This window comes from Varanus komodoensis, unplaced genomic scaffold (genome assembly GCF_004798865.1).
Source record: "Varanus komodoensis strain SLA01 unplaced genomic scaffold, ASM479886v1 scaffold2, whole genome shotgun sequence".
Lineage (NCBI taxonomy): Eukaryota > Metazoa > Chordata > Lepidosauria > Squamata > Varanidae > Varanus > Varanus komodoensis.
In genome coordinates, this window is record NW_025335568.1 from 16,978,653 (window position 1) to 17,267,010 (window position 288,358).

Consider the following 288,358-nt stretch of genomic DNA (forward strand, 5'->3'; position numbering starts at 1 on the left):
GATCTTACATTCCAGGTTCCTATGGAGTATAGATCTTTGCAGCATCGGACTCTCCCTTCACCACCAGATACATCAGCAACTGAGTGTCCTTTCGACTTTGACCCAGTCACTTCATTCTTTCTGGCACTACTAGTACTAGCCCTCTGCTTTTCCCCAGTAGCATATTGGACACCCTCTGACCTGAGGGGCTCATCTTCCGGTGTCATATCTTTTTGCCTTTTGGTACTGTCCATGGGGTTTTCATGGCAAAGATACTGGAGTGGGTTGCCATTTCCTTCTCCAGTATACTGTATACTTTGCACAAAGAAGCTGCTGGCATTCCAGAATATTCAGACTTGATCTCAGCTCAGCTTGCTTCCTGGTCGTGGTGAAATTGTTTGGTGAGTGCAAACCATGATCTTTGCATCCCTAGTTATGGGTTCAGCATCACAATAAGACATGCCTTAAACAACTCAGACTTCTTAAGCCAACAATAAGACTTGTGGTTTTTAGCTAGATAGCAAATGAGACACCACAAGCCATATTTCAGTTTTGATGGCCTGGCTCACACCATGGACTGCAGACTTACAAGGACTATCTCAGAAACCTGCTAGAAGGTATTAGCAGGTAGGGATTTGTTTTGGAAAATCATAGCTACAAAATTCTAAAAGCAAATCAGTGCAATTTACTAAAATTCTATAAAACATACAGTCAGCAAAACAAGAATAGCAGTGAAAAAGAAAGCTTGTATATAACAGCTTGAAAACCCCTAATTCAAAACATACCTACTGAAAAAGGACACTCCAATACTTCTATAAAATATTTATTTTGAAAGTGAAGGGCCAGCAAAACACTCTCAGGACATTCCATAGGCTGTGCACCAATAACCAAGAAGGCTACTCTTCTCATCCAATTAAACTGCACATCCATGGACTGCAAGCTGGCAAGATGAGTCCCAGAAACAAAGCACAGTTTAAAGTAGGTTCATGTGGCTGCTGCCTCTTTAAGATTTACACTAAGGGCAGAATCCTATGGACTGATATTGTTTGGAAGTCCCTGGACTTGGAGGCTTCTGAGGTCCCTAGACCCTGCTGAGCTGAAACAGGTGAAGCAGCAGAGGCAATGTAGTACCCTTGCCCTCTGATCTTTATTTTCGTTAAACAGGCTTTCTAGTCTATGTAGCAAGGGAGCTTTGGAGAAAGAAGGAAGGAGGCTGGAAGAGAGTGGCAGTAAATTGTATCCTGGCCTCTGATCTTTTCCTCTCCCCACCCAAAAAACGCTCCCTTATCCATCTCCTTGATTTTTGGTTTTCCCATCTTGGAGAGGCAGCCAGCAAGGTTCTGTCTGTGCCAGCAGTAGGGCTGGGAAAAGATGGATCTCAAACTCCCCTTTCTGAAGTTGGAGTGTTTTCTTCCAAGTTACCCAAATGACTTCTTGATCTTGACTGAATTATACCCTAAGAGAACTGGGCAAATAATCAACACTATTGCTCAATTTATATCATGGTATTTTACTGTTAACATTGAAGAAGTTGAAATTGTGAAAGATCTTACATAGCTCAGTCATCAATTATGATGGTTACTAATAGCTAATAAATCTGAACATGAACAGCTGTGAATGAGCTAGAAGAAATAATGCACTGAAAGGACATTTCATTGGATGCCAGGGCCAAGATCATCCATAATATTGTATTCCTGATCACTGTGTATGGGTGTAAAAGCTGGGCAGTGAAGACAATGCATGCATGGTGCTGGAGGAGAGCTTTGTGAATACTCTGGACCAGCAGAAGGCAAGCCAGTGGGTCCTAGTTCAAATCAAGCCAGAACTTTCCCTAGAAGCAAAACTGACAAAAAGCTACCAAGAATGACAAAGCTGGTATATTTTGGTCACATCATAAAAGGGCAAAACTTCCTGGAGAAGACACTCATGTTGGGGAAGTTGAAGGCAGAAGGAACAAAAAAGACCGTATAAGAGATGGCTTGACTCCATAAAGGGAGGCGCAGTCTTGTGTTTATAAGAACTGAGTAAGGCTGTCATGGATAAGACATTTCGGAGCGCTCTCATTCATAGGGTTGCCGTAAGTTGGAGACGACTTGGCGGCACATAACAACAACCATTGTAACTATTATCTGAGTGTGTCATGCACTCAGTGCTAAAGTGACAAGCAAATGTAATGTGAGATCTCAAATATGGCCACACATCTCTTGAGGAACATTTGTCAAGTCGCTCAGTGTGCTGTGTGATCATCAGATGTCAGTTTGATATGTGTGTTCAACTTCAAAGAGATTTGCTGGAAGCAAGTTTCAGGGATGCTTTGCATATGCTATTGGGGTGTTTTTCTTTTGCTTTGCTTGTGGTCATCCTGCAAGGAATGCCCATGGGAGAAGAGAGGTCACAGCTATTTTTAACTGTGCATGTTTAAATAGCATGCCTGAAGAAGGTGTTCATGATCACATATTTCTGACAACATTATGCAGAAGTATGGGGTTAAAACAGCGAAATGTTTTTTTTATCCCCCATCAGATTATGGGAAAGTATTGAAGAGAGCCACATTCATATTATAAAGATATGTGGCCCATTTTTTTTGTGTTCCAGCATTTCCCATTAAAGATTGTACGGAAGAGGTCCTTTGTAAAAAAAAAAAAAAAAAAAGGAAATTGACTGCTCTGAAATGGCTGTAGATACTTTTAATCTTGATTTAGCTGTTAAAATGGGTATAACATGCCGCACATTTCACTGTACAAAACAATTCAGCATCTTCCTTTCTTTGACTTTGTGTGAACCAGAATCTAGAAACAAGGCATGCATAGCCAATATGTCCCTGGATCCACTCAGGCTCTGACACCCACAGTTGTGAGAATACATTGTGCAAGGTTTCTTCATGGAATCTGAATTCAGGTGTGTTCAGTTCAGGGAACTTTTCAGAAAGTATTAAGTTTAACACTGCCTTTAGTGAAGGCGTGTCCTGGATGACTTGCTGTTGTTTTAAGCGTTCATTTGAGAAACTCCTTTAATCTATTACAAAGGCTTGCAAGATGTGTGTTATTCCAACCGATTCATATCATTTGTATTCAGAATGAGTTGGTTCCCCTGGAAAGGTATCACCCTATTTGACAGGTCCCAAACCCAGCCTATTTTGACATCTGCTCCTAATTTGTCTGTTTTTAAAAAAACTAATGTCTCATTAGCTGGGGTTAAGTTCCTGCCGGAGTGAAGCATGGTAAATTCCCTTTGATTTGGCTAGTATTGTTGGGCACTTGCTTCTCTTTCTTCCACTGAATCACTGAGGTTTATAAGTGCTGAACTGTGATTGGCTCATGCCCTTTCTTAGCTAGCTTATGGTGGATTTAGGTACTGCATCCTTTCATTGACACAAACCCACCATATTTACTCATTTGATTTATACTTTCCACTCAAAAACAAGGCTCAAGGCAGCTCTGTGGTAGGATAGGCATAAAATTTGAGTTACCCAAATAGTCTGAAAGTATGTGCTGGACTCAAAAGCCTAGTTTTCAACCAGTTGCAAAATCCTGTGAGTGGAAAACAATGTGACAACAGTTAGCAGTTTAAAACACACACACCAGTTCTAAGTATATTGAATAACTTCATTGCTATAAAAAGTACAATGGGAGAACAGTATTTTCAAATCATTATAAAATCATTGGAAGAATTTCTGTCTGCCATTTAACTCATCATTCCACTGGCGATGAATCCAATCCTATGCCTGTATAGACAGAAAAAAGTCCTCCAAGCCCCATCATGCTGCAGCCAGCCAGGCTAGGAGATGTAGAACTCTTTTCTGTCTAAACGACCATACATTATTTGCATACCCAAAATGTACCTCCTCACTGTAAGGTTCACCTACCTTTTCTTATAAATGTTTGAAGGAGGAATATTTACAATCTTGGAAGCTTACTGGTCTTATAGTTCAAAAGTTTAATTATTTATTTGTTGTATTCATATCCTGTTTTTTCCTCCAAGGGCCCCAAGGAGAGACGCATGACTCATCTCTGCTCCATTTTCTCACCACAAAAACCCTGTGAGGTAGGTTGAGAGGCAGTGGCTGTTAAAATGGCCCAGTGGGCTGAGTGGGGGCTAGAACCCAGTTCTCCCAAGTTTGGGTCCTGCAGTCTGAGTGCTGCAGCACACTGTCTCTATGGTATTGTTACTCCAAATCATCCAGAGTAGGGCAATACAAAAATAATCACCACCACAGCCACTGTTTCTTATGCTGTTTTTGGTAAAGATTTATTCCATTTTCCTAGCAGACTTAAAAACATCTTTTTAAAGTAGGATATCCTAAGCATCCTAACCCTTCTATATGTTAGGCGGCATAAAAATGTTTTAATAAATAAATAAATAAGTGTAAAGGGAAGCAATTTTCACAGTATACCTAGGTGTGACTGAAGTGTTATATATGAAATTGAAAGGGGAGAATATCTATTATATTCATAAAATGGCTTTTGAGTACATCATAGCAGAGCAAAATCAAGAGCGAGAGGAAGACAGTGGTTTAAAAAACAGTTGACTTAATGCATGTAAAATGCAGCAATATTGTGTATAAAAGGGATGGGCAGAGGATAGACCTCCAGATGTTTTGGACTTCAGCTCCCAGAAGCCCCTGCACACATGGCCAATTGCCAGGAACGCTGACAGCTAAGGTCCAAAACATCTGTAGATCTACTTTCTGCCCACCCTGGGGTACAATTCCTCACATCTCTTTCCATTATAAGTGAAAAAATGGGCAGCAGCCTTGGAGTCTGGATCCAAGTGAAATAATAATCTAAGTAATCAACAAATGGTCAAGGAATGCCTGATTCTTTCCATGAGTTCAAATCTCCAGGGCCTCATAAACTGCTAGAGTAATAAAGGAACTGCCAGAAGAATGCTCAGGATCACTGTCTATTATCTTTGGGAAATCATGGAAGATGGGTGAAGTGCCAGATGACTGGAGGATGTCTAACATTATCCCAATATTCAAAAAGGGGAAAAAAGGAGGATCCTGGGAATTACAGACCAGTTAGTCTAACACAAATCCCTGGGAAAATTCTGGAGTCACCCCTGAAGACAATGGAATAATTACTAGAAGACAGTATGGATTTATCAAGAACAAGTCTTACCAGACTAATCTGATCTCATTTTTTGATTTGGGTAACCTGCCCTGTGGACTGCAGGACTGCTGTGGACTTAATATATCTTGATTTCAGCAAAGCTTTTGATGAAGTGTCCCATGGCATTCTGATCAGCAAACTAGGTAAAAGTGGGCTAGATGGAACAACTGTCAAGTAGATCCATAACTGGCTAGAGCACCGGAAACAGAGAATGATTCTCAATGACACCTTCTCAAACTGGGAAGAAGTAACAAGTGAAGTACTGAAGGGCTCAGTCCTGGGCCAGTACTCTAGCATTTTTATCAATGACTGGGATGAAGAGATGAAAAGAAAGCTGATCACATTTGCAGATGACACAACATTCATTAGGATGGCTAATAGCGTGGAATGCAGAACAAAATTCAAAGTGATCTTCATAGGCTGGGTGCTGGACTGAAAGCAACAGAATGAAATTCAAGAGGGACAAATGACACGTTGTACACCTAGGAAAGGGGAACCAAATGCACAGTTAAATGATGGAAAATACTTGGCTCAACAATGCTACAACTGAGAATGATCTTGGTATTATTGTAGATCACAGGGTGAATAAGAGTCAACAATGTGATGTAGCTGCAAAAAAAGCTAATGCTATATTAAGCTGCATTAATAGAAGTATAGCATCCAGATCACATGAGGTACTGGCTCCTTCTATTCAACACTAGTTAGACTCCTTCTGGAGTACTCTGTCCAGTTCTGGGAACCACACTTCAAGAAAGATGGAGACAAACAAGAAAAGGTTCAGAAAGGGCAACGAAGATGATCAGGGGAACAATAAAGGCCTTTAGAAACAAAGCAATGGGAAGAGAGATTGAAAGAACTGGTCATGTTCAGCCTTGAGAAGAGAAGACTGAGGGCTGATATGATAGCACTCTTCAAACACTCAAAAGGCTGTTGCACAGATGAGGCCAGGATCTCTTCTCAGTCATCCCAGAGTTCAGGACATGGAATAATGAGTTCAAGCTGCAAGAAGCCAGAGTCCAGCTAGACATCATGAAAAGCTTCCTGACTGTTAGAGTAGTACGGCAATGGAACCAAAGACTTAGAGCTTTCCCATCCTGGAGGTATTCAAGAGGCAGTTGGACAGCCTTCTGAGAGGGATGCTTTAACTTGGAGTCCTGCCTTGAGCAGGGAGTTGGACTTGATGGCCATCTAAGGCCCATTTCAACTCTACTATTCTATGATTCTAAGTGCCCCTTCCTATTTTCTTTTTTATTTCTGTTTCTTTAATAAGTGGGCTCTGTTTGCTAATGTAAACTCTGTTCATACTCTTCACCCTTACATGGTCATCTGTGAGCAAATGCAGGGCTATAAAGTGCCAGTGACTCACTAGATGCATAACCTTGGGATTATTGAAGTTCTGCATGCAACTCAAGGGCTATTGCTGCCACTAGATCCCCTTATAATGTAAACCTGGTACAGATTAAATGTGATTTATAAAAGGACCACCAAGTTTGCCCAGATCTTCTTGGCCACACGTACAGGCCTCACATGGAAGCTCCAGTTCACACAGTTAGTCTGTCCATAGGCACTTTGGCAGCAAGGGCAATTTTATGGGATCTACCAAGCATCCACATACTGTAATTATCACCATATGGCATGCCTCCTCTTCCATCCCATGCTGGTGTCTTAATCTTTCACTGGCCTGGATCACTCTTCACATTTGCGTTGATTTGTTCGTTTATACTTGGCAGATTTTAGCTGCTGCTGCTTTTGTTAAGGGAGTGCTTTTTAGTGTCATTTGACTGTTCATGGGAGAGGTAGGATAGAAGGAATGCAAGCAAGGCAGCTGGTGGCCTGTGGTGTTGACACGAGGAGAGGCACCAGCAGCCAGGGAACTGATTTATTGGTGAGGCCAGCATCCCTGCTCAGAGCCAAGTCAGAAGATTTCTGATGTGGTTTCCAGCATCATCCAAAGTAATTGGCCCGGGTGTGTGTGTGTTCACATCATCAGAATGGCAGGGGTGGCAACAGTGCTGGAGTGCTATGTCAATCTTCCAGAATTTCATGGGTTACGAGTGCAGTGAGTCACTGGCACTTTCTAGCCACACTTTTCAGCAAAATAATTGCAGATTTAATACGTATGAGAATGCAGACATTTTGTACTTCAAGCAGCCTGTTCAGCATGATGTAGCTGTTTGAAGAGAGGTGAGGTGGGATACCAACTTAGGTCTTTTCAGACTGCCCTAAAGCCATCTCATGTCTTTCCAACCTGTGTCCATGTCCCAGATCACACATTACCATAAGCCCATGTACTGAGTAACCCTGGTTTATTGGGACAGGATGGTGCACTTATTCATGCAACACACTTGCTTACATTTGGCTTCTTCTGCAAGTAGAAATGGCCAAATGTACGATGGACTCTTTGGGTTTGCACAACATGACAACTAACAACAAACATCAGGTTGATTTTGTCATTAGTTGGTTGTTGCGTCATATGAATCCACTCATGGTTACAGTGATTGGTTCTTATCATGGTTGCCAACCATGGAGATTGAGTCAGTCAGCCCCCAGGTTGCTGCCCATATTGATATCTCAGGGATTTTTGGATTCTTCCAAACATGTTCTAGAGCAGGGCAGTCCAATCTTTTGGACCTAGAGGGACACAGGAGGACTTCAACATGGAAGCCAGGAGACGCACAGTAAATTGCATTTCCATATTGTAAATTAAAGTGTCCAAAATATACTTTTCATTTAATATACACAATATGTTAACCATTAAAATGAGGGAGAAAACCAATATGAGGTCCCAGAGTTCACTTTTCTCCATAGTTCCTTCTTTGACCACAGCTGAAGCACAATGGCTGTTCTTCTGGGGTGGGCCATCCCTTGCTTTCCTGTTTCTCCTGGCCAGAAATCTCCCATGTAAGCCCCCTGGCCCCTCCTTCTGTCTTGGAATTGGCATGCTGAGCCTCTTGTACTTGAGCCGACAAAGTCTTCTCAGCATGCTGTGCCCACTCCTGCTGACAAGCACAAAGGTTGCCAGCCCAACCCGCTCTCTTCCTGAGCAATTCCTTCCCTCTTACCAGACCCGTCCTCAGAAACTTCCCAAGTCAATGTGGACTTTTTTTTCTGGTGGTGACAGTGGGTGAGGGTGGGAGGAGAGAGTCCAAAGTTACCAAATGGAGCAAGAACAGCTGTTGTCTGGCAGAGGTCTGCACAGGAGGCAGGGTCCCAGTCAGACGCAGGCCCTGGAGTTGAGAGCTGGTGGGGCTGAGCCTTTTCTGAACTTCACTGCAAAGATGAAAAGAGTGCCACAGCCCTGTCAGTCATCCCATGAAACAGCCAGTAGAGGTAGGAGAAGAGCAGAACACTGAGATGAAGGGAATGTTGACAGCATGTTCTGGAAGAGTGATATTTTCTTGAATAATGGTGCTTGTTCTGCTAAAGCAGGCGTTGATCCAAAGCCATCAGAAGCCACCTTCCCTCCTGTGCCACCAGTATTCTGAACTTCAGGAGCCAAGCAGTTATACCATGGTTGTTGCCAGCCAGATGCCCGCCAGATGCTGAGGATTACAGTTCCCGTAATCCTGGCCCCTGGCCTTGCTAACTAGGATCAATGGGAGTTGACATGCAAAATGCCTGGAGAGAGACAGGGCTATAAAGCTTCACTCCAGGGATAGGTAGTCCTCTTGGCTGCAGTTCCAGCCTGAATGGAACGCATTGACATCCCTACTTCAGTCTGGCCAGTTGATGTCCTTCAGCCAAGAGGGACATGCCAGGCCCTATAAAGCATTGTGGCCAAGCCAGCTTTTCAGAGTGGGCAGCTCCTTGAATGCTTGCATGCTCTGGCTACACTGAACTCTGACTCTGAGCTCCTGAGCACCTTTGTGCTTGTCAACTGGAGCAGTATGGGGCATGCTGGGGCAAGCTCTTGGGAGACCACCAGTCTGACCTGCGCTCTTCCTGAGCAGGATGGGATGATGGCCTCACGAGAGCTCTCTGCAATCATCATACCTTCACTGGGGCCTGAACAGAGGATCCAAGTAGAAAGAGGGTTGCAGAGCAAGGCCTTGAGGGGCTCATGTTGCCTGCAAGCTGCATGTTGGACCACCCCATTCTAGAGGTACTGCAATGAGTAAGAATTCAGTTGCTTCTTCCATTATTAGGCTGAGATTTGCTATCAGCATCCTTCTTGACAATGGCCAGGTTTCAAGAGCTCTTAAAAAGTAGTGTGCTACTTGGATTAGAATTGGTGAACATGCCTGTCATTCTATTCTGCAGCACAGGAAAAAGAAAAGTTAGAATACATACATAGGCATGCAAATAGCTTTTTGATATGGACTGATATTGTCAAGAATTACATCACGGCCAGAAGTAGGGCTGTGCCGGCAGACCAAAGTTGCTCTGCCTGTGGTTTGAGGACTTACAGGCAGTTCTCGCTGCATTGTTCATCCACTGGTGGACTTCAAATGTGCAGAAGTGTTTGTACATGTTTCTGTAAATTCACGTGTCCAAATTTATGCAGATGTGCAAATTGACTCAAAGGTATGTATTCATGCTTTATGGGGAAATCTGTAGACTCTGTGCAACCTGGGAAAGCTGGTTCTCTGTGGAATCTGCTGGGCAGACTCTGAGAAATCTGGACTCAGTTGACTCTGTTGCAGATTTCTCCAACATCCCTGGCCAAAAGGTTAAGCATTTAACTGCCAGCAGTATTGAAACTGCTAACAAACACAGAGGTATCCCATGAAATTTCTTTCTCCTTGCAATAACCTGTTCTTGAACTGCTTAAAGTTTATATATTTGAAAACAGAGTTGAATATATGTGTCTTTGTTTCTTTTGCTTAACATTACAGTTTATGCAATGTGGAAACTATTTTCTAGCACATATACCTAAGCAGTGAGCCTTGTGTTATATCCCATTTAGAATTTACTTCTTTGACCAAATGGGAGATTCCAAAATGTTTTACTTGGCTGCATGGGAAATAAATATATAATCTAGTCATTAGGGACTCTCCTACTTCAGTAAAGAAATAGTACTGTGAATATTATTGGTCATGTGACATGCTATATATTCAGAATTTACTATCCATGAACCACCATGAAGTTTGACAGTACATCCATTGTTGGGCAGAGTGAATTGACTGTGCATTGATTCCTTAAGTAGAACCCAACCTTCTTTCTTTGAACTATAAAAAACTTTGCTGCAGGCCTCTGCATAGAGCCCTTCTTAGTAGCTGTTTCCAGCCCTGTTACATTTTTAACACCTATGTGGAGCCTGAATCACAGTCTAGAATTAACAAAAGTACAGTACATGTGGTCAGGGCACCAAGAGCACTCACAAAGATCTGAACGTCTGCAATGGGATGCTTTTTAAAAATCAGATTCCCCCTCCACTTTCTCTGCTATATCAGAAAATGCTTTGGAAGTGTGCAGCAATAATAAAAGTGCCTTTTCATATAGTATAGACAGTTAGAGTTCAAGAAACGTGTGCCAACGATGAGGCTAGTTCTGTGCTTCCCCGAAGCCTGTTTTTAAGACTTCTGTTACTGAAGAGCTGTGGATACATTTTCACTACAAAGACTCACTTTCCACTTTGGATATGTAAGCTGAAAGTATGCATACTCTTTTCCCATGTCAACTCTGTGTGTCAAATAAAAGCCATTACCTTCCTGTTTTGCTCATTCTCTGGGACCAGGAGGGCAACAAAGAAATCGTTGTACCAACCGTTTTGGGACAGCTACAAGCACACCCATAGGAAACTGTTGCACCGGTCTTATTTATGTGTACAAGTGAATAAACAATCTCCTCTAGAAAACTGGCGCAAAAAGTTGGATTTCGCCTCTGTTGTTAAAGGTTAGGGTTAATCCAGAAGGCTGGCAGGAATGATTTCCATGGCCAAACCTGCCTAAGGATTTTGTCACCATTTAGTTGTTTATACATGTACAGTCTTTTCAGAGGTTGTTTTTAAACCTCTGCATTTCTTTTCTCTGCATGGAAGGGTTTGTCTCCATCCCTTCTCCCTTAGCTAAAAAACAATTGGTCAAGCTTTAAAATACGTTGTTATAAAATTTCACAATTTGCTGATACTGGACTCTACAGTGGGGTTTTCCAAGCGTAACATAACAGTCACACAACAATTAAGTTTTTAGGTAATTTCTTGAATGTTTTTTATTATATCCAAAAAGCAGTGGTAAATTAAACATATGTTCTCCTTGTGGAGAATTCAATTTTTTATAAGAAGAGCACAACAATTACCATATGATGGATGTTTTGGAGACTGCTCTTTAGATTGCTTGCATAGCTTCACAGCCTTGTTGTTGATACACTTAGCAACTCATCCTTGGCATATCTACTCAGAAGTGATTGTGCTCTTGATGCTCATAAACCTCTGAACTTGATGGATTATAAGCATCTGGTACAGAGTGTGGGGAGCAATAGAAGCAATTTCCATTGCTCCATTCTGTAAATCTGCTGGTTGTCAGATTTTGGCAATCTGGCTGAAGAGCTTTGCAGGAAGAAGAAAAGAGGCTGGATGGAGCACCATCACAATATGTTGTATCCTGGGGGGGCCCACTCTCCACCTCAAAAAAGCCCACTCCATCAGTTCTCTGAGGTCAGCTTCCTCAAAGAAGCAGCCAGTATGGTTTGAAGGAGCTGTGAGGGAGGGAGGGGGATCGGAGCACACATCCCCAAAGCTGAGGTTTGATTTCTTTTCTGACCTTGGGTCTGGGAATCCAAATTGTCCTGTGCCCCCCTAGATACCATGTAGGGGACTCCGTATTGAACCCCCTTTGTATAAAGAAACAACATAACAGCATATCTCTTGTATGGTATTGCTTACTTTGGTATTGTTTCTACTGTTACAACTTAGCCCTTATACCATAGACTTCAGTAGGGTGGACAGGTGTATTTCTGGTCCAGTAACAAGAGCAACCTGAAGGCCAAATTAAACCTTATTTTGAATGAACAGTTAATATGTCTAGGTTGAAACACAAATTAATGCCAAGAGTGAGATTTTTCTCAGGACCACAGGTTTAATCCTTTCCTCCTTGACCATGATTCCAATGGAAAGAAATCTTATCTCACAGTTTGCATTATGGGGAAAAGATACTATCAGTGTCCTTTTCCCTCAAAGGGTGATTGCTGTGGGGTGGAAGGAAACAGGGAGGAAACCATTAAATGTCTTCTCCCTTGCATTATGGTGGTGGTAAAAATGGTTCCTCCTGCACTAGGTGTTGGCTTTTGGTAAAGCCCACATGCTGTTACAAATCATGCATTAAAAGCAATGTTGGGTTTGGGTCTGATGGTCTAGGATTAATAGTATGTGTACATGGTCTGGTATCTTAACCATTTATTTCCCTTTCTAGCCTTGTTTTGGAGCTAATATTAATGGTTTAAAAATGTTGCTGGGAAGATATAAGCTGTCACCTTTAGTAATACGGCATTCTGGTTTGTGCCCTCTTGAGTTTGCAAGGGTATATTTATAGCAGGTTTCAATAGAAAAAAGCTCTACAATTCATGCGGCCCTTGGTCCCTTATTTTTTTTAATCAGTAATATTAATAACTATGGCCCTTCTGAAAGTTTTAAACAATATTACTTGCACCTTGCTGAAATTCTTCTGATACCCCAAATTAAGAAAAGAAATGCTATACTAAAATGGGAAGACTGAAAGAAGGATTGAACAGAACAGCTTTAGAAGATGAGAAGCTTAGCTATCTGAATTACAGATTAGGTTCTCTTTAAATGTTTTTTCATTTTGCTTACCCTGATATAATGATGATGTGTAATATTATTATTCTTGTGCTTCACTGCTGTTGGTTTACAGTTGCATTTCCATCCAAAGAAAGAGCAAATTCTTTGAGTCAACGAGACTCTGATTTGTGGCAGACCACTTTGCTAATCTGTCTGAACAAAATGCATATTAGCTGCTTTTGTGCATGAAAAGGCCTTAATTTCTATTTAAGCAGTTTTTAAATTATTGAAGCAATATGTATAGGAGAAGGATGCATACATTTCAGTGACTGTGATTTTTGGCTGCAGTTTCTAAGGAAAACAGAAATGGGATTTTCTTTTCCCTGTCTCATACTTCCCTTCCTCCCAGTTAGCTCACCCTTGGTGGTTTCTTTTCAACTTCACTTTAGAACACAATATTATATGTTGTAGGTGATATGAGAGAGAAAAAGTGGTGTTTATTTTGTAATGAATAATGGAATTTGTTCTGTAGTTCTTTTGCGGTTTATTTCATCCTAGACCTCATGGTTTGCAATGCCTTTTTTGATCAGATTTTTTTTAAAAGATTCAACTTGAAGTTTTCTAAAAAGTTTTTTTTTTAAACTGAGAACAGTTTTTTACAAATACTATTCTGCAAAAATGCATCCTACTTTCCAAACAACTCCAGTACAACAGCCACCATGTTAGTGAGAATGTGGGAAATGTAGACTGTAGAGGAAACCCAGCCAGACTTGATCAGAAACACGAGGCACGAATACTTATGTGTTACGGCATCTGATGCGTTGTGTGAACAGGTGTTGCACAGATGTTCCCGCTGAGGATTGAGCATCCTGAGTCATTTTTTTGATGTGTTCATGGGCTTGTACATGCATTTGTGGACACACTTTCAGTCTTTATGTTAATCAAACTGCTCTTCAAACTTTCCATAAGCTTTGAAATGTTTCATGGTGTGAAATGGACAGCGGTTACACAAGAAATGTAACTTCAAAGCCCCATTGGGCATTCTTAATTTATTTGTGGGATTCTTTGCCTTGAGAGGCAGGACTCAGCTACAGGCAAAAGGGGTGAACCAAAAATATTAGCATATTTTATGTAAAAATTCTTACTGTCAGTAACTAAATGTCAGGAGGCATTTTAACCTTTGTGAATGGGGCAAACACCAAATGAGTGATGGATGAGGAAAAGAGGTGCAGAAAGAGGACTGGAGTGGGATCTCAAGCAGGGATTGATCCCTGGGCCCAAGATTTGCAAAACTTGGGTACATTTAGTCTTGTAAAATATTTTGTTGCAGATCAAGCTGCCTGTTACAAGCAAGGGGAGTGAGGGGAGAAAAGAAACCCTGAGAAATGGGAATTTGGAGGAGTGTGTGTGAGAGAGATGTTTCACTCCCTTCTTAATAGCATTTGTCCATGCAGCATTTGAAAAAAGGGTTTCAAGAGTAAATGCATTCATCTTGGGGACGGGGGAGCTGAAGGGCAATTTTGAGTGAGAGCTGGTGAGAGGGAAAGGATAGACCATATTTCTCTCCACCACTTCTTTTATCGTGAACCTTTTTTTCTACCCTTAAATGGTAACAGAATTCTGTGTCATATATTTGTGTGCGATGTGTTGCTACTTGTTTTAGTAAGCTGTTCCATGGAGGAAAGTTAAGGAAAATAATATTTATTTATTTATTTATTAAAACATTTTTATGCCGCCCCATTCGCCGAAGCCTCAGGGCGGCTCACATCATTAAGTTAAAATAATTATAATATAAATTAAAAATATAATATTAAATTAAAATACAACAATACAGTATGAAATAAGCCGCCCTGGCCAGATAAAACCAATAATTTTAACAGTTAAAATGCCACTTGAATAAAAAGGTCTTCGCCTGGCGCCGAAAAACAAATAACGACGGCGCCAGGCGGACCTCTCTGGGGAGCGCGTTCCATAACTTAGGCGCCACCGCAGAGAAAGCCCTCCTCCAAGTACCCACCCTCCTAATTTCTTTCATGGAGGGTTCCTGGAGAAGGGCCTCCCCCGCCGATCTCAAGGGGCGGCTGGGCATATATGGATGCAAGCGCTCCTTCAGGTAACCAGGACCCAAGCCGTTTAGGGCTTTATAGGTCATCACCAACACCTTGAATTGGGCCCGGACTTCAATGGGAAGCCATTGAAGCTGACGGAGAACTGGAGTCATGTGAACACAACGCCCAGTCCCCGTCAGCAGCCTGGCAGCTCTGTTTTGAACCAGTTGAAGTATCCGGACCATCTTCAAGGGTAGCCCCACGTAGAGCGCGTTACAGAAGTCGAGACGGGAAGTCACCAATGCATGTGTCACTGTTGCGAGGCAGTCATACTCCAGATAGGGGCGCAGCTGGTGGATCAGCCGAAGCTGGAGGAAAGCGCTCCTCGCCACTGCTGTCACCTGAGCTTTTAGTGAAAGCTCCGGGTCGAGGAGCACTCCCAAGCTGCGAACCTTGTCCCTAAGAGGGAGTGCAACCCCATTCAGAACAAGGTTCAGTTCACCCTCTCCAAAGCCAGAACCACCAACCAACAGGACCTCCGTCAATATTTGCCATTGATCTAATCAAAATTTATCCAAAGTAAGCTTGTGCAAATGGCATTTTGAATATATTCAAGGAAATTTTATTATCTATGTCAGAACACCTAAAAAAGCAGTTAATAGATTTTTTTGAAGTTAAAAATGGGGGAAAAAAACGGGTTTCCTGATGTTGTTGTTTTTTTAAGAAAGGGATTCATTCTGCTAGCTGTACTTTGAAACAAATTGGAAGGAGCAGAATAATAATGCTGTTAAGCAGTGTCAAATTAAAATGGTCTTCCTCAAAATTTGAGGTCTTCTTCCTCAAATTAAAATGGTCACTTTATTAAATTATGAGCACATGTTAGGTTTGTTGTTTTTTTTTTGGAGGGGGGTTGGAGGGTGGCCGAGAACTGACATTCCTGTCAGTATTTGAATGTTAAAAATATAGGAGCAGTTGAGGCAAAGAGAAAAGGGTGTACACCCATTCAGTTCACAAGAAATACACTGGGCTGATCTTTATATGGGGAAGTGGTGGATAATTTCAGGAGATGTACAAGGGCTTGTCATTACGGGGAAATAGGATGTGATGTTTAGGCAACTCAAAGATAGGCCCTCTGGTCCAGTCTGTATTTGTAGTCATGTAAGCTCTAGCTCATCAGTGTAGTTTCCAGATTCCATTTCAAATACTTTCAAACAAATTCTAAACAAAAGTATGCATTCCATTTAGGAGGGAGAGGGAAAGAAATTTTTAAAATCTAATGTGTCCAGTGTGGGGAAGCCCGCAACTTTCTAACAGTCAGGAAGTTTCCCCTAATGTTCAGCTGGGATCTGGCTTCTTGTAAATTGATCCTGTTTTTCTGTGATTTGCACTCAGGGATGATTGAGAATTGATCCTTGCCCTCCTTCTTGTGACCATCTTTCTTAAATTGCGGTGTCCAGAATTGCCAGGAACACTGAAATACCTCTGAAAACATGGGAAAGTGGAACTGGATGTTCTGCTTTGGCTGAAGCAGAACCTGACTGGAAGCAGACCCTGACTTGCTATTCAAAAAGCAAGGCAATGCAACAGCCCAATGCTTGAGTGTGAAAGACTCAGTCCAAGGTAGATCAGGCTGGAATAGTAAAGCTAGCAGGCAAAACACAGTGAGTAGCCAGTGAGGCAGTTAGCCAGTCAAATGCATCTTCCTCATCAGTCCCTCACTAGTTGAACAAAAGACAACTTCTCAATAGCTGACATTTTTCTAAAAGAACCATATTTGAATAAGAGTGTGTAACTAGCATGCTCGATCTGGGGGACAAAAAAAACCCCAGACCAGACCAAAACCCTTATATTACTCAACTGTCTATTGGCCCTCAGCCATGACTGGTTCAATGTAATCATTAATTTCTCATCTGGAAGATCTGTAATGCTATTCCAATTTGTTCGTTTCCATTATAGCTCTTTTAATCTTTCTCATTGATTTGTTTATTGTTGACAAGAGACATGGAGAAAGCTTGGAGAAATTAGCCTTTGGAGGCAAGATTATGGGCCTGCAGAAGTGGTAGAAACAGTTAAGATAAATTGCTACCTTGGAATAAGCTCTAATCTTTGGGAATGCCTAGTAGCACAAGTGATCTAGAAATGGTAGGAAAGCACCATCTCTCTTATAATGGGTTTCTTTAGAGAAATATAGAGGTACCTCTGGAGAGTCTGCAAATAACTAGTAGGTGCTGAAGTTACTAACACAGTATAGATATGTGACCTTCTTCAATTCAAGCTAAATTTCAGACACAAAAAAACTGAATTAGAACATTTCAAGTCACATTTTTAAAATAAATATATCAGATTAGAAAAATGTAATATAGAATCATAGAACAGAACAGTTGGAAGGGGCCATGAAGGCCATCAGGTCCAACCCCCTGCTGTTGCAGGACACCAGTTTACACCATCCCACTCAGATGGCTGTTCAGATTCTTTATAGAAAGAATTTATGTCTAGAAGTTAGAGATTAAATTTGAGGAGCTCCACTTTGAAAAAAGTTGCTCTAACTTTTCACAGTCATGGATTCTTTTTGCTATATGTTTATTTGCATCTTTCACCTATTGTGTATATTACATAACTGAGTTTGTTTTTGAATATAAAATATATTCCTTCTAAAATTCTCAGGGGCAAATGAAATGATGTGCTACCTATTTATTTTAATGGGATAATTATTCTAATATTTCTTCAGATATTTTGGAACACTTCTGGAAAGCATACTCAAAAGTTTACAGACTTTGCAATCCACTACAATCCCCTAGCCTATTACTGTTTAAGAAGTTATTTAAATGCAGGAGACTTCTTAGGGTTTTTAAAAGTAATGTGTGTTTCCCAGAAATTAAGTACCATTCTGTTAAATAGTAATTTGGCCAGTAAACTGGCATTTTTCCTATTTTGCGTTAGTAGGGTTTAATTTGTTACTTTTTGGTATTTTATTTAATAAGTAGGTGTGAAACTTGAAGCTTTGAGAACCGATGTAATCTGCAAAGGATGTTGTTTTTCTCTTTTCCAAACTATCCACAGCTGTTGCCAGTGTAACCTGACTTTCTCATTGCTCTGGTCTCATTTCACCAATCCTTCAGTATTTGCACTGGCGTCTCTCTCCTTTTTTAATTCAAAAATGATCAACTTTCTTCAACATTAGTTTCGCTGCCTGTATATGGCTGGTTCATGTTCTCTACCATAGCATTCTCTTTTTAGGATTTTCCTGAAGATGGCAGCATACAGAGGAGCAAGTGATACTATGGATAGATTTGCTGCTGAAAATGGCATCCTTGTGTCTTATGTCCTTCCATGAGATTGACAAAAATGATCCTTTGTTTGGTATTCAAGACAAGTCTTTTGACCCAAGTTTCCACCTGCTCTACAAAAACCCAGTGAACTATTCCTATGCTGTGGCCATATTCATGGATCCCATCATGGATCTATGCTGGCTCATGACCATTCGGCTAAAAAAAAAACACAAGGAGACGCTATACCTGGGTTGTTTCTTGTGACATATGAACCTGCAATTCTGGGTTGCTGAGGGATGAAAAACTCATCTCTGGGTTGTTTATTTGCTACAACCCAGTGTTCTGGGTTTGGATATCATTGGAAGTTATGATACATAATCCAGGGATGCAGCATGGATCAGCAGTTTGTTTAGAGTAAATCCGGCCTGTGTCTGGTAACATGTCATGATTGCTTGGGGAAACAATATCAGGTCTATCAGACATGTAAACACCATATTGAAAATGGTCAAATGAACTGCAACTTAGACATTTTTTGTTGAATTGTTTGGTATTCAGAGGAACATGCACTAATTTAGATAATGGCTATTTAAGGCACCTAATAACTTTACATTAAGGATGTGACCATTTTTTAGGGTTGAATAATTTCAGTTGGCTTAATTTATTTATAGTCAGCAAGGGTCTTGAACTGAAATAAATTACGCTGACTAGAATTGTAATTTAAGGTTTCTGTATTCTCATTACTTAGCTGGGTGGAATATTCCTTCTTTATTTCTTAAGTACTTACTAATTAATCAACTGTGAATAAATTTGGAAACTATATCAGGATTGATTTATTTAAAAAGGTATAGGAAGCCATACTTTCTAATCTAGACATCTATCCCAAAACTCAGGGTATGGCTGGTATAAGTCATGGTTATTTAATGCTAAGCCTAGTGGTGCTCTCTGACTCACACTTTCTGTTCCAGATTTGAGTTCTGGTGCTGAAAAAGTATACCATGGTCCTTGGTGCAGAACAAGGAATATTTTTATTCCTGAACAGACATTTATGTGGAGAATGGCACCCTTGCTGGAGGTTTTCACAAGTGCAGTGCACAGTACTTCATCACTGAATGCCTTTCAGTATGCCCTCATGGTCCATCATTCACCCTACAATGAAGCATTATGCTTTGCCTTTACTGGCAGCAATAGCTGGCACCCTTTTAATTTCCCGGCCCTGGGAACTAGAGCACATCTGTTTCTAAGCATGGCTGAGCTAGAGGTGATCCCATACATAAGCTGTTCAAGAGGACCACCCAAGTGGCTGTTCTGGAAAATAAAATATAGGCACTTTAGACCACCTGTTTGTCCCCCACATTTTGTGTGTATCCCCTTCCTGTACCAATATATGGAGTATCAATGTGCACTTCGATAGAGCAGATCCTTCTCATTTTTCTGAAGGTGATCTCTGCTGTTCTAAGACCACACACAAAATTAATTAGCGTCAACAAGGAGGTTTGTTTCCATACCACACGCTTTTCAGCATGTTGTTGGCAAAGTTAGTTGCTGCCTTGCTCTACCACTGTTGGAAAGTCAGCATGTCCTTTAAAAATAGTTGAGCTGATGATACATTGACCAGAAGTTCTGTTCAGTTCATCAGAGTACATGGAAAATGTGTGAGCACATGGAATTCTTGGTGGAGAAATAGAATTGGAGAAGTCACCTAATTGCCTCTCAAGTTATTGTAGAACTAATTCTAATAAACTGCCCAAATTTAATCATGATGAAAAGATGTATAAAGTGGGGAGCAGAGCTGAAACAGAAGTGTTTCCACAGTGAAGGTACATGCACGCACTTCTTTTTTAGCAAGCCTACCTTCCTACCTTCTTACGAACTATGGAAACTTTCCAAGCTCTGAATTCTGCTCGTCACTGAAGCCCATGTGCTGGGGGAAGTACCCCTTTGGTCAGATAAGGGTAGAAAATTGAAATAGCATTTAACTTTGGTACTAGTTTACAGGAGTACCTCAATGAGGAAGGGATGGAGAGAGATGGACCAGCCTCTGTTCCCACTATCCAAAGTGGACTGAAAGCAAACTTATTAGGTCAACCTCTGCTTTCACCACTTCCCATCACTTATTGGCTGTGGGCACGGAGCTAGTGTGGCTCAGGGAGACAGATTATTATTCTTTTCATCAAAATGTTGACTTGCCTTTCACATATTGCTAAAAGTTGATTTTGCATTCTGTCTTCATCCTTAAAATGTTCCTAAATGTTTTAAGCATACAAGCACAGGAACATAATTTTGGAGGTGGCCATGAGTGGTGGCCATAATTTACTTGAAGTATGCTATGCAAGTCTCATAAGGTTATAAGGTCATTTAGTTTTGTTAAACTTGTCCAGCCATCAGAAGAGATGGTTATTATACATTTAAGACAGGCAAAAGTCATTATCAGAACAGTCTTGGAAGCAGAACAAGTCAAAACATGCAGATGATGGCATTTCCAAACAAGAATATTCCCAAAGAAAGTGGCGGTTCTTTCCCCAAAGGCTAGCAAAGGTGAGCATCCCAAAAGATCTGCAATTGGGATGACCCTTTCAGACAGACAGGAGGGTTGAAGGCAAGGCAAAGCTAATTTCTAAATTGAATGCTTGCTTGGCAAGAGAAGAGCAGTACATACTGTATTAGGAAAGCTGCTTGGTGCAAATCGTGTAGCTCTGGCAGAATTAGTAGATATACTAAATCAATGAAACTATAATTAGTGGACAGGAGAGTAAAGTTGGAGGACTTCTGTCCTTATGGAGAAAGACTGCATGGGGTGCGTATGGGCTTGGAAATTCGTTGTATACCTTTCCCATTTACAGGAGCATTGATGAAGTTGATTTGACATGGCATTCTTCAAGAAAATTATCCTATTGTGTTTGTCCATAGCCTTAGGTTTGAAATGCGCTTCTCATTTCTGGATAGCTTTCCCTGTTTGATCAGCGTGAACAATATTTGGTCAGTGGCCTGGCCACTGACATGACTTTAAGGGAGTGCCTTATTTAGCTCCAAAACCTATAAGCCTTTAAACTTTAAATGTGGGGACGATTAACAGGCCTGGCCTCCCACCCGCCCCCCACCAAACACTTCTTGTTAGACAGAAAGCCCTTCAGCATAATGCATTATTACATGGTCTTTTTATGAGAGGAGTGTCTTCCAAGGTAAGCTTGCTGAAATTGATATCCTGAAATCTCTCATGCTGTCTCAGTTTCACGCTGATTTACAGAAAGGCATGGTTCATATGTAACGCTCCAGCAAGCCAAGGTTAAGCTATAGTTTGTAAACCTGATTTTTAGGAAGCATGAAAACTATAGGTTCCCAATTGGACACCACGAGAAGCTGTAATTAAATGAATGAAGAGACTTCATTTCAGGCTAGGTCTCTGGGGTGGAGGAATGGGAAAATGTATACTGCATGGGTCAAAGTAGAAGCATTACTTTGAGAAATCTTGCAATGCATGAGATGTACATTGAAGCAACTACATTGAACACAACTCCATCCTTATTGCCCTCTGCATTTTACAAACAGGTATCAACTCAGTGACTGGGTTTGCATGTTGGCATGTTTTGCCATGGCTTATTTAAGTCAGTGTTGCCTGTAGGCACCTGAATATTCAAGCTGGTGGGATGAACAGGGTTGAACGGCTGTTGCAGAACCTATGACCTTTTGAGGGGTTATGTGACTCCTTACTGCTATGAGTTTGGACAGCACAACAAGCCATGGTTGCAATTTGAATATTCAAAATGGCTGCCAGCGTGTATTGCAACTCAATACAGCCAAAATAAATAAATCATGATGGGTCGTTTGATCATCATCCAGCATTTCTATTATTTTTAACTTCAGTGGGAGTAATATATTGGGCGTGTGTGTGTGTATGTGACCACACAGTGTTCAAATTGACAGTTTTAAAGGATATAGTAAATGGATAAACATTTGATTACTGCACCTTGACTGAAGAGCAAGGGAAACTGGGGAGCAGGAGGCAAACCAATGATTTCTGGTCAGACAAATTGCTGGGATGCCTTTGAGTTACAAAGAACAGTGAACAGTGTCAAAGGTTTGGTGGAATGGTCAGTGTGTCTTACTGGTGACAGGAATAGCATTAGGGAATGATTTGGCCTGTATATCACCGTTTAGCTTTAGCCAAAGGAGGACACTCAGGAAAACTGGCCACGTCAGCCAAAGTACTTTCCCTTTCTCATTAGACTAGAGTATGCCGTGTGAAGTTTTCCTTTCTCCATGACTGTCATATTTGCAATCCAGCTGAAATGTTAGGATTTCAAGACAGGACCTTATATGGATCAACACTTATTAAAGAACAGAGAGCAGAGTGTAAAAACAATTGGTCAGATTTCGCTATGGAGGGGTGTTTAGTGGATGTTTAGTTTTCACATTTTGACAAATTTAGGGTTAGGAGTGAGACAGCAAATTTGCAGATAAGGCTGAAGGAATTAGGGTTAGGGATGGATGAACACACCCCAGGCGAGTTCATCATTTATTCAGAATGCATCCATCTCTGTTTTCCTTCAAAACAAGCCTCTGCTCCTTGTACAAGAGCTTTCGAGCCTGTGAAACATCAAGCTGCATCTGGGTAGCTGTGGTTCAGAATCAGGTGGTGCTTCCTTGGAGCCAGAGCTGTGGTGGCAACCACAGCAGGGGAAATGCTCAGGAGCCTACAAGATGACTAAAACTTGGGGCTGTGAGGTGCTGCTGTCCTCCTTCCCCAGGCAGAGCCGAGGTGATGGAAGCAGCAGGGCATGAGAACATGCCTGCGAAGAAGCTTGCTGTCAGTTTCTAATCAAAATTGTGGATTTGGTCCAGCCTTATTAAAAAGGTGAATGTTATAAATGGGCAAGGTTTAATGAGCAACCAGTTATGCATTTTTGCATTGTTGCTAATTAGCATAGTCGCAACAAAAAGACAAAAGGATCGAAAAGGATCTCTCCACAATATGGAAATAGGCATTAACATGATCAATGTAGTTCACTGTCAGCAAATATATAGGAGGACAAAATCCTTAATACATATTGCTGACTTGCTTAAGGAAAAGATAATGGAATTATGGCAGATGGCATGACAGCTACAAAACAGGCAAACCCCATGTTGGGGTTCATTAGAAAAAGGATCTACAATAAAATGGCCAGGGTGCTTTTATAGAAGACTGGAGCACTGGTTTGCCTGAACAACAACAATGACATAAGAGTCCTGTGGGAGTGATGCCTCAGTGCAAGCAGGAAGTCATTTCTAGTCTCTTCCATCAGTCCAGAGCCTAAAAAACTGTCAAGGATGGAAGCTGCTCCAAATGCCAGGTCTGGTGGTCAGACATATGGATGCACTGGTCTCTTGTTGGTTCCTTGTGACAAGGGGTCCCTTAATAGGACAATCTGGGTGTCTAGGTGTCATTTCCCTTTGTTAAAACCCAATCTACAAGGTTCATTTTGGTGTCATCTTGTTTCTGTTTGCTGCTGCTTGAATTGGTTTGCATAATATGAATTGCACGGCCTCTTTTGTTTGCAATAAAGGCAGCAGTTTTTTGTGTACTGGGCTGGACCCAGACTGGACCCAGGGCTGGACCCAGACCCAGCATTTTTAGAACAGACCCACTGAAAACTGTGCAACTTGAGTTACTCATGCCTTAATTTCCATAAGTTTCAGTGGAACTACTCTAAGTATGATAACCTCTGGATTGAACCCCCTTTCAAGCACTTTATGGGTGCCTTTGATGCTGGGGCAATAGGTATGTTGGTTACTGATCTTGATCGGTTGCATCCTGGCATGCAAACATATGAGTGACATGCAAAATTACGATTTTAGATTAAAGCAAGTAACTGCACTGTATCACTGACCCAGGATTCTGCCACAGTAAACAGTTTATTTAGTGTCATGTGCATGGACAAAGTAGAAGGTAAAGCAGAACGTCTGCATACCTAGCAGTAATAATGTGTGACTTATGCAGTGAAAACACTATTTTGAGATCCGTTTGTTTATGCAAAGAGATGTGCTCTACCGTTATGAAGGTTGGAGCGATCTTGAAGGTTATGAATTTGGGGGAGTTTGAATATTGACAAAATAAGATCTCCCTACACTGTATATTAAAATGCGTATTCATGTCAAGGCTACACGTATCCTACGCTAATCACTATAATGTTTCAAGCAAATGCACAACAAGGGCAATGGCAGCTATTTATTTGGTTTCTTTATTGGTCTGGTTGTCCCTTGCAAGAAACCCAAGGTGGTTTATGTCATCTTCCTGCTCTTCTCCCTTTTATCTTCTCAATAGCCCCATCAGGTAGGTTACTCGGAGAGTCCATGAATGGTCCAGAATTACCCAGGAAGCTTCATGGCCAAATGGGGACTAGAACCCAGAACTCCCAAGTCCTAGTCCAACCTTCCAACCATTATGCCACATGGGCTCTCACAGTAACCATGATTCTTCGATGAATACACACTACATCCCTATATGGGCATTCGCCATCACATTTGTGTGATGGGGGGGAAACCACGTTGCACCTGCCAGCCCTGGCCCTGCTCCCTTCCACACTTTGGAGAGTAGAACTCTGAAGCAAGAAGTCTGCCTTATGTTTGTTGGTTCCCTGCATGATTTGGAGAACTTATTGTTTCCTATGACTGCAGTTGGTTGTAAATCAACTTCTTCGTGACTCTCTATCCATTCCACAAATCTATTGCCCATCATCAGCCAACATTCTACCAAAGACTGAAGCGATTTTCAGCCTTCATAGGAAAGGAGACATTTCATGAAAAGTACAGATCTTTTGTACTGATGAGACACTAGTTACATGGTCTTGACATCACTTGCATGAAACATTGGGTTAGTTTCGAAGAAGAGTAATTTTTATAGCACAATGGCTCCAATTAACTGATAAAGACCAAGGTCAAGGTGACAAAGGGAAGTTATTCCCAGCTACTTCCTGTTTCCTCAGGGGCTTCTTTCTTTTACAGACTTATCCAAACAGTTAATGAACTTTATCTTGAAAACCTGCTTGTTTGATGGCAGTGTCTGAGGAGGAATATGTCCAAGAAATTCCTTCAGGTCAAGAGAGTAATACAGTTAGATCAGCAGAAGTTTTTCTTATAATGGTCTTTTGACGGTGCCATAAGTCAAGGACAGCTCAAGTCTGCTTGCCTGGTAGAGAGCTCTGTATGAGTCACCAACTGCATTTTGATATCTTTGTAAAATACTTGCCTTATAGTCTTCTACCTATATAACTAGGAACTCAATGAGCTACTTCTGAGAAGTTTAGTATATAGTAAAGGTGTTTTGGGGTTAATTACTACTTTTTCATTCACCACTTACTAGTAACATTACATTGATACTTCTCTTTATACAAATGCATGTTTAATGGGATTTTTCAAAAGTGAAGGAAGGAAGCCATCCTAAAGACCATTAAAACTGAGCAAAAAGCAAAGTCCATAAAAAGCCAGATCAAGTTTTAAAAAGTTCCAAATGCTCTATCTTAAGCCCACATCTATCAGCATGATTTTTAATTGTTATAGTTCCTGTCTAACTTTCTTAATAGTGCTTCAGACATGATGGTCTCGTTTAATATTGGCCACGTCTCCATCAGCCACTCTCAAGATTTAAATATCAGACGCTACGGCATGTTAGAGGGTTGCAAAGGTCATGGAGTTTCTGCCTCAGGCAAAACCAGATTAATTTATAATTTCAAGCTTTTTTGAAAAAAGCACAAGTTGAACCTTTAACCTGGTGTTTCCTGTTGAATGATTACAGGATGTGAAAATAGAGTCAGTGCAACAGCATATTCATAGTTATTAATGGAATTGGTCTAAACTATTGTTACTTTGTGCTAGATTCCATGGGGAAGTTATGTAAAGTAAACTTAGACATAGCCACATTTTATTGAGTAAGTGGATGCAGAATATTGTAATTAGTTATTTAAAATGGAGATTGATTATTGCTTGTCAAGTTTCATCGCTTGGCATAAGTGGTATTGGAAACACGAAACAATCTTCCTTGTTTTTAATGTTAGCAATCGGTAGACCATCTGATAACCCTACCCTTCCTGCAGGAAAGCATTCCACAGAAGGATTGTTTCACATTGCACAATTCCATAGGTTTTGATGGGGTCTTATCTAGGTGTTCATCAAGTTCTTGCTTACCTTACACAATAGGATGGTCTCAGACCAGATACAAGGCTATTTGCACCAAAAGTGTTTAAATATTTAAATATGAACTGCAATCTGATGTCATTTCATATCAAAATTTGGGTGACATGAAGGGGTAACTGCATGGTATTATGTCCAAGCATTGGTATCAAGTAAGTTGTAGGGTTTGGAGTCATTTTTCCTATTTAAGGGATGTGGGGACAGATTCAGAGAAAGAAAAGGAGCTGCTAGAATCCACAGCTAAAATTCCAAGGCCAGAAAAAAAATGATAAGCTAGGTAGTCATTAAAAATCATTTTAGTTTGGAAGGTAGGGGCAGTATTCAGTTCAGAATCAACTCCCTACCATGATGCTTTCCATTACACTCATTTTAATTGTTAATTTATTTGTATTTATAGGATTTTAAATCTTTCAAGTCGAGATGCACCGGGTTTTAATATTTTTACTTGTATAATTGTTATATTTATGTATTTTGTTTTTGTTGTGAGCCGCCCTGAGGCTTTGTTGCGATGGGGGGCGGCATAAAAATGGTATAAATAAATAAATAAATAAATAAATAAATAAATAAATAAATAAATAAATGCTTTCTCTGGTAGCTAGCTAGTATTTTCTTTACAAGCTAGTTTCTCTAGCTAGTATTCTAATACGTTTCTTTCATTATTGACTTCCGCAATACTCATCATTTTTACTTTCAAGCCAGCCTGGGTGGTTAGTATTAACACCATGAAGCCTTTCTTTTCTTTTTGGACTTTCTTTTTGAAAGAAAGCCCTTCTCCAAGTAGGAAGGAGGGAAAAGAATGGCCTTATTAGCACAGACTGGAGTCATCGACTCACTGTACAGAGGAGGGCCCCAATGTTGTGAGCACCCCCCATTTTTTTTCCTTTCCAGCTGATTGAAACAAAAAACTTGTAAAATAGCATCTTTCAATGCTAAAATGTCTTAATGACAAACAGGTGAGATTTCTGGGTTTGCTAAGTAGGGTTTGTTCATAACTTGGACATTCATGGCTGGGTGTATTATAATCAGGCTCGTTATGATACAAACACAATGGTATTTTTTGGCTTATTTCTGTAGTAAGACAAGTTGTTGCTTTGCTGCTGGAAGGTTAATATCTCTAAGTTGTTGTAACTCCTTGCTGAGTACCCTACAGGTATTTAAGTAAGAGAAAAAAATGGTATTTGTAGGTGAAATTGTCAGCAGTAGAAACATAGAAACAGAGCAAGTCAGAAGGGGTCTCCTGGGCCATCTAGTCTGACCTCCGGCACCAGCCGGCTACACTCACGACATGCCCACCATGTGGACGTCCAGCCTATCCTTGAACACTCGCACTGATGGGGCCTCAACGACCTCTTGTGGAAGCCCATTCCACACCCTTGGGGTCCTGACTGTCAGGAAGTGCTTCCTGGCATCCAAATGGAACCTTGGCTCCCTGAGCTTTGCTCCATTGGAGCGTGTCCTGCCTTCCTCTGCAGGGGAGAACAGGTCTCTACTCATCTCCATGTGACATCCCCTCACATACCTGTATGTCGCCAACATATCCCCTCTGAGTCTCCTCCAGGCTGAAGAGACCCAGTTCCCTCAGTCTCGCCTCATATGGCATCCCCTGCAAACCAGCCACCAACCTTGTGGCCCTACGCTGCACTGACTCCAACCTGGCTATATCCTTTCTGTAATGTGGGGCCCAAAACTGAACACAATACTCCAATTGCGGTCGCACCAGAGTCGTGTAGAGTGGTAGTAATACCTCTCTTGATCTAGAAGCCACACTTCTGGCTATGCAACCAAGGGTGGTGTTCGCCCTCTTGACCACCGCATCACACTGCTGACTCATGTTTAGCCTGCAGTCAACCAGCACCCCGAGGTCCCTTTCACAAGTGCTGCTCTCCAGCCACTTGTCACCTAACCTGTACTTATGACAGCTATTCCTATGCTCCAAGTGCAAGACCTTGCACTTATCCACATTGAACGTCATCCTGTTGTCTCCTGCCCACTTCCATAGTCTGTCCAGATCCTTTTGGACCTGGAGTACCTGCTCCTCAGTTGTGGCCACTGCTCCAGTTTTAGTGTTGTCTGTGAATTTGATCAGCAGACTGTTCACCCCTTCTTCCATGTTGTTAATGAAAAGATTAAACAGGATCAGCCCCAGGACAGAGCCCTGGGGGACCCCGCTTGTCATTGGCCACCATCCTGATGATTCCCCGTTAATGGTTATCTTCTGCTTTCAGTCAGTCAACCATGCCCTAATCCATTGGACAGTGCTTTGGTGTATCCCAAAACTCCTCAGTTTCTCCACCAGGATATCATGGGGCACTTTGTCAAAGGCCTTGCTGAAATCCATGTATACCACATCCACTGCATCCCCTCCATCTAGCATCTTGAAACCTTGTCATAGAATTCCACAAGGTTTGTCTGGCAGGACCTGTTTTTGCGGAAGTCGTGTTGTGTGGCTGTCAGCCTCCCTTCCCTATCTGGCATCACTAGATCTCTATTATGAGCCTTTCCATTGTTTTTCCTACAATTGACATAAGGCTAACCTATAATTCCCCATGTCCTTTCTACTACCCTTTTTGAAAATTGGGACCACTGATGCCACCCTCCAGTCCTCTGGAATTTCACCTGTTCTCCACACGTTCTCAAAAATGGAGGCCAGTGGGTGTGAGAGAACCCCTGCCAACTCTCTAAGTACTCTTGGGTGTAACCTGTCAGGGCCTGGTGCCTTTGTAATGTCCAATGCCCTGAGGAGCTCCTCGACTTCAAGGGGGATGACTCTAAACTGTGCCCCTACGTCCCCAGCCTCATCTAATCTCCTATGTGGATATCCCCCGTCCTGCTTTGGGGAGAACACAGAGGCAAAATACTCATTTAGCATCTGTGCCTGTTCCCTCATATCAGTCACTGGATCTCCTTCTTTAGTGGTCCCACCACTTGTCTCCCCTTCCTCTTCCTATTTACATGCTGAAAGCAGCATAGGGTCTTGGGCTGCTAATTTTTTAAAATTATACCTGCATGCTTTTGAACAATGGTTGTTCTTGGATATTTGCTTAACATTCATTGGTGAGGTCATTGCTCTAGAATAGAAATGATAAATTTATTTACTTAAAAACCTCTGCATTAAACATTGTTCTCACTGCTGTAGGATGTAGAAAAATGAGTTAATTTGAAAGCTGTGTGGACTTTGACAAAATCAGCTACTGTATAACATTTGTAGATTTTATGGCATTCTTGGAAAATGGCTATGGGTACAGTTGCATGTGATGAAGTGTGACCCTTCAGTTGGTAAATAGCATACTAAATTATCTTTCCTTTCATCTTTATATGAAAATAAATTGGCAAGCTAATGCCTATGGTCTGTTGGGCACCATTTCTAAAACAGCAGGAGAAACAGTCCAGATACATTTAAAAAAACAAAGCTAACTTGATAATTATTAACTTGATGCATGTAAAACATGCTCTGTTGTTTAGTCATTATGTATGTTTAGAAATGGGAGCCACTTCCATGGAACTGCTCTAGATCGGAGGACCTATTGGTAGACTTGTTGATTTGCACTAGAGTTTCTGATTCACAATTGGTTAACAATAATAACAACATAACTCCCCACCTCCAGGAAACCCCAAAACCATATTATAGGAGCAATATAATTTAGGAGAAAATCAGGAAGCAGTTATCTGTGCAGAAGGACTGTGAGCTCAGTTATGGCACTGAAAGCAAATTTTGCCCATCAGCATGGTGTTCCTTACTGCTCATTTTATAAACTGGTTTATGCATAATACAAAACCATTATAACAAATTCTGAGGATGAAGCATAGTTAAGTCCTGGGCTCCCCCCCCCCCCCCACACACACATCTCTGCTGGAGCCACACAGAGAATTTTGAAATTGCCTGCTTCCATTTTAGATGAACCATAGTTCATTGTTGCATCGAAAGCCTGCATTGTACTTCATGTTAACTATTAAAATTAAAAACTATTTTAATTTTATTGAAACAACATAGCTTCTTAAACTTTGGTTTGAAGAAGTTGATATGTTTCAAACAATCAAGATTAACCACTGTGTGATGGGCTCAGGAGACATGGCAAGCCGTGCTTAATGAGAAATGGAAGCCACACTCCAAAATACCTCCTTTGGACAAGGAGAGTGTAAGTCCACAGCCCTCCTGTGCTTGTTGTTAGAATGTTAAGTTATGTTTGGCAGTTTGACTGAACTAAACCCATGTCTATCTCCTGAGCTGTTGTTTTCATACCTTACTCCAATCTGGTGGACTTTGGGGTTCTTTCAAAAGTCATTGCAAGAACTAAGCAGATCCCTCAAGACAAAAGGCTGCCTAGATCTGTTCTACAGTTTCACTTACCAAAAAGTACAATAGGATTGAAATCCCTACATAGGTGCACCCCTGCATTCCAATTCCTGTGTTTAAAAAAAGAGGATTTCTGCAAAAATTCAATGTCATATTAAGAGTGTTAATCAGCTGGTGCACCTGTGAGGTAATACTATCTATTATATATAAATATCCGTTTCCCTTGAATAAACTATACTTGTGTCATGGGAACGCATCTGGACAGTGTGCAGTTTTGTTTTGTTTTTTTAAAGGGATGTGGAGATGATGTGAAGAAGATACAAAACTGTGAAACAGATAATAGGCCAAAATAACAACATGCTTGATATAGAAACTGTACATGGCCAACTTTATTTGGAATGTCTGCAATTCTCTTAAAGTATTCCCTTCACTTTTTTTCCATTCACAGCTTGAGAAAGGAGAGACTGGCTGGCAGAGAGAATAGAGATGGGAATCAACATTGTGCCCAGTTTTGTGGTCTACTAAGGACGCTGCGCTCTAGTGACTAGTAAGGATACCATGAGTGACTTGGCCGGGGGGAAAGCACTAACGGTAGCAAAGATAAGAGCTACAGAAAGTTTTTTAACGCTTCCCAGAGCTGCCTTTGCCTGTAGAACCAATTGTAGCTGCCAGGGCTTTGTAGCATCTGCTAGCTGTGTTTGCCCATTCTATAATGCCAAGCAACAGTTTAAGTGAACCATGGTTTGTTACTTTAGCCATAAATAAACAACAAAATGAACAACAAAATCACAGCTTGTTTTCTGATGCTTCTGACATTTTGCTCTCTTACCCATTTTGCCAGCTTCTGTAGTTGCTTGTTTTCATTTTGCTCTTGCCTGGTGCATCTGCTTAAGGTAGATAGCAGAATGAACAAACTAGAGATAAGTCACTGTGTTGGGCTCAGACATCATGACAAGCTGTGGTTTAAACAAGTGAGTAACAATAAGTTTGTCAATCAATATAAAATCATGGCTTTTATCTGTTTGCAGGTGGCTAGCAAACCATAACTTGTTTGCAGAAGTGAGTTTGGACAGCTAGATTTCAGCATATATCATGGTGTATCAGTGATACGTACAAATCAGTGTCATTGACTCATTTTCATTCAGATGTTTTTTCAGTCAGCTTTGGTGATCAGGCTTCTGAAGAATTTTTGAAATAAATTTTAACAGAAAAAAGGACATCTATTCAAGAAGGGATTGAAGAAGATGTCTAAACTCACAAAATACAACTTGTAATGAATAGTGCAATATGCTTTGTGCCAGCAACTTGAGATGATGCAGATTGAAAGAGATGAAGAGGTTTAAGGTTGCTGGCATTTTGCTGCCAAACTAAGTTCTTCTTTCTCTTTTAAAGGAAAAATGTATATGTGGAATAATTTGTAATTCTATCTCCTGGTAGGCTTTTCTATTTGCTTATTTGGATGAGTTCCTTCTCCAGTTCTGTTATGGATTTTGTTTTGCTTCTTAAGGGATGGCGACATTTTCATTGCAGATTCCTAGACAGATATTTGACAAGCATTTGAAATGATTTTAGTCCTGCGATATATTGCATTGTTCCAGGTATGGATCTGGAAGTGATTTAGGAGGTTGCTTTCTTGGTTAGCCAAGTATGTCTTAATAGGCGCAATGTGGACTTGGCACAATGACCAAAAAGCCAGTTCAAGGAGAATAATCTAAGAATGTATTTCTGTTAAGATGCTGTTCCTCTACAGGGGAATACTTGTGGCAAATGGAGGGATTTAACTAGACATAGAATGTAATTTGTAATATTAAGTAACCAGTGATGAAGTTAGATTTTAGTCTAATATTGTATGATGGTGGATGGTCCATGAATAAAGAGAAAAAAATCTGTTTGCGTTTTTCTATGTACAAGTCATACAAAACCAAAAATTAACCTTTACAGGGAAATCTTTCTTTGATCCTTACACTGAGGAGTAATTTAGCCACAGAACTTTGTAACTCCCTTACATAGATCTAGTGGGATCAGAAAAGGATGACCCTTTAAAAAAATTAAAGCTGTTCCATTATCAGTCAAGTTTGGAATAGTATGGATATGGTCATATGGTTACTGCTTCAGAGAAAGTGAGTATTCTTCCTTTGCACTTGCAGAAGGCACTCATTAAATATCAGATTGAAAACAAGCTAGAAGCATCTAATGTGCCCAGTAGCAATTATCAATGCATTTTTGAGAAGGACATATGCAAATTGATCATTTGCAAACTAAGTGAACTCTTTGTTGACATCTTATAGTCAGGCTGATTACCAGTAAACAGAATTTGCTCTGTATACCCATGGATACTTTCCTGGCTGCTACTTCAAATCTACCTTCCTCTAACCTGAGGCTAGTTTGACCACAGGCCAACTTTCTCTTCCACGTCTTGGCTTGCTCTGTGCTGAATACCATCTGTCATTATAACAAATAGTTCCTTTTGTTTACCTTCACATGGTTATTTTTTAACATGGCAATGTCACTGCAAGTAAAAAAAAAAGAATTTGTGATTTTTAAAATATAAATATTCGCTCTTATAAATTGACTATTGTATGATAAAATAGTTACAGCAAAAGAAATTGCAGGATTTCAGAGTTACATGATTTTTCTTCTTTCAGGGGTATTTCCCCTCAGGAAAAGCAGGAAACAAGCAAACTGAAAAACCAAACCAAGTGTGTGATAAATTAGAATACAACTATCAAATGAAAAAAACAGCTTGATTCTTTCCTTAAAAGATGAGAAACTGTTAGCTTAAATATGCAGCAAGAACATTAGGTCAGAAGTCTCCTAACTGCAGCTTTCATTATGTTAAACTGGACAGCTACGCTGGCTTTGTGAAACAAAAGAGGAGTATTGCAGGAGTCATTAACAAAAGATACCAGTGGAGTCAGAACACCAGCTATTAGGGAAATAGGATTTGATGCTAAGAAGTTGGTTCAAAACTGAAACTTTCCATTCCCAAACAAAAAGAATTACCTGTACTCTCAGGGTGGTTCCTGTTGCTTGTTGGGAAGACAATGGGAACATCAGATGCTACTCAGTTGGTCTGCCTTGTTGACCATTTGACACCCTACAGGACTGTAGGGTACAGGACTGATCCTGTCATATCCCCCAATCTGACTGCTTGTTCAGTGGATTATCCCTGGTGTGGTCTGGTTCTCACTGGTCTTCTGACTTATTGTTGGGACTGCTGGACTTTCAGTTAAGAATTCAAAGCCTACCTCATCTTCTAGTCCTGATTCAGTTTCTGAAGTGACAGGCTTGGAAGACTGTATTTGGGAAGAGCAGGCCTAGTCCCTACAGAAGTTCTTTAAGCAGGTTGACACTAGAGCATGCCTTTGGAGACTTGGCCTGGCTGGTAACTGATCAATGTTTTCTTCCCTTGGGAGACTCTTGCTAAGAAGTGGCCCACCAGTAGGGAAGCCCATTCTCCCTCCCAGTCTTACAGGACACATCTGTAGCTATGGTCCTCATAGGAAAGGAAAACTTATACCTTTCCATATGGGATTGTTTCTAGGAAAAGGGCACCCATTGGTATAGCTACCATAGAAGTGGGGAAAATTTCATAAGAATACAGTTGCTTCCTCAAACAATCCTGATGAAAAAAGCAGGAAGCCTAGCATTAAATATTTACTTCATGCAGTGCATAATTAACTTAGAGTCATTATTGCCACAGCATGTGACGATTGCCACCAACTTGATTTTAGAATTTAATTGAAGAGATATCTAGCAGTAGACTTGATCTGTGATGGCTAAGCAAGAACTCACCATTACAGGCAAAATGCTTCTGGATACCAGATGCTGAGAATGATTGATTACAGGGAAGGGCCTTTCCCTGCTTATGGGCTTTGTGGAAGAATCTAGCTGTGACTAAGGGTTACATCACAATGCTGACATCCAGTAGAACTGGATATGCATATATTCCTTTTGCCGCAATGGCATATGTACTACTGCTGTGGCTGCATATTAAAAGATAAACTGTTGTACAGTTTGTAATGTTCTGCTTCCTTCACTTTCTTTAACAGTTTTTAAGCATTTTCAGTTCCTTTGCAGTAAAAGAGCATATTTGCAAGATTTCTAAACATACTGGGATATGTTGTGGCTGCTTATGACTCCCCAGTCTGTCTTGGAATATATCTTGGTTTATATTTGAAAGGTCTGCTGTAAGACTTCTCTAATGCTGATAAAAAACAAGTAGGACACTCTTTGAAAATCCCCGATTTAGCTAATTATTATCATTACATTTCTGTACCACACATAGCTAAAACTGGCTGGGTGGTTCACAACATTTAAGTCACCCATCCAGATTTCAGCCAGACTCAACCCTGCTTAGCTTCCAAGATTAGGCAGGATCAGCTGCTTCAAGCTGTATGGAATTTGTAAATACAAATTAATTTCTTAGTCCTCACACCTTAGATTTCTTAAAAGAGTGTTTCAAGTGACCCCACTTGAATATCAGACTGTAGCACATAGTGGTTGTTGTAAAATAAGAAACTGAATTTGAGTGTAGTGCACACCTTTAGGCATCCTTTACCTTGAAATTGCATTTTCTTAGTTTGTTTCCATTAACATTAATATGGAAACAAATCATCCTAAGAACAATGGACTGTTGTCTACTTAGATTGTATATAAAGTATTAGAATTCAGTAGCTGGATATTCCTAGGCCAAATGTGCTCTCCCCTCTTTGAGTGCCTCTTTACTGGTCTGAAATCTGTAGGAACAGAATTTGCAAGCCAGTTACTTTAGATAAGCTGGTGACTTCCAGATGGGAGTGACCTCCAAAATTCCTGATCATTGTTCATCCTGGCTGGGGCTGATGGAAGATGAAATCTAAAACATCTGGATGGCAACAGTTTTGGGGAAGCTAATCGAGGGATAATGACTCACCATAACTCATTTTTCAGTGGGCAAATGGATCACAATTTTGTTTTTATAGATAGATATGCAGGCTTCCAAATTGGTCTTAGTCAGGTATTGGATTTACTCTTTCCCTCTTGTATTCATATTAATTTCAGGATCATATTATATGGATGTCATTCTGATTGAAGTTCTGTCTCTTTCTTGGTGACTAGAAGGTAATTTTGCCCTTTTTTAGGGTTTCTTGTCACTTAAAATTGACAACTGCTAGCCTTTATTTTGTTTAAAACTCAAGTCCAGGACCAAATGTCACATGGTTGCAACATGAATCTGCTGTGACCATATAAAACAAGAGAAATTGTTCTTTTTCATGGTGTGTTGTGTATGGTTCTGAATCAAAACTCAGGCATTCAGAATATTATCCTATTTAATGGATCTGCCTTAGTATCCATATCACTTTGATTTCTTACAACTAGGGATTGGTGAAGAATGCAGTTCAGGTTTTAATGTGAACTCACGTAATTTTGCACACTGGACCACTGTGCAAACTTAAACCCAGTTACCCTTTGAAATTCATGGTTCTCCAAAGGTTGCAGTGGAGTTCTCCAATTAAAAATATATGTGAAATTTCATATATTAGAGGAAATAATGTTAAAATGCATTAAGTTAGGGGAAAATTCCAATTTGCCAGTATTAGTAACACTCAGAAATATAGAAACATAGAAACAGTGCGAGTCAGAAGGGGTCTCCCGGGCCATCTAGTCTGACCCCCAGATCCAGCTGGCTCTGCTCACAACATGCCCACCATGTGCACATCCAAATATTTATTTATTTATTTATTTATGGATTTATATCCTGCCTTTTTCCTACAAAGGGCTCAAGGCAGCTTACAGCATTCTCCTCCTCCATCTTATCCCCACAACAACCACCCTGTGAGGTAGGTTGGGCTGAGAGTCTGTGACTGGCCCAAAGTCACCAGGTTGGCTCCATGGCCGAGCGGGGACTAGAACCCAGATCGTCTGAGTCCCAGTCCCAGGCTCTTAACCACTATGTCACACTGGCTCTCAATATCTCTGGACAAAGGTTGAAGTGCACGTCTAGCGTAAGATGAGATAGTTTTGCTATTGTCATTGGTCTTTTTGGGAAGCCACTATGACCGTGTAAGCGGATGATGTAGAAAAATCACACCATTCTGATATGGATGACATTGGGATGGGCCCATTGTAGCCCTGCAGATGTTTTGGCATGCAGTTCCTATCAGCCATAGTTCATATAGCCTATGGTGGGAGCAATCTAGAGGACTGCATGTCTATCCTTGGGTTAGGGTGAGAATTTGACAAAATAATGCCCTTTGATCCATCTGTATGTTATTTAAGTGGTTCAGAACTCCACAAGCATTATAAATATCCAGTAAAGAACAGTTCACCTCCAACATCCTCCACCCGCAATACCATTGGAGGGCTGAGAGACACCATCTTTGGCAATAGAGTTTGAACAGGAGAGAAATGTTTCAATCCAGACAGTGATCAGAGAGTAGTCAGAGGTGGCTTCTGCAGAGCAGCAACTAGTTCACAGAGAGCAATTTTTTGCTCAGGTGGCTTCCTAGCTCTGACATCGTCACTATAACCCTCCTACTCTTCACTACCATTTCAAGGCAGGAGAAGTAATCAGGAGAGGTAGTTTCTTCCATTCCTGAGAAATGGGTAGCTTTAAAGGAATCTTCTTCCAGCTTGAATCTTCTCTCCCAGTTCTTACCTGGTGTGCTGCTTGCATTAATGAGCAAGTACTGAGGAACATGAAATGTGGAGGTAAGGATTACCCAGTGGAATTGGTTTGGAAAGTTTTGTCAGGCTGTGTGTGTTTTACATAGATCTAAATAGAAAGAGCCTCTAGAGGGGTATGCGGCTCAGTGTTAGGTCCCAGTTTCAATAATTCTGTTCCTTGCTCTGCTGACTTGCTTGCTCTGCTCTGCACTGATGTCCTGAATGCTGGTTGAAGTTGGGTTCATGACATTTTCTCCACTTGTTTTGTTGACTGAAGTTGTAATCCAGAGATGCTGCCAGTAACCCTCCAAACTTGGAGGATGTTGGCATCCTATGTTGGGTAGAGGTTGCTGTTGTACTCCTCTTACTTTGCAAAGCAATTGGATGGCTGCTTTTAGCTAACTTTTGTGCTTCAGTGGGGGAGGGAAGAAAGCTTCTTTGGAGGTGTTGGTCTCCTCCCCTCTGCTCTCCTCAAACCCCTTCTCCAAGGTCAGTCTACAAATGTTGAGGAGCGGCCAATGTAGTTCCTTCTGCACCAGCCTGACGCTACAGGGAAGGGTGCTACAAGCACGGAGACTCAGCTCCAACTTTTCTGATCTAGCATGTGTACAGGACATCGCATCACTCTCTAAATGGAAGGTGAGCATTTGTCTGGAGTTCCTGCAATGTTTAGTGAATATATTTATCTTGCTTTTCTGGGTTTTTGCTTAGAAATAAAAATTATACAAATATAAAATGTAAAGCTCCACAAAATATATATGATGCTTCAGTAAAAATAAGTAGTATCACACTGTAGGAAGGAGTTCATATCTAAAGTTTCATATTTATCAGATACATTGTTAATGGAGTCATTGTTGCTGCGGTTGTTGTTATTCCCATACTGCCCAATAGTTGAGGCTTTCTGGACAATTTGCAATAATCCATCAAAATGCGACAGTATGGATACAATTGAAAAATCCTGGTACACTAAAATATAGTATAAAATTCCAAAATATAATATTTAATAGAGTTGAAATGTTGAAAATAGTCTGGATAAAACTGTACCTAATTAAAATAGTGATGGCTGTTGTCATGTGCCATTAGCTACCTGAGAGTAGAGGAGAGCTTTCATGTGTACCATGACATTACTACTTTTTCCGGGGTGGGGGTGGGGGAAGATTTGGAGTTTGCCATTAGAGTGCTGAGGAGGCATCAAATGAAACACAAGCTTCTTCGAGTTGTAACACTTTTCTTGTAATTTGCTGCACTCTCAGAAGTTTAATGATAGATTCTTATCATCTTAAACATTTTTGAGCTCTATTGATTTTAAGTAATTTTCTTAATTATCTTAATGCCATCCCTGTAATTATTCCAAGATGTTTCTCTTTATCAGAATTTGCCTGGTGGGGCATATAATTGGCATGGCAGCATAAAGGCCAATTTCTTTTATTACATTACCATGATGTTGCTTTGTGCAATAATTCACAGCTAGGTATTCTTTTCTTCTCGGTGCTGTATAGTGACAATCTTAAAGCCAACTACATAAGCATTATACTTCCTTGTGAACCTTTGCAGATTATCTGCTAGGTAAATTGGACTATATTCCACTGTTTTGAGAGCAGGCCTGTTAAATATCTATTTCTGTTTTAATGTTACTCAATATTTGATTTACCTGTGATTTTTAAAGCTTTGCTGGTGTGGAACTCAGAGGAATGATTCAGCCCACCCAGTGGGAACAGAGTAATTTGTTCCAGGTGGTTGAACCTGAAGGCTTAAACTGTTGCCCTTCCCCTCTAGTTCTACTAAGGCTCCAAGCTCTTGCAGCCTCAAAGGCCATTTCACCCAATATGAATCCCATCTCTCTTTTCCATTCTCATTCTTCCAAATTCAGCCATTTGTAACATTAAAATAAACATAAGATTGTAACTTGAAGACCAGGAGCAGAAGGAAGCTTGTGAAGAGTGGTTTGGCTCAGGCATGCCTTGGGTCCAGAGGTCAGCTCCTGCTTTAAACATGCCCAAATGACCCCATTTTGTTCCTGAAATCATGACGGCAACATGCTTTAACTGAGTCTAAAATGCCCTCTGCCTATGCTCAGGGTATTATTGTTATAAATTAGGTTGGACAAAAGTTTTGTTGTAATTCTAACAAAGAAGGAATGTAGAAGCGATTATAAATCATGGAATGGTAGTTGTGGGGTAAACAGAAATGTTGCATACTTCTCATGGCTATCTAAAGGGGGCCTCCAAAAGACAATTTTGAATGAGGTTTAAAATCACCTGGCTACACCATTGCTTGAAGGAGGGAATTTTCCTTCCTCCTATTCCCTGTTCCATTTTCTACAGAGCAGAAGGAGTTCATACTAAATTGGGCAAAGGTTTGCTACACGTTTTAGTGGCTCCCTCTTGTCCCAGCAGTTTCCCCAGCAACATCCCACATTGTTTTGCAGGGGGGCATGTGCATGCGCGCACACACACTCCAGGGAGACATCTTGGACTTGGCAAGAGCCATGCACTCTTAATCCTGATGTGCCATATATTGTTTATGCTGGATGCTTCTTGTAGCCCTGTTTGGGTTAATACTATTGGGTGCTATTGTAGACTAGAAAGCACTTTTTCAGCTGGAAAAATGCTTTATAGGTTTATTTGAAGATAGATTGCTAAACTGGCATGCCTCTTAACCTGTACCCAGTGTTATTCTGCTTCTTTTATGGATATTATTAGTAAATCACAAATGAGTGTTGGTAAAGAGGATGATTGCTGCATGCAACCCGATGCAAAGAGAGCAGGAACAATTTTGGCAGCAGGACCTCTTAAAGCCCACTTTACATAAAGGGAACATCTTGTTGTACAGCACTTGCAGCTGGAGGATTTAAGGGCCCCTGTATATTAATGAAGAGGAACATTGTTTTTACCACATGAGAGTAGGAAAGGACCAGTCTCTTTGACACACTATTTCTGTATGCAAGAGACTTTTTAAAATGCAGACATACTAAAATATGCCATTTCCTCTGCATAGTCTGAAATGATAATTGTTCCACAGGAACTACAGTTAGGGGTGTCAGAGAGATCTGCAGCAGGTTCAAATGACTTTGGATTTCTGTGTATCTGATTCAAGAGTTCTGTAGGACATGGGCTTTTTTCCAAGTTGAAAGGGTTCTGTGGACCATTTCAGTTTTCAAAAGTTTTACTAAGATTAAGACATAGAAGAATATGCAAAATAAAATACACCAACTAAAAATGTGCATTTATGTGTTTTGGAGGAATTTGCACTTTTTAAGAAGTGCAGATTTATACAGGTGCAAATGAATGCAAATCTGGGAAGTGCAAAAGAATCTGCTTCTGTCAATGTGCAGTTGATCGGGAAAAGTCCACAAAATGTATATAGAATGGTTTCATCCATCTATCAATTTATTTATTTATTACATGCTATACTGACCAATACCAGATGTTCTCTGGGTAGCTCACAAGAATAAAAGCCATAAGATACAGCATAAAATACATTATAAAAGTGTGAAGGTTTAAAACTATAGTATAAAACAGAAGTGAAAGTCAAAATAAAACTTAGCTGCAGTGTGAAGATTAGATTTAAAACAACAGAGACCAAAAGGCTAACATTCCTGGGAAAACAGGGTTTTCACTTGGTGCTTGAAGCAGCATGAAGTAGGTCTCAGGTGAGTCTGTCTTGGAAGTTCATTCCACACCTGTGGTACCACTGCAGAAATGCCCCTCTTCTAAGTAGCCACCCACCTCACTTCCTTGGCAGAGGTTCCCAGTGGAGGACCACTGAGAATGATGCTTGTGTTGTTTGACTCTTAGCTTTTTGCAGTTGTTGGGACCAGCACTGTGGAAGCAGGATATTTCCCAGCTTGGTGTTTACCATTTGATTGATGGGATTACTGTATCATCTGCCTTCCATTAAATGCAGGAGCCATAAAACCAACTGTTTCCATGTGGCTCTACTAGAAATGCTTTTGGAAATCTTATCTTTAAAATATGCATTACTCCATGGCTGTTCTAGTCTTTTCTTTTCTCTTATTTATCATGGAGTGAGGTAGGTAAGCCACTCTCCCTTCTTCCCACCCCATTGATTACTGTACAGTGTGGGTGCAAACATGATGCAGCTCAGTTTTTGGTCATACAGTCCATTGTGTGGCATGGTGTGATGTGTTGTGCTTGGACCAAGTGATGGTTGCTGGAAGTGATGCTGGCTTGTACAAGGACTGTGACCAGTGTCGGATGCAAGTATAGCTGAACATCTGTGTTCCCACCCTTCACGTGAGAAGGAACCATGATAACTCTCATTAATTCTTTTTTTTATAATTCTCTTTCAAATGAGAATATATCATTGAATATCACAGCCATTTATCTTCAGACTTTAATTTTCAGAGGCAATTTTTATAAATACCCTAAGTCTGAGCATTTTAACCCACTTTTTGCCAACCTGCTGCATAACTATGTTACAATGGCAATGTAACATCATGTATAGTGATATGTAATATTCACATGGGTTAAAAGAATTAAACCCAGCTGTTTATGAACAGAAGCCATCGTGCACACACTTGAACAACATCCTAACATGCATGCTAAGACAACATGCACGATCTATTATAGCTGTGAAAATGTGTGCTTCTCTTATTTCAGTATTGTGTGAAGTCTCCAGCTAGATGTTTTGTAACAGCACAACCACCACAATCACTGCCAGAATTTCTGCTCTGTAGTCAACCCATAGAATGTAGGTGTGAATTCAAGCTACATGAATTTTACTTATGGCACAGTCTAATGAGACTTCCTGTAACCCTCTGGACTCAGGATTATGGACATCCTGTGTAAGGTGGGAGAAGTGCAGAGGCGAAGGTTACTTCCATACTCCTCTGGCATCACAGTTCTTTGTCAGAGCTGTTGTTCAGCATCAGAACTGGGATTCAAAAAATCCTATGATCTTTTAGACTCTATCTAGGCCATAGGATCACTCTGCCAGGTAATGCTGTATGAGAAAGAATTTGATTTTACATTTTCTTATGTTTACATTATTTTCTACACGTACTTAGTTCAACACATACATTCCAGTACCTTTTCTTGGAAAGACTATAGCAGACTGCTGAAATCAGTAACTTGCCACTGATTTTGTAGTCTTCATGGATGGATGAATGGATGGATAGCTATGGTAGAATCCAGTTCTTTGCTGCTTTGAATTGAAAAAAGAGAAAAGCACCTCCCACATACTTTGTTCACAAGGTAAAATATTATTTGTGAGAGAGAGTTTATCATACATTGTTAAAATATTATTTTAAATATTCTAAAGTATTTGCAGTTGTATAGTTAAACATACAATAGCATCATTTGTACAATTGCTAAAAGCTGTAATTCTTTCACAGGTATATCTTGAGAAAAGTAAAATCCTGTAGCTCAGCATGACAAAGTCCATAGCAATTTGTTGTACAGTGATTTTGGCATATCTCAGCCTTGTTTAAATTACAAATATTGCCTTTTCAGGTATAGTGGTGTTCCTTAAACATTTGCACAGGTGGTAAGAGCTGTAAAGAAGTACTATTCAGGTTATGAGGCATGTTAAATGAACAGAACAGGAATGTGGCTGAAGGTACAATCCTATGGGGTTGTCTGTAACCCTCAGTGTCAAAGATTTATGGATGTCTTATGCAGAATAGAGGAAATAAGATGGTAAAGGCGGCCTCCTTGTTCCTCCCAACCTGCAAAGCAATTAGATGACCAATATCTGCTAACTGCAGCACTTCAGTATGGGAGGAAAGAAAGCTGAGGTGCCAATACAATGCATTGCATCTCTGTTGCAGCAGTATTTTCCCCTTCCTTGTCCACCAGAATTTCCACTCAACCTCCAAGACCACACATGCATCTCAAACAAAGAAGCTGGCATGTTTTTCTCCATGCTGGCTATGAGGTGGGGAAAGTGCTGTGAGCACAGAGTCCAAGCTCTGACATCAGAGTGGAAACTCAGAAAAATCCTGTGACCCTCTAGATGCTCTCAAGGGTCCATAGGGTCACCCTTCCTTTAGTATATAACCAGTTTTGTTCTGTGAGAGTAAGGTGGCAGATGGTGATGTAGAGCGGAATTGAAACAGCTACTTCAAGAATGTGGGTGCAGCAGGGCCGCCGTATCTGCTGGTTCGGGTGCCACATTTTCAGTAGCCGTGGTTGACCTCAGCCTGAAAGAGAAGTCATCAAGTGCCAAAGGAAATCTTACAGTGCTGAGATAAGAATGAATGAAATTGGGGAAAAGAAATGTACATACTTTATCTGAGTTTAGTTTGCAGCTCACTGTCTGCTGTGGCTCATGAGTGCTCACCTGCTATAGTATAGTGTTTGCTATTATCCACTGTTTCAGGCAACCTCTGGGACCTTGGCACTGATCTGCACAGATATGACGGTTCTGCTGTACCTGGTAGAATTCGCCAAAATGTTTTACAAACAGTTTTCTTTGACAGCAGAGTTGTGCTCTGCTGTCAAAGGAAAAAACGTGTATGGCCTTCCTGGATTCATAGATCAACTTTTGTTCATGTGGATACTTGCTTAAGTAAAGTTCAACAGAAAAAACCATTTAACTACTGCTCTTTTATCCACTTCTACAAGAATTGTTTCATAAAATTAAATGACAACTTATTGAATGGATACAATGCTAGTCAAATCATGAGGTGTCAGAGTAGCAATTAATTCTGTTCCCTGATGGCTGGCTATGGAAAACCTCTGGTTGCAGAATAAATAAATGAATAACATTAAAATCTTAACAATCCTGAACAGCTCTCTGCCCTTTCAAACTACATTAGGACCACAGTCAAAGGCATGTATGTTCAGTAACTTCCACTGGTGTTCAATGTGACTTGTGGACTTTCCATGGAATTTAGTAGGATTACTTCAGTAGAAGCATGAGAAATTCACACTACATGTGGGTTACTTTTTCCCCCTAATCAAACATTCCTGTTCAATTAGTTTTGGTTAATGGAACATGTTTGGAAATACATAAAGAATGGAATTTTATTGTTGTGAACTTTTAAAAACGTAGCTTATTAAGTATAAGATAAAGCTGCTAAATTCAGTCTCAGTTGATTTAGCCCATTCTTCTCCAGCCTTGAGCCTTCTGGAGATTTTGGACTACAGCTCCCAAGATTCCTGAGCAATGACTATGTTTTCTTGGGCATATTTGAACTGGAATGCAGAACATATGTTGAGCACCAATTTTGGCAGAGCTGATTTAGGACATCCAGGAAGTATCCAGAACATTCATATCAGCTATAATATTTTCCTTGGATATGATCAGCCTGCCAGGTATTTAGGATAATACTATTTCTGATCATGTTGGTGGGCCTGATGAGCATTTAAATCCAAAACTTCTGGAGGGTAACATGTTGGGGAAGGCTAGTTTATACCAATGGTTGCGAATCTGCTACTTTTTTGCTGGATATGATTTAGGACTCACATGGAAGCTCTTACATTCATAAAGCTTTCCTCTCTCCAATTTCTTCTTGAAGAAAGGAAAGCAATTGTAGGTTTCCTTTTGCCTTTTCCCTGATCATCTGCTTGGCAGGGAAACAATGGCAGAGATATGCAAGTGTTACTGTACTTGTGAATTTCTGGGTTATCTCTGAAGCACAAGACTAAGAACATTTTGGTTGAAATCTCAGCATACAGTGTAACCTATTTCCAGTTACAGTTGTTGATTGTTCATAATCAACATAGGATTTACAGTTGTTCATAAATCCTAACATGAACAAGATCTGCCATGGCCTTGTTTTCTGGACACCACCCACAATCCATTCCATGTCTAAGGTACACTGGAATCTTCCATCCTCATAGTGGCTGTGTAGATTTGCATCAGCAGAGAGCTTGGGTAAAGAAGGTAGGTAAATAGGAGTTTTAATAGATAAAATAGCTAGAATAGGACTTTGTATAGAAAGCCATTGCAGTACATTTTTTGTTTGCTCCTGTAGCTAGTAGGAGTGGAATGAACCGCGTATAAAAATTATTTAATTTTGTAAGTATAGGGACCCTGAAAACAAAAAGAAAACATTCTCTTGCAAGGTACGATTGGAATGAGAAACTGCAGAATGGAATGCATTGACAAATGTTAAGTCTGAATAGGGGTTATGGGTGGTGTTGTTATAACAAACAGTAATTGCTTCCCATTTGGCGCTCCAAATGGGCACCATATGGAGGCAGCATTTATGCTTTGATGCGTCAATAAATGTTTGGTTTATGTGTTGTATTCATGTTTCCACACCAACCATCCAAAAGTATTCTTTGCATTTCTGTTATCTTTGATTTTCACACATTGTTAGCTGGGTTAAAACTGACACAGGACAACGTATTATTCCAAATACTGTAGTAGTTGTGGTCTGTATTTGTTACTAAGGAAGTGCTTGCTTTCTTACAGCAGATACATTTTATGGAATGCTATTTTTCCCAGATTCGTTTGGTTTGGGTCTTTGGTGTCACATCGTAATCTAATTATTGGAATGTTGGCACAAGCTTACAAATATTTACTATTAAACACCTTCAGAGTGAATCTCTTATAGGGAGTTCTGAAATTACCGTTAAATTCCTGAACTAAGAACAGTAACATGGAACACAAATTTAGATTAAAGCACAGTTTAAATGATAAAACAGAAAAAAATGCCCTGTGGTTAGAGGAAAAAGGAACCTATATTGCTAGAGATTTGACTGGTTGTCTCCTGGGAATCTCTGCCAGTGGAGACCAAGACATCCCATGATAGATTGGGATGAGGAGACAGATTCTATCCTACAATTTTACTCATAAATAATTTGTTTTTTCCTAGAGGTAAACATATCGAGGGTAAATCAAGAAGACATCTGGGCCAGGGGCTAAATATTTTGCAGCTTCTGTGAAAGAGAATGTTTTCTGTTCCAATTATGTCTTACTAATTGGAATATGACTGGTTCATTGAATTATATGAGAAAAATAAATTGACTACACTTATGAGGGAACATTAAAGATGGAATGGTGACTCCAGTGTCTGAGCAAGAGCAAAGTTTGCTCCCACATAAGGGATGGATTCACACAGTCTGCTGAACTTCTGGTTGCTTTCTACTAGCTTTCCCCAGGTTGGTGAACCACTGATGCTTTGACCTTCAGCTCACACAAACCACAGCCATGATAAACTATAAGCAGATTATGGGAGTAGTCCAGAATATCTGGAGGGCACCAGACTAGGGAAGGCTGTTTTAGCCCACCCCCTTTACTCACAGCAGAGGAAAGAGCTTTCATCATATCTAATTGGGTTTTCAGGTATCCACAGTGGGGCAGTGACCAAAATTATAGGTGGCAGGAGCAGATAGAGGAATCCTTTTCAATGGGAATACAGAATTCCCTCTCCTGACATTGAGATGGGCTGCTCCTCAGTGTTCAGAGAACTGTCCCTTCAGCCCTGAAAGGCCTTGTATCCACATTTCAGGGGTTTAAATTCTTTCATTTTACTTAATGTTCTTTTTTGCTGAATACTTAGGAAGTCCTCTGTATGTGTATCTTTTATTTTTTAGCAAGCTTCATTTTACTTTCCAAACTAACAAATGCCTGATTTGAGACTTGGCTATTAGAAGGCAAGGCATAGCTTTGTTAGGCATAGCTTTAATTTCAGAGAACCCATTTTTAAAAGAGTATGTACTGTTGATAACTGATTTTGTTCAAGCAATGTAATACCAGGCATGTGACTGTTTTGTAGTGTTTCTAGACCCATTTTACATCATCGGTAGTGTTCCGCATGGGGATGGGGGAAATAGTCACTGTGCAATAGCCTTAAGCAGAGCAGTTCCTACTTCTTGTTGCAGCTGGGAGAGGAAAATTCACTATGGGGCTACAAGCTCTGGTGAACATGACATTTAGCCAGACCTTTGAATTCTCTGGAGTCCTGTAAGTAGAGATGGGGTGAGTGATGATGTTCGTATGTATGTCTGTGTGATTGCTTGCAGCCCTGTTGCTTTGACACCGTGGCGACCTATGCTCATACTAAACATGGAAACTATAGGCTGTTTCAAAGAAGTGATGGATAAAATAGGACATTTTCTTGAATATGGATGAGATATGTTCAACTTAAAACAAAGTTCAGCAACATGCTGGATCGTTTCAGTGCATGTCACATTTTTTCCTTGCAAGTTTGCAAATGATAATGGTGGCTGGGCATGTGCATCGCTGGATTTATGTTATCGTTCATGTGGCGTACCATACAGCAATGCGTGGGTGAAAAGTAGGACATGTTTGTGCGCCATTTCAGCCACTCTGCCTCATTTTGCTTGGGTTATACAGAGAAAGATGAAAACGTCAGCATCCCGCTTTGCACATGTGGAGCGCTATGCGGCGATAAAGCCAAAGCACATGGGCAATGCCTGCTGCAAGCGTCACAATCACGTGGCAGCCTGGCCGTTTGAAACATTGAGTCATTTATTGTATTGAGTTGCTTAAAGGTCCTAATAGGTGAAAAGGTCCCAAATAGCGGTAACATTACAGTAAATAATACACTTTCATTAGGCAGCTGTTACAAATGAAACTAAAGTAGAGATATGAGAGAAACATTGATATTTATTATTTCTGGACATTTATTTATTTAAAACTTTTGTATACTGTCCCATCACAGATGTCTCAGGATGGTTCACAATAACAAAAATAAGATAAAGATAAAAATAAAAGTAGCACAGCATCCAATATTAAATGTAAAAGCACAGGTTAAGATAAATTAGCAATTAAAATAGTGGGAAAATAAAAAGGTTTTCACCTGGCGCTGAAAGGCAAGAAGCGTTGGTGCCAGGCAAACCTCTCTGGGAAGTGTCGTCCACAGTTGGGGGTGCCACCGCAGAGAAGGCCCTCCTCTGGGTATCCACCCTCCTAATCTCTTTCAAGAAGGGCACCCGGAGGTGGATTGCTGCCTTGGGTCTCAAGGGGTGGGAGGACACGTTTCTATTCCCAAGGAAGCCCATCACACACCAGCAAATTCTATTGGCATTGCTTTAGAAGTAGAAACATACCTTGCATTGTTTCTATCATTACTGTTACATTACATTTATCCCCTGCCTTTCTTCCTCTTGGAGAATTAGCAGACCCATTTCATATGTTTTATTAGTACATGTGTGTTACTTTATCATATTTGTAGCTTGCCTTTTTTTGCAAGGCAGCTTCTATGGCTCTCCTTTTCTCCTTGTTCTGACAAGAGCCCTGGGAGGTAGGCCAGGCTGAGAATCTTTGATTGACCCAAAATCACCTAGTGAGCTTTATGGTCTAGAGGGGACCAGACCCAGCAATGTGGAGTCCCAGTCAGACTCTCTAACCAGTATGCCACACTGACTCTCTGAGTGCTAACTAGGACACGTCTCCAGGGTAAGCGCTAGTGTACTTCAGATGCAATGGGCTGAAAAGGCTTTTAACAATGTCTAAATGTAAAGGATTTCTTCGTTTGTCCTGTGGTCTCAACAGAGCTGTTTCCAGTATCCAGACAAAGCATATGAGGCTAACATAAACACTGCTTCAGCTAGTAGGCACAATCCTGACAGAGTGCAAGAAGTTGAAGGGCTTCTAGGTCACAAAAGATGTCTAGTTTGTTTAGGAGAACGCATATTGTCCAGCTGTTCCACATCATATAGTCACTCCAGGATATACCTCTGTTTTGCTTTCAAAAGAGCATAACAGGAACACAAAGTCATTGCAATTTTATGCCAAGTGTCTGAAAATTTAAATGGCTTTTTGTAGAAGGATCAGTGACCCACCATCTCTCACCACTGCCTCCTGACATCTCTGTAAACTCACTGTCCATTCCTCTATGCACTTCATTCAACAGCTGTACTGGCAGAACCTGGAGCAACATGTAACACTTGTGTTTCCTAACCTGAAAAGTGCAAATTGCAGGCAACTTCACAGAACTGGATGCTTATAAGAAATTTTCTTACAGTTGTACCACGTGTAGCATTGTACTGTTTTGTTTTTATTAGTTTTAAGGTATATTTGAAAGAGTAAGATTGTAAGAAAACTTGGGAAAACTAGAAACAGCATGTGCCTTCCATCTTACAGTTACCATTCTTGTCTTCTGTCTCTCCAAGAAGCTAGGCTGGCAATTGCAAAACTACATGCCTTAAATTATCTGGCCTAATCGTGCTACAATTATTATTATTATTATTATTATTATTATTATTATTATTATTATTACATTTCTATGCCGCCCCTTGCCGAAACCTCGGGGCGGCTTACAACATGATAAAATACATTGAAATACAATAGCACATAATAAATTACCATTAAATACAAAAATACAAAAAATACATTGACTTACAAATATAAAATTAAAATTATCAGTATAAAATAAAAATATAGGAGGAGAAAGAGAAGGGAGAAGAAGTTGCCCTGGCCAGACCATAAGTTTTAACAATTGAAATGATGTTTAAATAAAAAGGTCTTTACCTGGCGCCGAAAAACCCGTAACGACGGTGCCAGGCGGACCTCTTTGGGGAGTGAATTCCATAGGTTGGGCGCCACCGCAGAGAAAGCCCTCCTCCGGGTACTTACTCTCCTAATTTCTTTCATGGAGGGTTCCCGGAGAAGGTGTGCCGTAAGAAAGTGAATGAATGAAAGCCTCCTATGGGGCCAAGATACCCAGCCACACAGGCTGTGATCCTACAAACAGGTTTGTCTTAGGGCAAGTTGGTTATCTCCATCCAGGGTAAGTTTCTGGTTCATTCATGGTGGGTTGAGAACTCCTTTTACATATTAATCACATGAGGACATTTGCACAATTACAAAGTGTTGCATTATTAGGCTGTTTCCTATATATTGTGGCTTCTTTGATCCCACCTCTGGCATCCACTCATTGTGTGTGGATCTCTGCATGAAGAACCCTATTTGTGTAAGTTTCATGCACTAGGCATTACTGCTGGGTTAGTGTTTCAGCTTGTGTGCAGAGGTGTGTACAGAGGTGTGTGCTCCTCAGTTTCCCATTGAAGATATCCCTGCTTAATGCATGAATGTTGGAGAAGGCCAGATGGTTGACATCTGGGTCATGTCAATGGCACCATTCTGCAGCATCCCATTCCTGTGGGGATTCCTTAATACAATGGACATGCAGAGGGATTAGAGGTGCAGCAGAAGCAGAGCTTACCAGAACCCTGTGTCCAGCCTTATTATTACTTGGTTTGCATACACAGAAGATGTTCATTTTCTGAAGCACATGTGAAAGTAGAATGGCTCTTGAGACAATGTATGTCTTTAATCCTGTTCAAAAATGACATTTGAACTGCACCGTGTGGTGGGATTTTGTACCCTGAACCTGCATACTGTCCCCTTCCTTCTAGATACGGGTTGGAAGAGTTTACAGGTACAGACATAACAGCTATTTTGCTGGCTTAAGCATTACTTTCTATCTAGAGGGAGTGGGGTTGAGTAAGGCTATGCAAGAATCAATGGCACGTTCCCTTTTCATACAATTTATTTCATAAGTAAATCTCCAACCAGGGCTATATAGTTATGAAGCTCCCTTATCTATTTGATGTGATTCAAAATCAATGCAGATTACACCTTATCTCTGTGTCCTAAACATGTTAGTTCAGAGAAGTTATAAGAGTTTATGGAAGAATATCTATTGCCATCCTTACAATAGGCATGGCAGATTTTTCGTGCCATCCTTGCAACTGGTTTTTTGTGGCTGCAGCTGTTGGAATGCTGGAAAGCAGCAGCTGGAAAAATGTGAGGTTTTTCTGTTTTGCTTCATCTGGGAATGCACAGACGTGTGGCCAACAGGAGCTCCTGCTGGTGCAGTAACTTGTGATGTTCTTTTGTGTGCATCTTGCAAGGGACTTTCTCAGCCTTGAGCTTGCTTTATACCATGCCTCCATGTGACCATTCCAAAAACTGAAGAAACCTGAGAAGGAGATAGAGCTTCTCAGCAAGTAACAGATGGTTACTGTTTAAATGCATGCCTAACCCAGCCCTTACCTCACATATAGAGAGAAGAGGGGAGCGCTGGGGGAGAAGGAGGGTGAGAGGTGAAAAGGGGGAGGCAAAGGATGAAAAATCAGAAAAGTTGATTGGAGCTTTCTTATATCCTCCTTAATCACAGTCATATGGCAGGCTTCTTTAACCAAGCTGGAAGGGGAAGAAGCGATGGCGTTCGAATATGTAGTGAGTGTCGGGCTTCTGTAAGTAAGCTGCATCGTTTGGTAAGTGTGTGTGTGTGCGTGTGTGCGTGTGCACAGTCTTTCTGCTTTAATGAATAGAGTCTTTCCAGAGCTGCCAAGCCTGTAGCAAATGTGGTCAAGGGGTTTATTATGAAAAGTATCAAATCTTGGCATGAAGCTAATTGTGTATAACAAGAAGCGTGCTGGAAACTCAGACCTGAGAGGTGACAAATGCTGCAAGTATTCTGTTTCTGACATTGCTGAAAGAGGGTTTGTGTAGGAGAATGTGTGTGTATCAGGGCTTTGTTGTCCTTGAGCTCCTTAGCATGTTTTCTTGCTTTAATGTGCAAAGGATACATTGTGGCTACTTATTTAAGTATCTGCTTCCCCACTTGAAAAGCCAAGTGTAACTCCCAGCTCAAATCGTATCAGGAAATGCTTAAGAGGAAATGTTCTTAGTCTGCCTTCTGAAGGTAACCTGCATAAGAACAAAAAATCAATGCAGAAAAGTGTATTGTTAAGACAGTGGTATTTCAGATATTTATTCTGGAAGTTTAAAGGAAAGTCCCTCAAAGGGAAGCATTGTGTTTTAAAGGAAAAAAGAGCTAAATTAAGCAAGGCTATTGACAAGTCCTGAGGATTTTAAAGACTTGTTAAAACCTTCTGTATACTCATTACTGAAATCTGTGCTCCTACAAGCAATACCCTAGTAACCAGCAAAAGAAAAATAACGTGTCTTGCTACTTTTTTTCTTGTCTCTTCCACTATTCTTCTTCATAAGGGTATTTATAGAACTTGTATTGATTTTTGATTCCTGATCTAGCTAATATATCCTCTTTCAGCCACACCAAAACATGATCTGTATATTCTCTTTGAGGTCAGTGTTATATTCCTAGAGTGGACTCCATGGGGAGCCCTGATCCTCAAAGTACAAACACAACTGGCGGAAGTATTTTGTGGCAGAGACTGGAAAGGACTTCACGACTGCATTCTGTTGACTTGTTAAACATTGTGGCCAATAGTGTTGTACTGTCCCTAAATTTACTTGATATTCAGAAATGTAGAAGGACTGTTAGCAAAGGCCTGTGGGTGAATTTAGTCTGGCCACAGCTATGAAAATTTCTCTGTTGCTCTCCAGAGAACATAAGTATGAAATTGCAGACATATTGGTCGATTCCATTGTGAGTAGCTTATTTTAAGTGAATTCTGTCCACTATGCATTTAAAAATGCCTTGGGGAGATCACAAATATGGCATGAACACAGGATCCACTGTTGAGCCTTGGTAAGGCTGAGTGACAGACTGCAGGATCCGAGGCCGGCTTGGGGGATTTGGTTCTGGTATGGACAGAGGTGCAGCCAAAGAAGTGTGACATGGTCAACAGCAGGCTGGTTGTCAGGTTCTGCCTGAGTGGGCTTGTTGAATGTGATCTGGGGGGTTTTATTGGGACTCTGCGATTGCCCAGGTGAAAAGGAGATATTATTTAAAGTACAGGGTGCATCAGAGTATGTCTTGAGCCTAAAATGTCAGGTAAAAAAGCAATTAAATAAATAAACAATTAAATAGGCGAATATGCCCCCTTGAGGCCAAAGACTTCTGGGAATGAGATTTTGTAGTTGTTTAAGTGCTGTCCAGTCATCTCCAATTTGTGGGGAACTTATCTATGAAAGCCATTCAAAATTACCTATGCATGACAGCCCTAATCAGCTCTTCTAAATTCAAGGCTGTGACTTCCATTATGGAGTCAATTTGGTCCTCCTTTTCATCTTCTGCCTTCAACTTTCTCTATCCTGATTGTCTTCTCCATGGAAGACATTACCTTCTAATGATGTTCCCATATGACAGAAAGATTGTATACCCCTACTAAAATCAATCAGTCAGTCAGTCAATCAATGATGCAAATCCACTTCCCCAGGTCTTGTGGGAGAATGATTTTGCCTCAAAACTCCTTGTGATCCTTCTTTAAAAATGCAATTATGGTTTTCCTTAGCTGAATTTGAGTGACAATTCAATCCAGGAGCTTTCAAATGTCTTCCAGTAGTTCTGAAAGGTCAGAAATTGTTCCTTCCACACTCCTGGAGTTGCCTACCTCTGCTGGAGAGCTAGTTTTCTGCTGGCCCAACAGGTCAGTTGTTTGGTTGGACTGAAGAACAGCAGTGCCTCCTTTGGCCTTTGAATGCATGTTGTTGCTGCTCAGCAGAGGTGAAACCAGTAGATGCCTCCATCTGAGAACTGCTGAAAAACCCTGGTTTGAAACCCATGGAATCATATATCTGCTTTCCTAAATGCAGTGATTTCCATACTTATGTGTTTGTGTGTTAGAAGAAGGAATGAAAGATCCCTTGAAGAATTAAAGCATTGTGTTGCTTTGTCCTCTCTGAAGTCCACCTTGTTGCCATCTTGAGGTGGCAACAAGGGCTTTTTCATTGGTGGCCCTTGGATTTTGGAATGCTCTTCCCACGCAGAATTTTATCCGGTGGGTGCCAATCTTGTCATATTTTTGGTGCCCTGTTAAAACTTTCTTTGTTCTCAGGCATGGCAGCATCTGATGGGACTTGGTTGCTTTTGGTTCTGATTTGGCCTCTGTTCCTTATTGTTTTATTGGTCATTGCTTTAGCTTCTTTAAAACATTTTAAATCTTAAAGGTTTTATATTACTGAACTACAGTACTTCATTTTGTAGCATGTTCTCAGCCTAATATTTTTTTAAACTTTGAGGGTAGGTGTGTTTGGCTTTGATCTGGATTGGACCAGTACAACTTTGGGACAAGAGGATTACATTTCTCCTCTCATTGCCTTCCTGAAATTCTGTTGCTTTCCAAACATGAGGATGAAAAAGGTGAAGAAAAACTTCATAGAGTGGTAGAATTGGAATTGACCAGAAGGCTATCAGGTTCAGCCCTCTGCTATTTCAGGGCACTAAATTACACCATTCCATTTCTGTGTGTGATCCCTGCACACAGGAGCAGAATTTCAGGAACGAAATGAATGAAATTAGGAAGTGTCCCAGTTTCATTTGTTTTAATACAACCTAGAACTCTGTGCGCTTATCCTAAAGAAATGGAAAAGGTTCCTTACCTGTGAGTCTAGGAAGCTGAGTCAGTCCTTGGTCCATCTAGTCCAAGACTGTTTGCATGGCCTGGTGGCAATGGCTCGTGGGGCTGCTTGGGACTCCACTTGGGACTTCCAGCAAGCAGATTGTACACTCTGCCATTGAGCAGCAATTCATACATACTGCACAATTAATATAATGTGTAACTTGAACTCTTCTCCACACCAGGTGTGTCAACAGGTGACAAACTTCATCTTAGAACATGTGAGTATATTGTGTTATGATTCAGCAAGTGGGAGAAAATGACTGCAGTGCATACTCTGGATATCAGAGTACCATACTTCTCGGTACATTTTATTGTAAAACTGTATTATAATATCAATGCCAGCAAGTTTTGAATGACTAAGTCTTAAACTGTTTTTGTCTTGAATTGCTTGAAGTAAGTAGAACTTTTACCTTTGTTACCAATATATTATTAAATATTACAGTTCTGGCCTAGACTGTAGAATAAGTTAGGAAGTTTTCCACTGATGTGGAGAGCACTGACCTGCACCTTTATATGCTCGCTGCCCGAAGAGTGGTTCTCATGTTTCTGTCACTGAGATCAGGTCCTTCCTAGTACTGCTTTTTGATGACGCACCAACCACATTCATCCCAAAATATTTGGCAGCCAATTACAAAGGGATCTCCATAAATGTCAAGTATTAGATCAAATAAAAAAGTGTTCTGTGTGCATTTTGTCTCCCATGAAATAGCAGAGTGGGCTTTTAAATCGCACTTGTTTGTATGAACACTTAGGGGAAATACACTTCTGCTTACCTATTAAAAAGGCAATAGGGCAAACTTCAAGCTTCTCTCCTTGACCTACAAGTTGCAACCCTTTATTTGGTAAAGATGCACTGCAGGCAAGTACGTGTCTGAGTCACTAACATCAGTCAAATCCCTTTTCATTTCTAAGCCTTCAAGATCTTTCTTTTCAGTTCTTTTTCTCAGTTTTTTTACTTCTCCAGTCTTGTCCCTGAACCTTAGCCATTAGTGTCATCTCAATTATTTTCTTGGATACCTATTTCTAAGTTTATACTGCCTACTGTGTAGCCTTTTCTTTAATCATCTTTCCTCTAAGTTTCATAAGAAAATCCCTACTGAATTGGAGATCTTCAAAAACATAAGAAAAGCCTTGCTGGAGCAGACAGGTAGTCCATCTAGTCCAACATTCTGTTCATACAGGAAACCCAGCTGCTCACAGGGTCCTGTAAGCAGGATATGAATAGTGGCACCTTTTGCCCAAGTTCTACAGAAACTGGTGCACATAGGCAAATTGTGTCTGCGACTGGAGGTGGCATCTAGCATTAGGCTAGTAGTCAGTGTTAGTTTTCTTTCCCGTGAATGTGGTCAGTCTTCTTTTAAAGCAATTTACATTGGCAGCCATCATGGCATCTCATGGGAAAGAATGATCTGTATAAAAAGTGCTTCCTTTTATCTGCACTGAATCTCCCACCTATCAGCTTCAGTTTCTGGTATTATGGAAGAGGGAGAGAAATATCTGCCTATCCACCATCTTTATACCATGCATAATTCCATACATCTTGGCCATATCTTCCCTTACATGCTTTTTTTCCTAAGCTAAACAATCTCAGCTGCTGTGATGCTCTCTTATAGGAGAGTTGCTCCAAGCTCCAGGATTGTGCCCAATGTGGTGCAGAGGAGATAACATATATAATACATTGAGGAAGTTGCAGAATTGTGGTACCAGTACTGCAAAGGTTGTACCCTTTCAATCTAATATTGTATGGAGATGATGCCTGGAACAAAGTCCATGAATAGGTGACCTCACTAGACCAGATGTTTTGTTAACAACTCAGAATTCAAGTACTTGGCAACAACAAGCATAGGAAAAAAAAGCATTTGGAAAGAAAAAGAATTACTGGGCAGCCTTTATACATTAGTTGTATGATTTACATTATCATTATCTATATCTCTGGTGTTTGAACTTTCTCTGCTTATCATTTATTGGCTTTATTGTTACCTTAGTCAAATTCCTTTGTTTATTAAAATTGGGATGATGCCCAGTAAAAGCCACAAAAGTATTTCCATTGTGACTTTTAATATTCTTCATTTTGAGGTGAAGCTGTCCGATTCATATTCGCCCTGGAAATTGAGAAGAGCCAAGTAGGTAGAGGCAGAACTGATGTTACCCATTGTGAAAAGGTGGAACATATGCAGCAGTTGCAGTTTTAAATTCTGGAAAGTTGGAAGGATAGTTCTGCAGCTTTGGTTTTAGTTGGTCTGGTTCTGATATTAACTCTGTAGAAGGCTGATTACTCTGGGTCACTCTAGATGTTGCTTTACATTTAACACCTATGTCTTTTTAAATTTTTACTATAGAGCTGGTGCAGATGAACTTTTAAGATGTGGTTTGAGACTTCAGAGTTAGGATGAGGTGGAGTTTTAAAGATCTGCATCAGAGGCCCTGTGTTCCTGGAGAGCAAAAATGAAAAAGAAAGAAAGCTGTAGCTGCTAGGTTCAGATTTAAAGTAAAATCTGTTTTGGAATTACCAGGGTAGTGACTTGGAAGGAACTTCTTGCAATTTATCCTGTTCCTCCTTGTTTTATGAATGGAGTAGCTAGATGTTCTGAAAAATATTACTTCTGTCACTGTAATATCTGTATAATTGTGTGATTTACGGTCATGTGTGCACATGTAAATTAAGGCATGTGCTAACAGCAGAAATGAAAAAAAAAAAGCACTAGAGGGTCAAGAAGTGTGCATTCTATTTTCTTTTTGCCACTAATCTGTGCTGAAACACTTGCTAAGCAAATACACATGCTGGGAACACCTATTCTGCATGCAATACAATTCACCTCCAAGCTTACTAGTAAGATGTGTGCAGAAGGTCTGGATTTGCAGAAATTGAATTGTGTTTTATAGCAAGGGTTGAAAAGGAGGACGTGAGCACCTGTGTCTTTGTTCTCTCTCTCTCTGTCCCTCCCCTCTCTCTCTGTGTGTGTTTCGGGTGGGAACAGGACCTGCTTACTTAGCACTGAATAGACTTCTCATAGAAAGTACAAAATGATAGCAATAATTACTAGCTTGTGCACATGACCTTCCAGTGCAGAGCAGAGTGCACAAACCACAGCAAGGTCAAAACTTCTGTTGCTATAGGTCCTTGAGGCAGTATTATAGCAGTGTGGCATCACTTAGGCAGTTAAAGAAGTAACAGATGTTTAGTGATAGAATTATAGCAAGTCTTCAGATGCCTGCATATTATGCAGGGAAGAGCCATATTCCAGGCAACCTAAGTCTTTTATTATGCCCCCCTCCTTCTACTCTGAGCTGGCATGTTTGGTAAGTTAAGTGCTTGTCTCATTTGGTAACTAATATTGAATAAATTGTCTAACCCCCTGAAGAGACAATTTTGCAGAGGTTGCATTAGTACTTGGTGATGCACCTGCATCATTTCTTTAAAATAGGGTTCTTTCCATTCTTTACCAAATGGAGTTATGCAAAAAACATCTGTCTAGCCTCTGGGGTTAAGCATCGTACTGAAACATTTGTCAGGTATGTCCCACATGTCAGCAATGAATGCATGTTCAAGCCCCGTTGTAGCTGTTTGCTAAAGTCATTTGAATCCAGACACGTGCAGTAAACCACCTCTGGGGCACTTAGACTCATGTTCAGCAGGCTTATTGTGGGAAACATGGGCCTGGTGGGAAAGGGGGACATCCTGAAGCAGCAGGCATTGGATCATTATTCAAGCCGTGCAGGCACATAATTGCTCATCTGCTTGATCAAGAAAGTAACAAGATCCCCAAGAAACTGGAATTTCCTTGGATGAGACTTCCCTCAGCTTGGGGGGGTTTCCACTAAGGCAGGTGTTCACAAACCTTGTCATGAAGAGTATTTCTCCAGACTTAAAGAAAAAAAAATATTTTTGAGATTTGTGAGGTGTAACAAGCTCCCTGGATTTTTTTTCTCCTACTGTGAGGTAAAGACTCTTTTTCCAGTTACTCTCTTGGTATCAGAACAGCTACTCTACACTTTCACATGTCTGTTTCTTTCTTGATTTGGTGTAGGCAGGAAGCAAGAAGAATCAGAGACTGTGTTGGCCAAAGCCCTTGCCTCCATATTGCAGGAGGAATACATTTGGCAAAATCTAGTATTTGCAGGACCACATCCCCAAAGATATTCTGTCTTCTGCAGCATTTGAAAGCACCTTTCCAACATCAAGTCCTAACTGTGGGGCTTGTTATCCTATCCATCAATGCAGCAGCAGAGCAATTACCACTTAATTTCTGCCTTTCAATTGTAGATCCAACAGATTATCAGAAGCATGAATTGGATGGCAACAGAATTCTTCCTGATCCTTAAAAAAATATTTTGCTTTAGTTTTTTCTGTCTTTGAAAGTGAAAATGCACTTTTTCCTCAAAAAAGTTTTCTTGGCTATTTACTAAGTGATTTCTGAGAAAAGTGCAGTGCCTGATTCAGATGCAGTGAGTGCTAAAGAAATTGGCTTTTGAATCTTTGGGGAGTTTTGCAGCTGAACTCAGAAGACACCCTCATCTAGTAAAATGCTTTGGATGCTTCAAGATCCTCAACTGTTTCTTAAAGAGCTTTGGGGGGTTTTGTTTTTAGTGAACTTTCTGAAGAGCGCACCACTTATCCCATCAAATTTTACTGTAGGGATTCTGTGTCACTAATTTATTCTTCGCATGTTTTCTTCTTGAAAACTGCAGCTACAAAATGAGTAGCTTCTACATGATTTATAGCTCCTCTAGAGATGTTCTGGAGAGCATTCGGTTTCATGATGTCATTAAGAAGCAAGTTGAGGCCATGACATGCATATTCTATTGCAACGTATTCTTTGCTGTCCAACTTGTCCATGATGATGTTTGGTGCCACTTTTATGTTGCCTGTATTGTCTGGCATCAGAGCAAATACATCACTGCTCCTAATTTGACATCAAGACATCACGAATTTTACAACTGATGTACTATGAAGTATGTCAGTTCTCTCATGCAAAAAACTGTCTCTGTTTTGGCTTAGGGCAACACATAGGCAACTTATTATCTTAATGCTGCAAGGTCTCCCTTAAAGTCATACAAGGCCTGGACACAGAATATTTGAGGGCAATGATCTTCTGTTTAAACCCGCTTTCCAAGAAGAGAAATGATTTCTAGTGATGGGTTCCACTGCTGTTGGAGGTAATGTTTGTCCCCTGCCTGATTAGCCATGTTAGGAATTTCATCTTGAGAGAGACTCATTCAATCAGTTTTCTTGGTCTGTTGAGGGCAGGAAATCTTTTGTATTTCATCTGGCCTTTCAATTGTGTAATACTGATCTAGATTTTATGTTGTCTTTTGCGTTGGGATGTATGATTTAAAAAACACACACAATTGGTTAGTTCTTCTAATTGAAGCCATCTGCTTTAGGAACTGAATGATCAAACAGTAGCATATAGAAATTCATATGAGAACCAAAGATGGATGGAAAAGTCTAATGAAAGAGCCTTTTCGATTATGCTCAAGAGCCTTTAAGTTGTCAGGTCTAGACTCAGAGAAGATGCCTGTGTTTTGCAAAGATGTGTAGGAGAGAATCCTGTTGGCCAGGCTTCTTCCATCCCTGAAACTTTGTGCTCTGACAGTTCTAAGGGACATTAATGATAAAGAGGCAATGGAGTGAACTGAGGTTTACTTATTGATTTGAACAAACCAGCTAAGTGTTTGCATAATTTTAGTATGACTAGATGTATACTTTATGGGGCTCCAAAGAAGGAATCCAAATGCACTTGGAGTATGGCAATGGGACTTCTTTACATTAGTGTTTTGATCCTTGACTATGAGTGTGTGCTTAGCTGTTTTAGAACATAAACAGGACAAGCAGATTTCATATCCATGTAGGCTTTCAATAAATGTTTGCACCTTTAAGAATAGTTTGTTTGTTTGTTTGTTTATATAGGGCATTTGTATGCCATCCCATCGCATAGCCAGAGTGAGTGAAATCATAGTCAATTTTGCAACTATAGTTGGTATTACCTGTACAGGTTATGCTGATGTTCAAGATAATGAAAGCCTAAAAGCAGCCCTGCATGTCAGTCCTTGAAACACACATTACTTTAATTTTGCTATGCCGTTATTGAGCATTCCATTCTGCAAAGATTTGGTGATTCACCAAACAATGTCAATTATTTATATTTATTTGCAAATATATTTTTTCCTTTGAATCCAGTATATGTATAGTAGTCTGGTGACTTAATTTGAAAAAGACTATTCAATATACTTTGCACAAGTGCTGATCCCCCCCTTTAATAACTTGTTAAGACGTGGGAAATTCTTATGGCCCTGGGGCTAAATTTTGCTAGACTGCCCTTAACAGAATAAAGCAACTGGAACATCAAAGAAGATCCAACCTCAAGATCATTATTTATAATCAGTAATATTTCTCTCCACTACTCAAAATAAAAATACATGAATTTTACTTAAATCTATGATGGCATTCTTGTTTAATACTCTTTTCCATTCTAGTTATGCATATTTAGTATAGGTATATCGTTTTTCAAAATTATTTCAAGTATGCTATTTGCCCTCAAAAAAAAGATGAGGTCTCTACAAGTGATAAATATCCTTCAGCCTGGAAAATATTTTGGGAGGTGGGGAAGCCAGTCAACCTCCTTTCCTCACTATACATCTAAAACAGTTCCACCACTAGTGAACAAATTTTATCTTAACTGCTTGGATTTTTCAACTAGATGCAGGTGATCACATTATTCATTCAGAGTTGTGCAAAGAACGTTTGTCAGCCTTCTAGTGGCAATTTTGTTTCGGAGCTCACAATTCTTCCAACTCTGCCTTTAATTGGAGAGCAATCATTTGGTATGTTCATTTACTGTATGTTACCCTTTTCTCCAGTTTAGACGGCTATTTTAAGTTTGTGCTAAGACATAATCTCACTGTCTTCAGGATACTGCCCCAGATTTAGCCATTTGATTGCAGCCCTATGCTTTACTGGTTTTGCCTTTTGTTGGCCCAGCCAGTAGAAGTCATGCTAAATTAAGCTTAGTTAGAAGCTGCTCCATTTCGAGCCAACCCTGTGAACTGCACTCATGCATATTACATATCTGGCGTCAGAGCAACTTCATGTTCACACCACTGGTGCTTACTCAAGTAGCTGTACAGGTGCAAGCATTGAAGAAACAAGCTATAAAAAGTCTTGCTTTTATTATTATTTTTTCTTTTGGTGGAAATGTTTGCTCTGAGTGCCATGTTGTGTTAGATTAGCAAGATCTGAGAAATAAGCCAGCAAGGGGAAAACCTAAAGAAAAAGAGTCATCTAACTATATATTTCATAATGTTTTTAAATAAAATGTTGGGTTACGTTCACTGACCTGTATTGCATCAAGGCAGGCAATTACAGTTTAATTTATTGCAAGCTTTTCTTATGCTCAAACAGAGCTGGCCATTCTCCTCTTTCCCTCCCAAAACTGAAAGCTGACATAGAAACATAATTTGTCAGATTGACCTTACACACAAATTAACTGTTTTCCCTTTCCACCACAGTATGCAACACACACATGATTTTCTCATATAGTGCACCAGTGATTTGTTACCAGATGTTACTGGAGCAGCTGCAGAATATGAGAATTTGTTACTGTTCACCGTGGATTGGTTTTAGGTGATCATGACTTAGGCTGACAAGGCAGAGTTGGAGGAACAGGGTTAGAAATAAACTACCAGGTTTATTTCAGGACCTTTGCATAAACAAAAATGGAATTAAGACAGTTTTTGAAATACAACGATCGGTTGCTGATTTGTTCAATGTTTAATCCTGATTTCCAGGTGTGGAAATGAGAAAAGCAAGCAATAGGGTACATTGAATTGACACATTTAATTTAGGATATTTGAATAGCTCAAATATCCTGTGTTAATTGGGTTGATTTGTTCTTACCTTTGTGCAGCAGTTGGAGCAAGAATGCTACCAATTTTTTATTTCACACATTTTAAAGCCCCTGCTTTTTGACAAAGGCCAATAGAAAAGCTTTCACTCACTTCCAAACAGATAGTAAGGAAGGAGTCAAGGTTATTTTTAAATTTACATTTTTAAATTGCATAGAAAACAAATATAGCTTTGTTGTTCCATTAAAGAGGAAACGTCTTTCAAAATGCATAGCTGGGCAATGCCTTTCCTAGGACTAACCAAACTTTCACAAGATTAATGTAGAAGCTTTTGAGTTCTAGAACACATCCTGAGGTTGGATCATACAAAGAGCAAGGACTAAGGAAAGGGGCAAAACAACAACAACAACAGTATGAAGAATACTTGTGGCCATGAAGTCTGCATTTAGCAGTAATTAGACTCAGTATCAAGATGGAGAGTGCATAGTGAAATACTGTAGCTAGTTTTCTTGGTTTATAGTTAGGAAGAGCCTTAGAAAACTGGTCTTAATTTTCCAGCATTTGAACCCTAGTTGAGCTAAAAGGAATCCGTTGATCACTAGCTTCACCTTCACAATTTATAGTGATTTTGAAACTCAGTGTCATGGTCAGGTCTGCTAACAGGAAAGTTAAGGATATCAACCAATATTAAATGCACAGGAAAAGTCACAAATCCAAATGGTTTTTAGGTACTTTGAAAAATCAAAGTTTGAGGGCTTCTGGGAGCCCATGAGATTTCTGTGATCTCAAAGCCAGAATGCCGGAGGCTGAAGTGCATTCCTTGTAGCTGGTGCAAAAAGATCTGTGATGGCTCCCCCACTGCCCTGAGGCAGCTGGGCCCCAGAGTGGGCAAAAGGGAGCATGCTGGGGAATGGGGAACAGAGGAAGCTGGGTCTGAGAGCTTGCACCAGCTCCTGGTAGTGCCCCGGCATCCTTTTCTTCCCATCATGGCTGCTTTTGCCTAGATGCAATTCTGGGTGTGAGGGGTGGTGCCAGATATTCCGTGCTTCATGCCTGTCACCAAATACTCACTGGAGATTGAAGCACATCTGCTGTGCGACCGATTGGATTGCTCCTTTCATAAATGAATCCAGGAAAATGTATTAGCAGTTGGATTGGTTCTCCTGGCTATTGCCTTATATCTAGTAGTGTGATTAATAGCTCCCTGTTTTGAGATAAAATATTTAGTTGTGCAAATGTGCATATGAAAATAATAATTGAAAAGTAATGTAAATAACACATGCTTAGTGTTAAAAGGAGAAAAGAGAGAACTTTGTAAGTACAGTTAGTTAATATGAGATTGACAGTCTGGAAATGTTTAACACCTTCGAGAATGGTACAACTGGTATTACGTGTCCTGCAACCAAAGGAACTTTTGTAGAATTAGTTTGTTTTTCCTTCACAGATTAACACTTAGTACCGATGGGCTGAATGTCAAAGAAAACGAGCTTCTAAAAGTGTATTTTCTTATTTGTTTTGCTTAGCTTCAGAGCAGCTGCTCTGTGTGTGTGTGTGTGTGTGTGTGTGTGTTTATCGAGCAGAATACCAGAAAAAAACACCATTTTAAATGAAACAATACATTTAAAGGCTTTGGGTATCACTGTCTTTTAAAAAAATAAACTCTAAATAAAGCCATCTTTTTGACCGACATCAGGATTATTGTTTGGATTATAAATAGGATAACTTCTGGATTTCTTTCTGGAAATGCCCTAAATAGCTTACTTTCACACTAGGTGCCTGATGCAAATATAATTGGAGTCTGTATCTGGTTATTTTGTTACAGGCTAGAAAAGAGAGTCTGCTTGGATTTAAGGAGATTTTTTTTTACCATTCTGTTGGTAGTTCTTTTGAGATACCAAGTGCGACATACATGGATACCAGTATCAGTTCTGCAGGACACACATAGATAACTTACATAGACCACATGGAGGATTGTGTGTTTGAAAGTGCCACGATGACCTGAAATGGACCCATTGGGAAGAAATAGGACTTCCCTTGGTATCTTGACATTATGTATGCTGGAGGATTTGCACATGGAACATCAACTACACATCTATGTCTGCAACGCCTGAGCAGTACAATCCAGCAAATCCTGTACCACCGAGTGACCATTTGGCTTGGTCTTGGAGCAGATAAGAGGTTCAGGCTTTCTGTGCTTATTGTCGGTAATCTGCTTGGCAACTGGAACAGACAGCCACCTCGCTATAAGGCAGCTGGGCTAGTCCTAATTCTGTCCTCTCCACTGCATTCAAAGATACGTTTTTCTGAATTCAGGGTCACAATGAATCAAGTAAATCACTGAGATTTAAGTAAATCTGGCTAGAGAGCTGCTGGCTTGGTCCCCTGAAAGGACCATGAAACTTCCATGTCCAGTATCTTGATATGGAGGACTGCTAGAGGGCTGGTGGAAGGAGAGTCTAGTAGATATGAAATCAGTTCTGTCTAGTTTCTTTAAGAACACCTATAGTGTTTATCCAGAATTGTCCCACTTTTGAACAGCTTATCTCCTTGTATGCTCAGAATTGTAGGCATACAGAAAGAGACTAGACCAGCCTGGGTGTATGCACCATGGATCTCTCGTCCCATTCCAACAAGCCCCATAGTATTGGCACAACTTTATTCTCTTGGCGCCTGAGAGAGTGGAAAGTACACCAGACTTTCCAGCACACATCGTTTCCTCTCACGATATTTTGAAGAATAGGTTATAGGACGGCTCAGTCCTGTTTTTCCAGGGACAAGTTCTGCTTTTGTTATTAAAGAAAATAAACTTTGCCAATGCAACTGTGATTCAGAGTCCCCGCAATCAGGTGTATACACTAACTGCACCAAATTGACCAAAAGGAATCCTTTCCTGCAGCATTTCTTGACATCCCAATGAGTGCCATGCTTGTTAAACTATGGAGCATAATTTTAAAGGGCAATTCAGGATGAGGAGCATCCAAGATCTGCATTATGGAAACTGGGAATAATTGACCAGTTGCGCCAAGTGGCATGAAACTGGGGATGGAATTTCCCTATGAACTGTTTCCTGTACTTCCATGTTTATTGTGCAAGGCAGTATTATATAGCTGTGAAGTATTTGTCCAGAAAGAGAGGTAGGATTTAATGAAATATTCCTTTGTTCGTTATTTGGAACAAAGTATTATCAGTGTAATTTCAGTGCTGTATAATGGGCCACACATTGCAGTTTGCTACTTTTTCTTTAATAGGTTGCCTTAATAAATTGTATTGATACATTATGGTGGAAGGGAAGGGACGGGACAGGACAGGAAGGGAAAAAAGTGTATTGTACCCTATTGAAAAATATGGAGAGAGACAATCTTTTTTCTTGAAAGTGATCATGTGTAGCATTGGGAAATATCCTTTCTACTCCAGGGATACCTTACTTATTTTAGGTGAATTTGGGTCAGGAACCTTCTGTGATATTGCTCACGAGTAGTGAAGATTTGTCATCATGACACTACCAGATCTTCCTTGGAGTACAAAAGACTGTATGCGTTGTTAGTCTTATTTAGAGTAAACTCATTCAAATGAATTGTATTTGAGTTAGACTAACATTGGATATATCCTAAAGCCATCTATTCCAGACATATGGGTAGAAAAGTCTTTAGTCAATCTGTACCAAATGGCATTAAAAAACAAGTTTGGCATTATGGCCTTGTATTCGCTCAGAGCAAAACCTCTTGTGATCCAGTAGTCCAAGCACTCCTTGCCAGCTGTTTCTTTCGTCTGGTGCTTGATAAAATTCATGTATTACTACCAGCATCAGCTTTCAAAAGGTGAAAAATATGTATCCCTCAGAACTTCTCTAATGGGAGGGCATCTGGCTTTAATTCTTTTCTCTCCTCTCTTGCTTCCTGACTTCCCATCCATCCATCCATCCATCCTTCTTTCCCTCTAGCTCATTACATCTCTCTTTCTCTTCTTCTTCTTCTCTCTGGTCCCTCTTTTTATGTTCACCCTCTCTCTGGTTCCTCTTCCTTTTATTCCCCTCCTTTCTCACCATCTCTGTGTAAGTTAATAGAGTAGTTCCCCCATTCATTTGCATGGGGTAAGGAAAAATCCTACATGCCAAAATGAGCTGGAGGGTGGGTAGAGGTCACTCCTTGCCAAGGTACATCTTGCCCCAAGGAACCTTGGTTGGTGGGATGGACTTTGCTCCTCCTCTCCAGCATTCTCTGACATGAAGAATTCCCTGCTCTGGGGAACTGAATGGCTGAAATGCTCCATTTACTTGCAGAAAGGGAAAACTGCTTGGTGAGCAGCTCAGCCTGGCCTTGTGAATGTTGGTTTGACAAACCCTGTTCTAAGCAATTCTTTGGATAAGAGCCTGCCCAAAGCATAGCTATCCAAAGATAGATAATCATATGTGTCTCTTTAGTCTTGTATTTAATACATCATCACTTCTTGTTATTTTACACATTTCAGAAGAAAAATCCAGGCTGATGGGATTGGAATGTTTCAAGCAGTCTTAATTAGGGTGATTGACTATATGCCAGTTTTCATTAATGGGCAAGTGGATAATTTTAATTCTGAGGCATTCAGTTATTTTCAATGTTCATGTCACTATCATCATTTAGCTTCAAAATCTCTATGATTTTTGGATTTTAATTAGTCAAGGAATGCAAGTTAGAAATTGACCTCCAAGTGACCTTTTTGCTTGTAATACTGTGTAATCAGTTACACGGAGGCCTACAATGGCTTCAAATCTTTTCCTTGGTAGTTATTTAATTGGAAAGTGTTTTGCTCATTGAAGCATGTGACATGTGAGGCGGAAGACATCAACTTTGGTGGTACTGAGACTCTGGGTATCAAAGGCATTTTTGTTAAGGTCCCAAAAGGGCCTCACGATGCAGCAAACGTCGTAACAGGACTAGGACATTCATTCTCTCATGCTGAGTGGTCATGTTTGAAAAGTTGAGTCCCTCCTTTAATGAAGGGGCAGCGTGATGGGCAGAAGCAGGACTGGGATACGCTCTCCAGCAAAATGCTGAATTCCATCTCAAAGCTCGGGTTGACTCAGCTTTGTATCAGATTGCGAGCATTCTTTTTTCCTTCTGCATGAAAATCCAGATATTTCATCTTTATTTTCCCAAATATATGCATGGATTCTCCATCTCTTTGAATGCTACACAGTTGTCTCCCACCGATTAAAATGCATTCGTGCCCATTTTGAAAAGGTGCATATTTTCAGGTACATTTTTTATCTGAATGCATGCTGTTGAATGCATTATTTTGATTAACTTGCCAAGAGGCTAGAAACTGCTTTTATGTGTGGCCATAGAAGATGCCCTGCAGATGATGTGTGTCTGTGTTGCAGATAATAAACAGAATACCTCTTGTAGCCATTCCACATGGAACACCACAGAGAATAACTTTTCGGTCCATCCTACCTGTAGCTACTGAATTCACATTGTATCTGAACTGGTCCTTCCCTGTAACAGAGGTTTCTTTATTCATCTGATCTTCTGCAATGTGAATCGGGATTCCTTGCAGCTGTGCTCAGGTTTGCATGGATGTTTTCCCAAGTGCCCACTTTTGGTGTTAAAACCAGAAGCAAGAGGAACTAGCACATATCCCTCATTTATTAGTTAGTGTAATTTGGAATTGCCAAATAAAATTCCCTGATGGAACTCTGATACTGTTGCAAAAACAAACAAAAAAAGTATATAGTAATGGTAGCAAGTCATAATTGGGTTGAGGAAATGGATAATAACATGCCCAATGACAAGTGTAAAGGAAATTTAGGTTATTTAAGAGGTAATTAACTAAGGAGAAACTTGGCTGGGGCATTGGTGCTGACACCTCTGTATTGGAAAATTTCTTTCTCTCTCTCTTTTAATCACTATAATGTGTTCAGCATCTTTTAATTTTTAATACATGTTGCAAGCATTTTACAATTTGAGCCATGGTGCTAAGAGCATATTTCTGCATTATTTTCAGCCCTGTTACCAAAGTGAGTTCTGACTTGGAGATGAAGTGGGGAGGGGCACTTTCCAGATCAATATGCATTTGATACAGATGGTTTAAAAGCTTTGAAGCTAGGCTCGATTGTCTTGCATTGTTATATTAATGTTGCAAATAATTCTGTGACACTCCATGCAAATATGGAATGCGCTCCCCAGAGAGGTCCGCCTGGCGCCATCATTATTTGTTTTTCGGCGCCAGGTGAAGACCTTTTTATTCAAACGTCATTTTAACTGCTAATATTATTTCCTTAATTCTTCGGCCAGGGTGACTTATTTTATAATATTAATGTGTTTTATATTTTTAGTGTTTTATATTTTAACTGATGTTTTGTAAGCTGCCCCGAGGCTTTGGCGAATGGGGCGGCATAGAAATTTTTGAATAAATAAATAAATAAATAACTATTAGATACTGGTTTGGCAACACACTAATTATTCCAGTGGACTTCTTTATGTATGTGAATTTAGGGTTGTAGCCTTGGATGTGTTCAGTGAGGCTTACTTATAATTGTGTTTTGTACTGCATTTCTAATTTTATTCTATATTCCTGTCTGTTTATCTAACTCTATATTCTAGATAGAGTTGATCTCTTATTTTAGCAGAAAGATATCCATAGGAAGAAGCAAGAGCAAACCTGCAGTGGCTTCTTCTGCATACAGAAGAGATTCCAGTTGAGAACACTCATACTTGTTGGTTCCAGTATTCTGCAGTGCAGACTGAGCTAAAGGGAAGAGCAGATCACCCTGGTGTCAAATGAATTTCCCCTCTGACTACATTTAAAAATATGTGGACAAACAGAACAATTTCCACTGTTTAGCGGTCAGATGGTGTCTAGGCATATCTAGATCTGTTTTATTCCCAGAAGTTTTTTCCTCATCTACTCAGTGCATTTCATTTGCAAATAAATAATAGGCATATGTTTCAGGCCAAGCAGATACATTTGTATATCTGCTTGTATTTGTAAGCTCCACTATGGAAAATGCAGCAAAAGCAACAATATAGGACCGTGTGTTCAGTATTATGTGGTTAATTAAAATGGTACTATTAGTGTGTGAGCACATTGTTAAACAAAGAGCTTTGATTTGTGCAGAAAGTAATCAAAAGCTATGCAGATATCTTGTAGAGGCTATTAATTAATTAATATGCCACCCTTCTGTAAATGTGTAAAGGCAGTGTAAAACCATTCAAATACAAGCAATAATACAGATAAACATAAAATCAGTAAAGTCATATTAAGACAATAAACAATATTAAAACCATTGCTCCCAATTTAAAAATGCCAAATTAAGTAGATGTCTCTTAACCCTTTTGCAAAAAGCCAAGAGACCAGAGACCAATCTTAGCTTTCTCCAATTTGGGAGAGATGCAAAAGAAAGCTGTACAAATGAGCCTTTTCAAATGGGACAGTCATATAAATCTGAATAACTGGCAGATTTAGAAATGCGACAGATGGTTCTTCAGATAGCTCAGCTTTAGTTGTTTAAAGAATTAAATATTACTTACTATTAAGTAATATTAGGTACTTTGAGTTTTCCTCCAGTTGTATCAGTAAATAATATTTCACTAGCATAATGAATTGCTGTGAGCATTAAATTAATATACAGTAGCATTAGGTAGAATAAATAGGTTTTCTGTAAGGGATGCTGTGAAGTTTCTCAAGAAATTGCAGTTTGTGATGAATCACAAGCCTTGCTGATTACAAATTACATTTTTTAATTTTTATCATTATCCTTTTCAATGTTGAATGGCTTAACCCCTATGATACATTATTTGTTCATGTTTTCTTTCCTTGACACTCTCACTTTTGACTTGGAGTTTTTACCTGGACCAAAAACGATGGCCAAGATACCACACCTGAATTGTATGTCACTGTTGGTTCCTGGCTAATACCCTGATGCTTTAGCCTTACTCCAGAATGTCAGCCTAGTTGGTGCCAGGCATGCATCTTTGGGGAGAGCGCTCCAAAGTGAGGGTGCAACCAAGAAGAAGGCATGATCTTGTATTAGCACCTCATGAGCTTTCATGGACGATAAGATGAGCTTCCCACACAGATCTAAAAGCACTGGCAGACTGACATATATGACAGCAACATAGAATATCTTTCATCCTGAAAGCTTCAAGTAGTCATTTACCAGGGTTACACTATACTTGTTTCTATGGGCTGAAATCCAGCTTGGCACGCATAGGTACTCCAATTCCAAAGGGTCACATTTTCAACCATCAAGCACTGTGCAGCTATCAAGGAACTGCGTGTGACATTACTGGTGAGGTGACACAGTTCCTTCCCTGTACTTTAAAAGGTTTCATTTTGCTTTTAAACGTTTAGTACTTCCCAAGGCAAGTGTTTCTACACTCTGTCATTTAGTGTTCCTGCAGTACTGGGCAGAAAGGTCATTAACTAAAGCAAGGCTGTCTTTTTCTGTATAGCATTTCTAGAAATAGTGAAGACCTGGAGGGCAGGGGAACCAGAAGAAATGGGGGTGGGGAGATCAGGACAAAACCCCTCAAATGTCTTTTTTCCCCATGGGTATTTTTGCAAGTGAAAAATTGCCTGCCTGCCTGCCTTTTTTTTCTTAGTAGATTTATATCTCACTTTTCCCAATGAATGCAAAGTGGCTCACATCATTCTCCTCCTGTTCTCAATCCTGTCTCCACAACCCTGTGAGGTAGGTTGGACTGAGCAGGGACCACAATCCCAGTCACCTCAGTCTCATTCCCATACTCTTAACCAATACTCCATACTGGCTCTCTCTTCTTACCCAAAGCTTTCACATCTGTAGGGATGTCTTACCATTTCAGATGTCTTTTTTGTTGAATTTTGCTATTTTGGATCATTAAAGGATGTACTTCTCTGTATCAGTCCTTTTCTTTCATTTGCATAAAGCACCAAAGGCAGTTACTCCATAGTCAAGCTATCCATCCCCTTTGCTGTAACAACCATTTTCCTTTCATTGCCTTTGAAGAGCTGGCGCACTGAAAAATATTTGTCCCTGATACTGGCCATTGGTGTGGTAGGAAGTAAAGATATGCCTTCCTGTGTTGTCTCAGTCAAATATTATATCCCTGCATGGACTTTCAGGAAGTTTGGAGGCACAGCAGGCACACTGGGTGGTCATGGAAGGAAGGCTCGTTGTTGCTTTCCACGGCAAGGAGTTAGTCTAGTGTGAGTCCATTGGTTCTGCCTAAATGGAAAGTTTATTGTCACTTGTTTTTCAAAATAAATATTGCATGCACTCTAATCAAGTGTTAGAAGAAGAATATGTGAAATGCATACAGTGTTTTCTGTTTAAGATGGTTCTTAAAATGTTTTTAGGTATACCCCAGTTCCCCCTAAATTTAGAACAGGAAATAACTGTGGTGCCCTTGTTATGTGTTTGGCAAATATTGACTTCTTGGAATACTAACGTTTATTGTCATTTGGTATGTGGTAAACATTTTAATGAGGCTTATACTACACTAAAATGCTGGAAAAGGGAGCCCCCAAAATTGGAAAGTATGAAAGCGGCTTTTGAAATTCTTAAATTAAATCTCAGTAAATGATATACATTAAGAGTTTGTTGTTTTAGGCAATATTAATAAAATATTTCTAGTGATCAGGATGAGACATTTGGGGGAACATGATGTTGAAAATTGCTTCTTCTGCCCAAGTGGATATCGCATGTCCTTAATGCTGAATATTGGAAATGTCAAATTTCGATATTTTCCTGGATCACTTAAAGGGATCATAGGGAGTTTAGGATTCCAAGATAACTTGTTTCAGAATTCAGCAAAATAATTTTCAAATCATTCCTTACGGATTTAAAACCTGCTTATTAAAGCTATCCTTTTCCAAAATGTGGTATGAAACATCTCTGTCTTTTATAAACTGTTTATTCTTTTTAATTTGTCATAGGATCTAGTTTCCCAATTTGCCTCAAGAAAGGTAAAGGAAAGAGGAACCAGGAGCAGGACCAAACATTCTTCTCTCCTTCCCATTCTTCCAGAAAACAAAATCATTCTCAGGGGAGGGGAAGACCCAAACCAAAAGGAACAAAAAGCAAAAGAGGATAAAGTCTTTTTATTGAGTAAGCTATATAACTTGGATGCCAGGGATTTTGGGGGCTTTCAGAAGGTGAAGGATGTGCATTGATTTGGCAATGGCCTTTGTAAAGCTGTAGAGAAAGTGGAAATTTCTTACATGAACTTCTGTTCTCAGAGCCTCGTGGAATGTTGCTATTTGCTATTTTGCTCCTCTTCTTTCTTCTGTGAGCAGCGAGGTAACAGAGGCTTTTGCTAACCTGCACAGGTGGAGTGGCGACCAGGGCCTTCCACGGGTTCTCTGTATAACCTGTTTTAATTTAATTGTCCCTCCTTCCTTGATTGTAAGTTTAGCTTGAGGTTGCATGCGATCCAAATTGAGAGGCTCCAGTTCTTGCCAACAACTTTTTTACATGGGATGAGGAACTGAGTCTGGCTTTTCTGATCTGGTCTGGGGGGCTGGATGTTTCCCCCCTTGAAGAGCTAAGATTAGAAAAGGAGCCCTCTGACCTATTCTAGGAGAGGGTGCCATGCTGAGGTCCCATCCCTCCATGGCACTCTGGAATCAGCAACTGATGGTAAGACACATTACCCTTGTATGAAGTCAAGGGCTGAAGGGTGACAACATTGCATCAGTCCTGTTTCACAGCAAGTGTTTGCTTCTTTACTTTCTTGTGTGGGTTGCTCTGTCCCAGGGTCCCGAGGATTGGAGTAGGGTGGTGTTTGTGCCCAGTGTCCAAACCGATATCTCTGTTAGGATTCTCAGCAGAAACCTCTTGTGCCCAGGGAGCTTAAACTGGCAATTTTGTGGAGAGAACTCGCCTTTTGTCCAGATGTCTTTCTCCCTGCTTCCCATGGAAGGTTCACAATTGTGTGTGCCATGTGTTCCAGGTCAGAGAGGTGTAGCCTCAAGTTGTGTGCCTTAACACAGGTCTCCCTGTGTAGCCGTTTTTTAATACTAGCAAAGCTGTGGGGGATAAGATAGGATGTTAAGTCAGCACCCAGTCTTCTGCGATGGCAGTGTCCGTGGGAAGATTGTTGACATGGGGCTGGCTATTTTTAATGTTTTTCCATTCCACTGAAGTCAGTGGAAAGGAAATTTATTTGCACGAGGTCTAGGGTTGGTGTAAGGTTACACCATCAAGGGTTGTCTGGGGCAGTATAGACACAGCATGCATGCTTCTGCCTTGTGCCACCCCCATCCTGCTCACAGTTCTGCCTGGTTTTCACCATTCTGCCAGGCTGTCTCCTGGGCTATCAGTGCATGTCAGGTTAAGATATAAGAGGATCCTCGACCAAGTAGTCTATTAGCTGGCAGGTCTGGAGCGTAGGGTTATATTTCCGTACTGCCAAGAACCATCCAGACTTCAGTAAACTGGAAGATACAACAGGTTATAAGCAAGTCTGGATATTTGTTTAAGCCCTAAAGCTCTTTAGAATTAGGAAGTAATAGTTTAGCATTGCTCATTCAAGAATTTAGTTAAATGTTTAGTTCCATTGATTGGTCTCTGGAATTAAAAAAATATACTGTTTACAGACTGTGTGCTGTTAGTTGGCTATTCAATTCATAATGCTACAACACAATTCATATGTAAAGCAGGCAGTCAAAACACTGCTGTTTGTCTCTTTTATAGTCTGACCTAAATTTCTGTAGGAGAGACACTGAAACTTAACAAACACCCAAGCATTAATTTTCTTTGCTGAAGATTTAAAGCTCATGCTCTGGCTTCATGGCCCAAGTTTTAAAAGTTTGAAAGAATATTTTGAATTTTAGGATTAGTGCAGACAAAAGTTGTGTGGATTCAATGGATCAGTCGCTCTTTGGGTGCTTTCAGCCTGAGCTTTTCTGTTCCTAGTACTCTGCCTCCTACATGTTTCCTCTACCCTTGTCTTAATGAAGAAAATGAGCTGCGCCATGGCTTTGGGTTGCTAGCACTAGGAGCTCCTTGCCTGGAAGGCTTTGCCTCCATTTCATGATTATTTCCACAATAGAGATATTGGCTCATTGTGGTTTGTCAGTTTGCTCCATGATACCATTCTGAAAATCTAATTGTGCAAAGGCATAAACTATTACATATATACTCATTTAATGAATGACAATACTCAAGTGTTTTCAGCCTGTGGAATAGCCATTAGTTGTACAACCAATTCAGTTGATTCCATCAACAATTCCATTCAAATTTACATATTTGAAGAATTAGCAGTCCCTTTGTGATTAATTTTATTATTAGATTTATTACTCAGTATTTGTTACTACATTTCAGAGCTTCCTTTTTCCCCTTGCAAGATATCAAGTGGAACTTACATGGTATTTTTCTTGCATGTTATCCTAGCAAGAACTACCCTGCAAGGTAGGTTGGGCAGAGAGTGAGTACTGGCCCTAACACACCTACTGCACTTCACGACTGAGTGAGAACCAGAATCCATATCTCTCAAGTCTTGGTCCAGCATGCTAAGATGCTACACTTACCTTTCAGAAACATCCATTTAGCCTTCAGTATTCCTTTTCTATAATAATAATGTGCACCAAAATGTGTTTTTTCTCTTTCAGAAGCATTTCTTGCATTTCTTAAAGTAGCACTGTTCTGGGGAAAACAAATTGTTAAGCCTTGCTTCACTCAAGAGAAGGTGTTTTTATGATGGTGGAGTATTCACTAATAAAACATTGAACAACTCGTTTCAGTCACTAGTGGAAAGCCCTGGCATTTACTAGAGATATTGGGTAGGTGGATGTCATATTGCATATGCAATCTCCACTAGGGGATTGTGTTGTCTGAACCCAGCAAGCGTGAGTCATGCAAGGGTTAAACAACCCTCACACAACCCTAAATCAGACCAATGGATGTGAGATGTTTAACCCTCACATAGCCCACAGCAACTGGGGTCATACAGCACACATGACATGACAACCCTTGAACAAGGGTTGAATATTAAAAAATGGTGGCTGCATGCTGCCCTGCCCATGGTTTGTGAAGTCAGAAATAACAGCGAGCCAAAGTTAACATTAACTGTTAACCGAAGTTAACAGCTTCATATGCTGTTTTGGTTTTCTCTAAGAAATGGTGGCTTGTAAACAACACTACACCAGGGGTTGCCAGGGTTTAAAATCTCACTTTTGAGATTTTAATGAACAAGAAAAGAATGCATGCTTCCTTAACGTAAGTATGACTAAGGCTTTACGGATGCATCTTCCTGTTCATCTGTATGCTTTTTAAATATCTCACTTCAGGATTCCTGAAAATGAATGATTTGCTCCTTGGCCTACTAGGAACAAATCTGTAATAAGCTTAAAATAGCACAGTAATTGTTAGTCAATTCTGTATACTATGCATAGTAAACAGTCGTGCCTCAGCACTAGTGCTAATGATGCTGTGCCTAGGGAAAACCAATCCTTGTGTGATTTAACAAACACTTGCCCGAATGATGAGGGAAAGCGACAGTTGTGACCATTGCCTTATAAGGAACTAGTGCAACTGTGCAAGCATATATGCTAGTAAGTGTATGTGCATATATGTATTCTATATATTTTTCATGTATGTTTGTTTGCCTGTGTGACATACAACATATGCTCTGCATGTGTATTGGAAGAGAGGGAGAAATAAGGTATTTGTTTTCCTCTGGAGTTGTATCTTTACATTGCATACTCTGTTCAGTGGAACTGAATGTATAAAGTAATTGAAGAGTCTCCTGCTTTCTATAAGCCTGTTTTAACACAGGCATTTTTGGGAAGTATTTTAGTGGCTGCTCAGTTTTTACTATAGCTTTATGTGAGTTGTTCCAGAAGATGGCTATGTTGCCAGACTGAGATACATTTATAGTTCAAAGAATTTGTAGTAATATTTTATTGTATCTCTGTTTTACTCATTACAGTTGGAAATATTTTAAAAATGTTTGGGACACCTTTAGAATCTTTTTCCCTTTTCTTTGATTAGGAAACAATAAATTTCTACTCAGTAAACAGGGATAAAGTTCCTCTTGGCTCAAACAGCATTCTTTAAGGTCCCTTCTGTTTCCATGGATATTTCCACCTTGCAGAAGAATGAATGTTACAGATCTGGGCCATTTGTTTGCCAAATAAATACAGGACATGGGGCTCTGAATTGTGAGGTTTTATGTTTATTCCCACGAACTGGGTAAAAGTAACACAAACTGCCTAGCTATTGCTTATCCTTGTTTCCAATTGAAAGGTTTCCTGCATCATTCTGGGCTATTTTCTCAAAAGACTGGACCATTGTATATTATTCCTCATTCTGTTTCTCAGTTTCTGTAGTGTGTGTGTGTGTGTGTGTGTGTGTGCGCGCATGTTTCCCCTTGTGCAGTGAATAGCAGCTTCAAGATCTCTCTCTCTCACTCTGATATAAATCAGGAAAATATATATGAAAAAGCTTATACACAGCATGATCCATATGTATCAGGGCCTTTGCAGCTGCTTCCATTTAAAAAAAAGGGGGGGAGCCCCTCTCCCCTTGCACAAGAACAGTCACCTGCACTGTGTCCTTGAGTATGTAATCTTTGATTTTGGAGTCAATTCCCATGGTTTTCTGGGGCAAAGATTCAGAGGGACTAGCCTGTGCAGGTAGGTCTGCTCAGATGATACCGTTTTCAAACTCTTAATGATAGTAGCATGTTGTTTTGCTTCTGAGAAACAAGTTCCTGTGATAAGTGGGAAGGGGACCTGAGTTTTCTTTGTCTTGAGGGAATACACCTGTCTAGTCTGTATCATGGAAAACTTGAAAACAGAGCACTTCTTCCTAAGCACATGAGATTTGCGTGCTAAAGTTGTAGTGCTATGTGTTCATCATGGGAGGGGCTTTAGCAGTGTAAGAACTGTTTTATTTACATAGGGTTGGATCCAGACTTAGTCATACTTAGAGCAGACCTTTTGAAATCAGTGGGACTTAAGACTAAATGGATCTGGTCTTAAAGATCTCTGATTTGTTTAAATAGTCTCAGGGTGGATGAAACATGCAACATTAACTGAAAGAGCCTCACCAATCTGCCTTGACTTGCTTAATGCACATGGTAACAAGATGTAAGGTGGTGGACTGGATTTACAGTTCTGTAGAAGCATGTTGGCTGGGGCATGCTGGAAGTAGTAGAACCACTTTCTGTATAATCGTGCATAAGATGGTGCCCTTGAAGTAATCCAGAAGATATGTGCTGGTAAAATAATCATATTTTTCTATGCAGTATAAGAACGCTGAAGTACTAGTATCAACTTAATCTTGATGGTATAAAAGATGTATGACTGAATGGTATTTCTTAAGCACTACCATTTTAATACTTAGTTCTGCCATTTTTCTTTCCTTTTTTGAGTTTTGCTCGCATGACAAAACATTATTAATTGAAGCACTGGCTTCTGACTTTTCATTGTACCGAATATGTCCAGATTCAGGGCTGGCATCAAGGGTCAACATGGCTTTGGAACCTCCGGAGGTTCCACAACTAGCAGAGGCTTGCTGGCAGTCCCCACAATTGTTCTTCCTTGTCACCATTGCAGCTGTCTTTCTGCCCACTCCTTGCTCTGCCTACGCATTCATTAGCTTTCTGCCTAGGAAACAAGTGGGTGACACCAGGAAGAAGAGGAGAATTAGACTCCTGCGTATGAGAAGGCAGAGTCATTGGTGAAGAGGAGCCAGGTGAGGGTCTCTTGTCCAAGCCTCCTGTGAAACCTGGAGTGATACTGCAGGGATTCCTCAAGCCCGTCCAGTATTCTGTTGCTTGGCAAACCCACATCAACCCAGATTGTTTTCTCCCTTTTGTAGGCTACGACAGGCACATTGTTGAAAGGAGCGACTAAGGAAGCATAGCTTCTGTGCTGGGATACTGACTTCAGCACTGGCCTCTGTGACTCAATAATGGTCTTACCCTCTAATTCTAATGTAGGGAGTTAATTTTATTGACACAACCCTGCTGTAGTTTCAGGTCTCTGCCCAACTGGGTTGCAGTCAATAACTGAACATACCTGAAAAAGAAAGATTGAAATAGGCTGTATGAGTATGAAGATATATGTCAGTCCTCAGGTAGATTTCATCATGAAATACCCACTGATGTGGGCAGAATATGGTAGGTTGCTTCATAAGAAAACACAGAAGAGAAAGGGACTGAGTGTTGCAGTTCCAGAAGCAACAAAAATGGAAAAAAAGAATACTTTGCACCCACATCTGAAAGTATCCTTAGGGAAGTGAACAGTACATGGTACTTAAAAAAGGGATAGTTCAATCATATTTTTCTCTGACAATGACAAACTTACATTCTGTGTGTTCGTTAGACAAATGTGTGTAGGTTTCTTTATAATTTCATGTAGTTTTGAGCAAACAGAGTAGTTCAGAAAGAACTGAAATCACACACTATTAAACCATCTACCTTTATAAAATAGCTAAGACTTCAGCTGGTTTGACAAACCAGTCTGGGACTCTTGCCGAGTCCCTTCGAAGGGATTTCGAAGGCAATGAAAATTTGAAACTAGAAAAGTTAACTTAGTTTTGGTGCTTGTTACACAAATGCCATTGACATGGTAACACAAAGCTTTTACTATAAGCAATAACTGAAGTTCAAAGGGATAACATTTTCAACAATGACCAAATTGGTTTATTCTTCTAGGCATTCTTTATGCTTTTACTCTCCAGTGTTGATCACTGTTCCTAGTACTCTTACAGTGGAGCAAGCCAACAAGAACCATGTTCCCCCAAAACCCTTAGATATTCAAATGTAGTACATACATGTACTGTAGAGAAGACTCTTGGTGCAGGGATATAGCACTCCGATCATCTGTTTGATAGTTTTGTGGCTTTGCACATTTATTCCTATCCAGTAGTGAGCTGGGTTGTGTTAAATAAAACAGTGAAAGCATACAGATTGTCCAATGATGATGATAATATTTTTAAAGGATCCATTTGTTGCTGCCTTGTTCTATGATGCAGATGTTGCAGTATATGAACATGTATTGTTTCGAAGGGTTGAATGGCTTGCCTGTCTGATCCATTTTAATTGATTCCAGACTTTTTCCGTGACATCATTAGTATAACAGACTTTTCTTGCAAATATGAACAGCTGCTGTGTACTTTTTGGGTGTTTTATGTTACGAAGTGTAGCAGCTTTTCTGCTCCATGTAAATGACACTGAGATAATGATAGTCCAGCTTTTGATCAGCAAAGTGATCAGAACCAAGGGATGTGCCAAGAAAATTTTAATAGGCCTGTTTTTTTTTAAGGCCTCACTATCAGGAATATCTGAGTGTATTATGGGCTAGTGATGTTGCAGATCCATTTGTCCCATTAACCAAAAATCTGGTTCAATTCAACCACTTCTTTGCACAGGTAAGTTCCTGGAGAACAAGAGTGATGTTGATGCTGGATTTCTGGAACAGATGACAATCTTGACAAATTAACCTTACTTATCTTGAAGGTGCTACAGAACCTTTATCTGGTTTGTGTGGTATGTTATTTTCAACCGTTACAGTGTTTTTATTCTCTCACTAGATAACTTGGTTCATAAAACAAGTAAAGGTTGTATAATGCCATATGCTCATATTCTCTCTTCCCTGTGTTTCCTATGACTTTGTTTTAGTTAGTAAGCTTTGTGTGTGCAGGAATCTCACTGTTTTGCCTGTGTACCTTTATTGGGCACTGTAAATAGACATGACTGGTGGTGTCATAAATATTTACTAATTGGCAAGAAGAGGAGGAGGAGGAAGAGAAGGATGAAGAAGTTGAGCTGGGCAGACAACTAGAATTTCAGCAAAGTTCTTTAAATAAGTTACACAAATCCTGATATAGTCTGCCTTGAAGCCTACATGAACAGTGCATTCTGATGAGAATTTGAACTGTGTCACAAGTATAATTCTTTGCCATTTTCCTCTTAGGGTGAGATTTGGTGGACCTTTGTCCTTCCAGCCATGCTTAACAGAGAGGTGTCTCCACGAAGTATTAGTGCTGACATCTTATCTTTGATTGGGTTCCTTTATGGTAGTTGGTTGCCCTTCCTTGTTCTGAACCCACAGTCTCCTTCAACAGCCACCTCTGCCCAGTCTGTTGGCCCACATTAGCTGAGTAGGCACGCTATGGATGGGATGTTGCCCAGCATTTAGCATTGTTTTGCTGCTGTGAGGGAGCTGAAGCTTGCATATCGTCTCAGGAGGACTCTAAGGGAAAGTGTATGGTCTAGGAAGATTGTTCAAAGCAGGTTTATCACATTCTGGAGTGGTTAATAGATAACAAATAAAAACAAGACCATTTTCATCCTAGGCTTACAGTCTAAAAGGCATGGCACAATTGGAAAAAGGGGTAAGGATGCAGAGGAAAGCAATTTTAGATCTTACACATGTGTGTGATCATGAAACACATTTTGACCTGTAACGGATAAAAATGAGATGCTTTTTGAGCCATGGGTGCCACAAGGAGCCACAGGCATTAGACATTTGTGAGCAATAGGTCCATAGACCTGGTTCTGTCAAAATGTCAGGCCTGCACTTCTCCTTTTCATTCTATGCAAGCTGCTATCTTCTCTTCAATTCGGTGACAAGAAGCAAAATAATGACTGTTCTCAGGCAACAAAATAACCCATGAACAGAATCCATGTTTTGCTGTCAGGTTGTGATCTGTGGGTTGTTTGTGGATTAACAAACCAGAACTTGTTAGTGCAGCTGGGCTCAGAATTAATGAGGCTTTAGGTGCTGCTGTATCTTTCAGTATTTTGAATAACCATTCCTTCTCCTAATAACTGTGAAAGTGAAGTAGGAAGTCTGATGAAGCTAGGGGAGAATAGATGTTTAATTGAAAAAAAAAACCCCACTCTGCTGTCACTATTTATTAGTTGTATTTCACTTTGTGATGTATGTGTTCAGTGACATATATGTATTTCGTCCCATAGTTACTAAGGATAATTACACTAAAATATTAATTACAGCTTTGAAACTGACATGCTTGCCTATGTGGCATTGATTTGTTAATTTTTTTACTTACAATTGTCATCCATTAATTCTGTCAATGAACTTATTAACCAGAATGTCCTACTTAAAATAAAGTACTTTCTATCGTGCTTTCAGAATAAATAGTGTTTACTATGTGCACAGATGCAACTGTGGAAAGTAGTAGACCATGTGCAGATGATCATCTTTTGCCCAGTAGTTCAGGGCATTCAGGAAAGAATTGCAGGAGTGCAGCTCTGAAAAAGTAGAGGAGGCAGTACCTTCCCATGATCTGCAAAAGAGGCAGCCAAGGATCCCAACCCAAGCTTGAAATGCTGATAAAATGTTGCTTCTGAGTATTGGACTGGAAGACTATATATTATCACTGTTATGTAGTATTTCTTGGACTCTATAAAACCTCTCTGTGGACTTTTAGATGTGAAAAATATGTGGAAAAATTTATTCATGGTTTGTACTCTGACTTCCCCATTCATATTTTAGTGGGAATAAGTAAGTCGCTTAAAGACCTGCCTTGGGGCGTCATGCTAAAAGTAGGGATTTGTACTTCTTCCTCTTGTTCAATCCTATTTGCTTGAAGAATTGAAGGTATAGCATTATCACCTTAGAGTGGGTATTACACCAGATGCAGACTTTACAGCTTGAATGCATCCTGTATCTACTTCTCTTCCTCTTCCCTATAATATGCAGAGAAAATCACTGCAATGTGTAAAAGTCATACTATTGTGAGACTATCTTATACAAGCCGTGCTGGATCAGACCAAAGGTCCATCTAGTCCAGCATTCCGTACGCACAGTGGCTGGATGGTTCAGGCAGGATGGGGGCAAGGCCTCCACCTGGCCAAGCTCCTCAGCACTGAACAAGTAAATTAGCTGTCACTCCTGGGCTCAGAGAAACTCAAAGAAAGTGATAAAATGCCATTGGAACATATTGCAAATATTGGAGACACCGACTAGAGTGGCTGTCCAGAGACGAGTCTTTCCCAACCCTACCTGGAAATACACAATTGAATCTGGATGCATGCAGAGCATGTTCTCCACCTTCAAAATTCATTATCTTCCCTGAATCATATAGTGAGTTTATCTAAATATTGAAGTTGAGTGGATGAGAATTAGATATGATAATTCAGTAGTCCTCCACCCCATTTTCTGCTGCAGCTAGTTCAGCCTTGCGTTACTTGTTTGTATGGAATATGGTATAAGTGATACGCACATTGCCATTAATCTCACTTCTCTAATTGCTATCACCAGTTATACAGTAATACTTGAGAAATGGGAAAGGTATTAACTTTAAGGGCAGAATAAGTCAGCCATCTGCTAAGCCGTGACAGCTGTTTAATAGAGATCGGCTTTGGCTTGAGTTGCACCATATTGTTTTAACAGAACTGCAGTCTTCTGGGTTTGTTACTTCCAATAAATAATTATGGAAATAGGACTTCAAGTAAAAAATGTTAAACATTTTCTTTTTGCGTTTCAAGCAGCAAACGGCTAATATATTTTTCATTCCAAGTTGAGACTGCCACAAAGCTTCTGCCAAGAAAACGTCGTAACAGACACAAGTCAAATTATTTTGTCCATAGGGATTAATTTCTCAAGCTAGGTGCTTATTATTGCAATTGCTATTGTTATTGCTGCTCTTGATCACCTTGATTGTGTCAAAGATGTGTTCTAAAGTAACTTTTTGACACCTTTTATCAAATCTATGGGTGTAATTGCCCCTATATTGGATAAAAGGCATTCCTATAACTTCCCTCATTTTTTTTTTTTTTTGAGGGGTGGGGGAGTCAGTAGAATCAGGATTAATTGTTGATGCACCAGTTATTGAACTCTTGGCAAGTTGCAACTAATTTGACTTGGGGGCGGGAGGGGGGCAATGGCACCTGTACGTTTGACGCTTGATCTGATGGATCATTTTCACTTGAGGCTGCACTTGTCAGGCAACAAAAGTGCACCCACCCACTGAAACAACGCTGTTATTGTTTCCATTGGTATGTATATTATAATTGCAAATGGCAAATCTCATACAAGGTCTCTTCCATGCATGTCATCCTATAAGTAGCATGTTCTGTGTATATATTTTTAGTGATGAGCCTTAAGACTTGGCGAAACCTGCATTCCAATTAAACAATCAGCAAATTATATATTTAAGAAAACTGTTATTCTTTTATGGGTTGATATTTTCCACTCTGGATTGAGTCTTAATTAGAGCTGTATTTTAGGCTTGCATAAAAGTCCATCTTTGTCTGCCTTGCCGCATGCACATAATATGGGTCAAGAAGGAATTTGATGCTGAAATGTTTAGTCTGCTTTAAGTGATCTCCACTCACTGTATATCATTGTTTCACTCCCTTCCCCCTCCACAGCTGTGAGTTCAGTGCCTTCCCAGCAAATTTATCCAGCTGGGAGAACAGGCAGGCATGCAGCTGTTGGTGGACATCAGATTTCCATAATAAAATGTACTACCTGTGGGAGGCTTTCAGAGAAATCATTTTTTCTCTCTTTTATTCTCTCTATCTCTCTCCTGGTGGTTACTAATTTAATACTTCTAAACTGAAATGGAGTCTTCTGAAATGCTTCTTCAGCTGTATCAGGGACATAGAAAAAACTTGATTTACTCTTGATTTCACATTCGTTCCCTGATCAATCCTTGGAGCTCCTGTTGATTATTTTATTAGAAGGTTTTAACAGTTCAGTTACAGAATAACTTGCACATTTTTAAAAGTAGCCATCCTCTGTGTTTATACCTTCTATGATTGTTTCATGATCCTTTAATTTTTGTACTATATATTTTAATAAGTTTTCTATTATATGTGCAGTATATATGAAGGACATTCATTTGCATTAGTCTCCAAGGCTTCCTTCAGAAAAGAAAATACTTTCACCTGAGAGACACACCAACTATTTGTTGTGCTTCAGAGAGACATCCAGAGAAAATTCTTCCTTCCACTGTGAGGTCTTCCTCAAGTAGGGCAAAAGGTCTCTGAATCCTCCTTTGAGAGGAAGCACTGAAGGTGCCAGATACAACCACACAAAACCAACCCTTCCATAATTTCTTAGCTTCCATTTATAAGATGCTTCCAGTCCCTTTTCATACATTCCAATCTGTCCTACACCCCCCACCCCAGAGTAGTCCAGACCATGACTCCTGGACCAGCCTCTTGATACCAGAACTTTGAAACCTGCAGTCAGTAATGAGCAGGCCAAACAAACCAAGTTCTGAAGTAACTGACTTGCAAATAACTGGGCTCCGAAACTAAGAACAAAAAGAAAAAGGCAATTCATCTAATAGAATCTGGCATCAAAGCTAACCACATCTCTTCATTTGTCACTCTGGTCTTAAAAGGATCAGCTGGTATCAACCCAGCATCATGTAAAATGGATGGTCTCAGTCATCCATTTTGCCTACTGCCATGTTGATTAGTTTCCTTTCAAGTGAAGAACCATTCAGCCAGAGACATGGCTTTGTTGACCAGCTTTTCTCAGAGGAGTTTCTTTCTCACAGCTCTATAATGCAGCTACCAGGGCTCAACTACTTATATTTGTCAGCCATTACTACCTACCCATCAGAGCTCACAGTGACAGAACCTTCAAAATAGGTTCTTTCTTGAGTTGTTGAGGGACATCTTCCTTGCCCTGTGAATTTTGCTTTCTAATTACCCAAATGTGTGAATTACAGAGATCATGAAGAACAGATTGCTATTCTTCACTTGAAACTGTGGTCATCTATGAACTCCCATTCCCCTCTCTCCTTCCAGCTTCATTGGCATACCGTTTTTTTTCCCTTTACTGTGACAGACCTGGAACTGAGAGGCAAGCAGGAACCATGTTTGAGTGTGTGCAGAAGAGATGAGTGGGGTTCCCACCTAATTCTGTAGTAAACTCTAGAATGTTCCAAAATATTGTTCTGCACAGGCGTATAACCCATGCATGTGAATTCACAGACAAACCACTCAGACATTCACAATCACAGGTAAGTAGTTTGTCCATACTAGCAGTAAGATGGTTAAACTTATATATACGTTGTCTGTCTGTCTGTTTTGAGCGCCATCCTTTTGCCTTTGGCACCATCCCCTTTGCCTTGGCCTTTCCAGCTACTGGGAATGTATTCTCTGAAAGCTTCTCTGATATGGAAGTTCAAGCCTAGGGCTGAATGAAGTTCCCCATCCCTAGTGTACTTACCCATGGAATCCTTATCTGTGTGCAGTGTTGGTTGCTACTTGGGTGACATCTGGGTAGCCTACTCTTTGCAAGCGAAAAGGATCTTAATTATGAGATACACAAGAGTGACAAGTATGTGAGGTCACATGGTTGTGGGAACTATGACTAATTGTGTGGGATTGGCAAGGATGTTTAGCGGTCACTTTTCCAACTATCTCAATTTGAAGGAGATATTGCCAGGCAGCATTCTATCACTAATCTTCTAGTTATGGATTATCCTATAAAAGCCGGTAGGGAGACATTAAGGGGGGTATTACTGAACATCGCCCTGCCATTCTAACTCAAGCATTGGAAGGACTCTTGCAGTCCAGCAGTTTGACTGGCAGAACAGCACTCTCAGACAGGAAGGATGATTGCCTATGGCAGTGTTGGTAGTTAATCATAGAATTCACTTTGCCAGCAGTAGGGCTAATGATTTCCCACTGTGGTGATTTTGAATGTGTGAACCCATTTAATAATCTGGCAGCGTCTTAGTGTAGCTTAATGAAAGTAATTCCTGCCAACACAGATGCTGAGCTTAGATAAAGCTTTAATAATCTGTGAATGATGAGTGAAAACACGGTCTAAAAAATGGGCAAAAATGAATTCTTCTCATGCTGGAGGCATTATTGACTCTTTCCATATTTTCATGTTGGAAACATTTAATGAAGTGGCAAGTCTAAAAAATGTGGTAAGAAATTACAAAGTGCGAAGGTAAGCTGAGCTGGCCATGAGGAAAAATGGAGTTGACAAAAGCCTGGCATGAAATGTTTTGTTAAGGGCTCAGGCTCTTCAAACTCATTCAAGCTCCAAAATGTTGGGAAATGGCAACTTTTAAGGACTACACCATTTAAGTATTTACTGAGTCTGATTTCTGGTTGTAATGGCATCATGTGATTCATTTAACCCAGTCTTAATAGAGGTTCATATCCGTAACCATATAACTTTGCTAGGCCAGCTCAAAGGTCACCAAAAGCATGCAAGCTTTTGAGGTTTTCAGATTTCTTCATTAGGCAAAATATTACAGAAGTAACATTTGTAAGCAGAGCAGTTTCAGACAAGGATAAAGGCTGAATTGGACCTTTTCTATACGAGGCATTTTCTGCATGGGTAATTCCTTACTTGCAGTTGTTTATGGGTTTGTAAAACAATGTCATGATCCTCCAGTTACACTTCTGGCCTTTGGAGCATGTTGAAGTCACGATGTTTCATCACGGTGAGAATGTTCAGATGAAACAGGGCAGGAGGCTTTGCAGACATATAAGCTTGGCTTTACTAGTTCATAGGATGTGGTACTTTCAGGTTTCACCTCAGTACAGCCTTGGTGCTACTGGGGACAGAAGAGAAGTAAACAGTGGTGGATGGTTGTACTTTTTAAAACCTAAAATTCAGCTGTTAAAGATACAGATGTTTTATTATAAAAATGCAAATAAGGCACAAATCATCACCCCTATCAACCCTGACTGTTCTTTAGAAGGGCAGATACTGCATATGAAACTCAAATACTTTGGCCACCTAATGAGAAGGAAGGACTCCCTGGAGAAGAGTCTAATGCTGGGAACAATAGATGGCAAAAGAAGAAGGGGACGGCAGAGGATGAGGTGGCTAGATGAAGTCACTGAAGCAGTCAGCGTGAGCTTAAGTGGACTCCGGGGGATTGTGGAAGACAGGAAGGCCTGGAGGAATGTTGCCCATGGGGTCGCGATGGGTTGGACGTGACTTTGCTAAACAACATCTCCCCTAAGGCCAAAGAAAGCCCACCACTTTGACAGATACTTGACAATCCTTTTTACACACCATGTAAAAAAAAAGTCAAAATGCACAAAGGATTCCCTTTCCATTCCCTTCCAAAGCATCTCCTGCATGCTCATGAGCCCTTCCCATGTCCTTTTACTCCTATGGCAAGGTAAGGCTTTCTTTGTCTTGGTAAAAGTACAGAGGAGTGAGTGAGGGAAGGAGTATAAACCCCCCCCCCCCATCCCCATTAGAGACAGTACTGGTCTGAACAGCTTGAACCCAAATTGAAACCTGGCCAGACTTTATGTGCCACTCAATAGCCTGACAGGACTCTCTAAGCAGTTAACAATGTACAAGAAACAACACAAGTACTAGAGGAAGAGAGAGGAAATATTTTGGAGCAGAGTGAACACTTATTATCAGTTTTTAAATTCAGGTTTTGTAAAATCTGTGGAAGTGGATAGTCTGCCTGGTGCCAAAATGAAAGTAGAGAGGGTGCCAGGTGGCCCTCTTTAGGAAGCCTATTCCAAAGGTTGGGGACACCCGCTAAGGAGGCCCTTCTTCTTAACCTCAACCCTTTTACCTCTTTTAGGATAGCTCTCTCAGAAGGACTCCATTTCTAGATCGCAATGGGCAGGTTGGACAATACTGGAAATGGCAGTCCTTCAGGTAACCAGGTCCCAAGCTGTTTAGGGTGTTGTATGTTAAAACGCGCACTTTAAATTGGGCCGAAGCTTCAAGTGGCAACCAGTGTAATTCATTGCAGTGATGCTAATGTTCATACAGGGTGGCATTGTTCTGGATCCCACCCTGTACACCATTCCATAGACTGCAAATTCAAATTACATGCAGTTCATTTTTTGCAAAGGGTTTAAATTTCTTTTTTCAGTAATGAAATATAATTGAGTCCTGGTAACTCACCTTTCTTTTTAATGCTGTTTGTTCATTATGCTAGAATGAAGAGGCAAACTGAAAAGTTAGCTCTGCAACATCCAGTTTCTTTAGACTTTATGCCATAGTCATTCTACTGCTAAACAGCACCACATTTTTATTAAGAGTTTCATCAATAGTTTTGCAGCTAATAATGAATAAGCACCTACAATGATCTGTCAACAGCAAGAGCCTTTTGGAGTCGTGTATGATCTTCCTGTCTAGTCCCAAGACTCCAGGTATTTATTATGTGAAAACAAAGGCTCTTAGAGTCAAAGGTAAGCAACGTGGTGCTTAAAGAGCAACAGAATGCTCATTAAATGGGAAGGCAGAAAATGGTTAATAATAGTCCTTCTGCAGGCCACACTCCATACTGAGATTTTCTTCTAGTCTCTACTCCGTAATCCCTTTTTGCTGAAAGCTGTATTTCCCTGTGGTCTTGCTTATAAAGACTAAGCTCCTGCATCACCTATATTTTTCATGCCCTCATTAGTTTTTGAGGAATGTAACACTCCTGCAGAAGCATTTTTGTCCGGACAAAGAGCCCAAGGTTTCAGAACCTTGGTGTTGAGAGCCATTTAGGATGTTAATGACATGCACGGATGCAGGAAGCATGCTTCCTGTATTTGCACCTACCGTTAATGTCTAAAGTCACTCCGACTGTAGCGTTCATTATGCTGTGTGCAACCAGAAGAATTTAGGATTAGTTGTCCCTAATTTGCACCAACCTGGGGAAAACGCATGATGAGGGAAACCAAAACCAGAAAACCAAAGCAATTTTGCTTTCATTTGACTTATTCATTTGACTTATCACTTCCTCAGTGATTTCTTCTTGACATTTCTCATGGTGCTAAAGATACTTTTGACAAATCTCGGAAACAGCTTGCCTTGAATTGTTCAGCAGAGGAAAAATAGATACACTTGGTTTACATTAAGTGAAACTGGTTATAGTAGAGTTCTGAGCAAGTCATTAAGGTGCTTATCCACATACGGCAGCAGACTTTTCTCTCTTCCTCTTTCTCTCTGTAAATTGAAGAAATGGGCTGCATTTATCAGTCAGAACAACCCTGTTCAGACATCTTCCTCGTTGTGTGAGGGCTTAAAGAGAACATAAAATTTATGCTGTTCCTACTCCTACTTCTCTGGGCTTCCTAAGAAAATGAAAAAGGTGGGCTATCAAGCAAGCAAGCAAGCAATGTCTGAAAGGGCCATTTGCATCCCCTTGAATGCTAAGTCAGCTCCTGGGTGTGCAGAGAGTTCTACTCATGTTCACGTGGACAAACACATGACTCCCTGTCTAGCCCTGTTTAGGCATTCAGAAAAGGCTTCACAGCAACATGTGAGGACAAGGAGAGCCACAACCTTGCCCCTCTTTTCCATTGTGTTTATTATTCTGTACTTATGGCAGATGAATGTCTGAAGAGAACTTTCTGTATCAGTAGGAGCAATCCATGTGAGCCAGAATGTGGCTTTTTCATGAGTTCCTGTGGATATAAAAGGCTCTTCTCTTCAGACAATCACTCTCTAAGAGCACAGAGTGACAAACGCAATGGAGGAAGGAGCAGAGCTTCTTCTCACGCATGGATGTCAAGCCTTTTCTGAATGCCTGAACAGGGCTTAGGACCTTTCGAATTTATCATGGAAGGTCTGAACTGAAGGGAAGGCAGCCTGGACATCTGGAGACATAGGACAAGGCAGGCGTGCACAATCCCCTCCTACCCACTTTAAGACCAGGGATGCTCAGGCTAAGGCATGAAATAAAATGTGTATCAATGTATGATTTCTGTATACACATGGTAAGTACTCACGTAAGCATACAAAGAACTCTTCAGGCTCAGAGAGTGCTTATAATGTTGCCACACTTTTCTGTACATACGCATTGATCATACTAGTTGATGTGTGATGTAAATAAAGCAATATAACTTAATTTATTTGGTAGAATCTCAAAGGGCATGTTTAACATAACTGGTTTCAAAAAGCTTGAGGTTGTCATGCTTTGTTTGGGGTTGAAGCTACTATGTAACTCTAAAATCATTTCCCCACATGATTTCTTACATTTCTGCATTGAAGGCAAATAATTGGTTATATTCAACCTTCCATATTTGGTGATGTCTTTTAGAAAAGGATAACATGGAATTAATTAATTTGAACAGTTAAAAACATGTAAGGGGTTTAACTTGGAACTTAGCCCTATTGAAAACTGCAACTCATGTTTGTAAGAGAATTCACCATAGGATAATATTTCAGGCTCAGGGAGTTGGCTTGTGAAATTTGCATGCAACTCCTGCCAAGCAAGTGTGTGGCAAGTGGGAACCTATGTCCTTGGTCTACAAAAACAAAACCATGCCTATGTTGTTGCTGAAATATATGCTTTGCTAGTCATCTGCGATATAACTTAGAGGTGGCCAGCCTGGGGCTGAGCTAATATTTTGTGGACAAACATTTTAAGTGGAGAAGGAGTTAGTCTTTGGAATGCAAAATATTATTTCAAAAATCCACCTTGCCTTTTTATCTTTTCGCACCTGTTCAGTACATCTATCAGCAGCTGTTTTTGCACTTTTCTTCCTGCTGGGCACATGATATAGCCAATCAGGGATCATGTACTCAGCAGATGATGTCATGGCATTGCATAGCTTAATCTTATTTGGCTGCATGACAAACATCACAAAGCTAAATCTGAGTGACAGCAATATTTCCAGTTGTTGCTTGGGTGAGAGATTATTGGTGCCTCACTTTTCATGCTGCTTGAATTATTCTTGAAAGTAGGAGAGAGTTTTTTGTTTTTTGTGGGAGAATAACTCTGTCTCATTATATAACCTTTCTGCACTTTGACTCGGCAAGTGCCCCATTTATATTTGGAGTACGTGAAAATCCCATGTATTTCAAAATATGGCAATCTGGAAGTGCGCATTATTACCTAGAATATTAACAGATGCCTCTTTTTCCTTTTTTTGCTCCCAGCCATACAGTGGGCCAAATAAAGTGAGCAAGTAGAAAGGTGCAAAGAAGGAATTTATGATATCCTTGGATCATAAAATCCCTGGGAATTAATGGCTAGTGCAGAAAAGAGGGAAAATGATCAGTTGACTTGGTATGCCGATTTGTGAAATGAGGCATGTTACAATACAGCCTGTTCCAATATGGCGTTCTCCAGGCATGTCAGATTACAATTCCTGTCATCTCATCTAGAATGGCTAGTGGCTTTCCTAGGCGAGGATGATGGAAGTCCTGTTCCAAGAGTCTTGGAAGGTGCTGCGTTTGGCATACATAGGCTACCTCATGTGAAAATTCAGCTGAGAGGTGTGTTGGGGGATGAACAAGATGGTAGTGGTAGTGTCTGTTGGTGATAAGAAAAGTTGCTATAGTTTTAAGCTGAATGTTTGCATGGAATTTGCCTAAAGAGTCTCATTATCTCTTATGCTCTAAAATTCTTTTCACTTAAGGGTTGAGTGAAAACACCTTAACTATTTCACCTACATAACTATTTTATAGCTATGCTATAGTCATGGAGAACTGGGATGTACACAGAGATAGTCAAGTTAAATTTCACACGTTAGGAACTCCTTCCTAAAGAAACCCACAAAATAGGAGCTTGAGCATTTCTAAGAAAATACTTGGGAGTGGCTGATATTGATCAGGTTTTACTCAGGATACCATGGATGTGATTAATGTTTAATTTAATTAATTAAAGGTGGTTAATGTTTACAGTGTCACAATTGGATTGATCTTTAGTGTAATGTTGATTGACTATTTTAATTTGTACTCTAAGTGTGCAGAATAGGGTTCCTTGTGTGTTAGCAGAGACTTCCAGCTGTTCCTACAAAGCTCTCTATGCATGGTCTCCTTCAAAAGAAATATTCAGTACAGACTTCAGAAAATGTTCTTCCCTTTCCAGCTGTTCACCATGCCCTTTCTTTCTCCTCTAGCCCTTTGCCATGCCATTTTCCCTTTACTCACAGCCTCTGGGCACACTGTTCACCCACCCATCTTTAGCTCAATTTTGACTAGCCAGGTCCCCACAGCAGCCATTTTGTGACTAGCCACATTCTTCATGAGAGCCATTTTGTGATGGTCATTTCCCAAATATGACCTGCTGGTACAAAAGACTGAGAACAGCTGGTACAGGTTGCAAGTATGAGTGAAACAAGGAAGTTAAATAAGGAAGAAGTCAGCCAGTTAAGATAGGTGGTCTACTGAACAGGGAGTGTTCAAGTGCTCTGTGACAGTGGCTCATTGGGAACTTTGATGTTTAGCTGGCAAATCTCTTCAAGCCAAGGCCCAATGTTATGGAGTGCATGGAATTTGTAGGTAACGGTTTTGGTCCTGCCACTTGATTGCTTTAAGAGAAGAGACATTCTGATAAGGTTTCTGGCTTCCAGAATGCTGCAGGCTCCATTGCTGGGGCAACTATGTCAACAGGAGGCCAAGTCCTTTGATGTAGCAGAGTCTGTTTGGATGATAAGAGCATCTTGAGAAAAAGCCTGTGACTGGCAACTTTCCACTGGTCTGATTGGGCAGCTTGGAACTAAGCATGATACAGGAACAATCATATTTTAAGTACCAATTGGAAAGTAGGTAGATCAGCTTCATTTTACTTCAGTTCCATCTTGTCTTCTGTTATTGTTATGTGTTGAGAGGAAAAGCAAATGTTTAATATTATACCTGTAATTAAACAATGTTGATATGCTATGGAAAGTGTTTTATGTTTATCAATATTGTTTTGAAAGAGATGAATTTGCAGCTGATTAATTCAAAATTTCTAAACTGGAGCTGGTTCTTTCCTATAAAGGCTGTTTCAGATATGTACTTACCAGTATTTTAAATCCAGGGTAGTGTCCATGGGGGGTGGAGGGCTACTTTCATGGTGGTGTAGAACTGGGGAGACACAGGCTTAAATCCCCAGTCATCCATGAGGGTTACTGGGTATTGCTCCATCTCAGGGTCACGTATTATACACAGTTGTTGTGAGAATGAAATTTGGGAGGAGAACCATGTATACTACCTTAATCTGCTTGATCAAGCTGATGACATCATGGTTACCAAGTCCAAGAAACTTTAGGTTACATGTTTTTTGTAACTAGTGAGGGCTTGTATGTCTCACCATGAGACATTCAAAATAGAATAAGAACAGTGAATGAAACAAAGATCAAGGGTGAGTCTTTAGTTTTGCATGCACTGTGAAAAAGTCCAATTGGTACAGGAGAAAAATAGCAGATAAAAAACAAATGATGAACAACTCAAAGATAAATGGAGGAGAAGGGGTGGGTGATACTTTCCCCATTCTAATTAATACAATACAGATTTGCAAGTATGTATTAGTCAAGAAAAAATAAATCTTTTCCAATAGTTAGTTTTCTTTTTCTTTTTTTAAAGGAGGGGCTATTAAGGAAAGTGGAATACTTCATGCTTCAAAATCCTTCTCTGGCTGAACTGGTTGTAAATGTAAAGTACGTTAGTCATCCAAAAATAATTGGACGTGCACTAAAACTCTATGGCCTGTTACTAGCTGAAAGTCACACATAAATCCTGTTTAGAATGTGTGGAGGCAAACACCTAAACAGGGCTTGTGTGTGACTTTCAGCTAGTAACAGGCCATAGAATTTTAGTGTCATTCCAATTATTTGTTGGTGCATTAGCAGACTACTTAAAGTTGCTGCCACTTCTTCCAGAGTAGGCAGATTCCCAGAAGGTGTGGAGAGATGCTAGGGCTTTATGTGCTAGCTTCATCTCAAAGCACCCTTGCCCTTGCTGGCTAGAACGTCTGACTTTTGTGTGTTGAGCAGAAGGACCGACAGGGGAGCATGCTCTGAATTATCCCTGTATGATCAGGGTTCCTATTCTTATGGTGGTTTCTCTGTGTCTGAATCTGAATGGGTGCATATTCCCCCTTTAGACATTCCTGCTCTGCGTGCAAAAGTTTGAGACAGAGATGAGGATGCTGGAAGAGTGGCCAAGCCTACCCATCCCTCCATTCATAGAAGCATGGAGTAGTAGAGTTGGAAGGGACCAAGAAGGCCTTTGGGTCCAATCCTCTGCTGTTGCAGGACACCAAGTTATACCATCCCACTCAGATGCCTGTTAAGTTTCCTTTCGAGTGTCTCTAGTGTGGGAGAGCCCACCACCTCTCTAGGCAGCTGGTTCCACTGTCATATTGCCCTGACAGCAAGGCATTCATTCATGACAAATACCTCAATACGCCTTAACTTAAAATATTCAAAAAGCAAGCCTTATCCGTATGTTGCTTTATTTACCCCTAATAAGCATGGTGTTCCCAGTGGAGTCCTTGAGAATTGCGGATGGGTAGATTTCAATACTTCATTAATATCAGGTTGATTATTGTCACTTGCCAGAAGGTTGCCAATTGCAACAGAATGCTAAAGTTTAGATTGTATAGTTAACAGTGACTAAAATTGTAAATGTTTACCTCAGTGAAAACAAGGTCCACTTAGGATGTTATGTTTGGAAACGGAGGGACGCCTTGTGCATTTTTTCAAGTTCTGTTTGTGGCAGGATTTGCCTTTTAAATTCTGCATAAACATTCCTTTTGAAATAGTTTCCAACTAAGTTAATAGCAATTAGTGATTTTTAAAATGGCCTAGTTTCTTCTTAGAAGCATCTTATAATATGTACACTTAAATCTCCCTAATCTGAATTTTCTTAGTCCAAGATACCTATAACTGTACATGCTTAGACTACAGCCAGTATATATTAGGATTGCTTTTGGCATGTGTTTTTGACCATAGCAATGCAGTGCTTTCCAAATACTTTCCATTATTCAGACTTTGACTATCAGGCCTGATATATTTGTTTATCAGAGGCTCAAGTCATAGCTAGTGCAGGTTGAACCGAATGATGGTTTGCTTTCCTATTATCACCACCATCTCATCTTGGGGAAGGTAGGTAGCACTCTTGCCCATAGCCTGAGATGGAAGAAGATTATGTCCACTGGGCACTTTCTTTCTCAGCGACCACAGGAGGGTGCCAAGTGAGCAGGTAGCAGCTGCAGGTTGTTTGCAACCATTAATGTGCTGGAAAAGTGCAGTAAACAAGATAACCTGGTTTAAGCAAGTGCCTGGCTATTGGGTGCTTTGTTCCCCAACAGCAGAGGTCGTAACTCTACCACTGACAGTTGGAGCCTACATCCGGTTGAGGACAACAACACGCTTGTCTCTGTCCTAAAAATGGGGGACAGAGGAAGCGCTGTAATTTTGGCCCCTAGACATTATTGGTCAACCTGCCTACCCACACCACGTTTCTCACCTTACAAAATGTGGGGGAAATTATTTGAGCTTCCACATTCTATGCTTCCCACAACTTGAATTTATTCTGGTCTGATATTGAAACTCTTATTTCCATACTATGAAGGAGGAAAAAAGAAAGCATAAATCACCCAACATTTTCTATTTTGCCACTTCCTGTATGATAACGAGTGAACAGATATCTTTAACCCGATGTGACTTTGCTGAAGTCACAAAAAGTCCTAGGTTCAGTCCTTGACATTTCCAGTTTAAAGGGATGTGGTGGGACAGCCATCCAGAACTGGGTACCTGCCAAGTGTTTTGGACTTCAAATAGCATCAACCTGCACCAGCTGAGCCAATGGTCAGAAATCCTGGGAGCTGTAGTCTAAATTATTGGGAGGATACAAGGCTAGGGAAGGACTGCCATCGAGACCCTGAAGAGTCACTTCTAGTAAGAATTCACAGGTCTGGGATAGCTGAGCAGAACGCCTGACAGTACAAGGCCACTTCACATACTCAATAAAGTAGGTTTCTTGCTAGTCAAGAATAAATAGGGGAAATAGTTACCTTGGAATTTCCAGATAATTGCAAGCAGGGCTGACCTTTGCACTGTGAGGCAGAGTGAGCTGCTTGAGGCAGGAGATGCTGTGTGGCATTGAGCAGTCGAAAGGTGTTGGTGGACGGGGCTTCGGTGCTACGGTCCATGTGCCTTATAAGTTGCACCGTCCTCATGTGCCCTGGAAGTATCTGCTCTGTTGCCAGCATCGGAGGAGGACTTAACTGGCAGGTCAGTCAGATTCTGCATGTGGAATTTGAGTGAGGTGGAGGGACTCTTATCCTTGGCCTCAGACAGCAAACTATCTTGGGCTGGCCCTGACTGTAAGGCATTTTTTCTAGACTGGCCAAAACATTTTTTTCTAGTAGACGAGGCCAAAACACTATTAATGATTGAGCCTGCAGCATCAGAGAGTGGGGCTGACCAGAAACTGGGTAAAATTGGTGGTAGGTCCCCAGAAATTAAGCCCCCTTTCACATCCTGTGCATGCAGACCGTTGGCCTTTGACCGTGCCTTGCTGTGTTGCTCACTTAGGTCCTTGCCCCCTGCATGCCCCCCCTACAAAATCACATCTGTCCAAGGCCTCTTAAATGCTTGAAGAATTGCAAGTTCCAGCTAGCAAGTAATGCTGGCAAGGTCACTGAACACTCTAGGCTAGACTTTCAGGCTACAGTGCTAAACATCCTTACCTAGGAGTAGGGACAGGCGCTCTTGGCTGAACTTATTTCAGTGCAGATATGCATAAGATTGTGTTGTCAATCCCCCAAATTCAGCATGTCTTGTAGTATATGTTTGTAATGCGTGCAATTATATGCTTTCAGAGATCAAAACCTGTTGGTTTTACTAATCAGTACAAATAATGTAGGTGAACTAGACTTCTTACCATTCCTCTGGAATTATTCTCTATTCTCTGTGCTTGTGTTTTCCTCCCATTTACGGACTGTGCAGGCTTTTTAAACACTTAGGGAAAATAAAGTACATTGATTATTTTTATTAAGCTGGTTTTAAAGAATGCACCTCTGCAAAGCTTTGACATTCATGTAGTGGATGTAATCAAATTTAATGATCCTAATTGAATAATATTTAGAGATAGAAAACTATAAAGGGAGCTGGAGATTAGGCAGTTTAGCCAAAACAAAAGTAGTTCTTCTCTCCTCCTTCTCTTTCCCTACCTCCCCCTGTGCACCTGCTTGGAGAAAGCTTTGTTTCTTCAGACAAGGCCCATAATTACTCTTCTGTGCCTGATCCGAGCCTCCAGGAAAGGCCCACAGCATCTGTAAAGCTGGCAGCAAAATGGTATTTCCAGGCAGGCAGGGAGCAGGGTCGGCAGCCAATTCATGGCTTTGTCTGAGCAGCTGAGGACTTCAGCTGAGTAATGCCATGGTGTACAGTAACACAGACCTGTGCCATGAGCAAGTAACAGAGCGAGCAAGTGCTGGGCCAATATTTATAGACCACTACGTCGCAATTCTAGAAAAGGGGAAAGACACGCACATACGGAGGAGGAGAGTCAAAGCAAGCATGGACTGCAATGAAGCTTGGATTTGGAAGCAACGTTTTGCATTTCTTTTCTTTTAATTATGGTTGTTTTGCATTTAAATAAAGTGTGCTTGTTTTACCCATCAGGTTTAATCGGCTTTGGCTGGTCTATCATAGGAATTGTCTTCTGGTGATGATGCAAGGCAGCCTGCGGTAAAGGAAGGATTCTAAAGGTATGTGACTCCTTCTCCTTCTCCTTCTCTTTCTCCTGTCTCCATCAAATGCTGTCTCTGCTGGGTTGCATGAAGGGCCTTTTGAGAGCTGCGTAATCATAGGCAGAACCCAGCAGTGGTCAATGGTGAGCACGGCTCTTTGTTTATAGTTTCCCTCGTGAACATGGCTGTCCTTATGACTAAGTTCTACGAAGCAGTTGCAAACATCATTCTTCCGTTTGCTAAGGCCCCTGAAGATGACAGGTGGTGATGAGGAAGGAAATTTCAGCACTCTCATTGTGCCACAGGTGAAAGCCCTTAAGGTTGGAATTTATTTTCTATGTGTATCCTTTGTAATTTTTTGCTTTCCAGTGTATCTTGGGATGGACATTTGTTTGATGCTGTACAGGTGCACCACAAACCAGCTTCTATATATTCTCCCTCACGTCTTTTAAATAACCTTGAGTTGAAAAGGAAACCAAAACAGTCTGGACTATTTAATTTATTAGTGGAAACAAGGGAATGTTGATATGCTGTGATGCTCTTGGGTCAGGGAAAAGGAATTTTTCCCACCTCAACTATTATCTTTTCAGGATTTATATTTCTATAAAATATATCAAAATATGCCATCCTCTTCTGTTGCTTCCCCTCTTCCAAAGGTACTTGGATGCTTTACTTTTTAAAATGTATAGTTATAATGTTTTAATGTTTTTAGTGTACATGGCCTTATTGTTTTAAGTTGTACACTCTGTTGATGCCTTTTTAGCAGATTGAGTAGAACATGAATGTTAATAATACAGAATAAAAATAAAATATGCAAATAAGACCTGTTGGTTTAAACACAAGTCCACCCAAATCCCATATTAACTGGCACAGTATGAGTGTGTGCATGCATTTGTGTCTGATTTTGAGGACAGAAATGTCACATGGGTGAGCGAAATATCTTAAATCTGGATCCCTAGCAAGTGCACTGTTGGTACGCCTATTCCTTCACCTGTAATTCTCTTTTGCTCGAAAAATCAGTCACGTGCTTTTCAGCTTTATATGAGATTGGATCTGTCTATTTGTGTTATGTATAGTTTGTGTCTTATTTACCCAGTCAAGGGTTCTAATACTAACCTATACTGGAAAAGCAGGAACCTTTGCTGTTTATCTGCTTAATATGACTTTTAGCCTGCCTTCAAGGGAAGCAGTAACCTTTCAAGATATAAAAATGCCCATATAAGTATATGCTAATAGTTAGGAAATGATTTTTAATGTATACCCAAATACCTGTAGCATGTGAGGAAGCCTTTGCAACCCCCTCACTATGCACAGTTTGAACAAATTATGATTTATAAAAGCAAAGGCTGGCCCCAGCATTAGACAGCTGATTTGGGGAGTTGTGAAAAGGCAACACATAGTTTGTAAATGTACTGTTATTGCATTTCTACTGCCAGCAGCAGGAGAGATATTTTTATTAGACATTTCTTTTGCCAGAGCTTGTGGGGGGAGGTTTGCCTCCGGTGGCAAGTAACTAGACTGCGCTTGTGCCATATGCATCCTGATTTGGAAATGGGATACCTTTGGCTGCTCTGGTTCAACCAGCAAAATGTCTTGATCCAGCTCTGGCAAAGCCAGCAAAGGGCCCTTGGAAAAAGAGGGCAATTATTATCTTGCAGCATTTTCCAACATGCAGGAACACAGAAATCGTATTTTCTCTTCTTTTGGTCAGGTGTGGATTAATTTACTTTGAGAAAAAGTTTTCATTTCGTCAGCAGCTCTTTGTTTGGTTAAGGAATAGTCTGCTTAATATAACAAGAACGTTAAATGCTCTGCTTGGCACAGTATGAAAAAAATAAAATAAATGATTGCAGCCACAACAAAACAAATATAAATAACTGAAACAATAAAAACGATTAAAAGCAGTGGTAGAACACAATCCAATGGACCAGCCTCTTTTGTGGTAATCCACTGCAAGCCAGAGAAAGCTTGTCTAAACAGGGACATTTTCAGAAGACATTAAAACTCACCACATGTTCTGCCTCCTGAAGTGTGCAATTTGAACTTATTGCCAAGGGGACGTGCCCATTTTAAAATAATTTTTCTAGCATGGGAAAGGTAGTGCAATAAGCGAGAGTTCCTGTTTTCAGTCTTCCTTATTGCACAATCTCGGGGTCCAACTAAATGTCATATTGAGGCTGCAATCCCATACACTTTTAACCTGGGAATAAACCCAGTGGACGTGACTTCTCAGCAGAAATATTCAGGTTTGCATTGTGAATACATATTTACATTTAATGTGCATGCTTTTACAAAGCCAAATAGCATGGAAAAGTGGGGCAAGGATAAACTTTTACTTAATGCAAAGCAGACATGTTGAAGGAGTTCAACCCTTTCCCACCATCCTATAATCTCTCCCATGAAGCTACTAATATACTGGGGAGAAATTTCCCATTGCCACCAATGGGAAATTTCCTCAAAGTAATTCAAGCTTTGTAAGAGATGTCAGAAGAAAACCAGGGAAGAAAAGGTTAAATTCCCTTCCAGTCTTCTGATTTGATTTATTATCACCCCCACCTTCCCCAAACTGCAATTGGTAAAGATAGTACAGTAAATGCAAAGGTACCTTTAACAATACCTCTGCTTTGGCCCTCAGACAAACTATGATAAATAAAAACAGCACTTGAAATGAAGAAACAACAACAACAACGTAATAATAATAATAATAATAATAATAATAATAATAATAATAGTTTACTCTCCCAGGATATGGCAGTATTGCAAACAAGCCAGTATACTTTGTTTCAAAACTTCAGCTTGCACTGATCATGGACAAGTTCTAAGAACTGTAGAAGTCATACAGGAGCATTGGATGTGATTGAATTATTCGACAAGGATTGGAATTTGTTTGCATGGTTCTAGAATTCTTTTATGCACAGCAGTGTTAAGATTTCGCATCCTACGTATATTGTAGAAATTCTGTAATTTTATCAGAGCACTTTTTAGTGTTAGTTGGCTAATCCTCTAATGCTTTGATCATTAGACATGAGAGCTGCATTTCTTATAGGCATTTTTGTTTTATTTAGTGATTGGTAGTGATTAGTATATTATGTAGAACTGTATTTCCTGCACATCTATGTGCAAATACACAAGCACACGGTTTTGAATGGGTACCATAGCAAAAATAGTCCCATACTACACAAATTAGAGAGTGTAACCAGTGCTGACTCGAGCAAACAGCCATGTGGACTAATGAACAGAACAATAAAATGTTCCACTTGGATCACTAGCCTGATGTGATTTCATTCATACTGCTAAGATATATTAAAGAAAGGGAAGGTTATATTTATTTGCAAGCTGGGTTTCAAGAAACCTCAGACCAGACTGTCAACACTGCGACTACTCGTGTTGTTCGTACCCAGCTTGCCAAAGCCCTGGCTTTTGGGCTTTGTGTCTACCATACTTTCACGCAAGTGTTATTTTATTTATTATTTATTATTTATTAAAACATTTCTATGCCGCCCCTTGCCAAGGCCTCGGGGCGGCTTACAACATCGAATACAAAATACATTAAAACAATGACAATTAAAATATATACAGTAAAATAAAATAAGCCGCCCTGGCCGAATAAAATTCAATAATATTAACATTTAAAATGCTGCATAAATAAAAAGGTCTTCGCCTGGCGCCGAAAAACAAATAATGACGGCGCCAGGCGGACCTCTCTGGGGAGCGCATTCCATAACTTAGGCGCCACCGCTGAGAAAGCCCTCCTCCGAGTAGCCACCCTCCTAATTTCCTTCACTGAGGGCTCCCGGAGGAGGGCCTCTCCTGCTGATCTCAAGGGGCGGCTGGGCATATATGGACGTAAGCAACAAAATTAAAAAGGATTAAACATTTGAGATTTGTGTCTCTTTGCTTTTCATTAATAAAGCAGGATTTTTCCTTTGAGTAGATACTTCAGGCTGCAAATCGATGCCTGTTTACATGGCGGTGACTGTTGTTGAACTTAATGGGATCTACTTCTGAGAAGGCAAATACAGATGCATATCATTGTAGGGTCCAGATGGTTGAAATAAAGTATGAGGCACCTTCCATCTTGATTTTTCAGTATTTGCATGTATTTTTTTTGCTTGGTGCACAATAGAAAAAAGTGTGGAAGTTTCCTGTTTTCCCTGGCTCCAGGGACAGGAATCTTCAAATTTGATGGGGTTCAGTGTAAATGTCCACTTCTCTTTGTGCAGAGTATAGGATAATCCTTACCATTGACAGAGAAAAATGTAAATGATCCATATCCCAAGAAAAGTCTATGGTGTGAACTTGTGCCATCTAGTCCTGGAGGGCTATTGCATCGGCTGCAGCCCCAGTGACGGTGAAGGTATTTTATCCTTGCTATAACAACATTCCCAGAAGTACTACATAGTTTCTGTTAAAATTAGGTGTGATTACTACTGGTTTGATTTGTTCTTTTTGAGCTGTTCCTTTCTGCAGAGTCAGCTAAATTATGAAAACTAATTTAGACTAGACATGATGTGAAGGCATTTTCCTAAGTGCAGGTTGTTTGTAACTTGGGGTCTGCCTGTCTAGGTTCTGCATTGGAGCATATATAGAAAACTGTGTCTACTCTGTGTATGCACATAGGAACTTGAATGTGCAAAAGGCAACATTTGGGCTGCTGCTCGCTACGCACTGACTGATTATGTGTTCGATTGCGTGAAAATTGTATGCTTACCTATTGCAATAACTTTGAGTTTTTCTGGTATTAGTAGGCTCAGTAACACTAATGTTGCTGGATTTGGTGTGTTTGTCAGTTTTAAGTGTTTCAGTCTATATTCTTAATAGGTTTGTGTGTGTCTGTGTCAGTAAGAGAAAGAGAGGCAAGTGGAAAGAATACAGGAAAGGTGTCACTGTCTTCATTACTCATTGCGATGTTTGTGATAAATGATCCATGACTTAAAAAAATCACCACATGCTTTTCATTATCCAAATCAAATATATTCCAGTGCTTAGGCACCAGTTTCAAAAGAGTGCAGTTTTGTTTTTATCGCTTATATTTTCCTAATGTTGGCACTATTCTAAGCATTGCATGAAAACAGAAATTGTATGAAATAGCAATAGAATAAATCCCTGTTTTCCAACAACTTTTCTTAGCAATGTTAATTATTTAAACCAAATCATTAAGGTCCTTATTTCAGATAAATTGGAGAACAAATTCTACCCACAAGCTCATGGTCTTAAATTAGAAACGGTTAACTCCTTTAATAACTATGATGTAGCATCCTAAAATGTCATAGGAAAAGAGTTAATGATGGAGAAGCCAAGGATCTTGTTCTATTGTTTATAAAAGCTAAAGAGCAACCCTATAGTCCTTAAGAGAGCATCCTAGAGCCATAGGAGGCAGAACTATGCCTTCAGAAGGCTTTTTCAAAGCATTGGTGCCTTCTTTTGGCACCTCCCAGCTGCCGTGGAGGGTTCAGCACCCCAGACCAAGGCAAGGAGGAAACCAGGCTTTTGGGGGGCGGAGGTGTGCCAGTGGATGGGAAAGTAGTTGTTGAGAATTTGAGGATCCTAAGTCCTCCCAGCCCTCAACCACACTCTCAGGCAGTTAGAGCATGTCTAAATACATTTTTTTCCATTGCTAGCAATGAGTGGAAGAAAAATGCACTCAGTATTGCTGCTCTCCTGACCCGCAACCTCCTGGCAGGAGCCAAAACGAAGGAAAGTAGCTGGAGATGTCGGAGGTTCTGCATACATTAGGTGTGCACAGAGGTACTTTCTACTGATGCCGGTTTTGGATTATCATCAAATATTACAATATCGTTTCAAAGGTGTGTGTCAGGACGTGAAAGAATGACACACCGCCTCTTCGAGCTGCATTTGCAAAAGGCAGCACAGTTCACTTTCCCAATGTCTGCAGGACCAAGACTGGGTCTGTTGGTTCTTGCAAGGATTGGAGTCTGTGTTCTCAGGATGCCCAGCTGGGAGCTCAGGAATACTCTATAAAAGGCTTCCCCGTGCTACTCAGCTTGGCAATAGTGTCAGGGGGCTTTGTGGCAGAAGCTTTGCATTCCTGATCCTTTCGCCAGTCCCCCTCTGCCTTCAGTTGTGCCTTAACTCGTGCCTGCTTCTGATCCTGCCTTGCCTGGTACCGGATCCTTGTCTTTGCCTCTGGTCCCGCTAGGCACTGCTGGGTGCTCTAAGAAAAGAAATAGAAAGATAAGTGGTCTGAACAGCCAAGGGTCTATAGGACAACTCATAAAAGTTTGGGTTAAAACATGTTGAAGAGTTACCTCAAGAAACATTTTATTGATTGAAAAGAGAGAGAACTGTTGCATTTGCTTTGCACTGTCAAATCAAGGTCTATAATGGTAGAAATCAAGGAACTTTTTGGCACTTTTCTGGCAACAACTGTTTTCTTTTTTCTGGGGAGGTCCTTCTCAAGAGTTTTAGAGCCGCTTCAGGCATCAAAAATTATAACTACACTCCTTTGTCATATAGTACCACCCCTGGCCATTTAAACCTCTACTCCTATATGACAGAATTTTAGAATTTGCTGAAAACTTGTTTAAATTTAGAAGCGTGAGCACTTGGGAAGTGACAGAGGTTTTTTTAAAGTTACTGTTCCATTGAAATATTCCATACCCACTTGTTTCTCAAGATAACCATGTGTTAAGAAAGAGTGGGATTATTTGCTCTGAATACACCCAATTCATACAGGAGATCAGGAAGACAGAATTGGTAACATACCTTGCCTATCCCACCTCACCCTTCTGTAAACTGTAAGTACTCTGAAGCTTTGGCTTGCAATGATAAATTGACCCTTCAGAGTAGCTTTCTCTCTCAGCAGTGGTCCATCTATACTAATTTTTCTACATCCTTCATGGTCCAGATCATGTTACCATGAAACCATATGCTTAAAATCTCTACCACCACCCCACCCCAAAGGTCAACATATCATTTAGTGCAGAGCAGTAAACCAGGACCAGCTGCTTTTGCTGAAAACCGTAATAAACCAGCGACTAGTGGCTATTAATTACAAATCTCCTTACTCCCAGAAGTATAAAGTGTAAGTATGACTTTTAATTATCAAGCACATTGTCCTTGTGCCTTGACTTGGAAAATTACATATTAGTATCTGTATTGGTTAGCTGATTATGCCTACCTTTCAAGTAACTTTACATAATATCCTTCTCTTCCACACTTCGTTGTTAATTAACAAACTATGACAAATCACCAAAGATAGATGTGTGGCATTAAATGCAAGGAATACCCATATTCCATTATGGGCTTCTGTATCACAATAATTTGCTTGGCTAGTGACATTTGCTAACTGTTTGAAGCACGATTTCCATGTTTATTGCTGGTACTCTGCTGGCAAATCAAGATTGGCACATCAAGGCATGGGCTGGATGAAGCAAAGTGACCTAGGACACAGAGTTCTGCTTAAAGCTTTTGAAGGTTACCCCCCCACAGACTGCCCATTATGAATGAATCTCATTATAAAGTGAGCAATCTAGCTAGCTACTTATTAATGAAACCTTTTAAGGAATGGTTGCTAGTAAGCCCTTTTGTAAATACCACCTTATGAAATATGGTGGCTGAATTTTTGCCTAGTTCAAGATTTAGAAGGGTAGCAAGGCATGGTGATGGAGGAACCAGTAGTACCGTAATTTGGAGAAATGAGGGGCCCATTGTGGTGGTATGAATGTAGTCTGGGTCTCTTTTAGTTAGTGACAACTGAATGATTTATGTTAGATTTTGAGATATTCTCATGTCAAGGTAGTACTGGATTGACAAACATCTAGTATATGTCCTGGCACCAGGTAGGTTTTTCTTAGCCACAAATGATTACGACATTCTTTGGTGGTGCAATTGCATGCCAGGAGCAGGGGTGCATAAGGAGAAGGGCCAACATGCACCTTTTTGGAGGTACTGTCAGAGCAAAACACCTCTTCAGGAACTCCCATTTTTCCCCCATTTACTTGTAGCCCAGAGGTCCGCAGTATGTGGGGTTAATCAGTCAGGAAAGGCATATTGAGCGTCTTCCCAAAGGAAAAGACTTGATGATTTTAGAGTCCCTTCAAGTTTGTTTGGTCTCAAAAATATTTTGCACAGAAGACTCAAGAGGGACAATGGAATCATAATATGTACAGTATCTTCCAAGATCATAATTCTTTACAGATGGGGTGTTTTCTCCCCATTAAAGGATTGTGGATGACAGGAATGTAAAAGACTTCTTCTTTGGGCGGTTCTTGTCTGTCATACCTGAGCTACATAGATGAATAGTTTGAATCAGTACAAGGACGTTCCTTATATCCAAACTAACCATGGGTGGGTGGCCAGAGAGTTCGTTGCTGACTCCAACTGTATTTTTTATTAAGTTCCTTTGCTACTTCCAAGCCCACCCATAGGCTCTCTTGGTGGCTTGCAAATCAATTACAGTTGTACTGCAGGAGCAAAAGCTGTCCCCAGGAGAATGCTGCCTTTGCTGTTTAGCACAAGGCCAACCCAAATGCTTTTATGCAAAACCTCTAACACCTCGATCCTACAGACTTTGATGGTGACCCACAAAGCTTCTTTATGAGCCTGCATGGGCTTTCCGGAGCACTGTGGTTCCCCTCGCTTCACCTCTGAACAGTGTCTCCAAAGGTTGCATTGCAGGCGGATTTAGTTTTAATGTATCACCATGTTTGAGATGCAACCATGAACGTTATTGTGGGTACAGTTGAAGGAAACTGAAAAAATCCCAGTCTTTTTATGGAGCATCCATCATGTTACTCTGTTTTCTTGTTTACTTTAGCTGTTTTGCAAAAGTGTATCACTAATGAAAGTTAGTGTGTTTATCTTGCAGGGTAAAATTATGACCAAATCAATGTTTTAGACTTAGCGACATTTATATACATGTATTGGTATCTATCTTTCTATCTATCTGAAAGGTGTGTTTGTTGCTTAAATGAATTCTGCATGCCCCCTCTAGTGGCTAAATTTAGATAAGGGCTATCAGTCTCAGAATTTTATTAACTTATTTATTTTCACAGATCTGCAGAAAAGTTTTTAAAAATCTGCAGACATTTTTCTAAGTATCTAGGCTTTTTTACTAATGCATCCATAAAATTCAGTATGAGAAACTCTGAATGTGAGCATGGGGCACACATTTCTGAACTGGGCAATTTTATCTTTTGCTTACAATAATTTAGTATAAAAATCTACCTTATTCTGCATAGGGTATAGAAGTCTGTTTTAGGATGCTGGTTGTTTCACGTCTCAATCTGTTCACTGTTGTTTTATTTGGAATTGTTCCACCTACCTTCCCCAAAGGCTTTTAGTAATGGGATTTGCAGTCGAACAGGTCTGAAGGGCACCATGTTGGGGAAGGCTGAATTGCAATATAAACAAACAAAAATGAGCCTTAAGGTATGCAGTGTACAAAGTAACAAGATAAACCTAATCCCCAATAAATGTTTCAGCAAAAGCAAGCCTGCGCCTGCATCCGTACTTGCTGCACATCATTGGTTTAATTCTGGAGCTACTGCTGCTATGCCTGCACTCTCCTATGGTGGACACTTGACCAGCAAAAGTGTGGTCCTGAATGAATGGAGAATGGCTTTCCAAAAGAGTGTGCAGTCACAGAGTGTAAGTACTTGTGCATTGGATAGAATAAGTCAGATGCTGAATCAACATTGATTCAGTACATTTTCTCCAAAGCTTCAAGAAAATAGTTGCATCTCTACCAAAATGAATATTCAAAAAATACTGAAAGGAGATAATTTACTGCTGAAGCTAATACGGAACTCAAGTCTTGCCATTTGAAAAAGCATCTCTAATTGCAACCAGGAAAGTTTGACCACCAAATTTGTTTTTACTACTTAACTTCAGTATTCTACAAGTAGTACTAAAGGGTCACATCCAGGCATGGCATTATTTTTATCCTTTTAGTCTTGCAAATTGCATTCCTCTCTGGATAGAACAAAAAGACCATGAGGACTTTGTGTACTTGAGGTTTTGTGACTGAGTTTTCCATTGCCATGGCCAAAATGACTTTCAGTGCTCTTCAGTCTAGTTTCTCTAGAACAGCCTTCCTCAGCCTGGTGCCTTCCATATAGTCTGAACTATCTGTCATTGTGCTGGCTCTCATCATGTCCAGCCAGCACAATCATTGGCATGATGGGAGCTGGAATCCAACATGCCTTAAGGACACCAGATTGGAAAAGGCTGCACTTGAAACTTCAGCCTAGATTTCTTAAAATCTAGACAGATAAATTGCCTTCATGGTCAGACTGGTGAGTCAAAGGTTCACCTCTCATTCTCTCTAATCCTGTTCCTTAATTTTAAATCAAAGTTGTACATATGCTTTAAAAAACACCATTATTGTTGATTACTATCCATACTTTCTATGTAGAGAAACTGATCCTTCCACCCATGGAAAATTCTTATTTTTCTAGGGAGTGCTTATATGTCAAGCCTAAAAAGCCTCCATTACTATTATTCAAGAGTCCCACAAGCTGACTCTTTTCTGCTGTCACCAGTTCACTCGGAACACTTTAAGACTACCTAGTCTAGGGCAGTCCAGCTTTTCATGCCTCCAGGGCTGCACGAGGACTTTGGCACGCAACCCAGGGCTACACAATGAATTGCATTTCTGTATTGACAATCAAAGTGTTTGCAATATATGTATTTAGTATTATTATTTGATTTCTAGCCTGCCCTATTAGCCTCACGGCTATTTAATTTAATATGCACAATATATTTTTAATATATTTTTGTGGGCCTTTGCAGCTTGCTATCTGCTGCAGGGATTAGTGGCGGCTACTTAATTTTATGATGATTTTTAGGACTAATTGAGTGAAAAAGAACGCTTTGTGGGCCTGAACCTCAGGAACAGAGTGGGACAGGTTGGCGGCCTTGGGAGAGCTGGCTGCAGTCATGCCTGTGCCATTGCTGGGATCTGGATGGGGGACGTGTAGGAGCTCCAAGTGGCAAGAGGACTGCAGAGCCAGGCCTATGGGCCACATGTTGGGCCACCCCAACCTAGTAGCTTGCTATAAGAAACTTGGGCATAGGCTCAGTGCACCCACAACAGACAAGATGAGCCATTAAACACTGGTATGTTAGAGAGATTTTTTGAATGATTTGCTTTCAAAAGACTGCTTGCTGACATTTCTTAAGGACTCAAAAGATGCTAATCTCATGGAGGAGATCATGACTTAATTAATCCACAATTTGCTGTTGCATGTCCTGAGTGAGTATCTTCATTTAGCATATGTTGCACTGATCAGGCCAAGCAGAGATTGTTCAGGAACTACCAAACCTGGAGACTAATTAGTTGTCTAACCCAAAATTAAACTGTAGTGCCTGGGTTGACATGAGAGGTAACAGCTTCCAAGGGGAATTGGTCCAAGTGGAGGTTGCATATGCAAAATGGTGGTGGAACTCTACCATAACATGTAATTGGGTCTCTTAAATTCTTAAGTATCAGCAAGCTATCTTCTGAAAATCCCAAAGTAAATAGTGTTCTTTTATATATAATATACTCACAACTAAAGTATAGCTTCAAGAGCAGTGGTGGCGAACCTATGGCATGCATTCCACAGTGGGCACACAGAGCCCTCTCTGTCGGCACATGAGCCGAGTTGCCCCAACATCACCCCAGCAGCCGAGCATTGGACAACAGCGCATATAAGGGCCATGTGCATGCAGAAAGGAGTAGTGGCACCAGCCAATGATTTCACAAACTATGACTCATTAATTGCAACTTGTCCGAGCTTTCACATGGCCGGTCAGTGTGCTGCCAAGGATATATATACATATATGCACACTTGGAAGGCTTTTTCAAAATCACCCTCTTCAGTGGAACTGTAGCCCTGTGTTAGGGTTAGGGGTGTGCACCAGGGTAGGGTTAGGGTTAGAAAAACGAGGTGTCCTGGCATGATTTTGATGGTTGGAATGTGTTTAGAACGGGCAGAAATGATGAGCTGTGCAGAAAAAGCTACTTAAGGAAGGCTTTTTCAAAATCGCCCTCTTTTCAATGGTATTTTACCCCTATATTGTGGGTAGGGGAGTGCATGCATGCCACAGTGGGCGCGTAGAGCCCTCTGTGTCGGCATGTGAGCCAAGTCGCGGCAGCATCGCCCCAGCAGCCAGGCATAGAATAACAGTGCACATAAGGGCTCTATGCATGCTTGGAAAGGAGTAGTGGTGCCAGGTGATGACATCATGAGCAATGACTCATTATCTGCGACTCATCCGAGCTCTTGAATGGCCGATCAGTGCACTGCCAAGAATATATACATATGTTTGCTTGGACTGGCTGTGTGTTGGTTTTTGTAAGCTAAAACCTCAGTCTCAGGTTTTATTGCAGTGTTGGCAATTTGCGATAAATAAGTGGGGTTTGGGTTGCAGTTGGGCACTCGGTCACTAAAAGTTTTGCCATCATTGCTCTAGTGTATAATCCAAAACTTTTCCTGTTATGTTTCTGCGTTCTTAGACCTTTTATTCTGCTGCCTTTTTATAACCTTCTGGCGAGGACTTGGGGCTACCTGCAGGCATAATATAACCACCTGCTCCCTAGTCCTGATTGTTACCATTCATGTATGGTTACCACACAAAAAAAGAGTAGCTTAACACTCTTTTTAAGTCTCTGGCTTTTCTTCAGCTCAGAAGAAACCTCAGCTCTCTGGCTTTTCTTCAGCCTTTCATTAGTTCTTACCCTTACACACCAGTTACAGACTTCTGATGGAAACCACTTTCCACTGCCCAATTTCTGCTTCCAAGCAGATCAAGACAAGAGGATTCTAACTACAGTCTTAGGGTTAGGTTTAGAATTTATAACTGAAGAATATCTCTGAAATGATTATAAAAGACATCAGTGAAGTCAAGAAGCCAACCAATTAGGGAAATACCACTGGTGCTAAGAAATTAATTCCAGACTGAATCCCTTCCCAGCCAAAAGGAGTTAACTTCACCCTCAGTGAACTTCCCATTGCGAGTGAGCCAAATGGCATGAATGATGAATGCTACTCAACTGTTCTGCTCCTCTGACATTGGATTCTAAGTCTGATCAAGTAACATCTATCCTTCTTTGACTCAGTATGTTCAACTGTGTTTTCCTTAGAATCATACATGATTGATTCTCACCAGTCTCTTGGTTATTTTGGGACATGCTGGCCTTAGCAGTTCAGCTAAGAAGTCTAACCCTGCCTCTTCTTCCAGTTCAGATGCAGCGTCTCAGGTAAAGCTCAGCTCAGTATTCACAGGGTCTGTCCCTCATCTCCCTGATGCAGTGCTTGACCTCTAGCCCGTCCATGACTATATCTGCTCTCTCTGGCCAGTTGCTCTTTGTCTGGTTCAGTACAGGCCCACCTACCCCACTGTGGCCTCATCATCTGTTCTGCTCTTGTCTTCCTGTGGCTGAACTGAACTGAGCTGCAACCTGTCTTGGATCTTGGGAAGAACCTTAGAGGTTAAATCAAAGGCTTTTCTGGAAAAGGTGTGGGTTGAGGACAGATCTGGAGTGGGAGGGTGTTTCTAATTGGTTCCTAGAAATGAACTCCAGGTATAAGAACATCAGTGTAGAACTGGGAGAATAATTAAAGAGTCTGGGAGTGTTTAGAGGAGGTGGTTGCTTTCTGCTTCTTCAGCATTACCACAAACTTGCTCCTGCAAACACAGTGATGAACTTGGAAAATCCAGATCCAACCCTTAAGAAACATCAAATGTATTTGCTGCTGTCTGCTAAAATATCTCTCTGTTGACACCTGTTGCTGGATTCTGTTTCCCCTAATTACACACACACGCACTTACTCCTCTTAGGTTTCAGATGATATAGTTTCTGTGCCAGTAAATTAACTGGGATAAATCTGATCATATACAGGTATTCCATCACACCTGCAAACTGTGGGAGTCCTAGTGTATAATAGCACATGGTTGCTATAGGAACACAGTTGTGTTTAGTACACCAGAGCAGAGAAGGCTTCCAGTTTAAACTACTCTAGATAGAGTGAACTTCCAAAGCAACCGTGTATGTACTTTCTGCCTGTTTGCCAAGGACTATTTCTGTTGCAAGTGCAATAAGGTTGTTTGTTTGTTTTTAAACCAAGGCTATCATAAATTATCGCTAATAAAGGAACACAAAGCTTAATGGATTAAGTTTATCTCTTCTCAGTGCTACATCTGGCTGCTTAGCAGCAAACATATGCTGAACTATTCAGAGGAATGGCATGATGATAATTCTAAACCATTGCAATATCTGAAACCTTTACAGCATGGCTCTCTGTGTTTTTGGAAGAAACTAATAAAATACTCATGAGCTGATTTCCTGTCAAGAGGCATCAGACATGGGATTTCCAGGTGCACCATTTTATCCCCAGCAAACAGCTGTGTGAAAGGTGGCCTGCCGCCTCCCAAATGTAAGAATAGGCTGATGGCCCCCAGGATTCATAATGAGAATTTTGCAATGTAGCCTGGCACATTTTGCATTATTTAAGGTGTTTTCGTTAGGTGTTTTCCAGGAGAAGCCCCTGTGCAGCTCTCATTGAAATGGATGGACAAGGGCAGTGCCCTTGTAATTCTTAGTGGATTTTGCTGCTAAGTTGTAGTGCTCCAGTCAGCAGTACCTGTCACAGCCCACGGTCATGAACTTTAGAAAAGCCTGCTTGGTTCATCACAAGGGTTATAGAGCAATAGTTGTAAAGACATTTAAAACCATATTGTACCCATACATAGATATCTACCCCTGCTGAAAGGATTGCTGCAGAAGACAATAAGGTAGGGAAATTTGAAGGAAGAAGATACAGAGAGGGACCAACTATGAGTTGGATTGATTCTATAAAGGAAGCCCCAGCCTTGAATTTACAGGAGCTGAGCAGGGCTGCCAAGGACAGAACATGTCGGAAGACATTGCTGGCATCTAATGCTTATTTGAACACATGCCTTGGCAGTGTACCATGGTTGCTTCTTTTTGCTAGGAGATTGACATTAATAAATTTTAAAAACTGTCACAAAATAAAATTTACTGATGTGTATGGTCTTAACTAATTACAGAGGAAGTGGATTCTCTGCCCTTCTGACATTTAAAACACTACTAATAGAAAATTAGAAGGAAAAGCTTTCATCTCCAATAATGCAACAGATTGGGGACCTTATAATGCTTGTGATACATGGGGTGGAATATAGGTACCACTTTCAACTATATACTTGATCCACTTTTTTGAAGCCTATGTATAATTGCTAGAAAGCTGTATGCATTTCATAGAAATCCATGTACATATATTTAAAAAAGCTGAATTTTTAAATTTGGGGAGGGGCTGTCCAGAGCTGCTATTCTGGGTGCATCTGATGTAAATTACTAGGCATTTGCAGGACAGCACTGGTTGATACTTTTGCTCTGATTATAATTCCTTAAACATAGGAAAGGAAGAGGGAATTGGAGACCATTCATTCTTTTCATAGCTCTATTTAGTGAACAAGGCAAATAGAGCTCAGTCCTCCTTCTAGTCATGTAGTCTAGCCCATGAAATGTGCCCTAAATAACCATCTAACACACTGCAGAAATGTGGTTACAGTTTTAGTACTTTGATACAAACAGCCAAGCCAAATGCTTCAGTAGAAAGTGACCCAAATGAACCTGAGAACAAGCAATGTTTATTGACCAAGTCATCTCCAGCAAAAATGTGTCACTGAATACTGTGTCATGGATAGTGGCAAGATTCGGTGACTTAGGGAGTCACCCTGCATTATTGGCTTTGCAAAGGTGTGAAATATGAGTGCAAAGTTCAAATGTTAGGTTTCTTACCAAATGAAAATAATTTCAGTAGGAGACATCCTTTGGGCTTGTGGTATGGCAGAAATTTAAGTAAGTCATTTATTTGGGAGAAACTGGAAATATGTTACATTCTGGTTGTCTTAATAATTTTGCTGCTATTCTCCTACAACTGTTTTACTGCTCCTTAATGTACTGCCCATAGAAAAAATACTGGACATGCACTCCAGTACCAGCCACAAATGTGCTATGTAACACACAGCTATTGTAGGATGGGTTGTAAGAATGGAGATTCATGAGTCTAGTAATCAAGCAGAATACCTACATGGTGTATGGGGAGGACTATAAACCTATTTCCTACTGTCTCAAAGGCCTAGCCATATTATGGTGAAGTGGTCAAACAATGTATCTGAATTTTGATACTTTTGTTGCAATGAAGGTTTGTAGCAAAGGTCCAGTGAAGAGTGTCATCTCAAATGGTTTAGTGTTATGAGAATGAGCTACAGGCTTTGGGGCCCTTTCTTAGTGCAGTCCTGAGGAATTCAGAAACTTCTGTTTCTGTTTTAGATCAATTGTATGTCATGTCAATCAATGTCATGTCATTCAAACCTGATGAACTGTGTTTAATCCCAATGATGGTTTGTTGAAACAAGCCAAGTTCATTCCTTTGTTTGTGAAATTGGTTTCCTTCAAGTAAACATAGTTAAGATCAAACAGATTTTAGAGCTCAGATGAAACATAGAAAGCGGGTAATTCACACTGGGTTAGAAACTTCCTTCTTGTAGCCATGGAGGAATAAAGAAGGGAAATCTTGCAAGTCTGAAACTTTTCAGGCTTATTCTCATAAGGCTTCATACTTATAAACCAAAACTTTCATAAACAAAATGTGTTTTCCTCATTTGAGGATTATATCCTGGTTGCAGAACTCCTAAACTTGAGGCTTAAATTGCACTGATTTTTGAAGACTCTTAGGCATATGAATGATATTTAAATTTGCTGAGAGTCTTGGATGTATTTTCATTCATTTTGCATTGATATTGGACCAGAGACAGTAACTTTTCTGCGAGTGTATTCATGCAGATATGAAAGCAGGTTTATTATGAATACTGATTCAGAGCTGGTCCTGCCAACAATATTTAATTTTTCTTTGTAGCAGCACTCTTTCAATGAAGGCATCTGACCCTCACTGAAAATTTAAGTAAAGTAGAAATGTTTCAGAATATCGCAGATGAATTCATCACTCTTTATAGTAGGATGCTGCTTTAACTATGAGGATAAGAAAACCCCCAAAAGGTAATATACCTTTTCTTCTTTGTGAAAGAAGAGGAAAAGTTATGCGTTATGTTATAGGGCCTGTTAACTCTTATAAGTATATGGAATCATTATGTTGAAATTTACTAGTATCCTGAATATTTCTGGTAGAGAACAACTTTCTAAAGTAAACATGGAAGATGAAGAGGAGCCTGAATAGGGTGAAGCATTCTGTGGGTCTTTATTGTCTCCACACATCTGGCATCCAATTCAGTCCATACTGTTGAACTGAGTAATAGAGAAGCCAGTCTTGCCTTGGCATTGGTTTTCTGGAAGATATTTTATATTGTGGGGTGCCAGAAGGGATATAAGTATCTGTCTTCTATAGAGTGAAAGCATTGTTTCATCTGCTTCAGTACATTTTGCATCAAGTGAAGCTCTCTTCAAGGTCTCAAGCAAAGTTCTTTTCCAACTCTGCTTTATTTCTACAGATCAACAAGAGACTTCATTCCTGAGCTATAACTCCACCTGGCACCATGAAATTTTACACTTTGTACTGATTTAGCATGGTTAATCCACACATAAATCTACAGAAAGTCAGAAAATAGGGTATTTCTATTTCTTACATTTGAAATTTGGGACACTGAGTGGGTTAAAATAACAGCAGCTAGCCCTTCCTCAGAAACTAATCCAAAATGGGGACAGACTGTTGGGTGCCAGAAGTTCCACATCCATGGTGGTCAGGATCATAGTCTGAAAACTAGAACATCGACACATTGGTGGCCTTCCCTCCTTTATACTTTTTAACACTCAGAGTATTAGGGATTCATGGAAGTTAGGAGTACATGAATGCTTGTAGAATGCTAGCAGTTTTTAATAGAATAGAGTACATCTTAGTAGAACATATGGGGGTACTGCAAAAAAAACTCAGTTTCTGGCATAGCTGTAGGATAAAGACTTTGCTGAAGTATTCATACACATCACCTTGCCTTTCACACATTTTGTTGTGTAGCAAATTGGAATTGAAATGATGGAATTGACATGAACACAAAATCCTTAAGGGGCAAAACACTGTGAAGGTGCAAAATGTTTTTGTTGTGGCAGAAAAGTTGGGTACACAAGCAAACTGTACTTACTGGTTACATAAATATTCACCCTGCTAAGTCAACATGTGGTAGAAGCACCTTTGACAGCAATTGTAGATCTGAGTCATCTTTCTTACATTTCCATGAGCTTTCCATTCTAGATCCTATAAGTTTTGCACTTTCTTCCTGGTAAAACTGGTCAAGTTCTGTGTCACTGGATGAGAGCTGTTGATAAAGAATAGTTCCCAAGTCTTTCTGCAGATTCTCAATCAGACTGAGCTCTGAGGTTTGAATGGGCCATTCTAAGAGGCTCAGGATTTTGTTTTTAATTCATTTGTTCTGATGGAAGGTCCTAGATCCCTTGCAGGCCTGAAAAATGGCTTTTTCCAGGATTGACCTCAGTCCTGACCAGTTATTCAGTCCCTGGTGAGGAAACACATTCCCACAACGTGATTCCTGTAACATATTTCACTGTAGGAATGGTGTTCTCAGGGCAATGAGCAGTGTTGGCTTTATGCAGGATAGTGAAATACATCAATTCTGGTCTCATGTGAGACCAGAGAACTTGTTTGCTGCATTGATATAGGTTTTTGATATAGGTTTTTCCCCCAAGCAGTGGCATTCTTCTCACCACACTTTCATAAAATACTACTCCATAAAATGTGAGTGTCCAGGTGATTGTTATTCCATGGAGATGGTGTTTTCCATCTCAGCTGGGGATCTTTATGACTCCTTCAGGGTTACCATGAACCTCTTGGTTGCTTCTTTGAATAATGGCCATTGTTGGTCACTGAATTTTGATAGATGGCCTTCTCAAGGCACAAAAGTGATAATATTTCCATTTTTGAATAATTAATTTAATGGCGCTCCAGAGGATGTCTGGCTTTTTTTTTTTTTTTAGAATAATTTATCCTTGATTACTGCTTTCACACAGTGTTATTCCAGAGTTGTTCTGAAACCTGTTTGGTCTTCATGATGCTGTTTTGTTTAAGATATGCTCTCCAACAAACTCTGGGACCTTGTAGGAACAGGTACATTTAATCACATGGCACTAGAATTGCATACAGGTAGGCGCCAACTATTTACAGTCAGTGACTTCTGGAGGCACTAGTTTTCATCAGAACGTATTAAGGCTTGTCACAAGCAAAAAAAGGTAAATGTTTATGTAAGCATCAAGTACCAGTTTGTTTCAGTTCAATTTTTTTGCCACAATAAAATATGCTGCACCTTTGCAGTATATAGCAAGTGGTAACAATGTCAGTTTTATCATTTTAGTTCTAGGTTGTAAAACAAAACATGAAAAAGTCAAGGCAGAGAGGTGGGAAGAAAACACTTCTACAAGGCATTGAATCTATGTAAAAACCAATTACCCATATTAGTTTTATACCACTCTATAGCAAATGCTTTTTGATTGGCTTAATGGATTTTTAAAAATTGTGTTTGTATAATGAAACAGCAACAAATAGGCACTAATAGAAGAAAACTGTGTTTTAAAACAGAAAACGTAAGTCAGAGATTTCAATCAATTAAAACAGAAAGCAGAAAGAGAATGTATTCTCTTAGATGCTAGCATGAAACAGAAACCACCTGGGACAGTGCAGAGAGGGGCAGGCTTGACTCTTATTTATTTATTTATTTATTTGATTGATTGATTGATTGATTTATATCCTGCCTTTTTCCTACAAAGGGCTCAAGGCAGCTTACATCATTTCCCTCCTCCATCTTATCCCCACAACAACAACCCTGTGAGGTAGGTTGGGCTGAGAGCCTGTGACTGGCCCAAAGTCACCCAGTTGGCTCCATGGCTGAGCGGGGACTAGAACCCAGGTCCTCTGAGTCCCAGTCCCATGCTCTTACTAAGAGAGCAGAAAAGTTTGAGCATGAGGGCTGAACTTTCACCTTAACCTTAAGTGCTTACCCACCAGTAACAGAAACATTATAGAGGGATTGGGAGATGGTATTCCTTTGCCCAAACCATACAGAGATATACTGCAGGTTCCTACCCCACAAAATACCTGCAATATAGAAATCCCCTCCACCAAAGCTATCTAAAGGTTGGGCATTTGGCATTAATCTATTTGGTCATTATGCTGGCCTAATGCCATGTTTAGAATGCATCAGCTGAGATATCCTTTCCCCAAGAACTTGTATGCCTTCACACTGAGTCTGCCATAGTTTGGCTGTAGGCTAAGGAATGGTGATGTTGGGGCTGAAATAAACCTGCAGCCAAAACACACATTTGAATCCTCTAAGTAGCCATTCAATATGCAGACCAATGTAGAATTAGTTCTGTTGCAATAGGGTTGGGTGACTGGTCCCCTCCATATGTTTTATACTGCCTCTTCATGTCCATTGGCCATGCTGTTTGGGGATTAGGGGAGTCTGGTCCAAAAGCTGTGGAGGGCACCAGGTTACTGACCCCTGGTTTTAATATGCAATGGTAAAGTCATTTGGCATGGACACAAAGCATTTGTTCTGTTAACAGTTTTAACAGCTGCTGCAGGTTTATTTCAATGGGAAGGAAATAATGGGTTGCAAATTTGTGTAATTAGTAGGCCATAAAAACGAGGCGTGCCTGGGCCATTGGCTGCATGTAGATCCTGTAGGAGCAAGTGATGTGGAAATAATGGTAATTTCTGACCTGATAAATCACTTTGAGTAGAATATAAAGATGTATTTGTTATTAATGTACTCCATCCTGTCCCCTATTAACAGGCTCTGTTTGGCTACAAGTTTCTGGATTTGGGCATTTTAGCCAATGTTTTTGGCTAACTGTATCACTTCTAGCATTCTTAGACTTATGGCAACAATTCTGACATTTTGAAGTGAATTGGGAAATAAATGTATCTTATTTAAAGTAGTAGCATTCAGCTTCCAGTATCAGTGTTCAAAGCAACTTAAAAATGGAACAATAGAAACAATTATGGATAAAAACAAAACTACAGCAGTCTGGCAGCCGTGAGAGATAAAACACCAGTAAACGCACAGCAAGGAAGAACAGGATCGGCTTTCAGACTGAAATCAAACCAAAAGCATGAGAAAATAGCCTGTACCCTCACTACTATTGATTGCAATGCAAGTGTCAGATAATTGCCTTTGGGAAAGTGTATATGAAACTGTTAGGAGGCCTTATCTCTGTTAATACAGCCATCTCATCTCCAAAGATGCGGACTGGGGAATCCTGAGGATAATTTGTACTTCTTTTCTTCATCTTCCCTCCCTTAACTAACATGAGATAAGCAATCATCAGCACTGGAATACAGCGGTGATTTTTCCTAATGATCCAAGAAGAAACAAAAACAACACATGGTTGTCACATTCAGCATCACATGCATTTAGATTCTGGCATCCTGGGACTCACAATTAAGCAAAAGTTGCTTGGTGCAGAAGAACAAGAAACTCTGGCTTAATATGAGTCACAAACAAAGCACTGTAGCAGAGCAGGGGTGGGACGTGCCCTGATGCCTGTTCCAAGCTTTTAAAAATGATGATTAATGACATCTGGAACTATACTCTAGACCTTGCCTTTGTGTGGCAGCTGAAATTACCCCCTTCCCAAGTACTGGTTTTCTGCTGTGTTTGAGTGTTGCAGATCAGTGCTGTGTATACTGTTTTCTGTGTTTAACTCCACAAATTGCATATATAATTTCATTTAAGGCATTCATTTCCATAGACTACCAGGGGTTTACATATGCCTGACTTTCATTTTAGAGAACATATGCATTGTAGATTGTGCCTTTTTGCTGTAATGATGCTGGTGATGTCAATGGGTTGATAAAAAGATTCCAACAAGGCACTGCTGAATTTGGTGAATTTGTAAGACAAAGGAAGACTAATTTTAACTTTTAAAATTAGAATTTAATGGGAGCTTCAGTCCTTTGCACATACACTTCATTGGCATGTGAAGAGTGCCTGAACTGCACTCTGCAAAATAAATTGCCCTTCAGTGCAATAATTATTTACTTTGGAAAAAGGCAGGTATTAACACTGATCTTAACTGGGCAAATTTAAGCAAGCTGTTATTTTCTACAACATCTGTTGAATGACCTTCAGGAAATGATGAGGTAGGCTTGGATTTTGGCTGGGAAGTTGTACTAATCTTGCTAAGAACTACCACTTGAAAGATATTTGTGTTTCACAGTTGCATCAATAAATGTATACTTCATAATATAAAGGATCATGGTGATTATACATTGAATTTCATCCAAAGATTAACAGTGATTTAGACCTCAGAGTTTTTACACTACATTAGATGGGAGGACTTTCCTCTGTTCATGTCCACAACCTGGATATTATATACAATGAAAGCAGTATGACAAGCTAGGTTTTTGTTACAGGGAACTTTTTCTGCTGAGAACCCACAACCCAGCAGGGACCCACTAATAAGAATCCCCTGGACATGCTCCACACCTTCACCATTGCAGCCTGTTTGCTCATCTGCCTCTCATTTCTGACCGAAATCCTGTTGCAGTCTAGTCTTTCCCCCTCCCCTGTCCAAGAAGATCAAGAAGGTTTATGTATGTTCTTTATTATATTTAAGTGGTCCTGGCTGCAGATGAAGAATTGCACATGTGGTTATCCAAAGCCATCAATCAAGTAAGCTGGATAGTGAGGGGAATCACAGCTCATGCTTAGAAACTGATTCCAAACTGAATTACCCTCCTCTGTCTCGGCCAAGTGAAGTTAGCTTCACCCTCAGGGAGGTTTTGGCACTTGCAGACCAGAAGGCAGGGTCATTGGTTGCTACACAATTTGTCTGCTCTCTTGATCTCAAACTGGGCAATGGGACTGATTGTGTTACAACCCTCCCTGTTAGGTATAGCTATTCAACAGTGCCTGCACCAGGACTTCCAAGTTTGGAGTCTGAGTTAACCACTTTAAATGTTGTATTTCAGGAGATGTAAAGGGGCGCATGAGAGACTATCATGGCTCCCTGCCCGAAGGAAGTTACTAACACAGAGATTGTAGCAATCTTGCAGAAGTGAAAGACATCTGCATCTGGTTGGTATTTGTATAGGAGACTGCTTATTAAATCCATATGCTACACCTTGCGTTCCATCCTGGAATGAAAACATGTAAGGAATAAATATCTAAATTTCTGCAGTGCAGGTGAGAGAGACACTGGGAAGAAAGAAGCAAGGATATTATGAAAATTCATGTATTTGAAATTCACAGAAAATTGTCTCATAGTTGAAATTTGCATCCAAATATATTGGTATTTTGGACTGATTTATTTAATATTTTGTATATGTGGGGAAATGAACATAAGAAATATTGTCTGAAGGCTAAATACATGCCAGATGATGGCAACATTGTAGTGTAGCTTTCTAGAAGATTTTTAGAGCTCCCCTTGCTTGTTGAACATAATGTGCTAAATTTGAAAATCAAACCTCTGTTGTAAACTATAATCTGATGGGTTCATTGAATATGGAGTCCTGATGAATAAATAAATCACTAGATACAAATGTCCTTTTATTGTCCTAGAAAGCCCCGGGGAAGGGGTAAAATATGCTTATAATATGTGATGATTGGAGTGCTGGAGGAACGGTTGGATCAGATGCATGCAAAATGATGAGGAGTATATCAATTACAGTTATTTGGTCCCAAAGTTAACAGAGGATATAGAGAACACTCATCCCCCTAATTGTTTTGTTAATTCTAATTTGCCAGACAAATTTTAACCTATGAGAGGTTAATTGTATCAGTTAAGCACCAGTTTCAATTCATGAAATCTGTATCTTTCCAGGGCTGAGTATTGCATTTCAGAAATCTGATATTGCTCGGTGTACAGAATGGCTATACTATAGTTTTTAAAAATGCAGCTGGAGAGATGTCTATGAAATACCGGGATGCTAAAGGAATACGTGGCAATCTGGATGAAGTTCAGACAATCTAAAGCGACTTACTAAGGTTCTTTTTTTGCCACTCTGTGCAGATTGCCTCTTGCATGTGGGATCCCTTTGAACTCTTGTTTTCCATCTCTTTGGTTGAATATGTATACTGTGGCCTAGGCAGGCAGACCTCAACTAATTCTTAGTTGGCACTTCTGTGCAGGGGGCATTATTATTATTATTATTATTATTATTATTTAAAACATTTTATGCCGCCTCCATCGCAACAAAGCCTCGGGGTGGCTCACAACAAAAACAAACAAAAGCATATAAAAATTATACAATAAAAATATTAAAATCCGGTGCATCTCGACTTAAATCTTTTTTTAAAAACCCTACATAATAAATTAACAATTAAAATAAGTTTTAAATAAAAAGGTCTTAGCCTGGCGGCGAAAAACAAATAACGATGGTGCCAGGCGGACCTCTCTGGGGAGCACATTCCATAGGTGGGGCGCCACCGCAGAGAAAGCCCTCCTCCGGGTACTCACCCTCCTAATATCATTCACAGAGGGTTCCAGGAGAAGGGCATCTGTTGCTGATCTCAAGGGGTGGGAGGGCATATATGGATGCAAGCATTCCTTTAGATACCCAGGGCCCAACCCATTGAGGGCTTTATAGGTCATAACCAACACCTTGAATTGGGCCCGGACTTCACTCGGGAGCCAGTGGAGCTGACGGAGAACTGGGGTTATATGAGAACAATGCCCAGTCCCCATCAGCAGCCTGGCAGCTCTATTCTGCACCAATTGAAGTATCCGGACCGTCTTCAAGGGTAGCCCCACGTAGAGCGTGTTACAGAAATCTAATTGGGAAGTTACCAACGTGTGTGTCACTGTCACCAGGCAATTATGCACACATTCAGCTTATTGGGGGTGGGAGATAAACCTCTTTAAGCTATTACAGGCCAAAGACAAAACCAGGATGCTGGTACAAGGCAGTCCCTTCGAAAATCCAACCCCAAATGACCTACTAGGCCTGCTGAGAGAGAAAAAAAGAGGGCAAGACACACGGAAAAATGCAAACAGTAAACTTGCTGGGGATTTTAACTGGCTGTAATGTAGTACACCAAACTATAGCTGAATTTCCTTGAGAAAAACTATGTATGGAGAGCTCTTATCCTTTTCTGCATCCATCTCATCTCCAAAGATTGAGGTAGGAATGGCAAAAGTACCCAGAGAATAATCTCTATGTTTAATTTTTCTTCATTTTCCTCTCCCTTAACTATTCAAAATTCTTTTATATACCCCTAGTAAAAATATTGGGCCTATTTCCATATTTTTCTTCTATGTGAGAAAAGTAAATGTTGGTTAAATATACTCCTATAGGAATAATATCTCTGAATATAGAGGGCCTTCTTTATGAGTCAATATGCCTAAGAATGCATTGTCAGTATTCCAAAAGAACCGCAAACAAATCAAGCTTTCATATCACAACAGCTTCCCATGGTTTCGTTTACCCAAGGGAGATGCCTTTTCGTGCCGGGTGCCTGCAAGGCACTGTTTTTGTGTGCCATGTCCTGGTGTCCAGCTTGCCGTGCAAATATAGGTGGCAGAGTTTGCTTGAGTATTAGAATAACCCTCTGGTGATCTTAAAACAAGCCATGGGTTATTTCAGTGTTGATTAATCCTCAAGCAGTGACTGCTACATGCATTTACCCAACTCAGTAAACACAGTAGAATGTTCTGCTACCCAAATTAAGCAACAGTGAATTTTTGTGTCATGTGAGCCAGGCCAGATTGAATGTATTTTATATTTTTCCCTTTAAAAATACATTATGAATTTTGTGGAAATAGTTTTCTCCATTGTATGTCAATCAAAATGACTTTCAAATGTTTCAATACCATATTTGAACAGTTGTATGTTGTTGTTATTTTACTCTCGATCTCTCCAAATTTATACTGATTCTAGTTCTGAGTGCAAAGAATAAAGAAGGGAAGCATTAGAGAAGGATGACAAAGGAAATGTGTTATGCCTCAGACTAAACCATCAAATGTACTGTGTGCTCTGCATGAAATAGTTGGCCTCGGACTGTGTTTATTGACCCCTCCCTCCTTTTTGTCTTAATTGGCACCTCAGATTCTGTACTCATTAGTGGGGTTGCAAGGGGCAGGTGGTGCCATTCTGTTTTGATAATCCTTGTCAGCAGCATCTGTATAATCTTTTGTTTAATTAAAAGAAATGTGTAATAAGGGCTCATGAACTTTGACAGGTTATTGCTGTTGTTTTTGTGCCATTACGAGTTCATTGGTTGAAGGGCCACATGCTAGAGTTGTCACAGTTTAATTCACTGAGAAATTTATTATTGTCTAGAAAATCTATGCTAGCATAGTCACTCAGTGACATTTCTCAAACATAAATTATTTTAGCAATTTGTATAATTCCAACTGTGAAAATTCTTCATGTGGATGATCACAGTTGAGCTTCCCAAGACGATAAAAAGGATGCCAGCATATCAATTTAGAATGTGCAAGGATATAGGAATCTGCCATACACTGAATCAGAACTTTGGCACATCCAAATTTCCACAGTTTTGGATGCCTCTTTGTACAATGCTCACTCACGCTCTCCCCCCGCCACCACACAAACAATATATATACATGTGTGAAAATCTTGTTTTCAGTGAGGCATAGCATATTCACTTTCAGTGTGTCTGTATGGAATTGTGATAGATAGGGTATGAACCAAAGCAAAGAGCCTCCTGAAAAATTAAGCTTACTGAAAATCTTGCCTGGGTGTTATGTAATATGTCATATACAGAAATATCTCCTGTTTTTTCATATCTACAAGAACTATTCTTCTGCTTCAATATGCTAAATATTAGTTTTAATATGAAAATACGATCCATCAACAATCTGTTCATGTGTTAAACCAGTTATATGTGAAAATTTTTGTGCTTATCCTATTCACTTTATTAAGCTAGACCATCAGAATGGATTAAAAAGTATTTCTAAACAAGGTACTCCAAATGAACTTTTGAGCAGCCTGTTTTTGTGGATAGTTTTGTGAAATGGAAGAATGTTCCATGGTGCCGCATTTCGCCACCCCACCTTTCATACTGAACTCTAGGGCAAACAGACATTGGCCTTTTGTGGGGAAAAGCAAATGTTGACCTTGGCCTAGATTTCTAACTGTTGTGTCCAGATTTGAGTACAGTACAAATTTCTGCAGCTTCACCAATTTTTCGGCACTTTACAAATTTCAGCTGTTCTGTTCCTTTATCAATAATATCCCTAAGTTGCTTGGGGATCCTGTTAGCTCTACAAATCAGATTTGGCACCAGTCAACCAAAGATCGCAAAGAGCAGTAAAGTAAGCACCTCTGGTGATGGTTCTAGCAGCATACCAGTCCTGAGAACTCCTTATCCTATAAATCCTTGGAAGATAGTCAGCTGGCAAAACTATTCTACAGAATCAAGGCATGGCATTCCTGACCTTTTATTCACCTTCCTGTCTCAAATGTATCACCGGGAGGATATCCTCCAAATTAGCACTGGCAAAAGATGCAGTCCTCAAAGGATTAGTGACTGGATTAGTGATTGGATTTAAGTTTCCTCATCTGACCTCCCTCTCTCTTCCATTTTAAATTCTTCTTGTGAGAATGTATGGATTTTCAGGATACAGAGGTGCTAGTACTGGGATACTGAGTAGCTTATGGTAGTGCAAAATAGGTGAAACATTATTGAAGAGGCTTAGAGCTACATAGCACATTTCAGAGATGCAAGCATAGTTTGGCCACTGGATATACTCAGTGCAGCCAATTTCAGCTGCATGTATCTGGATACAAGAGTTTTTTCCATTTCCATTTCACATCTTAAAAGTTTAATTATATCATCTTAAGTGTACACTCATAAATGTAATATGTAATACTTCTTCCCTTTGCAAAAACAGTAGCAAGTAAACAGGTGGGTGAGTGGGGAAAAGGTCAGTTACTTACAAGTCTTTTGAGAATGAATTGATGATCCTAATGATATCAGTGGATGCATATTGAGCCAAATTTCCATATTTCAAGTTTTGCAACATTGTAATTTGCTCCAGTTTTATTAGTACTAAGAACAGACAATGAACTATGCAAGAGCCAAAGCCCAAAGTTAACCCAATAACTTATTTTATCACTCCACTAGCCATCTGAGATTTCAGCAGGAATTGCCAGTGTACTTCCAAGTGTACGTTGCATATGCTTTGACATACTTCTTTGAAGCATCTTTTTTAGGTACACACACATGCATAATCTGAATTTACTGGAGAGCTAAATACTGTGTCTGAATCATATCTCTTCACTTCTTCAAAACTGTAGTATATATTCATGTATAAACACCACATGCTTCCATAATAGATCTGTAGCTGCCTGACTGAGGTTGTCAGCCATCTCAAAAGCCATTCAGTTATGGGCCAGTCAATTTGAACAGGTTGCAGTGTCTTCTTCATAATGTATTAATTTGTGCTCTATAAGACAGGGTGTTTTGGAGAATGTTTGTTCATAGAGTTGCCATAAATCAGGGATGATCTTGAGGATAGATTAGAGCAGCAAAATAAGTAATTTGCAAGAACAACTAAGGGTCTCTAACAAAGATGAATGAATGAATCATGGCATAATCTTTCGCGGATGGAGCCATGCACAATTCAAAGAAACAACACAGTTATGGTGGGAAAAAACAAGGTAGTGTTAATGAAATAAGGGAACTACTGACCTGGTCTCATCTAGTGGTGACTTTGAGTGTTGTCTTTGAAGTCATGACTAGCAGTGGCATACAGATGCTCCAGAAGCTACAGCATTGACTTTGACAGCTATGACTTATCCCCCTTGGCTACCAGTCTCTGCTTGCCTTTTTCATCCCCGCAGTTAAGCAAGCCTTTTCTTCTGGCCTTTTCTCACGCTCTGTTGTTCTGCCTGTCTTTCTTCTCTAGGCAATTCTTTCTCTTCTAAAGTAGCCTGTTGTTTGCTTTCTATGTTCATCTCTCTTTACTGGCCAAGTGGAGCAGTTACTATTTGAGCTCTTCAAGAAAATGTTAACTCTTCTTTTTCGGTGCCTTAATGCATAATTGATGCTTTGTATTGGTGGGTCATTGGAGGGTTTGTTATATACCATCCCATAACAATAAAAATGTGCAGTTTGGTATAACTGACTTGGTTAAATTTTGAATGTACTCACTACTGTGAATATAGCAGGTATCTGAATGGAAGTTTAAAATGAATGGAATCACATATGCAGATTATATAATATTGAAGAGGATGTGGTAATGAGGCAGCCTCTATTCCAGAGAAACTTTGTGGATGGATCTGTGTGATAGTAGGAAGAGTCATGATAGCATATCCTTAATAATACATTGTGCTCCATGTCTAATGCAGAGGAGTTGATGGGAACTGTAGCCCAACATGTCTGGAGGTTTTGGTTAACACTGATATAAACCAGCCAATAGTCTGCTTTAGTATAATACAGTGTGTTCCTAACTGTCAAAGGAACACAACTGAATTTCTGTTCAAATATGTGGAAATGGACTGATGAGATTTCTTTCTAACTAGGATGAATTCATAGTATTGCATCCGAATTCATGTCTTTCTTCTTTCCAAGGATTAAAAATAGTTACTCTGAAGCATTTTAGGAATCCACAGTGTGGTACATTAGAATAAAGAAATTATATTTTTCGTTTGTCAACACAATTTGCACAATTTATTTCAAGATGTTACAGGGATTGAAATGTTCCCTCAAATTAGAGGTTTTGAAGCATAGGAATATCAAGGGAATAGTTCAAAGTGTGAGGTGGAAGATGAAAGAAGTAGTGTGGGAATATGTAATAGTGAGAGACAGTTCCAGGCAAAGTGGGAAGCAAAAGAGAACAGGTAGTGATTAAGAGAGCAAGAAATAGGTTAGTGAAGGTTGATATAAGGACATATTGGATACTTTTAAATGGAACAGATACTATTGTATCAGTCATATTTGCAGGATATGAGTCTGCTCTGCTGTAATATACTGTGTGGCTATCCTTGTTCCTTTTGGAAGCACTAGTTGGGATAAGTCTTTGGAGTGATCTCATTCCTGTTTGTTTTCCAATAGGGGGCTGAGTTGCCAGAATCAGATCACACCAATACACCTACTCTGGTTTGTTACTGTCCTCCAGATTGCAACTGTAGGCGAAGCTTTACTTTTTTAAAACCAAGGTTTTCAAGGGAAAAGCGAAAAATAGAGATTTAAATAATATTTTAAAAGATGCCAAAGGAAAGATGCTACCCTACTGTGTACCCCACACAAATTTTGATGTGCAAACTCACTGCTGTTTGATAGGCAGTTAAATATCATCCAATTATTTTTAACATTATTTTACATGTTGCCATGTATTTTCTGTGCAGAGCCAAGGCATTGCTAATTAAACCTCTGAAATATGAAAAAGCAATACTTTTGAGATACAATGCTTGTGACAAGCTGTTAGTTAAGTATGCCTAACTTTAAAGTTAGAAGCTTGATGTTCGTCTATTGTGTCAATTGCCCGCCTGAGTTGCCGCATGATTCATTATACTGTGAAAGCTGTCACAGGGTATTTATGGACAGTCCTGTGCAGTGAACCCTCGAACCTGCTGGTCATCTGTGTGTTGCCTGTAGCAGTGACCGTGTTTTTTCTTAACACTCTTGGCAACTATTTGAATGTTCTGAGGAGGACAAATACCCGGTTACCTTAATTCGTTCACTGGGGGCTGTCATGGTTTTGAATAGTGAGCTTTTGTTTTAAATCTGTGCTTAGCTTTCCAAGCATGTTCTAGTTGGGCTCCTTCATGGAATGAAAGTTGAATGAATCATTTTCCTATACATTCTGAACACTTCCAAATCCCACCTTGGAGTGGTGAACAACATATTGGGGAGGATGCTTTGAAAGTAACATTTAATTTATTTAATTTACAAAATGCATATATTTTATTGAGCTGTAATGCCTGACAGTTTACTCCTATGTATTTTTTCTCAGAAGATAGTCTCACTATATTCAGTAGTGAGTATTCTCACTGTTCTGTATTCTCACTATATTACTACCTGGTAAGTATCTATGGGTTAACTGCCTTAACAGGAGCAGGGAGCTTGTAATTCTAATATCAGGTCAGCTGGTAAACACTCCTTGAATATTCCATTGCCTCTAAAATTCTCACCTACAGACAGAAAGATTTATATTAATCTGCAATGTAAGGTTATCGGGACAAGAGCTGCATGGTATATGTTTCAAAACTGAAATGTTTTAATGTTCTCATGTGCCATTTTATATTATTGTTGTCTGAATTTTATTTTGAAACTGTTTTATTATGAGGCTACTGAAACATCCCTAGAAGTTGCCAAAATGATGGGTGAGATATATATGTTAAAAACTTAAGATAATTTAATAATGCAAGCAAAAGATCACATGCTTTGGTGGGTATCTTACCACCTGATATGATCACAACAAGTCCATGCAATCACATGGGCATAACAATACACACATAACAGATCCAGATTGCAAGTGTGGAAGGATTTTAAAAAAACACATTCCAGTCTAATTAAGAGAAAGTTACAAACCAAACAGATGTTTATTAATGCTACGGTTTTGTAGGGAGAGTTCTTGACCAGCTATCAACATCACAGAGTGCCACTGTAGTTATCAAAGAGAAACTCAACCCTTTTCAGTTAAAAGCACTGCTCTTTATAGGTTACATTAGTTACACTTGGTCTTTCTTGGAACACAGAGGAAAGAAGCAACTTGGTATCACAAGCAGTTACATGTGACGATTTTTACTGTGTCTTTCACTAGTGATGTCTAAGTGCTAACTGCAATAGCAAGAAACAAAAACCTTAATCTATAGAGTTTATTGAGAGATCCTTGGCCTTGGTTATACTTTGCTTCTGACAACCTTTAAGCAATTTTGCTTCTAAAGAAATAAGTCCCATTGACCTGGTTCACAACAACAAATCATGGTAACAAATCATAGACTGTGTGTGAGCGCATGGGTGTGAGTTTGCCGCTCCTCACCTACTCTGACCACTTGCTTTGTTGAACAAACCAGGAACATTCTGCAAAAAGAAACAAACAAACCCTGAAATGGCAAAATACAACAACCATTCAGTAGCTCAATGAGAGTTCATTGCCCACTGTATGTTGAGCTTCTGTTGGGGCTGAAAAGTGCAGGATAGAATAGAATAGCCTGGAAAGGGGTGTGGTTAGCTTGCTGCAATCCTGAACAGAAGCACTCCACAGTGTGACATTTTGTTGCAGATCTTACTTGTGTTATTGATCATTCATCAGAAGAGCTGGGCCATCTAGTCCAGCATTCTGTTTTCACAGAGGCCAGCCAGATACGTGTGGGATGCCCACAAGGAGGACATGGTTCAACAGCAGCTTCCTGGCTGTGTCTCCCAGGAACTGGTTCTAAGAAGTGTGCTGCCTCTGATATTGGAAGTAATGCATAGCCATTGTGACCAGTAGCCACTGTTTGATATAAACTGGTCTTGTTTCCTTGTAAATCCATCCTGGATGGCAGTTGTCACTGAATCTAATGTTAATCAATTCCTTTATTTGACCACCCGTCGCGTTAAGAAGTACTTGCTTTTGTTGAACTTGATTATCCTACCATTCATCTTCATTGGATAACCCTGGTTACAGCCTTTGATCATTTTGGTGGCCCATTTCCATGCCTTCTTCTGCTTAAAAAACCCTGCTCTGGCAAGAAGGGAAAATCATGATAAACATGGCAGCTTCTCTAGGGCTATATCTGAAGGTGAGATGGCTGATGTTGTTTGGCTTGCATGTGGAGATGAGAGAGAGCGTGAGACTGGGGTATGTAGAAGGCTGAGGTTAGACTATTTCCTCAGTTATACAGAAACATTGTACGTTTTCTCAAGTGATAAGTCAGAATCATACCAAGGAATCAGGGCTACTGTGAATTTGCAAAGAAGATTAGAAAACCCCATCTTGCATTTATTTCATGTGTTTGTTATTCAGTGTTTTCTTGAATATCCCTGCTAGTTTTAATCTTATAGTAAACATAGCAGGAGAGTACAAATATGTATTTTAATTTAGGATTTGAAATGTTACGACTAAGTCCTGTGCTTCTGCATATCTTCCAATACCCCTTTTTATAACCTTCCCTTGTCAGCATAAAGAGGATTTGTATTTCAGTAACCCTAGTGGGGATTCCTTGGGCTTTGCACCATCCTGAGATGTTGTTTAAATCTTGTGCTTGCTCACAGAAGACAGATTTCATGGGAAGTTAAAATGGTTATCCAGACTGTAATAGAACTCAATAGTTATACTGAGTTATATTTAATGCAATAGTTTTCTAATTTTGGAAAATATTCCTTCAGGAACCACAGTGTGAGTGCTAACAAGACTTTGATTTTCCCGTCCTCCTTATATGTACATTGACTAATGAATAAGACTTTGCCTCAGGTTACCTTCTTATCCAACTTGGGCCAACCGATTGGTTGTGAAAAGCCAAAAAATTATATGAATTCAGTGACTTCCCATGCCACTCAAGTCTAGCAAATAGGTTTCAGAGGTACACAGTTTCTGAATGTGGAGGGTATTATTTTTCAGCTCTTCAGCTGAAAGCAGTTCATGAACTATCAGGAGGGTTTCTTGGGTGCATTTTTGGGAGCAGATTCACCTACCAAGTCTTATAAAAGAAGCTCAGGAGATCGATTGTCAGACCAATTCTCCCTCGAAACCTCCCTTACTGACAGTGAAAACATGGGGCCCGGAGTGAAACAATGGCTGCATTTGCACTTTTAAGAAACAAATTAATAGAAGGTGAAATCAGCCCCATGCTAGTAGTGTCCATACCAGATGTGGGCCTTTTGTCACATGGCTTGTTTTTGCTTTGCTTGTTGGAGCCCCCATCCTGTGATTATCCTGGAAAGCAAGGTGGTAGAGTTTATTTCTCAAACCAATGACTGAAAATCCAGTTGTATATGTACTTCTGATGGTGGCACAAAGCTGGTGGCAGCAAGAGAGGGGCATTCCATGACCTATATACCTCCATGCATGCAATTTGCCCATTTAAGATCTACATAAATACAATAACTTTGGGTTTTAACCATTTTATTACCAATGATCTCAGGGAGAGGCAAAACAATTTGTCTGCTCCTTGTCAGTTTCACATGAGTTCACCTATAAGACAGGGCCATCCTGTTTCCAAATGCGTGGTTTCCTTTAATCAGTATGAAGATATACATATAGATATTTAAAGTTTTTATTTTAAAACCTGCTTTCTATAAAGATAAATACTTTTCTCAGAATGCACATTAGTTTCAAAATATACATTATTAAACATATTTTTATGTTTTGGGGCTGACAGCTGTATCAAAAACTCAGGAAATATGAAATCTGGTAGACCACTTATCTGCATGTTAATCTGGAGGGACAGGAGATGCCAAAAAGGTCACTTCATGAGGGATGCTTGGAGAAAAGTTTTGACCTTCCACATTCCCTCAAAATGAATAAGGATGTGTGGAGGACGTTGCATTAAAAAGGCCCAGGCTGTTTCTTTTTATAGATCTAGATACTGTCTGAATCATATTAGCCACCATGGTGTGGATATTGCCTCCATGCCAGTCTGGTTAAGTTTGAAGAGAAACCAGTCACATACAGGCCAACAATGTGGTTTCTTCCCACCCTGCCATTTGCTTGGTTTCATGTGGGAAGTAACCACATTTAGCCAGTGCATCTATGCAAGCACTTCTCTTCAGATGTTACCTGAATAACGTTGTTTGCTGGCGACAGCAGGAGCTGCAGTGCTCTCTTCCTAAAAAGAGTTATGCTCATTTATTCTGTGAGGGAGCTGGATGGATGGATGGTTTTGTTCTCCAAGGAGCTCCAGGTGGCCCATAAGGTTGTACTCCCCACCTTTTACCCTCACAACAACCCTGTGAGGTAGGTTGGGTTAAGAGTCAGTGGCTGGCTTATATCACCCACTGTGCCTCATGGCGGAGGGGATATATGCCACACTGGCTTTCCCAGTCTGGCACTTTAACTCCCCCCCCCCCCACTGGTTTTGCATCACTTAGTAAACCCTGCTTTTTAACTTTAAGGGTGAGAGAAAGCATTCTGGATATCCTTAAGTGTCAGAGAATGCAGATGAGGAGGCTGGTGGTTCTCAGGAGGACTTTGTCCTTTAAGATCAAACTTCTATCCTGCTTAAGAATTCTCCTAGTAACTGAGTTTCTGCAGGGCAGATATTGCTGTCCCTCTGGCTATCTCATCCGTAAAATGAATACCAATGAAGAAATGGCATGCTTGCAGTAAAGAGTGTGCTATATGAATTTGCCTTGTCTTATAGCATTTGGCTTACTTCATTAAGAGCACAATACTTATTGAACAGAGTATTTTTGAGAACCATGAGGAATCCGTCCTTCCCTTTGGCATGCTCTAACCATTAATGAGCAGTGGATATGGAACGTGCCTGCTCTTAGGCCTAGAATTAAGAAGCAGGGTTCCCCAAGTGGTGGCAAAACCAGTGTGGAGTAGTGGTTAGAGTGTACTGCTGCCTGGAGAATGCTGGGTGTTCCAGAACCTTTTTTAAATGTTGGAACCTGTATCAGGTCACGCTTTTAAAGGCCATTGCTTGCATACATTTTCATTTTCTGCCTTCTGATTAGGGAGTGTTTGAGTCGGGATTGGGTTGACCTCCAAGATTTGTCTGTCACACCACGTGGCTGTCATCCCCTTGCATCAATGCTGCCTGCTTATGCTCATTCACATGCTTATTTTTATTTGTGCAATGTTTTAGGACACATCTGGTAAATGACTGTGTTACAAATTATCCCTTCCTGAGTTTTCCTGATTTTCCCAAGGGGCAGTCATCACCCTCCTAAAGTTAGCAGCTAAGTTCAATGTTTGTAATAAGAGGTCAGTGCCTTTTTAAAAGACATTCAAAGCTGCATAAAATGTGACTAATTGTCAGTCTAATTAAGTGAATGGTGTGCCCATGTGGATATTTTTAATAAGCTACACTTCACCTTGTTTAAGTAAGAAATTAAAAAAAGGATCCAGCCAAAGCTAAGCACCTAATTGAATTAATAGGTGGTAGTTGTGGGTGGAGCAATGCTATCCCCAACTCCAGAAACCCACTAGGAATGGTAGTCCATGTACCATGTACCCTCCTGTCCTGCTTGCTGTATATTCATCTTCATATATTCTGCCTGATGCCAGTGGAACTGTTAAAAGGTGGTGCTTCAAGGAATAACCCCATTCCCACTTCAGCAAGCAGAAGCTAAATCAGATTTTCTGGTGCTGGCCAGATGGCTGGACTGCAGCTCTCATCCCTGGTCATAGGCCTAAGGTTGGGAAGGCTGAGCTAAATCCACGTACCTCTCTCAAATGCATCATTCCTTACAATCTGAACATTCAGCTAATGAAGAACCACACTGGGGCATAACAGGACACAGGACTTTACTGAGCCTCATTTTGACTTGGATCCATATTTAAAATTTGTATACATATTAAAAGCAGAAGCAGATTGTATGCTTGCAGCTGCCAAAAGTATATTCTGCACATATTTGCCCTCTAATTAGTGAGTCCAGCTATTTATGTATTTATTTTTCCTGTACAAGTTGGCCTGCCTCCTATGTCTGGTTTAACAAGCTGTGCAAATTGAATCTTTATGGAGGAAGGTTACAGTCACATCACACTTCTCCTAATGGTTTAACCAAACAAGGACATGAACAAGGTGTTCAATCAGATGGTTGCTGGCCAGCTCTTGTCATTCTTGGATGACATAGATTTTTCAAGAGCTATTTCAGTTGGGCATCAGGCCTGGGTTTGGAGCAGGAGCTGTCTTGCTTGTCCTTTGGAATGGCTTCTGCTGAGATTAGGGACGAGAAGTACAAGTTTGTTGATTTACTTGGACCTTTCAGCAACTTCAACTTCAGCATTATCCTATTTGGAAATTGGAGGTATTGCTTTGCTATAGTACTGTCCCGGCATGGATGGTCAGTTCCAGAAGGTGATGCTAGATGATTCTTCACCTCTTGCCTGCTACAGTGTAAGAGGCCTTGCCACAATTATCCATGCCTTCATAATTTTAACCTGTATTGCTGCAGAGATGGGCATCCTGGTGCTCTTCCGTTATTTTGAGCTATCGTTCACATCAGCCACAGCCAATATGGCCACTGGTCAGGATTATGGGAGATATAATATAAAACCTCTTTAGAGCACTGGGTTGGTTACTCTTAAATTACTGTTACAAGTTATAGGTAGGCTGTATTTGAAATAGCCCAAAACCATTTATTGAAATAGTCAAAAACATGAGACAGATTTATATGACTGTATTAAGTGAGTACTGTTTTGCCAGTCCATTTTAGGCCCCGATTCAGAATGTTGGTTTTCCTCTAAAGAACAGGGCTACAAATAGTCAAGGAACTCCTTCTATATATACTTACCCAGTCCTTACCATTATCTTCAGAGGTCCTTCTCATTCACCTTTCTACTGATGAAGGTGAAACTGCTGGGAAGCAAAGAGCAGCCTTTTTGGTGGCAGCACCCAAGTTATAGAATGCTCGTTTTAAAGAGGTACCATTCCTGTGTTTTTTTCAGTGCTCAGTGAAAACCTTTTAAACATGCATGCATGCTGTTCTGGCTTTATGAAATTTAATAAAAGAAATATCTTCATTTGTGCTTGTGAAAGCAGCATGATAGGTATAAGTTTGGATGATTTATGATTACTATCCTAAACACACTTAACATGAGATAATCGAATTGAGCACTGTGGGACTTATTGCTGGGTAAATATTCCTAAATTTGCACTGTAAGTATTTGAGAATAATTAACAGTGTAGGGAATATTCCTTCTGTTTATTGTGACTATGCAGAAAGTACACAAAAGGGCAAACGTATTAAAGGGAAACTAATCCATGTGCCTTGAAAATCCCTACCACCACCTGAAAGTAAAACTATATGCAGATTTGTTTACTGCTTACTACAGTCTTTGTAGATGCATAGGATACCAAGGATTATGTGATTAATATGATGTATTTTTTCTAGGGTTAGTCAAAATGGTGTCCAAATCTCTGTTTCTTTTAGCTCCACACTTTCTATTAAATCCTATTTTTCTCCACACTGTGTCAGTCAAGTTTTTAAACTTTCCTTTCCTAGCAAATTGTTTAAACAACCCATATAAGCTGTGCTCACCCACGCTGAGGAAAATCCTGTATGAACTGGAAAGTGTTAGAAAGGGTTTAATGAGATTATCATGGGCTGCTTGTTCACAGAAACACCACACAGAACATAATTTTTTAAAAACAAAATCCCATAAACTAAGCAGCTGCACTCTTTGAAGACAAGTGACAGGATAGGAGGGAATAAAAGCATTGTGTAATAGCTAAGATTCTGCATATTTAAAGGGGGGATAGTTCCTTTTTACAAATGTTTAAAATGAATATCCAGCCTGACCAAACTGTATTGGATACATTTTTGAAGTAGAAGTGACAGAGTTACTGTTCTTTCACTCTAGTTTGGTTTTGACTGGGGCTTCTATATATATTTTTGTGAACTTATCCTTTCCAAGAAACTGAAACACTTCTTGAGACATTGGAACCTTGAATAGGAGGTGAAAATCTGTATGATGCTTGGGGTGCTATTCTGGGGCATACGATTGCCAAAATTCATGCACTTCTTTTCCTCATTTACCAGGGTGTGTTTTTGTGAGTTTCCCCTGTATAGCAGTTACTTATTTTGCCCTTGGGGAGATGCCCCATTAAGTATCTTTTCCAGTAGTACGGAGAAAATGCCTGATGGGTTGGATGTTTAGTTTCACCAGAACATTAGGAAGCCTGAGTTCCCAGTGATCTAGAATATCTTCTGTGGCACAGGAGCTTTTTCTATCGATGGGGGTCCCCCGTGCAATTAAGAACTCTGCTATTAATCACTTAACACCTCTACTCCCCCTCCCTCAACACAGAATACGGAATAGCCTCTTGGCTTTTAAAATTGTGCAAGTAGAACTTTCAGCATCATGTTAGGCAGAAGTGGGAAAAAGTAGATTGAGCTGTGGTGATGGCTGGTTAGTTGATTTGCAGTTGATGGGCAAGGATTTCCTGATGGCATCAACCTCAGGCTTTTCCCTACTAAATCAGCTTCTTCAGATTCCTGATCAGTAGCAGTTCAGGTATTATCGGACCACTGTTACAAACCTGTGATAAGGGTAAGACAGATCAGCATAGTGTTGTAACTATGGCTCAATAGTAATTGTTTCAAGGATGAGACAGATGGCCTTGTCTCTATGGATAAGGAGAATGCCCTCGATAAAAAATTTATCTTTGCCACAGGAAATCTTTGCTACATTGAGAAATGTTGGTTTGTCTCTAGAATTTCAGAAATGGGTTAAAATTTTATACAAGACTCCTAGAACCAGAATTAGGACAAATTGAGTTTTCTCTGAGTTTTTTTTTCTTGAGAGAAGTACAAGACAGAGATGTGCTCTTTCCCCACTGATATTGGGAGCTCCAGAAAATGCATTAGAATATTTTACGCACACACACTCTTACTCTCTATACTGATGAACTTCATTAATTACTTTGGAGTTCCAGTTAATCAGTCCCAGCTTTGATGAACAGGATTAATTATTTTAGACACTTATCTGGTTATTCTGATAATAGGTTAAAGTAGGAATTGTTAGAGATTATACACCCCATACTTTGTTATCTAATTGACCGTTTTGACTCTGTGCTGAATTTAGTATGTGAAAATTCTTGACAAGAATGTATCTGAGAATATTGATTAATAAAATCTCAAGGAACATTGACAGATGGTCATGTATAAAAGATGAAGTAGGATAAATACACTTAAAATGAATGTAATACTTCAAATAGTTTAAAAAGTTTCATGTGGTACTCTTTTATTTATATCTGCAGAAGTAGGTGGTTTTGGCCTCCCTTGCATTTCTTAATACCATTGAGTCTGTTTGTTGATCTGTACTCAAGTTTCGTCTTTTCCACTTAGATTCCTTAGTCTGTTTTGGTACATTCTTTTTGGATCCTCTTCCCAGGTGGATTGCCTTGGACTCTTGCCATACCAAAGTAGATAATGTGCTTCGTTCAGTTCTGACATCCAGAGAGCTGTGGTGTTTACTTTCATGTCATTGCAGTTTAACATATTTTCACATGGAAAATTAACAAATTAACTTTACAGGGAAATCTGGATTTAAGAATTGGCAAGACACAGTTTGGTGGACCTGGAGTCCTCTTCTCTTCTCTTCTCTTCTCTTCTCTTCTCTTCTCTTCTCTTCTCTTCTGATCAGGATTCCTGTTCCCACACTGTCATGAAACCCACAGGGTGACTTTGGACAGTTACAGACTTTCAGTTTAACCTACCTAAGAGGGTTATTGTGGGGAGAAAATGGAGAGGAAATGCATTGTAAATCACCTTGGCTTCCTTGCAAGAGGAAGAATATAATGTAATAATAAGCACAAGAATTGTTGTAGGTTTTTGTTTTAAAATGTTTTAAAAAGAGGGTACATCAAGAAATGTTTTGTGCCAATTTTGAGGTGGAAAGACTAAGAAATGGTCTGTTTTGATAGGGGTTAAAGTTTGATGGATGACTTAGAGTATGGTAAGTATTATCAGGGTTTGTTTTTTCCCTCGTAGACCAGGATGTTGAATGTGTGGCCCTCCATATATTGGGGAAGGGCTATTCCCATCACACCTGGTCAACTTAGCCACTGGGGTGGGATGGTGGAAGCTGCACTTCAATAACAGCTAGAGGGCCACACAGTCCTAGTCCCAGTAATAGACTTTGCTGAAATTGGACTCTGACTTCTCAGAGGTTTCCATGCAGTTCATATCAGCACCTTATGGAGGGCACGCTTTGTTGCTGAGCCAACACGCTGCAGAGGCCCCTTCCCCACAGTGGCTCTTTTGCACTTGGTTGCACTCAAAATTCAACAAAAAGCTCCCATGAGCTCCCTGAAACCTGCTCAGACTTGTGAAAAGGGGGCACAGAACACATGGGTAGTGATTATTTGTTGGGAATGGAGAGGTTACAGGCATGGCCTTATTTTCATCTGTTAAATGTTGCCTGGACAGGCTCTTAAGGATCGGAGGGGGAATTTTGGCAAGTACAAGTTTTTCCATGAGTAGCACCTCTTCAATATAAACTCTACCTGCTGGTAAGTTCGCTTCCAAATGTTGCTGAAATGACCCCAGCTTTCTTCTTCCCTTTCACCAGACTATTGTAATATTATCTGAGACGAAAGAAAATATATTAAAATGACATAATCAAATGTACAAAGAAATTAGGCCTCCAAATGGCTTTTCAAATATATCTTTAATGAAACTTGTTCAGTGCTGTAAAACTATTATGAAACCCATTAATGGGTTTGGAGGTAAGGGATCTGCACAGGAAATTATTTCAGAAGACTAGTGACTAAATGGTCTTATTTAAAAGATGGCGAAGAATTGAAGATTCACAGTGATATGCAAAACTGCTCAAAAGTCAGTCTCACTGAATTCAGTGAGGCTTAATCTCACATGGAAATAAGGGTAAGTGTCCACACTGACTTACTTGGGAGTAAGCCCCATTATTCCTAAGTAGACATGTGTAGAATTGAGAGAACGAGTATATGATTTGATGAAAGTACATGCTCATATTCCCCACTAGTTTACACACCTTAAATAGTGAGATGTTAAAAGGAGCCTTTGAGGCAGCCTTTTAAGAACTTCAGAATTTGCTTCGAAGCCAGATTCTCCTCTAGCCTTGTCCACAGACCCCTTTCCTACAAACCTTCCTCTGATTTTTCTTCAGGGTGTGTCATACAACACTGCTAGTAGGAAATGAAGCAGCTACATGTACCTGAATACTGGGTTGGGCTTTGAGTTATGTAGGTGGCTTGTTTTATGGGACACTCCTCCTGGAGTGGCTTTATGGAAAGTGCAGGGATGCCACATGCCTGTGACTAGGGAGCCTGACTAATAAATCGCTGCTGCAGAGTCAGTGTGTTGTGGTGGCTGGAGTTTTGGACTGGAGACCGGGGAGATCCAGGTTCTAGTCCCAACTTAGCCATGAAGCTCACTGGGTGCCTTTGGCCAGTCACAGACTGTCAGCCCAACCTACCCCACAGAACAGTTGTTGTGAGGATACTGTGTAAGCTGCCTTGGGCTCCTCGCAATATAAATATATTGCGTTTATATAATACAATGCATTATATTGTATTTATATACTATAATATAATGCTGTATAACAATGATAAAAGAAGGGGACGGCAGAGGATGAGGAGGCTGGAAGGAGTCAGTTGGTGTGAGCTTGAGTGGACTCTGGGGGATGGTGGAGGACAGGAAGGCCTGGAGTAGTGTTGCCCATGGGGTCGCGATGGGTCGGACACGACTTCGTGAGTAACAACAACAAAACAATGATTCTGCAGTCATGCAATCCACAGTGGTCCCTCTACACTTGAAAGTACTGTTTCATAACATTGGTGTAGCTCCACTAGCGACTTGGCACAATTTCAGATACTGCTGTGTAGGCTGCACGGTGTGTGAACCAGCCTGCTGTTGAATGTTTATGTGTAACTCAAAATAGAAATATCTCCATCCCTTAAATGTTAAGGCTCACAGCATTCATTATCCTGGGGTATCTGGTAGTCAGAACCAGGCTTTCAGCATCTTCCAAGGATACCTCTAATTGGATTTTATAACTAAGGAGACTAGACCTCTTCCATGCCATTTAGCATGAACTTGCATGTTAATTCATAAAACAGAGACTGCAGAAATTCAGTGGGTATTTATAAGGAGGAGTCTTTAGGAGCCAAATTCTCTTGCAATTCCCAGTTCTTCTGAATAAATGTTATCCTTCCAGCTTCCTGAGCAGTTTACGTAACATGTGTACATGAATGCAGTGGTCCTCACATTATCTGTGCACTAATGCAACCCCTACTTGTGTGCTGCCCAAGAGTAAGCATGTTGGTCACATAGCATCATGGGAAGAAATCAGAATAAAGGTATTCTGAAGTTCTTAGAGGCAGAATCAGGCTGCTGTAGTGGCTGGAATGCTGGGTTTGGGTTTGGGTTGGACTGAAAGGCACACATGCCATGGGTGACTCAGAGCCATTTCCAGTATTCTTGGCTTCATTTACCCATCAGGGTTATTGTGAGCTGGCCCTACCTCCGGGCCCGGGGAGGCAGCCACTGGAGGCAGCAGGTGCTGAGGGCTGTAGTGAGATGTGGAAGACCAAGCTGCATGTGCCATGTGGCTTGCCCTGTATCCTCTAGCCCAGGGGTCTCAAACTCGCAGCTCGCGGGGCACAAGGGAGGGGCCCTGCAGCCTTCAGAGCGCCTGCTGTGCCCAGGCCGGCCGTGGGATGAGCGGCCCACCTCCACCGCGGTGGTGGAATACTTGATGCGGCCGGCCCAGCCTCACCCAGACTCTGCTTCCAGCGGCCCCCAGGTCAGTTGAGTTTGAGACCCCTGCTCTAGCCTGTTGCCTTCAGATGGGCTGGAGGACCTTGTCCTACCACCAGCACCCAATCCTCTTACCAGTCAGCTTCAATAGGTGGAATTGGATATGGAGAAGCCTCTCAGTCTTTGCCTCAAAATGTCTTGGGCCTGCCCTGGAGAATAAAATGTACCTTGAGTCTTTTGGAAGAAATATGGCATGGGAATGTATAGAAATAAATGATATAAACAGGCCCTACAAAATGCATAAAACATATGTTTCAAACAAGAAGAGTAAATATTGCCTATTAATGGTCAGGTATTAGCTGAAGTTTCATTCTCACTTGGAAATGTACAAGATTGATCTGCAGATGAATCCATGCTTGTTCTAACTATATCGAAGTTTGCTCGCTAGTGAGTGAGCTTAAATGTACAGGTACACTATTTTTTGCTAAGCTAAATATTCTAGTAATGAGCTTATCTTTCCCTCTTCTTTGAATATATACACATTTCTTGGTTAAAAAGGTAGTTTAAAATGACTTTGTTTATTTGTTAATGTGTGGGAAATTGGCTGGTTTTTATTGAAGGAAAATGTAACTGGATATTTTCCCATTTAAAAAAAAGAATGGTACTTCTCTGCCAATTTGTTCTAATGTTTTCCCTAGGTTAAATTTCTCAAAGGGCATTGTTGCCAGTAGCAACTGCAGAGAATTTATTGAAAAAAACATGGGGGGGGGGGAGACAATGGCCCCCAGTCTACTCTGTCACAGCTTTAAACTTTATTAAGTCTGCCTTGGACTCTCCTTCCCTTTCCTCAGTTAAATGGAAGAAAAGTTTGGCAGCCTCCCTGCTGTGAGCTTGATCGATGCGCAGAACATCTGAGGGACTTTTGTTTCCCTGCTTGCTCTCCATGAGTGCATGATGTGTGAATGCTCAAATAAGGTCAGCCCTTATCACATGTAATCTAGGCCTGAAAGCAGATCAACAGTGACAGTCATACCCCATAAGCGAGAACACAAATCACCCTCTGCCGGCTTTGGAAAAGTTACGGGATTTTCTCTCCTCTCCTCGTCCTGGTTGGAAGGGTGGAGGAGGGGGTGAGGTGGACCTAGTGTAGTTGTGAAAGGCAAGGCGATACGTGCTTGGAATGTAATACTGCTCATTCAAGGGGCTTCTAGGGGCAGGGGGTGCGAGTGTGTGAGGCGTGGGGAATTGTTTATTTGCAACAAAGTGTTAGTGTTTTTCACTGGGAGCTTCAAGAGCATTCCCTGCTATGGGCTGTCCCTGGCCGGTGATATGGAATTCTGCAAAGTGGGAATGGACTGTGGAGAAAAGGCTTCTTGGGTTGAAGCAGGAGGAGGAGAAGAAAAGAAAATCATCCAGCGTTTGCTTTGATAATGACTGGGGAATTGCTGGATGATTTTCCAGCTTAACAAAGAAATAAGATGGAGATAACTTAAATTGTCATCCTAAACTCAGGTTCTCAGAAGGACGTTCTGTTGATTTCAGTGGGATGAGGCCCCATTTAAAAGTGCCATCAGGCATGCAAGAAAAAGAAATTACTGCCAGTTCCCAACTTATCTGCTCTCTTCACAACTTCGGGGTGCACTAATGTTCAGGCCAGGTGTAGAATTTCCAGAGATTTGCTCTGTTAGTCTTGTGCAGCAAAAATGAGGAAAAGCATATATATTTATTCTGCCTTATGTCATAATATATTTGTTAGTCCCTAAGGTTCCAGAAAATTCTTCATTGTTTTAGGCATGCGCAAATACACACATGTGCACGCACACACAGATTTCTCTGGGTTATTGAGCAGGTAACCCATTGTTTCTTTTTGGATTAATAACCCATCAGTCTGAGCTGACATGTCATATTTGCAGCCTATAAAGGAGCTGACTGTGGGATGAATGCCAAAGCAAAAGAGGTAGGTGAGTGGGAGGCATAGTGATTACGTGCAAAACACCCCTTAAAGTAGAGTTTAAGTCCCATTGTAATGAAAAGGACATTAGACGAACATTGGCAACAGCCTATATCATCTCACTTAAATTGGTTCATTTTTCAAGTGCATGTGTTTAGATACAGGAAGTGGAACAAAGGTATTCTAGTTCAACTGGATTCTGAACTGGTCTGGCTCTTTCTTATTACAAATTCACACATTTTGGCTAAATTAAGATGTAGGTCAGTAAATGAGTACATATACATTCTATGCAATCTGCGTACCTCTTTAGATAACAAGAGAAACTAGCATCTACAGATAGCCTTCTAGTGAATTAGTATTTCTGAACACTGTTAATATATGGGAGATAAGCTATACATTTTCCAAGATGCTAATTATGGAATCCTCAAAAATATGAAAATACATGATATGTTTTCCTTTTTATATTTATAATCTGGAAAATTTTAATTGAAGGGTCCCCCCCTCCAGCATTTAATAATATTTATGCTGGTCTTATTCAGTGAGAGAATATAATATGGATTAAATTATTTATTAAATGGAAAACTCCAAAAATCTGGAAGTCTACTCACAACTCTGACATCATAGTAGTTTCACACTATGAAATTGCAGTGTTGTTGCCACATATCAGGCTCTTGATACTCTAATAGATATAATATATACTCTGACTTTTTAATTGCACCACAACTATGAAAAGATAATAAAATTAGGTAAAATTTGAGCCTCCCAATAGAATTTTCCTTGCTTGCTACAACCCAGCCACCCCGGTTCTGTTTCCATGCTTATTGGTATTAGGCTTATTGGTATTATGTCAGAACCGTCTGCACAAATAGCTTCTTCTTTCAGATAAAAGGTGGATCAGTACCATCCGAATATTCCATGAATCCAATGATTGCGAATTTACCATAAGAAATTGTGACCACCCAAACTAATTTTATTGCAGTATTGTGTTGTAACCTTTGAAGTTTAAAGCTTAGACTAAAACTCAAGACTAAGTGGACTGAATGTTAGGGCTAGAAGCAGAAGTGTAAATATATTGTCTCTTTCCTTCTTCCAAATGGTATGTCAGCGTGTGATAAAAACCACCTTTTTGCAAGCTCTGCATATGATGACAAGTTAGTTCTGTTAGGAAACATGCAAAGTGGCTTTGAAACAAAGCAGATGTATTCAAGATACATTAAGAAGTGTAATAGAATCAGTTCCATGACATGAAAAATGTAATATGGGCCACAGATCTGTTGAAGATGTACAGTGAAAAGGCTTCTAGTCCAAACATACCAAGTGACACCTGCTCAGAAGGAGAAAACAAAAATGAGAAATAGCTGTTTTGATTCCACATGCTTTGCTTTATTTCTGTTTTTCTCTTCCAAATTTTTGTAGTTTAGGTGACGACATGAACTTTGTAGGGCCAGTCCAAATGTTATTCCTGAATCCTCTAGACAGTTATAACTTGTGGGTATGGATACATTTTGCAAAATTACTTCTTTCACTGGTCTTGGGCTCTTGGTATGGTGTTGGTTTGGCAAGGAAGTATCTGATCCATATAACTGGCACAATTGCAAAAGTGAATCATCACCACTTAAAATGGTCCATAACCCATATATGGACTGTACCTTAAATGAACAGACACTGAAGAATGACTAGAAAAGTTACATTCATGTTTTCAAAACAAAGTTCCCTGAAATCAACAAGGGCTGAGAATTGTATTCCCTCCAGATGTTTTGTATTACCACTCTTATTAGTTCCAGACAACACAGACAATGATTAAAGGTTAAGTGAATGATAATCCAAAACATCTAGAGGGCACCAGGTTGCTTACCCCTACTGTAAAACAGTGCTCAGATCCACAAGTTCGTACCAAGAATCAAACATTTACAGTAAGTTTAAGCACACCTAAAGATTTTCATGTGCCCAGTTAGATTGACTTTTTTTTTTGCATACTCCTACCAGAAATGCTCCTTTTAAAATTTCATGTTGTTTCAAAAGCAGGTTCCCATGTGGGTTAAGGAAGTACAATTCCAGAGCCACCTAGATGCATAGAACTGGTTTCACAGCTCTTTGGATCCTGGACTATTTCTCTTTCTGAAGCTTTGTTCATAGATGTACTCTGCTTTCAATGAGAAATATCTATTAGGCCATGTTTGGTTTCTGTCATGTTGATAAGTCAATTTAGAACAATAATATTCAGCAGTCAAGCAAGACTTTTTCAGTACATGAAAAATTGTGATTGTGCAGGAGACCAATTAACAGACAAAATTTCCATTTTTTCCAGATTTAATATAACTAGTTTAAGGCTGCAATTTCATGTCTGCTTACCTGCTATTACTCACCATTGTTTCCAAATGAATATGCATAGATAGAACTGTGCTGTAAGACATCAGTTATAGGAGTATGATCTTTTCGATACAGTGGGACTTAACTATGAGTAAACATGCATAGGGTTGCATGGATATCTGAAGCCGACTCTGAAATCCTTGTTCAAATGACTTCAGAATCTCAGTATTAAGGATGAAATATTATGGTTTAAGGCAAATTGGTAGGGCAGAAAGCTGTTGTGATTACTCATCTACTGCAAGCGGGCTACTAGTCCACTAATTGACCAATAGTCATTGTTTTCTTTATTTTACCCTGCTGTTCAAAAGCGGCATTCCTCAGTATACCGGTGCTATTGTACATATGTCCTTTTGTGGTCTTTCCCCAGGCTGCTAGCTAACAGCTGGAATGCTGGACTAGATAGGCCAAGGGTAGGCACCTTGTGGTCTTGCAGAGGCTGTTAGCCCAACAACATCTGCGGGACCATCCCAAGTTAAAGTTCTTAAGGGAATTCTGAATGTTAAGGACACCGTCAGTTTTGCGTATTCATGCATTTTGTCAGTTATATTTAATTACTGACTATGTGATATACTACCACATGCATTGTATATGCATGCATTGTAAGCATGCCCCCAAGTAATACAAGGCTTTGGTAGACATAGCACTTTTTTTAGTCAAGGGATTTGTGGAAGTTTTAGTTATTCTGTTCAGAATACATGGCCCTTGCTTGCCACAGTTCAACAGCAACCGAATAACGTAAGAAGAGTGCTGCTGCGTAATACCAAAAGCTTATCTTATTCAGGATCCAGTCCCACAGCAGCCAGCTAGGTATCTATGGAAAGCCCGCTGCTGCACATGTTCCCCAGCAACCGGTGTAAATAAGCATACTGCCTCTGATGCTGGAGGTGCTCCTTTAGGGGTAGCCATTAGGACCAGTGCCTCTGATAACCATATCCTCCATGAATTTGTGTGATTCCCCATTTAAAGCCATCTGAATGGGTGGCCGTCACTATGCCTTGCGGAGGTGAATTCCATAATTGTGTGTAATGTGAAGAAATGCTTCCTTCTATCTGTCTTGAATCATGGGATGACCCTGGTGTCTAGGATTGTAACCGAGGGGAGAGAAACATCTCTTTCTCCATAGCAAGCATAATTTTATATATCTTTTTGTATGGTGTTCTTGAAATTTTAGATTCTGAGGTTCAGAATTGTCAAGCTAGTTAAGTGCCAAGCGCAGATTCTGGCCTCTGTCTCATCTCCAGCTGCCCCAAATGCCACAGTAACCCCCTACACGGAGATAGTAGTGATATAAAGATCTGCCTACTGCTTCAGCCTTCACTAGGCCCTGCTGCAGCATTGTGAATGCAGAAATGTGTGTGGAGTATAATTTCCCAGGCCTTCTGAATCCTTTGTAAAGTCCAAGAACCGTTGAAAAGTCCAATTCTCAGGAATGCTCAGCAGTGTTCTAGCACACAGGATATGAGGGAAGTACGGAGAAGCTCAGTTCACGTGGGTCATTATCAAGGACCCAGAAGACATAGGACACTTTCTGCACCAGAGGTGGAGTAACCCTTTGTATGAGTACCTTTTGGGGTGAAGTGGATGCATTGCAGGGGGGGGGATCCAAGAATGACGAGAAGGCTTCTAGGTGCCTCTTTTAGAGGGGCATCCAAGTGTTGTGTGTTCCTTGATGTCACCTGAACATGAGATGTCTGTCTGTCTTGTCTGTCTGTCTTTCTGTCTTTCATTTTTAGGCTGTCCAATAGCCAAGGCTTTCTTGGAGTGCTTCTGTTGGATGGTTCCTGTGCTACCAGTGCAAAGATATTGTGCATCTTTGCCCCTTTTACAGATGCTTTTGTTAAAAAATGGAAATTGTGTTTTGAAAGCAGCAAGAGGTTACAAATAGATGATGCTGTCAGGAACTTCCATACAGTTCTATGAATGAAGTAAAGTAATTGCATTCTAACAGGCCTTCTCTGGCTGTAACCTTGAAGCTCAGTATGGACCAAACTTAAAAATGAATAATTCAAATTGAACTCAATTCAAATTGAACTCAAATGAACTTGTTTTTGAGTAAGCCTATTTTGAGTGGAATCTTAGGTAGCTCATCCGCACTGTAGGAAAAGAAAGTTAAATACATTACTGATAAAGTATTGCCTATTAATGCCACTTAAAGTCCACTGATTGATGGGTCACTTTTTCTTCCCCATTGTAAGAGCTGTTGCTACACGGAGCGAGCTAAGATGTGTTTTATTTATAAATGTCACATTTCTTGTCAGCTTCTAGAGATGGAGCTGGTTAATCTGCTACAGAGGGGAAAATCATGCCAAAGATAAATGAATTTCTAATAACATAAACTTTTGTGGAGGTCCGCCCTCTTCACCACATATGTGTGTATTCACACACACCTTAGGAAGAAACTAAAATGAAAAATCAAAGGAACATTTTCTGAAAGAAAGAAAGAAAGAAAAAAAAACCCAGACCCTTGAAGGATGCAATTCCTTAATATTTACGCTGCACATATTTCAGTAGTTCAGTACAAAGAGTGAATAGTAAGAAAATACAAATCAAAGCAGTCACAGCTGTGCTTTGGGATATGAGGAAAGACTCACTTTGTGTTTGTGATAGCACTTGTCAGAAGTAGTTTCTGTGTGTCTAGTTAGATCATCTTGAAGCTGTTTTTGTGCACATGAGTGTGAAAAAAAGAGGGGAGCTGAAGTCTCCCTCCCCGACTGGCTGCAACTTCTAAGTTTACACAAATACCTGTGTGGGCAGCAATCAGTCCATGCTCCTGTCTAGGAATCCAGTCCAGCTTGGAAGTCTTTCTGCCCTTTTGTTGTTCTCCCCACGAGGGTGATCAGTTGAAGACTCTGTGGTGACAGAACCAGTTTGTAACAGGCTTGTCTTTCACCTTCTCCTCTCCAGGCTTTGCTGGCAGGACTCCTCCGAGGATCTGAGAGGCGGGAGTGAAAAAAGGCTCTTCTCGGTGAAGTAAGGAAGGGAAAGAAACAGGAGATTTAAACCACAAGCAAATCAGAACTGCCGCTACTGCAATGAACTGGCTAGATGAACCAAACTGGCAGCTTCATGTTTCTTTGCTCATGCTGCTTTCTGTGCACACCAAGGGTAAGGAGATAAAATGCTGTGCAATGTACTTCTGACAAGTGTGTTGAGCATCTAACTTGTCTGTTTCTCTTTTGAAAAGAAAGGCATAGAACAGAATATCAGAACTTTGGAGGTTGCAAAGCACCAGTGCTTTGTGTAGAAAGTTCAGCAAGTTAATACCCTGTGCATAGTATTAAAGGTAGTGCAACAGAACTAAAAGCTCATTTCAGAAAGAGATGCATGTTTCACTTGGGAATGTAATTTTGTTGCTGTTGTTTTCCCCCCTTTTAGCATTGGGTTGACAGTTCTCTGAAACACATTGCAATTTGCCTTAAATAACGTGATAGCATTCTAAATTTTGTAGGAGTGGCAAAATCTGTTTAAGAGCATTTTTAGGATCTGTGATGTTTACTCATAATGGTGGTGCAGTGAACTGAGAATGCTTTTGTAATACGTTAATTTTTAAAAAGAAAGGAAAATCTAAGGTAGGGATTTAAAGATATCTGTTTTCATTTTTAAGTTGATGGTATAAAGGTAGCTGACTTGAATGCAAATAAGGTTTCAATATATATGACTCAGCATAATTATTTTTGCTTGCATAGAAAAGCTGAAATAGTACTAATTTTTACGTTGAAAGTGACGGTAGAGAGTAATAAATGAATTACTCAGGGGGCAAGTATTTGGCAAGTTTTAAATATATAAACTGACACTCTCCAGGAGGTGTAATACAGGGAAATTGTGCACTTAAAACAGATGTAGTGTTACTAATTTCATATATTACTTCTTTATAAAGATAGGATATCTTTATAATTATGGCAGTTCTCCAACAGAATCCAGGACTTTTCTGAGGACTTGAATAATATATTTTAGGTGAGGTAACACAAAGATAGCTGGTTAATCAGAATCTGGCTTGGCATACTAGACTAACATTGCTTGTTATCTCACACCGTGATTTATAGATATCTTTATCACTTGTTGACTACAGTCCAACCCAGAGTTAGTGAGACACACCTCCGCCCACTGAAATTAGCAAGTTGAAGCGTGTCTAACAGGCTTAGTGCTCACAGGTGTCAGATGAGATGGTAAACCGGTGTCTGGACTCCACCACATTTGCCCTGCCCACCTCACCGTCCAGCTCCAGCTTCAGCACTAGTCACAGGTGTACTTGGAGAAATATCCTTAGCTTGGTAGAGTAATCCATGTTTTACATGTGAGGGTTCCTAGTTCAGATCCACAACAAGACCCCACAGTAGGTGGATCTGCTTGTAGTTCTCTGGGAGATTTGCAGGAGAGTATCAACAATGCAATGCCCTAAAAAGAACTGCTGATTTATCCCACATGCCCCAAATTATACCACGCAAATGATGAAGGGTTGCTGTATCCAGAAATGGATTTGAGCCCCACTCAGTTTTGGCACTCAGAACAAATATCTCAACTCCAAATTCTTCCACTGTTTTGTTCTGGCTCTTTGGGTTTTAGTAAAATGGAAAAGGCAGTAGATCCCACAAGTCTGAAGCCAGCCCACCCTTACTCCAGGCAACCCAAGTGAGCAGTAGTAGGCTGGCTTTGAGTAGCACCCATACAAAAGTAATTGTTCTCCATCCTCACCCCCAACTGATTGGAGTGCAGCCCTCTTCCCAGTGGCAAGTGCTCTGCTATAGAGCTTCTTCCAAGTAAAGATGGTACAGATCCTATTCCGTGAGAAAACTGAAAGTAGATGTGCAGGTGCTCAGTTTTTACTCTCTGGGGATCTATCAGGAAGAAAATTTTCCTGTATTGTTGCAGAAGTTTAGGAGTGGCTTTGGGGAAGAAAATTAAAGAAGCTTTGAGTGGATGTTGCATATGTGGTTCATATTCCATTACCAGATGCTAGATAGCTCTTCCCACCTTAAAACATAGATTCTTAATGGTTTGGCTGACCCTCAAGGGAAACAGATCTGTACTAAGATATGAACATCTGTAAGGGTGTGGAGAGATTTATGCAGGAAACCTGCAGTGGACTGCTAGAAGACAAACATTGACAGTTTTTCTACCCAAAGAATGGAATTTTGTTGTCTTATTAGGATATTCCAAATGGGAAATATGAGTAAAAGTTTTACAGATATAAAAGAATACAAAATCAAATTAGAACTAGAAAGAGACTCACTTTTAATTTGCGCACATATGTGTACACACACACGTATTCAAACATTTTTTCTCACTTCCTCTTTCTTTCACTAATGGGTCATCAAAATTCATAGGCCATTTCCTGGTAATCCTGTAGAATCCTGTATTTGGTGCATTCATCATCCAAAATATGTGAGCTGCTTTCATGACATTTCTGCTTACTTCACTAACCTCTTTGGAATTATTTGAGTATGTCATGAGGTATTTGGACAGAGATTATGCTGGGGTTCCTTAACCTTTATGGCCTGTAGGCACATTTGAGAATTTGAAAAACTGCTGTGACCTCCACCGCAAAATGCCTAGCCACAGCTTGAGCACTTTGGCATCTGTCTGTTGTGTTTATGGATCTTAGGCTTCATCTCACTCAGCAAAACGGTTGGCTTCATGTCTGTTCGACACTACAGTATCGCTTTAATACAAAGCAGTGCATTTTGGTTAATTGTTGGTGATGTAATCCAGCTAATGGCTTTTTTAAAATGTATGTTTTGACACTGTCCAGTAGTTTCTTCTTTTGGGGAGGTTGTCCTTGCATAGATGAATTTTGTACTGGATCAGAGAGCTAGGAAGGCAAAGAACTCAGAGTGCTGGATTAGAACTTGGGATCCACGTGGTAGCTATGAATCCGTCTTGGTGACTTTGGGCCACTCTGTCTCCACCTAATCCATCTGTCAGGGTTACGGTGAAGATAAATGGAGAAAAGAAGGACCCTGGAAAGGACTCTTGGTTCCATGCAAGAGGAAAAAAAGGCAAAATACAATATACATCTAAGAATAACAATACTTAGTATAATAATGATTATACTATTCACAGAAGTTCACATTTCTTTAAATTATTTGCCTGATTCATGGAAATTTACAAATGGTCAGCATAAATGGATTCTCTGAACCCAGTTTGCAAATAGAAGACTGATATTACAGTATTGAAAAGGCATTCATCTCCTAAAATACAGTGCAATTTACAGTACTTTAAACGAATGACCAGGTGGCATAAAGATGCTACCTTCTATGGATAGTTATTTGGATATTTGGTCCAATTTGCTTACACTTTTGTATAATTGCTAGAAAATTGTTATTATTCATTGATCATATGTAAAGCCATGCACATATATTGAAAGGGAAATAATAAAATGTAAAAGGGTTTGTGAGTGACCACAGGCATTACTTCGGGAACCCTTTTGCAGGTGCCACTCTGGGAAGCCTTGTATTATGCCATAGGCTTGGTATTCTGACTATAGTATCACTCCTCATTAGCAAGCAAAGTTGCTGCAGGATTGTAGCCAAAATGGAGCCACTGAGAAACAGAAAGAAAGTTTATGGAACCCCAAGGTTGGCAGAAGTGATTTTAAAAATGCTAAAAAATAAATCCTAAGGGGGCTACAGCAGCCCAGTGAGGTTTCAACAGCCATGGAATTTGCATTGGCAGTTGGTAAAATGTCAGCTGTGAATTGCCCAGAGACCTTCAGCTACCGAGTGGTGCAGAAATGCAGCACTCAATGGAGGAGGCAGAACTCCATCCTCAGAAGAAAGGAGTTTGGGGGGATTCCCCGCTTGCCTTTGACCTTCCAGGCACGATGTTAGGAAGGCTGGACGAACCGTCTTGAGGAGGAGGAGACTGCAATATCGTCTTCCCACACCTCCCGTGCACAGTCCTGAATATGTGTCCACCCTGTGTTTGTCTTGCCTAAGAGAAACATTTGCATTCGAAGTCTGATTCCTTGTCGCACACTTGAGAGTGATAAAAAGACACACTGATGAACCTGTGAATCACAGACTCACTGGTTGGTTATAATTCTGGCATATCATATATGAACTCTGTTTCTTCCTTGGACTTTTGTTATAGTTGTGTGGCTAAAAAGTAGAAATAAGTCCATGAGCTAAATGTTAATTTTGTGGGCAGTGGTGGATAAATTGAGATGAGCTTCTGGTGATAGGGGAACATGAAAAAGCACTGAAGGTTTTAAAAAATCATGGTTTATGAAAATTAGTACTGGAGCCAAGCATTCCTTGGTAGCCCTTCTGTTCGTCCCTTGTACATTGCTTCAGAGCTTAGTTGATAGTTTATTTTAAGGTGTATCCCCTGTTATATCAGAATTCAGGAAATTGACTTAAATTTTGTAAATCAGGATAATAAGCTATGATCTGTACCTGGTTTGGATGTTTTGGCATTATGCCAGAGTTCTCTGGTTCAAACATAAGAAGGAATTCTGGTTTAATGTAAGTCTGAAAATGAGTTTCTTGGTGGCATGCAAAGGGAGGAGGGAGAAAGGCTATAGGAGAACTTGGGCCTTTCCTACCTTTGTGAAGCCTCAAACAATCTTCGAACCAGGTGAACATGCTGCAGTTTTATGGTATGTCCTTAAAGAAATACTTTTTCGGTGTAAAATGATCTTGGGTACCATATGGCAAAAAGTAGTGGCTGTTTTGACCATTAGGGCAGAAACAGCTGTTAACACATAGCCATGGATGTGTGTGTTGAAGACTGTGAAAGTCAAACTGGTAGCTCCCTTCAAAGTCAGTAAAATTGGAGTTATTGACTTGAAGACTCAAGGTTTTCCATGACACTCATCCCATGGCAATCCTGGCTCTTATTCACCAGTTATTAATTTCAGGAAACACAACTTGTGGTGAGCATTGCAGATGCTTGAAATTTTATCTCCTCTGTGGGCTACCCAAGGGAGAATTGGAAAAAACTTGGCATCATTTTTCATCTCTCCCTCCCTCCCTTTTTTGTTGTGAAACAGGTGTAATATTCCAAAGCCAGTTTCTAAACTGGGAATGTATATGCTTTTTTTATTTTTGCACTAAAACAAATCCGTCCATTAATAATAAGAAGAATCTGTCCAATAAAAACAAATACAGTAATTTATAAAGTACCAAACATAATGAGGACATTGTACAAAAATTAAACCAGCAACCCCAGGACTGCAAATTTACAATCTAATAATCTCAGACTGCTGCATTTTAAACTGCCCAGCAAAATTTGACAAGTTTATTACTTTTGCATATTTACATAATCAGTTCATATGGGTTTTATAACTTTAAACTGATTTATATTTTCGTGTATACATATCATTGGAAGCTTGTTTCTGGGTAAATTATATGGAAAGTTTATCTTTCATTTTTAATGGTGATCCTAAAAGTCTAATAAACATGTTGTTTTCTCTAATGCTGATGTGTCACTTGAAAAGAATGTAAATTAAACTGAATGCACAAGTACTTATCTTTAGAAGAAGAAGAAGAAGAAAAGCTAATGCTGTGATCACCCTTTCACATATCTGGCAGTTATTCTATGTACTGGGGGGGGGAATGTTTAGAAAGCTGAAGCTGTGAAATGTTTTTAATTATCTCAACTCCTGGAGACAATCCTCAGTGGGGTTTTACTGTCAGTGGAGCATTAAAAAATCAGTAATATACAAAGGTCTAGTTCCAAGGTTTTACTACTGCAGTTAGATCTCTATCAACTCGTTATCCTTTGCCGAATGTAATTCCTGGCTGTGCTTTTACAGGTGTTTTGTAGCCTTTCTTTTAGAGCGTGAATCAAGATGTGATACAGAGCATTCTTGTTCTTGTACATAATCTTGTAAATATGGGATGCGATCCTCCTTCAGGTAACCTGAGTCCAGGCTATTTAGGGCTTCATTTTTTTTTCTTTTTTCCAAGACACTTCTGCTTGGTCTTGGAAATGGACTGGTAGCCAGTATTGCTAATATAATAATGTCCTCCAGTCCCAATTAGCAGTTTACCTGCCCTGTTTTAGACTAACTAAATTTTCCAGACCACTTTCAAAGACAGACTTGTATATAGCATATTGCAATAATCTAAATGGAAAATTGCCAGAGCATGAATAACTGGCTGTCTCTGTCCAGGTAAGGATGTACTTTTTATATTAGTTTAAGCTGATAAGAGGCACTTTGAGTCACTGGGGCCACCTGCATAATGATGGATCCAAGACCACTGTGAGACTATGACCTTTAGAATTTAGGGACAGAGCAAGTCCATCCAGAACAGGCTGAATGTCATTTACAGGGCAGGAAATCCACCCACAGCAATTGAATCTTAATCCAGTCTCTGTCTGAACTGAGTCTGAATTGAATCTCTTGTCCTGTCTAAGCACTGGGTCAGGACATCAACTGCCTTACTGTATTAGAGGAAAAGGAGGAGTGAAGCCAGGTCTCATCTGAGCATTAGCTGCGCCTCAGCCCACATCCCTGAATAACCTCTCTTAGGGGTTTCATGTTGTCAGTGAAGCACATGGTGAATAAAACAGAGTGGCTCAACTGCCATGCAACAGAACAATAATCCTGAGCACCCATGAAGCCACTGTACCGTGACCCAACACCCTCACTCATAGAGACTAGCCAGAAGCCTATTGTGGTTGGTGGCACTGAAAGCTATTGAAAATTCCGAGGGAACCAACAGGGCAACACTTTGCTTGGCCTTCTCCAGCCCAGTACAATGACCAAGGAAGTTTCTGTTTTGAAACCAGGTCTGGAACCAGATTGGCAAGAATACAGATAATCAGCTTCATCCAAGAATGCCAGGGGTTGATCAGCATCAGCTACAAGGTGTTCACAGACACCTTGCCCAAGAAGAGGAGGTTGGCACTCTGTAGCTGTTTTCACCCTTTGCATCTAGGTTAGGTTTCTTCAGCAATGGCTTGGTCATTGCCTGTAAAAACATTTGTATTTCTTCCTCTCTCAAAGAGGAATTTAGAACTTCCTGCTGGAAATCTTTCGCTATTTAAGGTATAACGGCTTAGGAGAATTAAACATAGAGTGGTCAGCTGGTCATAACCAAAAATCTTGCTTGCATTCTCAGTCCTTAACTCACCCAACACAGTCGGACTGATGCTGTTCTGGATACCTTGACTACTTAAGTTGCACTAATACTAGAGTCTAAGTCATGATGGATACAAGTGACCTTATCTTCAAAGGGTCTAGTGATGTGTAAATCCACAAAACTTGAGCTCACTGAAGCTCTCTAAATTCCATTTCTACATTTGTTGTATAACTTGAGTCCGTATCTTGTGGCAAGCTCTGTTTTCATCCTTTTCTATGAAAATCCATGGATGTTTTAATGCATATCTTCTAAGTGTACATTATTTTGCAATATACACATTCTTCTTTCATTGATTAAAGCTTATTTGCATATATTTTCAAAAGTACACACTTTATCAGGCATGGTTTTTCAAACTAGGTTGAATACATGGTTTTGATTCATGACTCATATTGCAAGCTTAGAAATGAGCAGATTTCAACTCCAGATCATTTCCAAATCCAAATGTACTTCTAAATCTGTTAACTGTGTAAACTCAGGCCTGTAGTTGCCTTAAATTTTATGGGGAGGCAGCACTAAAAAGGGGGTTTGTAGGACTTCTAAAGACAAAATTGTAAACGTTTAACAATTATTTGTCTATGAAAACATGTTGGCAGGAGGACAGAACAAACTCCCTTAGCCTATTCCTGGTTACAAACCTGATAAAAAATATGAATAGGAATAAATTTCTCATATTTCTCATACATCCCTAAAAGTATCTCACAAACATGTTACAGTGTGTTGTTGAGAGTGCCACAAAAATTTTCAGGGCCAGATAGCAATAAACATTGTATCATGTGGAAAATTTCTGCTTAATGACACTGTAGACGTAAAAGAGACAGAAAAGTCTGCTGTCTTCATTGTCTCGGATGAGGTTTGTTAATGGATATTAACCAGTGTTTGATCAGATTTTACATTGGTTTTCCTTCCACCGGTGTGCTCTAGTCATTGTGCCACTTGCCTCATTGCCCTCACTTGGATGTATTTTAAGGAGCTACGTGGGGTCGGCAAAAAGGAAGCAGATGCTTCAATCTGATAGTGTCAACTGACTGGAGCCCCTTTATCTTTCACAGAGCGACCAGTGTTTCAATATGGTAACTAGCCATCATCACAGGAATCCTCCTCAGAAACCTCTGGAATCCTTCAGAATCTGGAAAAGGACTGTGTTAATGGGTTAGTCAGCCTAGCAAAGTTGAAGAACTATTTCAAGTCAAAAGTCCAAATCTGAGCAAGAAATTATTTGGAAAGAATAAGGAAAACAATGTTAAATTCCCCACCTTCAGGCCACTGGCCTTCTACTTGACTGAGATTAAATCTGTACATTTTCTGCCACATTTTGGGACAACTCCGTAGTGTCTTGGTGGCCATGAAGTCCTGAGCTGCCCCAGATCCAGTAGCCAGGGCTTACACTTCGAGGTCCCCCAGAGCAATCATACTGGGGATCCTCAGTAGCAGGTTTGAGGCATTTGCCATCCATTCAGCCCACAGGACTGAGGGGCATTGAGATGGACCATATGCCAGCAGAATTCTTAATCTGATCTGTGTCCAGCACAGTACACAAACTCTCAGGACAGGGGCTTAGGCAGACACAGAGTCTGGACAGGGAGAGGGCATCCCTGTAGCTGGAGCGAGGAACTTTATTTGGCCTGAGGCTAGATTGCGTGTATCATCCCTGCCCCCTCTGTACAGAAGTACAGGAGGATGAGGTTAGGAGCCCAGGTGAGAGCATCTGTATTAAAATATATGGAACAAAGAATTAAAGGAACACGGTGGTTGGAATCTGCTACCAACCACCCAGTCAAAGAGAAAACCTAGGAAGATTGTGGGCTGTCCCACATCGTGGCATTCAGAATGCAGCTGGATAGCCATCTGCTTAGGGTGCTTTAACGTGCATTGCACAGTGGGTTGGACTTGACAGCTTGATAGGCACAAGTTTAAAGTGATGTGTGTTTTGATCCTAACCAGGATACACTTGGCAATAGCTTTAGCCTATCTTGATCAAGTGGCAATATCACCTTTTTGTTTGACCACTGTTGTTATTTACATTTTTATACTGCCCCATAGCCCATTGAGCTCTCTGGGTGGTATACAATTTAATAAAAATATTAATGTCTGGTTAACCAGAACATAGCATATTTTGATGTATATGCATATAACAATAATAGCATATAAAACAACAGTATATACATAGCATATAGACAATAAGATATAATGATAAAACAGTAAAAAGGATCCCTCCACAAAAAAGCCAGATACCCAAACAGCACTGAACGGGCACCAAAGGGGTGGTGCCCTTTGGTACTACCCTTTGGTTGCTGCCCAAGGCTGCCGGCTTAGTTGTGAGTCTGTTGATGCAGACACCACTCAAGCGGCTGGTGTTGGTGTTTCTTGACCCCACCTCTGCCTCAGGCACTCCAGATGGGCAAGCAGACAGCCACTCAGCTGGTGCATTGGAGGGAGGGAAGGCCGGCAGCAAATGGACCATCATCAAGACCATCATCATATATTTATTATATAAGTTCTTCAATATACATGGCACTTTATGAAGAATAATTTTGTCGTTGCAACATGTTGTTGAGTCATGTCCCAGTTACAGCAGACCAATGACTGAATGCCCTCCGGATTGTACTGTCTTGTAAACTCAGGGCTGTGGCTTCCCTTATGGAGCCCATCCACCTGATAGTTGGCTTTTCTCTTTCTCTTTTTCGGCCTTTCACTTGCGTTCGCATAATTGTCTTCGCCAGTGAATTGTGCTTTCTCATGATGGGCAAAATGAAGGATACAGGTACTGACTGAATTATTTCAAATTTATTTACTTTGGATTTGTTCTAGTAAAATAGAAATGAGTGGCCTTGCCACTTTTTTTTTTTTTTTAACTATGACTCTCTTGGATCATTGATTAGGCTGGTTGGGGACTATGGGAGTTGTAGTCCAGAACAACTTGTGGGGGTAACACAGTTTTCCCTGAAAGAAGGAATAGGAATGAAGGAAATGATACAATGTATTCCTGGAAAAGCACACACATGTATATGAGAGGCTTAAAGGAAATAAGGAGATGCTTGCATTGTGGCATTCTGGGAAGTGTTCAGTTCCTGGACAAGGGAGAAGAAAGGAACGCAATGGGATCTTTTTGGAGAGCTGAGGGCAATGGAGCTGGCATTCTAATCCACATTTAGAATCAAGGCAGTTGATTGCGCAGGAATGAAGGGTCCCTGGGCAATTTCCCATCCAGGCCTTGCCCAGACCAAGGCTTGCTTGTCTTTAGCAAGGTTGCTGCATGATGTGCCCTTCAGCTCATGCCCTTATCTTTAAGTATTCATTTCTGAACAGATAAACACCTTCAACTCTTTGTCTTTGTCTATGAAGAGAGCAAGTCATTTAATCAGGCCTGTCTCCATCCTCTAGGGGCTTGTCCATATTGTAAGTATTGCATTGTTCCACAAACACCGTTCCAAAATTAGGGCCATGCAGGATTTTCACAGCAAAGCAGGTTGCCCTGAATCCAGACAATTTATGGTTTCAAACTGTTTTATACACAATTTTAGCGGGAACAGTGTATTATGTGTCACTGTAAGCATCTCATGTGTAGCATGATTTCAATGCAAATCTTTCCATCCAAGCAAAATTTTAAAAGCCTTTCTTAGCAGAATGCACTTCTGCCCGATCAGATATTACTAAGTCCAACATTATGCCATTAATGAATGATTGAATCGATGGGTTTCAGCATTGTGGGCACGTGCTTTGTTCCACCCCATCCCCTTTGGTATTTGGTTTGTGGATCCCCCTGGAAGAGCACGTTCATTTTTCTGTGAGGTATGTTTGTGGATATCAGACAAATAGTTGTGGCAAGCAAATTACCACTTCAAAGCTCATAGACTAGTTGTCCTCTCCTTTGTACGCTACACATCTGTTTCTAGGGAAAGTGTACATCTTAGCCATGAGCTTGGAGGCCTGTGTACTTTGGTTCTGTGGTTGAGCTTTTAAGTCTCATGTTCGATACTAAAAGGGCTTTAAAGAGCTAATTGAAGATGTGGTACAGTTGGTACAGCGGTTTGTCTTTACAAGGCTATTAGTGAAAATGACAAGATTTGCCTTTTACTTCTGGCATGTCAGCCTTAAAGATTTTTACAAAACTCTCTGTGGATTCAAATTCATTGCTGCCAGTGTGAGACTTCATAAACTTAAAGTAATTGGAGGGTGTACTTACCTTAATTATTCCATCGGATATCCTCTGGCAATAGGACTATTGCTATATCACCCACCTACATTTTATTTGAGGTTGTTCATACTTTGCATGTGTGTGTGTGGGGGGGGGGGGGCAAAGCACAGATTACTTTAAAGATTCTCTCTTATTTTTTTATGAGCCCCTGCAAAGGGGAGGCAGTGGCAAGGGGGTCTTTAAACCTTTTCTTCTTGCTGTGATCCAAACTTGGATGGGGCTGCTTGTTCTTGCAGTTTGCCTTGCCAAACAGTCCTTCTGATGTGTTTATCTAGATTGGGACCATGGTGTGATGGCAGGAGAGGTCTGAAGGCTCCCTTCTCTTCCCAGCTGAGGTACCAATATGGATTGGGCACTCTGTACTTAGTGTACAGTAAAAAAAGGAAGTTGTATACCTAGAACAAGGGTTGAAGATGCCCACAAGTATGGAGAAAACTGGTTAGTAGCCTACAATTTGGCATTTTAAGAATTTCAGATTCTGTATTTGTAAAAGAGTGCATTTCAAGCTATTATGAGTTCATAGCTATTGAGGAAAGCCTGAAAATCTTTCCTAACTAAATTTCAGACATTACCAAACTCGCATTTGCCAATTGGCAAAAATTCTGTGCTGTGTTCTAAGGTCTTTTCAGGCAATGCTTCATCCTATGACTCTGATGTTTTCCTCAGTGCAGGAAAGCATGAATAGACAAAACAAAGAGATAATTTATTAATGGAGCAGATCATGTGAGTCAAATACCCAATCCCATAGTTGAAATATCACCTGTGGGTATTATTCCTAACCCTTGACCCTTGTGTCCCACATAGGTTGAATTACTGCATCCTTCCCTACTTCTAAATGCTAGGCAGTTTCTTTAAAATAAATGAGAACTTGGAATTCTTTGGAAGCCTAGATCATGGGAATGGGATAAAATGCTATGAAAGAAGCAGATATGTGCAGATTTTTTAAAATTATACAGTTGAATTTTCTGCCTTGTGTTCCATGATAGAAGAAAGCAGGATCTAAATGTACTATTATAAACCCCTACAAAATAAAATGAATGTGATCATTTTATTCCATAAATTACAAGATTTTTTTTTAAAAATCTGTATAGTAGTCATCTAAGGCCTTCCTGAAGATGTTTCTGCTAATGAGGTAGAGTGGGTAGCTAGAAAACCAGAGGGTCTTTTCAGTGCCAGCCCTCTGTTTATAGAATGTTCTTTCCAAGAGGCTCATCTATGATAGCACCTACATTACGATATTTTCAGCACCAGGTGGAGACCTTTTGATTCTGCCAGGCATTTTATGAATTGCTTTTAGCTTTCTATTTTACTAGTAGTTTTAATCTTATTTTATGATGTTGGATTGGTTTTATTCTTTGATGCCAGCTTTAGCTGGCCGTCTCTCTTTCTCTTTCTCTCTGTATGTTTGTTATATATTATATACTACTCAGGAAAATGCAATTATTGTACAGTTTAGCAATGAGTAAATAAATAAATAGTATTGTGGAAAAATTTTCCATTTGTTCTAGAGTCACATCTTTTTTGATACTGTTATTCCTACTTGAGAGTGGGTTCCTTGGACCTTTAACAAATCTGAAAAGGCTCTGTAGAGAATCAGCCTGTTCATCTGGATGTGTTCGCCATAAAAATTCAAGGTTTACTTTCATCGTAAAAAAGAGTAGCTGACTGTGATGAATGTTGCAGAAGCAGAAAACCACCTTTTTTGGGGGGGGGGGTATCATTCTGCAAAGGAGAATGAGTAGTAAGAAAGAGGGATTAAACTGTACTGGTTATCCCCAAAGTGCTGTTAATCTTACAAATTAAGGCCACCACTTCCCCCCTGCCTGCTTTTGTATTTTTCTTATTCCTTCTCCCCTATTTTTGTGGGAGTAATTTGAAGTTAAGCAAAACATGGACTCTTCCTGTCATCAGCCTGGGATGGCGCAGAGAATGTGGATCAAAATATTTAGACAAAGCTGAAGTCCTTTCTCCTGATTGACCTTTGAGAAGGTTTTCACAATCACCAGCAACATTACAATGCCAGTTTTAGATGGGTTGTTTGTTTAAACACCTGTATATCCCTCCCAAAGAGTAAAGTTGAACCCTGCTTTGAAAATATCCCCAGAAGATTACTTGGGAGCTTACTCTTTTAGCATTGTTCTCACTGAAACCCCTTTAGACACCTGCCAGAGTGAAATTCAAGACATTTCAACAATGCTTAAAATGCATAGCATTCATTTCTGTTCCATCTTTCAATCCCACATGTGAAAAGAGCATTTTTCATATCTCAGGAAAAAAGCCCATCGTAAAAAGGAAAGAAAGCGACTGAGATTTTAACAGACATCCCTGGGATGTGTAGGGTGTTCTTGTAATGGAGCAGTTTGGGTTGAAAATTACAGTTTTTTATGAGACTTCCTTTTTCAAAAATTGATTTTAAATGATAAAATACAAAATTAAAAAATAGTTGCAATTAAATATCATTACAAGTAGGCTAGGCTTACATTTAATTACCATGTCTTGCTTCTTGAGAGCGACAGGCTTACCATTGCTCTAGCTAAAGTCACATGACACAAGTTAGTTACTAGTATTGTTCTGTGTTTAAGTGGTAGTGAAGTTTTGGTCTTTTTCTAGCCTGTTCTTCAGTTAGCTCTGGTCTGTCCACAGCCTTCTCTAACAAGGTGCTCTCCAGATGTTTTGGTCTACAATTCCCATCAGACCCAGCAAGCATAGCAAGTGATTGGGATATAATGATGTTCCTTATCTAGACAGATCATGGAACAGTGGACAATAAAAACACATACAAGGATAAAAACAAAGCATTAAAAGCAAAGCAAAACAAAAATGTTTAAACCATGGCTGGTTGGCACGGAAGGCTTCCTGCAATGAAGACACTGAAAATAACACATTGTCAGAGTCTGCATGGTCTCCAGAGGCAGGGAGGCTATGCTGCCACGCTGAAGGCTCTTCTCCAGGTGGACTCCAGTCAGGCCAAAGGTCCATGTGAACCACTGGGAGAATGTCTGCTAATGATCTCAGAAGAAGGCACCAGTTTGCTCTAGGGAATCCAGACTGCACTAAAAGGCACCAGTCTGGGGCTGGCATCCCCATGCAGAATACTTGCTACATAACTGTTTACAGGCAGGATGCTTTGGACTGCTTCATTTTGTTAACATATTCTGTATCTTCAAGAATAGGAGGAAGCCATGTAAACTGACTCATGAGCCAAGAATTTTTTTTTCTTGGGTTAAAAAGGATCTTGGGGGTATATTACCACAGGGTGGTTTAGGGGGACAAGATCTGACCTATTAAGTGTGTATAAGTGTGTAAGAGCAGACCTTTTTCATGCATGCAAAAGAGGTGCCATTTAACATCTCATAGGCATGGCCCTGGTATCCAAGGTGAGTTATTGTCAAGTCTGTGTGTTTATCACAACACAACTGCACATTTAATCTTATAAAAAGTCATGTTCTCAAATATTTCATAATTGTACCATTTGCAGAATGGCAGCCAGCCAGTAAAGCACTGAATAGTTGTTTCTGTCCATCCCCCTGTCTGTCTAGCTAACAGTGTGTGCTGGTTTTTGTCTTGTAGACATTACACAGTCCTCTGTCAAAGGAACCTATTTTATATTTAGACATGCAATAAATTAGCCTTGGAGACGGCCCAAACCATTCAACTGTGTTTCTGTGCAAAGCACGCTGTATCTGTATTGCACAGTTATAATGAATACTGTGTTCTCTAAGTTCACCTGCTTAGTACGAACACTTTACAAGAAAGCATGTTGAACACAAATCTAAGTGTTAAGAAATATTGACCGTTATTGCTTTGATTTAACATAAACCTCCAGATTTGCTGTAATATCCCTTAGATTGCATATAATTCATTGTGGTGTAATGGAGAGCCCTTGGCATTCTTAGTGTTAAGGGTCATCTTGATCACCTTAGGTTATTTTTTTAGTTTTTATTTTAATGTAGCAGTTGATGATACATTAATGATACATTAAAATGAGTTCAATTTCCTGCTTGTCCAGTCTTCAGAATCATTCTACAGATCATATGAAAGTATCCAAAGCATTTTGTCACAGATTTACAAACAATAGCTAAAATGCTCTTGGATTTTTAAAAAAATGAAATATTTTTTAAAATTTCAAGCTTGAAAAGTCACTGAGTTCGTCCAGATATAACACCAAACCACAGTTTACTACCATATTAACACACCTGAATCCCTATGTACTTTCAGTCCTTCTCCCCTCATAATGTTCTGCCCACCCCACATCACCAGTTCTGAATGAACCATACTTGCCTAACTGTAGTTTGATGACTAACATGAGTTGAGAATATAAGCATGCAAGGAGAAGGGGTGCATTCTAACATAGAGCTTGGATGTTTCCTCTGAACCATGAGCTAGTTAGTAGGGTTCTGCCCAGCTGAGAGAATAAATTTGGTGGGAGAACCTTTTCTTGTGCTGTTCCTGAGCTCCTGTAGGGTTAAAAGTGTAATAAATGAGTAAGGAGCATTCAGTTTTTCTTAGAAGATTTCACTTATCAAATGGCATTAGTTTCCTTCCGCACAAGCTGGACATGAAGGCAATTTGCTGCTCCACAGATAATGTACCTGTTTAATTTGCTGCAAAGTTCAGGTTGTTCCTTTCCTAAATTGGTAGTCAATTTGGGGATAGCAGACAAGTCAAGTGTACTTATGGGTACTGACAATATGAGACTTCTTCTTCAGCCTAAATGTTGAGATTCATTTTAGCATTTGTGTATATGTTCTTCCTAACAGCACCTTTGAGTCAAAGAGGAGTTCTCTAATTCTGCTTAGAATAATTTGGAGAGATAACATCCACTTACATTTTTCTTTGGCACTGGGGAGCCCATAACTTCCAGTGTTAATTATTGCAACAGTACCGTGTCTCCTAGACTCTGGCCTGGCAATGATGGATAAAATGGATTGCAGTGCCACTTAATGAAATATAAATTGCCTCAGTCTTTATCTTGCCTTGACACCCATTGTTACCAGTGGCCAAGTAGTACAAGAGCCTTAAGCAGACTAATAACGTCTGTGTTTACTTTAAAATTCTGTATGCATTAGGAACTGATCTTTGGCAATCCTAATAATGCTACTTATTAGGCTGCAACTGTGTGACCTAATTGTCAGTATCTTTAAGGCTGTGTCCATCGGTGATGCCCAGAAAGCTCTGAACTTGGTGGATTATAGACAACCTACACAGGGCAGGATGCTCATGGAGGTGGTATGTGTCCCTGTGACCATATTCTGCACCACACATCTAGCTGCAATGTGTTGAACAGGAAGAGAAGAGAGGAGGCAGGGGCATCACCAGAGTATGCTATCGTTTTGTGACTCTGGTCTCCCTTCTCTCTGTCCCCTCCCACATCTCGTCTTCGAGGTGGGTTTATTGACCTTGGAGATGCAACAGGTGCATTTGGACTGACTAAGCGGAAAGGGGATCCACACATGGATCTCCAGTTCCACGGTTACAGCTGGAGAACTGAAGGGGCCCTGGGGATTGCTCTGTGAAATAGTAAAGAATATTAAGAAGTTAGCAGGCCAAAAACAGAAGTTCCGAGTTAATTTGTAGCACTGTTCAACCTGCACTTATTTTATGAGAGTCAAGTGCTGGACTTAACCTGGGACACCCCCTGTTCCAGTTCTTACTCAGCTATAAAGGCCTGTGTGTGTGTGTGTCTGTGTGTGTGTGTGTATTACCTTTCTGTACTGCCCAATGGCTCTGTGGGTGCTTCACAACAAAGCCACAAAATACAATCTAACATGGAAACTTTTAAAGCTTTTAAAAACTAAAAGAAAAAAGGTATAGCAGCAGCGCAGAGTCCAAACACAGTAAGAAATTTGCAACTGAAACTGAAAGAACAAGATGCCTGAGAAAATAAGAGGCTTGTCTGGTGCAGGGAAAAACACAATGTTGGCACCAGACAAGCCTCTTAGGAAGCTGATTCTACAACTGGAGTGGCACAACAGAGAAGGGCCACTTCTTAGCAACCACCCACAACATTTAGCAACAGTTTTTGGTGGGGAATCCTAGAAAAAGACCCTGAGGATGATAGTAGGGTCTGGGCAGGTATATATGGGAGGAGATGACCCTTCAAGTTACCTGGCCCCAAGCCATTTACAGCTTTTAATGTTCACACCAGAATGATGAATAAGGCCCAGACATGGACTGTGAACCAATGTAGTTGGAAAAGTACGCCATAATATGATCGCACTGGCCAGTCTTGCTTCCCTGTTTTGGACCCACTTTGCAATAATGCAGGTGAGAGATTACCGGAGCACAGATAACTGCAACTATGTAACCTATCACTGTCCTAATTAGCATAAGCTGATAAAAGGTCCTTCATGCCACTGAGGCCATCTGTGTCTCCACTGACTGCAGTCCCCTCTAAAACAGATTGAACATCACTTAGCAGGTCAAACAAACCACCCACCAACAGTATCTTTGTCTTGTATGGACTGAATCTCAATTTATTGGCCCTTATCCAGTCCATTACCATGCCCAGGCACTGACTCAGAGCAGCCACTGCCTCATCTATATTCAATGCAAAGCATAGTTGAGCTTGGTGTCATGCACAAATTGATGACATCTTGCATCTCTGTTAAACCTTCACCCAAGGTTTCATGTAGATGTTGAACAGCATAGTGGGTAGAGTAGAGCCCTCCTGAACTCCATAGCATTGCTGCCAAGGCACAAAGCAATTTACCAGTACCGGCTTCTGAATTCAGCCATCCAAGTGGTGGTGAAACAACAGAGTGCACCAACTCCCAACCAAGACAGCCCGTCAAGAAGAATGTCATATTCAGTGATGTCATGCAAACCACTGGGAGGTCCAAGAGAGTCAGCTGGATCACATTCCCCTGTCCCTCCCTTGACAAAGATCTATATGGCATGACCAAGACAGTTTTCATTCCCAAATCAGATCTGAAGACAGATTGAAAGTCATGTAGATAATCAGTTTCTTTCAAAATTGCCTGGAATTTCCAAGCAACCATCCAGTCAAGCATTGTGCCTGGGAAGGGGATACTGGCTTACAGTTATTAACATCTTCAGGGTTTAGGTTAGTATTTTTCAGCATTGGCCTAATTACCTGCACTCTTAAAGAGGCCAGTACCTTTCCTTCTTTCAGGAAGGAATTTATAACCTCCTGGACTCAGATTCCTCTTACTATTCGATGTAATAAGCATTGAAAAGTAAGGGTCAGGCACAGAGGTGGTTGACTTGGCCAAGCATCTGTCCTGCATCCTTGGGCTTTCACAATGGAAACTCGGCGAATAAAACTGAAACAGATGTGGGCTTGTCTTGAGGTGACGTGTTCCAGTCTCTATCTCCCAGCCTAATCTATTTCATAGAATTGTCACAAGGATCGCATGCAAAGGGTGACTCATGTGGGAGCTCCCAAAGGATGGGATAAATCTGTTACTAATACACGAATTATCAATGAACTGCTAGGTTGGAATTCTGGTGAGTATACTGCAGCATAATGCCACATGATTGATGAAAAGAAAGTGACTGGGGTGAGGCAGGTAAAGAGATTAGGGGAAAGGATGGAATGTGGAGCAGTGCTGAGGGAACTGGAGTGGCACTGGGTGGGGGAAAAGCAGGGAAGCACAGGGATCAGGAGAGATTAAGGGGGCACTGAGAGGGGGAATGTTGGGCAGAGGATAAAAGAAGACAGAAAGGGAAGCACACGCACACAAGCCAGATCCAGGAACATGGATTGAGTTGACTTTGCAGAGTTTTAACACAGAATCTGGCAACCTAAAAGAACCATTAAATCACAGAAGCCTCTGCACCCATAGACTGAACCATAAAAATCACAGATTTTCTCCTTTCCAGGACTGCTATAACACAAAAAATACAAATTAAAAGCACAGATCCTTAAGATTTTTACAAGGAACACCATCACAGTGTTTGTCAGTGATAAATGTGGACCATTTTGCTGGCATCGTATTTAAACATCTTGAAAATCTGCCCCTTGAAACTGTGTTTTGAACCATGCTGGTGAAGTAATCACCATATATGTGATTTATATGTGGTTTAGTGGTACAACCGTCGGTGAAAAAGCATGCAGATTCAGGAGGATCCACTTTAATTCTACTGAATCTGGTTTTCACTCAGATGCCATGGAATAAGCAGAGAGATAAGGAAGGACATATACAGAGAAGGATGGTGCTTGTATGTATCATGGGGAAGCAATCCTGGGAGAGCTGGCAGAGAGGAACAATCTGGGCATAAAAACTCTGGAGTACTTCCTGAAATTCCAAATGCACCCATGGAAGGGAACATGGTAGGCATCCTTGGGACTGACCAAAACTATTAGACCCATCCAGATAGGTAGACAGATAGATAACAAGACAATAAGAAAAGCACTAAAAGGCTTTTGAAGCTTATAGATATTTGTTTAAATTTCATTAATTCATTCTGTTGTTTTACCACTCAGTGGCCAAAGGTCTCTAGGAGGTTCAGAACAATAAGAATGCAGTTCCAAGTAGATCACAATGCTGTTGAAAGGGAAGTGGTGCCCACGCATTTCATTTTCTTAGTACTTTTAAGAAATTGTTTTTCTGCAGGTGGAATTAAAACAATTCCACATGTCATTTAATATTGCACTGTTTTTCCTGTTGCAGCACAAGGCCTTTTCCAACAGACAACGTTGTATTGCATGTTTATTCAAAAGTATCTCCTATTATAGTAAAGGACCTTTACTATAATAGTGATTTTTTCCCATCACTATTGTGTAGATGTACAGGCAACCCCCCAGTTCTGAGTTATGAATAACCCATAAAGCAAATTATTTAAAAAAATACTGGGGAAAATTGTCATTCCTATAGAGAGAAAGGAAGTGAAGCGAGAGAGAGGGAAGCCTCCAAAGCAGCCCATCTGGAGAGGGAAATCACTTCAGCATTTCCTTGCCGCAAAGAGGAGCCGCTGGTGAGACTGGGTGGTGTTGGGGGGGGGGGGGAGAGTAGAGTTCTTCCACTTTCACAGGGTCCTGCACCCCTGTCCCCTGCAAATGTGGAGGGCCAACTTTAAGGAACTTGTTCATAACCCAGGAACTGCTTCTATTCTACAATCTCATGTAGGAATTATTGCCAGCAAATTACTTTCCAAATCATTTAGCTGTCCTTGTTTTATTTTACATAGAAAGCCTTCTTGGTTGCATAAAAACAAAACAAAAATGATTTGGGACAACTGATTCATCTCACATATTTACATCATTTGTAAGCCGCCCCGAGGCTTTTTGCGAGTGGGGCAGCATAGAAATGTTTTAAATAAATAAATAAATAAATAAATAAATAAATAAATAAATAAATAAATAAATCTAACACCGAATATGTATCCTTTTTGAAAATATCACCCACCATATGCAAATATATCCCAGCTAATCTCTTTCTCGTGACACTAAATCCTTTAATCCAAAACCTCATTATTCCATTTCAACTTTTTCTCTTTATCCATGTATACAGCACAATAAAAACATTTTAAGATGTAGCCATTCATAGTTATTCTGCAGAGAGGAAACTATTTCCGTGCTGAGCATGATTAATCACAGAAGACTGCAATGGCGGCCAATAAATACAATGTCATGCAAATCCAATTACACTATACAAATCGTAAGGTTAATGATGTTTGTTAAATTAAAAGAGCAAATCTAATGATTGTATTGGAGTGGATAAATGGCTGTGCTGAGGAGCTGTCTGAAGAGATTTGTGTTGCTTACTTTAAATAAATATGAGTTAGGGGATGAGAGAAAACAAGCCCCCTTTCCCCCTTAACATGAAATATTACTTTTTGTAGAAACAGTGGTGTAAACAGAAGGAAAACAAATTTATTTTTGTTATTGCTGGTCTTGGTTTTGTAACCTGGCCTCTTGTCTTTTGACCAGGTGTATAGTAGAACCCCTTCCATCTCTGATTAATTCCTTTCTTAAAATAAAAATAGAAATATGAAATATGAAATAATGCCTCTGAGAGGGTACCCAGTGCCTTCCTCTCTATGTTGCGCAACTGCAGCATGTAGCTCTCTATATATCTAGAATGCAGGATCAGGGCTTCCATCCTTGTGCTACACAACGGAAGAGCACCCATTTGGGGAAGTCTACTTAATCACGGGAGCATAGAATGCTTTTAAGGTGGGACGATACAAGGTCTCCCACAAGGTCTCCATGGGCTGGATGATGCTGGTTGTGACCACATCCACTGTCAACATCTGGCGGCCTCTCCCCAGGGTTGTCATTGGGGCATCATGCAGACTGACTTGGCCACCACTAGCAGAGCTGTCACTCTTTCTGCAAGTGGCTGAGTTCCCCACCCCATTACCTGTTCACTCTGATCTGAAATCCCAAACCTTTGCTCCTGGAAATATTCAGAAGTTTCCATGGGCCACATTAGCCCCATGGGCCAGAGTTTCTGCACTCCTGAAGTAAGGCTTACTTTGTTCTAAGTGGTAAACCTGTGTATGGGTGATGGAGATTCCTGATAGCTTCCATGACCTCCATGACCTCAAACGTTTTCCATTCATTGTCAGTGCTATAAATATGTTTGGATGCCAGACTTTTCTGGCATAATATGTTTGGATGCCAGACTTTTCAGTGCTATAAATATGTTTGGATGCCAGACACTCCTCTTCGCCTCCCCAGATTGCAGGTATCGGTCAGCATATTTGACTTATTAACTTGTTCTCCATACAGCAAATGTCCCTTTTATGTGTGAATCACATGAAGAGGCATCATATATAGAAAGAGCCCACACTGTCCCTGAGGTCTGGTGGTGTTGGGTTTCCCCTGCTCATTCCCACATCTAACATTTGGAGTCAGTGGCTGGGTTTGTCCATTGCTGCGATTCACACATGCGGGCAGCTTGTGTCTCCTGCACAAAGGAAATTCTAACTTGCCTTTCTCCCCAACATGATTATTTTCTGTTGCAGGCAGACTGCCGGTTTACCACCACTGTAAGAAATAGGCTTATCATAATGTATGTTACGCTTTTCAGGGCGCACTCCTATGCATTCTGAGACAGAAAAATGTCCTGCAACTACCAGTGAGACCTAGCCATCCCTTTCTCCCTGTCTAAATGTGCCTAAACTTGTATCTGTAAGCACTTGAGATAGCTATCATTTGCTACTACCATTATTACCTAAATGTGTATATTGTAGAATATATTTCAAATGTAGTTGACAACAACACTTAACTATATGTGGCTAAGAAAGAAAGTGGGAGAAAGAAAAACAGTATGATTTGGAATGCAAAATAACAAAATGCAAGTAGTGGCTTACAAGAATAACTGTTTAGATTAATAAAGGGGGCTCCAGCAAACAGAGATTATTTCCATCCATGAGTTGAGCTGTCCCAGGGGGCTTGCTGCTCAAAGCACTCATCTTTACAAAGTAGGGACAATCCTAAATTATGAAATGAGCTCTTAGAAATGATGAACTACAAAAACAAGGTTCAAAAAAAATCATGGATATGTGTATTAGTTGTGAGAAAAATGTAAAATGGATCTGAAGTGAACTTTGGATGAAAGCATGTGGGGAAAATACATTTGAGGGACCCTGAAGGAAGCACAGGGTAAATGAGAGCAAATTTTTACTGTATGGGACAAAAGTGTCATAAGCTGTCTGGAAATGTTGGCAAATATTCTTCCTCAATATGTTATTAGAGTTTGCATGTTAATGTCTCTTTGGACCCAGGCAGAGCTATCAGATTCAAGTGGATCAGGCAACCAAGACTCATCACATGACACATTGTACTGAATCCTCACTTCTTCATTAGTGATTTTGCTTCCTGTGCCATTCAACATCCAGATGAGTGAAGCATTAGCAGATTGTGCCCCTGATGTGGTTTGGTCTATTTCAAACATTTCAAGAAATCTGAAATAACTGTACATTTTAATCCCCAAGCTGTTTACTACAGTATTTTCCTTCTGAAGGCTTACTAGTTTGAAGAAAACTTTATAGTTTATAGTAAAAGTTTGATTATAAGCTTTTCATGGTGCATTGTGGGAGAGATTGCAAAACTATTTGAGATACAGGGAATCTGTGTTCAGACATCACAACAATTTCTTCTTTAAAACCAGAAAAAGATTTGGACTGAATTGCATTGGTGGTGCAGTTTGCAGGCCTCAGCACCAGCAAAGGGATGCCATCTCCCCCATCTAAATGGGTCCACCTCCAAGTTATTTGCCCACGTGCCCCCACGAAAGCCAATAACAGCTTTCAGTTCTTATATGCATAGTTAGAGCAGGAAGGTTATTCCACAGGAAAGGATTAACCCTTTCCCCACAACGCTGCAGCCCAAATCCAATCCAGGTGTTCTGAATGGTTGCACAGAGAAAAGGGAAATTGGTACAGTAAAACCATTGTGTCCGCTGTTTCAGTTACTGTGGTTTCACTTAACCACGGTTGACTGTGGTCCAGAAAAACTCAATGGGAAATCACAGGGAGCGACCCTGATTAGTACTGTGTCTCTCCACAGACAGCCTTGCGGGGAATGCAGCCCTTCCCCAGCCACTGTGCACCTGGTCAGCTGTGACTGGCCCGGAACAGCGCAGTCCCTCCACCCATCCAACTAATGGACATCCACAGAGGGAGATGCAGGGGGAAGGGGGGGCTAGAGTGATTTGTCCACTTTCATGGGGTCCCGCACCCCTCAGCACCACAGATTTGAGGGCCAGCTATACACTAGGTAGTGGTTGTTACTATCTACAGTTTTGGGCATCTGCTTGGGGGGCATGGAACCCATCTCCTGCGATTGTAGGGGTCCTACTGTATATGCAACCAAGTATCTTCTGTTTCTTGTGTAGTCTGGTGTTTATATACATAAGAGCTACTTTGGTGCGAAGAGGCAGGGTGGTATTTATTTATTTAGAAAATGTCTATGCCGCCCCATTTGCCGAAGCCTCGGGGCGGCTCACAAAACATCTATTAAAATATAATACATTAAAGTATAAAACGAATTAACAATATAAAATAAGTCGCCCTGGCCAAAGAATAAAATAAGGAAATAATATTAGCAATTAAAATGACGTTTGAATAAAAAGGTCTTCGCCTGGCGCCGAAAAACAAATAACAACGGCACCAGGCGGACCTCTCTGGGGAGCACATTCCATAGATTGGGCGCCACCACAGAGAAAGCCCTCCTCCGAGTACCTACCCTCCTAATTTCCTTCACGGAGGGTTCCCGGAGAAGGGCCTCTCCCGCAGATCTCAGGGGGTGGGCGGGCATATATGGATGTAAGCGCTCCTTCAGGTCGCCAGGACCCAGGTATAAATTAGCCCATAGTTTTGGTGGTAGTCCTGTTAGTCCTCCGTTTTTGCCAGGTTATGAGGATAACCTCTTGGTAAGCCTGCACTGTTTTAAGTGGATGGCACACTTGAATCTTGCACTTCCTTTCCTTGAGGCTTAATATATTCTTTCAAGGGGAAAAATACCCACATAAACACCAGAAAGAAAGTGTGCTAGATCTGTTGCTGCGTTCCAGTGGTATTGGTTTAACAAGACTTTTCCCTCTCTGAGAATATAAATCACAAAAAGATTTCCTCAAATAGAAACATTTAAACTGCCTTTCCTGTGAGTTCTTCTGTGAGACCACTAGAATATTTGAACTATAAACAAAAAAGACTCGGTGGATGGAGAAGGATTCTAGAAGCCGGTCTGTAAAAGAAATTTACAGCAACAGTGTGCACAGTTTACTGTCTCTGGGTTAGGTCTCTGGGTTGCATCACAGCAACAGAAGCAGGAACAAACAAACCATGATACTACTTTACAAACAAATGCAGCCACCGACTTCTCTGAACTGCAGCAGTGTTCTTTCTGGGACAGCATCAGCTTGCTCCTTAAAGTTCCTCTTGGTTTAAAAGCAAACACATCTGCAAAAGTCCTGCTGGGTGAGCTCACATGCTGACCAAATGGCGTTAAATATATCTTTTTCATTTATGAGTGTCCAAGGCACTGGGTGAATGGAAGCTCATTACAAAGATATAATGCCCTCTCCTCATTAAAACCAAACAACCGAAAATTTAGGTTTTTACTGGCCACATGCTTCTGTTTTCAAAACAAATGGGGATCAGTTATACACGCTTGTATAGAACACATTTTTCATACACATACATGTATGTACTACATGCGTGTGCAAAGAGAGCACTTTTCTGTTCACTTTTGTTTCATTTCCATGGGAAAAACTACAGGGCTTTCCCTTGAGGATAGAAGGAAGGTGGGTGTGAATAGAATGCTTCGTGGCTCTCTTGAGGAACAACTTGATTTATTTAAGCTATTCATAAGTTGCTCCCAAGCAAATAGTTATCTGGACAGCTTACAATATAGATACAAAACAGATTTTAAAAAATAAGTACAACTATGGCAATAACACAATTAAAACATGATACAGCATAAAATTTGAAGACCAGAAAATAAAAAGTAGCCTAAACAAATTAATGAACTATAACAGATTTAAAAGGCTGAGTCTGATTTCAAAAGGCTGGGGAAAATAAAAAATAATTTTTGACCTTGTCCTTCACTTCAAGAATTTTTGTAAACGTTTTCAAGAAGACGGGAAACCAGATTTGGTGGTTTTTTATTTATGTTACGTAGTGTTTACACTTAACTTTATACTACTTAACTTTAAAAAACTAGCACACTACATAAAACAAAACACCCATAAAATAATATAACAATTGAATATACAATATACATTGGTCCAGAAGTAATACTTAGGGTAAAGCCTGTTTAAATAAATAGGTTTTAAGCAAGCCTTGAAAAATCAACATTGTATGGCTTGTCTGATGTAAATAGGGAGGAAATCCCACAAAGCAGGTGGTGCAACATTAAACGCTCTTTTCGCTGGTACCATAAAACAGAGAGAGGGAGCGCGAGGCACTGCTGGAACGCAAGGACAGGGCAGAGGCATTACAGGGTAAGGTGGTCCCTGCGCAACCCTAGTCCAAAGCTGCTCCGGGCTTTCTATGCTAACAGCAAAACCTTCACCTTGGCCCAGTAACACCATGGCAGCTTGTTTCAGCAGAGGTGTTATGGGCTGGTGAGAGGTTCTTGCATCCAACAGCTTAGCTGCAATGTTGTGTCCTGAGTTGCATTGCAACTTCTGAACCAAACCCAACAGTAGAGAGTGCATTGCAATAATACAGTCTTTAGCTGCAACTCCATTGTTTGCCTTTCATATATATTAGTTGGTTAGAGATCATTGTGGTATCTAGGCTCATGCTTATTTATTGTGAACCACCCAAAGAACGTCAGCTATTGGATAGTAACTGAATAGATAACTTGAAAGATGCTTCTGATGTTTCTAAACCTTATAGAGTGGAATATGTTACACTTTTTCTGATTCTGGTTTCCACTGCAGGCAGAATAATCCCTTTGGTAATAGTTTTTAAAGAGTTAGCTAGCAAGATGCCTTCTTGCATCTGATAGTTTTAGCATGTCAGAAAGAGAAGTACATCTCTTTGATGTACTTCATAGCTCTCTTTTTAAAAGATTCCAGGATCACAAAACCTCATTAATTTTAGTGAGGCTTAGTCACACTTGCCACAGGTTTTTGAATTGTCATGCTTGTCATTTCAGCCATTTTCTGGTATAATGTTTAGAAATGAAACAGTCTCTATGATTCTACTTTTATGATGCATTATAATATAAATTTCAAACACATTAGGAACTTAAAGGCAAATGTATTTTATGAAATAAACTCTTAGAATTCCTATGCTTTTTTTCTTGGAAAATCAATTCAGATGGTTTTGCAAACTCTGCCAGAATGAGTAAAGACAAAAGAAAGGCACATACATGGCCAAGAGATAATTCAAACAGGAGCATTAATTATGCTCCCTGGAGAAAGGCAGAAAAAAGGAGGGATCAGGTCCATATGAATACACAGGAGCTTTTAATACCTCTGGGGGAGGACTCCCATGGAAGCACAGCCTGCCATGAAACATAAGCCTGTAGCGCTGTAATTGACCTTTAGTACAGTTACTCAGTTCAGTTGGGTAAATTACTGCTCACTGGATTGCCGCTCACTGGAATGGATAGCTGTTCTTTCTACTGGGCCAATGAAGAGCTATTCAGACGAGGATGGCTCGAGTAAACCGAAGGGACATGGTAGTATTAGCTTTCTATTCCTCTGAAGTTTCTGTCTGTGCAACCTGAGTAAGAAATTAATCTCTGTTTTCCAAGTCCATGGCATGGATGCGTCAGAGTAAGTCCCTTAGGAAGTTCAAATGCATACTTAAGCACACTGACCTGTGCCAGCTTCTATATCTACCCTTTTCTTGTCATTAGCATATCTGAATATTTGAAACAGATATGAATCTAGGTTTGGCTGATTGGCCCATCCCCTAGGTTTGCATATTCCTGTATATGCATTCTCTCATGAGTCCCAAAATATGCAGTAGGCTTACCATTCTAATTCATTTTCCTATCTTTTCAATTTTTAATTCATTAGGTTGATCATAATAAAAATCTATTTCAAGATATTATACATATAAAATATACAAATATTATTTTCATCGTACCCTTTGAGACCTCATAAATAACTAGGAATAGAGTTTTCTTACATGTTATTAGCACATTCTTTCTTTAAAACCAGAGTTGTTCTTGCAAATGGAGTCCAGATTCCTACTTGTTTCTTGTTTGTTTCTGTATGTTATAGAATCTTTCTTAAGCATCCTCTCAGCACAACTATTTTGAACTTCATCATCATCTTCATCTTCATTAATAGAATATTCATTTCTCCAACAGAAATGGTCTAGTAACTAAAGACTAACTGTGTTTTAAAACTTGGGATGTAAGCAAATATCACAAGATTTAGTAATGGCCAACACAGATGTCTTTTAAAGGAAAGCCTTTTGAGTTACCTCCAATGCCAGAGGTGATCTGCTTCTAAACACCAGTTTCTGGGGAGACCTGAATGGGAAATATTATTGTTTTATTTGCGAGCTTCACATTGGATTATCTAGTTGGTCACAGTGTGAACAGAATCCAGGACTAGTAGGTGCCTGATCAAGCAGGGCTTTTCTTATATGTCTATAGTTTTCAGTAACCATTCTCTGTCTGGTTCAGATGCAGCTCTGCACTTCTAGATGGTATATGTGACCCTCTCCACATGTTGAATGGAAATACAGATGGAATCACAGGTGTTCACCAAGGAAGTGGTGTATGGTGAGAGTAGTAGCAGAGTAGTTCAACCCTGCAACTGCCTTCAAGCATTCAGTACATCAAGTAATTTTGTTAATATTTATTTATTTATTTATTAAAACATTTCTATGCCGCCCCTTGCTGAAGCCTCGGGGCAGCTTACCCCATTTATTTATTTTTTGAATCAGGAACCGGCAAGGAGTATAAGTGCATGAGAGGAGGAAAGAATGCCCAAGGCACAGCCCAGCAACTGAAACATAATTTGGCTGTGTCTACTGAATGGACTATTGTTTTCCTCCAATGCAGTGGCATTGGAAGTTCTGGTATGGGGGTCAGATGTGAATTCTTGCATGCATTTAGCTTTAGAACATTAACCTAAGAGGAGACGATGCCTACATAACTGCATTACATGCCTACATAACCATGGCATTTAATTCATTCTGAAATACTGGGCAGACCCATATCACAGCAATATATATCAGGATTTACAGATGTTATTCTATGAAAAATCTTTTCAGCATTTCAGTCACTAGAAGGGCTGGTACTTTAGGTGGTAAGACATGACTTGGTGCTTTTTCCATGCTTATTTAGTTGTGGTCTTTGTTCACTATATGCTGGTGGGCGATCTCTACAATTAGTTAATGTATTTGTGTGCATATTATATCACACTATATCACTTTCATTTATAGAGTGCTCTGATTTTAACAAGTTCACCTACCAATGACATAAGGAATTTTATACACTTTCAAACATTAAAACCTTGGGAAAATATTATTCTTGCTCTCCGAAATTATACAACCTGCCACCAAGAAATGCATTTGCTTTAGTCACCTACTTCTCATTATTCAGTATTTGTTTTAAGGTCTGGCCAGCTGTTTTTAAAGGAAACCACTGTCATGGAACAATATCTTTCCACGGAGAATAGAAGAAAATCTAAAAGCCAGAACACTGGAGAGAAAATAAAGCATTAAAACATATAGTTAAAAATAATAATTGCACCATGACTCCTATTCAAAACCTTTGTGTAAATTAGGCTTAGTTTTATTTTGACTAACTATATTTGCTGGTAATGAAAAGTAAATGCATATAGTATTTTAGTATCATATTTTGCTTCATACTAAGGTTGGTGTCCTGTTGTCTGAGATAACACATAAGCATAGTTTTGTTTACAACATATTTTTTAAAAGGCATCTCACGGCTTCTCTAAAAGTATACCATCTACTGAGGAGCTCAGCAACTTCAAGCCCAAGTAGGATATAGAAAGCGCTGGACACCCTTAAAGAATTGGACCAGGTTCTGGCTTACTGACCTTCCTGTAAAATGAAGTGGCAAAGGAGGAAGGAAAAGGAGAGTGATGGAAAGTTAAGCCTTGGCCAATAGGCATAGAAACATATCCAGCTGTCAAACCATTAGTCCCTGTGAAGCAGTATGGTCAGTGCAGACTGGAACTGGCAATAGTGACTGACTGGGTGATAGGCAGGAATTTTCCAGTGTTACCTGGAAAACATAAAGTAGAATCAGAACCTTTAAAGTACTAATTATTAATCAAGTAAGAAGATTTGAACTGTGTTTCGTACAGGTAATAATGAATGTAAAAGTAAAGCTGAGGCGAATGGTGTGGGAATTAGCAAATTATGTTAAATGATAAAAGGTACTGACTACTTGCCTTCTGCTTTATTTGCCATTGAGAAGGTAGGGATGTTGGTACCCTCTGTGCAATGTAATATATATATTTATTACAATGCTTTCTCCCTTTCACCTGTCTTTATTAGTTTATAAGTCTCATTTAATTAAAAAAATGTTGCTTCACAATGACCACTTAGTATTGATCTCTGTCCTACTCCAATCTTGTTTTCCTGGACAATAAAGAGCAGGGCAGGAAAAACAGTATGTGGAAAGTGGTTCTGGTAAAGGAAATGCATCTATTTTCAAGGGAAGAAGGATATGATGAATGACCTCAATGTTTACCTCATGCATACAAACTTGGACAAAGGTTTCAAAGGGCACACATAGAAGGGCAAATATACTTGTTTCAGTAGTATATTTTATGTGCTAATAAATAGAATAATGTGGTAATGACTAAAATATGTAGATCAGATGTTAAGCCAGAAAGTGTTTTTCCCTCTCTTCACCTCCAGTGTTATGATGTGTTACTTAACTATTTTTGTTTGACCACTTTGAGGTTATTTTGCTGTTATTGGGTTAAATCCAGTGTTATGTGAGCAGACTTCTGTTTGTACATTCAGAATATCTCTTCCCTTCAAAGACTCTTGCCCACCCTCCAAATTTCCTCTGCAGAGTCCTCTAATCGCCCAGATTGGAGGCTATGAGAGGAAATTTGATGCACCAACGGTGTCCATTCTGCTGGCAAAAGAACCTTGTTAAATACAGTTGAGTGGTACATAGAAGTATTATAAAGTGTAAATACCATAGACTCTAACTTGGAGAATGACCCTTACACAAAATGCTTTCCACTTCTTTTTAGCCACTCCCAGATAGTGTGTTTGCACATGTTCATTTTCATCTTTAGATAATTTCTGCCCTTACCAATGTATTTTGTCTAGTGAAGGTTATCATTGGAACATGTCATTGTTTGTGGACTATATAGTAACTTTTCTGAAGCCTTTTCTCCTGCATATTGATTTCTGGGAATATAAGAATGCAATCATACATGTCTAGACAGAAAAGAAGCTTACAAGCCTGGCCGGGGCATGCTTTTTTCTGTCTTACATTCATAAGACTGTACTTTTACTCCTTTTTTTTTCAAGGTATGTATGAAAGAGCAATCTAGGATGAACTTTTTGTATTAAAGGTGGCTGTGCACTGTATGCTCAGAAGAACTGGCTTGAAGAGAACATAAAAGCTTTTCTGTGAGCAGACAAAGCAGAGCTGCACATTTCCAGCTGAACCAGCTTTGCACAATGCAGAGAATGGAGGAGCGGAGTTTTAAAGAGATCAGAGGTGTTTGTGAAAATTAGTCCGTATTAGTGTAATATTCCTTCAGGGAGTGTTTTATAATGCCCACCGGAATGTGTGGGTGGTGGGATCAGATTCCAGGCCAACTTGGTTGTTTTCAGTTGCTGACATAATGCACACCTGTGTGTTCTCACTTCTGACCTGTAAGTTGCAGTGAAAAGTCCAGGATTTGACATCTGAAATTAAAAAGTGGGCTTTGTGTGAGCATTTTTTCTTTGTATAAGGCTGAAATGAAATTACAATTCAGCCTAAGTTACAGCGGTTTTGTGCATTTGTAAACTTTTGTCAATACAAATGTTGGAATATATTAACTCTTTCTGCTTTATACTGATGTCTTATGGAAAGTACTTGGTGATATTGTTAGTGCCATGTTGTCATCCAGAATGTATTTCCTTTGGGCTGTTTGAGTGACATGCTCACAAGAGCAGCTAAATGATCGGAAAATTAGTGATATGGCACCATCTGTACTCGGTAAACCAGTTATTGTCCCCAGGAAATTTGCAGTCTGAAATCTGAAAAAGGAAGTGGAAGCACAAATAAACAGAGGAAAAAAACTGCTGATGTTTTAGTTAGGCTTGGTTGCAACCAGTGTAGGTAAAGTCTAGGTGAGAACTAGGAGATTCTGTTGCAGGTTTCATGGAAAAGGTGGGTTGGAAAGAGCAGTCCAAAGGAATTTAGAAAGTTGGCCTCAAAGAGGTATTCTAGAAGGCAGCCTGCAAGTAGCTGATGCAGCAAGAGAGAAACGGTAGTCAGTTGAGGGAAGAGGAGACCTCCATTTGCTAAAAGGTGGTGGTGTTGGGGATTCAGTGTCTTCAGTTATATTTTGTATCCACGAGTTCAGTTAAATTGTGTGTTCATTTTATGGGTAGGTGGAGCTGTCTGCTGTTGCACAATTGCATTCAGTACAAATACATGATGTCTCTTAAATAGTCTCTTTGAACTGTTAATCTCTGAACAAATCTACATAGCTAGAGGGCGCCTCCAAATTAGCTAATCCAAGGGTGAACAAATGTGTTGTAGTCCCTCTGTTTTGGACTACACTTCCCAGAATCCTTCACCAACTGGGCCTGATGGGAGTTGTAGTCCAAAACATTAGGAAGGCATCAGGTTGCCCATCCTTGAACTGTAGAACTGTCACTCCCTTGAGCCATTTAAATGGTATCTTCTGCTGTGTCAGGATATTTGGCCACTGGGACAATATTTAGAGGACATCCCAGGTCATCATTCATTTGTCTGAATTAAGCAATAGTGGCTACCACTGTATATCAAGAAAATGGTAGGCTAGGTTTTCAGGTCTACAGTGTTAGAGGGCAAGTTTAACTTGTTGCATGATAAAAAAAAATCTCCTGTCCCCAACAAGTTGCTTTTGATCCTATGAAAGATGCTACCATTCATACCTTTGGCAGCTTTCTTCTCAAGTGCATAGCAGCTTGGTGTGTTTGATCAACAGATCTGCGGCGGGGTTGGAAAGCGTAAAATCCTCGTGGCTCCATGTCTAGAGCTATCCCACCTTCCTGTAAATGATATTAAAATACGTACATTCAACAGATGCATGAAATACAGTCACATACTTCAAACATTGTCTAGTTTGGTCTTATATGAAGCAGACTGGTGCTGACCTTGGGAGGAAGACAATTTAATGAGAAGAACATTCGGAGCAGCTGCTTGCAATAAGCCACAATTTAGGAAGGATTGGCAACCTGTGGTTTTCCATATGTTGTTCCATCAGCCACAGCTAGCTGATATGGTCAGGAATGATGGGAGCTGTACTCCACCAGTGTCTGAAGTGCCATAGGCTGTCCATCTTTAATGTGACTGATTTAATTTGACTATGTGCAGCATACATTAGCCTGCTTGCTTCTCCAGCAGTGAGGAATGAAGTGCCCAGAATGAAAACCCAAACAATATGTGAGCACTTCTAAAATATGTATCTTTACATTAGGTGAAGGGTGGAAAAGTAATTAGGAAAGGTGAATAAGCAATGTTCAAGATTCTGGGATTCTCTACACATCATAGAAACAGAGAAACAGATAGTCAGAAGGGGTCTCCCGGGCCATCTAGTCTGACCCCCGGCTCTACTCATAGCCATATGCACATCCTCATCTCCTGGCTGAACTCTGTGTTTGCAATTGCTTCACTTTGTGTGAATGAGAAACTTAGGCAAACTGGGCAGTGATTAAACAGGAGATTAGCAAAAATATCCCCAGATTTGCACATTACCCCCTATATTGCACACATAGCTTTCATAGACAACAGGGCGGATTCAGCCTACTGAAGACATTGTCGCAAATCAAGTAGGTGTTGGACAATTTTGCAAATATTTTTGGTGGACTCTTGTTTAGAGCTTTGAGCGGGATGGGATTATGAGTAAAGATAAAATACTTATACGTCCTTAATGTGAATAGAAAATAAGGATCAGGATAAGGAAGTATAATGTGATGCACAGCTGGGATGAAAACCCCTAACTTAATTTATAGGCTGGTGTGGTCTGAACTGGTGGTGACTATTCAGGCAGCAAACTTGGAATCGTGGTGGAACAGCTGAATGGTGCAATGCATGCTACTTTAATGCTTGTGCCTGTATATACCTATGCCTATAGTGTGTATACTGCACCATTTTAGACACATACTTGCACACATGCACATGCATGCACACACACACACACACACACACACACACACACACAGGAGGGCCTGTTTTGTGCCTGAGATGGTTTCAGATTTATTTCTTGATTTTGCAGTAGAATAGGACTGGAGTGAATCACAAGGGCTGGTCATTTCAGAATAACTAGTTGTATTTAAAAAGCATGGCTCTGTCGAAAACATAGTATGTGCAACTAATTAGACAAGAATGTTCCTGAAAATAAATGCATTATTATTTATTGGTGGTGACATATTTTGACCATTTTTTCAAACAAGGTCATAGAGTATAGTGAACTCTCTGCACATTTACTTTTTAAGGTTTGCAAACTGAGATATGCAGGCCAGATTCTTGTAGGTTTTAAGTGTCCTTGGCAAAGTGTTTTGCTTGAAATCCATTATGTTCTTTTGTTGCGTGAGTTGTGTTTTTTATTGCAGATCACCTAAATGAGATGTAATAGTATAGACATCTCCCTGTTGTTCTTGTAGTATTTGATAATGAGGGGTGAAAGTCTATTAATTTAATGCAAAATGGAATGTTATACAGGGAAAGTTTGCAGGTTATTTCTTGCAGTTGGTTAAATTGAGTGGCCTCTCCTGTTTATCCTAAAAATGCAGATAACTCGTTTTCAGGGCACTGTTTGTAGCTGAATAGCTCCTGAGACAAAAAGTCAACACATTATCTTCTTGTCTCTACCAGTCATAACTAATGATCTGTTGGCTTGCTGCTCAAAAAAGTCAGGAGACAGAGAACTCTGCAGAGAGAATGAGTCCTCCATACTGTGTGTGAGTAGTTTGTATGTGGTGGCGCCTCTTGGTTAGGACTTTCCCTGTTCTACCTCATTAATTAGAAACAGGAAAAAAAAAGTCTTCAGTCTCCTCTGACTTACTGTCCCTGAAGTGGTGTGCATATGAATATGTAGTTAACTCTGAGCTCAAGGGAGCATTACTAAAACAGCTGGATGCCACAGGATGATAAAACATACCATATTAAGGAGCAGCCCTGTGGCCCCTAGTTATTGTCTGGGAAGCCAGAGGATATTGGGCATTCCCTGGACATTGAAGGAAGCAGATAGGAGTAAAGACTGAGAAGCCAAGAGGTAAGCTATCCTGAAACTTCCAGCCTTGCCCCCATCCTGTTGTTTAGAAGCAGAGAAGCCCATCTGGCCAAAAATGTGGAGTGGGAAGACAGGGAGGCCAGTATCATCTTTGCTGCTTCTCCTGCTCCACATTCAATGATCAGAAGCCACTGAGTTCAGGATCTCTTTGATAGCACTGTACATTTACTGTATTTTAATGACAATGAGCTGGGATGAAAATTGTTTAGTTAGCTTGATGCTGATGCTCCAAAGGCATCTGCCCTCTCAGGGCTGATGGAATCACCCTGCTTCATTGATTCTGCTGCAGTGTGATGGAAGGGCCACTTCTACCATTGGGAAGAAGTTCATAGTGGGAATTCTCTTACCCCCACTGCATGAAGGCATATTCCCTTGCATGAAGGAAACAAAGGAGGCCCAGGTTGCGGTGAAACACCATGGGCGCTTGACAAAGTCTGGACTTTCAAATCTTTCAGCCAGTATCTGTTTTTCTTGGATGTTACATTCTGCATTTTTCTGTTTATGATGTCCCATTTTTAGCATCTGGATTCCACATTTTCTAAATAATGTCATGATATGCTGTGGACCGTCTGGTCAAATGAAATTCAGAGCACCCTTCATTAATTAAGTTCATAAATCACCAACCCATATGTGCTGTCATGTTACAACCATCTACTCTTTGTGTTAAGTTCACATTGTTATTAGTAGCTCGAAATGGATGCCGGGAAAGCCATCACTGGCTTAACAAGTTTTGGTACTTTTGGGTTGTGTTTGAATGGTACAGATTTCCAGCTTCTTGAGTATGGCTTGGTTTATTTGTGCATCTGGACAAGTAAAAGACATGGGACTGTTTATTTGTATCCGTGCAGACAGCACCACATTTGAACAAGGCTGGTGCGTGCAAAATCTACCATGCTTTACCAGCATGTTAATAAGTACCATCAACACAGATGAAATGTGATATTCAGTCTGTGGATCACATTATTCATAAGTGGATCTGCAATAAGAATGATTCTGGATTCAATTCTGCAGCCTGACTGTGGTCTCCAGTGCTCTGTCTGCATTTAATCCCCCAAACAGTGCAAACAGATATGGCATGGGAGCACAGAGCTAGACGGGGGTGCATGTGAAACAACCTTGACTCGTAAGAAAGAAGACCCAAGGCTGAAGCCAGTACTTTTAAATGTATTTGCAAGTGGTATTGACAGATGAATTGTTCCTGTGCTATACATAGTTTTTCTTTTCTTTTAATCCTGCAATCTGTAGTTAAATGCATTTTGTAGGTTTTTCAGCTATTACAAATCCTTGCAAAACCTGCTTACCAGCAATACCATTAAAGTGACTGTGCAAACTACAAGCAGTCTCTTTTTACCAGTTTACTTTCTCTGAAAAACTATAGGCATTGCTTATTCATGCAGTTAAACATGCTTGTTGGAGAAGCTCTTAAAAGTTCCTTATAGGACCCCAGTATGCATGGGTACACCTCTGGCAGACAGAAGTTAATCTTCATTGTTTTCTCATATTGCATACATGGCCAATTGTTGGAACAAGGCCAGTGCTGAGAGCCTGCACAAGAAGAATTATGTTATTTATTTAGCAAAATGTTTATATCCCTCTCTTCTGGGTTGCAAGCATCATTTAGCAGCTTGCAACATTTGAAAATTACAGTTTTATAAAAGCAACACTGTAAACCAGGCAACCAAGGAACCAGGGTTTGCCTTTAAAAGGGGAACATAAAAACATTATCTTCCCCATTCAGTACTAAGTCTGCTGGAATAAAACAGTATTCAACAACCAGGAAAAATAGCAGGAGAGAGAGCAACTATAATTCAAGGCAGAAAGATAACGCATAATCTGCAATCAGAGAGAAGGCCCTTTCATTCACATTCCTAAGTACCTCTGTCCTTGACTGGACCCACAGACATGCTTCTTCCTCTGATCGTAGGGAACTGGCTGTATGATCCAAAAGAAGGCAATCTCATTGTATGCTGACCCTAAGACAATTATGTCTGCAAAACTAAAAGGACTGCCTTCTTTGTCTGCATACTTTGTCCCTTTTAATGAAAGCAGGGTGGGTAATTCATGGCCCTCCAGATGGTTTGGCCCACCATTCCCAAGATCCCTCATTTGTACTGGTTCTGCTGGCTAGAGTTTCTGAGGGCTGTAAGCCAAAACATTTGGAGCTCTGCAAGTTCCTCACTCAGGACTAAAGAGGAGCACGGGGAATGCAAGAAAATACCAGCTGGTGATTTGCCTGTTCCTCATGTGTAACAAGTAAGTTAGAGTAACTCCTTTATTGCTGATTGGAGTTTATTGCTCTATTGAAACACAGTCTACCATCAAAATGAGCCTTATCAGTGTGATACTCCCTTTGCTGAAAAGCTTCTTGCAAAGGTGAATATTGCCCATGTATCTTGCTGTATCAGAACATAAAAATAACATGTAAAAATCACAGTATTGCACTTCGGCATAAAAGATGTTTGCACCTAAGTACTTCACTGTAACATTACATTTTATGGGCAATCTTTAACTCTCTTAGAAATGGAAATAAATACTCTTCGGGGGCAATCCTATGCTAGTTTAGAGGGGGAGAAAGTCCTGAGCATGCTTGCACTTCAAATCAATATTTCTTTCTAATACTAGTCTTTCCTATTTCACCTTTCTGCCACCACATGCTTTGTATCCTTCACGTTGCTTTGTGCCTTGGCTGGACTATTTTTTGCTTGCCAACCTTGCAATCAAAGGGAGCACTGCGGGAACAGCTGAGCTGTATTAGGCAACATTAGCTGGGCCTGCATTTCTTAACTGCTGAATAACAGATCACAGGTGCAGGATTAACCCAACATACGGTGCTCTGTTTTGTTAATGGAAGGCCCTTAGCAGCAGTAGTTGAGTGCTTGTCACATGATTCTCATCCAAGGGGGGAATTTGGCAAGGATATAACAAGCCTGCGGAAATTGACTGTAAGTAGAAGAGGTCAGCTTTTTTCTTCTTCTTTTAACAAAATCCTCCAGGGAAAGGAAAAATGAGAAAGAATGAGTTTGAGTTGATTCTCTTTGCAGGAGATGGATAGAAGTTCTGTGGCTTCTACAAAAGGTCAGGTATGAAGACACATGGTGAGAGAATTCCATTTAATTGAAGTAGGCTTTTAAAATGTGTAACTAGTGAGCTGTGGAGCTGAAATGGCTTTGTTGTCCACATTTGTCTTGCATTTTTGTGTATTACCTCTCCTAACTTCTTGTAGAGCTCTCCAGCCCAATACCTTGATCCTGACCATACTTACATGGAAGTAAATTGCATTGAATTCTGTTGTGTGTGCTTCCAAATAACCCAAAGTTAAGCTTTTTAAAGACTGAGTGTCCCAATACTTTTGTTTGTCATTTCTGTTGATGGTACAATTCTAAAATTATGAAGTACCTCTTTTGGCTGGAAATGCAATTTCATAACATGAGCCAAACACCAAAAGGGATTGCAAATAAGACTGCTTTTTCAGGCATTTAAGCAATGTTTTGTGAAAAAGTCAAGAGACAAATTTAAAGACAACATATAGTTACTGAAACTTTTCTGTTTGTGTTGACAAAGAATTAAACCAGACCATTATTGTGGTTAGATAGCATATCTGTGGATAGAAGCAGATAATGTTGTGCAAATGGTTTTTTTAAAAAAAGCTTTGTTTGTCCAGAGTGATACTGGTTGTGACAAAGGGATGTGATATGATTCAGTAATGCATTATAGTAACCTATGACCAACAGTCATACTTTGGGCTATGGAGTCTCCCAATCTGGCCCACCCTGTGTGGGCCCCACCTGCTGGACTCTTTGGAAGGAGGCAAGGAAGAGGAATCCCTATGTTATCTCTAATTTCTTTGAGGCATGCACCTTGGTTGGTTGAAGAAAAAAAAGGGGGGGGTCAGATGCTGATACTAACCCCACTTGGTTGGGAAGGGAGGAAAGGGATTCCTTTCTGAACCAGCTTCCTAGCATGAGGCCAGATTTCCCTAGAAGCTGGTATTCCGACCTCACTGGAGTCTTTTGTTTATTCTGCAATGTTCCTCTTTTGTATCAGAAAACTGGTATCTCTAACAATTAGATGCTGCCTTAGAGAAACCAGACTCTGAGAAGAGCAGCATTGTATCTGTATTTGGAAAGCCACTTCCACAGCCCTGGTTTATTGTTTATATCACTGCAGTGGAACAGCCTGAATCCTCCCCATTCAGGCATGAAGCTCACTATGTGACTCTCAGCCTAACTTCACAGGTTTCATAGAATAGTAGAGTTGGAAAGGGCCAGAAGGCCATCAGCACTCAGTGCAGGACACCCAGTTAAACCATCCATCTTGGATGGATGGCCAGTTGCACCTGATTGGTTGTTGTGAGGATAAAATGAAGCCATGTAAGCCACCTCAAGCTCCTCACAGAAGGAAAATGGGAGTATATAAATGCAGTATAATAATAATTAGTAGTGGTGAATATCACCAAGCCTTCATTTTCTTCCCCTTTACCTGCCCTGTAAGGATGTATTTCCCTTCATCTTTCTTAAGTCTGTATGCAGAATGCAAAGCACAATGGTTGCATCAGTGATTTTCAGTGGAGTAGAATGAACATAGATATCTGAGTTCCAACATTACTTTGTGGGGTTGAGTAGATTCTGTGTTCAGATAAATATGTGCAGTTAAATCATCTTAATGATGACCCCTCTGAATGTCCTGTCTTTTAACAGCCACACTCAGCTTTTGTAAATGAAAGGCTGTGGCTTCCTTTATGGAACTGATCCATCTCATAGTTGGTGGTAATCGTCCTCCTCCTCCTCTTCCTTTGACAGCACCAAGCATGATGGTATCCAGGAAGCCTTGCCTTCTCAAGTTGAGATCCCCAAATAAATGTAGGCTCTCCTAATACACTTTTGACCTTCTAACAGTGATGAAGTGGGGGAGTAAACACAGAAATCTAGTCAAAATGTGCTCTTGTTCTCAGTATTTTCCCCTCACTGCAAGAGCTAAGTAATGCCTGAAGTAACCTCTGGTATCAACTTAGGCCCAAATAGCCAAGCATGGCTGATTTTATGGATCATGCAGTTAGTAACTTCAGATGGATTTCAAATCAGTAGCTTTAGACTGATCACAGATCTCAGTTTGTGTGGTTTCCTTCCTTAAGCTCTGGATATAAAAAGGAAAAAAATGTAGCTTGTATACGTGAAACTAATGTAAAATCTTACACAGAACCTTTCCCATCCATCCCTGAACAGTCTATGATGTAGATAGTTGACACAGCATTTTAATTTTCTTACTAGCCAAAGGCAAAGTTCCAGTCCCACCACTTGTTCACCAAATTTGTGGCTTGCTGCCAAAAGAGGAAGTGAATTCCTCAATATTCTTGTCAGAAGTTCAGAAGCCAACATGCTTCCACTTCAGCTAAGCTTAACAGCTGCTCTGCATTTCTGAAAAGCAGAAATGTTTGTACACGGTTGGAATGAATCTGGTAAATTACATAGTGTGGCTGCCAGGGCTAGATCTGAATGTTGTTGTTTCTTGTTTAGTGTTAATTGTGGTCTGCACTAGGCACATTCTTTGCCATTGAAACAGGCAGTACGTCACACTGGCATCCATGCACACAGGCACTCTCCTTCTGATGCTGCTCTCCTACCACATGAAGAAAATTGCAGTTATATTCTTGGAAATGTGTAACTCGTCTTGCTACTGAGAAACAGTAGGCAAAGTCCTACCTCATATAATTACATTAATAATATATCAATAAATGAGAAATCACTTTGAGTCCATCAGCTAACACAAAATACATGGAAGCTTTTAACTATGTTCTTGAAGATAAGGATAGAGCTGTGGTACAAATCTTGTGTGCTATCCAACTAATGGTGACCCCATGAATGAATGTCTTCTGAAATATCCTGCCCATGACAGCCATGCTCAGCTTTTCTAAATTCACAGCTGTGGCTTCCATTATAGAGTCACTCCATATTTGGTCTGTCTTTACTTCTGCATCCGACTTTCCTTGCATCATTGTCTTCTCCCCTAAGTTTTGCCTCCATACGATGTGTCCAAAGTATGACAGCCTCAGTTTTATAGTTTTTGCTTCTAGGGAAAGCTCTGGCTTGATTTGATCTAGGACCAACTTGTTCATCTTTCTGTCAGTCCAGGGTAGGTAGAAATCTTAGGGGAAAGGATTAAAAAGCAAAGGTTTCTTAATGTAGAAACTCCTGCTATAGACATAATTGTATGTTATATCTCTTATAAATGGAACACATAGGAAGTTGAGATTCTACCAAGTTGTTGAATTATAATTTATTACTAGAAAGCTGTTTCTTTGAATTTCAGCCTACCATCTACAGTTTTAATTTGCACCTACTTTACAAGATTGTTATAAGGATTACAATGGGTGGACAACTGATAGACCTCCACTTGATTAGACTTTCACTCACATTAGCCTTAACTAACATAGTCAAAGATGATGCATGTTGCAAGTTGTAGACTAGAACACCTGGAAGGCTACAAGTTGCCTATTCCTGGATTGCAACGAAAGGTTCACACAGCAGTGAATGGGACTCCATCAGTCATAACTAATATATTCCATTTATTTCAATGGTTCTAAAAATTCAGTTGGATTTTATTCAGAGTTATAAATATGAAGGCCTTAGAACATTTAAAACTAGCATGTCGATGCTGTGTTGAGGTTGGATAACAAAGAGCACTAGAATTGGACATCAGCACACCAAGTGGACCTGGATGGGGAGTGTTTTCTAAACTACTGGAAAGATCTGTTCATGAACAGCAGGGGGTTAGACCCGATGGCCTTCATGGCCCCTTCCAACTCTACTATTCTGTGATTCTGTGAATAGCCACCTACTGATCCTCAGCAGGAAAGAGTTAATACCTGTAAAAAGAGGTTGAACTGGGCTTGGAAACCAATAGGGAGCCAGTGAAAATGATACAATACTAGACTAATATGATTGTAACACCCAATTCCAGTAAGCACCTTATCCACTATTTTTGTTTTCAATTCATGGAAGTTTCTTTCAAGGGCAGCCCTACAGTGTGCTGCAGTAATCTAAATAGGTAGTTGCTAGATTACTGACGTCAGGCTGTCTGTATCCAGGAAGGACTATAGCTGGTATTCCTGCCTAAGCTGGTGAAAGGTGCTCCATGACACAAGACACTTGTGCCTCTAACGATGAAGATGGATTTCTAAGCATCTCCAAGCCACAAAATGCATTATTTAATGAATTGCCTTAATGTACTTGTGGCAATCTTAGACGTTCTCCATTAGGTGAATTTTTGCCATCTTAATAAAAAAAGAATATTTTGTTGCTTTGCATTTCCAACTTGCTGGTGACTACAAAAGTTTTCTGATTCAGTTGGATGTTGTTCTGGTGTATCCCTCCAGCGTTTTAAAGCAATATCAGGTAGGCTATGCACTCATGCACTGTGCTTCACCCGTCTTGTTCCCTGTCATCTGATAAGTGAATTCTTCCTGTTTTTCTGTCACCTGTACATTCTGATGAATAAGGATTCCGGATGTAATGCTACTGCGGCTAAATCACAACTGTGCTGGGCTGTTTTACCTTCTATATGTAAGTGTTCTAGGGGAACAACATTCCTGCTAAAGCTTGCCTTGTATTAACATTTTCCTATCCAAAACAGCATGACAGATCCTTGACTTAATTGGGATTTCATTGCAATTTTGATAAATTTTTGGCACTCTCTTTCTAATCCATACTTCCATGTAGAATAGCATCCTTATATATGATCTTTTCCACTTTAATCATTATTTGGATCCTGGAAGGGTAGCTTGCCTATGCCTCCTTCAGTACATGACAATGGCTAATAAAGTCTTATCAGTGGAACTTTGGTTTTAGTGTCCCACTCTGTGTTGCTTTATCCAGTAGATTGGAGCTGTAGTTTGAGACAGTAATTCATTGCCGCTTCCGTTAGTGCTGCTGTTCTATTGCTGATTAGTTGCCAAAAATAGCCCGGGGATGCTCTTCTTTTTGATTCCTGAAAAATATGGGGTATTTAAAAAGTTAATACTTCCCTTTCCCATAAAAGCAGTAATTTTTAGGATGTAATTTGACTTGTTCCAATGTAATCAGTTGATTGCATTCTTGCCTATTCAGCTCTATAGTGGAGGTATTTTCTGATGCTCTTTGATAAAAAAAAAAAAAAAAAGTTTGGAGGCTGAAACTGAGCTTTTCAGCATGCAAGTATGGTAATATGCAACAGTGCCAGGACAGAGAACGTAAAATGTGAGGGTTGAGGCAAACTTACGATCTATTTAAATATCTTTCAAACTAATGGGCCTTAATTTTCCATTAAAACTCTACTTCAATCCATGGGATTTAAAAGGTCCTAACTTTCACTGGATTGAGTCCCAAATTATTTCCTGTGTTTGTGCGGTAAGGAAGACAGATTGAGCTAGTTTATACTATCAGCAGCATAAGTTGGGAAAAGTTAGTTATAACTGCAAAAGTGTTATGGTAGATGAAAACAGAGCCTGGTATTTTTTTATTCTTCTTAACTATTAATATTTTATTTAACTTTGTTACTCTTTGAGCCAAATGTCTGAAACCTCTGCCTAGAACATTTTTAAAGTTCATTCTCTGGCCATGAATAACAATGTAACTCCATCACAACCCCAGTCCGTTTGCTGAAAAGGGGAGCTTAATTTTATACGACTGTGTTCCACTAACCCAGAAAGTGAACATCTGTTGATGTGAAGTTGCTCTATGTAGGCTGGATTTTAAAATATCCTGATGCAAAAATAATCCAGAGAGAGAGTGCTTTTCTAAAAGAAATGTTATAAAAGAAAATAAAAATTTAGAACCAAATTTGTAGTTGTTGCTTCTAGCCTGAAGCTTTTATGCACTCAATGTCTAAAATAATATCAAACTTTAGACATTTCTACCACCACCACCATGAAACCCAAACAAGTGCCTCCTATGAGGGGGAACAAGTTCCCAGCAAAGAACTGAATGATGTGTTCAGAAGTATCACATTATACAGATCTGTCCCAAGACTGCATAAAAAATATTTCACATCTTAATGGTCTCCCTTCATGCCATGGAAAACTAGCATGTTTTGCAGGAAAATGGAATGCTAGAAACTGATGGGATGATGTTCCATGTTAGGTGAGCATTCAGGCATGCAAACTATAAGCTGAAGCCAAACAGGACTATACCACATGTAAATTTGGTCAAATGCTGTCAGAATGCTTAGTGCCTGAATATTAACCTATAGGTGAACATATCAAATTGACATAAGGGAAACTGAGATACTAAATATTTGATGCTGAGTTCTTTATATAAACTGCTGGTTTTACTCTCATGTAAGTATGATAGAAGTTATATTCCTTTGGATGTGGATGTTGAATTGCACCCTGGCACTGATAACTTTCCCTTCAGGACAAACTTTTTATTGTGTCTGGTTGCAGTTTATCAAAACTGATGGACCTTGTCCTTTATGAAATTTCCTCCAGTAGCCAGCAATGTACAAGTGGGTGATTCTGCCTTAAAAGTGCTTCCTGTGTTTGTTTATGATGTATTTATGTAATGTATTAGTGTTTAAATTGAATTTTTAAAGCTGTTTTAAGTTTTAATAATTTGGTGCCGTCACTTTGGGTCTTTTTAAGAAAAAAGGCAACTAAGAAAATGAAAAGTGCCTTCTGTTGATAGAATAAGAAGTAGGATCTGAGCTATTGTTAATAAATAGCTTTAATGATTAATTAAATTAAATAATTAGTTAATAAATAATAATTTGGTGAGTGCAATCCTACAATCCCAGGTGGTAAAGCATGCAGTGTACCCATTACCAACTCAAGGCTCGGGCTGCCCAGGGCTACCTTTTCTTCACACCCCTTTCCCACCTGGAATCTTCCTTTCCATTGGTTTTTACGGCATGCTCATGGTTGATGCCCTTTCCCTGATGTCCTGGGTCATGCAGGAGAAAAGGGAAGGCTTTGTGTTTGGCATATCCAAAGCAACCACTTAGAAGGCACCTTTTTACTCGAACTGCCATTGTAGCTGCTACTGTGTCAGCTTTTCTGCAACTGCAGTGAGGAAGCTTGGAAGGTTCCTTCTTCATGGACAGATCCACGGAGATCTTGTGGCTCCCACAATGCTGTTCTGTGGGCATAACAGCATGACCTCGATACCACAAAAATATTTCAGTACAGACCAGGGAGAAGATTGTCACTAAAAAGCTAGATCCTGTAGCTGTGTGTGCAGAACTATTCAATGAATACATGAACATAAGATTTCAAAGATGGTGCTAACACGGTCAGAAAACTAGCTTGCAATTTTTTTCCATAATCCACCAGGGTAATAAGTCTGCATTTGTCTGTGGCACATCAATGACCCTGAAGAAACCCAGTCTTTTCCAGTTTAGCAGTCCATTCTTGCCTAATCAGATGTAGGCGATTTTTAAGCTCCACAAGTCATTCACGGAACTGCTGTGGGTGATCCCACTTTTTTGCTTAGAAAAACAAAAGCCTTGGCACCCCTGCCCAGCAACTTACTATTATTGTGTTCCATTTTTTGTGCAGCAAACGTCCTAGACAGTAGGCCTCTGAGGAGTTCTGGGAAAGTGAACATGGAAACCCGGAAGGAAGATGGTGGAAGTACAGCAGCTGCCCCTCCCCAGAAGAAGCTGTTGTGCCACTGCCACCACTACTGTCCAGAAAACTCAAAAAACAACACCTGCAGGTTAGTGGTGCAATTCTTCACACAGTGCATAAGTAATACATGGCATCTGCTGCCACAGTGTGTGATGGTTGTCCAAGACCAATTGGCAGGCAAATGAGATAAATTAATGAAGGATTGGTCTTTGAAAGGCCATTAGCTAAGGTAGGGGTGGGCCAATCTATCAGTTTTGGGTTCTTACTCTTCTAAGTTCGGTTCCCTCCAAATACTAAGTTTTTTAAAATTAAGTTTTCTTAAGTATTTTTTGCATTTTTGTGAATGTTTCTCCTAATAAATGCATTTTGTACATAGTACTGGCTAACATGCTGTTTTAACAAGCAAATATATTTGTATTGTTGCACCCGTTTTTATTGGAGAAGTGCAAATTCTGAACCAAACTTTGGTTTGCATATTCATTTTAAAGTTAAAAAGTAGGCAAGCTCATAGAAAAATGGAAGCTGAATAAATTTCTTCCATAGCCATGATAGAAAATAATACTTTCGAACATAAGTTGCTGGGGAACAAACAACAGGGAAGAGCTGTTGCTTCCATATCCCACTTGTGGGCTTCCCCAAGGAACCTGGTTTGGCCATCACTGGAAACAGGATGATAGGCTGCATGACCTCTTAATCTGAGGTTAAGCTGCATTTCTTGTACCAGCATTCCATGTGCTTTCCTTAAATGTTTTAGATGTTGAACTGACAGCTGTACCAGTACGCAATTAGTGCTTCCCCCTTAGGGCAGAAATGGTGCCCCTCCAGATGCTGTTGGACTCAGGCTCCTATCAGTTTTTTCCAGCATGTCCAATGGTTGGGTATGATGGGTTTTGTAGTCCAACATCACTGAGGAAGTGGCATGTTCCACACCCTTGCTTTAGTCTAAATCAAACGTCCTTATGGTGTCATGGTTTGGCACCATGTAATGGGTGTTTTTATAAAGCAGTTCTGGGAAGTCATGGAGGTGGTGCTCAGGGTTAATGCTTTCCTCTTGAATCATGTCTCTAAGAGTAACAAAGATTACCCTCCTAATTTGGAATGGCCCATGATACCTTCCCTCTTGTGGGGATTAGCATGGGGAGGAAGAAAGATTTTTGGTATGACTATGACACAGGAGGAAAGGGTGGAACGCCCCGTTCTGTGGCCCCAATCCTTAGTGTTGTATTCCTTTTTCAGCTGCTATTTAGAATTAAAAAATAAATTAGGCAGTGCCAAGTCATACATGGAAGGGAGTGATCCTGTGTCACCTAGACACCATCTGGGCAACGGATGTAGAATACTTCAGGTTCTCAGATCTAAGGGCAGAAACCTCAGAGCTCGAAATCTGCCCTCCAACCCCACTTCCCTGCTCACAGCCAGGACAGAACAACTCCCCCAGTTGCCACTTTGAGGCTGGGAAAGTCGCCTCAGGGAAGCGATAAAGGGATATTTTTGGAGGGCGTAAGTGGAGGACACTGCTGAGGCCACGTCATTCTATGTCTTCTGCAACTGGTTTCTCTCTTCTTCAGAAGCACCCCAGCGCGACCACCAAAACCAGCCACCTTGTTCTAATGCAGAGCAGGCAGGGGGGAGCAAAACTCCCAATTGCCCCTCCTCCTGCTTTTTCATACAATGTGTGTAAGTCTCCAAGTTCAGGAGAGTACACCTCTCTAGGGTACAATAAGGATGACATACTGAGTAGAGTACAGTCTGGTCCTTCGTAAACCCATTTCTGTTTCTTTATACAGGGCTTCTTGGGGTCTCATGTGGGTTTTCTCAGTGCATCTGATGTTTGAAAAGCAAACATCAGCCATGCACATCCCTCCATAGGTGCAGGATAAACTCCCCACCTGGAGCAAAAATGCAGAACTTGTATGTGAATTGTGTTTTTTACTCATCTAAAGAAAATTGAAAGGAGCTCTTGTGGACTGACATCTAAAGATTCATTCATATATAGAGATATATAGAGTCATTTTATATATATATATATATATATATATATATATATATATATAAATCATATGCCTACTTTTCAGTCACAAACATAATGAGTTAACATTTTTGATTAAAAGCCACATTTTCAGGGGGTACCTTAGGTACGGTTTTCATCAATATTGTTACTAAAGACATTGCTTTTTATATATTTTAAATGATTCTTCCTTTTTTCCTTGTCTATTCCAAAAATTGTTGCAATTGCCATATAAAACCTGCTAATTGCATGAGTACAATTAGTGAAATAAATGACAGGAGTGTTATGCCAAGAATATATTGCATTAATCAATTTTGAATTTCTGCTTCCATAATCTTTATGATTCGGGGGGTGATCAGATTCTCTCCATTCAGATAAATTCAGGATGTTCTTGTGCAGCGGTCCTCAAACTTTTTCAACAGAGGGCTAGTCGAAAGGTGCCAGTGGCGCGCGTGGCGTGCTTGGGCCAGCGAGGACACGGGAGGGGAAGGGAGGGGAGGCAGATGCGGGGCACGCGGGTGAGGCAGGGGCGTGCTGCAGGGCAGCGGTGGGAGTGCGGGCAGGGGCTTACTCACTTGGAGGTGGTTCTCTCCGAGCATGTCCAAGACCGTCTCCATGCAAGCAAGCCCCCACCTCCCTGTGCGTGGGGCGAGGTGGGCGGTGGCGGGTGCAGCATGTCCAAACCCTCTGAGGCAGGCCGGATAAATGGGCATGGCAGGCTGTATGAGGCCCGTGGGCCGTAGTCTGAGCACCCATGTTCTTGTGGATTGAACTTGCTTTTGTCATCTCATTTTTAAAACACCTTTTTAAAATCAATCTTTCGGTGTTATTCTGAGTAGTTGCCAGCCCTTGTGTAAGATTCAGGTAGTGACCTTAAACTCTTCCTTTTGTGCTACTTCATCTGGAGTGTAAAGAATACTCTAAAGAGTGCAAACATTAGCAGTTCTCCAACTGCAAATATTTACTTGGTCACATAATGTGCCTGCCTTTTTACCCTCCAAGTGCCACGAAGTGACTGGCTAGTAATTTGGTCTCCCAAATGGTTGCTTTGTGCCTTGAATTTCAGGAAAAATGTGATGTGATTTGTTTCATGTGTGTATTTTGGCCATTGTCTGGACTCTGGTAGCTTTTGAAGGCCATAGTGTTGGGTTTCCTTGTTACCGTATATCACCACAAAAGATATGTAAATACTGTCAGCATACCTGAAGGGGTTGGTGGCTGAGTGCACAGGTGTTTGGGGGACTGATTGATGAACAAGGACCTTTCTCTGTGAGAGGTGAAAGTGTTTGAAAAGTTTCCCTAAACCTGGGCTTGTAAAGGTTATGTTAGCCCTCTGCCTTTTGAAACTTTAAACATCTCTGAAAATGCTCTGCACCTGGGAGGTTCCAAATAGACATTTATTTGCTAGTCTTTTATGAACTGTTTCTTCTAAGAAAGCTTTGATATTGTCAAGACATACAGCACTTCCCTTTTAAAGTACTAAAATGTATACAATTCCAGCCATGGTATCCCTTGTTTTAGAGCGCAATCCACATTTTTTTTCATTCATCACATATCAGAATAGTTCTACAGGTATGCTTTTATGGCAGGGTTGGCAGTCTTTGTCTTTTGTTGGCCACATTCCTTGGATCAAATTGTGTATCTTTAAAACTGCAACATACCCAAGTGAGTGCTGTCTATCCCGATTAACAGCAGTTCTCCTAGCAATCCTATTTGAGATGCTTTGGCTTGGAGACACCACAAACTGAACCTGGAAGCATATTTATTTTTAAAACAAAACAAAACCAAACCAAACCAACAGCTGCACCACTAATTGATAGCTGCTTCTAGCGTTCCTGGGAAAACCAGTGAAGATAATGTCAGAGCTGGGAGACCAGGCATCAGAGAAAGTAGAGGGAACAATTAGCCTAAAAATCAGAAATGCATCCTTGTGACTTTGTAAATCAAAGCAAATGAGAATATTATCAGCTCACTGCTTTAGCACAAACTGAAAACACCTGTATGTCTCACTGTACCTGTTAAGATTACTTTTCAGGCAATCATACATCCATAACAGTAGCACGAAACTGTATTGCACAAATAATCGTATTTGATCAGGAGTATAGTTACAATAAAAGTGAAGCACTAACCCTGTTTGTTTCCAGAATTAAAACCAAACTAAAATCCAGCCCTGTTTTTGTTTTTGTTTTGCACAGTATTCTGCACTGTGCTAGTTGCCTATCCCTTCCTTGCTATTCCAGAGATTCCTGGTCCAATCATACTTGTTGCTTTCTCTTACATACCCTATATTATGGACATATAAGGGGTTTTTTATAGTGTGATGTTCATTAGAATAGGAGATAACAGTCACACGGGAGATCCAGATTATCTGGGGACCTTTTCCACTCATAGACTTCATTTGTATAAATCTGGTTAAACCAAGCTGGAGACTTGGTGCTTTTAAGATTAGTCAGCTGAGTTTGTCTTCCCCTGTTTAGAGAAAGAACTTGGAATATTACTTTCTTGCTTGTCTGGGAGGGAAAACAGAATCTGGTTGTTAACATTGTCCTGTTCATGCATATGCGAGCTAGATACAAGCTTGTTCTGTATTAAGTCATGCATGGTTTTGTTTTGTTTGTTTGTTTTGCAGGCAAAGCAACTGGCATTTGACTCAGTGTGCTTTCTTGCATGCTCATGGTTCTTGTAGACTTCAAAGTAATGTACTTGAAGACTTTGGCTGAGTATCATGGACAGCATTCTAACTTGGTTTCATGGATTTAGCAGCTGCATTGCCCTATTACAGACTGAATAAACACTGTACAATTTGAAAAGTTTAGATCTAATCCCCAGAAAATATTTACATTGCAGTTTAATTTTATTTACATGTTTCCAAGATAGTGGTTCAGCAACATGCAAACTAGAAATTGCGGTGGGCATCTTGTGGCCTTCAGATCGTTTGTCCTACAACTCCCATGATCCCTCAATGAATCATTGACTGTGCTGGCTAGGATAAATGGAATTGTAAGCTCCTGTCAAAAGTGCCTAAGATGGTAAAAGGTTCTTGACCCATGAAAATCATGAAGTCTGAACCCATAAGAGCCAATTTAAAGTAATCTTACTAATCATAAAATGTATATAGGGCCTCTTTGTTATACCTGGATGGCACAGGTTTGGGGAAGAAATGTTCTCTCCCTTTTATGCTGCATATGGAGCAGGAGGCATGTAAAATTATGCATAATGTGGAAAAAGTAATATCAGAGCCTGGGATCATCAGAGGAAGCTGCACAGTGGGAGATTCAGACAGATAAAAGGAAGTACTTCTTCACTTCCTGTCCAGCTAAACTATGGAATACACCTCTAGAAGATGTGCTGGCCACCAGCTTAGGTGACTTCAGTAGGAGATTAGAAAAATTAACACTGGTTGAAGGGAAGATTAGAGTCAGTGCAGTGTAGGGCCACAAGGATGGTGGCCGGATTGCAGAGAGAGCCATATGAGCCGAGACTGAAGGAACTGGGTCTCTTCAGCCTGGAGAAGAGGAGACTCAGAGGGGATATGTTGGCGACTTACAGTATGTGAGGGGTGTCACACGGATGTGGGTAGAGACCCATTTTCTCCTGCAGAGGAGGGCAGGATGTGCTCCAACGGAGCCAAGCTCAAGGAACCATGGTTCAGTTTGGATGCCAGGAAGTACTTCCTGACAGTTAGGACCCCAAGGCTATGGAATGGGCTTCCACGGGAGGTGGTTGAGGCCCCATTGGTGAGGGTGTTCAAAGATAGGCTGGACATGCACATGGTGGGCATGTCGTGAGCGGAGTCAGCTGGAGCCGGGGGTCAGACTGGATGACCCAGAAGACCCCTTCTGACTCGCTCTGTTTCTATGTTTCTAAGATAATACATGCAGAGCTACTTTTTGCTGTGACAGGTAACAACCCCTGTAGGTTACCAATCCTTTATAGAAAAAAGGATCCCCATCTCTGTCCTACCTGAATCAGTGTAGTGATTAGCTATACTCACCGGTAGACCAGCACTCTACAAAGGCATTCCCCCTGTTTAGTGTATATAATATCCATGCCAGGAAGATAATTATGCTGGTAAAGGGAAAGGCCTTTGGAGGGGTTTTTTAATATCTGGAAAGGAAAAACAGTTCTTTAACCTAGTTTATTAGTTAAGGTGTTTTGACTTATATGAAAAAATGGGCCCCTCTCCAGCAAGGACATCTGCTTAAACAGCTGCAAAGCTGCTGGCTCACATCCCTCTCTTTTGACATTTAGTAAAGGTCTCCACTAAGATCACCTTCTTGGACTAGGTAATCTTTAATTAAAACAGCACCTTCTGCCACATGGTCTGTCAGCATTTCCGTTACAAGCTGCATTTTTTCAGGTGTTTGGCTGCAAAAAGTTATTCTTACCAGTGAAACATGACACACCAAACCGCTGCTTTAATTACTGCATCCAAAAGCTTGTACTGTTTTAGAACATAATGCAAAATGGGTTGAGGTTTAAGTGCCTATTTATATTTTAGCTTTTTTCCCCCCAGTTGGAGTTGAAAATTACAGGGCAGAATTTTCTCAAGATAAGGCACACAGAGTGGGTTCACATGTTCAAAACAATCCGGAGTGGCTCGCTTAATTGCAGCTTATTGGACAGTCTCACAACACAACTCCTTGGGGATGTTAACCATGCACTGTGGTTAAAACTCCTCGTTGCCCAATGGCTCCTGCTGTCCCTCTCCCTTCATCCTCTTGGGGACACTGCAGGGGCACCAGGATGTGTCCTGAGCCACCGCAACCCATGTAGCACCGGCTTCACCTAGATTTTTTTAAGTGCCTCGGTGTAATCCATACCTGGAAAGGGAGGGTGGTGGAGGGGCACGTGAAGTTTCCCCCAAAAGGACAAGGATTCAGCTGCAGAGGGTGCTTTTGGCTTCCCTACCCTAAAGAAAAAATAGTTGAAAAAATAATGAAAAAAATGCTGAAAAGTTAGTGAGCAAAAGGCTGCAGTGTTGCAGTTCAGCACAGTGCACCTGGACGCAGAGTAGATGCAAATGGGAACTCTGTAGCTCACTACGATTTATAACTTTTTTTAAAAAAAGGTGAGGATATATATAGAGAGAGCCCCCTTTATGGCAGCATCCTTGGGTTTTTGGGTACTCCTGTGACCCAGGCTGATCTCATTTTCTCCTCAATGAGCCTGTCTTCCAAGCAGGTCCTGGATTGCTTTGGAGGAAGCCATGATCATCGCCTTGGTTATGCAGTTTACTGTGACTTCATCACACCTGGGGAAGTGGCAACTCACAGGGTGCAGGGCATATAATTTGAAGAGACGGGCCTGCCTTCCTGCATGGGGTTTCCCCACATTTTGCAGTACTCCCCCCCCCACACACACACACCCAGTGCTAACGGGAGGGTGAGAAGCCTTTCCCAGCTGTCCCGAAGTTCTCCTTTGGTACTTTGGGGTGCCTGGGAAATGTGGCTGCCTGGGAGTCTCTTGGCTAGTGCAGCAAACTTTCTGCTGCTCTTGCCAAGGGAATCTCTTTGGACTTCATTATGACTTACTGTCCTGTATAGCTCGGGCAACACAATAAGCCCCTGTTTGTGGAATGTCTTGCCCACCAAAGCCAGGCTGGTGCCAAGTCTGTCATCTTTCTGGTGCTGAGTGAAGACCTCCCTCCCTCTCTCGGGCATTTACCAAAATTTCACTTTAGCTGTTATAACATTTTAAAAGTTTGCATGTACAAATCGTGTTGATTTTACACTTTTTATTTTTGGTATCTCACTTTATGAATTGTTTTGAACCACCCAGTCAAGTTCAGCTAGTGGGCAGTATATGTCAGGATCTGGGCAACTCCAGGGCTCCATCTGTTGCTCAAGCACCACAACCACCCTGGGGGTTGCTAGTTTAGTCTGAGACCCTCCTGTAGCTTGCAGGGCCTTCATGAGCACCACCTGGGAGTCCTGGGGGAAGAGCAGGCTCTTCCCTCCAGAAGACATCTCCTGAGTGCTGTAGTGCATTTCTGTGCCTGCCTCCAGCCTGACCCGGTTTCTGCCTTGCCTCACCTTGTCCTGCCTTTCCTTGCCCTGTCTTGCTTCCTTGCCTTGTTGCTATGCCTGGTTATCCTGTCTTAGGGTACTTCCTGCTTGCACTCTCATCTTGTTGGTCATTGACCTTTTGCCTGTTGTGACTAGGTCCTTGCTCTGCTATACTATGTACACTTGGTTGCTGACTTTGTCCGGTTGTGTGACTGAGTTGAACCTACTGTTGAACCTTGCTATTGGACTTTGGACTCTGTATTGCCTTGGGTCCTGTTGCCTGAGTCTTGGCGCATCTGCCTTATTTCCTGCCATCCACACCCTGGACCCCAAGAGTATACAAATGAAATAAATAACAAAATTAATAACACCCCTCTTACCTCCTGTGTGCAGTTTCAGAGAGATTTTCAACTAACCACAGTCTGTTCTGTGGTATTTTATGTCAACAAATGTGGAACTTTAATTTGTCTTAACTATGTTTTAGGGAAACATGTTTCTCTAAACTATACTTAAGGCTAACCACAGTTTGTCTGGGTTTGTTGAGAACAATGATGTGTCATTGGTTGAAAATGGAAGTGGAATCTTGTAGTCTCCTCATGGTCACACTAGAGGAAGAGAGCGAACCCGAGACTTGTTCACAGAACGACAAAACATACCCTTTACTACAAAAGAAAAATGTGGTTACACAATAGTCAGTGTTGCTGTTTTGAGGGTTTTTTTGAAACATGTTTAGCCTAAGGGTATACTGATCAGATGTCCAAGTATTCATCATGACAGCACTGCTAGTGATAAAATGTCCTCTCAGTGCAGCAAGGGGTCCTTGGTTCCTTGTAGAACAGATGGTAGATCTTTACCGAACTACCATTCACATTTAAATCCAAGAGTTACCAGTATCTGAATGCACTGCTAATGCAAATTGAAGTTAATAATCATAGTCTTTTAAAATTGAATCCATGAACCCCTATCCAGACAGAGTGAGATAAGCCTTCTATGCACAGGAATAAAAGAGGCAAAAAACAGCCACTTTTTAGGTTAGCACTCTTGCTTTATCTGTGAAGGTTGGGATCAGTCATTTACTTGGAAGGTAAGACCACTCATTTCCTTGAAACACGCTCTCAAACATGCTTAATGGGTATTGCAGCCCTTTCAAAGAAGAAGAACCCTACCTGAGTGGCACTTCCATGTATAGACGGGCTTCATCAATTTACATGCATTCCTGGTTCTTCCAGCACCAAATCAGAGGATCCCCCAGCATCCTAAAGCAAGAGTGGGGGGTTCACAGTCAACCTGTCTCCTTTGAAGGGTAAGGGAGAAAAATAGCATAATTTTTGATGGACAGATTAATCTCATCCATAATTCAATTTGCATTAAAATCAATGTAGCTCAAAAGCGTTTAACCTTGACTGGATACTTGCAACATTTTCTGCTCTTTTATTGCTATTTACTCTGATAATGTGAATGTTCATTCACATTCTTCATTCTCTTAGAGGAATTTGTTGTCAGGATTTTGTTGGCAACCATTATTTGATTATGTTGCTTTTGCAAAAGGTTAATTGCTATCTTTTGTTTTGTTGTGGTGTTCCTCAGTTGTCCTTGCACATCGATATGGATGAAAGGTACCAAATAAGAAAAACTGACAAAGTGTATATCCTAGCGGATGCCTTTTAGCCTTGTTTTTGCAATGCTTATTCTTTTTCTGAGCTTGAGCAGTGGAGGCATAATAGTTGGTACCCGGAGGGACAGTTGTCTCATTTGAATTAGAAATTTTCAGCTTCTTTGCTCTGCATAAATGGTTAATTTATCACAAGAGGTAAATTGCCTGGGCAGGATACAAAGACTGAAGGTTCCACTCTTGGGATTCTTGCTGTGCAGCAGGGAAACAACTTCTTTCAGCTCAAGGGCTGAATGCTGTTCCCAGAAACTACCTTCCAGCAGTGGAGGGGCCCTACAAACAAAAATGGCAGCATATTGTAAAGTATTTATTGCTTTGTTCTTCCAAGGAAGGAAAGAAAGAGACACTAAGATTGACACACCCTTGACAGGGGGAGAGATATAAGAAGTGAGAAAAAAATAACATTTTTTAAAAAGAACTTCCTATCAAATAACCACAGCTCATGCTGGGCTTTGGGACATATGTTATTTGCTGCCTTTTGCCTCATCTGAAATCCGTTGGGATGGGCGTCTTTGAGATGCACGATCATTGTCCTCCCTCAGCGTTTGCTATCATTCTTGGAAGAAAGGGTCAGTGATGAATGCAAGTAATTTTGTTTATTGGTTTATTTATTTAATTTCTCTACTGTCCAACAGCCAAAGCTCTCCTTTGAAGGGTATACAGTGATTCCTGTCATTGAGATAATTTTTTTGTGCCATTCATTTAACAGTTTCCAAATTATCTGCACATGACAGACAACATGCAGGAAACCTATTGAAGTTTCTGGTTCAATATATCTGCTTCTCATTTTCTTCCATTCAGTACTGATGGCTATTGTTTTGCCATGGTAGAAGATGAAGATTCTGGCGGGCAGACCTTCACCACAGGCTGTATAGGATTAGAAGGTTCTGACTTCCAGTGCCGGGTAAGAATATTTTCTGGGCTGGGCTTGTGTTTTCCATTGTTTTCTCTGAGCATCAGCCTAGTTCTTGTCAGGAAAAGAGACAAAGTGTTCTGTGCTCTTCCTACAAGACACTTCCACTTCCTGTAAGGGCCAAGCTATGAATTTCTTTGTAGCCTTTCCCAGTGGCCCAGCCATGTGGACAGATGCACAGCCTGTATCATTGTAGCATTTGGGAAAGGATGCCTGTCACAAGTAAATTATTGGATCAGCCTGCAGGAACAGTCAAGAGTAACCTAGCAACCTTCCAGCCTGGAAGGAAGTTTCATTGCAAACGCTGGACTTGCTTACAAATGCACTGCTTTAATAATGGGTTCATAATGTGTCTGTATTACCTAAGTGTCCATCTGCTCTCAAGAGCCCAGGTTCAGCAGCGATATTAACAGCACTGTTCTCTGCAGGTTGAATCCAGAATAAAATCCCACTGTGCTCATGGAGGCTTCCTTCTTAGTAAGATGCTTAGGATTGCAGTCCTTATGTGTTAAATCAGAATGAAATCTAGTGGGCTTAATATATTTGATGTTCGCATCTGCTTTCCTCCTCATACCCAAGACATGCTGATCCCTGTGCAAGAGTTTCCTGCTGCCATCACTGTCTCCACATTACCAAGGAGGCTGCCCTGTCCTTCTAGTACTGCCTGCTAGAGCTGATGGCAGGTCAGCGGAGGGGTTTTTTCCCCCTGCGCACCCAAGAAAGGCCTGGTGAAAGAACAAAAGAAAGAGGGCAATGTGAACTGTAAGATTACACCTAGATTAAAATGAGGACCTTGAATTTCATTGTTTATACAAGGCTGAATGCAGTGGTTGCATCCGGTGGGAGATGCTTGGAGGGGAGTACCAACACAATGTTGGAGGGGAGAGCTGAGTGCCATCAGCCTCCAGGGCACCCCTTGAACTAGCTCACTGTTTTTAAGTGCCATTAAGGATGCTGTCCAGTTGCCAGAGCTAAAGATCTAACTGCTGTCTAGCTGGCTTTTAGGATGGGGGCAAAATGTCTTGGGCTGGCCTTTTCCCTATAAAAACACTTTGTCCTTTTTGTATGCATATGCTTTTCCCACCCCTGAGAGCTGTCAACATTTCTAATGCAGTTTGGATGTCTGTAGCTTTGCTGCTTGAGACCAAGCTACTTATAAGCATACCTATTGCAGGACACTCCATTGTCTCAACCAAGAAGATTAATTGCCTGCTGCACAGATCAAGATTTCTGTAACAAAGATCTTCACCCTACTCTGCCACCACTGGAAGAACAAGGTAATAGAAGAGGCAGGCCGTAGTTTCCAGTCTACACTCTACCATGGGAAAAAACAAGTCCTGCCAACAATATTTTATGGTGCCAGTGATGATACTGTCGTATAAGCTAGAGTGCTTTTTAAGCGTACCTGAAATAGTTTTCTGTGGATAAAACAGTGAGGATGTTGGACTGGGACTCGGGAGGTCCAGGTTCCGGTCCCCACTCAGCCATGAAACCCACTGGGTGACTTTGAGCTGGTCATGGGCTCTCAGCCTAACCTACCTCATAGGGCTGTTGTTATGCATTTAAAATTGAAAGGACGAGTTTTGCAAGAAGAAGAAAGATAGGGTATAAATGTGGTATAATAAAATAATGCAAATTCAGAACAATAATGATATTGGCTCTTCTCTAGACAAATTGGAGGATCCACAGCTGATAACCCTGATACAAAGGTGGAAAATTAAAATCTCATTTTTACCATTTCCTTTCCTTCGGAAACTATGCATTGAAAGGCACATTCCTAACACAACAGTCTTCCACTCAACATGTCAGAAATAGAATATGTTTTGCTTCTGATTCAGGAGTCTTATGACCCAGGGTTGCATCTCAGGAGACTTTAAGGTCTAAAGAGGTCTTCCAGCTGTAGGTCAGAGGTGGATGAAGTACAAATTAACCCAAGCACAGGGGTGATGCCCACAAAAGTTGAGATACTGTTCTCTGAAAGTGCTTTTCCATGCCTAGAATTTGCCAGGAAAGGAAAAATGTTCATTTTCAGAATTTGAAAGGAAGAAAAAAGTCGTATAGACAAGGTTATATCAGAATGAGGAGTTACAACTAACTAGGCAGGACGAGGGCAGATAAAGCCTTAGTTTTCAGGAATGAAAATAAAAATGCAACACGAGTTCAGCTACATTTGAAGTTCCAAATAGCTTTCTTGACCAGTGAATAAAATAAAAGGTCCTGATGAGAACAAGACGACCCTGTGCTTTTCAGGCAGTCTGCTGATTAAGAAAGCAGGAAAAATAATCAGAACCTAATATAACATTTCTATTTTAAAACAATAAAAAGTATTACTGGAAATCTCAATGAAAGGGCAGGCTGCAGGCAGATGAGAGGAGAAATCCGTCTTTACTGATTTAACGCCCTCGTAAGCAGAAGTGTTGGTGCCACCATGTCTGGCTCCCCGCCTGTATAGTTGGAGATTGAATGAGCTGGGCAATGATGGTTGGGGAAAGGATGGAGTTTGATATGTGAACAGCTTACAGTCGCTCTGCCTGCAGTTAAACCTGAACACCCTCAACCCTGTGGAAGAAGCAGAAAATGGGCCACTAACAGCTAGAAGATTCTGCGTTTCCCATGCATTGCAAACTTGGAGGGGAATATGCCTTTTCTACACTAACTTGAGCAGACTTTAGTTGCGCTTTTGCTCAAAGAAGCATCATGCTGAAATTGACTGTTGCCTAGGACTGTGCCAGAAGGGTTGTGAATATTGGTGTGTGCCTTCTCTTCTGCCCTTTAATTTGTCCCCCGTCTTAATTGTGCATTATTAATCCACTGAATGGCAATTAATACATGCACTCTAACAAACTGGCATGTGAAACACAATGCTTCACAAAACCATTTTGAAATGCTACCAGGGAGTAGCAGGTTATTTTAGAATTCTTTCCTAAGTTCGTTAGCTTCATGAACAATTCCTTTCCCCTTTACGGAAAGCAACAGTGACACTCATCCGTGGTCCTCGGAAATTACATGACTTCTTAAATACTGAATGCTTGTCTGTCTATTGCTGAATAATATTAGCTCCTGTCATTCTTCCAAAGGCTAAGAAGGAGCATTAATAATACACTCAGTCTTTATTTTGCACTGCTAACATATTCAAGGAAAATTGAAGGGGATGTGCCAGGGTATTCAGTCCTTTTCTTCTCATGTACCCTACTGTTTTCCATAGCTGTGCTTAGCATGAATAGAAATGCTAATGGAAAATATCTCTGCCTCTGTGTGTGTTTGGCATGTATATACTTCCCCTCAGTCAGGTGCAAATTTAATGTTTTCATTTGTTCCACTTATTTATAAACCATGCTTAAGTATCTCTGGATGAGGTCCACATCTTGTCCTCGGTGCATCACTGCAAATTGCCATTCCTAACAATTTTAGAGAAGCTGTCGTTGCCCACAATGCACCAAAATTTGGTGAAAATCCTGTTGAAATGACTAGAAGCCATACATGGTAGACCCCTCTTGTGCAACTCTTACTCATGTTGGAGGTGAATGCGCGTAATTTCCTGGTGGAGAACAACCTCTGTGCTTTCGGTTGTAAAACTGAAAATAGGCACTAATGTTTCCCAAGTCTCACACATGCAAACTGTTTTTGAAAATTTTCATACATGGTTACATTCTTCATGTATTCGACACTAATGATGTTTTAATTGAAAACTGCCAGTTTTTCACAGATAGCAGTGTCCTGGATGTTGTGCATCCTAATATACTCAAGAGCAGAACTGAGTCGAATAACATTTTGCCTGTTTTTGGAAATCAAAGGAAGCCCAAGTCTGCTGCTTTCTGTGTCTTATGGACTTATGATCTATGACGCTGGTCACACATTGCTGGCAGGAACAATGCAATCTAAGTAGTGTGATGACTTTTTCTTATAATGCCTTCATTTTGAAGGCAAATAGTCTGCAACATATTTAATATTATATGTGAGGTGTTTTGGAGAGAACAATTAACAGATCTGTATGTCTGATTTACAGTGATGTAGAGCATTTGTTCCCCATCTGTTGTGACCTGAGTAGCAGCCTTTTCCTTCATGGGGACAAGTAATCTCCCAGGTGGATTCTCACTTTCCAGTCCCCCTCAGCTGGAGCGATGGCTGATCTGCTGGCCTAGTGAGAAAGCAGCACTGTAGTGTTTTCCCCATTGCCAGTGTTCCCTTACAAAAGGGATTTCAAGCACAACAGCAGTGTCTTGAATGTTTATGCCACTAATGTGCTAGTAGTAGGCAGTGTTAGGTTAAAACAATGAACCCGATGCAAAGAGGAGATAACCCTGTGAGTTTGTCTCTCACATGAGAAGTAAGCTGGATGGAAATGTTCAGGGGCCAAAATAGAAGGAGAAACCTGGGCTTGGAAATAGAAGTGCATTATAGAAAGTGAAGAATCCCCAAGGAATCCCCTGTCACATCACTGTCGTAAACTTGAAATACAATAGCCCTTTTCCAGGCAGGATCAATAAGAATAGAGTTCTCCCAGTTTACGGCCTGCTCCTCCTTATCTTCTTCTAGGATGTCATAGAGTTTGTCCCAATCTGAGACAACCAGATGCATTTACATAGTGCAAATGCAGAAATTCACACTTGTAGTAGAGATCCTAAACTACTGCAGAGTCTTACCCACATTAGTGGTGGTGGCGAACTGGGGAGGCAGGATGCACGGTGGTGGGAATTGTCCTGTTAGGAAGCAGTAGGGTCATTACAGCCTCAGAGTTTCTGCTGTTGATAATTTATATGATTGCTATGCTTCGTTCTTATGATTTTAGTCATGCTTGTAAAGCCATCTCAAACACTTGGAGACACAGGATATAAACTGCATAAATAAGATAAATACAGTTACTTTCAGTCTGCTAAGTGTTTTGCTTTTAATTTGAGCTTTTGCAGAAGGAAACATTCACCACAAAGCCTTGCTGATTTCAGTAACTATCTGCAGTATTTTCTTGGTACTTATCATCATATTTTGTTACTTCAGGTAAGTGTATAAGCATTTGGTTGTTCCATTACTGTCCCTTCTTGCTGTTCTTGTTTTGAACTTACTTACTGTAAAGGTTAATTTAGTGATTTGGGGCAATTTAAAAAGAAAAGAGTTCTATATTCAAGTAATTTTGCAATGACACAAATGTTACAGTGGGGAAAACAGCTGGATTTTTATAGCATCTTCTGCAGTGGTCTTTCCAATGGAAAGTAATGCACATAAATGAAAATTGAGATGGACTGCAATACAAAATAAAATGGGATCTCTAACTTGACATCTTATAAATAGTAGCTAGTTTAGAGTTGCAGTTCCTTGAACTAGGATTTAAGTGGTGACAACAGCTTCCAAAGATTTTTGTGATCTTACGTGGTGGTGGAAACAGTCTTCAGGGAGGATGCTACCATATGGCTACAGTAATTTTTTAAAAAGCTTTTTTAAAGCTTTGGTACTATTTCAAGTACTGGCAGAGCTGAAATAATTAGCAGCAACCTGCAAACAATCTGTGATGCATCCAGCAGACGACTGGGGCCATAGCTTGTTCTCTCTCCAACCTTGGTCCTCCAGGCGTGATACCTGGATGCCCGTAATGGCAGAACCTAACATGAACCTTGCTTTGATGATTAGACACAAATTCTCAAAAATGCACAATTGGCATTGTATTTTTACTTGCGTTGGCCCCGAAAGTTCATGGTTTGTTTTTTAATTTCATTTTTGTCAGTCATAAGGCTGCTTTTACATGCTCAATAGATGCAATCTTCCCAGTCAATCTCCTTGACAGTTTCATTTAAGTGGAACAGTTAAGTGGAGTAAGTTAACAGATAGTGAAATTGACAAGGTGAGAGTGGACACAGGTTGCATTGTGCAGTCACTAGGAGCCAATTGCTGTGTTGCCAATTGAAGGATAAAAAGGGGGGAGCAGCAAAAGCAGATGCAAGAAAGGGGAGTGTAAAAAGGGTGATGTGATCTCACGTGATGTAAGTGCTGCATACATGTGGAGAAATTCTTAGCATCCTGCTGGTTGTGGTACCTCTACAAGTGTTGCAAGACCAGGGCAAAAATTTCTCTCACCAGCCATTGTAGGTTGCTGTAGTACTGATGTGTCTCAGATAGAAGAACACAAATCAGCTGGGGGTCCCAACTCTCCAGCCATTAATTGTGAAAAAGACACAGAAACAAAGGCAATATGTATCCTTAGTTTCACAGTTACCTATGGCCCATAAAGATACATCAAGCTCCATGGAATCTGTCACTCTAGTGTTCACAGAGTGCCTCTCATGCTCAAGCCCTGTTTTGGAAAGTGAGCCGAGCCAAGAGGAAGTGCGCAATGCTCGCAGAATGAAGGTTGCATGGCCAACAACATTCTTCTGCACGACAGCACAGACCATGACTGCTGCACATGACATGGAAAAGGGATGCGCTCATGTCAAAGCAGATGGCAATCCCAGTGGGCCAAATCCAGGGAACCCAGGGGACTCAAACCCTAAAGCAAATTCTTCACATATCCCTAGTGGTCCATACCAGGATGCTGGAACCAAAAGCCCATGGACTACTGGCTGAACCAGCAAACATCCAGAGGAGACTGAAAACTTTCGTTCAGCAGGTGGTTTTAAGGGGTTTCCCTGTTTGCTCAAGCTCCACAATGCTGAGAAATCATTTAACCACAATGCATAGTGTATGTATGTTCAGTTCCAGCTTCACTACTGTCTTGAAGCTGCATGGCTGTCAGTGGTGGAGCCAAGTCCCAGATTGGTTTGTTTGCTGGAATAGTCACATGAAATCTATGCAGCTGAAGGTACCATTCCACAGCACAAGCACGCGGCCAGAAACTAGCATCTTCCATACAGAATGACAGAGTTGGAAGGATCAGTGACAGAGGACTTAGCAAGGCCTCATCAGGCCATTTTTATCTCCTGCTGGATCTTCCAGGACTTCTGTGGGAGCATGATTTTCAATGGATTAAAGCCCTTCTTTTCCGAAGAGGTCTCTCCAGGGGCTGGGTTGGATGAGATACTGACAATAATGCACTAAGGTTCAGGATTGTATGTACACTTGTATTATCTTAGTTCTATTGCTACAACACTACTCATTGAAATAAATAGAGCTGGACACATGTTTTCAGACTCAAAAGATGTACGTTATTCCTTCTTTTGGTGAAATTAGATGAGACACTAAAATGCTTTAGGAAATTGAATATGCACCTCTACTGTTGGAAATTAAACAGACCCAAATAGTAAATTTTTGCCTGACCACCCACTGGTAGAGTCACCCATGTTTATTTTCATATAAAATGGCAGGTATAAAAGGCAAGAAAGCAGACCACCTCGTTACAGCATTGGGCTCGAACAAGACGAGACTTACATTCCACCAGGGGAATCCTTGAAAGACCTTATTGAACAGTCTCAGAGCTCAGGAAGTGGTTCTGGGCTCCCTCTGCTGGTAAGAAAAAAGTACTAAGATATAATAATAACATCAGCATAGAACTTCACTGCTACAGCATCGCAAGAAAAGCATATTTACATCAGAATGCAAAAATGATGCCAACAGATGCTTGATTCAGTGTAAGATACTGTGACAAAATGTTTGACTTCTTTAAGGCTGTAGCATAAAATTCAGGCTTCAGGGGAAACAGCTAGAGGGAATCCAGTGTAATTCAAGTGTGATAAAGCTGATATTGTAACAAAATATATAACATGACATTAAGATTGTCATCTTTATCAGAAGCATGGCAAGTGGTCAATAAAGCATCAGTTTCTAAAGAATGAATCCAGGATATGAAGCAGGAAATGAATGGCCACTTAGTGTAATGTCTGTTCTGGATAAATTGCTGGAAAGTTTTATTAAAGATAAAATTGTCAAATATATAGAAGAGCCATTCTTGCTGAAGAAGAATCAGTATGTCTTCTGCAAAAGCAAGTCCTGTCTCACAAATTTTTGTGTATTATTTGAGAGGGGATAGGATAATGGGGTAAATAATTTTACTTGGACTTTCAGAGATTCCTGAGGTAGGGGTACTTTTATGGATCAGTAATGGGTGAATTAAGGAAGGGGGCATTAAATGGATTTAAATAGTACTGGGATTTAAATAGTATTGGGACCATTACATTGAAATTTGTTCTTAAATGATCTGGAGTTCAGAGCGCAGAATGAGGTGGCCAAAGTTTCTGACAATGCCAAATTATTTTTGTTGATTAAAACAAAAGGATAGCAAAGAGCTGCAAACAGATAGTACTGGAATGAATAGACAGGCAGACAGACAGACATTAAAATCTGAGCAAGTCTAAAGTGATGCTTGTTGGGAAGCAAAAAATATCGTAAGTGCATATATGCCCTGATGGGTCTGAGCTGGCAATGAGAGGCCAAGAAAATGGTCTTGGGGTTATGTGTGCCCGTGAAAGTATTGACTCTTGTGTGTCTTCTGTGGAAAAAGCAAATTCCACGTTGGGTATTACTGGGAAAGGAATTGAAAAAAGAGTGAAAATGCCCTGAAGCTTTTATATAGATCTGCAGTGTGACACTTTGACTACTGAATACAGTTTTGGTCACTGCACCTAAAAAGCATCTTGTAATGCCAGAGGAGGCGTGAAAAAGGACAGCAAAAATAATCAAGGGGCTGGATTAGGGAAGCTTGTAATAGTCAGGGCTTCTTTTGTCTGTCTTGTTTAAAGATGATGAAATGATAGAGGTATGTGGATTATGAAGACACTACATTATAAAGTTATATGGAGAAAATTGAAAAGGGAGAAGTCTCTTTCATAATCCTGGAGTCTGAGGTCCATCCTATGAAGCTGAATTGTGGGAGATTTCCACTGACAAATGGAAGAAGTTCACACAGCACATAGTGTTGCATAGTGTTGGAGTCAGTCTGCTTTCCACCTTGAAAGCTCACTGGGTGACACTGGATTAGTCACAGCTGCACAGTTTCTCAGGCTAATATGTGGTGTAGTGGTGAAGAGCATGGGACTGGGACTGGGACGACCTGGGTTCTAGTCCCCGCTCAGCCATGGCGCCAACTGGGTGACTTTGGGCCAGTCACGGACTCTCAGCCCAACCTACCTCACAGGGTTGTTGTTGTGGGGATAAGATGGAGGAGGGAATGTAAGCTGCCTTGAGCCCTTTGTAGAAAAAGGCAGGATATGAATTGAATGAATGAATGAATGAATGAATAAATAAATAAATAAATAAATAAAATACCTCATAGAGTCGTTGTTGCAAGGCTAAAATGGAAAGGAGGAAAACCTTCTGAGCTGCCTTGGTTTCCTTGCCAGTAGGAGAAAAGTGGGATATTAATGTAATGCAACAGCAGCATTAATCATAGTAAAGATGATGGCAGCAAATTATGCAGTTTGCTACCACAAGATGTGATGGCTGCCAGGCTGGGATTAGACCAATTCCTGGGAAGCAGGGCCATCAATGGCTCCTAGTTATGATGGCTGTATGCTACCTACAGAATCAGAGGCACTGTGCTACACAGCCAGAAGACATACTTTTGCATCCATGTTCTGTTTCTGGGCTTTCCACAGTTATCTGGTTTGCAACTGCAGGAGCAGATTATTGGTCTAGGCAGGCTTTGGTCTGATTGAGAAGTGCTCTTCCTGTGTTCTTGGCCTATGAAATTTTGAGCCTTCGAGTACTTGGAACTTCCAATCCTTGGAGATGGTCCATCTCCAAAAGGAGTTATAAAAAGTGTTTTATTTGAGGTAATAGTTAATGCACCACTTTTTTTCTCTCTGACAGGTGCAAAGAACTATAGCAAAGCAGATTCAGATGGTGAAGCAGATTGGTAAAGGTCGCTATGGAGAGGTCTGGATGGGGAAATGGCGAGGAGAAAAGGTGGCTGTCAAAGTATTCTTCACTACAGAGGAAGCCAGCTGGTTCCGAGAGACGGAAATTTATCAGACAGTTTTGATGAGGCATGAAAATATTTTGGGTGAGTACAAGCAATTAAGGATCTCTATGTATTTTGCAGCTACAATCATAGAATATTTTGGGATTTTAAATGAACACACCAAAAGTTAAGAATACTCAAGGATTTGTACTAGCTCTCATGATCAGGTTTCTTCTTAGGTCTGGCTATTGCTTAGTTCAGTGGTGGGGAACCTATGGCATGCATGCCACAGCGGGCACACAGAGCCCTCTCTGTCGGCACACGAGCCTAGTCGCCCCAGCATCGCCCCAGCAGCTGAGCATCGGATAACAGTGCACATAGGGGCCACGCGCATGCTGGGAAAGGAGTAGCAGCACCAGACAATGACATCACAAGCCGTACTCATTATCTGCAAATTGTCCAAGCTTTCCCATGGCCGGTCAGAGCACTGCCAAAGGTGTATATATATTTGCTTGGAGTGGATGTGAGTTGTTTTTTCTAAAGAAAAACCTCAGTTTTCAGGTTTTATTGTAGTGTTGGCACTTTGTGAAAAATGAGTGGGTTCTGATTTGCAGTTTGGCACTCAGTCTGTAACAGGTTCATCATCACTGGGTTAGGGTTAGAAAAATGAGGTGCCCTGGCATGATTTTGATGGTTGGAATGTGTTTAGAAAGGGCAGCAATGTTGAGCTGTGCAGAAAAAGCTAAAGGACGGCTTTTTCAAAATCGCCTTCTTTTCTAAGAAAATTTTACCCTATATTAGGGTTAAGGGTGAGCACCAGGGTAGGGTTAGGGGTGTGTACCAGGGTGGGGTTAGGATTAACAAAATTAGGGATCCTGGGATGGCTTTGATGGTTGGAATGTGTTTGGAATGGGCAGAAACGATGAGCTGTGCAGAAAAAGCTACTCAGGGAAGGCTTTTTCAAAATCTCCCTCTTTCTAATGGAACTTTTCCCCTAAAGTAGGTTTAGGGCTGAGCACCAGGGTAGGGTTCAGGTTAGCAAAACGAGGGGTCCTGGCATGTTTTTGATGGTTGGAATATGTTTACAATGGGCAGAAATGATGAGCTGTGCAGAAAGAGCTACTTAAGGAAGATTTTTCACAAACGACCTCTTTTTAATGGAACTTTCTCCCTATATTAGGGTTAGAGGAGTCCACTTAGGGTAGGGTTAAGCCAGTGTTGACGAACCTATGGCATGCGTGCCACAGTGGGCTTGCAGAGCCCTCTGTCGGCACATGAGCCAAGTCACCCCAGCATCACCCGAGCATAACAGCGCACATATGGGTCATGTACATTCTTGGAAAGGAGTAGCAGCTCCATGCGATGAGATCAGTATCCACAACCCATTAGCCCGACTCATGCAAGCTTTTGCATGGCTGGTCAGTGCACTACCAAAGATAGATATTTGCTTATGGTGGCTGTGAGGTGTTTTTTCTAAACTAAAATCTAAGTTTTCAGTTTTTATTGTAGTGTTGGCACTTTGCGATAAATAAGTGGTTTTGGGTTGCATTTGGCACACTTGGTCTCCAAAAGGTTCACCATCACTGGCTTAGTTCCTGCATAAACAAGTCAAAGAAACAGCTTTGCATTGCAGCTTTTCTTCAGGATACAGTTTACAGCTTTCTCACCCTTCCCTCTTCCAGTGCCATCCAGTGCTGGACTGACCATCACAGTCAATCACAAGTCAGCATAACATGAGGCAGGGTGCTAGGAAGGATAGCACCATCATGTCGCTAAGCAGTCCTTTCTGTTAGTGGCTGCAATTTTGAGCACTGCAACTTCAGGAATTACGAATAGAATAGACAGGAAAAAATCTGTGCACGTCCTTTGTAAACACAGCCTTTTCTTTTCATGGGTATCTAAGAGAGACCAGGAGACTCCAGGTTCTTAAGGCCCTGGCTGTTGTCTTTAATAAGAGCACACTAATTATAAATGTGTAGTAAATTGTTTCATTTTCATACAAATGAATTTAATGATAAAAACTGAACTTGAAATACTAACATATGTAAATTTTGCATCTCTATGTAAGTTCTGCATTTTAATTTCCATAATTCTGTTTTCAAATAAAAGGTAGAGAAATTGCACATGTTCCAATAAACTTTGAATCTTTCTGTATGGGAAGTTTTTATGTTACCTGCTTGGATTTGTTTATCATCTTGACCAAAGTTCATTTTCAGTGATGAATCCAACTGTTTCATTAAGTTGGTGGATGCCAATACCAAATTCATCAAAGCAAATGTATCATCTTTAAGTTTGAATGATTATGTGTTAAGATGGCAAATGTAACTGAGTTTCTAATTTAGACAACATTTTGGTTAGGGTTCTTAATATACCATTGCCTTCCGTGCAAAAAATTGTTAAAAACTGAGGTCAGCTACAGAAGGAACCCAGTGAGTATAATCTGTTCTGTTCAGTGTAAAGTTGGAGACGGTTGTGTACATACAAAGTTAGGTACATGTAAATGCTGCATATAGTGTCATTTGAGGTGCTGCTATGAAAGCTCTGTTGTGTGCCTGAAGAGCTTAACCTTGCTGTCCCTTTAAGTATCTCCCTCACATTTGACTCTAAAACTCCAGTTTGTCTTGGAAGTGAAGCAAAACCTCAGACATACAAGGCAATAAACCATATGTGCATTGGCTGACCTCCATTAACATAGTATCTGGGAATGTTGCCATCTTCTGATTAGTTCCTAATGTAATTGTGTCATCCAAAGTAGACCCACTTGCCTTGGCCATCCTACAGGCTTGACAAGGGAAAGCTCTGTGCCTGATGCACTGCCACCGCCAGTAAACACATTAACCATCATTAACATAGCTCGGAGTTAGAGACCTGCAGCCAAAATATGCACATAACTAGTTTTTGTACAAGGGGAACCAAGCTGTATGTATACCCCTCTGCTTTGACCCTAAGAAAAGGCCTTCCCAAACACAAGTTTTTACAACAATTCACAGAATCTGCCCCTGTAGTTAAGATTCTGGACAGTTGACATTTACCCCTCCTAAATTAGCTCCACCCATTTGGTTGGAGTTGGTTTTGGTTAAATAATCTTAACCTTTGGATAAAGAGCCCGAGCACTTGTTGCTTTCATGTGCACGCACTGTTAGATATGTCCATGTGAGGGCACATGGTGACAGTGCTGCAAGCTTGTGTGAGAAGCCTTTGAAATTGTGTGAATATCTTTAACATGGAATGCAAAACAAATGGGATGTCTAGCTTCTTAGAACTATGCATGAAGTTACAACATTTTTACGGATGTCCTATCTTGGTTTCCCTTCCCAGGATTTATTGCTGCTGACATTAAAGGCACAGGGTCTTGGACTCAGCTGTATCTTATCACTGACTACCATGAGAATGGATCCCTGTATGATTATCTGAAATCCACAACCTTGGATACCAAAGCCATGCTGAAGCTGGCCTACTCCTCGGTCAGCGGACTGTGTCACCTTCATACAGAGATCTTCAGCACTCAAGGCAAGCCAGCGATTGCCCACCGGGATCTCAAAAGTAAAAACATTCTCGTGAAAAAAAATGGAACCTGCTGCATCGCAGACCTTGGTTTGGCTGTTAAATTTATTAGGTGAGTAAAATATAGGCTTTCTCGGAGAAACCATGTTTGTGAGCATGAAAAGAAACAGGTGTTAGTTTTGGCCTGGGGTTGGGCACTGAGTGGGTCATGCGCAGCTCCAAAAGCAAGAGGAATAGAAATAATAATGGAATTGGAAAAAAAGGATGACATGATTAAAAGTAATGGGAAAATGCAAATGACATGTTTGGCTAGAGAAGTCCAATTTGGAGCAAAGAGTACACTGCTCAAGCTGACAACTTCTCGCATATTCCCTAAAATCTCCGTTCAGAATTGTCTTATGACCATTGAAGTCTTCCATTGGGTGCCAGTGGGAGCAGCAACCCTACTTTCTGTTCCGTTCCATTCCTTTCCTTTCGTGATGCTTAACAGTGCAGTTGGAAACAATGCTATGTCACACCAGAGCACCATTCCTATTTGTGCATTCATTAGGACAAGAGCAATCAGTGGGCTTCTGTTGCATGCTTCACTGCCACTTTAAATGCTCTGTTGTTGTTTATAAAAAAGGAACACTTAAGGAAACCCTTTGCCGCCTTGTATCATATTGGTCTGTTTCCTAAATTGATCAACTTTGTTTCCTTTCCATAAAAAGCCAGCCTTCTTCTGCATTATCCCATCTCTCCCCTGAGTTATTAGTAACGGCCAAGCAAATCCATTAGTACAGCTGGTGAAAAAGGAAATTGGAGGCATTAGAAACAGAGCGAGTTGCACGAAGTGCTGGCTTTCGCGGTGGTTTGCTAGGTGGAAGTGCAGGGCCATCCTGCTATCCCGGCCTTTACCAGAATGCAGTGGTGGCAACTTGGGGTGCTACAGCAAGGACTGGGCAAATGGATCTTTGTCTTAACATGGGTGCCTGACATCATTGGCTCAACTGTCCACCAAGCAACCTTGTGCTTGCAAGCTGCGGCATCCCTCCAAAGTGATGGAAAATGAGTGGCAAGATATTCTCTCCTCCTCTTTGGCATGTAGTAGCAGCCGGTGATTCTTCCTAGAGATCCACCTCTTTGGCCAGCACCAGTTGCAGGAGCAAGCCGGACATTCAGATTTGGCTCTTTTTCAGGTGTGTCATTAGCAAGGCTTGTACTTATGGCAGAATGTTTTCTACACAGTGGCCTGGTTCATACAAACAGCACCTCCACGTGATTTCATCTGGGCGGCAAGACCTCTGGAGGCCCCTCCTATTCCCAGAGGAGATTGCATGGGGGCCAATGGATGTATGAACTGGGCCAGTATGAAAAAGTAAGTAAGGCGATAAGGTATATCTTTGACCATTAAATCTTTGACAGGAGTGAGAAGGTGCAGACAAATGTGAATCAGGCAAAGATTGTCTTCTCTGGAATGGCTAGGGGATTTTACTGAAAAGCATTTAGTTGATCTTTATTCTATAGTCTGCAAATTCAATTGCACTTCTTGAATTGCTTTCATAAAATGCAATTTTACTTTGAGACAATATTCAAAGGGAATTTAGTCACTTAAGAAGCTGTAAAGAATTTCTTTCCATTGGACTGTTATTCGGCATATTTGAGGAAGGTTGTCTACATACATTCACAGCAGAGAATAAAAGTACCTTTCTCCTTGGTGTCGCACATCTAAGATTATGAGTAGCAGAGTATTATATATACAAAAAAGAAATGGTATACAAACATATTTTCAAGCTATTGGAATTTGAGTGCACTGTACATAATACAAATGATTGTTTGCCCAAACAATGGCTCTTTCACATCCTTGACAACTTGTCACAGACAGCAGATGTGCTAGTGCGCTTGTGTCTGCACTGTGAGGGTTCCACTATGCAAGTAAAAGAAGTCAAACCTTGACTTTCCCAGGCTTAACTTTGGCAACTTTAACTTTGGCAGATTTGATTATTTGCGAATTTGCCATCAATAATGAAATAGGTTTGTGGCCTGCTGCAGCCTGCTGCCCACTTCTCCACAGCCAGCCACATGGGGAATGCTCTCCTTACCAGTTGCCATTGTGGCTGGCCCAGAATGGTGTGCTGGCCCCCAGCAAGGGCAGGGTGGCTGTGTGTGATGCTCTCAACAAGCCGCAGGACAAGCTCCTTCCAGAGCACAGCCTTGTTTTAAGCTAAAGGTTATTCAGGTTGCAAAAGAGGTAATTGTAAATGCAGCTACCAGTACCAATATGGTCAACAATATTAAGAGTTAAGGGTTGGAGGGGACTAGAAATATTCATGGCTTTTCCAGTTTTGTGGTAGCCCTGCACCTTTAACCCCTGTGAATATGGAGGTCTGACTATACATAAAATCCCTGAACAAAGAAAACTGGATGGGAGAATAATTATGGCTTCCTTCTCCTTGATCTTCTCATTTCTCAGTTGTTGGTTGGGGTGAGTCAGCATTTCATGATGTGGGTGTTCTTCTTGGCTGAAGTGGTACATCCCAGAGACAACTGTACTGTGTATAAGCATTGACTAGCCTGCCTCCACAGGGTATCTAGTCCAGTGCTGTCAACATGCAGCCGCATCTCCCCTGTTCCTTGTGGCTCTTTTTAATCACAGTGGCATGATTAAAGCATGCCGTGTGTTGACATCTACTTTGAAAGTTCAAGGCAAGGGTAGTTGCCATAGCTTCTGTTGTCCAAACCCACAAATGGTAAGCTGTTCACAACAAACAACCCACAACTCGTGTGACTTGAATGTTCAAAATGGCCACCAGCAGATGGTAAGCCCATGATGGCTTACATAAGTCACAGTGATCCACAACAAAAGTGTGTGTACCAAGTCTCTGACTTGGAGACACTTTCCAGGGATTTTTCCAGGCCTAACCAGAGGTGCCAGGGATTGAATCTGGGAATTTCCAGATGAAAGACATAGGCTGCCCCATCATAGCATCCCATGCTTTTCTAGTCATCTACCTCTTTTCCAAGCTGAGGATATTTTCCCTTAGGGAATGAGGAGGAACTGGCAGGTAGGAGCTGGGTTGCTTTATTGTTCCAAACCAAACATGTTCTTGACTATTGGTTTTGAGCAGACTAATTTATTAGGAGTGAGGAAAGTAAACAGTTGGTTGACCATCCTTGGTGGTGATAATACAGTTATAATTTATTTGCATTGATCAAATAAAACTATTAAAATCCTGCTGGGCATCCAAGTCTTAAAAGCTGATGGTGGTGTATCTGAAAAGATGAGACACAAAAGCAGCAGTGTGAAGGGTAGACTCTTTTGCATTTACAAGAAAAAGTCCCTACCTTACACATCCATCTCTGGAGAGAGATAGTTGCACAGCCCCAACATTTTGGAGTCCTCCTTGAGTATCTGAGAGTATTAGAAGCTGAGCCAAGTGAAGACAACCATTTTAAAGGGGGAGTTGATTGTTATCCTTGGCAAAATTCCATCTTGCTGCTGATAACATTTCAGAAAAGTTCCCAGCTTCACCTGCAGGCCTTAGCTCTGTTGTTCTGCATTCCAATGCCTGATATAGCCCCAGGCATGCAAGCCATTAAAACAGCTGCAACAGAAGAGGAGCCCTTGCTTGATCTTTGAGATGCTTTCTCTAGAAGTGTAATGACCATTAAGAGTAGCTGTTACTTCTGACCTTGCTCATAGATCAAAACTGTTAACCCTCTTTCAGTCTGAATTCAATTTTGGAGTAGCTGGAGTGGGGGGGGGGGGTGTCTTATTCTAGTTCTAGGTGGGGCTGAAGGCAGAAATGGGTAGGGCAAAAGCCAAACTGGTGGGCTGAAACTCTCCTGGTAATGCTCTCACTGCTAGTAAGGAAGCCCTACAAGGAGAGGCAATCAGCCTTCTAGTATAGGACAAAAATGCATAAAGACAGGGAAACTCCCAAGTGATTGGTAGTCAGCAGAAAAGTAGCGGGCCAGGGGAGAGTAGAGTGGCTGTTTGGGGAACCCTGGAGGGCCAGGTTGGGCTCAGGCAGGCTGGATTTGGCTTGAGGTTTGACATCCAATCCGTCCATGGCCTTAATTGAGAGTTATTTCCCATTTTCATGCCCCATTGAGTAGTTGTAGACACCATTTATTTCCTTTTTGTTTCTCCCCCATTTTTCAGTGATACAAATGAAGTGGACATACCACCAAACACCCGGGTAGGAACAAAACGGTACATGCCTCCTGAGGTGTTGGATGAAAGCTTGAACAGGAATCACTTCCAGTCATATATCATGGCTGACATGTACAGCTTTGGACTCATCCTTTGGGAGACAGCAAGAAGATGTGTTTCAGGAGGTAAAGGTCTTGTGTGTTGCTGCACACCACTGTATCATTTCTCTATCCTCTTTTAATAAGAAAGGCATTAAGAAGACCTTAAATAATGTGTTTTAAAGAATTGGGGGCGCTGAACTTACTTATTCTCCTTGCTTCTGCTGGGGCTTATTTTTCCTTTTCCGTAAGTCCGTGTTTCGCTGCAAAGATTTATGCTCTATTTTAATAGTCTCTCCTAAAGATACAATGTCTCCTAATTGGAATGGGAATTTGGAACTCATTTACTGGGCATTTCCAGAGTTCTAAACATTACAGCTAAAATGGGAGCACTCCTGTTGTTTATGCAGAAATACAGTGAGGTTGATTTTGCTTAAGGTGCCATGATTAACAAGGGGATTACTCAGCTTTAAGTGTAGAAAGACAGGCATTAGCAGGTGTTAGCTAGCATTAGGATGACTGCAGGGGAAAAGCAATGCTGATCTTGGATAAAACAGATTCCATATCAAAGAGAGAGATGGACACCTAAGCCCAGCTCCTCTAATTTCTTGTATTTTACCTCCTCTAGCTGTTTGCTGTATAACTGCTTTCAAAGCTTTCCTTTAGTCCCCTACAAATGGCAGTATGGGGATTTCATCTCCTAAGCTCAAGGCTTTTAAGCAAGATAGTTAGGTTCTATTGTAAGCAGTTGGATTTCTGAGGTTCAGCACTAAACATTCTTTGAAGAATGCATGGTGGAGCTGTGTGTGCTAAATAGCTTGACATTTGTGTAGACTTGCATAATCCAGATTCACATGTCCAGTGTCAGGTATGCTTGGATTTGCAGTCTCAAATATCTGGAGGGGAGCAGGTTGGACAAGGCGGCCGTAGGCATTTTTGTCAGAGGATGCACTCAGGTTAACTGGAGTTTTATCTTAGTGTCTCATTAGAAATTAGGCCTTTTGTGATATCGCCATGAAATAGACCCTTTCTTCAGAAGGCACCTGAACCATCTTGTGGTAGTTCTGTGAGGAGCTGGGTGCTGGAGTCGATTCAGCACTCTCTGCACCATATCCTAGCAAATCCAGTGCACCTCTTCATTGTGATCTTATTTATCCTGCAGGCCTCTTGTACCCAAACAACATTTGCTTACTCAATATTGATACAACTGGCAAATGGTATCTTTTCTAGGTATCGTTGAAGAATATCAACTTCCATACTATGACCTTGTGCCCAGTGACCCTTCCTATGAAGACATGAGGGAAATAGTATGTATCAAGAAATTACGGCCTTCATTCCCGAACAGGTGGAGCAGTGATGAGGTAAGAAGAGAACATTTTCAAAGTTGGGCAGGTGCTTTGGTTCTGCAAGTGTCTGCTTTAGCCACGGAAGCAAGCTGGTTTAGCTAGTATGTCATTTGAGAGTGATTTTGCCACCAATTCTTGGCAACAAATCACCTTCATTTTTGCTGCCACCACCATGAATTTCAGCAGTGCAGTAGTGGCAACGAGATTCACTGGTGAGTCGCATGCTGCCCACAGCCCATGAATTGCCTTTGGATTGTTTTGTTATAAGGTTTTCAAGGCAAGAAGATTCAGAAGTGGCTTACCATGGCTGCCATCTGCACAGTACTAACCAGAGTTAGCTTGAGTGTCATGGACATTGCCTGTAAAAGATCTTCCACCAGTGTCACCTTCAACTACCACTGCTGGCCTCCAGAAGTTTCTCCACCCCAATCTCCATTAGAGATATTCATTCTCTTCTGCTGATGTGACCATTCTTCCTGAAGAGAGTGGATGCATCCTAGTCTTTCTGCTTTGGCCATTCTGCCTTGGGTCATGCTGCTAGGAGACCAGCCTAGTGTGAGAGTGAGGCATCCTGGTGGTATTACTCTGACACTCTCAAACCCTTCGCCAGTACATCCAAGATAGGGATGCGTTGCCTCCTTGTGATTTATTTGCAAGCTACTCAAAGCGCCTGGACTGGAAACTTTTGAGAAAGTGGGAGGAACAGTGGAGCCGATCTTTGCTTTCCTGCTCTCTGAGTATTGTATTTTGCTTTTCACTAATGTTCTTGAGCCCATCTAGCCAGGGTGCTTTGGAAGGGAAGGGAAGTAGGCTGGAAAAGGTTCAGAATGAATCAAAACATGGTCTCAGACTCTTGACTTCCTTGCCCACCAGTTGCCCCTTGTTCCCATCTCTCTGAGACAGACCTTCTAATGACAGAAAAGCAGCCAGTGCAGTTCAGTCCACTGGTGCTGGGAGTCGGTGGAGAACTGGAACTCTGACTCAGAACGGTGACGTCTGTGCATTGTTTTCAGCCCCAGAGGGAATGTGGTCTCTGGGATCCTTGCCTAGGGGCCATAGAATTACTCTCTTATAGACTTAACCCCCCCCCTTTTTTTGCAATACAGAAGTGAATAATAACCCAAGATCTTCAAAGTTATATGCAACTATAAAATAGCTATAAAGGGAACAGTATTAAAATACTGAATCATGAAAGTATTCAGCAGATCGATTCTTTTTCAGCCTAACACCAGAAAGCTCAGAGATTAAGGGAAGTCTCCAGAATGAGGCCCATTCTTCTAGTATCTGCCTGTCATAACTTTGACAAGTTCAAAGTTATGGGGCCCTGGTGTAAAAGGATAGATGGTGTCACCCTTTGTCATGCCAGCTATATGTAGGGGTTTATCCCCCCCCCCCCCGCCCACGCCCAACTACATGAAAAATTCCACATTTAGTTTTTCCCTTAGTTTTTGAGATAACCAATTGATGTTGGAATGAAATGCAGCAGCATTTATAATCTGGTATTTGTGTTATTTCTGGTGTCACCAGTGCTAAAAGTTAGATTAATAATTTGCCTTTATCAACCAGAGTTTATAGCTACGGTTTTGCAGAGAAATTCAGTGGGCTAATGCATTCTAAGTGCACCTGATATGCACTTGGATTTCTACATCAACTGAAATTGGACTGGGAGATCTTTTCATTAGCAAAAAGGATGTTCTGCTCTTTACTGGCCTTTTCCTCTTGAAAGAAGGTCCATAGATAGGCTGTGACAGATGCTCTGGGTAGAACTGTTCCTCCTCTATGTGCAAACTCCTAAAGACCGGTTAGCAGATGGCCTTTGGCACCTTCCTCTTCTAGTAGCCATGCATGCTTGTTCAAGGCAGTGCAGTAGTTGAACTCTCCACTAGGCAGCCCAGTTACGGGTTGTGTTTAGTACACTGTGGCCTGAATGGTCTGGTTGGATCCATAAAAGGACATGGAATTGATAACGAAGGGAGGCAAGAAGCTGGGCCAGAAATCCATTGGCTATATTACAGCTCTGTAGTCAAGATGTCAGTCTTCCTCCAGCTTGAGGCTGCATTCAATTTTGGAGGAATTTCTGTGGTGGAGTGCTGAAGGGATGGGGCCAAAATACCCCAAACAGCAGCATAGTTTAACTTAAATCTCTCACTGACAATCATTAAGCTTTAAGTAAGCTGTTTCAGCCTTTTTAGAATAGAGAGAACAGGAAAAGCTCAGGAAACCACCAGCCAATGAATGGTTGTTGCCACAGGCAGGGGGCATGGCCCTTAGAGGAACCTGATAGGTTCAGCTGAGAAACATTGGCCAAGGACCACAGACATACTCTGCAGGAGCATCTCATCTGTTCATAGCCCAATTCAGGTACTCTCTTACTGGGCTTAACCAAGAGAGGAAGAGAAGGAGTGCTCCATCTCCTCTCTGGGCACATCTGTCACCTCTATTCATGGAGGGTGACTGGAGAGACTCCTGTGGCCATGGAGGTGCTCCATGCTGGAAAATCCCGGTAAGAGAGTACCTGCATAGGCCTTTATTTACTTCTTAGTCTAGCATTGAAGTAGGCAATACAGAGCTCCACAGATGCTTTGGAAGCCCACTGCCAAAGTATCTGATGGCTGACGGTGGTGACCACTATATGTGGGAGGTACAATCCTGAACATCTGGTGGGCACCAGGTCAGCGAGTGCATTCCAGCATGACAAAAGAGTCATACAGGTGTATTCAGTCATCTACACACCCCATGAATAGGTTGCAAGAATTTGATAAATGTTTTCTGGAAGGGGGGTGGGAGTCTTGAGAGTCCGTGTGTGAGTTTTCTGCTCTCCTTTCCCCTTTTGTTAATTAATACAGGAAATTGCTTTTCAAAGCTGTACTAGTATATTCCTGTAGGGGAGGGAGGCAGTTGTCTGAACTCTTTCCACTGAGAATTTATAATGAAGCCAAATTGTGTTTTGGAATCAGTAGACCCATAATTGATGTATCACAGACAAATCTGCCGACAGTTATGGTGATGCTACGCAGAGGTCATTAATCTTGTTAAGTGGTACAGTGTAATGCTATTATTGTAGGAGACAGCTGTGATTGGGGAATAGCAGTCTTCGCTGAAGTATTCTGCAATTAGATTTAAAAAGACTTAAATGGCAAGAGTTGTAAACGATCCTGAGTGAGTGGGGGAGGTGCTTAAAAAACCCAAGGAGGAACGAATGTCATACCAATGTAGATTAAGAAAATCTGGTATTTTAGGCATTTGGCCCCCTTTCCCATCCCCCAGAGAAAGCTTTTTCAGGGAGTTGCTGGCTTGCTGTAATCACTATGTTCTAGGGTTCTATCTGAAGGTTTGCCTTAGAAGTGATGCAGTGAGCATCATGCTGACGGAAAGATTGTCCAGCTAGGTGCACATAAATCTCCCCTTCATTACCTCAGTTTCAACACTTGAACTGTTGCACCAGACTGACTGACTTTGTTCTTTCCATCTCTTGCCCTTGTTTGTCCCTTCAAAATGGCTCCAAGAACCAAATCTGTCCTCTCATCTAGGCTTCCCCAAAGAAGTTTTGGGTTACAACTCCTGCCAGGCCCCAAGATGCATGGGCATAATGGGGGTTCGAGTCTGTCTGTACTGGAAAAAAGAAACAGTCAGGTACTTTGGGAGCTTAAAAATGAGAGTCTTAGGCTTTATTAGAATGGATCTCAGAAACACTGCAAGAGAGAAGCCCCCATGAATCTGCCCCAGTGACTCTGCCAGAAATTTATATATGTTACAAAGTGTAACAGAAAGCATAACCAAATTCACAGGGCTTTTCCAGAGTTTTTCATTCTGTTTTCTCTTAGAGACCTTGCCACAAAAAGCAGCAACTAGCTTATCTCAAGAGAAGAGATTACAGTGTTTAGTTAGGGCAGAGATTACAGCATTCACTCGCAGTCAGGCCTCTAGCTTCTGTTATCTTCTTCCATACTGTTTCTGATTTAATGTCATTCTTTCCTAATATCTTTCCTGTCACTGATTCCTAGCAAGTCCAAAACCTCTGGAGGGCATCAGTGCCTTAGGAAAGGCTGCCCTAAGTCAGTCCATCCTCAAACCTTCACACTTGAACTGGCTCTGCCTATTCTAACTCCTGTTAAAGTTGTTTTCATGAGACATAACCTCCCTTGTGTGTATCTGACCCAGCAGTATCAGCAGGTAAGGATCATGCCTACCTGCATAGATAAAATAAATGTCAAATCAAACTCTGGAGGCGAACAAGGAGAGTATCTTGCATGGGGCTGTAACGGGTACATGCAGCCAGAATGGCAGACTCACAGGCGAGGCTGCTGCCCCCAGTGCTGGTGGGGCTCCACATCCATTGCAACCTTCCTTTTTAGCTCTACCGGAGCTTTGGAGCAGCTGTCCGTGGTGCTGAGCACCAGCCCCATATTTGGTTCACCCCGTGTAGCACCATGGATAGTGCTTGTAAAGTGGAAGAGAAAAGCTGCAACAGATAAGAAACCTCACCTCATCTTTGCAATAAAATGCAAGTTAATTGTGTGTGTGTAAGGTAGCTTCCATGTACAGTTTACCTGAGTCCTTGGCATATGTCATTTGCTTGTTTTTTGTGTGAGTGTGTGTAATACATATATATTTTTCCCCTTTCTGCAGTGCCTAAGACAAATGGGGAAACTAATGACAGAATGCTGGGCTCAGAACCCTGCTTCTCGGCTCACAGCCCTCCGAGTAAAGAAAACACTTGCCAAAATGTCAGAGTCACAGGACATTAAGCTTTGATTTGGCTGGCAAAAGGCACCTTTATGCTAAAGTGCAGAAAAATGGACTTTCCTTCATGTTTCAAAGAGACAGGAAGAATTATTACAGGCTTTCACTAATAATAAAAACCTTGAATGCAGACATTTGACAAAGCATCTGTATGCTGGTGCAGAAACCTTTTTCAGAGGTGAGAGTGGGGAAGTGCGGCACTGTGAAGAATTTTTGGTCCCTGTTCTGCCAAATGAGAAGATGCTTGGCCTCTTTTGGGAGCGGCAGGAGAAGTGATATGGTTACCTGCTTCAAGATTATGCATGCTGCTTTCTATGAAAGCCCATATTAATATTATTGTAATTGTTATTGTTGCTGTTGTTATTTGGGTTGTTTAATTTTCCTAAAAATGAACCTTTGAAAATGCAAAGTATAAGAAAAGAATTATATTGTACTACTAAAGAAAAAAAATCAGAGTTGCCTCTGAAACCTCAAAGTTCCTGTATTGTTTCCTATTGTTAGATAAGACTCTTGCACTCCAAGATAACTCAAAACCCAACTTGTTTCAGAAGTGAAAAGCAAATATAATAGCAACCATTGTATAAGTGATCATCCTTGCGTGTCTGAATGTCGGCTTCCCGTGTAAGTTGTAAGATCATGTATCTGATGGAAACCACCCGATTTGCTGCCAAGCAGTGCCTTGTACCGGAGTCTACTATTCTTGTGTCCCCTGCGCAAGTGTGTCACATTTCTGTGTCTTCAAGGAACTTCCATCAGAGGAATGATATGCTCTGGCCAGACTCCTTGGGCAAACCCTTTACACTGATCCCATGGAAGCCGATGGGAATTAAAGTACAGCCATTCATTTAATGGGGTTTATGCAGGTGAATGTAGGTGACACTTACACCCTTGTGGTCCACCTGGCATTTTATACTCAAAACAATGTTATGCAATGAATGTGAATTAGAACAAGTTTAGTAAAATATGAAGTTGTATTTTCTTAACAGCCTTCTTTTATGACTGGAACATGAAACTGTTCCCAGTGTTGCATCAAAAACCCTCTGTCTTAAGAAAATTGTATTAAGAGTATAAACAATGTTGGCATAAAAGGAAGAACTTTGTTTGAGGTCTATCTGAAGATGGTAAGCTGTTACTGAAAGGTAAAATAAATGCTTTAAAAGTCATGAAGTAAGCATTGATAGAAAAAAGAGGTCTTATTTTTCTTTTTCTTTTTAAAAAGGGGGGCTTTCTTTCTTCCTGCTTAAAGAAAAAAAAAATGACAGAATTATTTCTGCAAAATGAAGAGAGTAGTATACATTTGAATATTTGACCAGATCCTTCTTTTGGCCCTTGCTTAAGTTCTCACAGGAGTCTCAGAAAAAAAAGCCAAAGGAACAGAACTTTCCTGTTAGAATTATTCTCTCTCCCTCCCTCTCTACACAAACTTCAAAATGTTGGATTGCCATTTCCCTCTTTCTGTAATTACAGTCAAAGATGCACTATCAACTTGTAGGACTGTTTCATGACAGACTCGAAAGAATGGCAAGGATTTGTACATGCACCAGAACTTTCGACACTCTGCTTCTTCATGCAGACCCACCATACTCAAAGTCGAGGAGGTATGAATGGCGTTCAAAGCAATGTGATGAATGGGATTATATACAAAATCTGGCCCAGTTGCATCTGCACACAGAAAGCTTTTCTGCACGCACATCAGCTCTTTTAAACTTGGCCTTACTCTGACATTGCCTTTACCGTCATTCATTATGCTTTCTCCTGAATTCATGCTTTCTTAGGCAAAAGCTGCCCATTTAAAAAATGCTAAAGCAATACACTTTGAAATAATAAAGCTATAAATGAAGTAAAAGCACAATCCTGTTCCATATTTAGACAGAAAAATTTCATACAGTTCTGGCACACTGCAACCAGCAGTAGGACTAGTTTCTGTATAAACATGCATAGGATTGCACCTTAAATCATTTTAATAGTTTTGCCCTATTGCAGCTGACTTAAATATGCAAATGGTGTATGTGTGTTCCTTCAGTTATCCGTCTCCCCACATTAGAAGTATTGCTGAAATACATAGATAGAATATTGATTCAATTTTTTAAAATCTAATTGGTCTGTAAAATTTTGAACATGAAGTTTAGAAGTTTTAAGTTAATGAGGAGCTACACTTTTCTGTAACTTTTTCAATTGAAGACACTTTTAGAATTTTAATCCGCTAGGGGGTGCTATGCAGATTCAGACTGTGTGAGCACTGGGAACTCATGAGCAGGTCATGGTGACTTGGAAGAGCAAAACCTCCTCCTTGCTAAAATAGCCTGGATCCTGCATATATACTGACTAGGCTTCTTCCTTGCAATGTTGGTGGATGTAAATATCTAAAAAGTGAAAGCCACTGTAGTGTAGTGTAGTGATCAAGGCAGCAGGAGTGGGATTCAGGTGGTTTGGGTTCTAATCCCCCTCCACCATGGAGTTTACTGGGTGATTCAGGGCCAGTCATTCACTTTCAGCTCAGTGTGCTTCCCAAGGTAGTCAGAAGAAGATTCCTTGGAAAGAAAAGAGGCAGTATATTAAATAAATATTGGAAGAAAAGCATAGTGTGTGAAAAAGTGCAAGTTGGTGTAGGGAGTTTGAAATCATATAAGGCACTGAACGTCATAGAGGAACATTACTGCATCTCTGGATGGTTGGGAAGATACACTTATGAGACATTTGCGTAGTTTTGCTAACAGGAAGGTAGTATAAGGGGAGCCGTCATGAAAGATTTCTTACTCAAGAATTGCCACAAATGCTATTAATGCTTCAAAACCTGAATAGGCCTACAGCTGTGGTCAGTTGAGCATGGCTGATTCTCATTGATTTGGCATAATTTATAGGCTATTCTGAAATCCATTTGACTTCTGAAGGTATTAGTTGCTTTTGCATGAACATTTCTGTTCCAAAGCAGAGTCAATCATGCACAAAGCCAGTTTCTTCATAAATTGTGCCTTTTTTCCTTCCGGATGCCTTGTGTTTCGACAGCTTGCCCCATAGATTACCCACGGCATGGATGGTGATTAGCTCTAATGGAAGTTGAGAACACAAAGCCCTGAAGAATTTCTGACGTGGTTAGGAGCTCTACTTATAACAGAAAGGGCTTTCAAATAATTTCCCTTCACACACTGGTTCACGAAATGGCTGTATGTACAATATATATTAAATTTATTAAATACGGAATGGCTGGTTAAAAAGTCAAAATGCTTTGAGTTAAACCTCTGTTCACATCATGTTCTTTCTGGTCCATGGGTCATCACAAAAGAATTAGTGGCTCTGGGTCTAATGCTGCCACGGCCCTTGGTTGGCAATGTGAGAGCCCTCACATCAGTTGCGTATCTCCCCTTTCTTTTTGTGGGGCTGGCATTTTGAGACGGGCAAGTTCTGGCAGCCACAGCAAATTACCTGAGAAGGACACATCTGAACATTGCCTCCAAGGTTAAATGCAACATTTTTAAATGCAAATGCAACATAATATTTACCACCAAGTTATAACAAGCAGACTGTGTCAAAAATAGGCAGTTAACTGGCTTCTGTGTGCAGTTCCTACTGTGATGAAAAGTGTGAACTATTCAACATGTTTACAACTTAAGTCTGTTTGCCATGTCACTAGAGTTGCCAAAAAGTGATTTAACAATGGCAAGGGAGATATATGTGCAATGACATTCTGGGTTAGCCACACACACAGTGTAAGCAATGTTTCTTGGCTGTAGGCACATGTCAATTGGCAGAGGACACAGCCCTCTTCTAAGATCTCCAGTTTTCTCCACTTGTAGGAGCTCTACTTTTTCTTTTTTTCCCCTTTCCACGTTTCCCCTTTTCCTTTCCCCCTTGGACATCCTCTTTCCTCCACTCCTTCCTGCGTAGAGTCTCCCTCCCCCACCATTTCTCCTCCCCTATTCCTTGCTCACTACTCCCCTATCACCCTTCTTGTTCCACCACTCATTTCCACCTCCCCCTGAGCACAGCTAGGAAGCTGGAAGCCAGAAGACCTGGAGACAGCATTCTGGGTGGGCGTCTGGCTGCTGAGCACAGTGGGGAGCCCAAGGGACAGAGGGTTCAAATGGTAGGAGAAAGCTGGTGCCCAGGTTGGCAGAGTCAGGGGTCCTGGTAGGGCCCCAGTTGTCAACCCCTGCACCAAACCCATCAGGTCATTGTGCTAGCACCAGTTAATCACAAGGACATGCATGTTTTACCATTCAGAATCATGACTTGCATTTCCACCCCTCCAACAAAAGTAAGTGTTCGTGATCTGAGATAACGTTCCTTTTTTTGCTGCTGTTGGGGCTCTGTGTGTTGGGACTCTCTTGACTTTCAGCTTGAAAAGGCACAAAGAGGGTTCTATGTGCTAAAGAAAGAAGTCATTTCCGGATGGAAAACTACCTTATATAATGCTTTCTGATATAAAAGGATTTTAAGGTGCCAGTTTTCATAGGCCCTCGAATGTGTATATGTGTTTTATTAATTTGGATGTTCATGTTTGGGAAAAAAAACCTGACGTGTGTTTTACGAGTGTCCTCAAAAACCACAAGTATTTAAAAATTATGTCATTTCCATTGGGAATTGGAATAATTCTATAATGTACAAAATATTAATGATGATAATGCACTGAATTCAATAGTGTAATCATAAAGGGCATAATACTAAAAATTGTATTTGCTCTAGTGTTGTCCCAGTACATGAATGACCATCTTCCTGCTCACCTGCTGTCACCTCCTGTGTTAGACCCACTGAGATCAGACTGTGGCAATGTGATTCTTCAAGAGTACGGAAATGTCCCACATCGATGTTGTAAATTGCTTTTAGCACAAATCCCTAATTGTACTACATAGTTACTCGTGAAGATCGCCCAGCTCTGATTGTTCCAGTCCAACTGGGCTATCATCCTCCCATTTATTAACTGTTTAATTTCTTTCCTCGTGGGTTGTTAAACTCGGACATTCTCATATTTCAGGTCCTCAATGTCTGTCATCTTGCTAGTTCAGGCACCAGTGAAAATAAAATCTAACATAATTTTAATACTTTTCAGGGAAAAGTAGATGGAAATGTGTAACTAATGAGATTATCTCAATGGCAGTTCAAGGAGAGCAACTGTTTGTTTGTGCTGTGCTAATAAAGGGCTATTTCATTTGGACAAAAGACTGACAAGTTTTTTTTAAATGATACTGCTTTGTGTTCTTTTTTGAGAACCAGTGCCTTAATCAGTCTGTAAATACTGTAACTGTAAAAACTAGGGAACAAGCCTGTGTTGTAATTGTTCAAAATAGTGTATGTCTGTTTTAACATTCCCTAAATAAAATGATTTCCGTTCCCCATTTAAATTGATTTAATTCTTTCTAGATAGTTTGAAGTCTTTGAAACTCCCAGAATTATTTCCTATTCAGAGACGCATTCTCTATGCGAAATTAATGTTTCTTGTTAAAACCACCCCCATTTGCCAGCTCAGGAAACATGACACAACTGTTGAATTCTTCTCACCAGCATCTGGTGGCCATCCTTCTAGGAAGTGCCACCTGTCAAGAGACTTGTGCCGCTTGGGCATGCAGATGCAGCCCTGAAGACCTTTAAGTGGTTAAAGTGGTCCAGCCTAACCTCATCGAGCCTAACCTGGTCAAGCAATCCTGCAGTGGAGGAAAACTAATCCTGTATCAAGGCAAGGCCCATGGTGCTGGAGAACATTTGCTCCACCTGATGGCCAATTGGTGTATGGCATCCCACAATGCTTTACTCTACCTTATGATCTTCAGCATGACATCATAAAGGTAGGACATCTGGAGGTTCATCTCGTCAGTATGAATATGGTACTCTGATCTACCTGTTCTTTCCAAATACCTTTCCCAAGGACACTGTGGAGGTCTTAAACCAGTGCCTGAAAGCAGTTTGGGGTTTGAAAGAGTGAACAAATGGAGATTTAATCCAGATGAGTTGGAGGTACTGTGTTTGGGTGAAGTGCCTATGCCAGATGAAGGCTGACCCTGGTCTTGGACCTCTGGGTGCACAGTTGTAGAATTCTCTTCTATGGTAAGCAAGGACCATCGGGTAGCAATGGAGCCAGTGTGGTGCAGAGTGTCGGACTGGGACACTGGCGATCGGGGTTCAAGTCCCCATTTGTCCCTGAAGCTGATTAGTCACTGACTCTCAGCTTAACTTACCTCACATGGCTGTTGTAGGGATTAAATAGAGAGTAGAAAGATGGTTTAGGCAACCTCATGTTCCTTGCAAGAGGAAAATAGCTAGCATATGTAAACCACCCAGAGAGCCTATGGCTAATTGGATGGCATGTAAATCAAACAGATAAATAAATATACATGTAATATAATTGTCACAATAACAGCGGAGCCCAGAAATACTTTTGTCACCTCAGACTGGTTTACCAACTGTAATCCTGTTGAGAGAGGTCTGACTTTTCCTTAGTGGAAAAGTGGTATCCAAGATACATTGCAGTAACATGCTCCATGCAAGCTGCGTGGTTTGTTAGTTCCCCTCAGTTTGCAAATTCGAGATGCTGTCTTTCACCCATGTTAGCCTGCCTGCATCTCACACTCTGCAACAGAGGTCTGTGTCAGCAACGAATGATCAAATTGGCAGGCACAGGGGAACACCTTTTTCAGCAGTGGCCCCACAGGGAACATTGGAATACATTTTCAGCTGGGATATGGCAGACTATTTCAGATGATTTCCATTTGACAACTGTTGATTGGTTATGGCTATATTTTTAGCTTTTTAGTCTGTGGGCTGGAAATGTTATGTACTTGTTTTAATGCTGGCTTTTATTACTGTGCTGTTAGACTGAACCTTAATTCTCTAACTTTCTGTGTGGAAACTGACTTGCAAATGCTTATTCATAAAGCCTTAGACTTAAATAAAGATTATAGTGGCAGCCTTCAGATGCTGAAAAACCCTGCAGACTCCCAGATGAAGTTGGGAAGTCATAGGTTTGCTCTGCAAGTGCTGCAAGCGAAGTGCATTCCTGCCACTCAACTCGTGGTTTGGCCACGAAAAGTGAGCTTTCTTTCTGACTTAAGTCTGGGCAAATATGCCCAGCAGACAAAACAAGCAAGTCAAAGCCACCAAACAGAAGTGCGAAGGAAATGTTTGGAATCAAATCAAAAGATGCAGTGTTCAGCACAGTGCTACATTCTCCGGGTCTCCTTTACTGATCCTGCTACAGTCATGTGATGGTGGGTATTATGACATCACAGAGATTGTCAAGGTGGAAGAAAGGATAGAGGTCCCATTTTATTTATCACAGGCACTCAGGATGGTGGACTAGTAGTTGTTATCAGTAGAGGAACAGTGGTGCATTTTGAAGTGCAGACAGTCATGATGACATTCTGGGACAGTCCAACACTACAGGCAGCAGGGACCAATTTCAACGAAAGATTTCTAGCTATTTTATCTCCACCAGGAGCAAGTATTTTGTAAAGCTGATGGGTCTTAATGGCCTATTCAAGACCAAAGCACCCAAACATACTTTGCATTGCAACAGATAATGATATATCATTCTTAGGAAAATTCTAAGAAATGTTTTTCCTGTGAAAGCATGTATCGAATTGCATGCTAAATATGTTATAATTGCACGCATCATCTTTGTAAAGTCGGTTTTATCCATACGTTTGCACTGTGTAGACTCTCCTATTTCTCTACTATGTAAAATTAGATGCACTAGACTGAGGGAAAGTGATTATCTAGTGAGGTTTGTGGTAGATGAGAGATTTCAACCCAGATCTCTAGACTCCAAGTCCAAAACTTACTGCACCTCGGATTATTTTTTCCCTAGCAACTGCAAGCTGTGGTTTCTTCTTCAACTTCAGTTTGGTACGTGACAGTGGTATAAAGATCATAAAAAGTAGTGGACTTAATGAAAGAGAATATGCACCAAGTACTATTCCAATTTCTGGGGTTGGATTTACACCATTCAATAATTCGATTGTCGCACGCTCACTTGTATAATCAAGTTGTGCCCTCTCCAACTTGCACACCAGTGGCTGCTAGCCTTGCTGGCCGTGCGCTACCTCCTTCACCAGAGGTGGCCTGCCTCTATGCACCTGTTGCTGAGGAGCTTGAACAAGCAGAGGTCTTGTGCCCATCTTGCTTGAGTGATCATGTGGGCAGCTGGTTTGCTGCGAGGAGTATGGAGTTTTGGACAAGATTGACCCTTGTTCTTTTGACATGTTGGGTTACCAGTACAAAGCCAGCAACCTGCACCATCCTCTAAAATATTTTCTGTATGGTCAGCTAGACCTCTAACATCAGAAGGGCCTATTTTACTAGACAAAGCCATGGTCCATCTCTTCCAAGGAGTTGTTTTGCTGTTCTTCAGATTTCCATAAATGGCTGAAGCTTCACTTCATTTTTCTGTGAACCTAAAGGATCTCTTAGAGCCTTTTCTTTGCAAGTTTGTACATGTTCTAAAACCCAAGGCTCTGTACAAGTAGTAACATGCAACTGCGATGGATTAAAAATATATTTACAAGTTAAACTGTGTGCAACTTGGTGCCTTCTCTTTTCCCCCTTCCTTTCCCAAACAGATCAGCTTGACACTGGGCTCCAACTTTGTTTGTGAGGTGTTGTGAGAAAGTGTCTTATGTATATACTGCACGGCAATCCATCTTAGCTGGTTACCTATAATGGATTATTGTGCAGGGTGAACACAATTAGTATATTGCCTGTTGTGATAGGGAAGGTCTGTAGGTCAGTGACTGAGGACCTGCTTTGTATTCAGAAGGTTTCCAGACTGATACTTGGCTTCTGTAATTATGCAAAGGCATATGCATAGGTGCTTGCTCTAATTATGCAAAAGTTGTCTTTTCCTTGACTAATCACAAAGGTCCAGCAATACATGGAGGCTTTTCAGCAGGTTGGCTAGGGTTCTGCCCCCTGCTTGGAGAGCATCTCCTGGCAAACATGGGGGCTTTTGGGGTAACCTGTCTTTTATCTGCCCCCTACTGGAAATGCTATTTTCAACAGGCATTTAAGAACCAAATGTCTTTGCTATTACAAATTCTGGTAGCCTCAGAAGAGGAGCTAATTTCAGGGTTGTACCCAGCATTGAAAACCATGTTCTAAAGGAATGTGGTGTGTTCGCCCAGCTAGCCACATATGTGTTCGCCCAGCTAGCCACGTAGGTGCGCTCCTACAGCCTTACCTGCTCTTGCACCATTGAGCCAGTGCCCATCCCTGAGCTACAACTCTTTCTCTACCAAAGAAAAGATGCCTCAACCCATAAAAGCCACAGCATTTGCATTTGAAATCTGGGCCTCCTTTGTTTCCCATTTGGGGGATCTCTGGCTACTGAGTGAGGAGGGCACAGTGCATTGGGCTGATTCAGAGAACTCAGTTCTGTATTGTTTTAGTCATTTCTCATGTTCAAGGACTTGGTAGTGAAATAAGCAAGGCATTTGTTCTTTGTGGACCTTCTTGCATTGAATCATGTCTTTGCGGGATCCCTGTATGAGACTTTGCTTTTGTTGGCTTCCAGGGACTGCAAGTCTGTACAGAGGTTCTTGCCAGCTTCCAGAGGGCCAGTTTAAAGTGCATCACGGGTAGGTGTGAGAGATTGCAGAAGCTCTTCCATGCTTATGTTTTTTTCTTTCCTGAAACAACTCCCCAGCTATTTTTTCTCCCATGATGCAAGATCAGAAGCAACCCATGCTGGAAAAACCAACGAACCAGCCACAAACCAAAAGTAGTAGGGGTGAAATGGATTCATGGGTATAAAACACTAAGAAGCAGCTGTTTCAGGGAGAAAAGCCTGGGGCAGGGGATCTCAGTTCTCCCCATGCACTCTCGTTGCACATTCCTTTTTCTCTGTCTCCCCCATGGCCCCTATATAGGTAAACTCCATTGTAACATGAGTGGTGCTCTCATGGCATTTATGATGGGTTCACTGCACTTAAGTGAGGCCCAAATGAAAGATTGATAAGACTCTAATAAGGAAACCAACCAGGGAATAGCATGGCAAACAAATTACTTTTAACTCTGGTTTATAGGCCTTTGATTTAAATAGAGCAAAGCAACACATGAGAGTGTGCCCCCTGCCAAAATAAATAAATACAATGAATACAAATAAAAATAATACAGCTGTCTTTCAAGTGCAAAAACATTTCTAGTCAGGAGTACAAAGGCATCTGTTGTTCTTTGAGCCTCTCGAGAGCTGACATGACTTTATCACCAAATGCATAATTGAATGGTGGGATCAAGACAGGGTGTGGAGGGGAGACATTGGAAGGCGTTCAGACAAACTCAATGGTTTTCCACAAAGATTGACTTTTTTCAGTCATGTGTTGGGTCCCACTAATTTAAATCAGATCAGTTTCTATGCAACGTCACATGGGGGGGACTGGGCTCAAAGTTATATCAAAGCAGAAATATTAGCACGTTTGCAGCTCTGTAGACTTTTGTCTAGCTGTTTCTTTGTCCCTCAGTTGGTCATTGCTTGTGCCAAATTTATCAGCTACTTATGTGTTCTGAGTAATAAACCAGTTTTGAAGCACGGAGAAGATGGCAGGGACAATTGCAAGTATCCTTACAGAAAAACACGCTTTTCTCCTGTATCCTTAACTGCGTAACCATTAGCCCTCAACAACAAAAAAAATGTTTATCCCTTTAAGAGGCTGGGGAAACAGTTGTACCATTCAAGAGTTTTTCTGGGCTATTAGGGAAAAAAGTTTGCATTCTGTAAACTTTTCATATTTCTTTATGATTGTTTAATCTTGGATATTACTTTAGGTTAAAATTTGTTTTGGGTATTGGGGATTGGATATTAGCCTTTATACTTTCCTTTCAACATTTGGGAACTCTAAATGCATAGAGTTTTAGGGTCTCAATTAAAAAATCCAGACATAGTTTTGGCTTTCGACATCATTTATACTTTTACCCAGAGACTATCTTTCAGTGGAAGTTTTTCTGTAGGGCTAGTTAATTCATGGCTGAATGGTCTAATGTTGTCTAGCATTGCAATGTGCAAAATACTTTTTTTTTTTAGTTTGCTTCCTTCCTCCAGGCTTTTGTGCACCCTTTTTCTACCTTATCTTCCATTTAGCCAAAAGGAAGAACTCCAACTTCTCCATCACATTCCACTGAAGAGAAGTTCTGCAGCAGTCCAGTCCAACACTACTGCTAAGACCTAGTTTAGACCCACTAAAGCATGCAAACAGTGTAGGATTTAATATTTTTTCTTTAATGAGCAAACCCCTGTGATGCATTATTAGCCCTATAATATGCCCTGTGCCAAGCAAAGAGGGTACTGCTTGAAAAATACAGTTCCAGAATCCTCTTGAGTTCTTGGAATAAGAACTGACTTGATTCTTTGGAACTTGGCCCCTTCCTTTTTCCATGCAGCATTTGAAGGACCCACCCAAAGACAGATGCACTTGAGCCAAATTTAGCCTGTATCCTAATGAAAGTCTTCCTGGCAAGAATTCCCCTTGAAACTCGAACCTTGCTCACAATTGTTGGTTTTTGCAGTTGGTCCTAGATTTGGAAATGATGCAGAGGCATAGATTTGAATGTGAACAGATTTCCTTGGGGACTGGAGGTGGGGGAGAAGCTGTTTTTCTGCAGAAACAAAGCACTGAAGAAGCTTAACTAAATAAAAGGACACACATGGTTTTTTTTCACTTGCTTATAAATATAATTTATAACCTGTTTAAAAATTCTTTCTTACACTTTGTACATGTCAGGCTGACAGCATAAATGCAGGCATTTACAAACAGAGGGCAGAAGAAAAAAGGGAGAAGGGACAGAGGCACACTCCGAACTAGTAAACTACACCTCCACTGTACAGCAATACAAAGAATGCAATGGCTAGCACTTTGCTCTGTTAGTCATAGTAATTCTTTAGAAAAAGGAATTGCATAGAAGATACAGCAATAAGAGAGATCAAAATCAAACCAAACACTTTCCCCATACTATGATCAGCAAAATAAAAACCAAGACCAGAAACTACTCCCAGCACAAATGCTAAGAAACTCTTCTATGGTTCACTGTGAGATGCAAAGAGCTGAGAAACAAGATTCTCTTTCCAAGCACAGGTTGCACACCAGTTCGCTCCACTCCCCCATTAGCCAGGGTTGCCTTTTGCCTGTGCTTCAGCCAATACTGAGTATCTGGTTTCCATGCTGGTACTGTTCAGTGATGGATGGAAAGAGCATCTCTCAGTAAAGGAAGTCAAATACATAGATGCTGTAATATCTGCCCCAGGAGAATCGTATTTCTTAGCAATGATTATGTTCAATGCCCTCTCATAGAAAGAGGGGTTAGAGGTTGATGTGTGGTTTGGGATTTATTTTGGAGAAGGATTTGCAAAGGCCATGGAGAGAGAACGAAAGTGAGTACCGTGCAACGTTGCTCTGTATTATCTTGTTTGCTTGATGGGTTATTTTCCCCTCTCCTAATCTCCTGGGTTTATATCACACTCAGTTTGTGGAAATAGCCATGTGGAAAGCACACAAGCTCAGCTAAACAATGCAACCATATTGTTTTTCCTCTAGCAAAAGGGTATTCCCTCCTCCATCCCATCAGCCTCAAATGGAATGGCCAAAGCACCATGAACCCAGAAAGAAAAACGTAATTGTTAGGATAAGGATGCCCACCCTGTAGTGTCCTTATCTGACAAGGCTACAGCTATGGTACAAGCAACCTGGCCTATAGGAAATGAAGAGGGAAAGGGGAGAAATTAATAACTCTCTGACCTGTGATTGATGTTAAAATCACGTTACAAAAATTTATGATATAGAAAATGTTGAATTGCTTTCTCCTGCAGTACACAATTGGGCTACCCTGCAGAGACCACATATAAAGAGTTATACCATCTTCCCAATGACAGGTACATAAATGGCTAAACATATCTCATGTTCTGAGGGAAGTTTAACCTATTGTACGTTGCTCAGTTCAGGCTGGGGTTGAGGCCCATCTCTAGCTATCCTATAAGGCCTTCTGTACAAAGGGAGAAACTGCATTTCTTCATGGAAGTTAATCCAAATGATCAGTTTACAAATAAGGGCTCCAAGTGAGATTTAGTCATGAGGAAGGTTGGCTGTGACAACTGGTGGTGCCAAGTTGGGGTTCATACTATTATTCCTAACTCAAAAGTTGTTTCTGACTAGTTGAATGGGGTCCAAAGTAGCACTGTGATGCTGTGGTGAGAAGGCATTCTGATAATGTTCATGTGCATCAGCTATGCACATGGAAGGCTCCTTCTGCATGTTGTTGCCTCTTGCAGGACTTCATGAAAACACACGATGTGGGAAGATTTACATTTCAAACAGCCACCTTGAAAGAATGGCTGAAGATCACCAGTGGGGAAGCATATTGATCAGCCAGACACACGACCATCTTGCATTAATGAACCTGGTCCTAAGTTTTTCTGCACAAGCAACGGCCTGCTAACAACAGACTCTATCAAGTGACACACCACCACATTGCTAACACTGATGCTTCTCAGTATCACAGAGACACTTTGGGCTGCAAGCACAAGCACGCAGGGGGTATACTTTGTGTTTGAAAAGAGGTGTAAGGCCCACTTTAAAAAAAAAAAAAATCATGGCTCTGTGTTTCAGGGTCAGCTCAAGACACGTTACTGCCTGAGCAAAAGGGCAAGATGCTCCCCTGTTCCACTCCACCATTCCCTATACAGAGGTTACCCAGATTTAATTACAATAGATGCAACGAGACAGTGTCTTCCACCACACCTGATGGCAATGGGCTAATTTAGGGAACTCAGCAAGGGGGGCTGGTTAACTCCACTGCAGCTTTCCGTCTTAGCTTTATAGAAGCCATCCACTGCTCTGATCTCCAGCCCCAAAATAGGTTCTCCATTGAGTTCCGTGCCTGTACAATTCAGAATAAAAGCTGCATGGCATCAGGAGCTCCTCCGTCGTAGGAAGAATGTGCCTCCCCTGACCTTGTCCAGGGCTACATGATGCGACCATCACTCTGCCTCCTGCTGGGCTCCATCAAACATGCATGGCAATGCAAGAGGAGTCCTGTCCTTGGCTAGATGCCTCTCTCAGCCACTGAGAAACCTTCACCAATCATCACTGGTGCAGAAAAGAGCAGTAAGGCAGACAATCTGTTCACACCAGCGATGAATCCACCAGGGGACCAGCATGGCAGGGTGAACCGGCTGGGTGAGCAAGGGGAGTGGGTGAGGAGGAAAGGCCATGGACTCACAGCCTCTATTTTCACACACCTCAGACTCCACACCCTTCAGCCCATGGCAGTTGCCCTGTTCTGCACAATGCCTGTGTTGCCCCTGCCATGTTTTTAAGAAATCCCTGTGGACTTCCTGAAAAGCAACCCACTTGAGGGGTAAGGAGTCTGAGAGCTGGCCAAGCCTTGTGGAGCAAGGGAGAGGTAGAGACCCATGAAAAAGTATGGTCGAGTTTGCTAAAAATATCCTGAACATGGGAATTATTTCCTACAAAATGTACATGCCTTTTTCATTTATTGCTTCATTAGAGAGACAATCCTCCTCCTAGCTAAAAGAATAGTGATAATGCTCAGCATTTGATACAGCTTTCAGCTATCCAGTGCACGGTCTGTGCATTATTTCAGCAATCCTACAAAAAAGATGGGTCGCCGCCATTAACCTCATAATGTAGGTGGGGAACTGAGGCAGAAAGCTAGTGGATAGTTTAATGACTCCTACTGAATGGCCACATTGAAACCAAGGTCCTTCTGATTCACAGCTCAGTCCTTTAGCCCCTATACTACAACCACTTATTTAAAAAAGAAAGCAAGAAAACGATAAGACATTAAAAAGCCCTGCAGGGTACCTTTTCTGAGTCCTTGACATTACTGCAAAAGCGATGGTTCATGAGCACAACAAATGCAGAAGGGGGGAAAAGATGTTGGTCCAACTGGTTTCGGCATTCCATGTCTACAGTGCAGAAAAGGTCCAGATGCATCGTTGCTGGAGAAGTTCCAACTCTTCACTACAGAAATGATCGGTACAGTCAGAGCTTGGACTTACTCCGTGGGCTGTACCCAGCATTGCCGCAGCACTAGTTCTAATGAAGTGTGGTAGGCTAAACCACGCTGGAGCTATCTAAGAAGGCCAATGAGTAAAGCAGCCATTGATTGCTGAAATTAAGCACAAGTTTTTCCAGGGAGAAAAACACCATCTTTTCTGCCACTGGTTTAGGGCAAAATCACCACTTTTTTTTGTTGCACTGGTTATGCTGGGCAAGAATTGGCTGAATAGCACAACCTAATTAATGCTAGTCCCAGGTCAATGTTGGATGCTATTCCGTGTGTGTTCAAGGAAGCATCTCTCATTGAGCAGAGTGAATGGAGCACAGGGTTTCTCCAGACATCAAACAATGAAAACAAAAGGGTATGATGATCTCTCAGTCACTATTTGGACATAGGTGACTCTCAAAATCAGCTGCTGCTTTTCCAAGAGAGGAAAGTCCACTGCCAGTCTCCAAAACATGTATGAATCAAGAATATGTATATTAAGCTATTTGAAATGCATTTGATCTGAATGCATTGACAATTGCTTTGTCAAGAAAATTCTACACAAAAATGACAAAAAAGATACTTCCTTACTATAGGACTTTAGCAATCAAAATTAAATGTTCTTAATATCTCTAGTTACTCCTATATAGATGTATATAGATATATTTATATATTTTACTAATATCACTAATAATTAATATGTTGTCGTGAAGACCTGTGAACAACAGACCCATCCCTAAAATAATTAGAAAGTAATAGGGAAAGCTATCAATTTGTTTTAAGACTGTAGGAACTGCAAAACCTTAGGTGATGGTGATTTGTTTGTACGTCTTTCTTTATAAATGCACTCTTCCAACATCTGAGCCCCTATAATGCACTACCTCTCAGTATGGAGTTTAAAAAAAGAAAACGCATTTAAAATACTTTGCATGACTTTTAAAAGCCATAGTTCGATTACACATTTTGCCACTAGATGGCAGTGAGCGCAAGCATTCAAAATCACAGCTTTACCTATTGCAAAAACTGTTTTCTCTCACACGTACATTGTCCCTGCTTCCCAAAACTTACATCTTCAGGGCTGCTTCCTCTGAAACATGGAGCTAATCACTGTGCATTACAAAGCAGACAAGTCATCCATATAGATCCCCATTTGTGAATTCAGCTCATCATACCAGCTTCCTACATCTAGCTTTCCAACTGATGACTAAAGAGTCTTGCAGAATCGCATACATTTATCAGGGCAGTAGCTTTCATGGACTACCACCCACTTCACTAGATGCAAGCTCACTTGCTTTGAAAGAGTTGGTTATAGTCCATGTATGGTAATACTTTAATGAATTTATTAGTCGGTTGCCACAAAGACAACCAAGTATGGTGGCAACAGAAAGACTCAACACAGCTATCCCTTTGGAAACAACTAGTTTCCTGACAAGTTCACACATATTTGACTATATGGAAACTAATTTCCATAAGGGAAACAGAGAAATGGCCCCTATTACACACTATACACACACAGCCCAACAAATAACAATCTTCCTTGCTGTTCTGTTTAGAATGCCATATATGGGATCACAGTTTTTGGCCATCAGTCAAAGTGGAAAAGTTGAAAAGTGATAGAGAGAGAAGACAGAAAATGAAGCGGTACAACTTAAAATCCCTAAGAAGAAGAATTAAGTAACAAAGGGTGTACAAACGAAGGCAACTGAAATATGGAATGGAACCACCAGCTCATGTCAAAGTATGAAAGGACACTGGACAGTAGTCTGCTAACTTTGACTAAATTTCCACTCCCCACCCCAGAAAGGTTGGCATTCTCCAATGACAATGTTAAAAAGAAGAATTCTACACAGAGGCACTTTCACACTCTGTGAAGGGAAGGAAGGGCTAGGATTTGACATGATTGTGACAGGCTGCTTGTTCTGAGGAGTAATAACATAATAATATAGGACTACTCTGGACTAAAATGGTTACGTGCTGTAACTGAGAATGCCAGGGACTGGTCAGTCACTGAGGTCCTTGTTTGCCATCCATCCATCTCGCAATAGTTATCTGGGTTTGAAGTCTCCAACTGGGGTCCTCACTTACAGAAATTATCTACTCACCAGGACTATACATGTGTGAGTCCTACATGTGTGAGTCACCTACTGACAGTTCTCCAATCTGGAAGGGAAGTTGTAGAGATCTAGACGATGTAGAAGGTAGCAGAACTCTATCAATATACTGCTCCAATGATCAGGCAAATGTCATGAGTGGGGAAAATAGTCAAGCTAGACCCAGGGAAGGGCAAATGTTCTACATTAAATACAAACAAAACAATTTTATCATGATTCCTCCCACTCAGATTTTCAGCTGAAAGTTTCACCTGAATGATGAAGATACCAGTAAAAATCTTGGCCGACATTTTTACACAACATAGGAAGCTGCCTTGTACTGAGGCAGACCATGGGTCCATCTACTTCAGTACTATCAACACTGATTGGCCACAGTTCAAGCTGGGTCTTTTCCAGAAAAGCTGAACTTTCGCATGCAAACCCAGGGATCCCACCACTGCGCTATGGCACTTCTTTTAAAGGATACATGTCTTTTCCAGGGCTTTTTCAGCATATCATCTAATATCATTAGCATTTCTGAAACAACAGTCTGAGGATGGCATAAAACACTACCACTAACAGTGCATTTTAGCCAATATAATCAAGAAGGCCTCTAAGGGACCCTTACACAAAATATCTCAGTGACTTTAAAACGAAGCTGCATTTTTCTCCTTGGAGATGAAATACAACTTTGGATATTGGAAAGACCAATGAGAGAGTTTTATCTGTATACATAGAATGGCCTGCTTATTTAACCCTAATTTTAAACTCAGTCAGAATAACTGGAATTGATTAGGAACACTATTTAATGATTGTACATTGTTCTTGCAAATGTTTTCCTTCTTTATCTGAGAATATTGAAGCTTTGGAGGAAAGTCACTCTCTACTCTGGAATCTCAGTGCCCCACTACCACTAGCAGGAGGATGGGTAGAAGTGAGGATTATAAGAAATAACTGGGAACTGTGCTGAACGCAGTTCACTTTATTGTGAAAGTCTTACTATTACAATAGAAAAAGTCATTAATTTTTGTTCTATTATGAAGATTAGTAAAAACTGACAGCATTTTTGAAAAGCTATCAGAGAATAGTCATTTAAAAAAATAACTAGGATAGGTGGCAAGAAAGAATAAAAGTCCATGACATTCCTAGACGGAGTTTGCTAAATGTATGACCCAACTAAAAACAAGATATTGGCTGCCACAAAGTTGCTTGTCAGTAACGTTTTCCTTGGAAAAGGGCAGTGGAAACACTTTAGCTATGATCAGGGCCAGAAGATTCTGGCCTAGGGAGAGAGTCTGGTGGTCCCTTATCAGTGAAAATGAATTTCAGGACTATTGGACTACTGGACACAGAACCAAATTTAAAGACTCATGATGGGGGACAGCCGTCAGAAAGACCATTGAATTCAGTGGCTGCTGTCTCTGACTGTGGAAGAGCCAGACAGAGGAATTTGGCCTTAGGTAGCTTGACGGGTTCCAGAATCACTTGCGCAGCCAAGCTCAAGCATTCCAGCCAACCCCTGACCAAATTTGGAGAAAACAAAACATCTCATGCCCAGCGTGACTCCAGTCAAAGTCTTTCCTTTGCTTTTGACTGTTCAAAGGTTAAAGGCAAACTACTTTCTGAACACAGAATGTTTTATGAATGCTGTTCAGTGTTTAATAAAAACACAGCCACTGGGTGGAAAATAAAAGCCTGTTGAAAGGTTAAAGTGAGGAAAAGATCGGACTAAATTCGTCTTCTGTGTTAAGCAATGACATTTTCATGGTTACCTTTAGAAATGCAGACTTGAGAACCTTCAAAGAAATAAAATGCTGCTGAAGAATGCAAAGTGAAGAGATACATACATGCACACACTGACTGAACAGAGGCCTTGGGCCAGTGAGAATGAAGAGAGAGCTTTCTGAACACAGGAAAGAAGAGGCAAGGAAAACAAATCAAAAGCTGAATTGGGATGTCCTGATGATGATGTTGGTGAAATGAAATGAAAGAAGACTTTACTAAATATCAGGAGAATAAAACTGTGCACGAGTCACAACTGAACAATCACCGATTTGATTTTTCAACAGGCTACCAATGGTCTAATGCTTCCAAGCAGTTGAGTGAGGACATGGAATGAAAGCTAAACATGCACAGGATGACAGAAATGGGTTTATAAGACAAACCATTTTGTGGAACAATTACATCAGGGATAGACAACCTTTTTCTGTCACACTTCCCTTCACAAGTAATTTGTTGAGGACCAGAGGTTGTCAGTAGACAGGACTATCATGGTGGCAGGGAAAAAACATGGGAGCTATGATATAGCCTGAAGTGCCTGATCTTGTCTAATCTTGGAAGATAAGCAGGGTCAGGCCTGGTTAGTATTTGGATGGCAGACTTGATTCCTGGATTCAGCAGGGGGATTGATCCCAATGGCCTTCTAGGTCCCTTCCAGCTGCATGAATCTATGATATATGAGTCAACCCAGTTTCTTTCTCACTTTCTGCCACTGCTTGTCTCTGCTGCAGTCTCTGCTTGCACCCAATGGGCTGTCAGATAGGGGACTGGTTGCTGTTGCAGGAGGTCTGAACTGACAGTATGCTCAGCATTTTTGAAATTAGACCAAAATCTTTAATACATAAACATTTTTGATGCAAGACCGATATCTGGATGGACCCCTTCTCTAAAAGAACAGCAGTATGCCATCAATGCTATCAAAATAATGATGCAAGAAGTATTGATGGCTTACAGCAAACAGAAAGGGAAGCCAACATCAACACCACTAGAAGAACATCTCGAAATGAATAAGGAATGTGGAACATTTTTTTCTCCATGTGAAACATCTAGTTTGTGTGAAATGATTGAGCCAGACCAAGCTGTCTTATAAGTATCCATCCCAAGGCAAGCTTGCTATGGAGAAGGTTCACTGCTTGACAGTAAGCCACTCAACAGCTCACTGGAATGGGTTTTAAGGGGAGTCCTGGACCTGGTTTTAAAAGGAACAGAAAGAGGGAGCAACCTCCCATTAGAGAGGATAAGAAGGCCCTTGGCAGCCATATTCAGTACCAGGGTTGGGTGCTGCCATTGCTCAAATGATTAATGATGCTGATAAAGTTGGTAAGCAAAAATAATACTAATAATAAGAAGAGCTATAATATTCCTTGCACTAAATACTATCCAGTAAATAACCATACAAGCAAATCCCTTCCTTTGCTGTTTGGATGGGATTCCTTTCCCCGTCCCAAACCACGCCAAATTGCATATCACACACACACACACTTTGATGTTGGAGCAGGGTAGAAGCTAGAAAAGCTAGAAAATGAAATCCCTGCAGTCAAACTGCCAAAGGATACAAACAGCCCTGCGGAAAGTAGGGACAGTTCCTGCTCAGCATCCGCATTATCTCCTTGCCAGATATCTGAGTTTTAAGCTCTGGCAGAAAAGCTCAATCTAGAAAACAGTCTGGTGGTGGGAGGATTATTTTAGAACATCTGCTAGAAAGATCTGCAACCATGAAATGGGTCTGAAATGGATGTTGGGAGCAGACTTATCTGAAAAGATCCCAACCCTGCTTTGTCCACGGCTTGGTCTAGAATGGCTTTCAAAAGAAGAAGAAGAAGAAGAAGAAGAAGAAGAAAAATATATAAAAAGAGCGCCATGGACAGTCATTTCCATCCCGCTGCCCAGGATTTGATGTAAACAACGTTCATAGAAATTGGGATTGTTAAGAAAGTTTATCCATATATCTGGATAGCAATAAAAAGCGTTTCCTAGGAAACTGTAAAATCCTGTACCAAGCAGTGTACAGCCAAGCTGAGAGGAATGTTAGATCTGAATGTTAGCATTATCAAGGTAACAACTTTGCAAGATTTCTTTCAAATCCTGTGATAATGTACAAGGAGAATGCATGTGAAAAGTCAGGATTCTGTGTCTTTTTCCCTCTGGAATGTCTCTGGGTATGAAACGCATTGGTCTGGGGTGCTTGGTTTGCGTGAGTCACAGCCAACATGGTAAACATTCCTTCCTTCTCATCCCAGGGTTGCCTCAGTACTTTCCTTCTGATGCCAAGGAAACAACCGTCTCGTGCCTTCCCATCTCTTCAAGGACTGTGGCCAGCATGCTCAGGTTCCCATCAGGGAAATTCTGGGCTTCCCAAAGGTCTAAGATCACACCAGTGGGGCTTGATTTTGTTGCAAAGTAATTGAGGTACCTGCAATTGGACAAAAACGGTTGGTTACAAAGAACTACCATTCATCTAATCGCACCCCGCAGCAGAGATGGTCTGCAACAGGGGTGCTGAATCTCTTTCAGTCCAAGGGCTGAATTCCATTTTGGAGAGACTCCCAGGGTGGGGCACAGCCAAACTTCATTTAAAGCTCTTATTCCAGTGAACTAAGCCCTAAGGAACTTCTGTGCCATGCTTCACAAGAATATGTATCTCGGCTTCTTTCTGGCTAGGCAGGTGTGTAGCTTGCAGGCAATGCACTGACTCACCTGTCCAATTTTAGCTTATGGGCCAGCATCCTCCAGTCATGGCCTCTGGTCTGAGGAGCATCTAGGCTACTGCAAAGCTTCTGCCGGATTGGGAGAGGGATGCTGAATGCACAGGGCCCTACGATGGTAGTGATGGTGTTTGCTGGATCCATGAGTGGATATTCAATGCCAGTCGGTTCCTGCATTTCAGAAAGAGACAGGCAACGTCATTAGCAGAGGAAAGGAACATATGCATAGAGAGGAGATCTCTGAAATAGTCTCCTGGAAAGAGTTAAGCACTGGATCTTATGGAAGAACTTATATCAAAATAATCTGCTCCTATCAAGACCTTTTGGACTTCTTAGTAGGAAAGGAAAGAGGTCTTGCATCCATCCTGCTTGAAGAAACCTGTGGGCAGCTGGTTTGCCACTGTATTTATGGAGTCCTAGACTAGATAGCCCTTTGGTCTGATCCAGCACTGCTTTTCTTATATTCCTAAAAATATTTGAATTAATTAAAATACAATGATTCCACCAAGCCAGACTTTTCTTTTAGCTTGCTATTGTCCACTGTAACTGGCAGCAGTGTGACAAAGTCTTGGACACAATTCTTTTTCTAGGTGTTATAATGTAAGAATTCCCTCTTGCATGATTAGGAAGGTTGGCTAGGGAATACTAGGAGCTGTGGTCCAATACCTCTGGAGGGCACTTGCTTGATGCCTGCTGTGCCAGCAATTACTTCACCATTTCAAGCATTTTAAGTCAATCATTGCCTGCCAAGCTAGCACTCAAAAGTGACACACAGGGCAATAAAGCAGCATAATAGAAGAATAAAAAATAAAATATTACGACTTGAGCCAAATTCCTATAAACAAAGCAGCCACCATTTCAAACAAAATTTCACAATACAGTCACCAAGAGGGAAACACTTTTAAGAGCACAGAACTTTTTCCATTCACAACCAGAATTAAAAGAAGGAGCTAGACAGGTGACAGGTGACCCTCTCAAGGAAGTGTGAGCAAAGTAGGGCTAAAATAAAAGCAGCCCAAACACGGGGGAGGGAGGTTTGGCCCCTTCCCAAAATGGGGCACAGACTTGGCTCCAATCCATTTCCAGCTGACTGAAGGGCATTTGCTGTGGCAACTGCTGTGGCAAATCTACTGCCGTTCCTTTGCCTCCTAACAATCACTATCCCCAATGTCATCAGAGAGAGGCAGACAGTCTGACAAAGAGGGGAACAGTTTTGAGAGGATGGGGGAATGAACAGACAGAACTCTGCACCGCCCCTCTCCCTGACACAAGCTTTTGAGAACTGTATAAGCAGGGAAGCAAAAGCCTCTCTCTTCATAGCCATAGTGGCTCTAACATTAAGCATGTCCTCCCACTGACCTTTCCAAAGCAGTCTGTGGGGTGGGGAGGGGTCGTGGGCAACAAGGCAAGGGCATCTCAGTGGGTCCATTGAGTTATCCAATGGTCACTTAATGGGTGACTCACTCAAGGGGCGATGAACTAGAGGGGCATTTCAGTGTATTCCTACAAAGACAGTACCACTGCTGATAGGTGATATCCCACAACTTCACAAAAGAGCACAGCATTCCCCACAATTTAAAAGGACAGAAAGTGACATATGATATCAGGGACTTCTTAATAGGAGAGGATGTAAAGTTTCCCCATAAAGATTTAGCTTGGGGTCTTGAGAATACAAAACATGTTCTCCACCACTGAATAATAATTCCACATAGGATGCTTACTCTTCTGCAGACTTCCAAATGAGGTAGATTACATCTCCAATCATCCACAGCCAATGCCCATGCCTTTTGGTTTTTACAAGAGCTTTGGTAGAAAAAAGCAATCCTCAGATATGCTAAGGATCAACAGCCAACAGACAGTATCCAATTGTGCCATTCTGCTAAGGCAAACGACGCTGCGTTATCAGACACTAGATTCTGAAATATGTACAAGAGCTACAGCTAAAGTTCCATTTGTACAAGCACAGTTGTGTAGCCAGTTGCACATCACGCTTACCCGACTGACCATGCATTGTGCTTGTGCAAGCACATTGTACAACTACTTGCACAGTGGAAAGATTTAGTACAGCTCAGCTAGTACTACTTAAATTTGAAGAATGACGCTGCGGGATGTTGCCCTAAATATTTCACATACCCACTTGCTACCCATTTCCACTTACGATCAGCAAGATCTGTACAGGTGGGTGTCACCCATGAAAGTCCCCAAATACATTTCAAAGGGAGCTGCTAGAAAAGAAACCTCCTTTCTGCAAGAAGAAATGTCACGACAGAAGAGACATTTCAAATCCATGGCGTAAACAATATTGACAAGCTGAAAAGCAAATAATAACAGACACACTTTGCTGGGCAGCCGGATAACATTGATGTTGCCGTCGCATGCAGTGTGCCTCATCTGTAGAATTCCAAACCAATTTACAAAGCATAATTACCCTGATTTGCAGATGGGAAAATTGAGGTCAAAACACATGTCTGGGATAACAAAACAATGCAGTAGCAGAACTAACGCTCTGACCTCTGCCTTGTTCCCAGCTCCCCGTGAGATCAGCACCATTTCCCCTCTGCATTCAACCACCGTATGAAATTATATGAAACTGTGCCCATCTCTTTGGAAGAAAAGATTCATTGTGGGTCTGCCAGAGACTGAAGAAGCATATTGTTAAGACCTGCATTAAAGGATGCACGCACGGGCACATAAAACCACCCCATAAATATGAATATATAAGAAAACTCTCTGTGACATTTAAAGTAGATGAGAACAATAAAAAACATATCACTTCAGGATCTTACATCTGCCGGAGAAGAAAAGAAATTAATTTGGCCATCCTATGAGCTGCCTGGAAAAGCAAAGCAAATGTCTCTGAACTACTAAAGCATAAGAGATCTGCCTTAAATGTCAGTTTCTTTACATTTCAATGAGCTGTCTTGCTATCCATGATCTAGCTCGTGCTCCACTAATAAAACTATTTTAAAACTTTCCAAGGTCTTGGGGCATAAATAGATCTTAATATAATAGGAAACCACAGCACGCCAAGTTTTTATAAATATGAATATGGGTGGTTTAAGTGCCATCAGAAAAAGGGAACCGTGTAGCTGGCTATTCAGTCTCTCCTTTCTTAACAGATTTTCTGTGGTAAGAAAAAGAGTGGAAAAAGCAATGCAAAACAAGGGAGCATTCCAGGTGGCTAATGATGGGTGCTTCCAGAGGAAACTTTTATCCCACCATCGCCAACGTCATTCACCGAAGTGTGACATTGCAGAGGGGTTCGAGGCTCATCTTCCATTTTTAACTGCCCCATTTTTCCATTGCTCTTTCCATCTTTTCTTTTACTGTAGAAATGCTGTTAAGAAGAAGATTGAATAGATGTGCAATGCCACTTGATTGGGAGTACTAGGAGCCCTTTATCTGGAAGTGCCTGACACTGTCTGGACCCTGTCCTCAGCCCTTGCCCCACAAAATGCCACGAACGATGCAGGGCAATTGCAGGATAAAAGCCTCACCGGGATGCATCCTGTCCAACATGCCATACTCGACTCATTAGTCGTGCTTCCCCTCAAGCCAGGCTCAGATAAGAGTTTACAAAAGCCTGTTTCAGTGGAGAGGTGACCTTTTAAAATCCCTGCATTCTCTTCCCGCTCAGATCCGAGCTAATATTGCACAGGCTGCAAATGCTTTGTACAGCATCAAAGCATTTCTGAGCCAGGTATAATGGGGGTGTCTCTTGTCAAGGTCCTCACAGCCCTCTTCAACCAATAGTTTACTTTATCATTCTGCATACGATGCATTCTCTGGGACATGGGATGGAGGTGGAAAATTCAGAGGACATTCAGATGGTGCAGAAAAAAGTCAACCCACAAAAGAGGGTAGCTTTTTGTCCTCACACTTCCAAGTTTTCTCCTTCAATTCTTGCATATCTCCCATTCCCAAAAGACTGAATAGAGCCATTGGTTTCCTCACCCCTGTGTCTGTGTATGTGAGAGAGAGAGAATGAGAGCGAGAGCGAGCGAGTGAGCGTGAGCGCATAAATGGTAGCTTTTGATCTTGTGGCGTTACCACCCTACAACCATTGATTCAAATGCAAGTGCAAAAGACTTCCCAGATGGGGTTTTCCCCCGAATACAGAACTGGAAAGAACCAGGTAGACACGATGCGCTAGATGCAAGAATACTGTTTAAAGCATCCTTGACTGATAGTTGACTGGTCAAGGCTTGAATATCATCTTCCCTCATGAACTTGATTCCATTGCTTGAGTACTTCGACCATTAAGAAGTTTTCATCTGATGTTCAACTGATATCTGCCTTCCTGTAACTTAAACCTGCCATTTCCATTTTGGATGACAGAGAACAGGTGTGATGACCCTTTAGGTACTTGAAAAGTGCCATCACAGCAGGCTTCTCTTCTCAAGGCTAACCTCTTCTCAAGGCTATCCCTTTCCTTGCCAATCCCGCTTACCTGCTCAGACTGGACTTTTTATTGGCCTAGATGAAGGCGTGGAATGAACAGCCTGCACTTGAGCAGGATGTACCATAACTCACCTGAACCAAACCCAAGTACTTTTTTTTAATGAATAAGAGTTCTGCAAGGATCACCTGCTACCAACAGTTCCTCCCCATCTTCCTTCACACTTCCATATGCCCAAGGAGGCCTGATTCTTTAACAACTGGGAGCCACTAGTAATGCCAAATTTCAGGTTTCCATCTCAAAATTAAGTGCTCATTCAATTCCATAAAAGTGAATGGTTGTCATTCATCCCTAAAGGTAAAGGTTTCCCCTTGATGTTAAGTCCAGTCATGTCTGACTCTAGGGGGTGGTGCTCATCTCCATTTCCAAGCCGAGGGAGCCAGCGTTTGTCCGCAGACAGTCTCCATGGTCATGTGGCTGGCATGACTAAACACCAAAGTGCATGGAATGCTGTTTACCTTCCCACCAAAGTGGTACCTTTTTATCTATTTGCATTTGCATGCTTTTGAACTGCAAGGTTGGCAGGAGCTGGGACAGAGCAACAGGAACTCACCCCATTGTGCAGATTTGAACCAGTGACCTTTCAATCAACCAGCACAGCAGCACAGCAGTTTAAACCACTGCGCCACCTGCATCCCTGCATCATTCATCCCTAGACAGATTAAAAAAAGTACTGCCCCCAGAGACTGGAGCTGCGAAAGGAAAATATGGATTTCATGGCCATGCCTTCAATACCTCCCATCTTGCCCATTCAGTGCTACTGGACAGGTGATTATGAAATGATGGACAGTATTTTGGTGCCAGGTAAGGAAGCCAGGAATTCTTTTCTGGCTAAGATTGTAAACAAAGCAGGAAAAAGAATCTGGAGACTTGCAGAGCTCACGTCTCCTTCAATTCTGACTGTTCCAAAGACCCAAAGTCCATTTTTGAGGCTGGCTCAGGAGAACTTTGCTGCTGTCTGTACTTTCAGTGGAACAGTTTATAAGTCCAAATAGTCTGTGAGATGGAGTGTATAATAGACATCACTACTGGGAAGGCAAAGTGGAAAACTTTGCAGAAATAAAAAGGGACACGTTTTACACACCTCTGGTGAAAAATCAACAGCAAAGGCACTGCAGCAATGTTATTCTCTCTCCACATTCCTCTTTACTGGGTAGGATCAGTGCACAGAAAAGAAAATGTCTTTTATTCCTCCTTTCCCTGCTCCCAGGTTATCACAAAGCAGATGAAGTTTGTTATATCCTATTCACTAAAGATAATGCTTCTGTTCCTTACCTAGGGTAAATTAGAGATCACTTCATCCCCCTACTTATTGCAATAATTGTTTATGATACTTGTTTTACCATCTGTCTTTATTGTTATGGTGTCCCCTGCTGATTGTATAACTTTATACCCAATAATCAAGCAGCTGTTATCAGTACCTGTGCACAATGCTGAATTAAGTAACTTTCAGCTGTCATCTCTTGGCCCTTCCAAAGTGACCCAGAAAATCCCCATTTCTGTGTTTCGAACACCTCAGAGCAGGGCTGTTCTGAGCTGATAAAATACTGAATGATCCCACAGACAAAGTAATATTGATGCTTCCTATATTTAACTTGGTAGGCAGGTGGCAGGGCTCAATGTTTGGATGCAACGGACAAGGACAGTCTCAATAATTTACCAAAGAAAGTTATACTGACTACATTTTATCAACATATTCAGTTTAATCTTAATTTCCAAATATTAATTTGTATTTGTATTAAACTATTATTTGATCATGAGTCATTGCTTTTTAAGACATACATTTTCCCAAAGATGACCTCATTAACACTGTCTGCACTGTTCTTATTCAGAAAAACAGCTGTGTGGGAACAAGTGATCTGCACATATCAATCCAAACCTGGCTTGCCTGTCCTGGTAATCAATTTGTGGGGGGGAAGCACAATGCGGGGAACCTACAACATCCTACATGCTTCAGGACTACAATACCTCAAGTACCGTCTGCCTCCATATGAATCTATCTAGTCCGTGAGGTCAGATTCCATATGCTCCTCTGAGGTAAACTCAGTGGGGCAGGAATGAGTGTTTGCAGGAAATTGCCTGGAGCCAACAGCTTCTTTTAGGTGCCAGGCAAAGACACGTCTAGGGACATTGCTATGTGGGGCTGTTGTGAGCAGAAGATGTTGCGTATCTGCAGATAAACTCTGTGGATACAATACATATTGTATTGTTTTAAGATTAAGTTTATGGTATCGATATTTACTGATATTATTGTGCTGCTTATGATGTGTGTGTGTGTGTGTGTGTGTGTGTATAAAAGCAGCATGTGGATGTGGGATACATATTTGAACTGTGCCTCAGCTTGGGAGGGTGTTGCTGCAGAAGAAAAAGCAAAATTTCCTTCCCTCTTTTGTGTTTTCTGGGGTCGGTGGAGAATTTTGAGGGTACACAGCAAAACTTAACAGAACTTCCTCAACTTCTTGCTGAAGCTGGCTGCCATTATTCTGGAGAATGATGAGGCCCCTGCCCCAGCCCCAGCCCAACAACTTTGACCATGCTGGCTACAGCTGATGGGAGTTGTATTCCACCACATTTCTAGCAGGGTCTTCTGGACAATCCATTTTTCTACCATTCATTAGATACATCTCTTCTAGCTGTAAAGTTTTTTTCTTCTCTGCCTTTTGGTTAGGCTGCCACTGCCTTTAATTTTTATAAGTTTTAAAATTGCATTAGCTGACAAATGCTTTAATAATATGTTTATATATAGATGGAGGGTTCGTTATGTGTTGATTTTTGAGATAGTCTCGTTTCCCCCTCCCAGCCAGCTATTTTCCATAGTCTAACTCATCTGCAGTGTCAGCTGCTACGACCAAAAGCTTATCAGCTTTTCTCCTGGCCACTCTCTTTGGAGGCTCACACTGCGGCAGAATCATGAAACAGATCATTATTCGCCATCATGCAACTCACACAAAGTCTTTCTGCTGCTGCTTCCCACTTTGAGGAATAATTTCTCTTTTTTATTTTATTTTTCTTTGTCTGATCTACCTTTCCCTTTATCTTCTGGCACTTGTATACCACAAACAGGAGGCGTTTATCAGAGGAAGAGCTGGCCCTTCCTCCTGATCCCCCAAATGCTGTTTCGTCAGTTGTCACTAGAGTTGTGTGCTTATTGAACTTCACAGACCTGCTGAGCTTGGAAAGTAAAAACACCATCCAAAGCCAGCAGGGGTGGAGCTGTGTGGCTCAGAGATATGGCTCCCAGAATGAACACTGCTGGCTGGTTGCTATGCTACCGTGACACAGGGATCATTCTTTATTAATGTCAGTGGGGCCTTTGACTGAAGTTGTGTGCAAGTCAAAAGGGTGGTGAAACTCTGGGAGGGAATGGTGACCGGGCCCTCAGCAGGATGCAGGAAAGAGAGGGGAGGCGATGGATGGGAAGGCCTGCCCTTAATTATGGGAGATGGAAACGAAGGCAAAATGTTTCATCTTGATTGCATCGTCCTTTTTTGGGGGGTGGGGGGTATTTTGTTTTAGTTTTGTTTGGTGCATTATGTGGGAGGGCGAGGAGCATTGGAAACACTGTGAAAATAGAGCTGAGAGTGGCAACACTTCCCCCACTGTTGTCTTAGTGATGAAGGCAGGGGGCCAGTTCCATCCCTCTCTAGTCAAATCAGCCTAAAACAGATTTTTTAAAACAATTCTGAGCCATGCCCATTAGTTAACTCAAGAGTACATGGTGCAAGAAGGTAGGGCTCCATTGTCTCTTGAAACAAGTTTCTCACTCATTGGACAAGATGAGAAGCACACACAACTGTTTTTCTTCTTATATAAGACAACTTAGCCCAGGTCCAGTTTTGAAATGTTGCATTGGATTGGAGTTGGACTAAGTTATTTATTTATTTAGATTTTTAAAATCTCACTCCATTAGTCATAAAGCTTCCTAAGTTAGTTGCATGTAGTCCCCATTGAAAACAATAGAATGCAACTCATGACTAATCTGCCCAGTTGATTTCAATGAGATCAAAGTGTATCTCCTTTAGTTTAGACCCACCTCATTCTAATCATCTACTTGTACACCTAATTATATTACTTAGAAATAAGATGAATTTTCATTTAATATGAATCTTATTTCAGATAAAATCTACAAGGGATGGTGGTGGGCAAACCGGTGGGTTTATTTAGACAAGCTGGTATATTTCACTTTTCAGTTAAAAATCTCTGACTGGCTCACAAAGAAAAATAAAAAGAGCACATAAAAGATTTAAAAGATCTGGGAGACACCAAAGGACTTTGCCTGGCACTGAAAGGTCAAAAGATGCAAAATCATGAGCTGTTCAGGGACTGCGTCCCTGAAGTTTATGACTATCCCGGAGAAGGCCCTACCTTCCTTTAGAAGGTGGGGTGTTCCAAGAGGGACCTCTGATGATGACTGCAGCACTAGAATGAGTTTCTGCAGGAATTCTTAGTTGCACATAAAACAGGGCCTTAAAGCATTATGCCGCAGTGAGACTGCTTAAGAACTGAGCTGTTTTGCAGATGTGCCCCCAGTCAACACGGGCAGCTTCACATGCAGCACACTGCAGGGATCTAATCTGGAGGCTACCAGACCATGTCTAGGAGGCGTTGCAGCTGCTGAACCAGCTGCAGCCGGCAGACCAGCCACCATGCCAAAGGTGCCAGTTGGGCAAAGGCGGGATCGTGTCTAGCAGCCTCACTGAGCCATGAGCTGATCCTTTATGGGCAGAATTATACTACGCAAAATCATTGGACAACCCCTCCCAGATTAGGTGAAGCAGATCTTATTTGTCTTCTTGAAATGTCAGAATGTTCTATGATCCCTGTGCACAAGCATTTTCTACTCAGAGTTGCAACATTAGTTTGGATATAGTAATATGCTCTGTCTCTGGGTTGTAATGCATGAACAGAACACTGTCATGAACTAGGAAGCCGCAACAGAATTGAAAGGAAGGAAGGAAGGAAGGAAGGAAGGAAGGAAGGAAGGAAGGAAGGAGTTTTCAGGATTTCTAGGAAAAGGATCTAAAAAAAGACTATTTTCTGGCATGTTATAATATGCTCCATGCCTTATTTCAGGTGCTGGAGAACAGTTAATAGCTATCATATTCATAAAGTAAGTATTGTGCATGTGAATCTGTCCAGTAATCATGGTAGGAGAGACAGCATAATTTTCTCCCTCATCTCCAGTGCAACCAGATCTGTGTTTCCTCACCTCTGATACTGAACAGTTGAGCTGAAATATTTGCCCTTCTCCTTCAACCTGCCGTATGCAGAGTTTGCACACCAGTTCCAGTGTGCTCAGGCTGAATCTTTCCAGGGTGAAGGTACAATGTAGATTTCTTTGACACCCACTCCAGATATGGTAAAAAGGAATTTCCTGTAAAAAAGTAGGAGTGATGATAAAATATAGTTCTCTGAATCCTGAAGGCGGCAGTGACGGCGGCAGCAGCAGGAGGAGAGGAGAAACCAAATATGAGATGGCTTGATTTCATAAAGGAAGCCACAGCCTTGTGTTTACAAGAACTGAGCAGGGTGTCAAGATGGGGATATTTTGCAGGGCATTATTGAAGGGATCTCCATAAGCTGCAGATGGTTCAGCAGGACATTATAATAAACAGCACACTCTGAGTCCTATTTTTTTTCATAAAAGTCAGATATAATACCCAAGAGGCTGGGTGAGCACTGCTGTTAACTAAGATACTGTTTACTGGAAGTAGGTGCAAGACAAGCAAAAGGAAATTTTTGCAGAATTAACTTAAGGAAGTTCTTACCACAAGACAAGGTGATGGACACTAGCTTAGATTAACTGATTAGGAACTGTGTATGCCTAATATTCTTTGAATTGCTCCCAGCGTACATTTTAGTACATTGGTAAAATATTTTTTATCATTCTTGTTACAAAATGACGCTCTTCCACATTCTTGACAAGGATCAATATGAAACAAGTCAGGACACAAACAAATGAAATGAGCATATCAAAAACAAAAGAAAAAGTAAAAGCATTGGGAACTTATGCATGCTCATTCTCAAATTGTCAAAAATCAGCTTTAAAATATAATTGGTCAAGTATATGTGATGCTGAACAGGTACACATGAACTTGTCATATGCAGAGCCAAACCATCAGTCCATCCAGACCAGGATTGTTGACACTGGGATGCATGACATGACACATCATCACGAGTCAATTTACTCATAAGGAGCTGCACTATGTGCTTGCTGTCATTATGAATATGCAGGTGCTGGTAAGGGGTTGCCATGGCTTGTTGTGTCTTCTGAATCTAAGTTCTGCAGGTTACCTGAGGGTTAAACAACACCTCCAAACCATAACAGACCATGGGTTATGTGAGGGTGGCAGAACCCTCAAGGAACACCTGCTGCCTGTTTTGGGATGACATGACAAGCCATTCATAACAGCAGACAGCATGTGCACCTGAAATGCAAAACCATTCTGGACTATCATGTCATAGGAACCAGGTTTGCAGCAGCTGTCCAGGTTTCAGGGCAGGGTTTTTCCAGCCCTAACTGGAGGGGTTGGGATCAAACTGGAGCATTCCCACATACAAAGCATGTGCCTAAACATTTCTCCTGCATCATTCCATAATGCATTGAGAGGTCTTTCAAGCAATAGCCAATTCTTACCTGGTATTTAGCCAGCAGTTTGCTCTTCCAGAGGGAATGAGTGATATCATGAATAGATAAGCGAAGATTATGAGTGCTACCCTTAAAATGCAAAGCCTTTGGTTCTTCCAGGAGTTGTCCACCCATTTGCCTCTCCAGCTGTAATACCTCCTGTGTGTTGGGGGAAGAAAGACAAAATACATAAACCAAACTGGGCTTAAAACCAACTGCTTTAATCTGCAACCCAGCTAAGGCCAAAATCTTCCAATTAATGTTTGGTTCTTGCTTCTGGAACTAAAAGTTTACCACCACCTCGAATCTTGCCATTCTTCCATGAAACTCAGGATGGCATGAATGAGTTTTCCTGTTTACCTTGGAACAACCCAAACGCCTCGACTTAGAAGCAATTCAGCAAGCTTCATAGGTGAAAGGGGATGTGAATGCTGGTATCAATAGTCTATACCCACTGGTTCAAGTGCCAGTACATTACAGTAGCACTAAAAATGAAACTATTAATTCACTCTGAACTGAGCCATAAATTGAGCTGCCTGCTATTAAATAAATCCCTGAAAAGCAGCTATTAAGCAATAGAAAGGAATAACTACCACTAGACAGGCATTACACAAAGGACATCTGTTGTACAGCCATATTCCAGATCAAGGACATAACCAGAATCCATTTCAACACTCAAAGGGCTGTACATAAGCAGGTTTCCATTGGGCAAGCAATATTACATGGTAGGTAGATTTGCCATTATGTGGTTTGCTTAATTGCTTGAGAGAGTCAAGGTCAAAGCCCAAGCAAGCTCATACATTGACAATATGCCATTTTGGATACTGTTTAGCCTGAGGGATCCTGAGGAAAACCTTATTCCTTGCCTGCAAGAGACTTCAATTGACAAAATGGTCACACTTGGACTCTTGGGCTACCAATATTTGATGCCTTCACTTTAAATGGATTGATAAGTCAGTTTATGCAACAGAAACATGGATGTTTTCCTTGCAGTAGGAATAGTTTTTAGAAAATTGTTTTGACTGTAATCATCCACTAAAAGTGAAAATGCATTTTGAATACAGAAGCTGAATTTAGACTGGAATGAAAATCTGATCACTTTAAGGAATGCCTAGTGCAGATAGGGTCTTTGCTCTAAAATATGTTTTTATGCAAGATGAATAATCAAATCAATTCAACATATTATTTGTATGTATGTATGTATGTATGTATGTATATATAGAATAGCCTTATAAGGCTCTTACCACATAACTCATGACAAGCAACAAACAATGGTATGAAAACAAGCTATTTTATCTTTTAAGTGCTGTGTCTTGTTCTTATGATTGATTTCTTTTTGGTTTTCTTTTCTTTTTGGAAGCCGTCCAGAGACTTTTAGTATTGGGACCCCATATAAAAATAAATAAAAAAATTCTTGTCTTACTGTTTGTTATTACTTATTGTAAGCTGCCCAGAGAGCCTTGCCAGTTATGGCTGCAGTATATAAATATTACAAAACAATCAAACAAACATCATTCTAATTTGTTTCTAGCCCAAATGTTCCCCATTTCCCTGCTCAATGTGAATGGGCTTGCAAGGCTGATTTGAGAAATCAAAACTTTATAAAGAATGCACACTTCATTTTTGGGGGAAGATGCACATTTTCACAGTTTAGTAATAGGCAAAACATGCAACAAAAAGTGCACTTTTCTCATTTGAACAGCAACAGAAAAGCTCATGATCAAACCTATAGATTACATGTGCCTCTTTTTCACCTGTTTAGTTTATTGGATATTGTGAATATATTTTCCCCCCACCAAAAAGTATTTTAATATAGTCTTGCAGAAAATAGTGATATTCTGCTTACTATGTTAATTTTTATGTTTGATACCTCATTAGTTAATCCAGGCAGATGTGTGGATTTCTTTTTTCTCTCTCTCTCTCTCTTTTTATGCCAAGGGTGATCATGAATGGCTTAAGATATTATTCAAACCTGGCCTTGATGCATACAAACCACTGTTTTGTGTTTCTCATTACAGGTGTACGCAAACACACAAAGGCAGGGATTTGGCATCAGCTTGTTGGTTTTGTTTCAGAGGTGGCTTGGAAGAACATTCTACCAGTCACATGCAGTGCCTATTTAACGTAAGAGAAGAAACCAATGTGTCCCACTAACTTGACGCCTGACACGTCCTAAAGCCAAAGTAGTGTTTGCTTTTTCACTATTAGAGAAATAAGAACATAATTAGAAAGCTTTTAGAATTCAGGTTCTGCCAATCAATCAGTTCCAGCTTTTTCCAAGTACACCTTAATTACTTCATGAAGATGTCTAGAAAGCAAATCGATGGTAATTGCTTGATTACTATCAGTGTTCATTATGCCCAAATTATCTCCCTGAGTTTTCTGAAGAAAAAATCATTACATTTCCTTACATCAGTTCACAATCAAAACTAATCTTAACAACTGTTCTTTAACAGGGTTTGCTATTATTCCTATATTGAAGAGGAGGGTAGAAACAAGGTTAAGAGGTCAAAGTTTGCCTGTTGATACATAACAAGTTAATAGAAGTTGATGGTGGTCTCAGGATTTGCACCAAAATCATCTGTGCTTCAGCCTTTACAATCTCTTCACGAAATGATCCAATCGATATGAAATGTGGAAGCTGGAAGCCAGCTATTTACTGCTTTTCCTATTTCTTGACTGTCGTGGTGCAGTTTAAAGGAGCATGGAAGTGACTTGCACCTCGGCATTCCTCCTGCTCTACTTATGTTGCCCTAAATCCACTGCATTCAGAGGGCTGTGGGCATCCCCATATGATTGTGCCATAGGTCACTTACAGACCGCAATCCAACAAATACCTCGTGCATAAGAAAAGCCATGCGGGGTCAGAGCCAAGGTCCACCTAGTCCAGCACTCTGTACAGATGGTGGCAAACCAACTGCCCACAGAATCACTCAGGCAGGGTGGGGGCAAGATCTCGGCAACTGGCGTATGCAGGCACGGCACGTCTGGCAAAGATGATCGCACATGGCCAGCAAGGCTCTGATAGCCTCCTCCCTCATGCTCCTGCCCAACCCCCTTTTAAAGCCATCCAGATTGGTGGCCATCATCACTTCCCCTTGGCAGTGAATTCCATAGTTCTTTTTATGGAGTTTTGCTTATCTGTCCTACCAATCAACTTCGTTGGGATGATCCCAAGTTCTATTGCCATGGGAAAGGATGAGAAATCTCTCCCACTCCATTCTTTCCACACCATGCATTATTTTAAATGTCTCTATCATGTCTCCCCTTTTGCTAAGCTAAACATTCCCAGCTGGGACTTAACTTCCATTGAAGACAATGAGACTTACACTTGAATTAACATATATTTTCTTTGTTAACCAGTAAGTGAACCACTTATACTGCACCAAAAGAAATGAAAATATTTGCATAAAGTATTCTTAGGCTTAAACATAAGTACAGATAGAACATCAGTAATAATTGAAATAGGAATATAATGCACTGTATCATGTTGGGGAAGGCCATGAGCATGCCTGGTCACCTCAGTCTGCTCTCTGGTTGCTATCAGTGGATGGTCATTAAGAATATGTATGTATGGGCTTCAAAAAGAGGATACTTTCAAATGGACAGCAGACCGCTGAAAAGTAGTTTTGCCTCCACCCCAAAACCTGCCCCTAAAGGAAGGAGACAGTTTCTGAAACATGGGCCAAATTAATATACAGTGGTACCTTTGCTCACAAACTTAATCTGTTCCAGGATTATGTGCAGGAAAGACGGGCGCAATCACGGGTGTGCTCATGCAGGAAAGACGTGTGCGATCTTGGCTATCTCCCCACTACCCCCAGCACAATTGTGGCCATATTCCCATTCGGGGGGCGGGGGGATCACAGTTGCTACACAATGCGGTGTTCGTGACCTAAGTAAAAATTTTTATGACATTTTTGTTCACGACCCGATTTGGTCGTGATCTGAGGTGTTCATGAACTGTACTATAAACTGGGACCCACGTGATCTGACTACTTTTGATGCCTCCCTCTGGCTGGCTCAGAAGAGTAGTCCCTCTGGCTATGTTAGTTCAAATGTGACTATGTTAGTTCAAATGTGACTTCTGTGATGAGACCTAACATCAGAATTCAGCTGTTTGTTCAGGTTCATGAACAGGAACTGGCAGGTTGGACCCCATTTGTACCCACCACAACACAGGTGTGAGAGGGGCAGAACTGAAACCAGAGGCAGAGCTAGCACTGTGCTGAAATCTGATCTCCAATTTCCAGTTCCTGTCCAATGAAAGAGGCTTCCATTGTTGAGCCTCATTCTTGGACTCATTATTTTTGTGATGTTTTTGAATTTGCCTAATCATTATGAGATGATCAAGGATGTTGTTTTCTTTTAATTATACATTATCAAGCCTCTGCAACTGACTGGGCTGCCCCTGTCTCCCAATCTGAAAAGAACCCTGGGGGAGGAATGGTCCTCCTCTAGTCCACATTGAAGTGCAGGGAATCAAGAAGCCTACAGGTCTCTGGGAAGCTCTTTGAACATGAAAAACAGGGGACTCACACGTACTTCTTGGCCACCTGTGAAGTAAGGTAAGCACAAGCAACCCATATCCAACCCATGAGAATTTATCTGAAATGTTCTTCTCTAAGCAATTTATTTTCAAAAGCAATCCATTCATTTATTTTATTATATTTATATCCCACCTTTTTTTCCTTCTGAGGAACTCAAGGCAGCTTATACCTTTTTCCTCCTCTCAATCTTATGCTCACAACAACAAATCAGTGAGGTAGGTTGGGCTGAGAGGCAGTGACTTGCCCGGAAGTCACCCAATGACCTCCATAGTTGAGTGGGGACTAGAAGCCAGCTCTCCTGAGTCCTAGCCCTGCACTCTGAATGCAAATACCCTAAAATGTGGGAGAAACTTTTGGCACAATGCTTGAGCCAATACCAGTGCAGCTATTAGAAATGACTAGTACCCGCACTGGCAGTTACAGAGGAAGCAACATATGGCTAGGCAACTTTTTTAAAATTTTTATTTTCTTAACATATATGAAAATACATAGAAGAAAATGTAGAATGAAAGAAAAACTAATATAAACAGAACAGATATGGCTAGGCAACTTGCTGAGTCCTTCCAGGCTTAGAAGGATTTGCCTCCAAGCCAATATGTATAGGATTGCTACAGTACATCTATATCAGTTTTCCACTAAAAGGGTTTTTAAAAGCAGGTTACAAACAGCAAACATATAACACTATCCCTCACAACTGAAACAATAAAAATAATTAAAATGAAAATTAAGCTAAAACAATGGAAAAAATAAGCAAAGATCCAATCAGCAGCCAACAACATCAATAAATATAACCGATAGAATAAGTAAAGCCATTAGACTGTAAAAAGAATTCAATCTGGCACTAAGACAATGAAAAACTTTACAAACAGCTTGGGCTGGGGAGTAGAATTTCCAAAAGGGTGGTGTTCTTAAAAGGTCCTCTCTCCTATTGTGACCTGGCTGACCTTTAACAGTGGGAGCAATTGTAAAAAGTCTCTGAAGTGGAAGGCTTGGAAGAAGTACTCCGGGCACCAAGCTATTTAGGGCTTTATAGGTCAAAATCAGTGCTTTGAATTATGCCCATAAACAAAGTGGTAATTGATCATCAAACCACTGAAATATGTTCAAACCAACAGCGAGACGTTTATTAACTTGCTTCCATGTCCTAATCAACCTGCTGTGTTTTATATCATCCAAAGTTTCTAGACAATCTTCTAAGGCAACTCCATATACCATACATTATATTAAGGATGGGCCACTGGGAACTTTCCAGATGTTTTCACCTGAAAGTCCCATAATCTCTGACTATTAGCTGTGGTAGGTAAGGGAAATGAGATTCTAGGTCAAAACATCTGAAGGGTCACACGTTGAGCACACCTGCATTGCATTAATCTAACTTGGAGGCCACTGGTGTTTGAATAACTGTAGCCATGGCTTCTTGGTGGTGGAAAGGTTACAGCTGACCCCAGTTTAAACTGGGGAAAATCCTTTGCTGTTCAAGTGTCCAAAGTATGAGTTGGATCTAACAGGATCCCAAAGCTGTTGAATTCCTTGTTGGACTGTCAGTCCAACATGGATTTGACCAACCCATACTTGCAATGACCTTTTCTCTTTAGGCTGGGACTTTCCAACACAACGCTAAACTTTCTGTGCGTGTCACGCAAATTGCCATCTCCTTCAGCATCCTCAAAGGGCAGGTGCTACCAGCAGGAGGGCACTTCCAGACGGAGGGCTTTTGTAGTGTTCAGTGTTCTGATTCAATACACCAGAGAGTCCTGAAAGCCACGCAACAGCTGTGCCAATCCCCTGCTAGCTGCTGATAGGACATATGGCAGACCAGAAATGAAGAAAGAATTCAGTATTGGAGGCACTATTGGAAAGAGTAATTGCACTGCCAATGAGCACTACAATTGGCTTCCCTTTGGATGCCTTTCGCTGCTTCCAACAAATGCTGCACTTCTAAAATCAGCCATCGGCAAGGGGAAGCTGCTTTCTGGACACAAGCATGGGCAGATGTGCACAGCAAGAAGCACACGTGCCATATACAACACACTAGCCATGTTCTGTGGATTTCCAAATGCTAGATAAGTTTACCAGTTTTGCTCCTGCTGATCAAACACCTGGGCTGGCATGCTGCATATAGTCCTTTGGACTACAGGTGATGCAGGCCCAGGGAGAGGAAAGAAAAGTCAGCTTTGGGTTACCTATTCACATGTCAGTAAACCAAACCAAACCAAACCAAACCAAATCAAACCAAACCACATATAAGTGTCTTGGTGCAATAACCTCATGTAGATTGTACATATATGAGCAAATATCTGGATTCCTAATAAACATATCTGTCTTCTGAAGAATCTATGAAATCAAACACTCTAGGAAGAGCCTCATAGATTCCTGCATAAGTCAGCAGGTTACATGCCTCTCTAACTAATTCTCAAGATGTTTGTTTGTGCATACAAATTCTGGGGAATATAAGAAGACAACCACAAACTATGTGGACCAAGACAGGCAGATAAGTAAAGATAATTTATCTTTGGGAGACTCAGACCTTGACACTACTTAGAACTTAATCCCCTTTTAATGAGTTTTGGATGCAAGTAATAATATTCTGATGAATAAAAAGCAGTAATTTTCTAGCAGATGCTGTCAGACATCACCCCAAATAAATGCCAGGCCAAGTTGGATAGCTTTCCAGCTTGCACTCCATTGTTGCAGACAGAATTTAAGATGCTATGGCACAGGCAGCTAAAGCTAACTTGTTCTGTTCTTCCATTGCTGCCTTGGCTTCAGACATTCTGACAGGTTATTGAAATGTTCCAGAAATCTGCAGGACTAGTTCGATGTGAAGTGATGGAGGCATAAGTATCCAAAGATAACAATGCAAGTATCCAGTGCTGTCACCGTGCTGGGGTAAGCCTACGCTATTGCAATGTCTTTAGCTTTTGCTAAGGAAAGGTAAAAGTTGTGCATTGCCATCTGGCAATGCAGCCAAACTTAATGATGGGAATCCAAGTAAGCTTCACTGCTGCATAGAACAATATTTGGAGCAAACTTGTCCTGTATTTTATCATGTGTGTGCATGGATTGCCTTCTTAGATCTATCTTTATGGAGCCACCTATACAGTTATAGAAATGCATTTATTATCACATTATAGCCACACACAGTACATGACGGTTCTTATGGCATGAAGGGTATTCAAAGAGGCATTACATATCACATGTAGAGATGCAGAAAGCAGCAGCCTCACTTCATTTCCATTGCAAATTCTCAGCACAAAATCTTCAGACAAAGTCATCTAACAAAGCAATACAGCAGCAGGAGCTTGATTAACAACCCTGGAGCTTCTTCTATCATTATCAACTGTTTACAAAGAGGCATTTATATGTTTTGCATCTCTGGGGAACTGGCACTTACCATTAAAAATACATGATCCTCCAGTGAAATTCTTTTGCACCTCATGGCCTTTTAGAAATGGAAAAACTAAGGATCCAGATTATGACACAGGTGAAGAAAAGCAAGGAAGCAAGCTTGGAGAAGAATTAGCCTACTGTACAAATGAACTTTATTAGGGAAAAGACAATATGTCTTTTTAGCTTCTCTTCCTCTTTTATTCTTTCCAGACTTGATTTTACTAAAATGTCTTATCAAGAATCTTACCAAACATTAAGTCCACAAAGTGCACCATACTTGCAATTAAAAGGCTAATATGTGATCCTTACAACACCAGTGCTCCAAATAAGGAGATAAATTATAAAGGAATGAGGCTCATTACCTTAAGGGCATCTTGGGTGTCATCCAAACAGTAGACGCGGATGTTGTATTCCAAGGATGAGCAGATCAGCGGCCCAAAGATAGCCAACTTGAGACGCTTTGCTGCTGCTTTGGTGATAGATTGTCCAACCAAGGCATAGGTGCTGAGAGTTTCTGTCAGGACATGGCAGGCTTCTGGATCCAGTTGGATGTAGCATGGGGTGGTGAAATTTTCTTCTCCAACTGCTACAACATCCTAGAATGGGGAAATTTAACAACTGCAAATTCAGACTAATGGTGGGATTCGTTCAGTACTACCCTGCATCTCATGCCTGCCCAGTTAAGATTCACTGGCGGTATTCCAAGAGGTCGGGGTGCAAGGGTACCAAGCTGAGATGAAAGGAATAGCTGTCAGGATCTTCAGATTGGGTGCTTATTTTTAAAAGTCTATGCAAAAATGAAAACCTAGGTCAGATATATTCTATCCTAAGATAGAACTTCAAAAAGGAAAGTCCAAGGATTGCTTTCCACTGAAGTATTCTGTGCCCACAAATTAACAAGCAAGAACATAAATGAAGATCAGCACCATCTCCCAACTCCACTCTTATAAATGCAGGGGCTTCCCTTTCACTTCTCTGAAAGATGTTGATATTTGTTGATGGACTACCATCCTGCTCATGGCTTCACATGCAAACCAGAGCTCCTAGGCTACAGACAAACAGCTATTTCTATAAGGCTGCTTCTAGATGTATCACATAAGGGAGAAATGAAGCATCTGGAAATGAGAGATGTAGAGTTCACCTATAGAATGAATCCCTGTGTCCTTTAAATAGGCAGCAAAGTAAATACGAATCCACTGTTATGAGTCATCCTGAATCTTATTCGATACACACAGTAGCAAACTGTTATTATTTTTCCAGTGCAACCCTTCAAGGGTAGAACTGGTTCCTTGTATGTTTGCTAATGCAATAACCAAGGACAGAGCAACATGCAATTCCTTAAACACCATCATTGTGAAATGCAAAGCTCTGACGAATTCATTCACTGCTGCCTCCATCAAAATAAGGAAGCTGGCAATGCTGATGACAGAAATTAATTGCTGGATTCAATGAATTGCTGGATTCAATGAATTGCTGGATTCAATTGCTGGACTCAGTTATTGTTACCAGCTTGGGAACAGATTCAAGACTCTTGGTTGAGGTCTGGGTGATGTAGCACATTTGCTAAGGTGACACCATCCTTCCTAAGGGCTAGGAAGAAAGGTGTTATATGCAGTACTGATTCTACTAACCCCTGCTGGCCAAGCCATGAAGCATTTGTGTTGGCACTCATAAAACTGACTTGCCTCCAGCAATGCAAACATCTGTTCAGTGAAGGGAAATAGAGACACAGAAGATCTGTTCCAAAAAGACTGGGAGAATAGAAAAGAACATGCACATACAGAAGGCTAACTGTGCAAGAACAAGGCCTTCAATAAACATTTGCATAGTACATGCATAATGCCAGAAAACCAGTTCAGCAGCTGCATGGTCTAGAGCTTATGAAAATATGAAGCTACTCATACTAAAACAGAGTATTGGTCCACGTGGCTTAGTGATATCTATGCATACTGACCACAGCTCTTTCAATCACGCTTGCAGACAGACCAGAGAGCACATTGCCAGCAAACGTTCAGCTCTAAAGGAGTTAAGCTAGCATGGTGATCGGCAACATATAGCCTTCTCAGTGGTTTGGCCTACAACTCTGATTGAACCTACAAGTAGTTTAGCCAATGGTGAGCACTTATAAGAACTGTAGCCTAAACCATCTTGGGGGTGGGCGGGGCAGGGTATCCACAAGTTCCTTACCCCTGCATCTGTTGATGCAATGGGAACAGCAGTACTTGCTAGCACAATCAGGGAAAGAAGCTGAAATGACAACTTCTGGAATAGGCCATCAGTGGAGCTCCATTCTGTGAGCTTCACTGATTTGTCCCATTCTGGAAGTGGTTGTTGTTAGTTTCTGATTGCACTGGTTGGCACCAACTCCTTACTGTGTTAGCAGACACTCCTGCTACTATAATAGCAGTGCTTAATAGTGCCTGGAGGCCTCGTAGCAAAATACTCAGAAGGTACTGTGAATCTATTCTATCTTTCCCTGCTTACCAATTGTTCTACAGAAAGGAAAAAAGATGGAAGAAGCACTGGAAAAACACAGGAGGGATGTGAGTGAAAAGAACTACACCCGGATTCTACATAAAATTCCATGACTGAGACAGGGTCATGCCATGGTAAAAGCTTCTTCTGGAAACGTTCCAGATTTCAAGGCCTAAGATTTATTACCTGTGGACACAAATTGGGATCTTTTTATATTTATTTGATTAAATTCTATAGTGTTGAAAGCAATGCGTTCTGAACATTTTATGATAAAATGGGATTATGAAATAAAACAAAAACTAAATGATGAAGCACGATATGTCGAATCAGAAAAACAAGAAATTAAAGACAAAGACTCTTGTTATGTGCCATCGAGTTGTTGCTCACTTATGGCAACCCTATACATGATGCTCTATCCATGACAACCAGTGGTGGCTTCCTTTATGGAGTCAACCCATCTCATATTTTGTCTTCCTTTTTTTTCTGCCTTCAGCTTTCCCTAGGTTGAAGGGAGTTTTGCCTTCTCATAACATGTCTAAAATATCACAGTCTCAGTTTTGTCAATTTTGCTTCTACAGAAAGTTCTGGATTGATTTGATCTAGGCTCCACTTGATTGTCTTTCTGTTCATCCAGGGTATTTGCAAAGTTCTCCTCTAACACCATATTTTGAATGCATCTAGCTAAATTTTATCCAATCTAAAGTTTTCTGCATATCAAAGAAACCAAGAAATTCTCCCTAGATTAGGGTATTACCACCAAAATGTAATTTGATTGCATATGACTATTTACTGAACTTTAGAAAGCAGGGACACTTGCAAAGGAGTATCCTCTCAATGCCAATGGAATCATATTGCCAGATTTGTATGTTATGAGAAGCCATGGTGAATTTTTACTGTTGTTGGTCTGGTATTTTTTTAGCATGTTACCTGTGGTTTTCTGAGACCATGGAGAGATTCAGGTTTTCTGTAATGGTTCTATGCTTCACTACAGCTTTTCATGACGTCCAAGCCCAGGAGCTCCATTTTACCATTTGTGGTAAGGAAACACCATAGAGTCCCACGGAAAGAGCAGCAATGGTAGGGACTGCTCTAAGCATCTGATCTCTACTGCTTACAGCTCTCTAGAAACACACACGCGCGCGCGCGCGCGCGCGCACACACACACACACACACACCCATCATTCCAAGTCTTCCTATTGGCTGAGCAATATGCCCAGCACACTTTATGCTCTGAAATGGAGAATACAAGTTTATGCATAAGGAGAAAGGAAGGAAACATGGCAAAAATATTTATTGTATTTTTTAAAAAAAGCACACACACACTCTGGGGACTGGAATGGCTAGGAAGCATTACAGAGATTCTATTACCTTGGGAGGGGGAAGATCGAAATCCTGACTCAAAACCTCAGCAGATCAATAAGGAAGAAGCAGCCTAGTTCCCCAGGAAAAAATGAAGCAGAATGAGATTCTGCTTGCAGGGGCTGCTGGATGGAAACTGCATTGCTGTGGGAGCAATGCAACTGCCTGATTGGCGGATTAAGACAAAAATCTGCACACTGTGGAAACAGCACAGCATTGCTTGCCATGATGTGTGAATCCAATCTGTAAGTGTGGATAAGGGGCAGCACTTAAGGTGGTTTTTAAAGAAATGAAATAATAGTAACAAACAATTCAGTTGGGACCAGACACATAAAGGTAACTAGCGTAAAGTGTAAACACTTAGCATACACGAAAAACATGTGTTACATATGATAAACTACAGGTTCTATTTATATATACCACATTTTTTCTAATATATTATCCAGGACTGGACAATGTTACACAAGAGGCAAAAACTAAAGAGCTGAGATATAACCTCTAGAAAGACGCCGTTGTTTGTTTGTTTATATCACTCCTTTCTTTCAAACTGGCTGAGATGGCAATTACAGTCAGTAAGATTTGAAAGAAAGAGGAGAGGAGAGGAGAGGAGAGGAGAGGAGAGGCTAGCAGGTAAGATATCTAACTCTTCCTGTTGAAGAAATTTATCTGGCAAATATTTTCTGCTTGCTGCTGCAATAAGAACTAGTCTACAAATGGGAATATACTACTTCAGATTTGTAATTAATAGCATAAGCTTGTTCTGTGACCCTGTTGCTTACTGACATTAAGTTGGCATTAATGTAATAGTTCAAGACTGCAAATTGTGCAGTCTAAACCAACCAGACCTGGCAATGATTTCAGAGCTGATGTAAGTAGTGCACTGTTCATTGTTAACATGACCCACAGTACACAACTGCTACAATCTAAACTATTATTTTCAGTACATTTAACAAAGAGTGAAAATTAGATTCTTCAGTGAAATCTCAATAAAGCTCGTGAATCTCTTGTCTTTCACACATCCATTCTGCCCAAGCCAAAGCTAAAAGCAAATATGATGAGATCATACATATACATGAGAACATCTTACAGGTATGGGAGGAAAAGGAGAGTCAGCCATGGACTACATGATATGTAGGTACAGAATTTTCAACAGAACAGTAGATGGTTGACCAAAGACAACATATTACTATTATGTATATAATGAACCAAAGAAGCTTAACCAGCACCATCAAAAATAAACAAGTGTTCTAGTTTGCTTGTTTCTAAAGATCTTCATGTCGTAAAACTGGAAAAAACAGATCTTCACTTGCCAGAATAATCTCTCTATAGCGAATAGTTCTTCCAGCCCCATTCACAGGAAAGCTTGAAAAGTTCACATCTAATCAACTGTCGATATTTCCATACAAGAAGGGAATGAAATATATAACTTATTGTCCTACTCTATGCATATAATAACCCACTGATTGCATGTGAGCAGGAGACAGTGACTACCCTACTTGCAACACTCTCATTTGTCCCACTTTACTCTGTCCACTTTTACTCTGAAACCCATGATTGGCTCCTTTATAGAATGCCAGGCATGGCATCTGAACACAGTCCACTGGATTGGTTAGGGGCGAAACAACCCAGCATTCTGAATTCAGACATCATGTTCAGCATCCAGTGAAGCAGCTCTTTGTGGGCTGCTGAGTGAACCCAGAATATGAGCCTTCACTGCTGTTTTCTCCAGTTCATGCATATCAATGCATTCGATTTTAAATCCACAGGCTATTGTTAACTGTAGGTGCACTGATACACTTTATACAGCTCTTAAATTGGTTTTTTATTTCAATATGCATTTATAGTGTCACATTTTATGTATTATCTTTCAAATATACAAATACGCATTTATCATTTTCATTCTGTCATAGTTGTACTTCTAAACATGCTTTAATACATTTTTTATTCTTGTTTTAATTGATGTGCTCAAAACATGCTTCCAGAGGAGAGCTTGCAAAAGATGAACAAGCAGGTCCTAGATAAAATCAAGCCAAAACTTGCCCTGGAAGCAAAACCCATGAAACAGAGGATTTATACTCCAGGCATATGATATGACCAGAAGGCAGCAGTCATTGGAGAAGGCAATAATGCTAGGGGAAGTTGAAGGCAGAAGAAGAGGCATAAAGGAAGCCACAACCTGGAGTTTACAAGAGCTGAGCAGGACTGGCTGAGGCAAGACATTTTCAAGAGCTTTCATTTGTTCATAGGGTTGCCATAAGGCAGAGAGGACTAGACAGCACGAGGCAACAAATCAAGCTGTCTTGAGCGCCATTTTTCTTAGTAGGAAGTGTCCAAATCAAATGAACAGACACACATCATGCTTGGCGTAATTCATTCTTTGGTTATTTGGTGCAAGTTATGGTTGCACCTTTTCCTAAGAGACTTCAGAGCAATCCTGAGCATAATATTCTATCCATCATATTTCAGATAGTGAGACTACTGACCCAAAGTAGCAGGAACAAATATACTTGTCCTGAGGAGATCATTTCACGGCTACTCTGGCAGCCTAAACACTCACCTCCCATTGTCCCTGGGCTGTCTGGTTCTTCAGCTGGATCTTCCAGTCCTCAGTGTTTGGTTCTGCACAATGATGCATCGTTAGAATGACCGGCCGAGTCAGCAGTGCTCCTGGAGGGCCGCAGCTCACCACAGGTGTCAGAAGGGTTTGACTGTCTTCTACAGGTGGCCTGGCAGGATTATTGGGCCAGGGGTGGGGAGGGGGGAGAGATTAAGAAGTGTGATGAATTGCTTCATTTTTTAATCCATTGTCATTGTGATTCATCACTGAAATGTGGCCTGTACATTATTTGGCATTCTTTAATATTCAAACCAATGCACAACAAAAAGGAACAAAGGGGGGAGGAATACGGTAGTCCACTCAACCTTTCTGGCAAATGCAGAAGTCCAACTACAAGATAGCGCCATTCCAATGGACAAATGCATCAGCCCTTTCACCCCTCCAGCGCCTTGATGTGGCTTTTCCTGCAAGTCTGCTAAGACAGCAACTGTGGCGCAGAGTAAATAAACGGAAGAACAAAGCACAGTGCAAACTGCAGAGCCAAGCTGGTCCTGTCACTTGGGTCTGTTCTGGCACATCGTTAACGCAGGCTGATTGGTGGATGGTGTGACCAGTCTATTTGTAACAAAATATAACAGAATTGGGAAGAAGCCAGATTATAGCTATCCTATCCTAGGCATGTTTTAGCATTTACATTTTGTCATAAATGATGATGATAAGAGCACCGATGCATGGTGCATTTAAGATTTGTGGTGGCTTATGTGGATTCCAGAGATACTTGTCACAGCCAGTCCTCTTTGCCTTCTTCTAAGCAGACCAGGACAAAAGCTTTATAACAAAACATTGCTATTATGTTGAAGCTGAGCAGCTGGTTCTGTGTGACAAAAGAAGTGTGTTGTAGAAAGAAATAACAAAAGAACAAGCAAAGGTAGAATACCAGCCTTTTGGGAAATGAGGCTTCATGATAAGAAGTTTATTCCAAACAGAACTCCTCTCCTCCCTTCCAAAGCGGAAATAGCAAACTATACCTTCAAGATGGATTTAGGTAACTTACACTATTCTGGTGTTGATAAATTGTCTGCCTGCTCCTCCATATTTGCTTCCTTACAGAGTCTGTAAGGAAGACTCTCAGTGCCTGCCTGATTCTTAGCGACTCAGTGAATCTCTGGGACCACTGGTTTTGGCATTTCAGCTGTGGCATTTTAGCATTTTTGCACCCCCACTTCTGAATCAGAATCTGCAGAAATCAGGAGGACTGGGCCCAGTCCCTACATTTGCCCATTCTCCAGGCCTTGCTCAACAGATAAGAATAAAGATCTGTTGCATGCCAGTTTTTGTTATTTGGGTGAGGAAAAAAAATAAAGCCAAGCCAACAGTTATCTCTCTTGCTGTTCGTTGAGCTGCAGCATTGGCATGTTTCAACTGCTCAGATGATTTAAAAAATTGCACACAAACCCTAAGAACAGAGGGAGTGTATACTGTTGGTGGGAAAGGTTTCGCAGATATGGAAGTGAAGTAAGCAGCATTGTAAAAATGTCCGGTACTTAGGACTGAAACCTATTCACCTAATGGATTGGAGAGATGGATCTGTACACTTTGACCCAACTCCCTACATCCCCTGCCATCTGTGGTCAAGGTTGTCATCTTTACCAGCAAAAACTGAAGGGATGTTCTATTCATGCCCACTTTAATGGAAGCACAACTTTCCACATTACTGGGTACTTTGCATTGTTGGTCCCCAGCTGCAGGGGGAACTCAACAGGCATTCAAGCAAATGCAAGAATGTCCCTTCAAATTAGCAACCAAGGGGGTCACCTGCACAGGTCTTCTGTGTTGAATGCAATGTGTAAAAGAGATATGCGAGTGACATCTGTAAATAGTTTCCATTTACAAATCTCAAATAGGAATAACAGGTGCATACATGATTGAAAGAGGGGGCAATGATAGGACAATATTTCAGCGAGTGTAAGAATGGCCCAGAAGTTATATTTTATATACGCACTCACACTCCCCAGAGTATTATGCAATACAAGCCCGTGAACTGATTGTGTTTTTAAACTGTAACTGGGAACAGCAGTGTGATTTTCGTGAACCTTTGGGCATAAATTTACAGCCCAAAGTCTGTGTCTTTGGTTGTGCCTACTTAATGAAAAGATCATCTATAATCTAGCAATTGCAGGAAGGTTATTGCACCCTTAGCACCCTTCGCAACACTTGTCTCCACTATGAGCACTGCAGAAATAGGTGCAGTAGCTGATTTTATCTTAATAGGGGCTGCTGTTGTTGTTCAGTCGCAAGTCGTGCTCGACTCTTCATGACTCCATGGACCATAGCATACCTGGTTCTCCACTGTTTCCCAGAGTTCACCCGAAGTCATGTCCATTGCATCAGTCACACTATCAACAGGGGCCTTACTATTACTATAGTTTTAGAGAGAAAAAAACTCAACAACTTTTTAAAATTATCTTCACCAATACTAGACTAGCTCTTGCTTGCAGTGCAAAAATACTGCAGTTACAACTCGAGAAATATATTAGAACTATTTTATAATTTTCCCTTTTATGTCTCTGGAATTTTTCATGGCTTTTTCCTCCTTTTCAGTGCTGACTTGACTTTGTTTATGCCACACAGTTTCTCCACTGATAACAACTTCCAAATTTTGGAAAATGAAAGTTGTTTCTTCCAAAGAAGACATTTAAAGAAGTCTCTCCCATGAACAGCAGCAATCTCTTTATTTCCTAGATATGCAGAGGAAATGGGTGACCAGAAAAAAATGGCCTCCTCCTTGCTCCTTGGTGTGTGTGTGTGTGTGTGTGTGTGTGTGTGTGTGTGTGTGTGTGTGTGAAAATCCTCTGTAACTAAAGACACCTCTGGAGAGAGATCATGGTAAGGTACTCTTAGCTACAGGTGCTCACCTACAACTCAGAAACTTAGAATGAGTGCTTCTAATTACATAATCATCCAAAAAAGTATCACCATAATACTATAAGCCAAACCAGAATTAAATTAGTTTAATTGTCATGACTTCTCTCAAACCCCCTTGGAACTATAGTGTATATAAGAGTTCAGGGAATTCCATTTACAATTCTATCTAGTCTTCTTACTAAACTGCAATGTTCAGGTTTCCTTAGGGGAAGCCAAGCTAGCTAATCACTTTGAGTATACAATGCAGAGTATAGCACAGAGTTCATTAAAGAAATGATATTCCCTCTGTCATTGTGCCTACTGTTTGGGATGCAGAAATGAAATCTTGCTTTTCAACTGACACACAGCTTTAATAGTTGTATTCAAAGAAAATAAAGCAGAGGAATATAGAGTGAGAGAAGGGAGATGAAATAACTCACAGGAGCAGATGGTAACCCTTCCAGTCATGTTAAGTGAGGATTCTGCAAATTTAAAACTGTTGTCTTCCTACTGCTGCTTTACTTTATTAAAATATTTTATCTGTTATAAATTAGGATCATGACTGTCTTGGGCGTCCTCCATCAAATCTACATCTGTACCACCTTCTTCTGCTGAGAATTGTCCCATGCCAGATTCACCATTTTTATTTTCATCTCCTGTAATTTTGCTAAAGGTGAATACATTTTCCTGAAACTGGAAAACTGCTTTCAGTTTTGTCTATGAATCTATACAGAACTGGAAAGGAATTCTTCACAGGCTTTTGAAGAATGCATTTCTATTTGCAGCCTGTACTTTAACCTTGTAAAGCTAGGTCCATGATCAGATTAATACATTTTCCCAAAGGCATTACTTCAGAAGCAAGTGTTGAGAACATGATTGCATAGGGGTAGGGACTTTGCCAATATCTGTTGTCCCCACAATATCTGCTTGTTAGTTACCTGCAGCAGACTCTCTGTTGTATCTCCACCTGTCCAACTTATTGGAGGGTCACTGAGGAAGGGTAAATGGTGTTTTTTCATGCTTTCCTTGAAGAGAGTGATCTGAAGCTTCTTGAGTCAGATTACCTCAGAGAACAAGTCATTTCAGGAGATCCTAGAGTGGACTGGGAGGGTCCTCAGCCCTCAAGAGAGAGGACTTTTGGTCCTCAAATGGTGGAAAGCCTTCTTCTGAGGCAAAGGGTTAGGGTTTAGGTTCAGGTGGTCCACCACACAAATCCTGCGAGTGCCAGTGAATTAAGCTGCATGACAGGATAGTGGCCAGGCAAAGGAGTGCTTGTTTACAGAAGAAGGCTCTGAGAAGAAAAGGACTACTCATGAGTCAGGCATACCTCATGATGAGGGTATCTGACAGAAGCCTCTCACATGATACAGATGAGCTCTGTGTGAGGTTCTGGCAGCTCAAGCTGTATCAGCTCTCAGTTTTAATTTGAGCAGCCCTGCTAAGAATCTCTTATCATCTTTCCTAATTTTTTATCTGCCCTGCCATGGATTTGTAACTTTGGGCTCAGCCTGGTTCTGTTTATTGGATTCTGTTTCTACAAGATTGCTCTCCTATCTTTTCATCCTTGCTGTTCCTCAGACTTGTCCTTTGGGTAGCAGCTCCTTGCCTGCACTTGGCCACTGCCTTTATCTTGACTCCTCTTGCTACAGATTGTTCCATTTTGGAACTAAAACCTTACACATCCTTTGGCTGCTTAATTTCCCCATTTGGATTTGTCCCTGTATCTGCATAGACCTTTTTATACTAGGGATTTCTTCTAGATACGTATATGTTAATTGTTACTAATATAAGGGAAAATGATTTAAAGGTGATAATCAGATAGATATATGATGCCTTTAAAAACTATAGGCAATGATAGTTACCCATGATCCTCTATGCTGAAGCAAGAAAAGGAAAACAGAAAAATGTCTTTGTCTATTTATGATCTTTTGCTAAAAAAAATCCTGGTCTATTGCCATTAGAATAATCAATAGGATAACAGGAATGAAAATAGCTCTCTGTCCTTTAATAGTCATGCTGTAAATGTAATTAAGAGATAAGGATTATTATGTTGTGCAATAACTGCAGTCAGAGTTTTTCTGCTGATTATGGAAAAGGAAACGATTCCCCAACTTCCGTGGATATGAAATCATGGTGAAGTCAACATTTTGCCCTGTTTGCAATGATCACCGTGGAATAAAACAAGCCATGGTCCCTGATTAAGCCGTGGTCTGTGCTGGGTGACATTTGCCTAATCATCTGCCCAGTTACGAGGGATCTTGTCATCTGAATCTCTGTGGTGTTGCTTGCTGGAGGAGGAGGCAAACCTTGAATAACCCACCAATGGCTGGTGCATTAAGCAAGAACTAAAACAGAAAGGCAAAGATGTAATTATTAAAATGAAAGGTGTTTGTTGTCAAAGCATATACTTTGACTGATGTTGATCCTGAAGTTTATCCTATATGCATTGTGACTGGCATATATTATAGCTGAGAAAGTGCTTACATGTCTGATTATCCATAGGCATTATAATTAAGATCTGTTTATGAAAATTTGCTTGATGGTATTAAAATAAGCATAAGACCCTTCTTGCAGGCAATTTTCAGTACAATAGCTATAATTATACTGGGATAATAGGGAATCTTTAAGGGTGCAATCCTATGGAAGCTTAGATAGAAAAGAAGGCCAAATGTCGACTAGGGCATGCTGGGAGTTGCTGGCCTTTCTTCTGCCTTAATTTGCATAGGATTGCACCTGAAATCTACTCAACTCACAGAACTGTTTTTGCTACTAATGCATCTTTTGGAAACTAGTGAAACAAGATTGTGGGTCTGCCTGGGAGCAGCACTCGCATTTCACAGGTACCATAATATTCTCATGTGGATGGCTAAAAGCAGCACTTTCACTGACCCCCTCAGGCTTTTCAATAGAAATGAAGCAAATGAGAGACCTCACAGTGCTTTTGACACCCACAACTTTCATCCAGCAGAAAATGCACCCTTACTGGGACACAGACTGTCGGATTCAAGGTGTTGGAGAAAGCTAACAGAATGACTCTAGGGAGACGGGAGGGAATGGGCAATGTATTAGAGCATGGAAGTGGGAAAACACAGCGTTGGTAGGGAGGGCTCTGAGGAATAGCACATTCCTGCTTTTAGTTGGAACTGCTAACAGTTGTCCCATCTTATTCCGAAGTGAGGCTCAAGGGACTGCAAGCTTGCAGCGAGTCAGGTGTGAATAATGAGAGTCCCCATTTGCTTCTGCCTCTGACATACATTATGTAATTCTATTCCTGATTACCTTAGGGGGGAAACAGACCTTACTTTAAACCTGTGTCTAGCAGCTATGTTGTTAGTTTATATTTTTACTCCAGAGTAGATGCAGAGTCCTGATGGTATGCTCCCAATTGGGATTGGGCTCCCTGCACCCAGTCTAAAGTGAAAAAGGACATGGATTTAAAGTTATGTCTGCTTTGGACCGCAATGGGACTTACGTCAAGAAGCATGCACAGGATTGCATTGCTGGGTTTAGTTTCCATTTTTCATCGAAACATATCCTTTGTAAAATCCACTTTTCAATTTTGTACTCAAAGTATCACCACTGATGACTCCTAGAGTTGACACAATGGGTTTCTTTTCTGGGAGATGTCCAGCTGTCATCAGCCATCCTCACCTCAGGATTGCAGGGTATTGATCTGCCAGGCGGCCTTTGTTTCTATCAACGTTTGTTTGGCAAATTTTATATAGTATCCAGTGAACCTGGGTTCACTTACAGTGTGACGTTTCTGAGAGTTGGATTCATTAGGTTCAGTACGGCAGCAGAGATAAAATAACTTATTGCAGCAAAAGGAAATCATCTAGCCTGCTGAGCATCATCTGGTGGGACATATTTTCCTCTTATATCACAAGGACCAAAGTATACATGAAAGCAGCAATTCTGAGCAGACTCAATTAAATAGAAAGCAGGACCAAAGCTCAGATGTTAATGAGCAAAAGGAAGCACAGATGAGGACTGCCGAACCTCCTCTCACCCTTAAGCTTTTCTTCCTACCACCCCTTCAAGTAAGGTACTCCAATTTTGGAAAAGAGCACTTGGGACAGATGCTGCGGAGTGGGAAGCCATGGGTAGCATCCAGCAAACTTCTCTGTGCTCCTTCTGCTGCCAGAATAGCTGCTTCTCCTCCTCCTCCTACCGTCTATCTTGGGGCCTATAATATTTACACACAAAGAGTTTCTGCAGCCTGGTCCTTAAGTCTTTGAGCCAAACTGCACATTATATAAAACTGTATGCAATTTTCCCTGGAAAGTTTTTTAAACAAATTAATTAGTAAAAAAGCAGAAAAAAACAGTTAGTAGACTGCAACCCTGAGCAAAGCATCAAATGGGCCACTTCAGTGTCTCTTCAGGCCATTGTTTTCCCATGCCCCTGCTGCTTGACTCACATCGTTTTCTTCCAAAATGGCAGAGACATCCAGAAGCCAACAAATATGGTTACTGTAGTGACCAAGAACTCAACTCTGATGGCCAGGATTGGGATGCAGTCTTTAACTAAAGGAATGTCTTCTCTCAGTGGTGCATTATTTTATTGTGACATTCCTATCCCACATTTTTCCTCTTGCAAGTAAGCCAAGCTGGCTTTCAGAGACCCCTCCTCTCCATTTTTATCCTCACAACAACAACCATGTGAGGTAGGTTAGGCTGACAGTAAAGGACTGGCGCCTTTGAAGCCATCCAGTGAGCTTCATGGTCACATGAGGACTAGAAACCAGATATCCCAAGTCCCAGCCCAACATACACAAAATGCAACGTCACATGGGCTCTTGTGAAATTATGGAGTACTTTCAGACCTTATACTATTGAATAAGGTGCAGAATATAAATCTCTTGGCTGCAGAGATTGAAGGAGAGTCATTTCCCAAAGCCCACACCACCCACCATGAGCACTTCGATATCATTCCTTCATTGCTGTCACTTCCCCTGCCTTCTTCTCCTTAAATGCAAACATCAGTTAAACACTATCAACCAAATCTGAGAGGAGGCAAAGTGCAAAACTGAAAGGTATCTCAACACTGTCTTGGAAGGATCTTGGGTTCGGCTTTCCTCCAGCCCACCACAACTCAACTCCCTTTCTGGATCAGCTTGCAAACTGTGATGAGCCTTCAGCTGCTTTATGCTCTTGTAAATGCCTATCCCTCCATCTGCAGATAAGGATGCTGCATTTAGACATGATGCCTCATCCCAGTGATTACTGCTGAAGCAAATGCGGGGCATGCAAACCCTCTTTTACCTCATGTTCTCCTTTCGGTGAACTGTCACATACATTTCATAGACTCTCCCCTGGGGAATGGCCCCTGCAGGAATCAGCAAACTTACTCCTGCAGAACAACAAGAGACGGAAAGAGAAACAGATAAAATAAAGAGAAAAAGAAAGGCAGGTTGACCTTTCAAGTGAGAAGACTGAGAAGCAGCAGCTCTGCATGCCGAAATTCCACCCAGACTAGAGTGGGGGGGAAGGATGTTTTACAGCCATCCTGACACTTCTACCTGGAAGTTTATGACTTGTTGTTGCCTACAATGCTTCTCTTCCGCATTGTCAAGGCTGTTTTTCCCTTTCCTTTTGTTTTATTTAAGGAACTAGCAGCTGGCTGCTCTGCTGCTCACATTGTAAAAAATGAGGGGGTGGGGAGGGGAAATAACAATTGCATTTACTATTCCAAACAGTGCTAATGGGATCACCTCCCTTGGTAATTCTTATTTAATTAAACTTTTTTTTTTAAAGCCAGCAAAATACTGTCCCATGAAAGAGCAAGAGTCCTTTCTTCCCCTGAGGATATCAGTTTATCTGGTCATCTTCCAACATTTACATGCACTTAGCTTCTTTTGAACTATTACATTTGCTGAGCACAGAGAAGGGAGTATTTGCTTTCCTTTGGATGACCAGAAGCTTGGAATATGCCTTCTATGTCACGTATTACAATTTTAAAGACATAAAAGGATAAAGATAAATTCTCAACATGTAATAATATCGAACCTATTAAGGTTTAAAATTTGCAAAATTAAAAGCACAGTTAAAGCCCTTCACTGGGATCACCTTTCACCTAAAGTCCTGACCCTCCAGAATGCCTTTTCAGGGAGTTCAGAAGCTGCAAGGGAAAGGACAGGACAGGAAACTGTCCTTCTGTTAAATGTCATTAAGTCCCATATCAAAATGTCAATAGGCCAATCTGCCCAAATGTGGATTGCAACCTGGACTCATAGAACAGTTTGGAAGGGTCAAGAAAGCCATCAGGTCCAACCCCCTGCTGGTGCAGGCCACCAATTTACCGCATCCCACTCAGATGACTGTCCAATTTCTTTTCAAATGTTTCTTTTTTGAATGCAAAGGAATCTTACTGACATTTGGAATGTAGGTAAGATCCCTTTGCAAATACTGCAAGCAGATTCTGTGGGTGGGGAAAGTGACAAGATAGCAGCACAACCCTGATCTGCATTTGTTCATGAGAATATCTAAGAGTCTACCCAAAGAAGAGCACAAGAAAGGTCATGCTGGATCAGAACAAGGGTCATCTAGTCCAACCCTCTGTATGCATGGTGGCAAACCAGCTGCCCAAGCTCCTCAGCAACTGGTGCAACCCTGGTCAAGGAGGCAGCACACAGTCCACAAAGCTAGTAGCTATGGACAATCTCCACCTTCATGAACCTGTCTAATCCCATTCTAAAGCCATCCAGATTGGTGGCCATCACTACTTTGCATGACCACAAATTCCATAGTTTAACTATAATTGTGTGGAGGGTCCACTCTATACCAGGTATGTGGGATCCTCCAGATATTCTCGGACTACAGTTCCCATCACCTCTCATCAGCAGTTATTCTTGCTATGGCTGATGGGAGTTGGAGTCCAAACAACATCTAGAGGACTGCAAGTTCCGTATAGTTCTATACAGTTATACTTCCTCCAATTTACTTTCCTTAGGACATCTAAAAAGGAACACTATAATCTTTGCAATATCAGTATTATTATTCTTCTCTACTTGAACCCTCCCAAAATGGCATATGATATTAAAAATACATGATAAAACAATACCAAGAGGTTACATGGAGAAAGAGCGATGCTTTGCACTAAAATCTAGGCCAAGAAAAACAATGCCTGACATTCTAAATATCTGCTTTTCCCCTCCTTCTGCCACCCCCGTGGCTGTCTGAACAAAAATGAAACTTGGAGCAACTGGTTTGTTTTCCAATTAATTTGTCCTTTTTATGTTGAGCGGCCACAATAATGCTTTCTGCCTTGAAGTTCAGCTTCTTCTTTTTTGTGCTACATGAAAGAAAAGGTCAAGGGTTCTGAATCCCACTTCACACAAGGAAGTTGGGAGGTCTAATGCTTCTGAAGGCAGTGACTCAGAGTTTGCAATTTTCTGCTAAAGAAGGCCGGGGCTTTGGGGAGAGAATACATAATAGCTTCAGTAAACCCGAATGGGAGAAAAGCCACTCTTTGGTCTAAACATAGAAGATATAGATTTTCAAGAGTGACCTATTTTTTTCTTTGCTGGGGAGAAAAACAGAGGACTTTCCTTTGAGCTACATTTTCAGTAACACCAGTAAGGTAGTGAGTGTTTAACGGAATAGCCATTTGTAGACATTTACCTGAATTAGGTACAATCAGATGACCTCCAAGAGAGTTGAAGGTGCCAAAAGCAGTGCATGATGGGTCTGTTTGCCGTGCAAGACTCTGGTTTTTAATGTTCAATGCTTCATTATCTAGCAAAGATTGAGTGATCTGTGGGGAGAGTTTGGATGAAAAGTCGGACAGATCATCCTGAGGAGTGACTGCACCGGAATTGTTGTACACTTTGATCTTCAAGTTAGGAAGTGGATCAAGAATTGGAGAGTTGGTCATTGGGATTTTATCAGACACATCATGCAAGGCATAGACTGGGCCCCTGTACATGGCTGCGGCAGACGTGAGATCTGGAGGCACTGCTAGCAGGTCTGCGTTCAAAGGAAAAGATATAACGTGAAAGTTATTCTGCATGAACTGTAGTTTTACCATCAGAAACATTGTTTGTGAGAAAGAGAAAATGTAGCTTTTTAATGGAAGGACACGTTCTTTGCATGCGGAAGGCCCCATGCTTAATCCCTGGCATCTTCAGGTTGAGCTAGGAAAGAATCTTGCCTGAGAACTGGGAGAACCACTGCCACTCAAATACTAGTCCAGATGGGCCAATGGTCTGATTTGATGGGTGGGCTGAGATGTCATTTTCCACCACAGTGGCTTAGATAAACCACTCCGGTCTCTGGCAGATGCCAGGAATTTTATGAGCACCCATCCTATAGGCCAATCCTTGCTTGTAGGTTGTCACATTATCCAAACACATTGTGGATGAGTTTTGGTAGGGTTAAAAAACTACCCAGAACCCATGGACTGTTTACATTTGTGGGGGCTTTGTTAACTATGCAAACAACCCACTCTCACCAGGGATGACATGACAACCTACAGGTGGGGTCTGTATTACCGAATGGGTTCCCATTGACCACCTGGGAAATGCCATAAATCAGTGTGCCTAAAAATTATTGTGCAAACATGGGCAATATATGGTAACTTCCAATACTCCTGGTTGACAACTGAAGGCCAGAAAAACTATCTGGGGTGAAAAGATAACCCCTCTGCTCATCTAATGCTCTCAGTGAGGGGAAATATGGTAGCTTCCAGCTGGGAGCAAATTCATTCTTTCTTTATGTATTGATTTGCATCAGCTGCTGCTTCCACAATTTCTGGCCATCATCCAAGTCCAACAGTATCCCAAGGGCTACAGGTTTCCCGTTTCTGCTATAAGGTAACACACTACTAAATGCAGTATGGAAACATTAAATGAGAAAATTAATGGGTGAGGTGTTCCTTTTCTCTTAACAAAATTATACAGAATTTCTCACTTCTAGACAAGTTCACTATATTGAAAAAAAACCAATAAACTGAATTTTACAAGACCCCAGTGCAGGACCAAAAGGGGCTGGGGAGTTTCTGTAGTGCAGTATTTTACATAGAGTAAGTAAAGGCATTAAAAATCAATGTGACAGGAGTTTCATGGATTAAAGGTTCTGTTCGCAGACCCTGGGTTCAGATATTTGTGAATAGACTTTGTCTTCATGAAGCCTGGCAGCAAGACCCTAGCACTACACTTCAAATTCATGTCAAAATATTCAAATAGTTCTACTCTTTGCTAAGCTGGTTAGATTTTTCTAAATGTTGCTTTATTGCTTTCATTATGCATGATTTTATTTGAATTGTTCTATAACTCCTTAGCTACATTGTGGAAAAAGAGTATATAAATATTATCAATAAAACAGAAAATAAACCAATTACTGATGGATTGAATTAATTCATTTATATACTGCCCAATAGCTGATAATTATATTTCCAAATGAAAGTTATTTTCACTAACTTGGAAACAACTTTAGCCAAACTTGTGCCTCGCATTATGGTTTGACATCCAATTATGCGATATTCCCGCACTGAAGAATGGGATGACTAAAGGGGTGATGGCAGACTTCTTGGGATCCCCTGGCACGATGTGGCCATATGGACCCTGGATTGGCACTACAGGCCTTCCACCTGCTGCTGCTGCTGCCACCCCCAGATCTCCTAATGCTACTGCTGTCTCTGTTGGTGACTCATCTCACCCTATAGACTGACATGCTTTTTCTGGTGGGTGCTTTCTATCAGCACTTCTGAATGGGAGCCAAGCTAGTGTGGTGCTGTGTATAAGCTGCAGGTATTGCATCTGGAGTAATCTAAGGCTGAACATTGACACAGCCACCATTCAGGATTGCTGATTTCCGAGGGGCTGAGCAGGAGAGTCATGGGTCCTTCTGGAAGGATGGGTCCTCAGCAGCTGCTCCATTTTGTCCGAGTCTGAGGCACAAGCAATTTTTAAAAATAGCAATAATGGAGCATTAAGTCAGGATTGGGCTGCAAAAGTGCTGAACAGGAGACAACAATTAACAATTAATCATGACAATTGGCATGCCACTCAAAAGCTCTGCAGAAGAAATTTTCTCCGGCATATTTCTGCAAAATGCTGACTGCAAAACATGGTACTGTGTGATCAAAGGGAACAGAAAAAGAAAACAGAATTGCAGAGAACTATGAAATCATATACTTTTATCATCCCAAGTCAGGGCTGAATTGTTGCCTATGGCATATTCTCAAGTGCCTTCTGTAGAACTGATTTAAATGAATCTCTGGCAAGCAAACTGCAGCTCTACTAATCTTCTGCATTGGACAAAACTCTGGCAGTGTTTATTCCAACTTGATTTAACTTTAAT

At 40.8% G+C, this 288,358-nt stretch overlaps 2 protein-coding genes across 4 annotated transcripts in view; one reads left to right on the forward strand and one right to left on the reverse strand.

Annotated features, from left to right (window-relative positions):
• Positions 1–1,283: 1,283 nt before the first annotated feature.
• BMPR1B (bone morphogenetic protein receptor type 1B) lies at positions 1,284–229,346 on the forward strand. Of its 2 annotated transcripts, XM_044429418.1 has the most exons (14): positions 1,284–4,023; positions 30,988–31,086; positions 97,483–97,568; positions 148,078–148,278; positions 193,858–194,017; positions 204,419–204,521; positions 205,705–205,807; positions 209,429–209,525; positions 211,823–211,964; positions 214,263–214,455; positions 217,672–217,969; positions 222,002–222,177; positions 223,321–223,451; positions 228,066–229,346. In XM_044429418.1, exons 4-14 carry the CDS (start codon positions 148,206–148,208, stop codon positions 228,189–228,191), a joined length of 1,602 nt encoding a protein of 533 aa, XP_044285353.1. In that variant the 5' UTR covers positions 1,284–4,023; positions 30,988–31,086; positions 97,483–97,568; positions 148,078–148,205; the 3' UTR covers positions 228,192–229,346. The 2 variants fall into 2 exon arrangements, with proteins under 2 accessions (XP_044285353.1, XP_044285354.1); XM_044429419.1 differs by lacking the exon at positions 30,988–31,086.
• Positions 229,347–249,053: 19,707 nt separating this feature from the next.
• The window catches only part of UNC5C (unc-5 netrin receptor C), a 357,053-nt gene continuing 317,748 nt past the window's right edge, over positions 249,054–288,358 (reverse strand). For both annotated transcript variants that reach the window (XM_044428611.1, XM_044428610.1), the window contains 8 exons: positions 285,680–286,024; positions 283,322–283,409; positions 275,154–275,322; positions 269,125–269,358; positions 260,832–260,981; positions 259,404–259,568; positions 249,728–249,906; positions 249,054–249,443 (listed from right to left, as the gene is read on the reverse strand). In XM_044428611.1, the coding sequence (XP_044284546.1) occupies positions 249,278–249,443; positions 249,728–249,906; positions 259,404–259,568; positions 260,832–260,981; positions 269,125–269,358; positions 275,154–275,322; positions 283,322–283,409; positions 285,680–286,024 (1,496 nt within the window). In that variant the 3' untranslated portion in view covers positions 249,054–249,277. The remainder of the gene's footprint in view (positions 249,444–249,727; positions 249,907–259,403; positions 259,569–260,831; positions 260,982–269,124; positions 269,359–275,153; positions 275,323–283,321; positions 283,410–285,679; positions 286,025–288,358) is intronic.

Coding starts and splice junctions, on each gene's coding strand:
- BMPR1B (XM_044429418.1), top strand. CDS start 148,206: ATGAACTGGCTAGATGAACCAAACTGGCAGCTTCATGTTTCTTTGCTC. Junction 211,965..214,262: donor GTTCTGGGCTCCCTCTGCTG/GTAAGAAAAAAG, acceptor TCTCTCTGACAG/GTGCAAAGAACTATAGCAAA. Junction 214,456..217,671: donor GAGGCATGAAAATATTTTGG/GTGAGTACAAGC, acceptor TTCCCTTCCCAG/GATTTATTGCTGCTGACATT.